The sequence below is a fragment of the Anoplopoma fimbria genome, chromosome 9 (assembly GCF_027596085.1).
Source record: "Anoplopoma fimbria isolate UVic2021 breed Golden Eagle Sablefish chromosome 9, Afim_UVic_2022, whole genome shotgun sequence".
NCBI lineage: Eukaryota > Metazoa > Chordata > Actinopteri > Perciformes > Anoplopomatidae > Anoplopoma > Anoplopoma fimbria.
Genome location: NC_072457.1, coordinates 14,336,036 through 14,624,393, shown reverse-complemented (window position 1 = coordinate 14,624,393; position 288,358 = coordinate 14,336,036). Strand labels below are relative to the sequence as shown.

At 39.1% G+C, this 288,358-nt stretch overlaps 17 protein-coding genes across 25 annotated transcripts; 9 read left to right on the top strand and 8 right to left on the bottom strand.

The window, feature by feature from the left end:
- Positions 1–8,108: 8,108 nt before the first annotated feature.
- Positions 8,109–8,677, top strand: LOC129095401 (N-acetylaspartate synthetase-like). The gene is given in 2 exon segments (XM_054603823.1): positions 8,109–8,334; positions 8,337–8,677. Coding segments are annotated over 2 exon segments (567 nt in total).
- Positions 8,678–13,688: 5,011 nt separating this feature from the next.
- On the top strand, positions 13,689–18,047 carry LOC129095645 (CD209 antigen-like). Its single transcript, XM_054604170.1, has 7 exons — positions 13,689–13,953; positions 14,228–14,362; positions 15,077–15,175; positions 15,271–16,065; positions 16,267–16,409; positions 17,183–17,292; positions 17,384–18,047. The coding sequence occupies exons 2-7, from the start codon at positions 14,257–14,259 to the stop codon at positions 17,520–17,522; spliced, it is 1,392 nt and encodes a 463-aa protein (XP_054460145.1). The 5' UTR covers positions 13,689–13,953; positions 14,228–14,256; the 3' UTR covers positions 17,523–18,047.
- A 34,157-nt stretch (positions 18,048–52,204) lies between these two features.
- On the bottom strand, positions 52,205–74,095 carry LOC129095277 (pericentriolar material 1 protein-like). Of its 7 annotated transcripts, none has more exons than XM_054603659.1 (40): positions 74,047–74,095; positions 72,634–72,748; positions 72,097–72,345; positions 70,790–71,116; positions 69,542–69,712; positions 68,777–68,896; positions 68,446–68,632; positions 68,018–68,127; positions 67,402–67,675; positions 67,161–67,311; positions 66,606–66,821; positions 65,554–65,720; positions 64,705–64,934; positions 63,665–63,792; positions 63,391–63,520; positions 62,749–62,919; positions 62,471–62,652; positions 61,687–61,905; positions 61,315–61,588; positions 60,987–61,132; positions 60,677–60,891; positions 60,024–60,213; positions 59,622–59,932; positions 59,344–59,505; positions 59,050–59,106; positions 58,690–58,862; positions 57,423–57,554; positions 56,560–56,689; positions 56,030–56,197; positions 55,811–55,908; positions 55,474–55,608; positions 55,164–55,367; positions 54,989–55,048; positions 54,754–54,898; positions 54,097–54,245; positions 53,942–54,008; positions 53,560–53,768; positions 53,297–53,389; positions 53,066–53,189; positions 52,205–52,888 (listed from the first exon to the last, which is right to left on the bottom strand). In XM_054603659.1, the coding sequence occupies exons 2-40, from the start codon at positions 72,727–72,729 to the stop codon at positions 52,863–52,865; spliced, it is 6,396 nt and encodes a 2,131-aa protein (XP_054459634.1). In that variant the 5' UTR covers positions 72,730–72,748; positions 74,047–74,095; the 3' UTR covers positions 52,205–52,862. The 7 variants fall into 7 exon arrangements, with proteins under 7 accessions (XP_054459634.1, XP_054459633.1, XP_054459637.1 ...); XM_054603658.1 differs by lacking the exon at positions 74,047–74,095 and adding an exon at positions 73,608–73,928; XM_054603662.1 differs by lacking the exon at positions 74,047–74,095 and adding an exon at positions 73,608–73,928 and having other exon boundaries at positions 62,471–62,649.
- A 1,349-nt stretch (positions 74,096–75,444) lies between these two features.
- On the top strand, positions 75,445–78,180 carry sart1 (spliceosome associated factor 1, recruiter of U4/U6.U5 tri-snRNP). Its single transcript, XM_054604580.1, is given in 2 exon segments — positions 75,445–76,758; positions 76,761–78,180. Coding segments are annotated over 2 exon segments (2,319 nt in total). The 5' UTR covers positions 75,445–75,707; the 3' UTR covers positions 78,029–78,180.
- A 1,120-nt stretch (positions 78,181–79,300) lies between these two features.
- LOC129095844 (oxysterol-binding protein 1-like) lies at positions 79,301–88,967 on the top strand. Of its 2 annotated transcripts, none has more exons than XM_054604427.1 (16): positions 79,301–79,542; positions 80,702–80,872; positions 81,164–81,372; positions 81,550–81,712; positions 81,829–81,940; positions 82,032–82,230; positions 82,400–82,514; positions 82,651–82,714; positions 82,832–82,999; positions 83,100–83,345; positions 83,469–83,589; positions 83,687–83,790; positions 83,912–84,007; positions 84,912–85,096; positions 85,195–85,424; positions 85,568–87,730. In XM_054604427.1, exons 2-16 carry the CDS (start codon positions 80,739–80,741, stop codon positions 85,642–85,644), a joined length of 2,223 nt encoding a protein of 740 aa, XP_054460402.1. In that variant the 5' UTR covers positions 79,301–79,542; positions 80,702–80,738; the 3' UTR covers positions 85,645–87,730. The 2 variants fall into 2 exon arrangements, with proteins under 2 accessions (XP_054460402.1, XP_054460400.1); XM_054604425.1 differs by lacking the exon at positions 85,568–87,730 and adding an exon at positions 87,740–88,967 and having other exon boundaries at positions 79,302–79,542.
- A 2,936-nt stretch (positions 88,968–91,903) lies between these two features.
- Positions 91,904–97,612, top strand: LOC129095256 (caspase-3-like). The gene is made up of 6 exons (XM_054603629.1): positions 91,904–92,083; positions 92,402–92,541; positions 95,319–95,447; positions 95,565–95,740; positions 95,862–95,973; positions 96,074–97,612. Exons 1-6 carry the CDS (start codon positions 92,025–92,027, stop codon positions 96,301–96,303), a joined length of 846 nt encoding a protein of 281 aa, XP_054459604.1. The 5' UTR covers positions 91,904–92,024; the 3' UTR covers positions 96,304–97,612.
- Positions 97,613–99,865: 2,253 nt separating this feature from the next.
- stox2a (storkhead box 2a) lies at positions 99,866–118,737 on the top strand. 2 transcript variants are annotated; one of them, XM_054604252.1, is made up of 4 exons: positions 99,866–100,502; positions 109,553–109,705; positions 112,838–115,412; positions 117,602–118,737. In XM_054604252.1, exons 1-4 carry the CDS (start codon positions 100,130–100,132, stop codon positions 117,801–117,803), a joined length of 3,303 nt encoding a protein of 1,100 aa, XP_054460227.1. In that variant the 5' UTR covers positions 99,866–100,129; the 3' UTR covers positions 117,804–118,737. The 2 variants fall into 2 exon arrangements, with proteins under 2 accessions (XP_054460227.1, XP_054460228.1); XM_054604253.1 differs by lacking the exon at positions 99,866–100,502 and adding an exon at positions 107,923–107,960.
- Positions 118,738–123,845: 5,108 nt separating this feature from the next.
- Positions 123,846–167,756, bottom strand: tll1 (tolloid-like 1). Its single transcript, XM_054604132.1, has 22 exons — positions 167,550–167,756; positions 150,171–150,293; positions 149,886–149,966; positions 148,564–148,737; positions 148,346–148,463; positions 146,330–146,508; positions 145,705–145,810; positions 144,444–144,568; positions 143,647–143,651; positions 142,748–142,858; positions 142,332–142,434; positions 141,216–141,332; positions 140,878–141,023; positions 140,091–140,286; positions 139,852–139,977; positions 138,475–138,635; positions 138,192–138,372; positions 133,335–133,460; positions 129,546–129,673; positions 125,728–125,941; positions 125,215–125,465; positions 123,846–124,018 (listed from the first exon to the last, which is right to left on the bottom strand). The coding sequence occupies exons 1-22, from the start codon at positions 167,728–167,730 to the stop codon at positions 123,884–123,886; spliced, it is 3,087 nt and encodes a 1,028-aa protein (XP_054460107.1). The 5' UTR covers positions 167,731–167,756; the 3' UTR covers positions 123,846–123,883.
- A 13,670-nt stretch (positions 167,757–181,426) lies between these two features.
- Positions 181,427–199,619, bottom strand: cpe (carboxypeptidase E). Its single transcript, XM_054604590.1, is given in 10 exon segments — positions 181,427–182,570; positions 183,381–183,499; positions 183,679–183,778; positions 185,964–186,103; positions 186,447–186,527; positions 186,530–186,628; positions 187,014–187,131; positions 188,225–188,392; positions 188,625–188,821; positions 199,288–199,619. Coding segments are annotated over 10 exon segments (1,365 nt in total). The 5' UTR covers positions 199,532–199,619; the 3' UTR covers positions 181,427–182,471.
- Positions 199,620–202,390: 2,771 nt separating this feature from the next.
- Positions 202,391–207,399, bottom strand: msmo1 (methylsterol monooxygenase 1). Its single transcript, XM_054604840.1, has 6 exons — positions 207,324–207,399; positions 205,377–205,671; positions 205,056–205,204; positions 203,906–204,032; positions 203,597–203,751; positions 202,391–202,812 (listed from the first exon to the last, which is right to left on the bottom strand). The coding sequence occupies exons 2-6, from the start codon at positions 205,629–205,631 to the stop codon at positions 202,623–202,625; spliced, it is 876 nt and encodes a 291-aa protein (XP_054460815.1). The 5' UTR covers positions 205,632–205,671; positions 207,324–207,399; the 3' UTR covers positions 202,391–202,622.
- A 1,251-nt stretch (positions 207,400–208,650) lies between these two features.
- On the bottom strand, positions 208,651–221,849 carry klhl2 (kelch-like family member 2). The gene is made up of 15 exons (XM_054604040.1): positions 221,402–221,849; positions 218,233–218,352; positions 218,014–218,120; positions 217,780–217,901; positions 216,646–216,808; positions 216,231–216,340; positions 216,008–216,124; positions 213,831–213,980; positions 213,614–213,731; positions 212,040–212,237; positions 211,759–211,860; positions 211,087–211,215; positions 210,765–210,905; positions 210,528–210,671; positions 208,651–210,201 (listed from the first exon to the last, which is right to left on the bottom strand). Exons 1-15 carry the CDS (start codon positions 221,467–221,469, stop codon positions 210,173–210,175), a joined length of 1,818 nt encoding a protein of 605 aa, XP_054460015.1. The 5' UTR covers positions 221,470–221,849; the 3' UTR covers positions 208,651–210,172.
- A 2,016-nt stretch (positions 221,850–223,865) lies between these two features.
- Positions 223,866–225,665, bottom strand: med28 (mediator complex subunit 28). Its single transcript, XM_054605077.1, has 4 exons — positions 225,496–225,665; positions 224,844–224,910; positions 224,635–224,747; positions 223,866–224,314 (listed from the first exon to the last, which is right to left on the bottom strand). Exons 1-4 carry the CDS (start codon positions 225,652–225,654, stop codon positions 224,111–224,113), a joined length of 543 nt encoding a protein of 180 aa, XP_054461052.1. The 5' UTR covers positions 225,655–225,665; the 3' UTR covers positions 223,866–224,110.
- Positions 225,666–226,333: 668 nt separating this feature from the next.
- lap3 (leucine aminopeptidase 3) lies at positions 226,334–232,141 on the bottom strand. The gene is made up of 13 exons (XM_054604684.1): positions 231,954–232,141; positions 230,791–230,906; positions 230,160–230,214; positions 229,971–230,076; positions 229,698–229,857; positions 229,408–229,572; positions 228,851–229,009; positions 228,633–228,757; positions 228,342–228,430; positions 228,147–228,249; positions 227,478–227,557; positions 227,255–227,364; positions 226,334–226,891 (listed from the first exon to the last, which is right to left on the bottom strand). Exons 1-13 carry the CDS (start codon positions 232,041–232,043, stop codon positions 226,705–226,707), a joined length of 1,545 nt encoding a protein of 514 aa, XP_054460659.1. The 5' UTR covers positions 232,044–232,141; the 3' UTR covers positions 226,334–226,704.
- Positions 232,142–233,792: 1,651 nt separating this feature from the next.
- Positions 233,793–235,506, bottom strand: clrn2 (clarin 2). The gene is made up of 3 exons (XM_054605310.1): positions 235,254–235,506; positions 234,167–234,346; positions 233,793–234,061 (listed from the first exon to the last, which is right to left on the bottom strand). Exons 1-3 carry the CDS (start codon positions 235,504–235,506, stop codon positions 233,793–233,795), a joined length of 702 nt encoding a protein of 233 aa, XP_054461285.1.
- Positions 235,507–237,723: 2,217 nt separating this feature from the next.
- tapt1b (transmembrane anterior posterior transformation 1b) lies at positions 237,724–249,166 on the top strand. The gene is made up of 14 exons (XM_054604613.1): positions 237,724–237,925; positions 239,421–239,551; positions 239,655–239,773; positions 240,787–240,949; positions 241,071–241,206; positions 241,709–241,806; positions 241,899–241,968; positions 242,149–242,229; positions 242,404–242,513; positions 243,903–243,962; positions 246,490–246,558; positions 246,656–246,732; positions 246,854–247,026; positions 248,247–249,166. Exons 1-14 carry the CDS (start codon positions 237,748–237,750, stop codon positions 248,498–248,500), a joined length of 1,719 nt encoding a protein of 572 aa, XP_054460588.1. The 5' UTR covers positions 237,724–237,747; the 3' UTR covers positions 248,501–249,166.
- Positions 249,167–252,852: 3,686 nt separating this feature from the next.
- prom1b (prominin 1 b) lies at positions 252,853–276,115 on the top strand. Its single transcript, XM_054604463.1, has 23 exons — positions 252,853–253,186; positions 262,641–262,702; positions 263,268–263,294; positions 263,389–263,594; positions 265,572–265,692; positions 265,801–265,864; positions 266,001–266,090; positions 266,873–267,090; positions 267,217–267,291; positions 267,428–267,491; positions 267,841–268,000; positions 268,278–268,430; positions 268,979–269,102; positions 269,274–269,377; positions 269,719–269,803; positions 269,896–270,042; positions 270,429–270,500; positions 271,206–271,298; positions 271,965–272,018; positions 272,348–272,428; positions 272,704–272,772; positions 274,176–274,265; positions 275,996–276,115. The coding sequence occupies exons 1-23, from the start codon at positions 252,913–252,915 to the stop codon at positions 276,113–276,115; spliced, it is 2,553 nt and encodes an 850-aa protein (XP_054460438.1). The 5' UTR covers positions 252,853–252,912.
- A 6,699-nt stretch (positions 276,116–282,814) lies between these two features.
- fgfbp2b (fibroblast growth factor binding protein 2b) lies at positions 282,815–283,566 on the top strand. The gene is given in 2 exon segments (XM_054605304.1): positions 282,815–283,118; positions 283,121–283,566. Coding segments are annotated over 2 exon segments (750 nt in total).
- The last annotated feature ends 4,792 nt before the right edge of the window (positions 283,567–288,358 follow it).

Here is a 288,358-nt window from a genome sequence, read left to right as displayed (position 1 = left end):
TTAAAAGGAGAGAAAATAAACAGAGGAGAGGGCAGAAAGGGGAACAGAGACAAACTGAAGGGCAGCGAGGAGAGTGAAAAACGGGCAGTTAAAAATAAAAGGGAGAACTGAGAGAAACACTCTGCTGCAACGGTCAAGACCGCAGGGACCATAAGTGACACTTTGCACATTTTACTGTCGAGGCAATACACAGTTATTTGGAAGTGAACTCTTGTGAAACATATTTTCTGAGGAAGTGATGGTTTTTCTCAGATTAAATTCTTTTTGGCTAATTTTGATAACTGCCAGAGGCTGAAAAGCTCACAGAAAATATTTCTGGAAACTAAGGGGGTGAGCATGTCTGATCTCTCTCAGTCCCCACTCCTCTGTGTCCTATTTACCATCTGGGTCTTACTGATTAAACTGTCGCAGACCAACTACATCACAAGCCTCAACCAACAACTCCAAGAAAATCACTGCCTCCTTCTTTCTCTTTATATTCAATCCACATTTTTGGACTCACATGGAGCCTCTCCACCTGTTTTCTCCTAATCACCCCTCTTTCTTGTATCCTGCAGCACAGAATGAAACGGAGTACATCTTCCCACCTCTTTCTCTCTCCCTCTCCAACTCCCTCCTTTCACACCCTGTTCTTCCTCCTCTTTTCTTCTTTCTCCTTCTCAGCCTCCTCTGTCATCATCGGGTACGTTCTGATCTGTTCTCTTCGACCAGTGATGACTGGCCGTGTCACAGAGACGCCACCTCAGTCAGCAGTCATTTCTACTCATCTTTCTACTACCCCGTTGTTTCATCATTTTTCTCTCTTCATTAAACAAACGGCTGAAGGTGTTTACCAAACTTTTTAGATCCATCAAATGATCAAACCGTTCTTGATCACCAACAATTTGTGGTGTTCATCAATCATTTGTAAACCATTTGTCCTCAAATAACCACATTATTATATAGTTTTCTTAAATACCAGAAGACAGAGGTAGGACTAAGTCCGTGTTTAAAATCGTCACAAGTCATTTCTAAGTCTTTGCACTGAAGTCCCAACAGAGTTTTGAATCCTTAACATGTCATAATGCCTTGGATCTGCCATTTCAAAAACAGTGTAACAATTGGTGCTCAGCAACGTAACTTTAGTTCTTCATGGTTTTCTCCTGCAACTTGATTGGATGCTGTCATATAGGTTCAAACAAAGTGGATCTGGGGAATTCAATGTCAACATGCTGGGAATGAATAGCGTTAGTTGATGCAGTATATGAAAGGGAAATTAATTGATTCGTGGTGTGGCAGCTGGAGTTTCTTCCGACAATTTAATTTAGATTTTTTTATGGTCAATCCCCCACATGAATACACAAATCATTGGTCCATACAGTCTGTCATGAACCCACATCTCTTAGATCAGTAACACCAGACAAAATGCATGCAAATGATCAAGCAATAATCAGAGAAACAATGAAACAATGCAAACTAACACTCAACAAAAGAAAAATCTTGATAATCAAATGAAAATCCCAATACTATTCTTCTCTGCATGGCTTGTTAGGTTTCTGGGTTCAGGCTGAGAATCATGGAAAAGTGTCTGCAAAAAGCTAATGTTATTTTATTGTATAATTTACTTATTTTATTGATTGCAATTGGTGCTTATTATATCTGAGCTCCTGGTTGTAAAATAGCAAACTGATGTTGGTTTAAAAATTGGCCTATAGCCAATCTTTTCTCTCTCTCTTTTCAGGAGAAGCGTCCATGGATTGTGATTGTCAAGATTTTGTACCAACCTTTTTTTCACATAACCCTCGAGACACCAGAGGAAAGGTGTCAATGCCTGGCCATAGGCTATGTTTTACAGAAATTGCGTTACCAAAAGGTATCAATATATCTCTCACATTATTACTAAATTGTACTTAACTTTGCTATGATTGCCTAATGGGAAATGAAGACAAAATAAGACTTCAAGGATATTCCTTTTAATTGAGTCAAAAAACAGCTTCAAAAAAATTACAGCGATAGCTCTTACAAATATATTTGATCATATGTAAGCTTATTTACAAATTAATAAATAATTAGACAGTAGCCTATGCAAACATATAAAATAAAATTCCTGGTTTTGTTGGGACTGGCTGTCTATTGATCATCTCTGCATTTCAGCTCCTGAGAAAGCGCCCACACACACCTACACACACACACACACACACACACACACACACACACACACACACACACACACACACACACACACACACACACACACACACACACACACACCTTTACACACAACAAACAGAGCTGTCTGTCTGAGAATAACTTATAATAATTGGTAATTATATATATATATATAGATAGATAGATATATGGATGTTTCGAGCAGGTGACCTAATGGTTGTATCTACTGGTTGTTCTATATGCACGAACCGACAACATGTTTTAAGTACATCTTAAATGCAATCTAACGAAGGCAAGATAATGTATCAAAATGCAATGTACATTTGTGAAAAGTGTTTTGTACTTCCCTTTAAGGTCGACAGGTCTCTAACAGATCATCCATTGCTTTCAGGGGCTCAGGGAGTTCATATCCTGTTATATCTGTGGTTGCAGTTGTCTAAATGGATGCAGAGCAGTGTTTGGAAAAATATTTTTGAAAGCCTGGGGATGTCATTGCTGTGTGTAGGAGGAGAGAAAAATGTGTGAAATTATTACAGGTTGCAACGATGTATAAAACACAATGTAGACAAAAGCACGATGAATCATTTACAGACTTCTACTGAATGTCAACTTCCATGGAATGTTTCTCCGACAAATAATTGCTTGGTTGGAAGAAGGAGTTGCCGGGACACTGATAAATTCGGACTAGATAACAACTTTAAAGTAAGGATGTGACTGGTTCACAATATTATCATCAATATTGTCGCTTTGTGCTCAGAGTTTTCTTTCTGTCAATGCATCACTGTGTGCTCATAACTGTAGCCTACTTCAGAGCGCCTCATGATTATGAGGTGTCTGTACAGAAACACATTAAGGGCACAATTAGGCCCTTGTGTTATAATGCTTTTATTTTAATATTATGTCTTCAGCAGCTTCGGGGCACTGCCGAAAGGTGTTGGTAAAAGTTCACCAAGTATCAGTGCATTGGTGTTGGGTGTTCGAATCATGGCCCTGTGTTCGGCAGAATTTAGTCTTCTTCAGTTTTTGTGGCTCAACATTTATTCCTGACATTTCCTCCCACTGATTTGGTTTCAACTTGCAGGCAGCTTCCTCCTTGGTGTGTCTCCGTACTGATTGCTCAACCTGGCAGATACTGGCTTCAGCATGACTGCCACAAGAAGGGACGCTGGAGCGATGGATAGGTTATACGCAAAAGTGGGTTACCCTGCAGATAGCTATTATGATGTACCCAAGGTCACTATGCAGGTAAACCCAGGCATCATGAGGTTTAGTCTTTATGACATGTCTTTGGCTAAGTAGGACATCTGCCCTAAAAATGCAAATCTCTGATTCTGTGTCAACATATCTCTTGCATATGACCACAAAGTACCTAATAGATTACATATAATAGATAACATATAAACACTGAAATATGAGATAGGCGTATATGTCAAGATTGCAAGCCACATATGTGAAATCCATTCGTGGTTTAGAATAGCGTAGGGATGTGGTAATTTCTCACCATTATGGAAACTACTTTATTAATCAGAAAAGTCCTAGCAAGCTGTCATGCTCATGTCTTATACAGTATTTTTACAGTAGCTGTCACATTTCTTTCAAATGTGGCAGGTAGTAAAGTAGCTTTGTAATAAACATTTTTACTGTGACTTGGTTAGCTGAGGGACACTAACATTACCACCACGCTCTTTTTATTGTCAAATAATAAGAAAATAGACTCAACAAGTAACAAAACAAGTAAGTTGAGTGAAATTCATAGGACATGTAAGCAAGCCATGAAGATTTTCGCTCTTTTTAGCTATTTTATTTGAATAGACCTGATGACTATACTGATATTTTACACAATGCTATATTATTTTTGCAAATGAAATACAAACAGATCCAACTTTGACTCTATATTATTGAGTCAACAAGAATTTACAAGCAATCCGTAACCTATGTTAATTTAAAACAGCTGACTACAATGTCACAATGTCTACAATTAGCGGTTACCAGGTGTGAACCCCTTAGAACATCATTGATATAGTTTGCCTTCTAATCCAATGCACTGGGGTCGAAACTATAAAAAAATATATATCACTGTGTATTAGTTTGAGGGTGACTAATGCTCAGCAGGAATCAGGAGATGCAGCAGCAAACACAACTTTACCAGAGGCATGGCGGGGGAACAGGGAACTGACAGACCAGGACAGAGCCCCCCACACTGTGTAGCCCACTCAGCACAAATCTGAACAGCCTTGGCCACCCTGGGATTTGACTCAGGGCAGCACTCGCTAACAAACATAACAATGACAGTTGTTTTCCTGCAGTGTAAGTGAGAAAAATGCCTCTACTCTGAAGAGGCTATGATCCTGGCTCTTGTCCAGTTCTCTCTTCCTTTCGTGGCAGAGCAGAGAAATGAACATAAATGACTGAAGTCTTAAACAGTTTCAATGAGTTCACTACCTCCCGATCGCCTGGGGATACGGCTTTGTTTTGGAGTTTTATTGAACAGGCAATTGACCAATAGCTTTGTTCTGCATTTCTGTATTGCTTCAGCAGTATGGTCCCTACTTAAAAAAATGGTCAAACACAGGCCCTGTGAATAGTCTGTACCAGCAGGACACTTTTTAGTTTTGACATAGTATTCTAAAACCGTTTAATGTTCTCATTCAAAGGTTGTGTAGTGAGATTTTGTCCATATAAATTAAAGTTTTTTAACATGCTCTGTGGGAAGTTTTTATGGATGGCAGTGCCCAGTTCACATTTTAATGTATAAAGAAAATGTTTTCTCGTATAATGTCTTTAGCTGTGGGTAACTTTTGATTTTACTAAGTCACCAGCTAAATAAGGTTTAAAACAGCTATCATTGATGCCGCTGCAACACTAAGATAAATAAATAAGAAACAAACTTAATGTATGAAGTGCAAGCATCCATCCAAGAATCAGTCAGATGCTTAAAGGGATAGTTTTTTTTATAGATTTGATAGACTTTTTGAAGTGGGGTGTTGAGAGAAGCAGGCAGGAGTACCAACACGTCAAAGGCAGTATTTTGCTTTTCTTCCATGGTGGGGGCATGCAGACTGCCATATACTGTAGTAAATATACTGACTATGGATAAGTACCTCATATAAATCTGAACTATCCTTTAAAATGACATCAGGGACTGACCTTCATTTTAATGCCAGATTGATACCACTTTCATATCTGTAAATTAAACATGCAGCTAGAGCCAGCAGCCTGTTAGCTTAGCTTAGCACAGAGACTCGGAATTGAGGGCAGCTAGTCTTTCTTTGTCTGAAGGAAACAAAACCATGCCTTCTAGCACCTCTAAAGTAGGTTATATCTTGTTTGTTTAATCCCATTAAAAATGTGTTGTTTATTACTTCACAATAGAGAAATTCTACACCATATAAATACATTTTACAATTGTTGATTTTGTATTTGGATAAATGCTAAGGAGAGTACCATATCGAATAATATGGTTAAATAAATTTGAATAACTGTGATAGTGGGAATAGGTATCATAGGAAAAGTGAGTGTTGAAAAAACTGAGTGGAAGGCAGCATGTTCTCATAGTATGTATATTGCAAAAGGAATGAGAGATGAAGGCGAAGAGAATATGTGTGGGTGTATTTGTGTTTGTGGTTTTGTATTTTTAAGGGAACATTTTAACAGCTATATACAGTTCATTAGTGATTTTAGTTTTACATGCTAAACATTTTTGCTTTTATTATTATACAATGTTTGGTTTTTACCTAAGGTTTTTCTTAAGATTTAAGATACTGATAAAGTATGTCTATGCAGACAGTGCTGTTACACAATTGCATGTAAAGGAGCCAGTCAAGTTTTTTTCCGTGAAGTGCCTTTCAGAGCTCTGTCAGTCAGATCACACTGAAAGTGTTACAGATAATGATCCTTGAATCGTCTTCCTGTTATCAAATGTTCGATGGTCCATCCAGTTTTTTATCTCCATCTCTGGTTTAAGCCCTTCATTCATGCTTTCCTCCACTCCAACATTTGTGTCAGTATCATATCCCAAGTATCACAACCAAAAGGTGTCATCGCATATTAAATATAGAAACCAACTGATCCCACCCTCATGTCACATTTGGCATGCTTGGCCTTGTCTGATGTACACTGATTCTTTTTCATCTCATCAGACCTTTTCAGAGTTCTCAAATCAGAAGTGAGTCACTCCCCGCTAGTTTTCCCATCTCCACCCAGCCCGTCGCCTTCTGCCGTCACTGCCACGGCCTATTTTTATACTGCAGAAATTGTAATAAAATGACTGCATTCAATTAGCTACATCCCTTTGTGGTGCTCATGGATAAACCTTTGTGGCTTAGTCTTAAACCTCGAGCCAACATAGAAACAGTTGGTGTTGGGTATTTTCTTTGTTAGACTGATTCAAAGCCTGGTTGTATTATTTGCCATTATAATTCTTTAAGAATATGAAGTTTAGTGTTGGATTAAGAGTTTCTCTGAATCATTTGTTGAGGTTCTTATCAAATATGATGTGCGGCCAGATTCAGTCTGTCTGTTATTGTTCGGCTATTATTGTTGCTACTACTGCTATAATTACTCTCATATGTATTATTTATGTCATATGGATTGACTATGTTGTTCTTCTATTATGTTATTTGTTCTGTACACATTACATTTATTGCACTTCCAGCCATGAGAGGGATCATTTGACAAATTGATTATTTATCAGCAGCCAGGAAAAAATATTTTTAGGTCCCAGTTTTGTAAGCTTATCCTAACAATGACGTGAAACTATCCAATGTGAGCCGTCGAGATCGCACATCAGGCATACAACACTCTGCTAACAGTGCTTATAAAGCAGATGCTTAGCACTGAAGGGTGTTGCCACCATTTTATTTCAAAAGAAAAGAGCTTGAAAAAAACTCTCAAGATTGAACAACAAATGAACTGCAATAGAAACACTGAGACTAAGGCAGGCTAACGCAACTCAGTTCCAGTGATGTCTTGTTGCATCAAGCATTTTTCCCGTCTTTTTTCTATCACACCTGTATTTCTTTAGTTGATTAGCCTAATTTGTATTTAGTCTGTGTGTTTCTCTGTTCCTGTGTCAGGTCATCTGTATAAGATGCTGGTGTCTACTTTCTAGCCTTGCTCCTTGTGTTTAGTTTTCCTCAGTGTTTTGCATTCTAAGTTTTTTTGCATTATCTCCTGTTGCATGTCTGTTTTTGGATTACTTTCTTTATTAAATCATTGTACTGTACCTGCTGCCTTCTCAACATCGTTGACCTCCGGGACGTTCCCCAGAGGTGCTCTGCCCTTCTGGTCATCCTTCTGCCAATTTTTCAGAGGGCTTTTGGCATACTTCAGTTATGTAATCTTATAGTGTTGTAAATTTTAAGAGACAGATGTTGTAAACTTTAAGATTAAATGCATTTCTAAATGTCTGTGTGATGGTCCTCTTTAAAAAAGAAGAACATGGTAAAAACAGGATTTGACCCAAAGCCATCGGTCATTAATTCATAAGATCACCTGCACTTTAGATGTTTCAGATATCCTACTTATATTGAAGTCACCTGGCATGGGATGGTGTTTATAGCATAGATCTTTTTATGGTTTGTTGGTAATGCTTTATGTAGTTCATTGTAGGGTGCTCTTTTACTATGAGAGACACCATGCATGCATTTTCAGCTACTGGAACTCAGCCACTAGTAAATGCAACCTCTGCATCGGAATCGCATATTTTTAAAGACGTGGTGGGTCGTGCCTTCTGCCATGGCCCGGCTGACACCCAATGCTAATACAATTATTATTATTAGTCAGATTACTATTACTATTCCCTATACCATTATCCTCTCAGCATTATAATAATTCTACTATATCCATATTTATGTCATATGCATTGCATATTTTGTAACTCTATTATGTTGTTCATTCTGTACACATGACATCTATTGCTCTCCCATACATTTCTTCAATTTCTTTCTCCTGTTAAAGTTATGGAGGAAACAACACAGCGAAAGAATGTCCAAAAATATTTCAAAAAAATAAAAGGCCATAATGGACTTCAAACTATAGTTGTGCGTGAGTTTGAGCTGGCAGACAAACTGGAAGTGCAGCAGATCTTTTATGAAGGGCTGATGGAGATGGTAGCAGACACTGCCTTCAGAGGCTTGAGACATCACCCTGAGAGCCTCCTGCTCTATACAGCTATGACAAGTAAGATTCATTTATGAAGCAGAAGCCAGGAGGTGCAGTCGAGCTGCAGCGGATGTCTGTTGACCGGAGCTGTCGGCGGTGTGGAGTTGGCGTGGCGCTGGGACAAAAGGTGGTTGAGTTTGCTGTCACTCACAGATATTCCTCTGTTGTCCTGGGAACCACAGCGTACACGGCCGCGGCCCACCAGCTCTACCGGCGTCTGGGCTTCCACTGTGTGGGGTTCACTAACGGGTACGTCACACCCGGTGCGAGATGTAGCTTACTGGAACGAATTTTCTACAGGGTCCGTCATCATCATTACAAACTCAATGTGCAAAATAGCAAGATCACTGTAAATGGACAGCACTGACTTAGTGGGAGTGCAGACGACTTAACTGAATTAACTATTTTAGACAAATCTTCTTTTAACCATGGCTACAATCTTTCTTACCCTTAAACGGACAGTTTGTAGGATTTTGGCATCTAGCAGTGTTATTGCAGATTGCAGCCATCTGAATACCCTTCCATTAACTTTACCTTTCCAAGATGGCAGTAACGCAAGCTTCCAAGTGCAAAACCATTGTAACACCGTTTGCCTCACTCAGTGGCCATCCTTAGCATCATTACACTACTTTAGGAGCAACGGAAGAACGGCTGGCGGTATCATGGTTTTGCACTCTGTGGCTGTGTCCCAATCCAGCGGATGCAGCCTTCGGAGGACCCAGCCTTCGCGGTCTATGTCGGCCGGGTCCTTTGAATACCGTGAAGGCTGGTCCGAGCGGTCCCCGGAATGACGGTCTGGTCCACAAATGATTTCTTGTTCGCGTCACCAGCTTTTAGCACCCTCACCCTTTTGCCGCTCCCGTCTCCTAGCAACCAGCTGCGGTCGTCATAAAAGAGTATAAAAAAGTTCAAATATTAAAATGGACGAGCTGCTGTAAATAGCGCAGCGGCTCTCGGTAGGGTCAGCTGGTTAATTAATAGCGTCACGTAAATTAACCGATAATTTTAACATAAGTGTGATCTGATCAGGTCCCTTGTTTTTAGTTTTAACACTTGTATCTGTAAATATTAACATGAGTTAAACCCCAATAATTATATTTAAATGTGAATTCTCCCATTGCTGGTCCACTAGTCGCCATGTCAAAAAAAAAAAAAAAAATCAACTTCACTGGCACGCAATGAATCTTGGGATATGTTGGGCCGTGAAGGATCCATCAGTTGTATCCGAATCTGGAAAACTAGGCTGCATTTGTCGGCCGCATTAGAAGGAGTCGACGAAATGGGACAGCCTCATCGCAGCCGCTGTGACGTAATCGGTCTACAGATGCACCCTCCGAAGGATGCAGCCGCTGGATTGGGACACAGCTTGTGGCTCACGTTACTGCAGTTTCAAAAGTGTTTTGAAGAACTACGGGGGCCTTCAAGTAATGTTAAAACAGGTGTACTGCTAAAGTATTTGCTCTTATTGCACTTACAGTAACAGGCATAGTCGTCGTCAACTCGTGTAATCTTCACTTCACCTGGTTCACTTCACAGTCACCACCGCTTTGTGTGTGTGCGCTTGTGTCTGTGTGTAGTTGGAGGAGCTCAGCCCGGCAGAGAAAGCTGATAATAAATGACACACAACATTAAAAAATACTTATAAAATGCGCCAGTAACGGCAGCGGTTATAAATAGTCCATACTTCCATAATTTTGCACCAGTTCTCGTTTTATACCGAGTTTAGGTACCCAACCCTACCTTAAGGTAATGTCAAAAAAGCAAAAGGCTCCAGTGTTAAGTTTGTCCGCTTTGGGCTGCTGTTGAAACATGGAGGTTCAAGAGGACCCGCTACCTATGTAGATATAAATGGCTTTTTCTAAGCTAATGAAAACAACAATTCTTAGTTTCAAGTCATTATAAATTATACACTAATGAAAACAAAGTTCTGAATATTATATTCCATTTCTGCCAATAAATCCTTTAAAATGTTAAACAGTGTTCTTTTAACTATCCTTACTGGTAGAGGTGGCAGGCCAGACAAAGCTCATTTAGATTGTTTTTCTGTGGGTTTTGGAGGGCGCTCTCAAAGGATGGCACCTTGCTGGTGCTACGTAAGAGAACAATAATTTGAGTCAGGTGAGGAAGCAAACCTATATGAGTTGTTTGACTTTTCATTTTAGATGTTATGTGATAACAGTCCAAATTTTGTGTAAGAAGCAAAACATTTTATTTCAGTACCTTTTAAATTCTAATTAAGTTTTGATTCCATTTGAAATGCCTTACTGTTACCCTCTGTTTTGGGCTGGGTTGTTGGTGGGGAGGTTTGTTAGTAACCGGTCTGGGTAATTTTGGGGAAGCTGTGTAGGGGTTCTCTGTCATTTAAGTTGTTATTTCTGTTGTCTTCTGTTTTTTAGTCAGCTAGGGAGCTCAGTAATGTGTTTCATTTTCTTTCTGTAGGAAAGTGTGGGGGTTTTGTTTATTATTTTGGCCTTAGAGACCCTGACGTCCATGCTTCCATTTAAGTTGGGTTTATTTCTGTTAATCAGTGTGTCATCAATAAATGTTACTTATTGTGCTCAAGTGTTCCAGCTGCCTTTCATTTAGTTTCAACTTTTGTCAAGGGTTTTTCTCAAATAGTTGTGTTACTGCCTGTGTACCCCTAAGCACATTAAGTAGGCCATAACATGCTATGAACCGTCCAATTTGTGTCTAAGTAGCAATACATTTTATTTCAGTACCTTTTAAATTCTAATTAAGTTTTGATTCCATTTGAAATGCCTTAATATGTATATATTTTCATAACATATTAAGTATATAACATATATTTATATAGCATGTCTATGACCGCAGTGGCTGGTATTAAACGGGGTAGTTCAGCAATTAATTTATTGATATCTGTAATTGTCTCTGATGCTATTAATGCCTTACATAACAAAACAAACTTGCAAAATCAAAGAGGGAGTTGCCAAGATATTTTGACTCAAAAAATAATTGTTTTCCTGTAAGGCAACTCAATAGCGTCTTTCAATAGACCCCTTTGCCACCACTTCCTTCATACCCTGCACCGCATGTTTCGGGGGGCCGTGAATCACTCATTTGCACGGCTTTGCTAATATTCATAAAGCCCTGCAGGCTTTTCTATTTTAAGCCTTTACTCTGTTATCGATCAGTGTAACATTCAAATGAACCACAAAACTTTCATCCCTTGATGATCAATGCCTTCTCTATATTCCATTGTGAGTTCATCTCTGTGTATTCATTGTTCTTTGTCTGAGGCTATTTCTTAGATATCAACCGATCTTGAAAACACAAGTGGTTGCATGAGATAATAGAAGGGTGTAGCAGTTGATCCCAGCTCTGTCAACTGCTCACTTCCTCTTAGTTGCTCTTCAGTTGACTTACTCACCACCAAGATCCTCAGCAGCTGGGGGAAGATTTCTGTCTTTTATGGTACCGTAGCTTGTATTTTATCCTCCCAAGTCCTTCAAAAGATACACAAATGACCACACTATAGAATGAAACATTTCTACAGCTATCTATTTGCATCCTAACATTTACTTTACCTAGCATTTAACCTTTTTGTGCAGCTGAATTTAATTTAAATGTTTTGTCCCGTGGGAGAGCCTTTGCCTGCAGCTAGGTACAGAAACACATGAATATGCAAATGAGCACACTGTGAGACAGACTGACTATGGATCACTACAACATCACTGACCTAACATCACGAAAGAGATAGACTAAATACACAGAACACAGGGTAACTCTTTAGATTATGATTAGCAATGTACAGTGTGATTCTTCACATTTTACATTTTTGTGTACTGGTACAGTACTTACAGATACATACATGTAGGTAAGAGGGACTGTCTCACACAGGTCATAAACAAGCATCGACCATCAATGTATGCTGGTGAAGTGAGTGGTAGCTAAGACTTTTTTCCATGGAGCTGTTGAGGGACGCTATGTTTTGTATCGGAAGATGTTGCCTGTGGCTTTTGCATTAGGTCTGCTGAGATGCAAGTTTAAATAGTTTGAAGTTGGTTGCTGATAGAATTTTTATTTTGATATTGTGCAAAACATAAAGAGTTAAAAAATGTATTGTTTTTCAATGCTTGCAGTGTTGGAGTCCTTTGTTCCAAAGTAAACACAAAAATGTACCTCAAAGTTGTTTATGAACTGTAACTTGCCTTTTGAAAGTGCCTGGAACACTTCAGTGATTTCCTAATATGTCCATTTGGGTGCTTAAAAGTCCATGGTCTTGCAGAATGTTTGAATTTGATTAAGACATTGCTTATTTTTCTTTGATGAAACATAAAGCAGAAATGTAATAAAAAATGAATATGAATGGGGGTCACATCCTGCCACTGTGGTCCAGGGTGTGCTGTGGGGTTGAGTTTGGGACGGATGGGAGAACAAGGCAGCAGTCGCACACTCACGTTCCTTAGGGCAGCTGTGAATTTACTAGCAGTGTCTCTAAATGCGTTCAGTATGGTAAGCGTCCTATAGAGACTTCTGTTTTGCTGTATCGTCTACATAGCATGTGATATTTACACAGGAACCTGACTAAGCAGAGTTGTTGAAAGCCTGACAAATGGACACATTGGGGCTTTTGAAATGTTAGCTCCTGCTTGCATCGTTCTAAAGCCAACTGTTAATATTGTGTTGTTTTTGTGATACACAGAAATTAGCTTAGTGAGGCTTTTTCAAATATAGAGGCCTCTGAGGGTGTATGCAGTGTTTTTTTTGCAAGGATCATAGTGTATTATAATTCCCATAGTTGTTATACATTGTAACCTTTCTAATGCATAATGATAACTGAAATAATGCATTGTGATGTGATAATAAGTTACTTTAGGCGATCATTGTTTGCTTTGAATGAAGTAAAAAAATATTTTGACAATGTTTTGTGTGTTTTTCTTGCATTGTTTTAATGATTTGATTCAGCACATTTTAAGAGTATGTATATAATGCATCATAGGCATGGGCAAGTGTTACCAAAAATACGCATGCTGTTTTCATTATGATAACAAGACGGTTGAATAAAGTATACATAACATGGATTTACCAGCCCGGTGCACAATATTTTGATGAAAATGGCATGCTGGAACTAAACTTGAGTAATCAAACTGACTCAGACTGTTCCACAGTATGATGATATGAAAACTGCATGTTCAGCATCTTTGTGTTTTGTGAAATCTGTTGTTCCTCATATATGTTCATGTCAAGATGTGTTTCATGTTGGGAAATTGGCAAATAATTGCTTTTGCTCTATGTAGATCAAGGGTTGATTCCAACCAAACACAAACTAATTTTACTTATGAGTTCCTTATGTCTGGTTCAAAATGTGTTTATGATGCACCGGTGTTGAGTTTAATCTTGGAGGGACAAAAGTTTCATTTCAACCTACCCCGTCAGATTGAACCTTCATCTGATTTTTTTGGCCACCTCACCAGCAATTAGGAAGGTGGGAGGCTCACCCTCAGCCTACTGACAAACCCTCAACTTCTTCCCTACTTGCAAGTCAGTGTGGCACTTATTGAATCACAAGTGTGATGTGTTTGCAGGGTGAAGTTGCAGAAAGTCAGTAGGTTAGGTTTTACTCGCCAAGATTTACTTCATATTTCAAATTCTTTCACTGTGTCATCATATTTACAAGCTCAGGTAAGGTTTACTTTGTTTATATCTTACATTCATAGTATTTAAGGTCTAAATTTGTTTTTTTTTAGTGTTGCACTACAAAAACACTATAAAACACTTGCAGATGTTTCAATCCTGGTAAAGGTAATGCAAAGTCTGAAGTATCCTCTTTATGTCAAGATAGTAACATACTGATTGAAATAATTGATAGGGAACAGATCTTTTGTAACATTATCGGAAAAACTCAGTTATTTCAGAAGCTAATACTACTGTTTTTTTATTTAATTTTTTGTAATAGTAAGACGAGCTCATGAATCAAATGCAAAGATGGCTGTCGAGTACCACTCCTCTACAGTGACAAACATGGATTTCGAAAACAGTAAAGTTGGATATAGCCAACTTTTTGGAGATGGCAGCAAGCTCCGGTATTCAGGTAATAAGATGAGAACTTCATTCCAAATGATGTGCCAATATAAATAATTTAAAGCATTAGATAATAAGCTGAAATAAGACATTATAGTAACCTTATATTTGGAAAGGCACAAGAATGAGCATTAATTACAACTTTTAAACGCTTAACAGTTCAAACTTTAACCATGTTTTTGGCAACAGCTAGCAGGGGCAGCAGACATTTCGGCAGGTTATTATAAAAATTGTTAAAAATCACTGAGACAAAAGAAGCTAACCGAGCTACGTCTACATGACAATAGGACTATCATGAGACAATACAGAAAACTGTCATCCATCAGTAATTTTGCCATGGTGTTTTTTATTGAGATATACATCAGGTCTATGAGGGCAAAGTTGCAAATCACTCAGCAGGATTTACTAATATAGGATTTATAGAATGCATTATGATTTTTCAATTATTTGACTCTCAATATAAATTTTTCATAACCAATTTGTAATTGCTTTGGATTGAAATTAATGTTTTGTATAGTATTTTGCAACACCACTCAATACTGTATTACAAATGAAACCAATGAGGGTTCCGGGACAGAGGATGTCGCATGTACAGATTGTAAAGCCCTCTGAGGCAAATTTGTGATTTTGGGCTATACAAAATAAATTGAATTGAATTGAATTGAATTGAACCACAAGTTCCACAAAACACTTCAGCGATTTTAATATTCTGTTTGTTTTTCAGTTTATGCATTGAGAAACAGCCCTTTCAGGGCTGCAACAGTTGTTCTTGGACTGCTGTGTGCTCTCCTGTTGGCTGGGGTCATAGGTCAGAGTGTCCACTGTGAGCCTACCTCTTTTCTTTTCACTGTCAAATAACCACATTTTCTGGTGTCATGGTAAAATCAATGATTTACCGATATCTCTCATCTTCCGCAGACCAAAAAGTAGAGCAAGACCATCAGAACAACCTAAAAGCTGCGAGTAACGAGAGAGAGAAACTACGGGAGAACCTGAAGACCGTGCAAAATGATAAAAACGTGCTTGTGACCAGCCGTAAACAGTTAGAGCAAAATAATGATTACTTATCTAGAAGGAGAGACCAAATACAGACCAATAACAATTTACTGATGGAAGAAAAAAACAAACTTCAACTTAGCCAAAGCCAGTTACAGGCCAGTAACGCTGCTTTCAGCAAAGAAATAGAACAGCTAAAAGCCAGTAAAGCCCAGTTACAGACAAATAATAATGCTTTGTCTACAACCAAAGACTTGTTGCAAAAAGAATATGATTCAGTGTTCAAACGCAGAAATGAGGTACAGGCCAGTTATGACTCAATCACCAAAGACAGGGACAATTTACAGAACAAATTCAATAATTTAACCAGATCAAAAGAGCATCTGCAGTTGAGTTACAATGAATTGATTAAGAAGGTAGAGCATTTGCAGGACAAATACAACTTCTCTAGCAGTCAGAAAGAGAAGGTAGAAAGCAGTCACCACAACCTGACAATATCAAAAGAGACTCTACAGGCAACTTACAACCTACTGGTAAAAGCGACAGATGAGCTGCGGGATTCTTACACGTCCTTGGTTCAGGAAAAAGAAGAGCTTGAAAGCAGTTGCAAAATTGCAACTGTGGAGAGAGACCAGTTGAAGATGAAAAATGACAACCTGACAACTGAGCGGGACACGCTACAGGTGGAGGTGGAGAAACTGAAGAAAATAGCCCCAGGTAAGCGGCAAGAATTAAGACAAAAGATACCTATTTAGCGTGCTTCATATTGCAAAATTTTTCTCATCTGTCAAAATGCATGTCGCCTTCTTGTTAAAATCATGCTGGAAAAAGCTGGAATGTTCAGTGCCATTTAATCAAAAACAAATCAAAACTCACTTTTAGACACTACTTGATCAATAAAAATGTTTGCATTTTCAGCTAGGAAGTGCCCCACTGGATGGACAAAGTTTCAGCACAGCTGCTACTTCACCTCTGCTGGCAACCAAACCTGGAGTGGGGGCAGAGTCTACTGTCAAAGCAAAGGCGCAGACCTAGCAATCATAAAAAGTCAAGAGGAAATGGTTTGTTTAGTTATTTGCATTGGTCTGTATCTGCATGACTGTGAGTGAGAAACGGGAGGAAGTGTATTGCAATCTGCAACCCTACCACTAGACGCCAGTAAAGCCTGCACACTGGACCTTTACCAATGGATCAATTTACCATGTGTAATGTAAAAGGTGTCACTCATACTGATTAACCCACAAAAAGTGATCACCATTCTCATTCTACAGCTCACCTCCACAAAGATTTTAAGCATCTTTCTGATCATTATTTTGATTGTACTACCTGCAACTTTACTGTTTTGGTTTAGTTCTCCTTAAACAAAAATAAGTTTTGGCAGGACATCTACATTTAAAAAAAAAATTACAGATTACAGTCTCACTTCAATTTCATACAGAGAAACACTACTGGAACTTGTAGTAAAAGCCGCATTGAGTGTTTTTTTGGCCTATCTGGGCCAGTGGAATAATTTGTAAACTCAGCATTGACATAACCTTACCAAGTTTATATGGCAAAAGTGTTTAAAAACAATTAATACCCAGCAAACTCAGATTCTTTGTCTACCCCACAATGTCTAATATTTCCTCTCTTTTATCTCTGTTTTTGGTCTTCACCAACTGCTTCATTCATAACATAATTTCATCCACTGTTAATATAAAAATATTTATTATTGCAACTTTAATACATTTATTCTGCTTAACCCAAACAGTAAATGTACACGGCATGACTTGATGTTACTTTATTTGTGGGAAACTCCTGCAATAACTTTATTTTTATGTCTCTTCCTTCAAAGCTCTTCATCAATGGCTTGTATTCACATGAAAAAGAAGTCTGGATTGGGTTGACGGATGAAGGAATAGAAGGGCAGTGGAAATGGGTAGATGGGACACCACTGACCACAACGTAAGAAACTACGCTCATATATCTTGAAACCTGTGAGGGCAGGATAGAGTAGTATTTATTCTTATTAGGGATATCTCTCTGTGTCCTGCAGGTTCTGGGGTAAAGACCAGCCCAACAGCTTTAACGGGAGGAACCAGGACTGTGTGGAGTTCTGGCACCGTAAGACAGGAAAGGGCGACTGGAATGATGAGAACTGTAACCTAGAACAACAGTTCATCTGTGAGATGTAGTTAACATGTACAGAGAGGTATCAAGGTCTGGCTAGCCATGCCGGCGACTGTCTGATGATCATTATAAAGTTAAATTTAGCAGATGGCCTATTTTGTGCTGGTGCAAACTGTCTTTTTAATGAGGAACCGGCTTGGTTCAAAGGGGGATGAGATTTTCATAGATATATTTACTTGCTATAGAAACAATAATGGGGGACAACTCATTTATGGAGTTTGAGCTTGCTTTAAAATGCTAAAAGACAACAGCTAAAAGAGAGGCAAACATGGTACGTGTGAGATATTCCTTAATTTACTAATTTTGGCTTTTTTTGCATTCAGTTGTGACTTCTTGTGTGACCAGTCTAGGGAGTATGAAGTTCACACATTATCCACGACCATTCAATCTGTATTTTCTGTAAATTGTGACATGAAAAAAAGCTGCTTGCATTGCAATTAAAATGCTTTTTGCTTATTATATATTCTTATAAACGCATTTCAATTAATAACACAAATTTTTTATGATTTTTGAATAAATATTTCACCTTGTGCCACTCGTGTAATGAATTTCACTCAGAGGTGGTATACGCTCCAGTAATTTGCACACCTAAAGCTAGAGTTATTAGACTGATTATTGCCCTTTTTAAGGCCCTCTAGCACCATCCTTTGAAAAGGTGATATTGTGAAACAAATGCCAGACATTAATCAGTAGTGACTCATGTGATCCAGGTTATTGATTAGGTAAGTGAATGTCAAGTATTTGTGTGTATTGCCTTGTTAGTTAAGGGAATACTTCACCCTCAAAAATTCCATGATCATTTATCAATTTCCTTACCCGTGTTTTCTTGAATTCGTGAAAAAAACAGTTTTTCTTGCATGCCTCTAATGGGAACGAAGAACACAAAAACTGAGAAAAGTCTTGAAGAATAGAAGTAAATGGGGGCCACTTTTAACACCTGCAAAACTATATCAAAGCATTGGTTCACAAATTCTCAAACAACTCCTGCAGTGTAATACTGTCTAATGTATCCAGTTGTATGCGTACTTCATCCCAAATGTTTGCTAACACCTTACTATTGAAAAACACTACAGCATAAACAGTGTCCTCCGTCTATCTTTGTTCAATGTGGAGGCATGCAAGAGAAACACAGTTTTCTTAAAGAAATCAAGGTAACACACGGTAAGTAATTGATATACAAATGACCAGTTTGAGGAAGTGACTTCATTCTCTGCTCAGAGAGACATTAATCCACTAGACAATAGTTGTGTGCTGCTATATCAGTGCTCAGAATGTCAAATTCAACGCCTTTAAACCCAAGTATGTTCTTTTAAATAAACATGAGAATCACCATCTACAGCAATGTAAAATAAAACAGTATAACATTACAAAGAGGTTGAGTCTGTCATATTGTTGCCTGTATGTCTTCAAGCATTTGGTCTGGCAGTCCATAGCGAGAAGTCCCACTCATTCCTCTTCAGACCGCCTTCACATTAGCAGAAGTATGTGTCCTCACTTCTCCCTCAGTGCTGTAGGTGTTCCCTCCATTATCTTCCTCCTTAGATCCTTTTAGGAAAACAAACAAGCTTTGATTGATATTCACAGCAAAGGCACCATGCCATTTAAAAAAGCAACAGCAGCAACAACATTGCTAATCACTATAATTCACTCAACCATACTTTGAAAAAACAATGATGTCATCAGGGTAATTTTGCCATGTGACAAAAAGCCAAAGTTGTGACTCTGTTTGGCAGAAGTGAGTAATTTGGAGGCTCGAAAGATCTAATGTAAGGCAGTATTGTGTTGCATTATGTAAAAGTAGGATCTAGTTTTTTGGCACTTGAAGACTAGACTAGAGTGACTCGAAACAAATGATATTGGCCTCCAATTTTGACTGTCTGTTCTTCTCTGAAAACAATGTTAACCTGGTTGGTATGTGTCCATATTTGCATTCGTTTTATAAAACAACAACAACAACTACAACAGAGTTAATTCTTATGCCCGACATGAACATAGTTAATTATATTAGTTATAAAGTCAATTTTAATTTGGACTTTTTCAGTTTCAAGGTCTGTGTACAAAATCATTCAAACTAAGGTAGAGTACAACTATGTTTTAGTAAATAAATGTTTGCCTTAGGTTAATTCACAGCAGGAAAATGTGTTTATAAGTAAATTAAATTAGGTACCTAAGCTCATATTCTTCAATTGATCTGTTTTTTCAGTCTAATTCCATTTTAGCTATCATTCCTTTTCTCTTTCTTACATCCTACACTTTTCTTTTGCTCATTAATGCTTGAGCCCTCTGTTCTGTGACTTTTACTTTGGCAATGGCTCTGCCCATTGCAACCAATGCAATGGTAGCATGGCTATGTCAATTTAATAACAAAAACTTTAGGAAGTAAGGTAATGAAATTTGAAAATCTAGAAAAAGCAATACTTTTTTTTTTCTTCTTTTTACAAGTTCCACAATACTTGACAATCAGAACAAGGTTTGACCATCTAGAATATTTACTCCCCCACCCACTCAAGCAAGTAGGTGGTAAGTTCTCAGTTTGGCCAAACTGCTGAGTGGGAGCAGTTCCATGTACACTGACACCAAAAGGTAAAGTCTCTTCCTTTTAGAGATGTATCAAAAATAAAATGTTAACTCCATTAAACCCTTTGGATTTCAAGATCATAAAAATGCATCTCCTTTTACAATGTTTAAAATAGACACTACAAGCTTCACTATTAAAGTAACTGCTACCCATATGAAAAAGGTCCTAGTATAGTATGTCGAAAATTATTATTAAACCTAACCCACACAAATTCATGAAAAATTTCAAAGTATACCAAGTTGAAAATTTCATTAAAAAAGAAACGAGGCTTAAAAGGGTTTACGTGTATAAAAATCATAGTATACAATGTGGCAAACTTTTCAAAATCGTAATTAATGGGGAACATTTTCGTGAAAAAAAAAACATGGTATCGTATTGCAAAAACTTTGAATAAAAGTCATAGTATAGTATGTCGAAAATTCAATGAATAAAGGCATAATATCGTACGTCCAAAAATATCACAGATTTTTTGTTGAAAAATGTGATTGAACAGTCATAGTAAAGTGTGTCAAAAAATGTAATGAAAAAAGTAACAATATAGTATTTCAAAACATTTTATGTCAAAGTCAAAGTATAGTATATCAAAGAAGGGTTAGGTTTTAGCATGTCAAAAGTTATGTTTTAGCATGTCAAAAAAAGTCATAAAAAAGTCGTAGTGTAGCATGTTGAAAAAAGTCATACAATAGCATTTCGAAAGAAGTAAAAAAAATAAAAAGCCATTATAGAATGTCGAAAAAAGTCATACTATATAGCCTTCCTTAAAAAGTCATAGTATAGCGTGCCGAAAAAAGTAATTGTATAGCATGTTGGGAAAAAAAATGTCATGAAAAAAAATTGCTTATATTTCAAATTTCATAGTCATAGTGTCATAGTCATAGTTCATTGTCATAGTTTAGCATGTATGTTGAATATTTCATGAAAACAAGTCATTGAAGCTGTGTAGAACAGCTATGTGCCTTTTGGAGCTGTTCCTCAACTTCATGATCGTCTTAATCACTGTGCTGCTGATGTGGCTGCTGGTGCAAACTTACCAGGACTAAACCATGGACAACAACAAGAGACGAGATGAACGAGAGGCAGAGGAGACGAAGAGATGTGTGTGGAAGGAAGTCAGCATAATTAGGACTTCGGTGCTGATTTATTATTCTTCAGACAGTGTTTACATCTTTTCATTCTTTTTCTTTGGTCTGGTCCAGAGCTTTAGTAGGTTATCAGGTCTAAAATCATGTGATTGCTACAGACAGGGCAGATTGTGTGAATTACAAACTAGTTCTGGATCAGAATTTGTATTGAGATGTTTTTTGAAAGTGGTCTGAATCTTTGGCAAGAGCCAAACAGGAAGTCACAGTAGAGATGGGAGGGTGAATAAAAATAAATACACAACGGTTTTAAAGCGACAGCTATTAGACCCAGTAATGTCACATAAAAAGTAATGCATGTGACATTGATACAATGAACCATGCTTTTGAGTCTATTGTTCTGTTTTTACTTGTGATTAAATATATACGTACTATAACTTTTTTCAGACATGTTTTGACCTAATATACTATGACTTTTTTTGACATACTTCTTTTTATGGCGTACTACATTATGACTTTGTGACATGGTTAAGACTTTACTTTGACATTTCATCTACATCTTTTTTTTTTCAACATACTATACATGATTTTTCTTAATGTCCTTTTTGAAGAGAATATTCCATGATTTTTTATGACATACAATACTTTGAGATTTTCTTTGTCATCCTTTATGATGTGTTATGCTAGGATTTTTTTTGACATATCCCATTATGATTTTTTCATATTTTTCAACATACTGCACTATGATTTTTCAATGACATTATTTCGATGTACTATTTTATGACCTTTTAAGACATTTTCTGACTATCTATATAATGACTTTTAATGAAATACAATAATTAAACAAAGCATTTTTTTCTGTCACACTATACTATGTTAAATAAATAAGTCTTTTATGAAATACTATTCTGTTTTTTTCACCATGCAGTACAATGGCTTTTTTAACATTTTCTATGAAAAACTGTAGTTTTTTTTTGACATACTATTTTGTCTTTTTTTGTGACATTTTTCAACATACTATGAGACTTTTACATGAAATATTTCAATAAACTATACCATTAGATTTTATTTACATAATCTATGACATCCTATTTTCACATCTCAAGACATGTTTCGACACACTATACTCTGACATTTATTACATACTATAATATGACTGAGCGACATCTGTTATGAGATATGTTCATGACATTTTCTTCATACTTTTCTATACAGATGTTTTCCACATCTTTTATGACAATTTATGTAATAATTTTACTTAATAATTATACTATTAACTTTTTTCATGACATTTCACAACACTATACTATGATTTTTTAATGACATTTTCCGACATAATATGCTATGAAGTTTTGCATGACAGTTTTTTGACATACTAAACTATGAGATTTTAGTCACATTTTTTTAATTGTATGCTATGATTATTTGAAATACAATTCTATGATTTTTTTCATCTTTTTTACAAGACATTTGTTGACATACTATACTTAGACTTTTAATGACAGATTAAACTATTATGAAGTGACATTTTTGTTTGTTTTTCCACATAATTTTATTCTGTGTGACATTCTATGTTATGATTTTTTTACAATAACATACTACTTTTTTTTTTTAAATGTTATACTATGAATCTTTAGACATTTTCAATGACATACTATAATTTATACAAATTATACTATGACTTTTTCATGACTTCTTGCGAAATCTTAAACTATGACAATATAAATTTGTTCGCATTGTAAGAAAAAAAATTGTGTAAGAAAATATTGATGGATCTGCTATTTGTGCATACATTTTTTTAACGCATGTTTTATCCACGGATTTGTGCCTACTCACTGTCCCGTACAGAGGCACAATGAGCCTTGGGTTATGATGACATTTTCCTTACATTTAATTACATTTAAGGCCCTTTAAGTGACAACATTTGTCAGAATTATCAAATTGAGACCTTCACTGTCTGTCAGTCCATTAATTTGGTAGCAAAGATAACAAATAATAAAATACAAATCACCAATAAATAAATTATGCATGTCTAGTTATTCCACTTAATTTGCTAGTGGAAAGGGGTCCAGTTGTGTAAAAGTTGAAATTGACCAAATATGCATCTTAAATAGAAGGCAACGTGTTATTAATAGGAATAAGTATATCTCCCAATATGTCAACAATTCCTTAAATTGGCAATAAAGTTTAATACTAAGGGTCTCAATAATCTTTATTGAGACCCATAGTCTTGTTTGTGCTACAGATAGGCCATCAAAGCATATTCCTTTGATTTCAGAAGAGAAGAGTAAAATATAATATATGCCTCATTCATTTACATTCTGATGTAAAGCTTATATTGTAAAATTTGAAAAAAACAAAGATTGTCTGTGATTTGGTGTTTTGTAAACACATTTCCCTTAAATTATATGTGAAATAAATGTATGCCAGTTTAGTTTCACTTAAATATGTGTTTCTCCCTTCACATTTTTTTCTCAAAGTACTAAACGGAGCCACAAACCACCAAGAAACAAGGTTGCAATCACTTATGCCGTTTATTTAGCCAGGAAGTTATTTGTTGATCAGGGAATACAGGGAACTGAACCAGGACTTTATAAGATGGTGCAAGCGGAACCGCCTCCAGATCAACTCTGGTAAAACCAAAGAGCTGGTGGTGGACTTCCGCTGGGGTAAACACTGTCCTCCAGTAGCGGTGAACTTCCAGGGAATGGACCTTGAGATTGTGAGATCTTATAAGTACCTGGGTGTTCACTTGAACATTAAACTGGACTGGACTGATCACACATATGTACTTTACAAAAAGGGTCAGAGCAGACTCTATCTGCTGAGGAGACTGAGGTCTTTTGGAGTGCAGGGAGCACTTCATGGGACCTTCTTCGACTCTGTGGTGGGATCAGTCATCTTTTATGGAGTGGTCTGCTGGGGCAGCAGCATCTTGACAGCCGACAAGAAGAGACTCAACAAACTTGTCAGGAAGGTCAGTTGTGTCCTGGGGTGTCCACTAGATACAGTGGAAGTGGTGGGAGACAGGAGGATGATGGCCAAGCTGTCATTCCTGATGGACAACACCTCCCACCCCATGCGGGACACCCTGGCAGCTCTGTGCAGCTCTGTGCTACCATCCCAGTAGAACACACAACACTAAAAATCTGTGCAATATAAATACACTGTGCAATATTATAATTATTCTGTCTGTATATATAATATTTTAGTTATTGTGGATTTTTTTAAATTATTTATAATACTTGTTTTGATCTTGTTTTTTTACTATGTCTCTTGTTTGCACTATACTCTATGCTGCTGTAATCCTGTAAATTGTGTGACAAAAAAGTGACATGCTGTATTTTACTTATTAATACTATTTTATTACAGATTTCTGGTGGTAAATAAAGGGAAGACCCTGAGACAGGTGTGTAAATACTTTAGAGGTACAGACAAGTGGTCCCTAATTAAAGGCACTCTGATACATTTAAAATGTAGTTTATTTCGCACTTCAGTAATCTGGACGTAAAAATAAGCAATATATTTGTGTCACAGCAAATGCAATACAAACATTTTTCACTTGATAAAGCCTATACTGCGCCTGAAAAAAATATTTTAAAATAAATTGCCAAGACAGTTCAGCGGTTAATGATTCAGTTTGAATGAAAATGGATGTTAAAAAAATTGATTTCCAAATTTGCTTTCAGAGTGAATTATTCATATGTCACAACATGTTCATGTTTGCATAACAGATCAAATGACTGTAAAAAAGGCACAAGTGGTGAGTTCTTGTGCTCTCATATGTTTGCCAGTGGTGCCCCCTCCTGGTAAGATACAATTCATGTCAGAGAAAAACTCAGGTCCTGGGCTTTTGATGCCCTTACGGACTGGAGGGGCCCAATAGCTTCAGAGAGATGTGGTGCTCCTTTATAAATGTTGAAGGTTTCTTTTTTTATATTTCAAATTCCTGTGTTCATAGGGCAGTGATGAGATTTCCAGCCCAAGGCCTTTTTTATGAAACTTATGATGTTGAATGCAAATGCTAGAAGTTTCAAAATGTCCAGCGAGACAGACAGAAGCAACACCATCAATCCGCTGGACCTGATAACTGCGTTGTCCCTCTGCTCCGGCGGCTTTTTCCAAAGGACATACTTGTGAAAATGGCACTCACCAGTTTGCTGTCCCACACCTGCTGCGCAACCATGAAACGAGAAATCACGATGATGCTGTGGTCCATGCGCAAAATAGTTTGAACCTCCAGACCATCCAACCACCTTTTCAGAAAGCCGACATGCAAAAATTAATTTTAACATACTATACTATTCTATGACATTTTCTAGTTTTTTCGACATACTATACTCTGACTTTTTTCGACGTACTATACTATGACTATTTTTCAACATACTATACGATTACTTTTTTCTTCTTTTTCAACATACTATACTATGATTTTATTTTCTTTCATACTATACCATGACTTTTTTTTCGACATACTATACTATGACTTTTATTTGACATACTGTACTATTACTTATTACTTTTTTCAACCTGTCTTAGATAAAGATATAGCTCAACGAGTAGTGAGCAGGTCTCCTGAACTAAAATCAATTTGATCCCAATTCAAATCCCACATGCATCAAAAATGTTTGGAAAAACTTTCCTGTTTAATTCAAAATCTCAGAAAAAAGTCAATGCATAGGATTTCAACATACTATACTATGACTTTTTTCTAGTTTTTTTGACATACTATGCTATAACTTTTTTTTCGACATACTATACCATGACTTTTTTTTCGACATACTATACTATGACTTTTTCTACTTTTTTTGACGTACTATACTATCACTTTTTTTCGACGTACTATACTATGACTTTTTTTCGACATACTATACGATTACATTTTTCTTCTTTTTCAACATACTATACAATGATTTTATTTTCAACATACTATACCATGACTTTTTTTTCGACATACGATACTATTACTTTTATTTGACATACTGTACTATTACTTATTACTTTTTTCAACCTGTCTTAGATAAAGATATAGCTGAACGAGTAGTGAGCAGGTCTCCTGAACTAAAATCAATTTGATCCCAATTCAAATCCCACATGCATCAAAAATGTTTGGAAAAACTTTCCCGTTTCAACATACTATACTATGACCTTTTCTAGTTTTTTTGACATAACATATACTGTGCCTTTTTTTTCGACATACTATACTATGACTTTTTCTACTTTTCTTGAAGTACTATACTATGACTTTTTTTCAACATACTATACTATGACTTTTTTTTCGACATACTATACTATGACTGTTTTCTACTTTTTTTGACAGACATACTATACTTTTGACTTTTTTTCAACATACTATACAATGCCTTTTTTTGACATACTATACTATGACTTATTACTTTTTTAAACCTGTCTTAGATAAAGATATAGCTCAACTAGTGAACAGGTCTTCTGAACTGAAATTGGATTGATCCCAGTTCAAATCCCACATGCATCAAAAATGTTTGGAAAAACTTTCCCGTTTCAACATACTATACTATGACTGTTTTCTACTTTTTTTGACACACTATAACATGACTTTTTTTTTCAATATACTATACTATGACTTTTTTTCGACATACTATACTATGACTTTTTTCTACTTTTTTTGACATACTATACTATGACTTTTTTTTGACATACTATACTATGACTTTTTTTTCGACATACTATACTATGACTTTTTTTTTCAACATACTATACTATGACTTTTTTCTACTTTTTTTGACATAACATATACTGTGACTTTTTTTCGACATACTATACTATGACTTTTTCTAATTTTCTTGAAGTACTATATTCTGACTTATTTTTCGACTTACTATACTATGACTTTTTTCTCCTTTTTTTGACATACTATACTATGACTTTTTTTTCGACATACTATACTATGACATTTTTACTTTTCTTGACATACTATACTATGACTTTTTCTACTTTTTTTCACATACTATAGTATGACTTTTTTTCGACATACTATACTATGACTTTTTTCTACTTTTTTTGACATACTATACTATGACTTTTTTTCAACATACTATACTATGACTTTTTCTACTTTTTTTCACATACTATACTATGACTTTTTTTGACTTTTTCAACATACTATACCATGACTTTTTTATTTTTTTTATACTATACTATGACTTTTTTCTACTTTTTTTGACATACTATACTGTGACTTTTTTTTTTTCGACATACTATACTATGACATTTTCTACTTTTTTGACATACTATACTATGACTTTTTTTTGACATACTATACTATGACTTTTTTTTTTTTTCAACATACTATACTATGACTTTTTTAACAGACTATACTATGACTTTTTTCAACACAATATACATGACTTATTTTTCGACATACTATACTATGACTTTTTTTTTCTTTTTTTTTTTCACATACTATACTATGACTTTTTTCGACATACTATACTATGACTTTTTTTCGACATACTATACTATGACTTTTCTACTTTTTTTGACATTATACTATGACTATTTTTGACTTACTATACTGTGCCTTTTTTTCGACATACTATACTATGACATTTTCTACTTTTGTTGAAGTACTATACTATGACTTATTTTTCGACATACTATACTATGACTTTTTCTACTTTTTTTCACATACTATACTATGACTTTTTTTCAACATACTATACTATGACTTTTTTTCGACATACTATACTATGACTTTTTTTTACTTTTTTCGACATATTATCCTATGACTTTTTTCTACTTTTTTGGACATACTATACTATGACTTTTTTCTACTTTTTTTGACATAACATATACTGTGCCTTTTTTTTCGACATACTATACTATGACTTTTTCTACTTTTTTTTTTCAATACTATACTATGACTTTTTTTTGACATACTATACTATGACTTTTTCTACTTTTTTTGACATACTATACTATGACTTATTACTTTTTTAAACCTTTCTTAGATAAAGATATAGCTCATACTAGTGAACAGGTCTTCTGAACTTTGGTTTGATCCAAGTTCAAATCCCACATGCATCAAAAATGTTTGGAAAAACTTTCCCCGTTTCAACATACTATACTATGACTTTTTCTACTTTTTTTCACATACTATACTATGACTTTTTTTTCGACATACTATACTATGACTTTTTCTACTTTTTTTCACATACTATAGTATGACTTTTTTTCGACATACTATACTATGACTTTTTTTTCGACATACTATACTATGACTTTTTTCTACTTTTTTCGACATACTATACTATGACTTATTTTTCGACATACTATTATGACTTTTTTCTACTTTTTTTTTACATACTATACTATGACTTTTTTTCGACATACTATACTATGACTTTTTTTTCGACATACTATACTATGACTTTTTCTACTTTTTTTCACATACTATAGTATGACTTTTTTTCAACATACTATACTATGACTTTTATTCGACATACTATACTATGACTTTTTTCTACTTTTTTCGACATACTATACGATGACTTTTTTTTCGACATACTATACTATGACTTTTTTCTACTTTTTTTGAGATCACATATATTGTGCCTTTTTCTTCGACATACTATACTATGACTTTTTCTACTTTTCTTGAAGTACTATACTATGACTTTTTTTCGACATACTATACGATGACTTTTTCTACTTTTTTTGACATACTATACTATGACTTATTACTTTTTTAAACATTTCTTAGATAAAGATATAGCTCAATGGGTAGTGAACAGGTCTTCTGAACTGAAATTGGTTTGATCCAAGTTCAAATCCCACATGCATCAAAAATGTTTGGAAAAACTTTCCCTGTTTCAACATACTATACTATGACTTTTTCTACTTTTTTTCACATACTATAGTATGACTTTTTCTACTTTTCTTGAAGTACTATACTATGACGTATTTTTTGACATACTATACTATGACTTTTTTTGACTTTTTTCGACATCCTATACTATGACCTTTTTTTCATACTTTTTTCGACATACTATACTATGACCTTTTTTTCAACATACTACACTTAGGCTTTATTCGACATACTATACTATGACTTTTTTTATGACTTTTTTCGACATACTATACTATGACTTTTTTTTTGACTTTTTTCGACAAACTATACTATGACCTATTTATGACTTTTCTTCAACATACTATACTCTGACTTTTTTCAACATACTATACTATGACTTTTTTCTGACTTTTTTCGACATACTATACTATGACCTTTTTATGACTTTTTCGACATACTATACTATGACCTTTTTATGACTTTTTTTCAACATACTATACTTAGGCTTTCTTCAACAGACTATACTATGACTTTTTTCAACATACTATACTATGACTTTTTTTGACTTTTTTCGACATACTATACTATGACCTTTTTTTCAACATACTACACTTAGGCTTTATTCGACATACTATACTATGACTTTTTTTTGACTTTTTTCGACATACTATACTATGACCTTTTTTACTATGACTTTTTTCAACATACTATACTTAGGCTTTCTTCAACATACTATACTATGACACATACTATACTCTGACCTTTTTTACTTTTTTTCGATACTATACTCAGACTTTATTCAACATACTATACTATGAACTTTTTATGACTTTTTTTCAACATACTATACTTTTTCTTCAACAGACTATACTATGACTTTTTTCAACATAATATACTATGACTTTTTTCGACATACTATACTATGACCTTTTTTTTTACTTTTTTCGACTTACTATACTATGACCTTTTTATGACTTTTTCGACATACTATACTATGACCTTTTTATGACTTTTTTTCAACATACTATACTTAGGCTTTCTTCAACAGACTATACTATGACTTTTTTCAACATAATATACTATGACTTTTTTTGACTTTTTTCGATATACTATACTATGACCTTTTTTCATACTTTTTTCGACATACTATACAATGACCTTATTTCAACATACTACACTTAGGCTTTATTCGACATACTATACTATGACTTTTTTATGACTTTTTTCGACATACTATACTATGACCTTTTTTTTTAACTTTTTTTGACATACTATACTATGACCTTTTTATGACTTTTCTTCAACATACTATCCCCTGACTTTTTTCAACATACTATACTATGACCTTTTTATGACTTTTCTTCAACATACTATACCCTGACTTTTTTCAACATACTATACTATGACCTTTTTATGACTTTTTTTCAACATACTATACTTAGGCTTTCTTCAACAGACTATACTATGACTTTTTTCAACATAATATACTATGACTTTTTTTGACTTTTTTCGACATCCTATACTATGACCTTTTTTTCATACTTTTTTCGACATACTATACTATGACCTTTTTTTCAACATGACTATTCTTAGGCTTTATTCGACATACTATACTATGACTTTTTTTATGACTTTTTTCGACATACCATACTATGACCTTTTTTTGACTTTTTTTGACTTTTTTCGACATACTATACTATGACCTTTTTTTTACTTTTTTCAACATACTATACTAGGACTTTCTTCAACATACTATACTTTTTTTTTTTTTCGACATACTATACTATGACCTTTTTTCATACTTTTTTTTCGACATACTATACTATGACCTTTTTTTCAACATACTATACTTAGACTTTTTTTTCAACATACTATACTATGACCTTTTTTTTAACTTTTTTCAACATACCATACTTAGGCTTTCTTCAACATACTATACTATGACTTTTTCAACATACTATACTGTGAACTTTTTATGATTTTTTTTCAACATACTATACTTAGGCTTTCTTCAACAGACTATACTATGACTTTTTTCAACATAATATACTATGACTTTTTTCGACATACTATACTATGACCTTTTTTTTTTACTTTTTTCGACTTACTATACTATGACCTTTTTATGACTTTTTTTTTTACTATACTATGACCTTTTTCATGACTTTTTTCAACATACTATACTTATTTCTTCAACAGACTATACTTGACTTTTTTCAACATAATATACTATGACTTTTTTTGACTTTTTTCGATATACTATACTATGACCTTTTTTCATACTTTTTTCGACATACTATACAATGACCTTATTTCAACATACTACACTTAGGCTTTATTCGACATACTATACTATGACTTTTTTATGACTTTTTTCGACATACTATACTATGACCTTTTTTTTAACTTTTTTTGACATACTATACTATGACCTTTTTATGACTTTTCTTCAACATACTATCCCCTGACTTTTTTCAACATACTATACTATGACCTTTTTATGACTTTTCTTCAACATACTATACCCTGACTTTTTTCAACATACTATACTATGACCTTTTTATGACTTTTTTTCAACATACTATACTTAGGCTTTCTTCAACAGACTATACTATGACTTTTTTCAACATAATATACTATGACTTTTTTTGACTTTTTTCGACATCCTATACTATGACCTTTTTTTCATACTTTTTTCGACATACTATACTATGACCTTTTTTTCAACATACTACACTTAGGCTTTATTCGACATACTATACTATGACTTTTTTTTGACTTTTTTCGACATACTATACTATGACCTTTTTTTGACTTTTTTCGACATACTATACTATGACCTTTTTATGACTTTTCTTCAACATACTATACTCTGACTTTTTTCAACATACTATACTATGACCTTTTTATGACTTTTTCGACATACTATACTATGACCTTTTTATGACTTTTTTCAACATACTATACTCTGACTTTTTTCAACATACTATACTATGACCTTTTTTTATACTTTTTTCGACATACCATACTTAGGCTTTCTTCAACATACTATACTATGACTTTTTTCGACATACTATACTATGACCTTTTTTTATGACTTTTTTCGACATACTATACTATGACTTTTTTATACTTTTTATTTCAACATACTATACTTAGGCTTTCTTCAACAGACTATACTATGACTTTTTTCAACATAATATACTATTTCTTTTTTCGACATACTATACTATGACCTTTTTTTTGACTTTTTTCCACATACTATACTATGACCTTTTTATGACTTTTTCGACATACTATACTATGACCTTTTTATGACTTTTTTCAACATACTATACTTAGGCTTTCTTCAACAGACTATACTATGACTTTTTTCAACACAATATACTATGACTTTTTTCGACATACTATACTATGACCTTTTTTTTTACTTTTTTCGACATACTATACTATGACCTTTTTTTCAACATACTACACTTAGGCTTTATTCGACATACTATACTATGACTTTTTTATGAATTTATTCAAAAGGGTGGCTGTGGCACGCCAGGTAGAGCGCTCATCCCATAACCACGAGGTTGGTGGTTCGAACCCCTCTTCAATCAACATGCAGAGGTGTCCTTCAGCGAGACACCTAACCCCCAGGCATCCAACTGCTCCTCTGTGATGGGTTAAATGCAGATAATTTTAATTTGTCATTGTTGGACTAATGAAGGCTTTATTAACATACTATACTATGACCTTTTTTTCAACAGACTATACTATGACTTTTTTCAACATAATATACTATGACTTTTTTCGACATACTATACTATGACCTTTTTTTTACTATGACTTTTTTTTTTCGACATAATATACTATGACCTTTTTATGACTTTTTCGACATACTATACTATGACCTTTTTATGACTTTTTTTCAACATACTATACTTAGGCTTTCTTCAACAGACTATACTATGACTTTTTTCAACACAATATACTATGACTTTTTTCGACATACTATACTATGACCTTTTTTTTTACTTTTTTCGACATACTATACTATGACCTTTTTTTCAACATACTACACTTAGGCTTTATTCGACATACTATACTATGACTTTTTTATGAATTTATTCAAAAGGGTGGCTGTGGCACGCCAGGTAGAGCGCTCATCCCATAACCACGAGGTTGGTGGTTCGAACCCCTCTTCAGTCAACATGCAGAGGTGTCCTTCAGCGAGACACCTAACCCCCAGGCATCCAACTGCTCCTCTGTGATGGGTTAAATGCAGATAATTTTAATTTGTCATTGTTGGACTAATGAAGGCTTTATTAACATACTATACTATGACCTTTTTTTCAACAGACTATACTATGACTTTTTTCAACATAATATACTATGACTTTTTTCGACATACTATACTATGACCTTTTTTTTGACTTTTTTCGACATAATATACTATGACCTTTTTATGACTTTTTCGACATACTATACTATGACCTTTTTATGACTTTTTTTCAACATACTATACTTAGGCTTTCTTCAACAGACTATACTATGACTTTTTTCAACATAATATACTATGGCTTTTTTTGACTTTTTTCGACATCCTATACTATGACCTTTTTTTCATACTTTTTTCGACATACTATACTATGACCTTTTTTTCAACATACTACACTTAGGCTTTATTCGACATACTATACTATGACTTTTTTTATGACTTTTTTCGACATACTATACTATGACCTTTTTTTGACTTTTTTCGACATACTATACTATGACCTTTTTATGACTTTTTCTTCAACATACTATACTCTGACTTTTTTCAACAGACTATACTATGACCTTTTTTTCAACATACTACTTTTTTTCAACATACTATACTATGACCTTTTTATGACTTTTTTTCATACTATACTATGACCTTTTTTGACTTTTTTCGACATACTATACTATGACTTTTTTTTTCAACATACTATACTATGACTTTTTTCAACATAATATACTATGACTTTTTTTGACTTTTTTCGACATACTATACTATGACCTTTTTTCATACTTTTTTTTCAACATACTATACTTGACCTTTTTCAACATACTACACTTAGGCTTTATTCGACATACTATACTATGACTTTTTTATGACTTTTTTTTTTTATGACTTTTTTCGACATACTATACTAACCTTTTTTTTTAACTTTTTTTGACATACTATACTATGACCTTTTTATGACTTTTCTTCAACATACTATCCCCTGACTTTTTTCAACATACTATACTATGACCTTTTTATGACTTTTCTTCAACATACTATACCCTGACTTTTTTCAACATACTATACTATGACCTTTTTATGACTTTTTTTCAACATACTATACTTAGGCTTTCTTCAACAGACTATACTATGACTTTTTTCAACATAATATACTATGACTTTTTTTGACTTTTTTCGACATACTATACTATGACCTTTTTTTGACTTTTTTCGACATACTATACTATGACCTTTTTTTCAACATACTACACTTAGGCTTTATTCAACATACTATACTATGACATTTTTTTGACTTTTTTCGACATACTATATTATGACCTTTTTTATGACTTTTCTTCAACATACTATACTATGACTTTTTTCAACATACTATACTATGACCTTTTTATGACTTTTTTCAACATACTATACTTAGGCTTTCTTCAACATACTATACTATGACTTTTTTCAACATAATATACTATGACTTTTTTTGACTTTTTTCGACATACTATACTATGACCTTTTTTTCATACTTTTTTCGACATACTATACTATGACCTTTTTTTCAACATACTATACTTAGGACTTTTTTCAACATACTATACTATGACTTTTTTTGACTTTTTTCGACATACTATAATCTGACTTTTTTATGACTTTTTTCGACATACCATACTATGACCTTTTTATGATTTTTTTCGACATACTATACTTAGGCTTTCTTCAACATACTATACTATGACTTTTTTCAACATACTATACTATGACTTTTTTTGACTTTTTTCGACATACTATACTATGACCTTTTTTTTCATACTTTTTTCACATACTATACTATGACCTTTTTTCAACATACTACACTTAGGCTTTTTCGACATACTATACTATGACTTTTTTGACTTTTTTCGACATACCATACTATGACCTTTTTTTTCATGACTTTTTTGACTTTTTTTTCAACATACTATACTATGACCTTTTTATGACTTTTCTTCAACATACTATACTCTGACTATACTTTTTTTTTTCAACATACTATACTATGACTTTTTTTTATGACTTTTTTCGACATACTATACTCTGACCTTTTTTCATACTTTTTTCGACATACTATACTATGACCTTTTTTTTACTACTTTTTTCACATACTATACTATGACCTTTTTATGACTTTTTTCAACATACTATACTATGACCTTTTTATGACTTTTTTCAACATACTATACTTAGGCTTTTTTCAACAGACTATACTATGACTTTTTTCAACATAATATACTATGACTTTTTTTGACTTTTTTCGACATACTATACTATGACCTTTTTTTCATACTTTTTTCGACATACTATACTATGACCTTTTTTTCAACATACTACACTTAGGCTTTATTCGACATACTATACTATGACTTTTTTTTATGACTTTTTTCGACATACTATACTATGACCTTTTTTTGACTTTTTTCGACATACTATACTATGACCTTTTTATGACTTTTCTTCAACATACTATACTCTGACTTTTTTCAACATACTATACTATGACCTTTTTTTCAACATACTATACTTAGACTTTTTTCAACATACTATACTATGACCTTTTTTTATGACTTTTTTCGACATACTATACTATGACCTTTTTATGACTTTTTTCAACATACTATACTTAGGCTTTCTTCAACATACTATACTATGACTTTTTTCAACATACTATACTATGACCTTTTTTTGACTTTTTTCGACATACTATACTATGACCTTTTTTTCAACATGACTTTTTTTTATACTATACTATGACTTTTTTAACTTTTTTCACATACTATACTATGACCTTTTTTTCTGTGATGACATACTATACTATGACCTTTTTTTGATTTTCAACATACTATACTATGACTTTTTTTTTTCGACATACTATACAATGACCTTTTTTTCAACATACTATACTATGACTTTTTTCAACATACTATACTATGACTTTTTTCAACATACTATGACCTTTTTATGACTTTTTTCGACATACTATACTATGACCTTTTTTTTGACTTTTTTCGACATAATATACTATGACCTTTTTATGACTTTTTCGACATACTATACTATGACCTTTTTATGACTTTTTTTCAACATACTATACTTAGGCTTTCTTCAACATACTATACTATGACTTTTTTCAACATAATATACTATGACTTTTTTTGACTTTTTTCGACATCCTATACTATGACCTTTTTTTCATACTTTTTTCGACATACTATACTATGACCTTTTTTTCAACATACTACACTTAGGCTTTATTCGACATACTATACTATGACTTTTTTAACATACTATACTTTTTTTCGACATACTATACTATGACCTTTTTTTTTATGACTTTTTTCGACATACTATACTATGACCTTTTTATGACTTTTCTTCAACATACTATACTACTGACTTTTTTTCAACAGACTATACTATGACCTTTTTTTTTTTCAACATACTATGACTTAGGCTTTTTCGACATACTATACTATGACCTTTTTTTTATGACTTTTTTCGACATACTATACTATACTATGACCTTTTTATGACTTTTTTTCAACATACTATACTTAGGCTTTCTTCAACAGACTATACTATGACTTTTTTCAACATAATATACTATGACTTTTTTTGACTTTTTTCGACATACTATACTATGACCTTTTTTCATACTTTTTTCGACATACTATACAATGACCTTATTTCAACATACTACACTTAGGCTTTATTCGACATACTATACTATGACTTTTTTATGACTTTTTTTCGACATACTATACTATGACCTTTTTTTTAACTTTTTTGACATACTATACTATGACCTTTTTATGACTTTTCTTCAACATACTATCCCCTGACTTTTTTCAACATACTATACTATGACCTTTTTATGACTTTTCTTCAACATACTATACCCTGACTTTTTTCAACATACTATACTATGACCTTTTTATGACTTTTTTTCAACATACTATACTTAGGCTTTCTTCAACAGACTATACTATGACTTTTTTCAACATAATATACTATGACTTTTTTTGACTTTTTTCGACATCCTATACTATGACCTTTTTTTCATACTTTTTTCGACATACTATACTATGACCTTTTTTTCAACATACTACACTTAGGCTTTATTCGACATACTATACTATGACTTTTTTTTATGACTTTTTTATACTATGACATACATACATACTATGACCTTTTTTTGACTTTTTTCGACATACTATACTATGACCTTTTTATGACTTTTCTTCAACATACTATACTCTGACTTTTTTCAACATACTATACTATGACCTTTTTATGACTTTTTTTCAACATACTATACTTAGGCTTTCTTCAACAGACTATACTATGACTTTTTTCAACATAATATACTATGACTTTTTTTGACTTTTTTCGACATCCTATACTATGACCTTTTTTTCATACTTTTTTCGACATACTATACTATGACCTTTTTTTCAACATACTACACTTAGGCTTTATTCGACATACTATACTATGACTTTTTTTTATGACTTTTTTCGACATACTATACTATGACCTTTTTTTGACTTTTTTCGACATACTATACTATGACCTTTTTATGACTTTTCTTCAACATACTATACTCTGACTTTTTTCAACATACTATACTATGACCTTTTTATGACTTTTTCAACATACTATACTATGACCTTTTTATGACTTTTCTTCAACATACTATACTCTGACTTTTTTCAACATACTATACTATGACCTTTTTTTTATACTTTTTTTCGACATACCATACTTATGACTTTCTTCAACATACTATACTATGACTTTTTTTTTTCGACATACTATACTATGACCTTTTTATGACTTTTTTTCAACATACTATACTTATGACTTTTTTTGACTTTTTTTCAACATACTATACTATGACTTTTTTCAACATAATATACTATGACTTTTTTCCACATACTATACTATGACCTTTTTTTATACTATGACTTTTTTCGACATACTATACTATGACCTTTTTTTTGACTTTTTTCGACATACTATACTATGACCTTTTTTTCAACATACTACACTTAGGCTTTATTCGACATACTATACTATGACTTTTTTATGAATTTATTCAAAAGGGTGGCTGTGGCACGCCAGGTAGAGCGCTCATCCCATAACCACGAGGTTGGTGGTTCGAACCCCTCTTCAGTCAACATGCAGAGGTGTCCTTCAGCGAGACACCTAACCCCCAGGCATCCAACTGCTCCTCTGTGATGGGTTAAATGCAGATAATTTTAATTTGTCATTGTTGGACTAATGAAGGCTTTATTAACATACTATACTATGACCTTTTTTTCAACAGACTATACTATGACAACATAATATACTATGACTTTTTTCGACATACTATACTATGACCTTTTTTTGACTTTTTCGACATAATATACTATGACCTTTTTATGACTTTTTCGACATACTATACTATGACCTTTTTATGACTTTTTTCAACATACTATACTTAGGACTTTTTCAACATACTATACTATGACCTTTTTCTGACTTTTTTTTCGACATACTATACTATGACCTTTTTATGACTTTTTCGACATACTATACTATGACTTTTTTATGACTTTTCTTCAACATACTATACTCTGACTTTTTTTCAACATACTATACTATGACTTTTTTCTGACTTTTTCATCATCTCATCTCATTTTTATGACTTTCCGGGGTCGGGTCAAGCAGCTATGACCCCAGACTTTTTTCCCGGGCCACATACCATACTCTGACGGGGGATTTATGACTTTTTTCCCAGGCCAGTGTTGAGATATAATCTCTCCACCTAGTCCTGGGTCTTCCCCGAGGTCTTTCCCCACTGGACGTGCTATGACCTCCCAAGGAAGGCGCCCAGTGGGCATACTATACCAGATGCCCGAACCACCTCAGCTGACTTTTTCTAATAAATACAGCGGCTTTTTTGACTTTTCAATCCGACTATCACGGATGGCTTTTTTCAACTTCTCACCCTATCCCTAAGGGAGACGCCAGCCACCCTTCTGAGAAAACTATCTCGGACGCTTGTACATTTTGCGATCTCGTCCTTTCGGTCATCACTAGCCCTCATGACCATAGGTGAGGATAGGAACATACTATACTATACTCGATGACTTTTTTGCAACTCAGCTCTCTTTTTTTACAACGGTGCGGTAAATGACTTTTTTCAACATACCGCCCCCGCTATGGTGGTTCTCCGGCCAATCTCATACTATAGTATGACCTTTTTACTTTTTTCAACAAGACCCCGAGGTACTTGAACTTTTTCACTTGGGCTAAGGACTTTTTTCCTACCCGGAGTAAGCAATCCATCGGTTTCCTGCTAAGAGTCATGGCTAGATTTAGCGGTGCTTTATCCTCATCCCACCGCTATACTATGACCCGATTAGTGAGTGCTTTTTTCACAGGCCGATATCTATGAGGACCACATCATCTGCAAAATACAGTGACTAGATCCTTTTCAGACATAACTATGACCTGCATGACTTTTCCCCCACATACTATACTATGACCTCGATATCCTGTCCATTTATATCAAACAGGATTGGTGACAAGGCGCAGCCCTTTTCGGAGACCAGCACCCACTGAGAACGAAACTGACTGGCTGCCGAGGACGCGAACATACTATGACTTTTTACAGACTTTTTTCCTATGAGGATATACTATACTCCCGCAGCACCTCCCACAGTTTCTCCCGGGGACATACATACGCCTTCTCCAGATCCACAAAACACATACCGGATGGGCATACTCCCAGGACCCCTCCAGGATCCTTGACCTTTTTTGAAGAGCTTTTCCGTTTCCACGTACGGGGGCGATACCGACATTTTTTTCAACATACTATACTTCCTTTCTTCAATCTGAGGTATACTATGACCCTTTTCCAGCACCTATACTATGACTTTTTTCAGGGATACTATACTATGACCACACTTTTTTTTTTCGACATACTATACTATGACCTTTTTATGACTTTTTCGACATACTATACTATGACCTTTTTGATGACTTTTTTTCAACATACTATACTTAGGCTTTCTTCAACAGACTATACTATGACTTTTTTCAACATAATATACTATGACTTTTTTCGACATACTATACTATGACCTTTTTTTTTTTCAACATACTATACTATGACCTTTTTTTCAACATACTATACTATGACTTTTTTATGACTTTTTTCGACATACTATACTATGACTTTTTTATGAATTTATTCAAAAGGGTGGCTGTGGCACGCCAGGTAGAGCGCTCATCCCGTAACCACAAGGTTGGTGGTTCGAACCCCTCTTCAGTCAACATGCAGAGGTGTCCTTGAGCGAGACACCTAACCCCCAGGCATCCAACTGCTCCTCTGTGATGGTTTAAATGCAGATAATTGTAATTTGTCATTGTTGGACTAATGAAGGCTTCATTAACATACTATACTATGACTTTTTTAAGACTTTTTTCAACATACTATACAATGACTTTTTTGACTTTTTTCATACATACTATACTATGACCTTTTCATACTACTTTTTTTTCAACATAATATACTAACATACTATACTATGACCTTTTTTTTGACTTTTTTCGACATACTATACTATGACCTTTTTATGACTTTTTCGACATACTATACTATGACCTTTTTATGACTTTTTTTCAACATACTATACTTAGGCTTTCTTCAACAGACTATACTATGACTTTTTTCAACACAATATACTATGACTTTTTTCGACATACTATACTATGACCTTTTTTTTGACTTTTTTCGACATACTATACTATGACCTTTTTTTCAACATACTACACTTAGGCTTTATTCGACATACTATACTATGACTTTTTTATGAATTTATTCAAAAGGCTGTGGCACGCCAGGTAGAGCGCTCATCCCATAACCACGAGGTTGGTGGTTCGAACCCCTCTTCAGTCAACATGCAGAGGTGTCCTTGAGCGAGACACCTAACCCCCAGGCATCCAACTGCTCCTCTGTGATGGTTTAAATGCAGATAATTGTAATTTGTCATTGTTGGACTAATGAAGGCTTTATTAACATACTATACTATGACTTTTTTAAGGCTTTTTTCGACATACTATACTATGACCTTTTTATGACTTTTTCAACATACTATACTATGACCTTTTTATGACTTTTTTTCAACATACTATACTTAGGCTTTCTTCAACAGACTATACTATGACTTTTTTCAACATTTTTTCAATATACTATGAGGCTTTTTTCAACATACTATACTATGACCTTTTTTTTTTTTTTCACATAATATACTATGACCTTTTTTGACTTTTTCGACATACTATACTATGACCTTTTTATGACTTTTTTCAACATACTATGACTTAGGCTTTCTTCAACATACTATACTATGACTTTTTTATGACTTTTTTCGACATACTATACTATGACCTTTTTATGACTTTTTCAACATACTATACTATGACCTTTTTATGACTTTTTTTCAACATACTATACTTAGACCTTTCTTCAACAGACTATACTATGACTTTTTTATACTATGAACATAATATACTATGACTTTTTTCGACATACTATACTATGACCTTTTATTTTGACTTTTTTCGACATAATATACTATGACCTTTTTATGACTTTTTCGACATACTATACTATGACCTTTTTATGACTTTTTTTCAACATACTATACTTAGGCTTTCTTCAACAGACTATACTATGACTTTTTTCAACATAATATACTATGACTTTTTTTGACTTTTTTCGACATACTATACTATGACCTTTTTTTGACTTTTTTCGACATACTATACTATGACCTTTTTATGACTTTTTTCAACATACTATACTATGACCTTTTTATGACTTTTTTCACATACTATACTATGACTTTTTTATGACTTTTTTCAACATACTATACTATGACCTTTTTCAACATAATATACTATGACTTTTTTTGACTTTTTTCGACATCCTATACTATGACCTTTTTTTCATACTTTTTTCGACATACTATACTATGACCTTTTTTTCAACATACTACACTTAGGCTTTATTCGACATACTATACTATGACCTTTTTTTGACTTTTTCGACATACCATACTATGACCTTTTTTTGACTTTTTTTGACATACTATACTATGACCTTTTTATGACTTTTCTTCAACATACTATACTATGACTTTTTTCAACATACTATACTATGACCTTTTTATGACTTTTTTCACATACTATACTATGACCTTTTTATGACTTTTTTCAACATACTATACTCTTTTATGACTTTTTTCAACATACTATACTATGACCTTTTTTTATACTTTTTTTTCGACATACCATACTTATGACTTTTTTCGACATACTATACTATGACTTTTTTCCACATACTATACTATGACCTTTTTATGACTTTTTCGACATACTATACTATGACTTTCTTTTTAGACTATTTTTCAACATACTATACTTAGACTTTTTTCAACATAATATACTATGACTTTTTTCGACATACTATACTATGACCTTTTTTTTGACTTTTTTCCACATACTATACTATGACCTTTTTTTTTTTTCAACATACTACACTTAGGCTTTATTTCGACATACTATACTATGACTTTTTTATGAATTTATTCAAAAGGCTTGGCACGCAGGTAGAGCGCTATCCCATAACCACGAGGTTGGTGGTTCAACCCCTCTTCAGTCAACATGCAGAGGTGTCCTTGAGCGAGACACCTAACCCCCAGGCATCCAACTGCTCCTCTGTGATGGTTTAAATGCAGATAATTGTAATTTGTCATTGTTTTATTAACACTACTATGAAGGCTTTATTAACATACTATACTATGACCTTTTTTGACTTTTTTCAACATACTATACTATGACTTTTTATGACTTTTTCAACATACTATACTATGACCTTTTTATGACTTTTTTTTCAACATACTATACTTAGGCTTTTTCAACATACTATACTATGACTTTTTTCAACATAATATACTATGACTTTTTTCGACATACTATACTATGACCTTTTTTTTTTGACTTTTTTTTTCGACATAATATACTATGACCTTTTTATGACTTTTTCGACATACTATACTATGACCTTTTTATGACTTTTTTCAACATACTATACTTAGGCTTTTTCAACAGACTATACTATGACTTTTTTCAACTTTTTTCGACATACTATACTATGACCTTTTTATGACTTTTTTCAACATACTATACTATGACCTTTTTTGACTTTTTTTCAACATACTATACTTATGACTTTCTTCAACAGACTATACTATGACTTTTTTCAACATAATATACTATGACTTTTTTTTATGACTTTTTTCGACATACTATACTATGACCTTTTTTTTGACTTTTTTCGACATACTATACTATGACCTTTTTATGACTTTTTCTTCAACATACTATACTATGACCTTTTTATGACTTTTTTTAACATACTATACTTAGGCTTTCTTCAACAGACTATACTATGACTTTTTTCAACATAATATACTATGACTTTTTTTGACATACTATACTATGACCTTTTTATGACTTTTTTCAACATACTATACTATGACCTTTTTTCAACATACTATACTATGACTTTTTTCAACATACTATACTATGACTTTTTTTGACTTTTTTCGACATCCTATACTATGACCTTTTCTTCATACTTTTTTCGACATACTATACTATGACCTTTTTCAACATAATATACTATGACTTTTTTTGACTTTTTTCGACATCCTATACTATGACCTTTTTTTCATACTTTTTTCAACATACTATACTATGACCTTTTTTCAACATACTACACTTATGACTTTTTCGACATACTATACTATGACTTTTTTTTATGACTTTTTTCGACATACCATACTATGACCTTTTTTTGACTTTTTTTGACATACTATACTATGACCTTTTTTATGACTTTTTTCAACATACTATACTCTGACTTTTTTCAACATACTATACTATGACCTTTTTATGACAACATACTATACTATGACCTTTTTATGACTTTTCTTCAACATACTATACTCTGACTTTTTTCAACATACTATACTATGACCTTTTTTTATACTTTTTTCGACATACCATACTTAGGCTTTCTTCAACATACTATACTATGACTTTTTTCGACATACTATACTATGACCTTTTTATGACTTTTTTTCAACATACTATACTTAGGCTTTCTTCAACAGACTATACTATGACTTTTTTCAACATAATATACTATTTCTTTTTTCGACATACTATACTATGACCTTTTTCCACATACTATACTATGACCTTTTTATGACTTTTTCGACATACTATACTATGACCTTTTTATGACTTATTTTCAACATACTATACTTAGGCTTTCTTCAACAGACTATACTATGACTTTTTTCAACACAATATACTATGACTTTTTTCGACATACTATACTATGACCTTTTTTTGACTTTTTTCGACATACTATACTATGACCTTTTTTTCAACATACTACACTTAGGCTTTATTCGACATACTATACTATGACTTTTTTATGAATTTATTCAAAAGGGTGGCTGTGGCACGCCAGGTAGAGCGCTCATCCCGTAACCACAAGGTTGGTGGTTCGAACCCCTCTTCAGTCAACATGCAGAGGTGTCCTTGAGCGAGACACCTAACCCCCAGGCATCCAACTGCTCCTCTGTGATGGTTTAAATGCAGATAATTGTAATTTGTCATTGTTGGACTAATGAAGGCTTTATTAACATACTATACGATGACTTTTTTCGACATACTATACTATGACCTTTTTATGACTTTTTCAACATACTATACTATGACCTTTTTATGACTTTTTTATGACTTTTTTTCAACATACTATACTTAGGCTTTCTTCAACATACTATACTATGACTTTTTTCAACATACTATACTATGACTTTTTTTATGACATATTTTAACATACTATACTATGACTTTTTTATGACTTTTTTCGACAACTATACGATGACTTTTTTGACTTTTTTCGACATACTATACTATGACCTTTTTATGACTTTTTCAACATACTATACTATGACCTTTTTATGACTTTTTTTCAACATACTATACTTAGGCTTTCTTCAACAGACTATACTATGACTTTTTTCAACATAATATACTATGACTTTTTTAAGGCTTTTTTCGACATACTATACGATGACTTTTTTGACTTTTTTCGACATAATATACTATGACCTTTTTATGACTTTTTCAACATACTATACTATGACCTTTTTATGACTTTTTTTCAACATACTATACTTAGGCTTTCTTCAACAGACTATACTATGACTTTTTTCAACATAATATACTATGACTTTTTTTGACATATTATTAACATACTATACTATGACTTTTTTAAGGCTTTTTTCGACATACTATACGATGACTTTTTTGACTTTTTTCGACATACTATACTATGACCTTTTTATGACTTTTTCAACATACTATACTATGACCTTTTTATGACTTTTTTTCAACATACTATACTTAGGCTTTCTTCAACAGACTATACTATGACTTTTTTCAACATAATATACTATGACTTTTTTCGACATACTATACTATGACCTTTTATTTTGACTTTTTTCGACATAATATACTATGACCTTTTTATGACTTTTTCGACATACTATACTATGACCTTTTTATGACTTTTTTTCAACATACTATACTTAGGACTTTTTTCAACATACTATACTATGACTTTTTTCAACATAATATACTATGACTTTTTTCGACATCCTATACTATGACCTTTTTTTCATACTTTTTTCGACATACTATACTATGACCTTTTTTTTATACTTTTTTCGACATACTATACTTAGGCTTTCTTCAACAGACTATACTATGACTTTTTTCAACATACTATACTATGACTTTTTTTGACTTTTTTCGACATACTATACTATGACCTTTTTATGACTTTTTTCTTCAACATACTATACTCTTTTTCACTTTTTTTTTTCAACATACTATACTATGACCTTTTTTATGACTTTTTTCACATACTATACTATGACCTTTTTTTGAATTTAATCATGGGTTTTTTCGACATACTATACTATGACCTTTTTTTCAACATACTACACTGGAGGTTCTTCAACAGACTATACTATGACTTCAACCCCTTTCAGTGATTTTTCAACATACTATACTATGACTTTTTTTTATGACTTTTTACGACATACTATACTATGACCTTTTTATGACTTTTCTTCAACATACTATACTCTGACTTTTTTCAACATACTATACTATGACCTTTTTATGACTTTTCTTCAACATACTATACTATGACCTTTTTATGACTTTTTTTCAACATACTATACTTAGGCTTTCTTCAACAGACTATACTATGACTTTTTTCAACATAATATACTATGACTTTTTTCGACATACTATACTATGACCCACCCTGTGGGCCCACCACCCGCAGGGATAGGCATTGGGGTCGGGTGCAATGTGAGCTGGGCGGCAGGCTGGGGCGGAAACCTGGGCGTGCTGACCCCCGGCATCACAGACTAGCTCTAGGGACGTGGAATGTCACCTCTCTGGCGGGGAAGGAACCGGAGCTGGTGCGGGAGGTGGAACGCTACCAGCTAGATATAGTTGGGCTCACCTCCACGCATAGCACCGGTTCTGGAACCAAACTCCTGGAGAGGGGCTGGACTTTTTCCTTTTCCGGAGTTGCCCAGGGTGAGAGGCGCCGGGCGGGTGTGGGGATACTCACAAGCCCCCGGCTGAGCGCCGCTGTTCTGGAGTTCTCCCCGGAGAACGAGAGGGTCGCCTCTCTGCGACTGGGAATCGCAGGAGGAAAGTCTCTGACTGTTGTTTGTGCCTATGCACCAAACGGCAGTTCGGAGTACGCGGCCTTCTTGGAGTCCTTGGGTGGTGTTCTGGAAAGGGCGCAGACTGGGGACTCCATAGTTCTTCTGGGAGACTTCAACGCTCACGTGGGTAATGATGGAGAAACCTGGAGGGGTGTGATTGGGAGGAACGGCCTGCCCGATCTGAACCCGAGTGGTGCTTTGTTGTTGGACTTCTGTGCTAGTCATGGACTGTCCATAACAAACACCATGTTTGAGCATAGGGAGGTTCATAAGTGTACTTGGTACCAGAACACCCTAGGCCAAAGGTCTATGATCGACTTTGTAGTTGTGTCATCAGACCTGCGGCCGTATGTCTTGGACACTCGGGTGAAGAGAGGAGCAGAGCTGTCAACTGATCACCACCTGGTGGTGAGTTGGATCAGGTGGCGGGGAGGCTGCCGGACAGACCCGGTAAACCCAAACGTGTAGTGAGGGTGAACTGGGAACGTCTGGCTGAGGATCCTGTCCGCAAGGTCTTCAACTCCCACCTCCGGAACAATTTCTCGTGCATCCCGGGGAGGCTGGGGACATGGAATCCGAGTGGGCCATGTTCAAATCCTCCATTGTGGAAGCTGCTGCTAGGAGTTGTGGTCGGAAGGCGATCGGTGCCTGTCGTGGCGGCAATCCAAGAACCCGCTGGTGGACACCAGCGGTGAAGGAGGCCGTCAAGCTGAAGAAGGAGGCCTTTCGGGCTTGGTTGGCCGAGGGTCTCCTGAATCAGCAGGCAGGTACCGGTTGGCCAGAAGGGCTGCAGCTGCGGCGGTTGCTGAGGCAAAACCCGGGTGTGGGAGGAGTTCGGCGAGGCCATGGAGAAGGACTTTCGAATGGCCTCAAGGAAGTTCTGGCAAACCGTGAGACGACTCAGAAAGGGGAAACAGGGCTTTTCTCAGGCTGTTCTCAGCAGGGGGAGAACTGCAGACCCGGACTGGGGATATTGTCGAGCGGTGGAAAGAACACTTTGAGGAACTCCTGAACCCGACCAACACGTCCTCTGTGGAAGAGGCAGAGTCTGAAGACTCAGGGAAGTCTCGTCCATATGCCTGGCGGAGGTCGTTGAGGTAGTTAAAAAGCTCTTCAGCGGCAAAGCGCCAGGAGTGGATGAGATTCGACCGGAGATGCTAAAGGCTCTGGACATTGTTGGGCTGTCTTGGTTGACACGTCTCTTCACTGTCGCGTGGAAGTCGGGTACAGTGCCTGTGGAGTGGCAGACCGGGGTGGTGGTTCCCATTTTCAAAAGGGGGACCGGAGAGTGTGCTCCAATTATAGGGGTATCACACTGCTCAGCCTCCCCGGGAAAGTTTACTCCAGGGTGCTGGAAAGGAGGCTCCGTCCGATTGTCGAACCTCAGATCCAGGAGGAGCAATGCGGATTCCGTCCTGGACGTGGAACAGCGGACCAACTCTTTACCCTTGCAGGTCTGTTGGAGGGTGCATGGGAGTTTGCTCATCCAGTCTACATGTGTTTTGTGGACTTGGAGAAGGCCTTCGACCGTGTCCCTCGGGGAGTCCTGTGGGGGTACTGCGGGAATATGGGGTACCTGGTTCGTTACTACGAGCCATTCGGTCCTTGTATGACCAAAGTGAGAGCTGTGTCCGGATACTCGGCACAAAGTCGAGCTTGTTCCCAGTGCGTGTTGGCCTCCGCCAGGGCTGCCCATTGTCACCAATCCTGTTTGTGATTTTCATGGACAGGATTTCAAGGCGCAGCCGGGGAGAGGAGAGTTTCCGGTTTGGGGACCTCAGAATCGCATCCCTGCTTTTTGCAGATGATGTGGTTCTGTTGGCTTCTTCAGAACGTGACCTTCAGCACGCACTGGGGCGGTTCACAGCCGAGTGTGAAGCGGTCGGGATGAGAGTCAGTACCTCCAAGTCTGAGGCCATGGTTCTCTTCTGGAAAACGGTGGATTGCACCCTCTGGGTTGGGAGTGAGTCACTGCCCCAAGCGAGGGAGTTCAAGTATCTCGGGATCTTATTCACGAGTGAGGGTAAAATGGAGCGGGAGATGGACAGGCGGTTCGGTGCAGCGTCAGCAGTGATGCGGGCGTTGTACCGGACCGTTTTGGTGAAGAAGGAGCTGAGCCGAAAGGCAAAGCTCTCGATTTACCAGTCCATCTACGTTCCAACCCTCACCTATGGTCATGAGCTTTGGGTAGTGACCGAAAGAATGAGATCGCGAATACAAGCGGCCGAAATGAGCTTCCTTCGTAGGGTGGCTGGGCTCAGCCTTAGAGATAGGGTGAGGAGCTCAGACATCCGGAGGGAGATCGGAGTAGAGCCGCTGCTCCTTCGCGTCGAAAGGGGCCAGCTGAGGTGGCTCGGGCATCTGATCAGGATGCCTCCTGGACGCCTCCCTTTAGAGGTTTTCCAGGCACGTCCAACTGGTAAGAGGCCCCGGGGTAGACCCAGAACACGCTGGAGAGATTATATATCTCGTCTGGCCTGGGAACGCCTCGGGGTTCCCCAGGAGGAGCTGGAAAGTGTTGCTGGGGAGAAGGACGTCTGGAGGACCCTCCTTAGCTTGCTGCCCCCGCGACCCGGCCCCGGATAAGCGGAAGGAAATGGATGGATGGATGGATATACTGTGCCTTTTTTTTCGACATACTATACTATGACTTTTTCTACTTTTCTTGAAGTACTATACTATGACTTATTTGTCGACATACTATACTATGACTTTTTCTACTTTTTTTCACATACTATACTATGACTTTTTTTCGACGTACTATACTATGACTTATTTGTCGACATACTATACTATGACTTTTTCTACTTTTTTGACATACTATACCATGACTTATTTTTCGACATACAATACTATGACTTTTTTCTACTTTTTTTGACATCACATATATTGTGCCTTTTTCTTCGGCATACTATACTATGACTTTTTCTACTTTTCTTGAAGTACTATACTATGACTTTTTTTTCAACATACTATATTATGACTTTTTTTCGACATACTATACTATGACTGTTTTCTACTTTTTTTGACATACTATACTATACCCTTTTTTCAACATACTAAAATGATTTATTTTTTTACTTTTTTCAACATACAAAAGTATGACTTTTCACGGCATACTATACTATGACTTTTTTTCCGACATTTTTCGACATACTATACTATGACTTTTTTCAACATACTATACTATGACTTTTTTCGAAAACGTTATACTTTGACTTTTTTTTAATCACATACTATACTAAGACTATGTTAATTTTTTTCGACATACTATACTATGACTTTTTTCGACATACTATACTATGACTTTTTAATGATTTTTTTCAACATACTATACTATGACTTTTTTCAACATACTATACAATGACTTTTTAATGATTTTTTTCGACATCCTATACTATGACTTTTTTCGACATCCTATACTATGACTTTTTTTTCGACATCCTATACTATGACTCTTTTCTTGACATACTATATCATGATTTTTTGGACTTTTTTTGGACATACTATATTATGACTTTTAATATTAGTACAGTGATCATGTGAACAGAGGCCGCCGTCATCAGAAACAGACGTCGCTTCACGTGACGCTTCAGAGGAAAGGACGTCTCATGTCTCTTAAAACACATTTCCTCGTTTCCTCTCTCCTCGCCTGGTTTCCTTGCGTTCCTTTTTTCGACATACTGTATTTTGACATACTTTCTTTTTTTTTTTAACATACTATGCCATGACTTTTTTTTCGACATCCTATACTATGACTCTCTTTTTGAAATACTATACTATGAATTTTTTTTAACATTCTGTACTGTGACTTTTTTCAACATATTATACTGACTTTTTTTTCGACATGTTATACTGACATTTTTAACATACTATACCATGACTTTTTTTTCGACGTACTATACCATGACTTTTTTTCAAGATACTATACTGTGACTTTTTTGACTTTACTTTTTTTTCGACATACTATACTATGACTTTTTTTAACATACCATATCATGACTTTTTTTTCGTCATAAATAAGACAAACGCATTTCGCCGGTAGAAATCGGTCCTGCGCTTATTAATATTAGTACAGTGATGATTACTGTTTCATTATTAATATTAGTACAGTGATCATGTGAACAGAGGCCGCCGTCATCAGAAACAGACGTCGCTTCACGTGACGCTTCAGAGGAAAGGACGTCTCATGTCTCTTAAAACACATTTCCTCGTTTCCTCTCTCCTCGCCTGGTTTCCTTGCGTTCCTTTTTTCGACACACTGTATTTTGACATACTTTCTTTTTTTTTTTAACATACTATACTATGACCATGACTTTTTTTTCGACATCCTATACTATGACTCTCTTTTTGAAATACTATACTATGAATTTTTTTTAACATTCTGTACTGTGACTTTTTTATGACTTTTTTCAACATATTATACTGACTTTTTTTTCGACATGTTATACTGACATTTTTAACATACTATACCATGACTTTTTTATCGACGTACTATACCATGACTTTTTTCAAGATACTATACTGTGACTTTTTTGACTTTACTTTTTTTTCTCGACATACTATACCATGACTTTTTTTAACATACTATACTATGACTTTTTTTTCGACATACTATACAATTACTTTTTTTAACATACTATACAATGATTTTTTAGGACTATTTTTTCGACATACCATACTATGACTTTTTTGAACATACTATACCATGACTTTTTTTTCGACATACTACACTATGACTTTTTTATGACTTTTTTAACATGCTATATTATGACTTTTTTTAACATGCTATATCATGACTTTTTTTTTTACACACTACACTATGACTTTTTTAAACATACTATACCATGACTTTTTTCTCGACATACTATAATACTATGACTTTTTTTAAAATGCCATATCATGACTTTTTTATCGACATACTATACTATGACTTTTTTTTAACATACTATATTATGACTTTTTTGACATAATATTCAGTCACTTTTGATGTACAAAACGTGTCAACACACAAACATTTTTTTTTAAAGTTCAGGCATTTTATTATTTAAAACTTATTACTGTAGTCAATATTTTAATCACATGGAAAATCAATGGAGACAAATCATTAACAGAACAGTATATAAAGATGTGTCTGAAGGGATAAAAGTTAAATCTGAGCTTTTAGCTCTGATATAATGGAAAAAAAGTGTTCAAGCTCGAGAAACAATTAGCTAAAGTCAGTCAGGCTACACTGAACTTCCAACCTACTGGAATCTCCTTATAATTAGGAATCGAGTGCAGAATAGACGAGCTGTGTAACAATAAGGCCAAGACAAAAAAACAATAATAATAAAATCACAACTCATGTTAAACTGATCCCAGAACCAAGAAGGAGACTAAGGCAAATCTGACCAGGATTTCAGGACTATAAAGACTCAGACAGGCTTAACTGTCGTTAATCAGCAGCATAAAGACCTCCCCAGATTACCCAATCACATTAAACATTCAGGAATAGAAATGAATGTCGATTATGTGTCAATGTTTAGTTGTATCTGTGTTTCAAGTCACAGCTAAATGTGACCAATAATATGAGCCTTTGCTCCTTTAAACTAGCATATAAAGAATCAACAATCATACATCCAGAGCAGATTGAGGGTGCAAGCATAGCGTTGCTAATAAACAGTAGATTTTGAGACATTGGTATAAATCTTTACACACTCTGGGCACCGACAGTGTCTGAAAAAGAAACAAAGGGGAAAAACACGAATTACTCCAAAAGAGATGGACTATAAGTTAATGTTCAGACAAAAATAGCGAATCATTCCTGTATAGATGTACACATGATAACAAGAAAGAGTTTCTTAGCTTTTGTAGAATATTTGACAACTACACAAACAAAACTGGAATCCATACCTGGTTCTTTCAGTGCTTGTGCATTTCCCACCAGCCCAGTCAGCGATTCAGCGTTTCCATTGAGGATCTCTACAGACAGGTTGTTATTCTGCTGCTCCTCCACTATTCTCATCTGTAGTTCCTCCTAATGTTACAGCACAGAAGATGTCATTAGATACAAATGTTTTTACACCTTGACTTCTGATGAACAGTTTTTATAATAAAATGTTTCATTTGTTAGCTGTTACAAACCTCACACATGACTGTAAGCTGCAACGGCAAATCTTCCACCTTAACAAAGTCTTCCTCATCAGATTTCTGACTGGTGTTACCTGAGCCCATCTCCTGCATCAATGATATGATATAATCAGTACACAACAGCCACAATAAAGGGCAACGTATCTAGTGTCATACTATTGAGTAATGGTGCTTTCATTCCAGTGACCATATGTACACCATGAATTTCCTGAGCACATTTTTTAAATAAAACTAAGCATCTTCAGCCTTGAACTTACATCTACGTTGATCATGACTGGAGAGTCTGTGTCAGGGCTGCTAGTGGTGTTTGACTCTTTGAGGACATCCTGATCATGAGAGACTTCATGGGAGTTTCCTTCTGATGCAGCAGCTGCCCCAACGTTACTCTCCTCTTCAGGACTCTGGCACTCCGCCATGTCAGGGTGTTCTACTGGGGAGTCCATTGTCCCAACTGACTTGTTGATTTCTAAAGAAAAATAGATGTTAATATATATCTATATATATATATATATATATATATATATATATATACACACACACATATATATCTTTTTTTTATAGATTTCTATCAGACAAAAGCCAGTTTAACATTATTTAGCTTGAAGGAAATCCCACTGAACATATCAAGGAGGGCCTTACCAACATCATCAAAATCTGAACTCCTCTGTTCAGCTTTGGTTGCCCAGGTTTCGCTGTGTGTCGTCCCCTGAAGCACCAAACAATTCCACAGGTTAGACTAAGAACAGTTATGATTATTTATAAAATAATATCTCTGCGACACAAGTAACACTGACCTCCTGCTCCACTTGTCCATCGGCAGAAGCCTGCAAGGATGTTTGGACATCAACAGGTCCAGCTTCAAACTCCTCCATTTCCTCCTCATCATTCTCATCCTCTCCACTGCCGTAGTTTGTCAATGCCTGAGTCTCTGCTTTAGACAGACCTGAAAGAAAGACAACACACAAGAATGATGTGTACAGGAACATGTGTTACAAATCATGCATGCATGTGTATGTGTGTATATACATGAAATTGCATTTAAGCAGAAAAACATTAAAGCTTTTAGCATTCATTTTTAGCAATTTTCTGCAGAACTGTTTTACTACACTACTAATATTACATCCTGATGTATCTTTGGAAAAACTTTTTTATCAACTTTTCATTGACAGTGATGGATGACCACATAAAAAAATGTCTTGAGTTGATGTTGTTATAGAATTCAGTAGGAGAAAATCAGCCCACAGTAATTTTTGGGGCGAGTTCTCGCTAAACTAATGTGCCAATGATGTCAAGGCATAAACACAATACAAATGTCAGATACAATTAGAAAGATAGGGGGATAAAATAAATAAATAAATAATCTCAGATTATATTGCATGTTGGATTTATTTTGGGGGGGTTGTTGCTACACTAAATGATACCAAGGGGCCTTTTTAAATATTTTCACTTACTGATTGACAGAGGGATTCCCTGTCCATTCTCTTCATCCTCCTCTTCCTCTTCCACCTCTGAAGCTTCACTGCTCCTGTTGTTCTTCATCTCTGTGTGCATGTAGAGCTCCTGGAGGTTACCTTCCTGCTCAGCCTCATCTTGGTCCTGGAAGAAACAAGAGGGTCATTATTGTAACAGATTACTGGAGATCTAAGTGGTATTGACAATTTCATTATCAGTGTTAAAACAACTGACCTTGTCTTCATCCGTGTAGGCTGGAGAAGTTGATTTAACGCCACCAGCTACTGTGTTTTCCTAATAGGGGGAATTAATGAACATAAAGGGTTGAATTAGTCGCAATCAAACAAACTTCTGTTCTAAAGTGAGCAGTGATTCATATTAACAAAAATGGGAGAGAATGTTTTTTTACCTTGAGACCTGGCTTTGCTCTACTGGGTTGCTGCGTCTTCTTCTTATTTTTGTTTTTGGCTGCCAAGGCAATGCTGCTGCTGTTGTCCAAATCCTGCATGAGCCTAAAGAAGGCGAGTTCGTTGAAGAGGATCTCTGAGATCTCCACCAGAAGATCCTCCCCGCAGTCCTTCAGAGTACGGCCCACAAATTTACTAAGAGAGTCCTGGAGCAAGAAAAGAGTGAAAATATCAAAAAAGGCTGTTCTCTATTTCATATGCTTAAACCTGTGTCACCTGCAGCTGAATAAACTGGTGTTGTTTCTGTCATACCTGCAGTATGCCTCCCAGCTGTCTGTGGAAAAAGCGGACAAACTCCTTGCTTTCATCATTCTGTTGGGTGAGAGTGAGGACCATGCGCCGCACAGATGTCAACAGCTGGAGGGAGCACACTTCATCCATGTTCTCCTAATAATAAAAGAAAAACATGAACATCACAGGGTGATTTAACTCTGAAACAACTGTTCATATTCATGACATTCAATTTGAGCCTTAAAACCTTTAGATGAATAACAAGCACCCTTTTACATTTAATAGTTCAGTTCAAGTATAAGAAATTAATATTTGATAATTTCCAATACATCCTCTGCAGCTCCCTGTGTTGTCCTACCTTCAGGAAAGGAATGACTTCTGTCATGATGGCTTTGATCTGACGGTCCAACTGCTGGGTGTCAATCTGAGGACAGTGCACATCACCAGCTGCTCCTCCTGCACACAGACAGACACAAATAATGTATTCAAAAATCAAACAGCAACAAGAAAGACAATGATTGTGTTGCTACAGGTCTTAGCACGTGGTGTACTCAGGCAGGCTTATATGATTGGGTACCTTCCACTGGGTGAGCAGGGTTAGCAGAAGGATGTTCAGCAAAAGAAACTTCAGAGTCACCTGCAGCTGCAGAGCTGGCGTTGCAGGGGTTAAACTCAGCTTTAAGCTTCATGCGCTCATACTCCCTAATCCTGGCCAGAGCTTTGTCTAAATGAATCACTGTGTTGCCTATCAGAGCGTCAAAGAAAGGAGAGTGAAAAAGAGACAAGGGGATACAAAAAGTTCAAAATCAATGAAGAGAGAGGAGTGTAATGGATATTAATGCATCTATAACCAATTTCAGACTACAGGATCACACAAAGTATGCCAGCTCCTAATTACTGTCACTCCTAATCTATGTCACTGAAGTTCCCAAAATCTGAGAGTCCCTTTTTTTCCAACTGCCATATAGTCCTCTTCTGCTCGATTTGATTTAAATAAAAGCAAAAAGCAAAGCACCTCAGCTGAATCCCAGGATGTGAAAACGGGTTCAGATATACAGTTTTACAAGCTTCAGTCCCAAATTTTTTCTACATGCACAGCAACTATACCCAGGTCATCGTTAGCAAACGGTTCCAGGTTGGAGGAGGTCGACATGGTGCTGTCATTGCCAACAGATTCGGCATCATCCCTCCTCTTCATTGTGTCCTGTGAGAGCCTCAAGTTTTTCTCCACCACTTCCTGAAAAAGGTAAAGATCCTGTTATAAGGCACCCTCGTTGAATATCTGATTTTCCAAAACCAAAACTGTTTTTACCACAGATTTTTTTGATTATAGAAGATCGATGATTCCTCACAGATCCACTTTAGAATTCTCCTAACATCCCTCTAAAATTTCCAGCATGCAGTATTAACAGGAATGGTGGCTTCTCTTGCCATTCTCCTAGCTTGGAGAATTACAAATTTCATCCATCATTCTTGAACAAAGGCATTATTTAGACAGAAAAAAGGCCTGGCACCCAATTAGTGTAACACTGGGGACCTTGGCCCAGAACAAAGAACACATGTCTGATCTGGCAAAAGAGACGTGGAGAGATGATGGTCATTTCTTTTACACACTGGTTTCTGAAGTCTTGCTGTCAAGTTAAATTCAAAGACAATGACGATGGTGGGAGGGGAAATTAAAATCAGAGAATAAAGAGAGACATGGAAGGATGAAAAGAGAACAGGCGGGGGAAGGATGAAAGGAGACAAGGCTGAAATAGAAACTAATGAAAGATGTATTGAAATGTAGAAGAGGAAGCAAGTAAAAGTGATTTAAAAAGGGGTAGGAGGAGGTTTGACAATTTAGGATTTAGAGGAATACTTCAGTACTGGTAGATACCTCACTATGGAGTGACACCCAAATTAAAATGAAAGAGAACAATAGAAAAGTGTGAGAATGCCACACTGGGAAGCCATAATGTGTCTCTTACTGCATCACTGGTTGCCAAACTCTCACTGGGTGTGAGCTCAGACTGAGAGCCTGCAGCCCACACCACCGGACCAAGACGGGGCAACTGGTCCTCAGCTGCACTCTTCTCTGCCAGGTGTCTGGTCACTATATCCTGGAAGAAACACAGGGAGATACCATTGTAAATTCTCAGGGAGACAGTGTGTGTGTGTGTGTGTGTGTGTGTGTGTGTGTGTGTGTGTAGATATGTATGTATATATGTATGTATATATGTATATATGTATGTATGTATGTATGTATATATATATATATATATATATATATATATATATATATATATATAGGCCAGGCTCAGATTATAGGAGATTTGGAATTCTGGCTGATTTAAAAATCTCATTAAATTACACAAATAAGACATACTCATAAACACACTCAATATACACAAAATGACTAGTAGAATGAAAGAGGAAACTTATTTATCTCTCTCTCTCTCATCTTCATGATTTCTCCAACTCTTCTGATGTCTTCTTTATTTGTACGGTCTAAGACATGTTTCCCTCAGACATTCAAGGCAGCATTGAGAGTCCACTTGGCCGTCTGACCCTCTGCCTCCGCCGTACCCCTATTCTCTGTCCCCTTGACTGCATACGAGAAAATGCAATGATAATCTATTAAACCTGTGCCGGAGACATTGGGGGGCAATGCTTGACCAAAGGAGCATTAAGTAGAAGGAAAATACTGCACCATTGTTCTTTCCGTTGGTCAATGGCTCAATCGCTTTCTGCTGCCTCAAGTTAGCGATGCACTAACAATGCACCGGACTACACCTCATCTTAAGACCAACACGCCCATGGGTGCACATATGCTACTAACACAATGGGGGCATTAACTGTGAAAATAACGGAGTTTAAGATTGGGCCCATAGTCTCCACCAGCCTCACGACTGAAATGTCAAAAGTTCTCTTTTTCCTCCTCCTAATTGTCTCTCATTGTCTCCTGCAGGTCTGGTCTGCCCAGAAAGGAGAAGCATTTGGTCCAAACTTTCTCAAATATAACATCTCAAAAGGTTTAAAGTGGTCAAGACAGCGCTAATTATGTCTGAAAATAGTTAAGAGATAAATCTTATCAATAACCAGTCACATGATCAGATAATCTGCCAAACAACTATTCTGATCCTAGACAAGAACTCATCCCATAGTCTGTCAGCCTGAATATCATGTAATCTGAGCCCGGAATAGAAGATATATCTATACATGCTACAAACAGCAGTTATATGTGTCTCTACGTACCTGGAGGGAATACAGGGCCCTTTGCCGTAAGTAGTCTGTGTTGAGCAATTGCAGCTCATGGAAGAGCTCAATGAGAAAGTGGGGGCGGGACTCATTCTGGGATATCAAAGTAGCCACCTCAGAGTAGATGGTCTCCCTTAGTGCCTCGAACAGTGAGAACTCGCTGCTTGCATCTACAGGTTCAAGATAGGCCGTGATGAGATTTGAGCGGATACTTGCATAACCTCATCAATGAGTAAAAAACAAAAAGTCTGTCCTCAAACTTTGCTTTGGTTTAGGTTTAGCCACAAATAGAGCATGCATGGAATGTTGAGGTGATACAATAAGCACATGATGCTTTGCGTTGCTTTGTCAGTTTACCTGGTGCTTCTGTGCATGCAATTCTGTTAGAGAGGAAGGGTGTTCTCCAAGCATAGGCTGTGAGTAAGATAAATTAAAGTGACACAAAGTAAATTAACCCAAAATTAAACATGAAACACAAGGTCATGAAAAATGTGCAAAAAAAATACCAAAGGACAAGATGTACAGAAATAAAGAAAACACTGACGTAAATTAAGTGATATAACTGATGTAGATAATAAATGTAAACAAGACACAGACAAAAGAGGGGTGAAGTGGGTGGATAACTTTCACAACAAGCAGCTTGACCCCCACCAGAAGAGATGTCATTGCGTTTGTTTCCAAGCTTAGTTTTGCTGTCAAGTTTCTCTTGGGTCAGCTTGTCCAACAGACTCTTATTCTGATCCTTCTGGTGGGACAGGGCTGCCCTCTTCTGGACAAAGTCTGCAGTGCTGCTAACGCTGTCACTCTCATGGCCTGAAATAAATACATGAAATTCTTTTAAGAAAAACTCTGATGAAATTTTCATCATTAAGTCTTTGCTAATTTGGTTACAGCAAATATTTACAGATGATTTATCTTCATTTTTCTACCTTCACTGTTCTTGTTGTGCCCTTTGCTCCTCCTCCTCCGACTCTTAGAATTGGGCGTCTTGCTTCGTGAGGCCAGGTTGGCTTGTGCAGAGGCCTTGCGCCCGGCCTTAAAAGTCTTGGTGATGGTGGTGGGATCAACAGGATCCGGCATGCTGCTGAAGCTTTCCTGTGATGCCCTGTCAAATTCTTGTGGTCTGGGGTGGCGGCTGGCAAAAGTGGGGGAGGAGGAGGGAGACTCTTTGGGCTCCGTTTGGGATCGGTGATGCTGGACGGTGTTGTTCGCATAGGAGGTTTTGAGCCAGCCAGAAGGTCTAAAGGGGTCACATGGGAAATAAATATATGAACAGTAATGTCTACATGAATATATATAAATCTCCTCTCAGGCAAAAATGATGGATGTACCCTCTATCTGTGGTGGTGGTGGTGGTGGTGAGAGGAGAGCGTTGCAGTGGAGGAGGGAAACTCATGTACTCTGTTTTAATTGATGTGTTGGGGTCTAACTGCTGCTTCGGGTGGTCAGCGGTTGCCTGACCTGCTGCACCCTGGGGGAACTCGCCCATGGTAGAAGGGAAGAGTGGAAATAAATTAAAGCCTGCAGAGTAAAAAGAAAGAAAAATTACTTAATTTGCTCATGTTTAATGGTAATGGTCCAAAAAAAATCAATTAAATCATTGTTGGCCGAGTGAGTCACTTTGAAAAATATCACTAACTTCAAATTCAAATGTACTAATTGAAAATGATTACTCCTACCAGTAACCAGAACATTCAAACAGTGTTCAATAACTACATGAAGATAAAACCTTTTTATTGCAAATAGGCATTGCTAAAATTTTCATAAATGCCATGACCTATTGAAGGTCAAACTTTCATTGATTTTAAAACAGTGAAGAGGCTTTTTAGCACATTAACACAAACAAATCTTTAGTTGCTGTAAAATAATCACTGTGAACCTCATCTTTTGAGCCTCATGTAGATGATTTAGCTTTCTGTTGCTTCTGATGCATACCATTCAAGACATGCTTTGTGTGAGAATTAAATAAATATCCATGTCATACCAGGAGGGAATGGGGATAAGGCAGCAGTTGACATGTTGTTTGTTGAAGGATGCAGGGTAGAGGAGAAGGGGCAGAAGACTCCAGGGGAGGCCGAGGTGCCAGAGCTGGATTCCTGGGATGAGCCAGGCTTCTGTGTCGACCAACCTGCTGCTGAAGAGGAAGCCTGCTGATTCTGCTGTTGCTGGCGAAGGAGGTCATTAAGGACCTGCTTTAGCCTGAAGGAAAAGTATGACAGAATATAAAAACGATTTAATAAATGAACCTTTTGATAGAAATCAAGACGTGTACTGTTGTATACTACTGTTTTCACCTTTGTACATTGTTTTGCTGCCAAGCCAGCTGGGTGTAACACTGGTTGAGCTGGTGCATGACCAGGTGGACCTGTGGTGATGACAAGTTGTTGGGTAACGCACTGTACTGACCCGTCAGCAGGGTTTGCAACATATAAGAGAGTGTCTGTGGAAGGAGGAGAGAGAATATTTTTGTAACTGTTAACACCTAAACAATGACTTGATAGAAAGCTGAGTCTTTGTTAAGATTCTCTAAGAGAACAGTGACTTCATTGATGTAGTGCGAGCTTGTGTCTGTTACTACGGCCAATGCCCGTGTATGTGCATGTATTTGTCCTGTCCACCAACCTGCTGGTCCTGCATGAGTGTGTGACACATGCTGGTGCTGAAGTCCAGCTGCCTCTGCAGCTGGCCGATCTGTTCCTGCCACTGACCCGAGCCCTCGGCGAAGGAGAGCTCGGAGGCCCAGCGCAGGTTCTCTTGTCGCCGTGTAGCTCCATGCTGGCTCGTCGCAGACTGGTTCATACTTCTGGACTGCTGTTGCTCCTTGGCCTTAGTCTTGTTATGAAGATTTGGATTCCCACTAGTTTCACATGAGAAGGCTGGGGGAGGCTTCAGGTTGCTAAAAAAAACACAAAAATGAAGTGTGAGCATCATTTTAAAAAGACAGATTATAGATATCAGCGCAATAGAATTCCTTCCGCCTCCACTTCGTCTGACCTTCCTTGGTTCTTCCTGTTGCTGTTGGAGCACTGGTTCCTGCTGGAGGAGTAGATGTGGATGCCGTCATCAGAGCTGCTTTCTACACATTCATCATGCTCCTCTTCCTCCTCTGCACCCATCTCGGATTGATATTCATCATCATCATCATCATCTCCATCATCATCTTCATCATCATCATCAAGGTGGCAGGGAGTGGAACCCCAGGTAGCCATTGTCCTAAAGACACATTGGAAAAATGGTACAAATTATGTTTTCTATGAAATAAGCATCAGTTTTAATCCCTACCCAGCTAAAAAAAAAAAAGAACACAAAGAATGATCTCAACAGCTATTACAATATGTTTGAGCAAAGCATAAGAGGTCATGTTGTGCAATGTGGCTGCTGTGGGGTACTGCTGTTCATTCTCAAGAATCTCCCATTTCCCTGAATATGTTTATAACTAGGGCTGCACAATTTCCGTTCTAAATTGAAAAATATATCAAAATAATCTTTCCATTTTCAACCTCGTATTTTGTTCTCCTTCCCTGCCTACTTAATTGCGTCTGAAGAAAAAGTAGTAAAACACTTAAAAGACAACATAGTGTAGTTTGCGGTAGCCTGCCAGCAGCTGCACTTTTCGAGACACAATAGCACAGTTGTGAGTGCTGACAATCAAATCAAATCTTGACCTTACAATCAAAACTCATTAAATTGCGGATTTGGATAACTAAAGATAACTCAATTAACTGACTTCTATCTTGGTCTTGTTGAAACAGGCCCCATAGAGCAGCATCTCTCTTACCTTTCATCCCTACTGACAGTCTGTGAAGGTGTAGCAAGGCCTTCTGAGTCTACCATCCGCCTAGGAGAGTCACTGAGACCACTACGCCTCTGATGTTCGGCCATCAGGGACTCCAAGTGCTTTCTGCGCTGTCGCAGTTCTTCCCGCAAGATCTGGTGGCGACGCATCTCAGACCATAGCTGCTGACAACACAAGAACAGAAGGGAACAGTTAACTGTAATCTGTACTGTTGTAGTGGTAGCCATGGGTCTTTGTGTGTGCAAGGTGGAGTCTGTTACCTCATTGTCAGTGACTGAAGAAGAAGCTGCTTCCGGAGCAGTGGGTTTTAACGCTGCTGAGTTAGTTTGGGGTCCAGAGGAGGAGGAAGCCAGGACAGTGGCCGGAGTTGAAACTGCAACTGGAACCTTCCTCAGCAAGCCCTGCTGACTCACTGTGCTGGACACAGATGACTAGAAAGGAGACCACAAAAAGTAAAAATGGTATATCTTCTAAATAAAATCTGCAGCTCTTTAAAAAGTGCCAGATAATTAGGTACACATAGCTAAATGTAATCCAGTCTAATACAATAGCTGTATAATAAACCCTATATTCATGGAAGGTTTTAGTTTTTGTTGAAACTGTTCTATAGAAATTGAGTTGAATTATTATTCAACTTTAAGGTAATTTTGGAGGATGTATTTTGTGGTGTTCTTTACTGAGAGAGAGGTTCCTATGTTTTAGTACACCCCTTATTTGATCTAAAGAGGGTGGACAAAATATTGAACAATTTTTCAAATCAGATTTCAAGTCTACCTACTGATTCCTCTTCTTAGCAAAACTTTGTGTGTGTGTGTGTGTGTGTGTGTGTGTGTGTGTGTGTGTGTGTGTGTGTGTGTGTGTGTGTGTGTGTGTGTGTGTGTGTGTGTGTGTGAGAGAAATACCTGGAGGTCGGGGCAGGCCCACTGCAGGTCCTGGATCTTGCCTTGGATTTCAATGAGCCTCTGGCGCTCTTCATGGAGCTGCTTAAGCTCCTGCTTCTGCTGACGGAGCTTCTCCTCATACAGCTTCTCCCTGTGTCAACAACAGTTTAGATGCAATTCAAATTAATATAATTATTAAATCAATGATTAAGTCAACATTCAGAATACAGTCAAAATAATGTTTTGGGAGAACTGTACAGACCATCAGACATTCTTTTCAGACATTGTACTGTACCTGGCCTTGCTGGAGAGTGTGAGTTTAGATCGGGCCCCAGACGCCCCAGCCACCGTAGCTCTGGTATTATTTGGCTGTTGGTGTAAAGCTTCATCATCATTAGCTGTTGTTCCATCAGTGTCATCACTCTGGATACAGACAGAAACACACAACTTACACAGTGTTCAGCTTTGTATTACAAAACAAAGTGATAGAAACTGCATCAGCATAATTGTTTTTTTAAAAAGACTTGAGTGCTGTTTAAGAACAACGGTTGTATATTTTCCTTGTAGTCAAAGGCTCATTATTTGTTTTAAGGGTTTTCATATTCCCATAGAAAATATAAAAAAACAAGATCCAACATGTCAGGTTTAATGAAAAGAAATGTAAGCATATGTTACTACCAAAGTAACAGTTACTGACAAAGTCAGACATTTCCTCAAATCCTTTGCCTGATGTCAGACAGAATTGTCAACTTGTTACACTCTGTTTCCATATTAAGTCTGACATTTCCTCCACTGTAATTGATTACCATGGGGGTTAAGGGATTTGTTTTTTCGCTAACCAATTACTAGAGACCAATATGTCCGCATGGATCTAATGTCATTTTAAGTCAACAGGTGATGTGTTGCCACGACAACATACTTTGTAGCTTTGGAGCAGAGAGATTTAAAAGAGAAAAGTTAGATGAACAGAATTAGACTACGATTTGATAATGCACGTTTTTCAATTTGTTAATCAAGGGTGTCATATCAAATGCAAAAGTATTATTTGCAGCCCAAATTAAAAAGTGAGGCCATTGGATGAACGATTCAGAGATGTCGAGGTAATTCTCCCATATTGACCCGGCGTCTATTCCAGGAGGATTTGTGTAAATGGTTTAGATTGCTTTAAATAATTGGCAGTTAGAGCTTAACGCTACGGTTATGGACACAAATGGACGAAGGTTTGAGAAAAGTAGAAAAGAGAAACCTTGATATGCCAACAAAGTGGACACAGAAAAAAGTAATACCTACATTCTTGCTATGGAATCGTTCATATTGTCCTGTCGTCTGCCTCACCTGAACCATGGCCACCAGCTCCTGAAGCTGCCGGAGTTTCTGCTTCGCTGTGTGCCGATGAACCTTCTGTGTAAAATCGCCATTGTTTCCCAGACTGCTTCTTCGACTGGATCCCGATGCCTCACTGTCTGCAGCCACAGCCTGTGGCCCTTCATCATTATCGAGGCCATCGCCATCCTCATCATCATCCTTCACCCGATTATAAGGGGTGTCCCTATTGTACTGGCATTCTAAATGAGAGCAAAGATTAAATCAAACAGATTTAGTTTGTTAAATTATGTCATTTTAAAGTGGGTGTCTTTCTTTAACTTTTTAATTAATACAGAACTTCAATAACAAGCTCATTAAACCAAAGCTCTCTTACATTAAAGCCACATTACAAATGTATGTGAATGTCTTGTATTATCATTGTTATTGATAAACATGCTTTTCAAACATGAATATATCTCCTGTTTATTAAAAACACTTCATCGGAATTAACTGCATGCATTTTGGACACCTGATATAAAATTAAAAACAAGACATTCACATACATTTGTAATGTGGCTTTAATGTAAGAGAGCACAAACAGTGCAGAGATATGATACAACATATCTCTGCACTGTTTGTTCTTCTGTCAATACAGGCATGAAAGAAGGGAAAGTTTAAAATACAGTGTTAATGATCAAATGGAGTAATAACTGCAAGCTCCAGGAAAATGCAAAGCAGTTATTTTCAGTTATATTCATGCCATCAAATCTTTATGCTACCCATTTCAGTAAAAAGTGTGTTAATAATCCAATGAATACCAAAGAGAAGGATTACCATGAGCTGTAACATGGATCTGTGTAAGCATGTGCATGAGTGTACCTATGGCTGAGGGGATGTTGAGGCTGCGGAGGTTGGCTGCTGACCGGTTGTTGATCTCACACTCAGTGTTGAGTCTTCCATCACGGTTGTTAGTGGCACTGCTCCGGACACTGCGCCTGTTGGTCAGGCTGTTCAGGTCGGTCCAGTTCCCAATGCGCTGTGGGTTTCTAAAGGCATAAAGTACAGGGATTGTTAGAGATACATCAAAATGCCAGTAGCAGAATTGCACATACTGACCTAATGCTAAACGCCATCTTACTTTAACTTGAGCCCAACAACCTCCAAACCTCCCATTGGAGGTGTTTAAGTAAAATGTAACGATTTCAAAACAGGTGAACCTGTGAATAAGGTAGGGCTACAACTGACAATTATTTTCATTATCAATTAATCTGGCAATTAATTTATCTATTAATCATTTAGTTTGAAAACAGCAGAAAAATGTAAAGACTTCCCCATCACAATGTCCTAGAGCCCAAGGTGACGATATAAAAAGTCTAGTTTTCTCTAACCAATGGTCTAAAACCCTCAAATAGTACATTTAAAATAAAGTTAAAAAAGAAACGCGGCAAATTCTAACATTCCGTGTTTGACATTTTAGCTTTAAAACTAACTTTAACAATTAATTGATTATCAAAATGGATGCTGATCATTTATTTTCTTTTTTCCAAAATTGTTAAATTGACTTTTCGTTGGAGCTTTAGTATAATGATTAATCCCTTGATGATCTGTTTATCTTAAGACTCGGTGAAAGAGAAGTTGGAGTCGCTTTAGCTTCTGTACTGTCATACATTTCACAGTGAAATTTTATATTTTAGCGGTGTACAGTTTAAATGAAATCCTTTGCATTTGATTGGACTGTTAAAAAAGTGGACATGATTAGAGTTTCCAGCAATACATTACAATAACATTTGAACCCGTTTTACATAAAGATAATAAGACAATATATTTAAATCAAAATCACATCAAATCCCTGATAGAATTTTTGGCATATAACAAGGGATACATTAACAAATAACAGAGACACAGGACGGTTGGTCTTCAAACAAACACACCTGATGTTAGTAACAGGCTGTCGGTTCTCCTGCTCAGAGTCAAACATGGCCTCAAACATTGAACCGTCCTCTGTCTCATCTTCCTCCTCCTCTTCCTCGTCATCCTCCTCTTTCACATTCTCATTGACCGCATCCACCATCATGTCAGAGGTCTGCTCGTAGTACTGAACCAACTCCCGCAGCTCATTCAAACGCTTGTGGACCTCCTTTAGCTTCCTGTAGGGAGTAGAAAAGAACAACCAATGTGTGAATTAAATGTAAAGGTATACTAAGCTAAATAATTAAAACAGTTATGTGACACGCCAGAACAATGTCTTCCCAATTCCTCCCTCCACTCAATTTCCCAGTACAGAGACAACTACAGAAAAGCACCCCTATAAAAAGGGTGGGGGCTGAGCGTCTTGTTCAAGATAACTTTATCAAAAGGCTGAAACTTGTGATAACAGGCAGCAGGTTTTGTGGCTGCTAGGTTTCACTATTCCATCCCCACTCTATAGAAAACACTGGTGTTGATATCTGACCTGCCTATTAAGCAGCTTGTGTTTTTGTGCGTACCTGAGCTTGTCTGTGGAATTGGAGCTGTTCTGGTGTTGTGTGCGTGAAGGATGAAAGGGAGTGGAAGCTGAGGCCCCGTTAGAGCAGAGAGCAGATGGACATTCTGAAGAACCTCCCATACTCCGACTTAACTGTGTTGACAAGCCTCGACCTGAGGGGAAACACAGACAGTCCATCTACACGTTACAGTGGGAAAAAAGCCACAGAATTACTGCAAAAGAGGCTTCAGAAATACTCTTACATGAGTTGTTGTTAAGTGTCTGGTCTCTGAGTGAATGCAGCTCCTGCAGGATCTTGTCCATGGTTTGCTTCTTGTCTTGGAGCTCTTGGAGCTTAGTGAGTTTGGCACTGGCAGCTGTTGCCCCCGTGTCTAGACCAGTGTGGGGACCAGATGCAGAGTGGAGGAGAGGCCTGTGTTGAGGTGGACCAACAGCATGGGGAGCCCTAGACCAGCACACTTCTCTAGAGAGGGAAAGGCTCTCTGCCTGGCGACGGTTGTCTGGCACTGCTTTAGTCTACAGGGCAAAAATAACAGAACATTTAAACAATTAATGTGTTATTGAACAGTTAAAAACACATTTCTTGATGAAATAACGATTTTCCAGTTGACATGGCTTGTCAAATGAGAAGTAGACTAGGGGTGGACATGCCAACATTACAGATCATGTCTAACCAATTTTATAAAATAATGATCTCTACAAAATAATATTAATAGAATGTTGTAATCATTAGTATAAATACTTATTTAAAAATGCAGTAAATTAGTCAAAAGAGAATTCAATATAGGAAGCATTACTAGATGACATAATGCTTTATTTAAATAGGCGATAGCAACCCAGATGCTTAGTCTACTGTACCTGAGAATCGTGTAGCTGGTTGTGGAACCGCTGGATCAAATCGTTCAACTCATCATTCAGTTCTGATGTGATGCTCAGGCCTGAAACACTGCCGGTGGTTTCTGTGACAACTAATGTAAAACAAAATGTCAAATTAATTCAACATAGGAAAATATTTGTTTGTGTTGATGGTTTATTATGTTTAATCATTAAATGGGACTTCAAGTTATAGAAACTGTTAACATATTTTATTTTTATAAAATGATGTATAAATATGCCTTCCAAAATATAATTAGTTCTCACAAAGTATATTTTGATTAAAAGGTTTCCAACTAAGTTGCCTTTGAAAAGTTATATATACACACTACTTTTTCTTCTGAAAACACAAAAAACTATTGGTCTGCACTTGAATGTGAATGGGCCTGTGACTGTGTTAGTGCGTATCTAACCAGTGTCTTCAATCACAGCAAGTGCATGCTCGGCACTGTCCTGCATGGCCATTAGTGCTTCCTGTCTGCCCTGCAGGGCTCGGAGCTGCTCCTGCTGCTCCAGCATCTTCTTCAGCAGTTCGTGCTGCTTACGCAGATTCTCCAGCTCTTCCTTCTGGTCAGCTCGTACCGTTTCTGGCCTATCGCCCTACAAAATTCACATCCACAAAAGCATTACAAACACTGAATCCACCAAGACAAGATACAATTACATCACATTAGTTATAATGGCTACGTGTAATGCAACAGAGACCTGCTTCCATTTTGGAAAACAGTCCACAAATGTACACACCGTTGCATTTGAGGCATCTGAGGAACGGACCTCAATGTTAAGAGAAGTGCTCTCAGCCAGGGAACCTGAGCCCACTGCAGAGTCTAGGGTCCCCACATCATCATCGTCATCCTCCCGCGTCTATAGAGATAGTGAAAGGAACAGCAAGAGACTGTTACTTTTCAATTCATGAAAAGTAAACAAAAGGCCAGTACAATCTTTAGTCCAATAATTGTTTGGCATTGTTAAAGTAAGCAGCTTAGTAATTGATAATAATTCAACATTCCATATGTTTCCCAAAAGTCTCCATAGATGAGAATGCCTTCATGTTCAAGCTGATTAAATTTGTGTGAATATGGGTCATAAAAAACCTGCACTGAATTTAACTGTCCCCATAACAAAATATGAAATATATTGTTTCTGGCAAATACTGCTATATAGTTCACAGAAATTCTCCACTCATTTCAAAGTGATATCAAGCACAAAACAAAGCCATCCTTAAATACAAAAGTATCATGCTACTGGATGTTCTAATTTTAGCATCACATGAGACATGACTTGATGGTTGGCCACTGAGAGACAGCCATTAAAAATACATGAGTGACATGCTGCCAAGACAACAACACAAACAGGTTCCATTTCAACTGCATATTAACTAACAAACAAGCTTTACAACAAAAGACAACTATTTTACTGAAAATGTATACCTTTTTTTGACAGCATGACAAAAGCAAAAATCAAGATTCATTTTGAAAAAGATAAAGAGGAAACAAATGACAAACTAACCAGCATTTTCTGCAGGAACCGTAAATAGGACCTCTCTTGCTCCTTGAGGTGGTCAATGAGATGGGAGAGACGCTCCACATTGGCCGGCACGTCATTCTTCTCCACCAGGTCGTCGCGCATGGAGCTGGCCTTACTGATGTACTCCCGGATCTGGACCAGCTTGCTCACCACCTGACACCGTGCAGGGAGAGCAATGAGTAAATGAAAAGAAGAAAGAAAGAAGTAAAGAAAGGTGAGCAAGCATCTGCAGCGAAGCCTCAGCTTTGGCTAAATAAGGGCAGAAGGGGGTTGGGCACAAAACTCACTGGGCACCAGTGGTGGCTTATTTATAAATTGCCCTAAATACAGCCTAGTTTCAGCTGCACTAGCTCTCCCTCATTTTCATTCTAGTTCTGGTTCTACATTGAAGCCTGAAGTGCAGTGATACAAAGACACTGCCGGGTGCACATCTGAAAAGGTAATCATTTAAATTAAATGTGAAATAATGTCTTTCTAACCAGGATTAGTACACTTAAACCTTCAATACCTGATTTTTCTGGCCGTTCTGGGGGCAGAGGAAGTTGTCGACATAACACTGACATGTCATCACCTATCAATTTAATATAGCAGGCTTGTTAACAAATAGCTGCTTTTTCACAAAACCAATAGTTACGCAGCAACATTATCATTCATTAAGAGTTGTGTTTCTTGCCACCTGGTGAATGTAACTCTAATACTCACTCCCTTTTTTAGCACCGGTTTTGGTCTCTTTAACTGTTAAAACCACTTTGTTTACCAGCTAGTCACTAACTAACTTTTTGAGTTTTTTGACTGAAAACAGTTGTGAACAGTGAAAACAGTTGTTTGAGATTGAACGAAAAGTTATGGACTAGACAACAAAACAATGAGCTGAAACTCACTATAGAGCTCCATTTAGCCAAGGGGAACTGCAGAATCAGGTGATAATTCTTTGTAGGGTCATCACCACTAGCAACCCCTCTCCCATTGTCACAGTGTTTTTAAAGTGTCATTTGATACGCTGTAGCAAAAACATAAATTACAGCTTCTTTAACTAAAATACTACACATCTCCAGACATCTCCTCAGCATCTACTTGATGGATTTGGCACCAAATTGTAAATATAAGTGTGTGTTTATGAGACCAATGCTTAATTAGTCCACTCACTCCTCAGACTTCAAGGTATCAAATGGCAGTTGGACGAGTTTAAGAGCCGTCCAAAACCATGGCAACAACAAAACAAAACGTTACCTGGCTGCTGTCTATTCTTGGTTGTCCTCCGCCATATTCTCTGTGCGCTAAGGGTCCTCTCTCAGTGCCACCACGGCTTGGCCTCGGAGTGTCCTTGGTAGGAACCACAGGGGTTAACATATCCCTGAGTCCTGGGCTCTGCTTCTTAGTTTCCTTGGTGATAGCTGGGGTGGCCGGGGCAGAGGAGGACGGAGGGAGCAGCTCCTTGCTTTTGTTAGTGTTTACATGCAGAGGTAGGAAGTTGTAGGGCTTCTTGTTCTCTCCAGCTAACTGCCGCTGGTTGTTGGCAGCTGTGGCACGCCCCTGGGAGTCACTGCCAATGCTCCTCTGTGTAAGAAAAGAAGATATAAGTCAGGAAAATTTGCCACTCAAACCTCCTGGAATCGTCATTTAAAATCTCATGTACTGTAGGTATTCCATTTGTTTATATCTCTCGGACTTCAACTTTGTCCACCTTGGATGAGCTTTACAAAGATGTACATGTTTGTACTGCTCTGCCATTCTGCCACCCTCAACTCCACGGTAGAACAAGGTCAACCAGTCAACCTAATACCAAAGTATGAAAAATATTTTGCGATCACTTCCCCTGCTGCCTGCCAATGCATCACGGTCTTGCATTGGCATTTTATCACTGAACAAGTGATGCAACTTTTTTTATTTTGTGTGACAGTGTGATAACCGGTAAGAACTCTATTCCATGTCCTTGAGATTCCACAAAAGGCACGAGTCAAAAGTGAGACCTGACACGATAAGCAATCTACAATCAGCAGAAATGAGCATTAAAACAACTGTGTGCTTGTGCCATGCATGCTCATTAATGTCCAAGACATACAATCAGTGCAGTGACCTGTTCATAAAGATCAACAGCACAAGAAGTGGTCCAAAAATATGCATTGTACCTTTAAAGTCAAATATTGCATCGTAAGTGATCCCACTATTCTCATACTTGCAGTATTACTGATTACCACCCACACAAAGCTTAAAGACATTTTAAAAAATGTGTGTCGTTTTACTCCCCATCTTACCAACAGCTTTACAGTCATATAAAAATGGCAGCAAATGGGGCCGGTTAACAAAACCACCTAAACCACAACATTTGCAACTTGACAGGTAGAACCAACTGTTCATCAGTTAAACCATCCGCTCATTGTGATATAAGCTACTGCCCACACATTTATATATCTACCATAATGTCACACATGCCACCTTATGTCAAAAATTCTACTCTTGTATGGCAGGGATGTAAATTAACGACATATTGACCCCCCTGAACATAAACAATTCATGATGGTGCAGCAACTTCTCACCTCATCCAAGTCTGTGAAATTTATTCTCTGACGCAGCTTGTCCAGCTCGGTCTGGTCTGGGACAGACATCTGGGTGGTGTATTTTATGTGGGGAAAAGAATGAGGAGTGCGTGCTCTCCTACGACCGGCCCCAGGGGTGGACTCTGGCGAAATATCATTAGTCAGCCGGCTCTCCACCACTGTAGCTGACAGCTTCTTCTTGTTCTTTTCTGATGATCGGTTGGCTTTCTTCTGCTGAACACCCCAGTCCTGATTAACAGCAAATACATTTGAATTAATTATTACACACGTTTACTTTAATAGGGACTGATGTAAATTGTCTATAAGATACGTATCAGACACATCATGTCATCAAAAAGCCATGACAAGACAGTAAGATAAATATAAGTTTTGTAAATTGTATCTTTGAGTTTGATTTAGAAAATTCCAGTTGGTAATTGGCTGGATTACAAAAACAGAAAGTGTTGAGAAACCACTACAATGTAACAATGAAACCACCAGTCAATTGTCTTCTATACGGTTCTGATGAGCCCTTACCAGGTTGTTGAGTCTATCCTCAAGACTACCATTGGTTACAGTCCAGTTGTGCAGCTCCTCTGCACTGTCATCAAAAGGAGTGCCTCCGGTTGCCATGTCACCCACTTACAGTTTGCTGGAATTCACAAAAAAATGTACACTGGTCACAATACAGAACAAAGAGCAAGTTATACAAGCCTACATTAAAAACATAATACGAAAAGGACAAATCACAGTCAAGGAAAACAGCTTGGAGGAATTCACAACAAACAACTGATCCCTGAACATCACCACAGAACAACAAGCACGTTACACACAAGAAAGGTCATCTCAGGAAAAATATGAAAAAAATATACCGGTAGTAACATTAATATTAGCGTCAGGTTGACCTTAACTTAAAAGGTAGTGCCTCAAAACGACTAAAAACGTGACATTTAACACAATTAACCGTATGAAATTGGTAACTTAGCAACAGCAGTTAACTAGCTAACGTAAACTAGTTAGCAGTTACGACGCATTTCTCACTTTACGTTCCATATTGATAGGACTGTTAAAATTAACATTGGTAACTTAGCAACAGCAGTTAACTAGCTAACGTAAACTAGTTAGCAGTTACGACGCATTTCTCACTTTACGTTCCATATTGATCGCTCTGTTAATGCTAATGTTAAGAACGTAGACAGGTTTTATGAACTGTTACATTAAAGCATCTAATGCGTCACGTCTTACCAACAGCCGTTACGTTTAACCACCGTCACCTCTCCGGTCACAACCAGCCTGTAAACATCGGCATGTTGTCGGTAGAGCTACTGGCTACTGTGTGACCTGTCCGTTACCGTTAGCGGCCGTTGGTGGTGTGTGTGTGTGTGTGTGTGTGTGTGTGTGTGTGTGTGTGTGTGTGTGTGTGGCCCGCTCGGATTCCCGGGAAAAAAACAAACAATGAGCGAGTTACCGCGAGCTTTCTGTCACTGCTGCACGAGCTAACGTTAGCTTACCGTCAGATCACCAACGTAGCCTAAACGAACGTTACAAACAGCTCGCTACCGTTAACGTGTTTCCATGGAGAAACTTTACTAGCTTAACACCCGTGACGTAGTGCTCTCCTACAATCGCCATGGCAACACCTCCCCCCCTCCCCCGGTCAGAACCAGCTAACCCGCTGGTTGACATCGTTCGACTCTCTCTCTCTCTCTCTCTCTCTCGATCGATCGCCACGACCCGTGACGTCACCGACGTCGATCAACACAACGGTGCGAAAGTTGCATTTGGCTAATGCTAACAACACGCTAGCTCCAGAGCAGACGCGACCACGGGGCGATAACAGTGAACTTCATCACGTCCACAAGCACGCCACGCTTAAGGTTTAGAGGCCGACATGCTCACACACTGGTGTCCGTGATGTTGTATAAACTGCGCGGTGCTACGGTAGCTTACACGTTGAGACGCTGGTGTCGCCCTGCAGAGAGGGGGGGGAGGAGTCGTCCCCTAGCGGAAGCACTTCATACAGGGAGGCTCAGTCTGCTGTCCAGAGCCATTTGATCAATAATAACCTATGAAGTTAACACAATTAGATAAATGCTTTATTGTTGTATGTGCTGCTCAGGTACAAGGTGAAGATGAACTCAACATATATTCAGGATGACTATTCTTAGAATGAGTTACTAATGGTGGTTATGTAACACTTTTAAAGGTCTTAGGTTAGTTTCATGGCAGCTATTGCACATGTTGTGTCATGAGGTTATTAATAGGTCCAGTACTGATGAACAAGGGGAAGAAGTTCTTATCAAAAAGGTTTAAAATGCATTTGGATTCTGATTTTAAATACTAAAAGTATAGCATATTTAATTCAGTTTTTTTAAATCAAAGTTAAAGTAAATAAAGAGTACAAAAAATGAATACACTGATAATGCTTTGTGGAATTGCACATTGTGCAATAATCATTTTAAAACCCAGAAGATTAATATTTCCACTGCTATGGTCTCATCCTAAGAGTTAAGATATACATTTATTCATAATATGTAGGATTATTTTTCACAGGAACTGGGCTGATAGCATGTTTTAGGATATTCAATTCAATAATGTAATTAGTGGCCTTTGAATTTACTTCACCTTACAGCAAATTAGAGAGCATATACCTAGATTATTAATATGCATTCCACAAAATTAGACAATGTTAAAAAATAGGGTTGATTTTTTTTTTCACTTTTACTGTTGGGTCATATCTTACAGGGTGTATGTATCTTTCAGTTTTATCAAAATCCTTCAACTGTGTTATGGCCGATCAGACCTGTCTGGGTATTTAAACATTAATGTGTAGATCTGGACCTGCTGAAGATGAAGCATAGCAACAAAACCACAGATTTAATTTGTGAATATTACAGATGGGGCTGCAAGTACATGGACTCTTAACAGATTTTTACTTGTGGATCAAAGGATCCTCAAATGTATGTGACAGGGTCTATGTTTGTGACCAGTATAACGTGATATACCTACATTATACTGGTCCAGTAGTAATGAACAAGGGAAATAAGTTCTTATCAAAAAGGTTTAAAATGCATTTGGGTTCTGATTTTAAATACTGAAATTATAGCTAATTTCCGGGTTTTTTAAACCAAAGTTAAAGCAAATAAATAGTGCAAAAATGAATACACTGATAATGCAATAAATTCAATACTGTATTTAGTGGCCCATTTGATAAAGAATAACCTCCTATAGGTCGCGGACGTGGTCGTGGCTGCAGTACCCCTCCCGTGCAGCAGGTGGCGCTGCAGGTGGCGCTGTGCTTTAGCTCCGACCAGAGGAAGCGGCTCTGCAGGAAACTGTAACACTGTAGTTCAGTGTTCGTCCAACGACGGTGGAAGTTGAACCCTGAACGTGGAGCTAGGTGGTTAACCTGTTGTGGAGGAAACAAATAACGACAGATAAGTGTTTCTTTGTTGCACATCCTGTCGTCGTCGACTTGTATCGGGCTGTGAACTCGAGGCAACATTTCGCCTTCGAGCTGCGTGAGGCGTGTCGTCGTTTAGCCACTTAGCATTCAAAGCTAACGTGAGCTAATCAGGGAAGGAAAAACAAAAAAACAGCAGACTATAACAATGGGGTCGTCAAAGAAACACAAGGAGAAGAGCCGAGACAAGGACGCAGAGGATCGCCGTCGTGAGCACAAGAAGCATCGCCACAAGGAGAGAGAGAGAGACGCCTCGGACCGGGACGGGACCCGGGACAAGGATAAGGACAAACGGAAACGCTCCAGGTCCCGTGAAAGAAGCGGACGGGACCGCAGCAAAGGGGAAAGGAGCGCCGGGGAGCCACGAGTGAAGAAGGAGAAGGTCGATCTGGGATATGAAGAAGGCAACACAGAAGTGCAGCCTCAGTCTGCGAGCGGAGACGCGTCTCTCAGCATCGAGGAGACCAACAAACTCAGAGCCAAGCTGGGGCTGAAGCCTCTGGAGCTAAATGAGAACAAGAAGGAGCTCGGCACCAAGGAGGAGCCGCTGGTGGCGGAGACCATCAACCCTGTTCTCATCAAAAAGCAGAAAGATATGAGAGAGAAGCTCGCAGCTATGAAAGAAAAACGCATCCAGAACCAGAAACTGGGAAAAGTCAAGACCATAGCAGAGGAAGACTGGCTGGACGATACAGCCGCTTGGGTGGAGAAAAGCAGAAACATGGCAAAAGAAAAGGAACTGGCAGAGAAGAGAGCCAAACTCCTGGAAGAGATGGATCAGGAATTTGGCGTCAGCAGTCTGGTAGAGGAGGAGTTCGCACAGAAAAAGAAGGATGCGTACACAGCCCAAGATCTAAAGGGACTCAAAGTGCAGCACAAGGTGGATTCCTTCAATGAGGGCCAGACTATCATCCTGACCCTAGAAGACAAAGGTGTGCTTGAGGAGGAGGAGGATGTGCTTGTGAACGTGGGACTGGTGGACAAGGAAAGGGCAGAAAAGAATGTGGAGTTAAAAAAGAAGAAGCCTGATTACAAGCCCTATGAAGAAGAGGAGAGTGTGGATGACATGGTCACGGTAAAGCCCAAAACTGTACTGTCAAAGTACGACGAGGAAATCGAGGGTGAAAAGAAAAAGAGTTTCCGGTTGAATACAGGGGGCTTTGCTGACGGGGAGCGAGAGCGGGAGATTCAAGCCATGAGGAGGCTCTACGAAATCAGGCCCAGACCTTGGAGATGCCTGCTCTCGCCATCGCCTCGGAGTATTACACACCTCACGAGATGGTGGGCTTTAAAAAGACCAAACACCGTGTGAGGAAAATCAGGAAGAAGGAGAAGCAGACGGCTGCAGATGAGCTTCGCATTGACGACACTCGCAGCACTGATTTTGGCTCCAGGACACGCGGTCGAGGCCGCAAACAGTTGGAAGAAGAAGCCGAGAAAGTTGAGGAGGAGATCGTAACGCCCTGCGAGATCCCCCGACTGTCTGATGATGTTAGGATGGCAGAAATGGAGATAAGCGATGAGGAAGACTTTACTCCTCCTGAGCCAACTGTATTCGAGGAGGATGAGGCGGAGCAGGAACTGCAGAAACAGCTGGAGAAGCAGAGGAAGCTGAAGCAAAAGCAGCAGCTCAAAGACTCTGGGGAGAAGGTGGCCGAGAAGATTAAAGAGCTCAATGAAGCCGTCAATGAAAATGATCCTGAGCGGAAGAACAACATCGTTTTCAACGCCACCTCAGAGTTTTGCAGAACCCTGGGTGATATCCCAACTTATGGGCTGTCAGGCAACAGAGAGGACCAAGAAGACATCATGGACTTTGAGGAGAAAGAAGAGAAAGATGATGCTGGAGATTCAGAATCAGAAATGGATGATAATGTCGGCTGGAGCACAGTTAACCTGGACGAAGAGCAGAAACAGCCAGATTTTTCTACAGCCTCTGCCACCATTTTGGACGAGGAGCCCATTGTCAGCTCCGGTCTTGCTGCCGCCTTGCTGTTGTGCAAAAACAAAGGTCTGTTGGACACTTCAATGCAAAAGATAGCCCGTGTCAGAGCAACAAAGGGCGCCTTGCCCAATGACAACTACTGCATTGAGGACAAGATGGGCTTCGACGACAAGTACAGTCGCAGAGAAGAATACAGGGGCTTCACTCAAGACTTCAAGGACAAGGAGAGCTACAAGCCCGAGGTCAAGATCGAGTATGTGGATGAATCTGGACGAAGGCTCACTCCTAAAGAAGCTTTCCGTCAGCTGTCACATCGATTCCATGGGAAAGGGTCTGGAAAGATGAAGACAGAGAGGAGGATGAAGAAGCTGGAGGAAGAGGCGCTGCTGAAGAAGATGAGCAGCAGTGACACTCCTCTGGGGACGGTGGCGTTGCTTCAAGAGAAGCAGAAATCTCAGAAAACCCCATATATTGTGCTTAGTGGGAGTGGGAAAAGTATGAACGCAAATACTATCACCAAATAGGTCTGGGGGAAGAGTGAATTATCTTTAACACAATCATACATTGACACATTCATTGATTTTACACACACACACACACACGATGTTTTAAGTAAATGCCTACTTCATACAAGCTTTGTTGTTGTAGTAAAGAATTGTCCAATAAAGTTAACGCAATTAGATAAATGCTTTATTGTTTTATGTGCTGCTCAGGTACAAGGTGAAGATGAACTCGGAACAATTTTTTATGCCTTACATTAGTTTCATGACAGCTATTGCACATTTTGTGTCATGAGGTTATTAACAGGTCCAGTACTAATGAACAAGGGGAAGAAGTTATTTTCAAAAAGGTTCAAAATGCATTTGGGTTCTGATTTTAAATACTAAAAGTATAGCTAATTTAATTTTTTTAAACCAAAGTTAAAGTAAATAAATAGTGCAAAAATGAATACACTGATAATGCAATACATTCAATAATGTATTTAGTGGCCTTTGAATTTATTTTACCGTACAGCAAATTAGAGAGAATATACCTACATTATTAATATGTTTTCCACAAATATATAATTAGACACTGTTAAAAAAGACACTGTTAAATTATTTTTTTTACACTTTTACTGTTGGGTGATATCTTACAGGGTGTCTCTTTCAGTTTTATCAAAATTCTTCAACTGTGTTATGGCCAATCAGACCTGTCTGGGTATTTAAACATTAATGTGTAGATTTGGACCTGCTGAAGATGAAGCATAGCAACAAAACCACAGATTTAATTTGTGAATATTACAGATGGGGCTGCAAGTACATGGACGCTTAACAGATTTTTACGTGTGGATCAAAGGATCCTCAAATGTATGTGACAGGGTCTACATTTGTGATTCCCAGTTACCAGGTGGAAAACATGAAGACAGGTGCAGCCAGGGAAAAAAAGAATTTAAGATTAATTCGTCACGAGAGAAATATATTCATGAGGTTCCAACATATTTAGGAGACGTAAAAGGAGACAAATTGTGTTTCAAGACTTTGGAATTGAGTGTGGGAAAATAAATTATTATTATTATATTCCTTTAATGAAAGTTCGGGTGTTGCAGCAGCTCAACTACAGAAACAGATAATAAATACAACATATTATACAATAAAAAAAAAAAATGTACAGTATATCCACATGGGGTGGGCTGGTCACCATGGCAACAGTACTACAGGATATCACAACAAAGTAAAGTAGGTATGGTAAGAAACAGTCATTCATAGAGCAACATGCATACATATTAAGTATATTGCATAGTGGAGGGCAGAAAATGTCTATTTGGTTTTATGAGTCAGTAACTGGGCTGTGGACAGCGATGCAGACAGAGGGGGCAGTAAAGCGACGTCATGTCTGCCAGCTGCCGTAAATAGAAGAAGAAGAAGAACCTGTCGCAAAAGTAGCCGTTCTCCTCTGTCCTCAACACATCCATGGAAGTAGCAAAGCTAACGCTGGCGAGCTAACGTGGCTTCACCCGACACGACATGCACAACGTCAACAGCGGGAGTCTCTCACGGTAAGGGCCACGGTGACAGTGTGACCACGTCTCTCTAACGGCACAGACACAGTAACACCGGGACAGTCGGACATGGTCGTTGGCCTCGGTGGAGGGGACGTGTCGGCTGGTTGACAGCTTCCTGTTGTGCAGCTAGCAGCGAGCTTAGTGACGGACACTGTGTTAAGTAGCTTTGGTGTCTGGAAGTGGCTTCTGGTTCGTCGAAGTATCTCTAAGTGTGTTTACGTGACTCCTGGGCGTCATTCTGGCAGGGCACCGATGTGTTTTTATATGACTGTTAATCGGTTTTAAGCAGTTTTTTCCCCCTTCCACAGTCTTAACGATGGAGTGACGTCAAACGTGAGCTGGACACATGATCACAAGTCATGTCAGCAAACGTTGTTATTCAGTGATGTTAAGACAGCATCCATTCCTATTTACATATCCTATATATACTATAAACAATGTGACGTACACTGAACCAGTTTACAGACAACATTTCATGTTTTCACTGTAAATTGAATATTCAGGAAACTTCAGCAGCAGGCTGGCTTGTTCTCAATAGTTAAGTAGAGACACCTGGCCTATTTGTTAATTATTAACAAGTTAAATCAACACACCCTTATTCCTCATTTGGCTAAAGATATTTCATGTAGCTTATGTCACAATAGGATGACACAATGAACTAATGAATCTGAGGGTGTTGACATTAACAAGTCAATTTACACTGTGATGATAGTGTCTTTAGCACCTGCAAGACCAGTTTGTGCAGCTGGGCAATGTATTGATGTTATTGTGATATGAGACTATATATTGTCTTACATTTTGGCTGTTGTAATAATACAATATGGCAGTTTCTAAGTCTGCTTACGGTAAAGTGATGTGGTTTTCTGAATTTATTATTATTATTTTCCTTTACCCAGTAAGTAATTATATACACATTACTTGGTGTGATTATTTATAAAAAATATCATTGTGTAAATATTTTGTGAAAGCATCGATAGTCAACCATACAGTATCATTGCAATGTTGATATTGAAGTATTTGGTTAAAAATATTGTGATAGTAGATTTTCTCCATATAGCCCAGCCCTAATTTCATGTTTCAAGTGTGCATTAAGCAGGCTGAATAGTAGCAATGTCCGACAGTTACTAGCAATGATTTATTGTTTCCTCAACAGGCCATAACTTTATCCAGTGAAACTTCAATCTGTTGTGATGTCAGAGCCTAAATCCCCCACTCCGACCCCTGGAGACACCTACAAGGGTTGGCTCTTCAAATGGACTAACTACATTAAAGGTTACCAGAGACGCTGGTTTGTTCTGAGCAATGGACTTTTGTCTTACTACAGGTAAGTTACATGTACATTAATGAATGAATGATGTCAAGGGTCTTCCCTGGCTGGGTTTTCCCTGGTTCAACAGGAAACTATATATACATTTTCTAAGGCAGTAACCCAATGTCTGTTAATTTAGCTTTTAAATTAAATAAAAATGAGAAGTGCATTCAAAGTAGTACTTGTATTGCATTATGTATGCACAATTTAAAACACATGTGCAATTGTTTTACAAGAAATAAAAAAAAAAAATACTTAACAGAACAGGGATCTGTATTTCACCGTCCTTCATTCTGTTGTCTGCAGGACTCAGGCAGAGATGGGTCACACATGCCGAGGAACCATCAACTTGGCCACAGCCAATATTGCTGTGGAGGACTCGTGCAATTTTGTCATTTCCAATGGAGGTGCGCAGACCTACCACTTGAAGGCCAGCTCAGAAGTAGAGCGGCAGCGATGGATCACTGCTCTGGAGCTCGCCAAGGCAAAGGCAGTCCACATGCAGGCTGAATCTGGTGAGAGGGAAAACAAATGTGTTGGAGAATGCTGGAGCCAGAATAAAAAAAAAAGTCTGATCAGCTTATACAACAGCACCTATGTCTAGAAATATGTGTTTTAATCTGTGTGAAAAGCATTTTCTCCTTTTGTTTGTTTGGTTTTGGTCATAGTCTCTTACCCATTCTCTCCCTCAGATGACTCGGGTGACGACTGTCCTGCAGCGCCCCCCACCTCAGGACAGAGTGGAGGCTGCCGTAACTTAGAAATCCAGTCCACACTTCGCACACTCGGCAGCAAAGTGGAGGACCTCAACACCTGCAATGATCTCATTGTCAAGCATGGGTCTGCCCTCCAAAGGTATCAGACTTAGCAGTTTGATTACTATAGAAAAAAAACGGTATTATCCTGAATTATTTTGTTTTCCTATTTATTTTTCTCCTTCATTCATACACTCCTTGATTCTACACACACAGGTCTTTGTCTGAACTGGAGGGGATTCGTGTCGGAGCAGAAATGGGGGAAAAGATGAAACAAGTTACAGAGAGATCCACACTGTTCAGGATCACCTCTAATGCCATGATTAATGTAAGTCAACCAAGTGCTAATTTGCTGATAAACCTGCTTGTTGACTCCTTTTGTTGAAACGTTGTTCTTGTTTTTTGCATGTTCCCCCAAGGCATGTAGAGACTTCCTCTCTCTGGCCCAGAGCCACAGTAAGCGCTGGCAGAAGGCCTTACAGGTTGAAAGAGACCAAAGGATACGGCTGGAGGAGACTCTGGAGCAGCTGGCCAAACAGCACAATCACCTGGAAAGAGCTTTCAGAGGCGCTACGGTTCTCCCCGCTTCATTCAGCAATCCCGCCTTAGCTAACAAAGGTAAGGTTCTCATCCTAAACTGCCCTTCTGTCTGTGGACCCTTAATATGGCTTATGGTATTATCTCTTTGCTGTGTACCTACGCCAACCATGTGAGACCAGTTGAGCTATTTAGTTATTTATTCTTCCACTGTCTGTCTATTTATTCTTCCACTGTCTGTCTACTTTAGGTAGTGCTTCAGTGAAAGGTGATGCCAGTGACGAGGATGATGACAATGAGTTCTTCGATGCCATGGAAGACCCAGCAGCGTTTATCACTGTCCCTGCTGACCCCAAGTATCACAGGTTATTAGCCGTCTGTCTTTTTCAAATGTCACTGATTTTATCTTGTTCTTGTATCAACCTTGTTTTAGTTGTTGTTAATATTATTTTGCCTACTTGTGTACTGCTTTGTTTTAAATGTTGCTTCTCTTTCCACCAGGAGATCTGGCAGCAACGTCAGCGGGCTCAGCAATGAGACTGGAATGGACGATCAGTCAGTTAATGTGTGTTAAGTTCGTTTTTTGCCAGCATGTTCTGATTTGTATTGACTTTACTTCGCTGCTTGTCCACACGCTGCAGCCAATTTGACCCTGAAAGCTATTTTCCTTCTCTCCTTCCAGTTTGATGAACTGTCTTTGGCATCCAACCCAGAGTCGCCACAGTCCCTTGAGCTAGAGCCTGTTAGACAAAGACGGACTCGTATTCCCGACAAGCCCAACTATTATCTCAATCTGTGGAGCATCATGAAGAATTGTATTGGAAAGGAGCTTTCAAAGATACCAATGCCTGTAAGAAACATGTACTGATGTTGGTATCAAAGTGGCCTTTGCTTGTGAGAGTACTCAGAAGTAATCAGACTTCTTCTCTCTGTGACTATCTACCTACTAGGTGAATTTCAACGAGCCCCTCTCGATGCTGCAACGTCTATCTGAAGACCTGGAGTACTACGAGCTGCTGGATAAGGCTGCTAAATGTCAGAGCTCTCTAGAGCAGATGTGTTATGTGGCCGCGTTCACAGTCTCCTCCTACTCCACCACTGTCCACCGCACAGGGAAACCCTTCAATCCTCTGCTGGGAGAAACATTTGAGCTTGATCGGCTAAAAGACTGTGGCTACCGCTCCCTCTGTGAACAGGTATGTCCAAGGATGTTTTATGCAAGCATGTTTAATCTCTCAAGTAGAATTAAACCATCACATAATTATCATGGTCAAAACATGACTTTGCGATCCCTCTTCTTATCACTCCCCTCTTATCAGGTGAGTCACCACCCGCCTGCTGCAGCTCACCATGCCAACTCTGAAAAGGGCTGGACCCTCAGACAAGAAATTACCCTGGCCAGCAAGTTTAGAGGAAAATATCTCTCTATCATGCCTTTGGGTGAGTGTGTAAAGACCAAATATGGCATTTCTATTTTGGGGGAGCCGAGTAAAAACAACCACTGGCAGGTCTAAGATTATTCCCTCTCTGTCCTCAGGTTCCATCCAGTGTTTGTTTGAAAAGAGCAACAATCACTACTCTTGGAAGAAAGTGACTACAACTGTACACAACATCATTGTTGGAAAGTTATGGATTGACCAGGTACATTTAAACCTCAATACAACTAGTAACTACATTATGTTGTTATTGAATGTTTCTCTTACAATTCAACTGGGTGTATCATTTGTGAAAACATATGTCTCTTTCCTTTGTCCCCTTCTAGTCAGGGGAGATAGATGTGGTGAACCACATGACAGGAGATCGCTGCCACCTCAAGTTTGCTCCCTACAGTTACTTCTCGAGAGATGTAGCAAGAAAGGTGGGTTTTCTTTAAGCTGTTGTTTTAATGCTCCTTCACAGGAAGATGTATAATACAAAGTCAAACAATACTGTATGTAAAAAAAAAAAAGAGAATAATCAAAGTTTAAGAAGAAAAGTTGTAATTAAATTGAGCTGTATAATTGTTGCTGTATCTCTGTGAAATTAAATGATAGATAGGCTTGGGGCTAAAAAACTGTTGCTTCAATTTTAGTAGGGATCTTGGATTTCCCCCATTATCAAATATTTTACAAAAGTAATATGGATATCAGAATCAGCGTATGCATACATGGAATTTGACTCTGGTTTCACACGCTCACTGGTACACAGAAACAGACAAATAAACAAAGAATAAAAAAGGATAAACGTTAACTATTTTTTACACAGATATATATATTATAGCATATATATATATATATATATATATATATATGAACATAAACACAAAAAATGACAACGAAGTGTAGATAAAAGATAAAGATTTGTTTGTTTTAGTAAATAAACTCATTGTTCAGGTCTTATGCGACCAAATATGTATGTTCTGAACTTTTATTGTTTAGTATATTGACACTGTCATAGGTGTTAATTAAATAGTATTTTAGCATTGAAATCATAGTAAGTGATGGTGTTCGACATTATATTGAAAGGTGTTTCTAATATCCTGCCCCATAATGAATGTAAATGGGAAGGACAAAACATTTGTAAGGCCTCTAAATATAATGTAGTCTAGCACACAGATTAATGCATTTCCAACTATTTCAACTAAACCCGAACAATATAAACTTTGTTAAAATAGAACTAATGGCAGAGCTGTAGTATTTAATTGCATTGAATATGAATCCCTGTACTGCCCACTACTGGCTGTGTAATGACATTCTTAAATGTAATCTGTGTTTGTGTCTCAGGTAACAGGAGTAGTAACAGATAAGGATGGGAAGGCCCATTACGTGCTGTCGGGAACCTGGGATGAGAAGATGGAGTTTTCCAGGATAATGCAGAGCAGTAAAGGAGAGAACGGCACCGAAGGCAAACAGAGGACTGTCTATCAGACCCTCAAAGCCAAAGAAATCTGGAAGAAGAACCCCTTACCGTGAGTTTGAGTGGTATTGACAAAGTTGAAAGTGTTTGTAAACTAATGGAGCTTCTAAATTGTTTTGCCTCTCACCTTTTATGTTGATGACTCTACAGAGAGGGAGCCGAGAACATGTACTTCTTCTCCTCGCTGGCCTTGACGCTCAACGAGCCTGAAGAGGGAGTGGCGCCAACCGACAGTCGACGACGCCCGGACCAGAAGTTAATGGAGGACGGCCGTTGGGATGAGGCAAACGCCGAGAAACAGAGGCTGGAAGAGAAACAGCGCATCGTCCGCCGAGAAAGAGAGAGGGAGGCTGTTAAAGCAGCCACCTCACCGGAGGAAGGTAAAAAAAGAAATGATAGAAAAAAAGCTCAGTTTTGGAGTTTATCTATTTGTCTGGTGTTTCTTTCCAGTGTTTTTTCTGTCCATTCATCTTTTGTCCACTTTGTCTGTCTTGGAATACCTTGTCTTTGTCTCAACCCTAAGCTGTCACTGAGGATTCAATCAATGATTCACCCTCGAAAAGCAAGTATTCTTATCTTAGTCTCTTTTCCCACCCTTGATTAACGATGTATGTTAGTTTTCGATGCAAAGCAACACGGGTACAAAATGTTTGTGTATGTAACGGGAAGGCGCTTTATTTCTTCTACATCATCTTTCAAATACTTGTACCATCCCTTCATCCATTTCTGTTCCATTTAGCTGATGCAGTGGAGACTGGCACAGAAGCAAATGAGGTTTCTGATGAAAGCAAGTATCACTTCGTAGCTCAACATAATATATACTTTTAAGGTGCTTTGTGTAGCATCTTAAGGGGGAAATGTAGGTGTTTTTAAGTGGGGTTGCATGAGGTACTCAGTCGAGGCAGACAGGAGTACCAGCACGGGAACAAACAATGTACTGCTGAGGACGGTGGCAGCAGCAAAACGTATATAAGCCACCTAAAAGAAAGGTCCAACAAAATAAAAATAAAACATCAGTGTAAATGTACACTATATTTGGTGTATTTTTACTGCTTTATCTTGACAGTCCTTTCGGACAGGAAACTGAACTGAGTTTTACTTTGACTTCAGTTCCCCTTTTGAAAAAATATTCTAGATAAAGCGTACACTTAAATTTTTTTTAGGTGGGCCTTTCTTTTAGTTGGCTAGAACACCTTTTGCTGCTGCCCCTATCTAAAGCAGTACATTACTTTGCTCCCGTGCTGGTACTCCTGTCTGTTTCTCCAATCTGGGAGCGTGTTGACCGCCATCTACTGCAGCTAATCCACTGACTACTGATAACCTCATTCAACCCCACTTCAGAAAGACCAAGCTATCCCTTTAAGAGAGCAGTGAGTAGGACATGACCACGTATAACCGTTGGTGGTTGAAAGGCTTGTTTCTCAATAATAGTGACTTGACAGTTACTCAAACCACTGCTGATGTTTCTGGAGAAATAACTTTTTATCACATGCTGTTCGGGAAAAGGACGCTCATGATTCCCTCATTAGTTATTTTTAACTTGTTCATGGTGGACAGAGCAACAAGTGAGAGGTTAACAGAGACTCGATACCACTTTGACCTCACTACATTATTTACCATTCATCGTTATATATATATATATAATTTATTTAAACAACTGAGATCAGCACTGCAGAATATTAGTAGCTTATATCAGCCTATACACTCCCACCAAGTCAAATTAAATTAGAAATCACCTGTAATATTGTCAAAAAAAATTACATTTCTTTGTAACAGAAAGTTAGTTATTAGTTGCGTTTTTGACAATAAGTATATTTAGCTGTCATGGTATTTTGCTTAAAAATGCTACACACAGCACTTCTAAAATAAATTCAGTATTTGTGTGGCTTTTGGATACTGATTGAGTTGTAGATTCACATCTTTTTTTTTGGCTGATGTTAAGCTGACACAGAGGACTCTCCACCCCATACACCTGTTGCATGCAAGTAGCTTCTTTCATTTAATTTGCTGTGTCTCGTTGTATCATTCATCTTCTGATCATACCTAACCTTTTATGTCTGAACTCTCAAAGATTCATCCTTAATTCTTCTATTTTCAGCCCCTTATGGACCATCACTCTCCCCATATCTAAGCAAGTATTGTGATGATGACATAACACATACTCTGCAATTACCTATTTAGTATGATCTCGATTAAGAAGCCTTCTGTTAACAATGTCCCCTTTACATCCAACTTGGTCTCTCTTAGTGGAAGGCAATGAAGGTCCTTATGGAGCTCAAATCAAAAGCAAGTAACATCAGTGTTGCTCCCCGTTATCCCCTGTTTTATTTTATTTAGACTTGTGTTGGTAGTCTTTAGGGAACCTTGTAGAAAACTGTAGAATTGGCCCAAACCTAGTACTTGAATATTTTAGAGTAGCATTTTGTCTGTCATTGCTCCGTTTACTGTGGTCCTGGGCATTAGTTGTGAGTCTGATTCTCCCCATATGTAGCAGAGGAGCAAATTAGTGATTTAATGGAGTTCTCATCTATAATTTGCCATCTTTTGTTTGCGGTTTCGGTCCACCCATCTGAGGGCATATCGGCTTGATTTAAGCATGGTGTGTCGTCTTGGCTCCGTGGCTTCTTCAACCCTCACCGCTGGTCCAGCTAAAGCTTCTTCTTTGTTAAAGATGTTTCTCTCCTTTTCTTTTTAGGCACCCATCCAGACAACTACCAAGCCATGTGGTTTGATAAGTTGGATGACCCCGTATCCGGAGAGACGTTGCATGTCTACAAGGGCGGTTACTGGGAGGCAAAGGAGGAAGGCAGCTGGGACGTGTGCCCCGACATCTTCTGATCGCAGCCGAGTCGGCCTCTCTTCCTCTGTGGTGTGCAAACCTCACATCAGCCAAAACGGGGATTCAAGCCTGACGTCAGCCTGTCTTCAATGTCTGTAGCTTCAACTGACCCCCACCCCCACTCGGTTCCCCCCTCGCCCAGCAGTGATTTGCTCAGGGTAAAGGGCATCTGGACTTCCCCCCCTCAACGCAGAAACGATGCACTTAGTAGCATTGTTGTAACATCGCAGCTGATTAGCGTTCAGAATTCCCTCTCACTGCCTCTCAAACACTGATGTTTATCTTGGTCCACTGCTTGTTCTCAGTCCAGGCCAGTTCTTTGGTACAGCCTTTGAGTTGCAGTTGGCAGCAAGTTATTCTGATAATGTCGTTATACATTTTCTTTAAAAGCACTATTATTAAAGGCGTAATTCATCCAGATGACGTCTTACAATATACAAGGTTTGCTTGGAGAGAGTGAGCGACTACAGAACGTGTCATTTATGTGTTTGTTTTTGTTGAACACCCCTGATTATGACTACTTTTGCAATGAATTTATTGAAGCTTCCCCAGCACTGCACCGCAATGCTACTTAATTCCCTGAGGTGAAACAACTCCGGAGGTATACTATATCTACACATTAGCCTTTTTTTCAATTTTAACAATTAATTAGTCCATTCCATAATCATTTTTTTATGATTTCTTTTCTGGAATACCTCCCAATTCCCCAGTAAAATACCTAGTAGCTGTGAAGAGATGTGAAAGTAGTTCATCCTGATTATACCACTCCTTATATTTTGGCCCAGTTAAGTCTGGTTTGGTCATTTCAAAAATATTTGTGGTTCTACATACGTCATTACATAAATTTACAGTTCTCTTTTACCTTTCTTTTCACTATATAAGGATAAATAGTTTTTGTTTTTTTAATTGAAGAATAATTACATTTTCTATGTAGCACATTAAGTTTAATACAATATATGTTTATTATTTTATATAATACCATTTTGAATACTATAAATTAAAATAGTGGTAGAAATGTATAAGCACCATTGAAAATATGAAGGAAGAAAAAAAATTACCAATGGCACTATTGCCAGCCGTAGGGGGGCGGACCTGAAACCTGTTTGTTTTTCTTGTATTTTGTTCTTCAAAGATTCATTTAAAAGAGTTACTTAAGACTAAATCCACTTTTTGAGTTTGTAGACGACATGTACAGTCACTACATTACACTATAAATGTATTTTCTTCCCATTCTAAGTCTTCATACCAACAGAAGTCATGTTTCATTTTTTACAGAGACATATCCCATAATCCTGTCCTGTAGAACAGTGCTAGAATGGGTTTGCTCAAACTAAAATGGGATGTTCAGTCACTGTTGACTCATATTGTTTGTGACATTGACTCTAATCATTATGTATAAGATAAAGGTCTATCTTGATTCTCCACCCAAGTACACTATTTTCAGACCAATATTTTCATACCTAAAGTTTGTGCTGTCACTAATACCTAATTTAAATTCTGCTTTCAAAGCAAATGTTGAGGCTCACAAGCTGAGCTGTGTGCCGATTTCTTCTGGCTTGATGCTTCGTGAAATTAAGGGAAAAGTGAGGCAAGTTCTTTTGTCTTTCTGGTTTCCCTCAAACGTATCGATCATAGCTTTAATCTTGATGTAGGTTATTTGTAGTCGTCGTGTGTTGCGAGTGTAGTTTTTTTAACAGACAGCAATAAGAGTGCCTCAGTGCGTATACATGTGGCCCAAAATGAAATGTGTGAAGCGTGATCTCTAAAACTGTATAAAAAAAAAAGAAAACTAAAATCTGTCGTATTTTTCTGTGCTGTTGTTTGTCATATGAATGAAAGGGCTGTGTGGTTGATAAGTCTAAATTTCATTTTACATTCAAGTGTACTTAAAACACTGAAAATGAAGATCACCAAACATTATGTTGCTAATATTTCTGTATAAATATATTAAATATTAAAGTAATTGTGATATTAACTGGTTATATTGATAGAGAATCTAATGGCGGTGATGCACTTTTGCTTTATTTTTTGGATGCATTTTCATTGTCTGAGTGGAGTTTACTGTATTACATGAGTCACACTCTACCGGCTAGGATAGCTTTATTTTAAATGATATACATTTGTTTGGGTCTGAACCATCCCTTCGTTTGATTTACTGTTTCTTCATACAACATTTAAATAAAGGATGAAGCGTGTGTGTGTGTGTGTGTGTGTGTGGAATGTACAGCTTGATGCTACTCGGTCTCTCAAATTTCAGATCTTACAGGTTTCCGTCTGTTCTGTCTCGTTCAACATTTGTATAATCCTGATTTTTAGCCATGGCTCATGATTTCTGAGGTTTCTACCCTCTTCATCCCTTTAAGTGTTTGTTTTTGCTCTGAAAGGTGGAGATGGTCACAATGCCATAACTTCCCACAATTATCCTAAAATTGACTCAAGGTGTTCTTCATTATTTATCTTCCCCTTGTCAACTTTTGATGTTGGCTCCTGAAGAGTTGAGTTGTTCTGAAAACTTTTCCTGAGCCATGTTAAGTAATTACAAACATGTACATTGTTTAAAATATACATATGTATTGACTCACTGTTCTGCTGAGAGTACTTTTAACCTTTTCTGTCCTTCAATGCAGTTTTTTTTTTTTTTAGCAGGATTGTGTTAGGGGTTGGCAATATTAAAGTCTGAATGGAAATGAAGTGCATGTTGGTGTTTTTGATTTTCTAAAAAAAAAAATGCATTACAAAATGCCTTAAACTAGTTGGGAAGTGTTTTGAAAAGATTTTGTGAACTTAAGTATCAATGTAAAATGGCCACTTTATGAGTATTATTAATGAATAGGTCGTCACCCATACTTTAGCTTGCTGACATAGTTTTGAACATTTTATCCTCTTGAATCGTTTAGTCAGTAACAATGTATTATATTTTACAAACAGATCATAAATTATAATAAATTGGAGAAACTTAAAAGGTCCCATATTGTAAAATGTCCGATTTTTATTTTATTTTAAAACAGTTCTAATTGCTTTATTATTACTGTGAAAGTATCAAAATATTCTGAGAGCCAAACTATGAAATTCAGCAAAAAATCTTAATAATAAAATAGCATAAAACAACATATTTTTTTGAGACAGCATCTGATTGCTGCATTTGCAATATATGTGTGACTGTCAGCTAGAGGCTTGTGCCAACATTATTTGAATGTGGAATTTACTTGTTTTTATTGGGAATTTAGGGGGATTTACAGCCTGATATTGAAACTTTGCCACAGTGTCTGATATGGTCACAATAGTTGTGCCCTCCTAACCGAGTTAAAAATAGAGATGTTAGGGCGTAAGGAAAAAGTTAGATGTAAATATATATATAATACTCAGTTTAACAAGATACACTAAATATTGTAGGAAAGCACAAACTAAACTTTGTAAAGGTTTGAGTTGAGAGGTTTGGACGATGTACTTATACCATCCATAAGAGTAGTAAAAAAAATCCAATAAAATTCCTTTGAATATTTAATTAATGTTTAATGCAACAATTTATACAAAATTAAGATTTTAAAGGTATCTTTTGTATTAAACTGCCTTTTTCACAACAGACATTTTGACTTGTCATAGTAGGAAAACACAGGTGATACTAATGACTAACAATGGCTCTGTTTTTATTCAAATGTCCCAGTCAGCCATCCATAAGAGTAGTAAAACTGACTCATGGATGGAATAAAGTGGAATTGACTTGTTTTTATTGGGAATTTAGGGGGATTTACAGCCTGATATTGAAACTTTGCCACAGTGGGTATTTTACAGGCTAATTCCAGTATTGTCAGATATATTACATTTTAACATTTTTAGACCAACACAATAATATGTCAGCATCGGAACTGTATTCACAAATACAAATTAAAAATCAATAAAATCACAAAGGGTTCAGTTTCCTTTCACCGTTTACTTCCAAAGAACCAGGCCCCGCCCCCATCACGTGGAGGCCCCGCCCCCTCACGAGGCAGGCGGTGCTGTTTAAAATGCGCGTCTCCGCTGATGCGCGTCACACGTCATCTCTGACCAGCAGCCAGTCTGCACAGCGAGCTAGCCTCTTGCGTTAGCAGCTAGCATTTAGCTACTCTTCACACTAACAGGGTGTGTCTGCATCAGAAACATGTCGCTTAACGGACCCGGAGAAGACGCCACGGACGCGAAGCGAGGCGATGGACAACAGTGAGTCACGTTTATTTATTTATTTATTTGTGTATCTAGTTAGAGACCTGCATCAGCTGCTCATTGTTGTCCTCTCCGAGACACTATTGTCTCCAATGCATGTTCATACACGCCCTTATTGTTACGTAGCAGCTGTTTGTACGTCTGTAACAGTGCTGTTGCAGACTAAAGCAGGCCTGTGACCTTTAAATGCCTCCTCAGGCATTTAAATAAATATATATATATATATATATATATACACACACACACACACACACACACACACACACACACACACACACACATATATACTAGTGTTGTGGTTTTGTGTTTCCTCAGGTCAGAGTTGTCTTTGTCTCCTTCTGCCTCCGTGGAGGTGGATGCTAAACCCACCGCCCACAGCTTCAGATACAGTCTGGATTTCCCCAGCATGGGCCAGTGCATCATCATCAACAACAAGAACTTTGACAAAAGAACAGGTATTTATAAGTTTCATTTGTTCTTGGTTCAGGGCAGATGACACTTATGGTAAATTAAACTGCTGCGAATACATATTTACTGCCAGAAAAAGATTATATTTGATGCAGAACCAGGTTTAAATGTAATCTCTTGTTTTGCACTTATTGTATTAGTTTGTTTCTGCACTGTACTTTTGCTCTGGTTTATGACTTCTGGTGACTAGTAGTTCTCTTGAATACCTATGTTGAATACACTTATTGTAAGTCGCTTTGGATGAAAGCGTCTGCTAAATGACTGTAATGTTTGACTTGGTGCTGGAGTTTCTTGAACAAAAACAAAAAATAGTTAATAATTAAAAGAAGCATCTGATGGTAACATCTTCTCAAAGTGGAATATTTACCTGCTTCTTTGTGCATGTTAATTTAAATAGTAAATACGGTAAACATTTGGTAAAAATAGGGTTTTTACCAGATGCAGACAAAATTACACTTATGATATATTTTAAACAACCAAAACATTTAATTATAGTAATAGTTCCAAGGTAATGAAAATAATTACTTAGTTCTTCCCTCTGTGATATTACAGTCTTCCTTGTTGGGTTCAGGGTTATTTTCAAGCAATTCAGAAAAAAGGCCCACTTGGATTAAGGATTTGCTGTTTTGAAATGCTCAGTTAATCCAGACTAAAGCAGCAGAGGAGTCCAAGGTTAATGTGTCAGATGCCTCAAATGTTCACTGTTAAATATTTTATTAGCGTAGCTGGCTGTAGAGGTGTCTGTGGTGTCCAGTTGAGAGGGGAGGGGAGGGATGACTGACTAGTGTGCTCGGGGACCTAATTTACTCTCGTTGCTGTGGATCCCATTTAACTGCATCCCATGCCAGTTAATTAGATAAAGAAAGCTCTGTGTTAATATGTTGGTTTTAGAGAAAATGAGAACTAGCAGGCAGCTGTACTATTCCTTGTGTGTGCATCATTGCGTTTGATTAGACAATTCAGTATCTCAGTGGAGTGAACTGTCAGTGGCTCTATAGGAAGTTCAGGTATCCACATGATTTGCAGTAGTTTGGATCACATGGGAACACATGGTTTGATTAGTTCCTCTCTTAAATTTTGATGGACATGGTCACTTGAGTATTGTGGTAGTCTTGTGTGGCGGGATGCAATAAGACAGCCATTGCAGAATTGTCATGTGTCCTTTGGGTGGTCAGAATGTGAAGCATGACCACGTCTGCCCTTTACGGCCCTATAAGGGAGTGTTACTTCTTATTGGATATAAAGGTGTGGGAGATTATGTATGACGACTTGAGTTGACCTTAGTTCTTGCATTCCCCTTATTGTGAAATTTAAGCATGAAAAGCTGAAGACCAGTATATGCCATTATCTGTCTGAGAAGACCTTGGATATCAGTGAATACAGCTTCATTCTGCTGTGCCTCAGAGTTGCTGTATGATGGTCTTATTTTGCTGTTTGTGTTTGACAAACCTGTCTAGCAGGACTAACTAAGTACACACGACTGCTTGGTCAACAATGTTCCAAGAACAAGAACATCATATGAGGGGGGTGAAAAGTCAGCCTGCTCAACCATGAAAAGATTATGTTACGTTAAATATGTGCTTTCTGTAATTCCCCACGCACGTTTCCAAGACTATTGCAGCTCATTGTGCAACAGCCAATAGGATTTAAAGTTAAAGGCTAGCAGGCTAGGCATGGTCCACAGCCCCACTCTAAGAAACACAAAGCAGGGTACCACAGTTACTGTAGCTAACAAACTAAACAAGTCCTTCAGGGCTTCAGACTGGTTGCTAGACAATGTAGTCTGATATGGTCACAATGGTTGTGCCCTCCTAACCGAGTTAAAAATAGAGATGTTAGGCCGTAAGGAAAAAGTTAGATGTAAATATATATATATATATACTCAGTTTAACAAGATACACTAAATATTGTAGGAAAGCACAAACTAAACTTTGTAAAGGTTTGAGTTGAGAGGTTTGGACGATGTACTTATACCATCCATAAGAGTAGTAAAAAAATCCAATAAAATTCCTTTGAATATTTAATTAATGTTTAATGCAACAATTTATACAAAATTAAGATTTTAAAGGTATCTTTTGTATTAAACTGCCTTTTTCACAACAGACATTTTGACTTGTCATAGTAGGAAAACACAGGTGATACTAATGACTAACAATGGCTCTGTTTTTATTCAAATGTCCCAGTCAGCCATGAATGACAGTGTGACAGTGAATGCTATTCAGCCAGCAATCATTTTATTATTAACACCTCTGCAGGTGTTCTCACATTTTCTGGCTGCTTAGGTTGAAGATATTCAGAGTTTATGTGAGGTAACATGTCAATACTAATAAGAACGGGTACTCTCCAAAATCTCCCCGACACCGTACAGGTTTGTGCAGGTTGAGCGTGAACAAAAAAAAGTCTGTCCACAAAATAGCCTGAATCCCTGGCTCTGTGCCGTACATGAACAAAATACCAGTACCAACAGAATTGTAAAAAATAATACTGACTAATGAACACAATTTTCGAATGGCATGTCCTGACTGAATCTAAACACGTCCTATGAGAAGAGGTCTAATTGGCCAAAGTAATCACCTGTGTGGCAGGGCCTTTTTAAAATTATAGGAAACAAATCAAACATGTGTTTTGCATCAAACTGCCTCCATTCTGTCCTAATGGTCAAATCCACTTAAGAGGAAGGTTGGTTGGTTCCTAAAAATAAAAAATGAAGTTGTGTTTTCATTGTGTTCAAGTCACCAGATTCTCTTTGCTTTTGTTTTTAAAGGCATGAATCAACGAAACGGCACCGATGTAGACGCAGGCAACGCGATGAAAGTGTTTGGGAAGTTGGGTTATAAAGTGAAGGTTTACAACGACCAGTCAGTCGAGCAGATGAAACAGGTTTTACTTTCTGGTAAGTTTGTTGCAAAACAACAAAATGTGTACACAAACATACACAAATGAATACTAGCTGCTGTCTTTCATATCATCATGTTTTCAAGATATATTAAATCCTATTTTTTTTATTTAGTGTCAAAGGAAGATCACAGCTCCTACGCCTCATTCGTCTGTGTTCTGTTGAGTCACGGAGATGAGGGCGTGTTCTTTGGTACGGACGGCTCTGTGGAGCTCAAGTATCTGACGTCACTTTTTCGAGGCAATCGGTGCAAATCGCTGGTGGGAAAGCCCAAACTCTTCTTCATCCAGGTATTGTAATAGTTTGTCTTGTGTTTTTTTGGGGTTTTTTCCTCCTCATGCACTTGCTTATCTTTGGCTTTGCTAAAAACATCTAACCTGGTCTTGTTTTGTTTGTGTGCACATCGAGCAGGCTTGCAGAGGCACCGATCTGGACGCAGGCATTGAAGCCGACAGTCCAGACGATGATACTACCAGGATCCCCGTGGAAGCAGACTTCCTCTATGCCTTCTCCACAGCCCCAGGTTAATACACAAACACAGGCCTTTTTGTAGACTAATTGTACCCCTTTTTTACTTGTTATATTGACGGAGCCTTTATTTCTATCACTCGTCTGCCCTACAGGCTACTACTCATGGAGGAACACCATGACTGGGTCCTGGTTCATGCAGTCGCTGTGTGACATGATCAACAGATATGGAACGGAATTGGAGCTGCAGCACATCATGATTCGAGTGAACCACAAGGTGGCAGTAGAGTTTGAGTCTGTCTCCAATTCACCAGGCTTTAATAAGAAGAAACAAATCCCATGCATTGTGTCAATGCTGACCAAAGAGATGTATTTCTCTCCTTGATGTTGTCTTTCCATCAGAAGACTCCAGCCTTTTCATCTGCAGAAGAAAGGCTGGAGTCTGTGTATGAGGTGGTGCCTGTGAATTATTTTAGTTTACACTGTCTGACTGAGTAGCTCTTGGTTCAGCTCACATACTTCTGGGAGAGAAGATGTGGTGCAAAGTTGCATTTCACAAGCGAAGCATTACAAGGTTCTTTCTATGGAGTACAGTTCTGTGATGGGAGGCATTGAGTGGATTTTTATCCTTGCAGGATAACAATTTTGAATTCTCTTTTAAGCATTAAATCTAAAATGATAGTTTACAACAATGTATTTTAAAAAAAAAAAAAAAGCCTTAAATAATTTAACAAAATTCATGGATCCAAAAGATTAAATGTAATTAACCTCATAACTCCAAGTTCACAGTTTTCTACCAGTGAATGCCTCTCTTCTGTTTATACTAAATGCATTTCAGGGAAATATTTTGGGAGCCAGTTTGATAGGACTTTTTTTTATATTTGTTTGATCATGAAAACAAAGATGGGCTTCATGCCCTCCAGTATCAGCGTTTCTAAACAAGACTATAGTCTGTTGTGAAGGGATCATGTTTCATTTCTTTTTTCTTTTTTTCTTATCTTTGTACACCATGGAGTCAGTGTAGGGACATCTGACATAAAGGTTCACAAACAAAAATAATCAATCATTCAATTAAATATTAGAGGAGTTGTGAAGCCTACATTAATAATGCACTCTGTAGGTAAATTAAAGGATAATGTTGTGTAGCAAATTCAGGAACAACCGCTAAGCTATCTTGTGTCCTGTTGGTTTTAAAACTTAGGATTCAATTGTTTTACATTTTCTAAATGTCAGGCTTCATAGCATGCATGAAAAAAGCCAGTCCACTTGCACATTGCTTTTATTTGACGTTATTTCCATACTTGAACACGTGTTTACATTTCACCTAACTCAGTCGCTCATGTATTGCTGGTGGTTTCTAAAGATGAAACAACAAACAGGATGCTTTTTTTCACTTTGCTATAATAATAATAATAATAAAAAAAAGCACAATTTGATTGTGTTCTGATCCTGGTGCTGGTCATTTGTTTGAGTAAATGTTTCAATATTTACAGGAAACTAGCTGAAATCTATTCTGTTAAAATATTTCACTGTGACAATCCAGTTTTAATGTCATTTCAATAAAGTCAACTTTGCTATGAGCATCACTTTGGGCTTTTTTTTATTTTTTATGATATTGCTATTTTGTAAGCAGTGATTATTGAGCATTTGGTGAAATGTTTATTTCTGAAAAATAAAAACCTTTTTTCATGGTTCTCTATTGTACAGCAGTGTCACAGATTTTGTTTTTGGCTCTTAAATGTAACAATAGTGACTATCATTAACATCCCGATTTATTACTGAAGTTAAAGTGCTCAATTTCCCATCAAGTGAAATTGAGCAGATAACCTCTACAAACACAGTAAAGGGCCTACTTGTGCACACTGTTGACTGTAAACAACCAGGATTACACCAGATTTGGCGTGCTGCGAGGTGAGAAGAACTGGGCCACCAGAACCCGAGGCCCTTGGCCAAATAAAACTGGGCCTCAGATTCCTTCACTGCCAGCACAGATGCACTTCACCTAAACGAGCTCTCACAGGACAGGACACTTAGTACCTGTTGGATGTACTGAATGCAGAGGATTACAGCTGACACTTAAACAACGCCTACACACACACACACACACAATATTTACCTCTAATCTCATAAATTGATTTAACAAATTGCAATTTGTTCACCTTTGTTAATGTTAAGAATATAATTTTGGGATAACGTGCAGGATACACATTAAATAGTAAATCATTCCTAGCTCGTGTGATTGTATTAACTCTATTGTATCTCTATTTTTTGCTTGCATTAAGCCACACATTCTCAGATATAAAGAGTAACTGCCCACTTAAACATGTTCTTTAAACTGTAAACTGAAATATGACACTTATGCGATGAAACATTACAATGCTGGTGTTAATATTGATATTTCTTATCCACATTTATAAAAAAAATAGGCATTCAATGGTTGTATATGGCTCAAAACGCCTAGTACTGCTTGAAATCAGTCCCAATCGTAGACTGAATATCAGAAGTGGATGTAACCATTGTGACGTCACTCATTGTTTGTGGACTACTGTTTTGAAGCCTTGAGTTCGGTGCTTTGGCCCTCACCATCTTGGATTAAAGCTGTCACCGTCTTGGCTTATTTGCAACTAATGAACGGATGTGACCTTATTTGAACTGTGGAGAAGGGACATAGAGACGCCGTATACGGCTCTAGTAGGGTAGCAACCTGTCAATCACAGTAAGCCCGCCCTAAAGCATACTCTATTTAATTCTAAATGGAATCATAATTAACTAAATGAACATCATGCTGTGTTGAAGAAGGACTTGTTACTAGCGATTTAGACCATAAACTCATGTTTACAATGTTTACTGAGGTAATAAATCAAGTGAGAAGTAGGGTCATTTTCTCATACACTTACATACAATCTGACTTTATTTTGCAACCAGAGCAGTCGCCCCCTGATGGCCATTAGAAGGAATGCAAGTTTAAGACACTTTGCATTGGCTTTACTTTTCAAAACTGGAGGTTGCCGTCTCGTCCTAATTTTACAAGGACAATTCTGAATTCAATTTGACAGTTTGGGACTACTTTTTCAAAATGATGCAGTGGGTGGACTAATGCTGTGTTCACACTTCAAGCGAACCACCAACAGGCTTCAAGTCATTTTAAAAAGGGAGCCAGTCAATGAGGCAACAAAATGACACCCCTACGCAAGCCTCTGTCCAAAGAAGAGGTGAAGCGTCAACCAATCGTAGTTATTTTTCACCATGTTACATTTTATCTAAAAAATCTTTTGCAAAAAGTTCAACATTTACTTTTATTAATTAATTAACGATTAATTGATTATCAAAACAGTTTTCTGTTGATTGACAACTTAATCCAGCTCTACAATCAAGCGTCCATTGATATGTGGTGGATTTAATGTTATTAACATATACTAGTATTTCAAGGGAGATACATTTGAAAACCTTATTTGATGGTGTTGATTCAAGTGTGTTTTACATATTTATTATTATAATTATTATTTAGAATAATAATATCAATATTAATGTTAATTGTATTATATGTGTTATTATTATTATTATTATTATTATTATTATTATTATTATTAGGATGCTTTATATGTAAATCTATGTCTGTTCTTACTTAGTTTGCAGTAGAATAAATGTCCCTGTGAAAATAAAGTTGAAAATAAAGTCATTATGTCATTTTAGTGCGTTGTTTAGCCAAATCTTCTTTGGTGTTTGAAGTCATACATCAAATTGAATGTTATTTTTTGATAACAATTACATCAGCATGAAATTGGTAAACATTTTCTAACAAAAAAAACCACACACATTGATGGTCTTCCAAAGTGTGAAATAGGAGTTTACGTGTGGCTCTTGAACGCAGCACAAGTCCTCGCCTCTTTTGTCGCTGAAAATAGGCCCTAATACTCTCTGACAGTCGGGTTTAGTTGGCTGCTGCGGACGGCGCGTCATGTTGTTTATTCCCCTGGTTTTAGATGGAGCACCTGTGTTTAACTTTTATAACTTCGTGCTGCAACAGAAAACTCTGGATCGTGTTTCTGTTTCACTCTGTAGTGTAGTTCATGTCTTTACTATGTCTGAACCAGTTGAGATGATCAGCCAGCTTTGTGGATAGAAACCTAAATCATGCGTGGTTTCCTACAGTCAAGGTGTAGTCTCCTATTGGTTTCCATGCGGGACTCTTAACTTTGACTGAAGCGGGAATGGAGAAGTCCCTTCCCGTGGCTCCGCACTCCCTGGCTCTGGTGCTGTCGAAGGCTTGCGGGGAAGATGAAGGAGACCCCCCATCATCATCATCATCATCATCACCATCACCACCATCACCACCGGCCGGGCTCTCACTGAAGTTACAGCATCAAACCGGCTACGAGGTATTCGCCAGCTTCAAATCCGTAAACATGCAGCACTTTTGGAACAAGGCGCTGACACACGCGCTCTCTCAGATCTTCTTTCTGGGATGGATTGATGAGCACGTGCTGCTGATTCAGGGCAAAGAAGTTCATCTTCAGGTCCTCAGGAACGGATGGACCAGACGGACCCTCAAACCCCCACAGGGCTTTGACATCCAGTGCATAGGTGAGTGTGTGAGGAGACATGCTGCTGCTGCTGCTGCTGCTGCACAGGGAGTCCTTCACATCAGAGATGTTGTTTTCAGTCTACATGGATGTGTTTTGGTGTAATGGAGACACGCTGAAGTTCCTGTTATTGATGTGTGATTTGGAAACAAGGTGGTCTCCTCCTCTTTGCATGGAAAATGTGGCCTGCAGCAGGGCCACAAAACCATGCCTACCAAAGCAGACTCATCCACCAGTAAAAAGAGGAATGTAGAACATAAGATGCGCAAATTAACAGGAAAGGAGTGTTTAATAACACGTTATTAAATCTGACTAATCTTGACTGCAGAGTTTGTACGGAGATGACTAGAAGACACAAATAAAGGGATTAAGACTTTATTTTAACTCTGGTTGGCCATAATAACTTGCATACCATTTAGCAGTATTTCCATTTACGCTGTAGACGTCAGTCGAGAACTGTAGAAGTGAGACTTAAGTCAGATTTAGTCACAAAAATGAGGACATGAACTGCTCTCCGACTTCACTCACTTGAGACAACGTCTTAAATTGGAGACACTAACCTTCTTTGAGAGACTGTAAAGTTCTACTTTACTTAATAAGTATTAATGTTATAGTTAACATGACTGCGGTTGTGATGGTTGTTACTTTTGTTATTGGGTCTTTCTCATAAGAGACATCTCTAACCTCCAGAATAAAAAAAAATAACATTCAACCTTTCATTTTAATTGTCAGCACTCGGAGACTTTAATGACTTGAAGAGTCTCTCAGCTTACTTATGAAGACCTGAGACTTGGTTTGTAGGATGAGTGCACTGTTGTTACTTCAAATGCAAACTAGGTGCTCAAGTTAACAAGGAATCAAACGTGAAAAAAACAACTCTGTAACGCTAACTGTCTTATTGGAAGATTCTTTAGTTTACCAAAGTGTCCGAATGTTTAAAGACACTTCCTGTTTATAGTCCTCAAGAAAACCTGAATCTTTATCAGAGATTGAGATTTGGTCTGGGAAGTGGATTTTTCTGAATTGACTTGATTCACTCGAGACTTTGGATTTGCCACAACAGAGCTAAAAACATCTTTGTGTCTTGTCAGTTTATATTTGTGATTTCCGTTTCTCTTTGTCCATGCAGTTACCTTTGATAATCTTAATATCTTTCTGATGGATTTACCTGCAGTCGTTGGCTCCTCAGAGCTCTGCTGGTTGTTTAATGCTGATTGGTATTAAACCTAATATGACTTTCCATTATTTATGATTATGAGTGAAAATACTTCCCCCTGAGGTTTTTATATGATACTATTTATTCCCTCTGTGAGTCAAAACAAGTTGTATGAAACCAGTCGTAGCTAGTCCGATGCATTTAGGCAGCATCTCACCTTATAACCTCAGCTGCTTCATATCAGGTAGTTTACTCATTCAGACAGAGGAGACAGGACTCAGTTCTACTCCAGTCAAACATTCCCACACTCATACTCATCTTCTCCTGACAAGGCTATAACTCATGTATGTGCTGGGACAGGTTTGGCTGACTTTACTGTCAGCAAGTCAAACCACTGCTCCCATCATACTGCCCTCGCAAGCTTTTTTTATCCGAGTGTGTGTGCAAATGAGAGCTTAAATGGCGTACAGCGTGTCATTGATTACCTTATTTATGTCAGTTTCACAATAGAGCCTCAGTTTAGATCGTCAGTGCCATCAGGGAGCAGCATCAACCTGTAGCAGAGATAACGGAAAAGGTTAGAAAATACTCGTTTGTTTGGTAAAATGATCACTGTGGTGATATTTTACACCGCTAATCCGGCATATTCAAAACTGCACACATCAAAGATTTGTTTTAACAATGGGTCAAATGAGTTTGTGTTATGCAAAAGGTGTTTAGTTCCCTTTAGCTCTAGAGAGCGTTTAAGCATCTTTCAGCTTATTGTTTTTCGCAGCATGCAACCATCATTACAAATTGATCAACTTTTATGAAATAAAGCAGGAACCTTCTGATAAAATGAGCAGAGGTGTTATATTAAACATCAAATTCCTTATATTGAACAATTAAAGCCATTGTTAAGCTCTTAATCTGATGACTAAATTGCTTATTCAAACTTGATCAGAAGAAACATCTGGATCTTGGCAGCTTATCATCTCTGCTAAACAAACCCTGTACCCGGTAAAGAAGTTAAAGCTGCTGTGATCATTATTTGTATAAAAACAATGGATTTAATTAGTATGTTTAATGTGAAAGGTAGTCACTCATTGCCAACAGTTCCACTCAGCTGTATCTTAGCTCACTGTTTTGGTTTAACGGCCTGCGACTTTGCTGATCTTTTTCACACCGACTGCTCTCATTTGCATCATTTCCAGCAGCTCTGTGTAAATAGGGAGCTGTTTGGTTCTTTTCCCGGGGAAAACCTTGTATAACAGTATCTGCCTGTAGTTTTCCAGATATTTGAACTCAAAGTTTGGGATTAAACAGTTTGTATAAAGTCAGCTCTGTGGCACCTGCTGCTATGGCTCAACTCTGACCAGACTCTACAGCTCCTTTCATGTTATCAGATTTCTACATTTAGCTGCTGGACATTGATTGTATTGACTGAATAAGATATGTTATAGTCCAAAGGTAAATCTTAAAATGATTGCGATTTTGTGCTTTTTTTCTGAGTCTTTCTGTCTGTCTGTCGGTAGAAGTGACGTGGTTTCACTGACACTACTGGAGCAAACACAGATAAGCTGTGGAATGTTTGTCTTATAGCTAATAAATCACCAGACTCTATAATGCCAAAACCAACAGAGTTTATATGCTGTTGGTCCACATGCAGATATATATATATATATATTTCACCCCTAAACTAATAATAATCTACGGTTAAAAATAATTTAGTTGTGTCGTTACAGTGTATTCAGTGGGAAAGTGGCCCCCACATTACTGGGCAGCATAATCAATCTTTAGCTTAATAGTAAGCTCATTTGAATTCAATCAGGAGTTACTTTTTAACCATTTGGCCTTCTTGAGATCACCTGAAACAGATCTAGCTTGCAAAAGGTTTTTTGGGGTGTTGATTTTCTAGTATGGGCTGCAAGGTGCTGTGTGACTCATTTACTCAGATGTAGTGACAAGTTCAAACAAAGTTTAGACAAATTATGCTGTTAGTTAACTGTGAGCATTTGGAATGATGAACACTTGTAAAGTCATGCAACAGTGTTTTCTTTTATTAATGAGAGATTTTGGACAATTAAATGCATCTGAAATGGGTTTTTTTTTTGTTTTTATGAAGATGTATTAAACAAAAGACTAGAATACATAAATATAAAACAACAAAAACAAACAGGCTAGAGGGAAACAGGAATGGATTAAAGAAATAAAAATAATATATAGATTATTTAAATGATCAAGTATTAAATGGCTGAAGTCATACAGCTTTTGTCAAATGAATTTGATGTGATATATTTAAAACATAAAGGGGTGCACATTTCTCACATATGAGTGCTACATGTTTATATAATGCAGATTATCCACCAAACTGCCTGGGAGGGTTTGATTAGGGCTGAGAGGCAAAAAAATAGCTGGATTGCAACATTTAGACAAAAGTTGTGATTAACCGAGGGACTTTGTATCCGTTAACAGGATATAAACAATGGACTGGGAGGAGTGAGTGCTCGTAAGGAAGGAAAAGTGGAGCATTTGTTCAGGAAAACACTATGGCACTGCATTCCCTGCTACAGCAGAGGTCTCCAGTGGAAGGAAAGGGAGGGTCCCACTGGAGAATTGGGGGAAATGTTTAACGCAGCAGAGGGATTTGTTGCCGTATATCTTAATGTCAGATGTGTTATGTAGGCTGTGGGTTGTGGTTAGACTTATTTTGTCTCTTTACTCATTGTCTGGCCTTAAGAGTTTACTGTGAAAAAGACATGTGTTGTCCTAAATGTTCCACTGGAGGGCAGACCACCGGCAAAAATGGTCATTTGCAAGGAAGTTGGATGAATTTGTAGCAGGCCACAAATCCTTTAAAGCTCAGAACTAGTGTCTTCTACATCAGGATAGTTCTATCCCACTACTGATAAGTTAATATGAATGCAATGCAACATCTGTGAAGGATTTATCCCGCATGCTGAGTTCATTTAATTACAATTTAATTGGTCATTTTTTGGTGCTTTTAGACAAATCCAGTCTTGATATGAGTTGATGTTCTCCACCTTAAAGACAGTTGATACACAACTATAACAAAATATAACGAGATTCCAACATTTTTAGTGACGGCTTTATAGATGTTGGTCGGTGTGACTGGTAATCCACCGACTTTTCATTTAACACCATCATCAGGTCAGAATTTAAATTTGTCTAACACCTTCTAAACCAACCATAATTAAGTACTTATTGGCGAATGTTAACATGCGAAGGCGTTCCACATGGCAAATATTATACCTGTTAAACATCAAAATGCTAGCATGTCATTGTGAGCATGTTAACGTGATTACAATAATGCTACACATTAATGACGTTCATTAGCTAAATGCCAATTTAGCCGCATTCAGTCCATTATTTATACATTTCCTTGATATTTCCTCAGTTACATCGTTTGTTCTTTTTGTCTGCAAGATGTAAGAAAACAGTGAAAAATGCTCATTAGTTTACCGTATCGCTCAAATTGATCTCTTTAAATGTTTTGTCTGACCAATAGTCCAAATCCAAAAGATATTCAGTTTACTGTCATGTATGCACTCCCGAAAAAGTATTAGATTATCCCATATGACCAGTGGATGTTAAGCATATTTGCTTAAATATTGACACAATTAAACCGCTTATCAAATTTGTTTCCAAATTATTTTTCGTTGACCGACTAATAAATGAATCGACTAATGTTCCAGACTCTAACTGCCTCACATTTGAAATGAGAAGGATTTTCCATAACATATCTTGCAAATCATTGTTGTCACTGTGGATACATGTATTTTTTAAGAAGATGTCTTTCCAATATTAGGACATCTTGCTCTTCATTTTCTCCCAGTAAGTGTAATTGTTGTCGTAACACAAGTGTTGAAGGATCTCCATGTTTCAGCAGCGATGCAGGACTATTTTCTGTCCCTCTAACAGGCGTCTCCGTCCCCGTCTATGTGGCGTCTGTCTGCTGCTATCTTGAGTAACTGGCTCTTTAAGGGAACGGCACTCAAAAGGTAACAGCTATGAGATCATCGGCTTGCGTCGTCATGGCAACAAAGGCTGTTGCAGCACTACTGAGAAATAAAATGGCTGGCGTGGTGTCGCTCTCCCTCTCCCTCCTCCTCCTCCTCCTCCTCCTCCTCCTCCTCCTCCTCACCCCTCCTTCCCTTCCTCTCCTCTTTCTCTTTGGTATCAGTGAACTGGAGCAGATTGGTTGTGACACCGCCTCCCCCTCCCCCCTCCTCCTCCACCCGTGGCCCGTCCTGCCCTCTCACTTTGCTCCTTATTCTGTCCCTCCAACCGTCCATTCACACTCCACACATGTGAGTCAGCAGCTAGCAGGAGCTGCCACTCTGGACGTGATGAAGGTGATGCTTTGGGGTTCTTACTTTTTCCCACACAGTATTAGTTACTGAATCAACCGGTGGAAAAGCACCGATGAGACACAAACCAGGACGTGGTAGAATGAGTCCCCTTTAGTTGTGGCCCTGTCAAGTCTTTAGCTTCAGGTGGGACACCAAAAAGAGGACGGATGGTGGTTTAAGGGGGCCCCTCGTCCTCCAAGAGCAGAGGGTGAGGGAACACGAGAGGAAGGAGGGTGAGGATGGAAATTCATCCAGAGATTCAGAAGCCTGAGCTATTCCCCGGACATCATCTGAGGGCAGAATATATATATATTTATTTATTTCCTTGTGTGTGTTTCGAGCTGTTGATATTTGCTCTCCTCTCTGCCTTATGCATGTCCTCGATCTCTCTCTCTCTCCCTCTCCCTCTCTCTCTTGCATCCTCTCCTCCCCTCCCCTCAGCCTCAATCACCCAGACACAGACGCATGCATGCTCACGCAGAATCGCGCGCAGCAGGCGGATGCGCGCATACACACTTTCTCTCACACACACACACACACACACACACACACACACTCACACTCACACACACACACACACACACACACACACACACACACACACACACACACACACACACACACACACACACACACACACACACACACACATACTCACACACCCTTCCTGGAGGTGCTGGGAGCAGCTGCAGCATTAGCGTTGAAAGAGATTTGCCGTTGACTGGAGTTTGCATCCCCCCCTGTTAATGAATGGATGCCACGGCGATAGAATCGGGAGCTTCTTCCGTTGGATTGCGGGAAACGGTGGATTTCTATTCTTGAAATTTATTTATTTATTTCTATGCTCTCCATTTTTTTCTCCCCACCCTCTCCTGGTGTGCTGTTGTCGAAAGGACGATGGGGTCTTGTGCTTGATCGGCTAAAGATGGAGGTGAACGTGGCGTCTCCGGTGCTTTGCATACTACTGAGGTTTCACTGCCTGTTGGGGTGAATGGAGCTTTTATTTTTATTTTTTTAAGTGGGCTCTTTTGTTTTCCGGGGATCGGCCGAGCACTCCTGTGGTGAATTGAGCTATTGTCGAAGACTGGGCCTCTTAAGCTTTGAATATTTGACCGTCCATCTATCCCCTCCTTTTCTCCCCCCCAGTTACCTTCTACTCAAAGAAAAGGAACAAGCGGATCCTAAAAAAAACCTCCACAGAAATCTCTCCTCACCGTCCTCCTTGCTTCCAATGCCCCATTTCCCTCATCTCTACCCCTGCCCCCCCACCTCTCTCCTGCTCCCTCCTCCCACATCAGAGCGGCTACGTAATGTGCCTCCCTACGCATGCAAATGGGGATGCTACAAATGGTGGCTGGGACTGATGCCGATGAAAGGGTGATGCCTCGCGCAATCACCTGCACCTCCGCCGCCGCCGCTGCTGCTGCCGTCGCTCCAGATCAGCCTGGGAGAGCCCAGCAGCCCATGACAACCACCCACAGTGCGAACTCGGTCGTTTGTAGCTTGCTCGTGGATGTAAATGAGACGTGTGTATGTGTGTGAAGGCGCACACTGGTTCCTGCCATGTCTGGTGTGTGATCGCTCTAGCGGGACGTTCTTACTGATGCGGGGGAGGCACTGAGCCTGAGGTTGGTCGACCTCCCCCTGCACACACCCCCCTTTCCCCACCTCCCTCCTTCCTCCCCCTTCTCCCCCATTCCACCAGCCTCCCCTCCCCTCCCTCCACTTTATCCCAGCCCCCGGGGGTGAAGGCCACCTGGTAAAGGGGTCACGATGAAGAAGAACCGCAGCAGCAATCTGCGGCGGGCCTGGCCCAGCCCGGAGCTCGCCGAGCGCCCGCTGGAGCACAATCTCTCCCGTAGTGAGAAAGACATCCGTGTGCAGAAGCAGCATCTCCCTCCCCCTCCCGCTCCTCATTTCTCTCCGTCCCCGCCAAGTTATCGTGCACCAGGTGAGTCTTTGACAACTCCCACCGACAGAGGCTCCACCCACTCTCTACGCAGAGAAGACACAGTTTGATTTGGGGGCAAAGGGCAGAGTTCAAAATGGACAGAAATGATTTCCTACTTCCTCTTTTCATAACTTGTATTGTTGAATGTATCAAGTGAGGTGAAATAGAAATAGAGGAGATATTTTGAATTATTACATCTAATTATACATCTTATTAAAAGCGCTATTGGACACTCATTTGGCTCACTTTAAAATTCTAAATTCTATTTCTGTGGGTCCTAATCCCCATTTTACTTCCTGACATTATTCCCATCCCCTGCATATTTACTAACCTATTTTTAAAAATGTTTTGTGTCATTATCTATATATTTTATACACCTTCAAAAAAGTTAAGTCATTGTACAATACATCAGTGGCATCACCCCTGTGCGAAATTTTGTGTCAGGTTCATATTTTGTGTTTGTTGATATTACAAAAGGGCTTCTGGGCGATCTTTCATCATGAACTAATGTCTTTACCAAGAAAATCTCATCTGTTATGTCCCTTTTATGATAGATTTAGCACATATCTCTATGCTGTCTTTCTTGCTTCATTACGAAAACATAAATACGACAAATCATTCCGATACTACACTATACGATACTAAACAAGCACAGGATGGGGATCCAGCTTTTCTCATGTTTACTAAAAAAACAACAGAGAGTAAATCCTGGTAAAGCCACATACAGCTTAAGGGGCTGTGATACTAAGCAGAGATAACGTCATCGTGCTGCTTCACTGACCGTTCAGCTGAGTGTGGTGAGGAGACAGGGCCCTGCACATATATCAGCTCAGGTAGAAGAAGTGTCGACAGTAAAATGATCACAAAACATAAAACAGCGATCGATGAGGCAACGTTAACGCATCTGTTTATCCGTCCACATATCAGAAGGCATAATGTAAGGTTAAAAATCAAAGATGGAGGCTTTCGATGGTATATTTGGTCATCGTATCGCATGACTCTCTCTATCGATCACCAGATTTAGGTCAGAGGACAGGGTCAGCTACAGCAAAGATGCTGCAGCGATGGCTTCAGTGTGCTGCGTTACAACCTTTGAGCAGGGCAGATGTTTGCTCTCAGAGGGGCTTGAAGCCGTGCCGTCTGGTTGTAGGATGATCTCACTACTCACTACTGCCGACAGCAAAGCCAGCTTAATTCGACAAAGGCTACAGAGGATGTCTGTGTGTGAGCTGTCAATGTGGCGCTAACGTCAGTTTATATTTTGTTAAATTAAAAAAGATTGTGTAAGGTTTCATTTCTGTTTGTGCGATCATGTGACCTGAATAACGACGTTCGTCAGGACTCAGGTGATCTCACACTATGGCAGCAGCTGCCTCGTTATGCTAAGCTACGACGAACAGGAGGAACGAGAGGCTAACGGAAGCACAGAGAGGAGGGGTGGAGCTGTTGGAGGCAGCGTGCAAGCTGCTGCTGTTTGACCATTACATCATAGCTTCACACGCTGCGCCTGCTGTTCATTCATGATCTAACAGTTGTGCCTCCTCCTCCTCCTCTTTCTCCTCCTCCTCCTCCTCCTCCTCCTCCTCCTGCAGGTGACGTGTCTCCGATCAGCATGTCACCTATCAGCCAGTCACAGTTCATCCCGCTGGGGGAGATCTTGTGCCTGGCCATCTCTGCTATGAACTCTGCCCACAAGCCTGTCAACCAGGAGGCTCTGGTGGAGCACCTCACTGCCAGCTTCCCAGGTACGCTGCTCTGACCTCCTTCTTACAAAATGGGACTGCACAAAGCATGCAGAAACTGATTTTTGAATACATTGTGTGGCATGTGTTAGAAAATTAGCAGTTACTGTAAATACTAAGGTAAAAAATGCTGATTATATACATCTGCGCATGTTTCATACCTGGTTTATTATCTCCTGATCTGTTATTTGTTACTATCTACATGTAGACAAGCCTGGTTCAAAGAGCAAAGTAATGATATATGTAGGCTTTAAACATCTATTGATCTCACATTTCACTGATTGATTGAGTATTGAGATATTTCATCATGTACAATCTTGCTAAAAAGATAATGTTTCAACGGGGATAGATCTGAAACATTAGGCAAATAAGCGATCAGTAAATGGGCTCACATTTTGATAATCGATTATTCCTTTTATATATCATATATGACAGTAAACAGAATATCTTTGGATTTTGGACTGCTGTGTTTGCAAAATGACATTTTGAAGATATCGCGTTGAGAAATAATAGTTGACATTTTTCACAATATTCTTACATTTTATAGAAAAAATGTCATGCAGCCCTAAACTTGAATAAAAAATACAGGCCTAAAAATGAAGAAAAACACTTCAGTTTCCCATTCTTCTCTCCTTTTTCTCTACTCATACTGTGTTCGGTTTTCTTTACAAGTGATACATACACATTGATTTATGGGATATTTTCTATGAATACATTGTGTTGTTAAAGTGATTTGAAGACCCTAAACCAGTTTATCTACTTTTAAAAACAACCAGACCCGTATTCATTGTTAAACTTCAATTCAGTGACATCATGGACGTAGCACATTTCCTGTTATTACAAAATGATTATCTAATCACATTATTATTATTATCTCTCCTTAAAAGGCATGTTTATTTGAAGTGGGGTTGTATGAGGTACTTCTCCATTGTCAGTGCGTTATCTACAGTAGATGGCGGTCGGCACGTCCCTACTTTGGCGAAACAGCCTTGAGTACAGTTGCAGGAGCAAACCAATGTACTGTTGTAGGCAGGGGCAGCAGCAAAACAGATGTAACAACCTAAAAGGAAGGTCCACTTACATTTTTTTTAAATAATCAATATCCGTTTAAGCATATGCTATATTTAGAATATCTCAGCTTTATCTTGCTGACAGACAGCCCTTTATGACGGGGAACTGAACTTCAAAGCCACGAGACTCTGTTGACAAAAACAGTATAGATAAATTTCACTTTCAGTTCAATTCCCTGTGTGAAAATATTCTAACTATAGCATACACTTAAACTGATATTGTTTTTTATAGGTGGCCATTTCTTTTAAGATGCCAAAATATGTTTTAGCAGTACTTTGCTCTGCTACAGTGCTGGTACTCTTGTCTGCTTCTACAAACTTTAGCCGTCCTGACCACCATCTACTGTAGGTAATAGAATGACTATGGATGAGTACCACATACAACCCCAATACAAACAATCCGAACTATCTTTTAGCCAATTCTTAGAGCAGTTTTAACATAAAGTAAAACAAAGATTTCCCAGGTTCAAAAAAATACTATGATCCGTTATTTCATGACTCTAAATTATTGCCTTGTTCCAAAAAAAGGTTCACAATTGTTTATTTTAATGGTTGAATATACGTAATGTTTTAACATTATAGTTTTTTTGCTCTTTACTAAAATGCATAAAACAATTAAATCCTAAAATGAATCCAAACACTATGTTTAAAAGCACAGGTTGTATCACTGTGTTACCGAGTTGTCAGTCAAATTTGGGAATGGGAAGCATGTCCCTCAAATTTATCTTTATTTCGATTTATGACGCCTCAGTGAAAAGGCGTTGAACTTATAGGTTGCACCATTGCTGTGTAAAAACACACAGGGGCTGATGTAATGTCAGGCAACACAAGATCATGCTAGACAAAGGTTATGAATGATGTTTATTTAAAAAATTGAATTATTTTGTAAGGTTGATTTTAGTAATTTATACAAGCTAAGCTCTTGAGGGGACTGATTAAATATCCTCAGGACTCATCTGGGAGTGTTTAGTTTATTAAGTAACATTTGTTAAACACATTAAATCTGAGATCATGGTATCAGTTTTATAGAATTATACAAGTCATGGACACTACTAAAAATGCCTGAGGATTTGTGTGAGATGTGGTAATTGTCAATTTAGGAAAACTCAGGTTAGTCAACAAAAAATAAAAATGCTTGTCTAATATGAAAAACTCACCTACATGATTTTAATGCAGAAAATACCTGCAATGATTTTTTTTATAATTTTCAAGAGAATAAAATAATATATTTTACTTTTTTTATTAATCATTATTCATCAAAAAAATATAAAGAAACATTCAATGTTCAAAACATTCAAACAATGAATAGCTGTTAAAACTCTGATGTACGCACCAGTACGTCCGTCTTTACAAATGTTATTTTAATTTATTTATTTATGTGCTGTGAAGAAAAATTCAAACCAATGCTAGTTAAACTTAATTTATAGTGAGATAATAATGTTTTCAAACATACTGTCAAGCCTCGTTTTAGAGAAATGCGAATAAAAGGTTGTACAATACATCAACAATATCTCTGATGAAATGGTGCAAACATGAAAAACGTGCCAACTTTGTTTTGAACATTTCAATCTTCATAAAAATTATATAAAGCATGAAAGAAATTTTTCGAATAGAAATATGCGGAATATGCTTTTTTAATAAGATGGGGAATTTAAGGGGAACAGTTCAGTGTAGTTTGAGCTTCAAAACATTTTTCTAAATTCTGGAAAAAATTAAGAAATATCTCACATCATCCTCACCCACTCCTATCTTTCACTCCTCATTTTTCTTATATTTAAAATGCCTTTGGTGAGATTATATATGTTTCATTTATATTTTAACTGATCTTAACTCATGCATTGGGTGACTGAAACATCATGGAAGTTCAACATTATATTTTTACTAAAAAACTATTTTTTTCTTCAGCTTTAATCTGTTAATTTGGATTATTTAACGGTCTCCAAATTGTCTCCATGCTCCAACAAAATATTCAAAATGTCCTGTGTTTGAATTTCTTTATGCAAATACAAAATGTAATCTGAAATTTATTTATGCTTCAACTCTGTCTGATCTGTGTTTCCTTCAGGCGTGCCTACACCCAGCTCAGAGGTTCTGCGACATACCCTGAACATGCTGGTGCGAGAGAGGAAGATCTACCCAACTCCAGAGGGCTACTTCATCGTCACCCCCCAGACCTACTTTATCACTCCTTCCCTCATCAGAACCAACAACAAGTGGTATCACCTGGATGATCGGCTGCAAGAGCGCCAAACGCAACAGTCACAGCAACAACAACAACAACAACAACAACAACAAACACAACAACAACAGCAGCAGCAACCGCAACAGCAAACTCAGCAATGCACTTCGCCGCCTCAGTCTGGCAACGTTACACCATCTACACCTGGCTGCCTGAGAGAGAGGCCTCCACGCAAGAATCACAATGACTCATACAACTCCTATCGCGAAGACTCGTCCAGACTTCACAGTAGTAAGTCACCAAAGGAGCACAGGGGAGATTCTTATCAAAGTAAGCCCCCCAAGGATCACAATGGCGGGGAACCTCCACCAAGCACGTCAGCCAAGGAGCACCGAGGAGAACCTCCGTCATACCCTCATCCCCCTCTTCCCACGTCCCCTCCTGCCAAGCAACCGCCGCCTCAAGAGCCCGCTGAGAAGAGCAAAGGCATCACTTCTTTCCCTTATAAAAGTGACACTCTGACCAAAAAGAAAGAAGGAAGTGGTGGCGGCGGCGGCGGAAGCGGCGAGAAGCAATCCAAAAGGTTCGGCCTCAGGCTCTTCAGGCTGAGTTTTAAGAAGGACAAAATGCGGCAGCTGGCCACCTTCTCGGCCCAGTTCCCGCCAGAGGAGTGGCCTCTTCGTGACGAGGAGGTGCCGACCACGCCCATTCCCCGCGAGGTGGAGATGGAGATTATCCGCCGAATCAACCCTGACCTAACAGTGGAGAATGTGGCAAGGCACACGGCGGTGATGAAGAGGCTGGAGGAGGAGCGGACGCAGAAGAACAAGGCGGGGTCCTCCGCCCAGCACAGTGCGCGGAGCAGGAGGGGGCGGGGCCACAGGAGGGCCCTACACGGGAAGTCCCGCTCACACAGCAAGCCCCGAACCTCCAGGGGAGACCCGTCCGAGGGCTCAAACTGGGACCTTTTGTTCATGGAAAGGGATTACCGCTTCTTTAGCCACTCGTTAGTTCGCTCGCCTCGGGAGGCCATGTACACCTTGGAGCGCAGACGAAGTGGAGGCGCCACATACCTGGTCCATAGCAACCCCAACATCACTGAATCGTACTGCCCTGTCACTCCCGAGTGGGACGTGTCCGGGGAGCTGGCCAAGAGACGGACGGAGATGCCCTTCCCTGAGCCGTCGCGCGGGACGTGCCAGTCCAGAGTGCAAAGAAGTCACAGTCACAATCAGGACAGGAAGTCACGTCACGACAGGTCGGATCAAGCGAAGGAACGCTCCCGGTCCATGGACAACTCCCTCAAGGGCCCGTCACTGGGGGTGCAAGAAGACTTTGAACCCACTCTGGAGGAGCGTAGTCATTACTACACTGACGACGGCACCCTGCGCGCCACGCAGAAGTCCTCCCACTACTCAAGGATCATGTTCTCTGCTGCTAAGTTCCACTCTGATTTTAATGTGCCTGATTTGGGGAAAGGGAGTTTGGACGACTCGAGGATTCGGAGTACGATGGAGAGGAACAAAAGCAGAGACAGCTTGCCATCGTACAATGAGCTAATGGGACTTTCTCCTAAGCCCTCAACAGATGAGTACTTCCAGTGCAATACGTCAAATGAAACAATCCTAACTGCCCCTTCGCCTCAGGCAAAATCAGAATATGACACATTAACCTCATCAGGGGGACTCCGAAAGGGCTCTCCGGCTGACCGCCAAACGCCTCACCTCACCTCTCCGCACACGATGGAGTACAAAGAGGACTTGTCGTCGGCAAAGGGACAGAACGGCTCGGTGCGACTGACGCCAAGCCAGACGCCGGAGCCGGCGCAAAATGCCCGTTTGACGCCACACCAACACAATGTAGATCCGGGAGGGGGAGGAGGCAGTATGGTGATCAAGAGGAAAGAGATCTTCAGCAAGGACACTTTGTTCAAACCTCCACACAATGCCTTGTCCACAGGCTACGTGGACAGCAGCTACACCAAGTCCGGCACATTGCGGAAAGCCTCACATGCCAAATCAACAGAGGCCCTAGACAATCCTGAGCCCCAGCAGCCTTCCAATTCAGCCACTTCCTCAGCGTCACCGGCAGTTTTACAGGGCTGCTTAGAGCCAACAGTCCCCTCCGCCTCCTTTGACTATTATAATGTATCAGACGACGAGGAAGAGGAAGAGGCAGAGGAGGACTCGCACAAAGAGTTGGCCACAGCAGAGGACAGCAAGGACCATGGGGAAGTGGGTGGTAATGGTGGAGGCGGTGGCGGTGGTGGGGAGGGAACCATGCAGTGGTTACTGGAGCGGGAGAAGGACCACGATCTGCAGCGGAAACTGGAGACCAATCTGACCTTACTCAGCCCCAAGGAGACGGAGAACAGCAGCAGCCAGAAGTCAGCCCACTCTGCCCGTTTGGACAGCATGGACAGCAGCAGTGTCACGGTGGACAGTGGATTCAACTCCCCCAGGTATGTGGCCAGATTAACTTGGATGAATGTATCATCTTTTGAAAGTTTGCTCTTTAAAAGTCTTAAACCATATTATATTATTGGTTTAGTGTGGAAGGTAAACTCAAGTAGAACACAATGGGGCCTAAAATATCCCCCAAACATCTGGATCGCTGTCAAAAGGGATGTTGATATCTCGAGGTAAAACAAAAACAAAAAATGTTTTTATGAAAGCTTAACCAAGGTGATAGTAACTCTGATAGCTCTTAGGGAAGATAAAATGTGCTTACTTGTCACATCTACATTGAACTATAGAGGTCGATGCATTAACAAACAAAAAAACGGTCTTGACTTTATATCTAAACTCAGTTGTCACTTTATTAGGTACATCTGTTGAATATACTTTAATCCAATATAATATTTAAGAAGTTCATATTGATTAGAATGTTTTTGGTGAAAGAATCAAATCAATATATGTATTATTGAGGTTGGATTACATTAGAATGTAAAGGTGTAACAAAATAAAGTGCTCAATGAGTGTATATCTGCATTCTATATTTATATTAAATATATCATTTGGCTAGTTTAAGAGCAGCTCTTAGTGATGTGTCCCAATGCTGCTATTTAAATCAGATACAATGTTAAACAGTGAGAAGGACCAGTTTCCTGCTTTAACAACAGTCTAGTAACTTTTTTTGAGTGAAATCCAGCTGAAACAGAACAAACATTGGTTTCTATAAGAAGTGTTCAGTTTCATGCTCACACGGTCATAAATTTGGACCCTTAACTCGGCTGTGGGGTTTGCTAATTTTGTGTAAAGAAGGTTCTGACAGATTATTTCATTACAAACATCAAAGTCTTCAAAATAATGAGCATAACCACAAGTTTCATGCTAAACATTAAATACCTCTATGTTATTCCAATAATTTATTAATATATTAATTCTGTTGGTTGTTGTATGGATAACTGGAAGCGTATTTAAAGCAACCTCGATCACTCAGCTGTGACACTGCAGTGTCTTTGTTTTATTTCCTTCATCTTGATGGCATCAAATGGTTTACCAACCTTTGTTTCAACTTTAGATGAAACAGACAGTTATCATAGTGACACGCAACTCATTTGTAAATGCATGTTGTGTACAGAAAAAAACAGCTGAAGCAAATGATGGATAAAATGCATCAACATGAAATGAATCGTTTAAACTTTATATAACCAACTGCAAACATCTGTTTATCAGACAAACAAACGTTCTAGCTAGCTGCTCCTTGAGTAAAACATGAACACACTGCTGCCATTTAATATCGGTGAATCACTTGTAAACCATTTAAGCACGATTACCCAGACAGTTGTCAGAGAGATAACTCCACCAATTGAATACTGCACTTTCAGAAAGTTGTTGGACCGAATAAATAAAAATAAAAGTCAAATCAGAGCAGCAGAGGCAGAGATATCTTAACTATTTTCTGCCTAGTGTAGGTTAAGCTCCAAATACGCTGAATGCTACACTTCCCATAATGCAACTAAATAGCATCGGTCCTTAGACCCTCCTTCCTGTAACACATGCTGTCCGTCAAGAAATTCTCAGTCAGAGATTAGAAAAAAAATAACCCTGATGACATCATCTGGGTTTTAGAAAGTCTCCATCCGAGGCACAGAAGACATTATACGGCTCTTTTCAAGGGCTTATATTCGTGGAAAATAAATAGAATGAATTATTAAAAATGCTATATAAGCTCCTGAAGAAAATTACTCTTTGAACATAAATATTGGGCTAAAATATATTAAATATATTGTAAATAATGTAAAAGGTGCAATTACATAACATGAAGCATGTGCTATATGTAAAATGTATTATATTAATATGATTTAATGAATTATCAACTTCATATATAGTTATGGCTCCCACTCAGACTCAAAGTTAGATAATTTTTTTTTTTTAATGTATTTTCCTGAATGAATGACGAAAAAACATTTGTGATTATTTGTCTTTTTTAATGTAAGAAACATGGAAGGAATTTGCATTTTTTTTTTCTCAGTAACTTCAATTTATCTGTGTTTTTTTTCAGTCTGCAAAATATTCTGCAAATTCCTTCCATTTATTGTGGTGGTATTCTTATTTCTAGCCAAGCAAACCTTATGAGAAACGCAAACTGAGATTTTTCAGTGCAATTTCAAAGCAAATGCCTGACTTTCTGTTGTCTCTTGTGCAGAACACGTGAAAGCCTTGCATCCAACACATCCAGCATAGTGGAAAGCAATAGACGGCAGAATCCGGCGCTGAGCCCCGGCCACATCGGCACGAGTAGTATCGGACTGCCGTTCAGCTTTCGCGCCATCCCAGAACCCCCCACCACACAGCCTGAGAAACTCCAGAAGTCATCGAACTGCCTGGCCTCCATCACCAGCGTCTGACAGGCAGCACAGACTGAGACCATGAACGGTGGTGGAGGAGGAGGAGGAAGTGAGGGGGTTTCACCATTTTGACCCTCACTTTCCTCAACCAATACACACAAACACACACACGCACACTCACATCTTCAGACTCCTGAGAATCCATTTACTGGGACTGTTACATAAACAGGCATGGCTTCAAGAGACTGTTCCCACAGCTTCAAGAACTTTACTGCAAAAAAGAGAAGAAAAACTACAGAATATCAAGACCAATGTAGGGGAAGAAACCTACCTGAAGTACTTTGATTTTTGGTGACATGGACTCTAGTTTGGCTTATATCAAGATTATTGACTATTGGTATTGGAAAGTAGTAGACTATAGGATTCAAGTTACATTTGGAAATATCAAAAAAACTTTTTATATTACTTAACAATACATGTCCAATTAAATGTTCTCCTTCCTGAAATAGCGTCAAGTTCTTCAGGACAATTCAATGTCAGCACAATGTCGAGACAATAAAAGTTGATCCTGAGAACAACGAATGAAAGATATAAAAACATAAATCAGCTCAGATTTGTGTACCGCAATGCAAATGATGTATGTATACTCGATACTTTTGATATCCTAATTATTATAATGGTGGTATTAAAGATGCTATGTGACCAAAAGTGATGTGTGGACAAAATGAGCTGCACCCCAACACTCGCATGTACATCCCAGATACCTCACAAAACAATCTCACCACGAGGTTCATTTAGTGTCTGATCTGCAGCTTTTGATCGTATCACATGATCTTCCTCGGCAGATAGTTTGCCAAGTTGACAGAAAAATGGAATAATTAACATCTACTATTTCCTGAGCACTTTAAGGACTTTTGTAGTCCATATTTAAGCTTATAGATTGAAAACAGCAGTTGACAAAACAATCTTACCATGCGGCCCATTAGTAGCTGTTCTGGAGCTTTAAGTCATATCACATGATCAGTTAAAATTGCTCAGTATGCTCAGTTAAAATTAAACTGTATATTTTCGAGTGATTGTTTTGTCCACTATGTTTGTAAACCGTTTAATATGAGGAATTTATTTTTAAATTTATTTTTATGTTGGTAATTCTGAGCTGTTTGCTTCGCTTTTATTTCTGGTTTTCACTTCTCTACTCCTCAAAACAGCATTGACATGGTGCATTCTGGTAAATGTAGGCAGAATGATTAGACCATGTAACCACAAGTGCTACAACTTGCAAACTTCAAATGATCATATCTCCCAGATTTAATTTTTCTATATTCAGTACATAATAGTTTGAACACCGCAATTTGTCCAGAGTTGATGGATTGCTGAGTCAAAAACAATTTATGAGCAACTATTTTATAATTATTAATCTTTTAAGTAATTTCCAACCCAAAATGGCAAAAACTGACTTGTGTCAGCTTCTCAAATGTGAATATTTTGATTATATAGGCAATATGATTAATGGAGAAAATATTCAGTAGATTAATTAAGAATTGTAGGCATAATGAGTACAATTTGTGACTACAGTTCCTAAAACTGCCGTAGACTCAGCAGCTGTGGTTGTGAGATAAAAATAAGTTTATATTGTCAATTAAACCTGATTTAATTTTTTATTTTCTTTCGAGAAAAAAAGTTCCGAATAAACTGACACCGGTTCTATCTGTGCATTATCTAGAATAAGCAGACTACTGCTTCTAGCAGGTAATCATTTTAGAGCTAAATGATTAGCAAATATTTTGATAATCAAGGAATTGTTTAAGTAATTTTTCAACTAAAAGTGACACAAATGTTATAGTTCCAGCTTCTGAAATATGCTGCTTTTGTGTGTTATATGTAAATAATATGAGTATCTTTGCTATTTTAACTGACAAAAAAAGATTTCTGAATATGTAACCTTGGGCTAAGGGGAATTGTGATTGGTATTTTCATTATTCTCCAATAGCTTGTGGACAAAAATATGATTCGGATTTTCAAAAAATAAGAAGCAGATTACTGACAGTAATTGTTAGCTGCAACGCTAAATAATTTTGCTATTTTTCAGTTAAAATCTAGAAAGTCTTATGATGCACCCAAATCATTTTATATGGTTCTATGGTTTCTTTAGACGAAGAACTTTAGACACTCACTTTTACAGAAGCAGAAACAACCAATGTGGAATTTATAATGAAACACCTTTCATGAGGAACAAATTAAAGATAAGATTATTTTAAATTCCACATCCTGCTCCTATATGCATTAGTAACTTAAGTTTGCATTCTGTTAATGTTTCAATGCTTTGAGCAGCACAATCAAAACTCTTTTCAACTTAATAGTATTTGGATGGTAGAAGTCACAGTAGTGTTGATCCCTTAGCAAACACAACCAACACTATATAGAAAAAGGGAGATACCAATAAGGGCAAGAAAAGAAGGGGTTTCTTCTCATTTAGGTGAACTTTTCCTGAAACTTGCAGTTGATCAACTTTGGATCACAGACCTTTGGAAAGCTCAAGCTGGGCGCCCACTAGTGGTTGACAGGCTGTATAACAGTGGCACCAAACACCTGTGTGTGTGTGTGTGTGTGTGTGTGTGTGTGTGTGTGTGTGTGTGTGTGTGTGTGTGTGTGTGTGTGTGTGTGTGTGTGTGTGTGTGTGTGTGTGTGTGCACCAACTGTGACACCTGAAGCTCATCAAACTGATCCTATAAAAGGTAAGTGGCTTATCCTCGAGACACCACCAAGCTGTTGTGTTTAAAATGGGTCAAACGTTAATCTGTTGTAGAGCAACATTCATATTAATGTAACATGATTGAAGCCTTGATGCATTTTAATATTTTTTATGTCTCTATTTATAACACATAATTATACATATTAACTCCATGTAGTACTGCAGTGGGTGTACCTTATCATGGCAGTACCTGCACAGTAGGTAGTGGTGCTTTTGAGTAGAATAAATGGCTGGGTAATATCTTTTGCAGGAATGCAAAATCATAAAATTACACATACATGTTACGTTTTCCACACAGTTAAACAAAGGTGATAATCAGAGAGCACATACCTGTTATCATCAGTTTTCTGTTATTCAGTCAGTTTGTGTAACTTCATCATATTTGCTCAACTCCTGTCTCTAATTCACTTTAAGGGACGCACTTTAAAATCTTTTGTGTAGAAGATAATCCACGTTCCTAATGGTGACGTCAGTAACTATATTCGAGAAATACAAGCGTCAGAACGCGATTTAAACGTGACTTGGCAAACAGCCAATCAAAACCGCTGCAGGGGTAAAATCTCGCGAGAGTTTCACAAGTTGTCCGTTTCCATCGGAACATGCGCACTGTTGATTTCCCACACTCGACACACTTGACGTTTGTGCGTGCGGCTATTAAACCATAGCAGCCGATCACATTTAAAACAATGTTGTGCTTTCCATCAACTTCGGGCCTTAAATTGTAGAACAATGATAAATAATAATAAAATAATAAAAAATATATATATATATTACTCAGTAGCCTTCCAATAAAATCACACTTCCTTCTGCTGCCAGCAGGTGGGGCTTTAACTCAAACACTATATAATTTTATATGGAGTCTGATTGTGCCCCCACAGTGATTATACATTTTTTCAGTGTTTAATTTTACTCAGTTTATAAATTGATGTACACTATAGAACTTCTCCATATTGTTTGTGAGATGGAACATATGATAGGAAGTTACATGAATAAATATAACAACACACACTAAGTCACAAAATATTCTAATAGCACCTCTTGTTTGTTTAATTTGTACAAAAACCATAATGTAAAAGCTTTATAGATTCTGGTTGGCAGGCTGGCTGTTTTAACCAGTCTATATGCTAAGCTAAGCTAACCAGCTGCGATTTGTAGCTTCATGTTTAGCATACAGACAGAATAATGGTATTAATCTTTTCATCTAACTCTTGGGAAGAAAGCAAATAAGCATTTTTCCCAAAATGTTTTAAATTATAAATTGATTATAGTTTAACACTGTAAAATACTTTATATACTCTAGTTGTGCACGCCAGACATAGGAAACGGGTAACATGGCTGTTGAGGTAGAATAAGAGAGCTTTAAAGTGACAAAAACAACTGTAGACGGGAAATAAAGCTAACAAAAACACTCAAACTTGGCTTACAGATTCCTTTAAGGGTGACTTATGTTACCACACCTTAGCCATGGACTAATAGTGGGAAACAGAGTAATAGATTACAGCAGAACTAATCCATTAAACACCATCAAATGTGTTTTATAACACATATAATATAATCATCAGCTGAAAAGAACATAAATAATTTCACGAAACAAAGCAATAATCCACCAGCTGCTTGTAGTTTTTTACCTGTGTGTATTTTAATGACTGATGCAGAGGACGTCATGTCAGTGTCCCTGAACTACAGACACAGAGGTGGAATGATAAAACAAAAACTACAGTGGATCAGGGTCACCTGGAGCTTGGCACGTACAGCGATGAATGATTCAACTTAAAAACATACAGTTTACAGACATACACACACATTGTTTCTCTATAGTCACCGATAACACACACTTACACGTCGTCATTTAACAAAACAGATGATGCATCCTGTGTGCACCTTAATATTCCTTCATTTTTACATCACTTTGCTCTCCACGCTCCAAATATACAGAAGGGGGGAGTGTGTGTTGAGATGAATGCACACAAAGAAATTATTTTTTTGTGGATGTGTTAGTATGTGTGTATGTATCTCTGAGAGCAGCTACAAAAATGACACACAAACACACATGCACCATTGACACGCTATCTCGCACACAGACTACATTTCCCATGTTTTTTGTTGTTGTTTTTTACAATAAAACCATTCAAGATCTCCAAACAAATTAAATCCACTGCCAAAAAAACCTCATAAACACTTTGCTGACTCAAGAGAATAGGAGCGACCTTCGACAGCATTACATTTTGGTTCTAAGGCAATGTTGTAGTTCCACAGGACTAGTGCTGTTGATGCAGTGTGCTGTTTGCACGCTGACTGTGTCTTCAAAAACCAGAACTTCATCTGTCATTCAGTGTATTTTGTATTTTTAGCACCACGGGAATCTCTCCTTCAATCTGAATCGTGTCACTCTGAGAGACAGCTACGAAAATATTCCCTTCCGATATCCATTTTTTTTATTTTGGGGTGAGGTGGAAACTGGAAACGTCCATGAAAGTTTGTTACAAGACGGTGCAAACTCAAAAAACAGCATGGACACACACGCACACATGTACTCATACACACACACAACACAATGCAAGGCTTAACATTAACATCACAGATCATTTGTAAAATTCTCCATTTGCATTTTTTCTTTTTTTTTTTTCCCATTCCACGATGGTCGTCTACATAAGCTTTAAGCAAAAAGGGCAAATGACGGTCTTCAGCCTTTTGTTTGTTCTTTTTCTCTGTACACACACATACAGTAAACACAATGGGTTTTACAATAAGACATGAAATAAAATCATCTGCAGCCGTTCTGAGCTGGGCTGAAGAGACCAGTTCCCAGGCATCAAAGGCAATAAAAACGTCTATTCAGAGTTTCCTCTCAGTGACCGTGGGCTTCAGAAGCCGTCTGATCACAGTAAGTCGCAGTTCAAGGAGTCTGAAAAGTCTCTAAACTCCCCGGTTGGATGCATTTCGTTTTAGGTAGAAGCTCTTTAGTTCCTAACGCATCCGTAGTTTATAATTCTGAATATGAATCTCGTGTGTTTATGTGTTTGTTTATACTCTTTTGTTCTGAGACTATGAGTATCCATAGTGAGTGTAGCATGAAAACCATCTCCTCCACAGAAATGGCTCACCTAATCGTCACATTTGTTGAAGTTTGTGTTGATGTCTCGTTTTTTGTTTTTCCGGTCTCATATCAGAGTGCAATGACCCGAGTGAAGCCACACAGGGAGACCAATGTTTCACGCTGGCGAGCGTCCACAAACGTCCACGTCTATCTGTTGGTTCCGAGAAGGGAGGACGGGCTGTGCTTTTCTCATTGCCATGGTGAAGGTCAGGGTGACAGTGGAGGAGGGGTGGGGGGAGGGAGGGGGGGGGGCTGCTCAAAGGTCGGAGGTCACGCGGGCTGCGTGTGAGGTCATTTCCTGGTGTGAAGGCTCTCCTGGAACTTGGTGCTCGTGTAGCGGATGTGGAAGCCCTTCTTGCTGATTGTGTCGTCACTATGGAAACGAATCAGCATAGCACCTCCGGGCGAGTAGATCCCCTCCCTCGGCTGAATGGGGGAAGATGGACAGCAACATGAGGCATATGATATCATTGTTGGACGTTTAGAGGTTCATAACTCTTGTTTTATTATAATAACAATAATAATAATATGAATGATAATAATAATATTAATAATAATAATGATAATATACTTTACATTACATCTTAAGTGTGTTTTTTTCCACTTTCAAGGCAAAGTTTACATTAATTCTGTATGAACATCAATTAGAAAACTTTTGAAACTTGTTTGAGCTGTTTCCTCCTCATTGGTGGAATGTAATAGGGTATAATTACAATTAATGTACCTACAATAAGTACAAGTTTGAGGTACTTATTTAAGGTACTTACTTGTAAGTACATCAACATTTTTCCACAATGACTACTTTTATTTTTAAAACTTTAAGCATGTTTTGCTGTTAACGCTTATCTATTTTTACTTAAGTTACAATTTCGGTGTAGAACCTTTACTTTCACGGTGCCAACACAATACCTGAATTCAGTACCAATACCCCAAAAATATATTTTTAATACCACACAATGAACTGTACAAAAATTAAATATCACAGTATACAATAATATATATATATATATATATATTATTGTATACTGTGATGGGTTACACAACTCAAGCAAAACAAGGGGAATGAAACTAATGGCTGCCTGTAATGATAGGAAATATATAAAAGTGTGCAGCATGCTTTCAAAAATGGACAAATTATAAATAATTTCAAGTGAAAGATAAGGCTGTTATATATTTATCTGATTATGTATGAAAATACCTAAACCAACAATGTGTTAATCTCTCAATACATTCTGACTTCCAAAACCTGTCTTTGGCCCTCAGCCACAAGCTCATTGGTTCGTAAGCGGCACATTTGTTGGGGTATAAATTCACATGCAGGTGCTTTGAGTATTTACAGCAGCAAGATGGTGTATGTGTGATCAACATAAAATAAAGTACAATGCCCCTGATCATTGTAATAAAGGAACATGTCACCCAGTGCAAACGTGTGGCTGGTGTGTTTTTTATAAAGTTTTTAGGACAACAATGGAAAAAGGAATAAGATATTTTAGGCTTTGGTCATACGAGCTATACTTCTTAGTAAAATCAATTTAATTGTTGGTCTAACAAACCCCTCAACCTGGCTGAGGTTTCACATCAAAGATGAAAAATGAGCCTTTAATAAGAACATAAAATCTTACCCCTGAACCGCAGAAGCGGCCGAGTCGATGTGAGTTGGCGTCGTACCCGTTGTACAGCTCGATGTAGTCATAGCCACAGTCCGCTTCCTCCTCCACCTCAAAGGTAATGAAGCTCAGCTCGATGCCGTAGCCCTGCTCGGCCGTCAGCAGCCACTCGCAGTCAGTGTGACCCGGATAATTGTTGTCTCCAAACTGGGAGTGAGAGTAAAGGTTCTTCTGACGAACCTCTGCTTTTAGACGACCTCCACACTCTGCAGAGACACAGGATCAGGAAAGAGTGACATAAATTAGGCATTTGTTGGATTTTGTTTTGACTAATATAGTCAATAAACTCTTGTCAGATTTCATGAATGATTTTCATCATGCATATGCTGTTGTAAACCACTAGAGGGAAGTATTGCTCTTAAAAATCTATTCAAACTTGAGAAATCAATGCTGGTGACTGAGAGTGATGCAGATAAGGTGAGACATTATCACAGACACACATTAACACTTAAATATGCTTCTACACACCTGTGGAGTGTGTAGCTTGGAAGCCCTTTCTTTGCACTGAGGCGTCAGAAATGAAGCGAAGGTACATCTTGTTGCCGGTGGAGACCAGCTGCTCCGGGATTTTACTGCCACACAATCGACCCAAGATGGTTGCCGTGTCACTGTCCCCGTCAAAGGCCTCCAGATGGTCGTACGCACATTCCTGATGCTGCTCGATCTCAAACTCATTGAAGGCCTGGAAAGGTAGAGGCAGAGAGGATGAGAGATTGCTGGGTGGGATGTGATATGTTGGCCTACCTGTTCACAGTTTGTATAGGGACTATTTCTTTGTTAGAAAGTAGTACCAGTGAAAGGGGTTCAAGCTAAATCCCTAGATTGTCCAAACATCAACAGGACACTGTTTCTGGAAAGGCATTTTAGAATTCTTGGACTCCTCAGATTAAAAAAATCTACATTTTTGTTTGTTCGTAAAATGTGGGTGAACAGAGTCTTTGAAGTTTCAAGTACAAACATATAGCATTCACACATCCTTTTTAAACAGTGAGAAGAAAGGAGACCAATAGTTAACAGACTTAGTAATTTTTTCATATAGATAATCTTGCACTTGATGGCCACTACAGAAGTATTCTTTGTGATGTTCTTATTTGTTAACAGGAATTATAACAAAACCACAAATGTAGGTCCTACAGTATAAACACGTATGTATAACATCAGAACAGTGAATAATGTCAGACAGCAACAACAACTGTTGTTCAGAAGGAAATTAGAGAATCAGACAGAGACTAATGACAAGAGTGTATACTTTGTTAGAGCCTTCACTAAACTGTGTGAGTCAGTTTCTGAATTTGAATCCGATCATCTCATTAAAAAAAGGCACAACTGAGTTCATGTATAAACTCTGGGGCGGTGGAAACAAACTGAACAAAACGCTGACATATTAGCGCCTTTTAAATTGATATGTTAGGGAACTTGTCAGTAAACAGTTGCATAATTACACATCCAGCAGACATGGAGCAACATTATAATTGATTTAGAGTTGTGTGTCTGTCCGTCTAATGAATGAAAGTCCAATATTATAGCTCTTATTTTAGCTCCCTTTTGGTCTCCTTCAACTCCTCTGAAATATCTGTCTTTTTTATGCTCCACTTTAGTTCCCACTTAGTAGCTTGGTGCTATGAAGGTAGCGTACAGTGATTTTCTTTGAGAACGTTTCATCCGGAAACATTGGCCTGTTTTGGCAATAAACAAACAAACTTCAACAGTGACAGTGAACTAGAACATTAGAGTTAGAACCAGAAACCAAAACAAGGAGCTGAAAGGTGCTATAAAGGAACACACAGTCATGTGATCCATTGTTATAAAATATTGAAGCTACTTTAAACAAAATAACCCAAATTTCTGTCACCAATAACGTAGTGGTTTGCTAAAATGTCAGACACGTTTGGTCGAGATGATGAGAATGCTATAATTATTTCTAAGGCTCTTCCGTAAGTGTTACACCCCTTTAAAACTCTCTCAAGCCAATATGAATATATTTGCATTTCATATTCTTTAACATATCTTCAGAACAGACTGCCTGCCTCTTTGCCTACACATTGCTTACACCCCGACATGCATGTACACAGTGTCACGATTCCTAATCTAATGAAGTCACCGTGAGCTGAGTCATAACACCTTGCAGGCCTCTCTCCCACACAGACACACACACTTCTGTGATTGTCTCTTGAGCCATGCTCCATCACGCCACCACAAGCACCACAACGCATTGATGTTTAACCAGCCAGGAGAGAGAGAGAGAGAGAGAGAGAGAGAGAGAGGGCGAAGGTGGGCTGATGAGAGGATTACTGAGAGGGGAAGTGTTTGATTCTGGGGTCGTGATGGCTTCCAGATGTTTCTCACTGTAACTCGGTTGAGACACTGGTTTGTGGATCTGTTCACTACTCCCAAGAGGACTTTGTGTGTGTGTGTGTGTGTGTGTGTGTGTGTGTGTGTGTGTGTGTGTGTGTGTGTGTGTGTGTGTGTGTGTGTGTGTGTGTGTGTGTGTGTGTGTGTGTGTGTGTTGTGACCGACAGAGACTGAAGAGGCAATAACAGAATGACCTTCACGTCTATGCTCATATTTCTGGCGTTAAATATATCTCACTGAGATGTCATTACGATGGAAACAGAGAGAACCCCTGCTGATCTCAACACACACACAAACAAATGTTCCTATTTGTGTATATTTGTGTATAAATCCCTTGTATTAGCACATTAAAAATAGATGCAAAAACTTCTACGGTAAATGTGTTATCATAGCAGATGATGTCATGTGTTTTCAGTTACGCAAGTGGCGAAAGGAGATTATCAAAACTAAATGACAGTTGATGACAATTTTGATAACATGCAGCGAGCTCAGCATGCGGCTGCAGGGAGGAAGTGAGGTGAGGAGCGTGTGTCTAGATCAGGAATGTGCGTGCATATTGTAAAGACTGCACTGTTTGTGTGTGACACTATTGGCATGAGGAAGACGAGTGGATTTTAGGAGGATTATCTGTGTGGGTGTGGGCATGTGTGCTCCTGTATTTGTATCTTTATGAGGACCAATTTGCGTTTCAGGATCAAGATATACATTCAGTTTAGATTAGCGGATTAATTGATTAGTTGACTGAAAATGAATAGATAAAATATTAAAGAATCAAATGATTTTCAAGCGTATAAAATGTGGGGATTTGCTCATTTCTTTGATTTATGTGATGATAAACTGAATAACTTTAGATTTTGGACTGTTGATCGGACGAAACGTGCAGTTTGAAGATGTCGCCTCTGGCTTTTAGGAGTTGTGAGTTTGATTCTTCCCTACTTTCTTATGTTTTATGGAATAAACGGTAAATCAATAATTAGTTAATACTCTTAAATACACATATATTGTGTTGCTGTGGAGCACTGCTTGTGTGCAAGAAGCAATTAAGCCCATTAGCATTGGCAGCGATATATCAGGTTGTGAAGTAAGGTTAGCATGTTGCTAATGATGCACTTTCTTTCCTGATCTAAACGCTAACAATGTAACCACCTCAAGAGTCACAATATTTAGATACAATTACGTCAGTGCTAGTCTATAATGTGTGTGTCTAGACCACTCAATCACCTATAGCAAACAGTGTTAAGCATCTTCTGTGAATCCACCGGAGTCAGATGAAACTCCCTTTGCATCAAAGCTAACACTGTTAGCCGAACGCCATTGGTCTCCTGTCCTTTCTCTCTCTCTCTTTGTGTCTCTTACTGGATAAATAATCACACACATCATCTTTGAACTTTCAGCCTCGACTATCTTTCAAACCAAGAAGCACACGGCATAGCATACTAACAATGTTGGTCTGTTCCTAAATATGTAGCTGCAGTAACTCGAAAAACGTGAAGATGACTATTTGTGGTGACACATCAAGGCTTACATGCACAAATGCATGCAAATGTGTGTGTACGTGCAGGCATGCATACACACACACACACACACACACACACACACACACACACACACACACACACACACGCAAAAAGCCACAAGGACACAGATGGCCACTGCCCAAGGCCTCTTTCTAACGCATGAGCACACGCTTGCAGTTAGCCCGAATATACAAACGTGCACTCCTTCTCCACCGTTCACATTTGGGTTTCATAAGTGGAACATGGGAAAGAGAGATCACAGAGAAAGACAGCGAGGGGGAGGGGGGGCTGCCTGAGGGTTTAACATAAGATATGACCCCACATACAGAATAATGCATTGTTTTGAGGGAGGGAAGAAGGCCAATAATGCTAAAGTAAAGGGTTTTAAAGAAGTATTCTCGGTTTCAACACACTTACTATCTTGACCCGGTGTCCCGGCGTGGCTGTGATGTCCCAGGTGCACTCCTTACGGCTGGGATACTTGTCTGGCCAGTTAGGGCTGCTCAGGGTCCCACTGGGGCTGTGGATCTTATGCTCACACTCAGCTGAACACATATATCCACACACACACACACACACACACACACACACACACACACACACACACACACACACACACACACACACACACACACACACACACACACACACACACACACAGAAACACACACACACACACACACAGAGAGGAAGTTAAAATCATAGCTGCACAGGAAAAGGTCAGAGGAAATGGAAAGGGAACAGGAAGGAGAGAAACAAGAGAACCAAAAGAGAGGGAAAGGATTTCAAAGGAACACATCCTGATGACAAGTTCAGTGTGAATTTCACATGGACGCATGCACGCATGCTTTAAACAAACACACTGCTACAGTAAGACTTCTGCAATCTGTCTGGATGGAGTATCTCTGTTAGTAGTAGGACAAGTCCCAAATTACATACAATATTTACATGGGAAATTAAGGTTAATATTCTGGATGTCATTTGAACCTCAAATTTGAATTTATAGAAGCAGAAGCTCATAGTATGGATCCAATGCTGAGAATATTTTTTTTGTTTTTTGCTTATGGTTACACTGTTATAACGTTGCTGTCTAAAATTGAAGCCCCTGTTCATTGGATGTTTAGGAAATGTATCTTAAAAACACAGGATATGAAGGATTGGATCCTAAACATCTGATTACTGAGCTATACATTTTGTTTCTCAAACATACAAACATTTTATGAGATTGTTAATGCATCCAGCAGTTTCAATCAAATTATTTTTAAGATTTTAAGAGTTCAGAAATAAGGCTCAAAAAAAGGAAGAGATGCAAAGATGGAGACACGTAATGAATCAAGATGCTTCAATACATAATACTAGGGATCGCTGAATGATTTGATGAGTATGAAAATGATGTGAGTCACACAATTTGGCCTTCACAATCAACAGATCACAACCCGATTGAACTCTACATCTCTGGCTGGGGTTTTCTCCAAAGCAACACAACTAAAATAAAGACAAAAACTCTGTGATGTGTCTGTTTGTGCTGCATCTTTCGGAAAAGTCCAAGTCAAGTCTCCAGTCTTTCCGAGTGAGTTTCAAGTCTTTAAAAGACTCAGTGAACAGATCTACAGCGACCAGCGCTGTTTCTAAGCAATTTAATTTGCGTCCTAAGTTATTTGACACAAGTCCAAGTAAAGGAAGAAAACATATCTGGGATCTGCAGCTTTGCCTACACTGCCTCTCTCTAATGTTACAGTCCATTTAATTTAATTGTTTATTAGTCTATTCAAAAGGGACAGTGCACATTAATAAATATTGCTGTAAATTTGCCAGAGTTAGCCCAAAGTCTATTTTTCATCTGTATTCAACTGCTCTGTTATTACTTTGTTACTCTCACTGCCAAAAAATAATAGCATAATATGCTGACAAATCATAACTCTTAACATTTTACATGACAACACGTCGGCTGCAGTTAATATTGTAGCACGCTAACAACTGGGATTGCTTTCCTCCGGGAACAAAACCAAAACCGCACACAATTGCACTAAAAGCTATGAAGGCTGACCTCACCCACATGTACTTCTGTGTGTTCATGTGTGTGTGTAGTGTGAGTTAAATGAACGGCTTTAATGAAGGTGATGGGAGGCAGGAGGCATGCACAAGACAACAGGAAGTGTTCCAGAGTGACAGCTTTTATTTAGTCAGAGAAACTGAACCCAGGTACAGAGTGAGATGGATGATTCACAGGAACAATGTATAAATGTAAAGGAGAGTTTTAAATGCAGACGACATCCTACACACACACTATTGTTGCAGAAGACCTTCACACCTTTAAACAATTTAGCTACTTACAATATACAGATTTAAGCCCTGACAATAATAACTGTGTTGTCTGACATAGTAAACTATTTTTACATTATCATAACAGGAATAGTTTATAATGCCACAGCATCATTATATTACCAGTATTCAAGTAAATAACCCAACAGCTTATCAGTTTAACAGTTGTCGTCCTTTCATGAAAAACATGATTTCAAGTTTTTGGTCTTTTCTTTTTACTTTCTTTTCCTTTGCATAGTTTCACTAACTTCTGTCAGGGGACTACTATCCCTAAAAGCTGATGTGCATGTCACGCTATCCAAATGTCCCCCTCCAGCTGTGTGATGGGAATATGGATTTACATGACTCTGCAAGGTTACTGGGTCAAGCTGGTCTAACGCACACCTGAACACACACACATATACGAACAGGAAGACAGCGCTACATACGACGCTTTCAAGCTCCCAGATGTTTGAAACATGAGTGTTTTTATGAGCAGCACAGGGAGCCTTTAGTGAGGGTAGTATGTGTGTGTGTTGATGTGGTGTGTGTGCACATGTTCAAAAGTTCAACTTCAAAGAGTCGAGTATAATATGTCAATTCAACAGTAGGGTGTGTGCGTGTTTGTGTGTGTGTATAGAAGGGAATTTGCTAATAGCTTCTAATAAATAAAGTTTCCTGTCAAAGTGAAACCTTATTCCCTCTCTGTGAGTCTGTTTCTCACACACAAACAGCTTTAGTGACTCGCAAGCAGAGCTGTTATTAAGTCTTCTGAGACAAATTCATGTCCATTCTCAAGTCAATTGAGACAAGTCAAAACAACTCTATAAGTCACAAGTCCTTGAGGACTAGTCCAAGTCAAGCAAGTCACCTGAGACAAGTGCAAGTCCAATCTCAAGTCTTTTGAGACAAGTCCAGTCTTGAGTCTGTAAGAGTGAGTCTTGAGTCCTTTAGTCCAAGTCCAAGTCAAGTCTTAGTGGGCAGAGCTGTATCAACTAGCAACCAGCGCTGTTTTTAAACATTTTCAGGCCAAAGTCCAAGTCAAGTCTCAAGTCTTTCAAAGTAAATCTCATTTCTTTTAGGTCAAAGTCAACTCTCAAGTTCAATAAAGTATGTTTCACGTTGTTTAGAACAATTTCAAGTCAAGACTCAAGTCTTTTAGAGCAAGTCACAAGTCATCATAAACAAATTTATTAACCAATAAAATATTTTAGCTATCCCAATGCTGAGCATGAAAATGTCACAGCATTTGAACATTTTAACTTAAAACCTAGAAATAGCAGACAGCATGTCATTGTAATGGTTTATTAGGTTTGGGTTTATTTTATTTGAACTGAAAAATATAAAAAACATAACATAGATAAATAATATTACAGTGCAGGAAGAGGCAGAAAGCCCACTGGGCTTATTTTAAGCCTCCACCTATATAATATACAAATTTCACAATACTATAACGAATACAAAAAGATGCACACAACTAAACATGTATAGACTTCTTACACAGTCATTTCTTTATATTATGCATGATGCTAAGTCTGACCAGGTCAAAGCTTCAAACTTCACTGTTTTCAAGTTTCAAGTCAGTCAAGTCTCAAAAGCTTCAAGTCAAAGTCCTGTCTCTAGTCTTCTCCTTTGTAACCTAATGTGACTCATGCCCACGTCTACAGCTCTGCTTGCAGGCACCAACTGTGGAAACGTATGTAAAGAAAACACCACCTCAAATAGGAAGGACCAGTCTGTTGTCATGTGGACCCTGGTGAGGGTGAACAAAGTACGAGCTGTATGATGGTCGATGACTGCTCTTGTGAACGAGCACATGCTTGTGTGAATGTGGCAGCACGTGCATGTGCACTCCGATGCTTTTGTGCCAGTGTGTGCGCTGATGTGAATGAACGTGGAACCCACCTTCCTTACAGTCATGTTTGTTCTCATGCAGCACAAAGCCATGGCGGCACTGACAAACGTAAGAGCCCACTGTGTTGATGCACTCGTGCTGGCAGCCGCCGTTGTCCTTGCTGCACTCATCTTTGTCTGTGAGAGATACACATGCAACACATCATTCATGTGGGAACAGCAACAACAACAAAAAGACGGGGTGGAGGGAAGCAGGAGGTCAAGCAGGGGAGAGGAGTGGAATGATGAGAGCTTAAGGAAGGGGAGGAGGGTTTTTTGGAAGAGAGAAAGGAGTTCAGGAGGACAGCGGAGAAACAAACGGAATAGAACTCAAACAAGAGTTTAAAAAGGAACAGTACTTAAAAGAGAAAGTGACAAATAAAGAGAAGCGTGAACATTAATATCCAGGCAATCATGGTAGGAAAACATGATCGCCCAAATTATCTGCAAGACTGCGAGATCCTGTTCATAATTCACCTGTGAAGATTTAGAGCCAAGAGAAATGGTCAATGGACAATTCGTCCCTTAAAACAGCTTTATACTGTCAAGCTTTGGATTTCCTCACTTGAACCAAAAGCATGAGAGCAAAAGGGTTATAAATGAGAAAAAACTTTGTGTTTATCTGCTCTAAAATAAGCTGCAAACAGTAGCATGCCCGCTTGACTAGCTTACTACATACAGCAGTAACAGAGCATTGTTTCCATTTCATTAGCCATCTACATCATTTTGTGGGGTGGTGTTAAAGAAAGTGCTGTTCAGGGCCGACACAACCACCGTTTACTATAACCCATTGTGTGAAAGCTGCTCCTGGATACTACGACTGTAATATCAGAGTGTTAGCGGCTCTGTCCTCCACATTATTGGATTTGGGAAGTTTACGCTCACATTACATAACACAGCGTTACTTTTGCCAAACTCATTGGTTAATCCAAATCCCTAAAGCCTTTTCTCTTGTAAACGTGAACTTTACGTCTGAAAAACAATAAAGCATAGTAAATCTCAATGATGTTTGCGACATAAGAACAATGCTGCACCTCTATATTCTACAGTCTGTGAGGATGCTGACTCTTTGTACTGGTACATCATGCATGTAGTCATCAAAAACTTTTTTTAAGATCCTTTATAGGATTCTTGTTTTAAAGCGAGTCAGCCAGCATTTTAGTTAAATTCATGCTGAAGTTGATAAACTAACAATTAAACTGTGAATGTTGTGTGTTAAGGTGCTACTGGTATCATTTTTCAAATGTGTAAGTGCTACGCTAGAATGGAAGCTTGACGGGTGTAGCAACAGAAACTAAAGGGGACAGGAGCTGAGCAATGTGTGAATTAAGTAATGTGGAGACATGACAGCTATAAATATTGTCTGGGGAACTATTATTTTGAAATAATTACTAAATCTAAATATTTTCTAAAAAAAGGAAGGAGAAATGATGGTGTAGTAGAAGAAAGCATTAACAGACGTTAAAGTTAAAGCAAAAGCAAAAGCAGACGACGAAATGGTTAAGTTGGTTAGTGTATGTGTGGTTTTGTTGGCCAGTAAAGCTGTCTTTGTGCTTCATGGTTACGATTGCTTTGTGGTCAGGCCTCAACTCTGAAACGCCTCTGACCTTAACAGCTGTTTTCAGATCAGCTGTGCTCACTTCGGGCCAGACAGCCGCTGTTAATCAGTCTGATGTGTTCACTCAGCCAACTGAGGAGGAACTGTAAAAATGTGACAAGAGCTTCGGTCATCACGTTTGGGTGTTGTGAGCCTTGTGTCATTCATTTGGAAAGATACTGGAGACCTACATGTCTGTGATTATTACGTTCATCACTGCAGTACATGGTAGGGTGAGACTTTAAATTGTTATGTCTCTTCTAATTCTTGGCAAGAAAGTGAATATGCGTATTTCCCAAAATGTCAAACTATTCCTTTAACAAACTGTTTGACCCCTTTGTTTCACCTTAAGTAGCTTTAAGCTTGGTAAAATAATATTCAACACTGTCTGACAGTTTCATACAGATTCTGGATCAGCTTGTCATTCCTATTCACTGAAGCTGTATGCTTTACAGTGAATAAAATAGAAATTCCTAAAGACTTTGCTGCATCTCTTCACCAAAATTCATATTTGGCATCTTTGGAGATTCAGTTCTTGGCAAGAACTTGGAGTAAAGTTGTGTGTAAACGTGAACAATGTTTGGCTGTGCGGCATGAGTTTACTGACTTTAGAGGTTAGAGCAGAAACAAAGCACACAACAGAAGTGTTTTCTCTCCCTCATCCTCCTGATTTCTAGCTTCTTTAACCACACGGCTTCTCCTCAGTGTGACTGGGTGATGACAAAGCCCCCTTTAATGTAGCAGAACACTGGAGGATAACAGAGCGGAGGTGGATGGAGCAGGGAAGACTCGCTCTGTGTGTGGCTGCCACATTGACAACAGTGATGGTGTCAGAGACAGAGACGGAGAGGTTGGGGATCTACAGATGACCGCGCAGGAAGACAGAGCATGTGAGTGTGGGAGACAGATTCTCAACTCAAGACCTTGTGAATCAAACTAGATCTGCTTTTAATGAAACCACTAAATCCTCCCAGTGTGTGTGTGTGTGTGTGTGTGTGTGTGTGTGTGTGTTGTGTGTGTGTGTGTGTGTGTGTGTGTGTGTGTGTGTGTGTGTGTGTGTGTTTGTCTGTGTCTGATGTGGTATTACGGTGCTATTGTGGGCTCAGTCTCACCCTAACGCAGGCTAAGGAGCTTTGCGGTTGATGTTACACAGTGTGCATTCTAGCTTTCTTCAAGTTAAGCACACAATGTCCACATGCACACACACACACACGCACACACACGTGCACACTCACATGGATTAGTAGTGTGTGGGAGGCCGGAGGGACCTCCCCAAAGCTACTGGATCTTTGCCAACCAAAAGCTTCTGACAATAGCAAAGACACTCACACAGCAACATTTAACACACACACGCGCGCACACACACACACACACACACACACACACACACACACACACACACACACACACACACACACACACACACCATCTATATTTGAGTAAGTAATTTCTCTATGAAACAACTCTCCACTGAGCGCTTTGACTACCAGGTGTTCTGGAGGTGGTTTCATTTTGATGAGTGCATCCAGCTGACAGCTTTAGGTCCTCTGACGGAGGAGGAGGCGGCGGCTAAAATGTTACACTGAAGTTGCCTTTTGGATCAGTGTTGACATTTTCCTTTTAAGTTGAGTAAGAAAAGAGACTGTTCTTCAGGAGAACTTCCTGAAATTGTTATTTAGTATTAAAATTCAACAAATTCATCCCAGCAACAGCGAGTAGGGGATATTTGTTGTGTTTTCACTGGGGAATCATAGCTGTGTCCCAATTCAATACTTCAATACTCTTTCCAGTATGAAGTGTGTTCATGCTTGGAAAGCAACTAAATTTAGAATTGCATACTTGTTATGTTCACAATATGTTTTTTGTGTGATACTGATGATGATGATGTTTTCTGATGCAATGGCCAACAGAAAAGAAGGACCTTCTCAAAGCTCCAACAAATTAAAACTAAATTGAATTTGAGATATAAATAAGTACTGGGTAGTTATCTCTGGAACACATCAGATAATAAAAATGTAGAAATTTGAGACTGACAATGGCTGCTGTAGTTTGACAAAGATACAATATATATGTATATGTATATATATATATATATATATGTCTAACCAGTAGAAATATATATACGCAGCTATATATCTTACACTTGCAAAGTCAAATGAAATAGGAGAGCTCCAATAACAATTTTTGTTAATAACAGCTTGCATGGAACCCTTAATTTAATTTAACGAAAGCTTAAGTGGCTAACTGTTAATATTGTATTGTTTTGTACTAATATTAAATTGGGACAAAGCACATGTTTCCCTGTGGAGGAGAATGGATTGAACGGTGATCCCTGCCATTAAGACGGGATCCATCCATTCCCTCGTCACACGATGGAGACCAGAGCCAATCAGAGATTTCCGATTGTGAGGTCATGTTACCTCTGACCTTTGGTGAGGTTGCCAGCTTGTTGATGAAATGGCCACGGGTGGGAGAGCGGCCGCGCCTAATGTCCTGGCATGACTCAAACAAAATCATACGGTCCTGACACAGAGCCAGCCTGTCTGAGGGAGAGAGGGCAGAGCGCAGGGTGACGTGTGCAGGAGGCCTGGGAGCCGGGGGAGACTCGGGAGACACGGCATGACAGACGGACACGTGTGGACAGGCAGAGGAACCGAGAGGGGTTCACAAATGACATACGGATAATACCACACGTACTTAAACCATGAAAGCAGACATACACACAAATGAACACGCAATGGAGGTGGGCAGATCAGAAGTCAGAAATGGAATAAAATACACCCAATGCAGTGTGGTGTTCATGCAGCACAGTGGAAAGTAAAGCTTTGGAGGTACCATTACAACAATCTTTCTGTAATCTTAACTTCATTTTAACTCGTCTTTTCTATCCTTAGTTTTGGAGCGCCCTTGACTGAGGAGTGGTCCTTCAAAACAGAGCCCCAAGAGGTAGAACTTGAAGTCTTTACCTCGGAAATAAAGCACCACTTGATGTGTAATCAGTAGCTGTTAGAATTATAAATGAATATCAGCTAATAGAAATTTCTGCCCTTAACTGGTATCAGATGAGGTGGAAAATGCAGGCAAATGTGCAGGTGGATTTTTTTCCAAGCTTCATAAAAGCTTCTCAACCTGCTCCGACAACATCAATTACTTCTTCATCTGTATGTTCCGAACTAAATACACTGCTCTGCCCACCCCTGACAAACACACACACTTATATATACGAACACACACACAGACACACGCATTTAGGTGTAACACATGTGTCTTACCTGAGAAGAAGTGAGCCTTGAAGCCTTTCTTGGAGACGGTGTTGTCGGACTTAAACTCAATCCTCATGTTGTTATACTGAGAGGTGATGACCTCGGGGACCTCGGTGCCGCAGTATTTACCGTGAAGCTTAGAGTCGGATGAAAGGCCGCTGCGTACCTCCACAAAGTCGTATTTACATACCTAAACACACAAATAAGGCTCCTGTAACACGCAATCGACAAGTTCGCCACAAGGCTTAGCATCTCCCTATTATTAACAGACAACAAACAAACACAAGCTCACCTCATTTCCTTCCAGCTCGAAGGCCTCAAACTGCATGGAGATGCGGTACTGAGTGGGAGCGACCACCTGCCACACACAGTTCTTGTTGGGCGGATACTCCTTCGGCCAACCTGGAGTGCTGATGGTCCCATTCAACTTAGAGAGGAGGCCGCCGCATGCCGCTGGGGATGCACAAAAACAGTAATTTAGACACCAAACACACCCGCCTAGGAAATGATATATGTGTTTACAGGTTTCACAAGCACATAAATGCATTGAAAAGGGAGGAGTTTTGAGCTGTTTTATTTTACATAGTGGTGACAGTGGGATTCCTCTGACCATGGAAAACATCACACACTAGCAAGCTGTTGTGATTCAATGCTAAGTAAGTTGACAGTTGACAATTTAGATTTAAAATGCACTGCTTTTTAAAGTTATCATTTTGAGTTTGAGTGGTTGGTTTTGTGCAATGACGAGACTTGCAGACTTGTATTTGTGCATTTATTTTAGTCACAGAAGGGTTTTACTTATGATATGATGCAGTTATAGATGCAGACTCTACTTCAACGGATGATGCCAACAGATTCAGCAAAAAGGAAAAGTGAAATGTGTACGGAAAGTCCTAACAACTGATGTGTGCTCATTTTAATTAGGTCTTGTGACTAATGCAAGTCCCTCACCAGACACTATCATACTTGTACAGTTCAAAACATCATTTTCCTCACTCCACAGCCCAAGTCTTGCTTCGCCCGTAATTTCTCCTGACTATATTTATTGCTGTTGGTATTTAATTTTCGAAGCAGACATGGTGAAATGAGCCTTAACATCACTGTAGTTGTAAATACAGACTACAGATGTTTTATATATATTATTATTTTTTAAGTCCACTTTCTACATGATTTTCCCACACATGAATTCACTGCAAAAATAACTACTGCTCTCCAAAGAAATACCACAATTTTGATATTTCACCAGCATAGCCCTTTCTCTCTGCCTCAGAAGTGGTTTGTTCAGCTGTTACAGTATGTGGGTCATTATGAGTAGGTAATGTATTTTGTGGGATTAAAGGACCTTCAAAGCATTTGTGGCATTTGAGAAGCGAGGAATGTGGCTTTGTGTTAGGAAGATGTTTTTTCCTGTTGATGGAGGTTCTTCCGATGTTTTTTTCTGTGACGAGTAAGACTCATATCCTACAGAAACACACAGCGTCATACAAAGGAATGCACATACAAACATGAATTTAGCATCACACACAAACACATGCACACACACACACACACACACACACACACACACACACACACACACACACACACACACACACACACACACACACACACACACACACACACACACACACACACACACACACACACACACACACACACACGTAGTTACCTTCACAGCTCTTCTTGTCAGGAGCTAGTTCGTAGCCCGGGTCACAGGCACACTTGAAACTTCCGAGAGTGTTTACACACCTCTGTTCACATCCTCCATTGTCTGGCTTGGCACACTCATCCTCCTCTGAAAAACACACAAACACACGTCAATGCACATTTATTTTTTTCACGCGTATAAGGAATGCTGTGGCTGAAACTCCATGTGAGAAAACACAATCAACCTTCGCACACACACACCTTTGAAGAAGTTGGCAGCAAAGCCAGCCTTGTTGACTGTCCCGTCCGAGACGAACTTCATCCACAGTGTGTGTGAGGTGGAACGCACATCCTCGGGTTTGTCGTAGCCGCAAAATCGACCAATCAGAGGGCTCGTCTCCAGGGGGCCGTCTCGAACCTCCAGGTAGTCGTAAGCACAGCTGTCATGCCTCTCAATCTGCAAAAACATCCATGCAGGTTTACAGACACAAAGTGAGATACACGAATATCAACATCCATCCTGTCAACATCAAATACCTCAAAAAACCTATTAAGGAAAATGTCATCTTGTTAAAAGCTCGGTTTTATGTTTGTAGTTTCATTCAAAGAGAAATGTCTGGATCGCTTTTAGATGAAGTTGATCTTTGCTCCTGTGTAGCGCTGAACTTTGACCTTACAACACTGAAGTAAGATTGGGGACAGATTGAGTCCTTTAGCACACTGACATTTTTACAGCACTTGACTAAACCTCAACTGCTCTGTGGCTCTGTACACTCACACACACACACACACACACACACACACACACACACACACACACACACACACACACACACACACACACACACACACACACACACACACACACACACACACACACACACATGCACCACTAACATTATTAACTTCCTAGCAGCTATACGAGCGTGAAATCTGACCCAGACATTCCTGAACACACACACACACATACACACACAGAGGGGCAGGAAGAGAGAGAGAGAAACACACACACAAACATGAGCACACACACATGCACGGAGTGACTCACCTCAAAGGCCTGGAAGCTGAGCCCGACGTTGTATCCCTCTGACACAGTGATCCTCCACACACACTCTTTGGACGGTCTGTAGTCATCCGGGTAGTTCGGGGACTGAATCTGTCCTGAGTCCTTGGTGATTTCCCCTCCACAGATCGCTGCACAGGAGAGACAGACGGACAGATTAGCATTAAGTGCACTGATCAACAACACCTGAACACGTGTAAGTATGAATATTGCAAAAAAGACAAAAAAAAATTGAAACCTCTTCATGTACAGTGGGTTTTACAATCTGTGTATTTATACCTATTTATTTATGTGAACACATGTTTCTAAGGTAGAAGAGTTACCTTCATAAATGGCAGCAAAGCCTTTTCCCACCCAGTTGCTGCTGCTGCGAAACTCAATCCACATCCTGCTGTCAGTGGAGATCAAGACTTCAGGAACTTTATCTCCACAAAACCTGCCTGTTAAAAAACACACACACACACATAAAAACAAACTATGTAAGAATCATAACTTGTGCTGTCCAATGATCGTTGATGAAATATAGCAATGTGATGCGAAGCTCCGTGAACTGGAGAGAAGGCTGCTGGAAAAATATTATAAGATATTTTAAAACCCCACACCAGGAAAAACACAAGAATATGAATTTGATGTGCTGGAGACAGTGTGGCTCAATGGAGGCAAATCATTCTCATATATTTTGGGAGACTCAGACTGAGTTTATATTGGAATGCCATTCACAAAACATTAAGCACAGTATTCAAGACTTGAATACCCCTAAACTCAGAGACTCTTTATCTGGGCCATGTTTTGTTTTTGAAACAGAGGAGGGATTCAAAGTGGCTGCAGGCCCTTTTGGCGTCAAGTAAATCATAAATCACTAGAAAGTGGCTAAATCCAGAAACGCCTACAATGGAGGACTGGTATGGAATAATCCGGGAATTATTTATCATTGAAAAGTTGACTTATTCTGTGAGGATCCAGAAAGACAAATTCATTACAATTTGGAATAAATCTATTTATAATCCCAATGCAAGCAGACTTTGTTTGAATCTGCTAATGTTTGCTGTTACTTTCCTCTACTCGATGGGAATACTAGACTGTTAGATTGGCAAACGTCTGAAAGCAAACCACAAAAAAATGCTGACAGATTGAAGTAGAAGTGCACATAGGTGTAGACTGTATACATGTGGAGAGGCGGGTGAATATAGATGTGTAAATGTGTGTAGATGTGTATATTCTCCTGGAAGAGAAGATTGAGGGCTTTAAAATACCTCTTTCTGTGTATGTGCATACATAAAGGTATACAAAAAACTTGAAAAGGGGGTTTATGCCAAAATATTGAAAAACTTTTGTACAATGCAATATATATTCTACAATGAAAGATCAAGTGAATAAGAAAAGCCAGTTTATTAAAAGGTAACCAGTGCTCCTACTGGCTGACTGTCCCTGGATCTTACCGAGCAGTGGAGCTTTCCTCCAGTATCCATCCCGAACCTCGATGTAGTCGTACCAACACAGGCTGCTTTTATACAGATCCATGGTGGTGAAGTTGAGAACAATCTGAAGGAACAAAAGTAAATATTTACAACATATTTGGTACAGACGAGGAGACGAGGAGAGGCAGAAGACAGGAAGAGTGGTCCTTTATTGTGAGGATATCATCAATATAGAGTCATTCTGTCAGCCGTCTCTTTTTGTTAGTGCATGCAGATTCCCTGCTACTGTGTATGTGTGTGTGTGTGTGTGTGTGTGTGTGTGTGTGTGTGTGTGTGTGTGTGTGTGTGTGTGTGTGTGTGTGTGTGTGTGTGTGTGTGTGTGTGTGTGTGTGTGTGTGTGTGTGTGTGTGTGTGTGTGTGTGTGTGTGTGTGTGCACCTTTTCTCCGGGTGTAACTGATATTCTCCAGACACAGTGTGTGTACGAAGGGTATCCGTTGGGGTAACCAGGAGACGAGAAGTTGCCCGTTGACTCTTGGAGCGTCTCTCGCTGCAAAACACACACAAAACACACACACACACACACACACACACACACACACACACACACACACACACACACACACACACACACACACACACACACACACACACAGATGGAGTTACATTTTAGTGTTGAGTCCTGCTGTTGTGCGTAATCCTTTCAGCTGTGTACCAATACTTATGGTTGGTACATTACTAAAGAACACATGGCTCACATATCTATTATTATTCTCAATCTTTTACTGCCAATTAACAAAATAAACATACTGGAGAATTGTTTTGACAAAACAACAGCCTTATTCTATAAGATCTGATCTCTCCATATGGAAACAGTTAGATGTGTTGTTCTGATTGGGAAAACAGTAAAGGACATAAAATTACCCTCCTGCAGTATGTCTGCAGTATGTTTGTATTCGTATACATGTGTGGTCGAACCACAGTCATTAAGCCTCGTCACCATTGAGCAGAATTAAACAGAGTCATTTACTGTAAGGGAACAAGACTGACCGACTTTAAATTTATCACAATGACGACAGCAAAAGAGAACTATTACAGCTGGATGTGAATTCAGGGAAAATTATCCAGATAATATTGCTCTCTTTATCCTTCAGTCTGAGTGTAATGCCGTCGCTCCCTCTCAAAAGGAGGTTAGCCAAATGTGCCCCTCCTATCCCATCATGCATGCTGTTTTCCCCCACAATGCCCTGGGGCTCTGTTCATCTGTCAGTGAATATGGTATCACTTATGACCTTATAAGGTTGAAGTTGTGTATATTTCCAGATGGGAAATGCAAACACAGTCTTGTTCTCGCCCCAGTATCAAAATGAATTTAGTAGAACGACATATATCCTGTAATATTTATGGAGTTAATAACATTAACAAATGAAATAAATTCCATAATTGCATGTTGTAAGATTAATTGGATTTTGACAGAAAAAAATCCTAAAAAAAAAAAAGACCTAAAGAGTGAACCTGTCCTGGGGATGTGTGTGTGTGTGTGTGTGTGTGTGTGTGTGTGTGTGTGTGTGTGTGTGTGTGTGTGTGTGTGTGTGTGTGTGTGTGTGTGTGTGTGTGTGTGTGTGTGTGTGTGTGTGTGGGCCAAAAATCATGGTGGCATTTGTGATCATTAACCGTTGCGACATTACTGCACAGCTCGTATGCAGTAATGCAACAGGGACCAGAGGGACGTCCAAAACGGCACAGTTGTGCGCAACAACTGATGGGATAAGTGTGTATGATGTGTGTGAGACCCAAAAAACAGAGAGGGAAGCGTCACATGGAAAAACAAATTACTCAACTTCACCTCTGTGCCTTGGAGAACGGAGGGGCGAGCACATTTTAACACCAAAGATGAGAGCAGATAAACAGAGTTCATGTTTTGTTCCATAACCATTCTGGCTAGAATGACACACACACACACATACATACACACAGACACAGACACACACACACACACACACACACACACACACACACACACACACACACACACACACACACACACACACACACACACACACACACACACACACACACATACACACACACACACACACACACACACTGTGGTGTTATAGTAAATATGTCAGTACCTGGACATCTATACAGCTTCCTTGCCTGTGCAATGTCTCCTTTACTGAGCCTGGTTCGCTGGCCAATAGCTGGCCGGACCCCGTTTTCATCTCTGGATGGAAGGATGGTGTCGAGGAACATCCCTCTTCAGGAAGGAAAAGAGAGAATCAGCACTCATCATGCTCTGATTTCAAGGAAATCAAAGAAAATATATAAACACGCTGTCATGTATCCTCAAAACTATATAACATATGTCCAATGCTGTGTTTTATTGTTACATCTGATGTGTGATTTGGGGCTGAGTTGGGAATAGGTGGGGTTATGAGAGAAGGTATTGCAGAAATTGAAAAGCATCTTCAGATGGAAAGTGAACCCATGACTGCTCTCACTGCCAAATAGCTGGCTGATTTCAGAAGGTGGAGAAAACATAGGAAGGGATTTTATGATACTGAAAAGTTTCCGTTAGTTTTTCTGTGCTGGTAAGTGATTATTTCTAGTTTCTCCGAAAGTGCGCTACAGCTGCTCAGAGCTCAGATACACTTAATCAGTGGCTTTTTTTGGGGCATAAACAGTAAAGTTGTGGGCAAGAAAGCTAAACATTGAGCTGAAACTTGCTATAAAGCCCTGTGAAGCTGATAGGAGCTACAGATTAAGGTGCTAATTCTCTGTAGGTTCATCACTACCAGCGACCCCGTTCACATTGAGATAATAAGAATATTGGTTATTGCTGCTTTGTATTTGAACTTGTCAGTGTTGGAGGACATGAACAACTCATTCAATGTGGTCACAATAAGATATTGATTTGTTTTAAGTCAAAAGATTGGGAAAAGCTGCTACAAATTAGTAACACTTGCTTGACTCTGAAATAAGTTTTATTCCAGCTACAGTACAAATACAAATATGTTATGTGGTTCATATTTAATAACATATTCTGTTTGGTTAGTATTCTGTCAATCCCCAAGACTTATCAAGGCACTCTGACATGTGGGCTGGAGTCAACAAACGAAACCAAACTACATCCCCTTCACTATGATCTCACGTTGTATATGTTGAACAATAAGTAATTCACTTTGTTCCCAGGAAAAGGAAGATGGCAGTCTTTCTATATTCATTTTTCACATGTTGCACTGAGCCATCACTTGTACTACACAACACTAAACAACATCAACATAGAGAAACATTTAAAAACTTCACTGTTCCAACGAAATTACTTTAAACTTGAGAAAAAACTCTTTGGCACATTGTACACGACTCAAGAGATGAGATTGTGCTGCTGGTTACCGTGAGAAGGTGTTCCTGGCGTAGTGCATGATGCTATCAAAATCATATGGTTCCCCGAGAGAGTTGACCTCCCCTGGCTCCATCTTGAGAAAGTTATACTCCTGGCCTGGGAACAGCACATACAAACACACACACATTTGCACACATTCAAGGACAGCAACAGTAGAGGGTTTTAGTTTGATAAACGAAATAGAGTGCAACAACAAAAGCACACACAAATATTTAATTTAAATGATAAAGTCTGCATAGATAACAGCATTTATGAAAATACGTGTAGTTTGATAAAGCAGCGTAGTGCAGAGCTCTGGTATGTTAAACAAAACCTTGTGTCAGGTCTGATTCACTGCTGCATCATTTGATTTAACACCTGTCAGACTGTGTTGGGGTGCAGAGGAGTGTGTGGGAGGAAAAGAGACAGTCTGGGGGTCGAGGTGACTTCACAGTCATTAAAAGCCTCATTCACACTCACACAGGGTCAGACACTAGTGTGAATTTAAAAACGCACACACCCACACACACACACAAACACACGTTGTCCCTAAATGTCCTCACTAGTCTCCAGCTAGAAACAACCCTGGATGACTCCAACTAGAGACCCAGGTGCATCGTGGGCATTTAGTCTCACCTGGTTGGATGTTGTCGCGAATGATGGTCACATGATCGTCGCGGTCAGGCCGTGTGTGCTCGTGCCAGAAGCCGATGACGTGGCCCAGTTCGTGCACCACGATGCCAAACTTGTCACAGTTCTTGCCTATGGAGATAGCCTGGGGCCCGTTGCCACGACGACCCACATAGGAACAACACCTAGTAAGGAGCAGTAAGAAGTTGATAGCAGGAATATAGGCAGATGATATCTACTACACATTGGGCAGTGGAAGTGCTGTATGAACACACACACACACACACACACACACACACACACACACACACACACACACACACACACACACACACACACACACACACACACACACACACAGTCTTTTCATGATTTCATGCCCCATACTATGTCCAATAGAGGGAAAGCAATTTATTTACATACAGTGCTGAGATAATGCTGCACTTTCATAACCAAATGTGAATAAGCTGAACACACACACACACACACACACACACACACACACACACACACACACACACACACACACACACACACACACACACACACACACACACAAAAGCATACACACGTCCTTTTTTCTGGTTAGCCGAGACATCCGTGCCAGGCTAACAAATCTGATTAAAGTTATCCAAAGAGTTGATTGCAGGGTAAGGATCAGGAGTCACTGGAGTAGATATAGAGTATTTTCTTCCAGCATTTACAGCTCTAGTATCAGCACTTCACCCACAACGGCGTCACTACATTTACTGTGGCTCTGTTGTAAAAAAATATATTTTTATGCATTACTCTCTGTCGCTGTCTGTTTCTGTCACACATCCAAGCGGCAGGGTATTTATACATCAGATTAAAGTGTCTAATCTCCAATGCAGCCAGCCAATCAAAGAGCCCGAGACAACTGGCATCATCTGTTGACATGCAGATCCTTTACTCATCTAAATGGCATTCAAAACGAACTTCATTAGAATTTGTGTCATGTGTAACTGTGCAGGACCAAACAAGAAAAATTAAGATAAACGCAGTAGAATCTACACTGTTTCTTTTTTTCAGACAAAACATTCACTGTTACAGTGCAACACTTTAATTGTTCAAGATCCTCAGCGGGCATTAAATAGTATTTTGAGAGTAAAGAAACGGCATGCAGATTACTGCAGACTCTCCTTTGCCTTAGAATAATTGTTCAGTCCACAGAAGTCCGAAAGAAAATGTGGCTCTGGGTATTATACTAGAGGCAATACAATACAATAACTGAGTTTCCATATCGTGACCAAAATACCAAAACATACCAGCCTTGTTAACTTATAGTCAAGATATCAAGGTTTCCAAAGATATCCAATATGTCTGAAAGCTGCTCAATGCAAAAAGCTATTGATAAAAAATTATGCAACCATGACACAACATGACACGCTTTTAAATGTATTCTTTTGTACAGCCAAATGTCAAAAACAACATTTTTATTCACAATAACATGAAATTAAAAAAAGCATTAAAATCCCCATATTTAATATCCTTGAACCTTTTACTTGATACATTACTCCAATTAAGCAATTATTCCAGTTGCTGTTGGTTCATTCACTTTTTTGTCAACTAATCACTTTCTGAATGTTTCATATCAATATCCGACATGTCATACTCTTTCAACCATCTGCCCAACAAAAGCTTGGAGAGACAAACCAAAGCGTCCTAATTTCAGGCGTTCTAAAAACCTTACAACTTACAAGACACTCTGTCCAAACACACTATGACCCCACCGGGCTGCCACTCCACAGAACAATGCACTTCTGCAGCATATGAACAAAATAAAAAAAACTGCACAAAGATACAATAATGTAGAGTGAGCGGCGTGATTGGTGGGACGGGGAAACAGCGGCAGGACAGGAAGGAAAGTGGAGCCATTGTTGAGTGACTGTATCGTCTCACGCTGTGACAAGGTCACTACTGAACTCTAGTTACACACTCAAACACAACCACACACACACACACACACACACACACACACACACAGAGGGTCACCCTACTCACCCGCAGGGTCTGTAGGTGAACACGATGTAGCTTTCCTCATCTGTCTTCTCAATGAAAGTTACGCACGTCTGTTTCTCCCAGTGACGCATGGCCTGCTTGAACATGGCCCTCTGGCTGCCTGAAACACACAAATTTTACATCCTACTTTTACACAATCGCACGTCGGTGTTTAATTTACTGTTGAATCATACGGGCAACGGTCCAGAAGAGCTGCTTACCAGTAAAGTTTCCTCCTATGACGTAGGGAATGACTCCTCCAGGCCATATCCTCTCAGCTCGGGATGTGGCCGCTCGACGAATACGGCTTTTCACAACGTTCCCAGACTTCCCACCTTTCCCAGTTTGGCTCTTGGGACTGGCAGCTCCCTTGCTGGAATTCTTGGGGAGATAGTCTAACCGAGCAAGAAACAACAGTTAAATCAACCTTTGTGTGTTCAGACTGAATACATTACTGGTCTATTATTATGTATATCAGTTCATAAATGTGCTGTGAGATTATTGGATCACGCTATTTATTTTTATATGTGACCTTTCAGAGTTTGTTCTCCAATCAGAAGGTAATAAAAGTCAAACAGATATAGCTCTGGCTGTGCAATATACTGTTTTAATTTGAAGAACTTTGTGATGTTTGATGACTGAGTTGAGTTGTGCTAAAAAAAGTTAACTCAAACATTCTGTAGTTCTGGATCTGATTTTGCATTAACAGTTTTGGAACAAGACTTTGAGTAATGAAAACAGCTACATTATGAAACTGCATTTTGGCCTGTAGGCTTCATCTTAGAGTGATTGTCATTTAGAGGTGCCCACCCACCTCATCACATAAAAAAGGGCACTTTGCTTTGCGCAGGATTCTTGAGGGGAAAAGTTGAGGCTGATATTTTTTTGGTGTTCCTCGTTTGAAATATTGAGCCAAGATTACTTCTTGCAATGACCTACTGGCTACAATGTGAAAACTGTTAAAATAACTCAGATCAATCAAACTTTGCAAAGAACCTGGTAGCTAAATTAGAAGGCTGATATTTTGTCCAGCAAATGTGTTTTTTAACATGGTCTCCCAATATTATTTTTTATTGTATTGACATATTCCAAAATATGAATCTCTCCTCTATTTTTAAATGCAGCTGAAGGCTGAGGAAACCACTTTCTGTGCAGTACTGATCCAAGCAAGGACCTTCATATAGTTCCATTCATTTCACTTTGACATTAAAAAATGAACTTGCAGATATTTTTAACTTGCTTGACATGGTCGTATATCACAATGAACACTTCATCAACTTGCATGCAGAAATCTTATTCATAGTGTATTCAAAGTGTCTCAGACAGCTGGGTTATAGAAGTCTAATAAAAGCTCCATGACTTTGCAGGAAAGTTGATTTTCATACTGTATGGAAATATATGTAAACCAGTGGCCTCCCAGAAGATTTAGGATGTCATTATGGTATGTCTGCAGTAAGGTAAAGGATATAGGATTTGTATTTTCTTGGCTAAAAAATGAAGAACATCCATTATTAGAGTGACAAGTAAAGTTTAGATTCCTTACCGAAGCCGAACCTGCGTATTCTATCGAGCAGTAGATATAAAGATCCTTTCTTCTTAGAAACTGCATGTTCCTCCAGGCCACCTGACACACACAAGAGCCAAGAATCGAAACACGGACAATGCACAATAAATGCTGATATCAGGTGGCCCCTGTCTACTTCCTTCCTATAGTCGCTGCTTTACTCTGCAGCAGATGGGTAATGAGAGAGAGAATTTCAGGGGAAACATGAGAGAGATCATTTAAATGATGATTACTGAGTGAGAGTGACACGTTGAGTCCACTTACCAGACGTGTGGCCCTGCCGGGAGTGTGTGTGCATGTGTGTGTGCTGCGTGAGGTCTATTGTCCGGTCAATCTGGAACATGCGCAGGTCCTCTTCGTCTAAAGCGATGTCGCCCCAGAATGCAGCTGGAAGTTAAGAGAAATACATCTGTAATAATCACACTTGACAGCAGAATCACAGATATATTATCAATAATCCCTGGAAATTATTAATATTAAAGCAAAAATGTAATATTAGTCTTTATGATAAGTGTCACTGAAACAAGGTTAGTGCTCCTCTACCTTTTTCTCAAATTAATGTTGAACAGATCCCACAGGAACCAAGAAAAGTCTCATATGGTTAATTCAAGAGCGCTGCTCTCTGGGTGGGAGGCAGCCATGTTGGTTTGTTTGCTCTGGTTAATGAGTTAGATGCCCATACGGATGTGGGGCATTTATCCAGAGTGAAAGAGAATAATTATACACACATCATGTGGGTTAAAAGCTATCAGAAAACAGCGTCAATGAAGTAAAAGCCTCTACTTTCGATGGCTGTTGTGCTGCAACATAAGAGTAAATTGCCGCTGACAACGTGTCTGGTTTGTTTTGTTTTGTGTTTGTGGTTTGGTAACTATAAATAAAATCCTTAGAAAAAGTAGTAAACCGGGAATTGGAGCTTGACAAGGAGGAAGTGACTCAAGATGAGTGTGTGAAGTGAAATAGCAGCACCTGCTCCTCCTTTATTACCATGGCTTAGTTGTGCTCGAGCACGGCCTTTAAGCCCCAAACACTCCCAACGGTAGAGCTACTCGGTGGCCAACAAATCACACTGTGGTCGTATTATCGCAGCTCCCAGATATGTGAGTTTTACTGTGCGATCGTGGACAGGGCGATCTTGAAAAAGACAGAAGAGGTCATTCCTTCTACCCTGGTTTGAGTCAGAAATGGAAGCAATAACAAAAAAATCTACAAGGGCTTCAAATAATTTAAAGTCTTGGCAAATACCTAGTGCACATTGAGCACTTTTTTTCAGCATGTGGGTATTAAAATCACTGGACCCAAACAAAATCGGAATCATTTAACAAGGGTCTTTCTCAGAATGATGCCCTGTTTGTTTTTTTGTGTTTTGTGTAAGGCAAAGTGTTTCACCCGCTCAGAGCAGCAGTGCTCCACTAGCCTTTGATTGGGAAAATGCAATCTGCACTTCTACACCGGGCAGTTTGTTACAGTAGCTGACACACCAACACACACCAGGAAGTAGCTCGGGTGTTTTTTCTTTATCTGAAGAGGGGAAGTCATCACATAAATTGAATCCTCTGGTTATTGATTCTCTGAGTTGCAGCAACACTGTCATACCACAGTACAGAGTCATCGTAGTTTCACTCACTACAATTACACACCCGATACTACAATCAAATACCTATAAAGCAATGTTTAAATTTGTATTTACTAAATGATGAGCGCTTGTTTTATTTCAGCGGAATGTGAAAGTTTTTTATGCATTGTGCTGTCATTTACTGTCACACTGGTTTCTCTACTGCTTTGTAAACTGTCCAAAAGCAGAGAGACAGCATTCAAACGCTCTGTAGTCCTTTTATTTGTTTGTTTTTCTACCAGTATTAGCTGCTCTGTTTCAACAATGTTAGGCTGGAATAAAACGTGGGAAATGAAGTGATTTAAAACAAGTGAGAGTAGAAGAGCTCTAAGTAAGGATAAGCCGGCTAGCCGCAAGGCTAATTTATTCAGACGGTGATATTTTTCTTTCCTACTATGGCTAAGTCATGACCTGCCCTAATCTGCCTCTGACTGGCTTAGCCTTGGGAAACACTTAGAGATATTCCCTCGTTTTGCTACCAACCCTCCACTGCAGCTCAGCAAGGCAATGCTGTCTCTGGAAAAACTGAGAGATTTCTTTTGCTAGAAACATTTGTAACTTTGAAAGATATCCTGGAAAACAATATTGAATGGATGGATGGATGGATGGATGGATTGGATAGATAGATAGATAGATAGATAGATAGATAGATAGATAGATAGATAGATAGATAGATAGATAGATAGATAGATAGATAGATAGATAGATAGATAGATAGATAGATAGATAGATAGATAGATAGATTCAGTGTTTGTAGTGTGGAGGAATGTTGTTTCATATAGAGGAAAAAAGCCCCCCCATTAATAAAAGTAAGATGTTTGTAAAGCAATGTTTAAAAATTCAAGCGTTAAATTACACATTTTCTCAATCTTAAAATCACAATAACCTTCCCCATTGCTCCGGCTTCAATCCACATCCGCCCTCATCCTTTTTGTGACTCCTTACAACCAGTGTCTTTCTTTCTTCTCTTTCCATATCTACAGTACATCTCTCAGCCCTTCAACAATGAACAACTGAATGATAATCATCGCCAAATGATTAGCTGAGCGGAGTTACTGCCCTCCACAGGGACTCAAGACACTAATACATTAACAATGGCATGGGAGAAGCTTGTCACTTAGCTAATCAGGATTGCCACTAAAGGAAACGGGGGGTCAGGGTGCCATTGTGCTCGACTCCGAGCTATTGTTGAAGTGAGGAGCAAACCACAATGACCACAGATGGTTTACAAATCATGATATCAGATACAGACTGGGAGTATGTGCTGTTGAACGCTGGTATATGATATGTTGGTTAGCTGAACATGAGGATAACGTCTGATCTACAGGATAGAGCTGCTGTAAAGTATCTCCTGTATTATATGTATTTATTATTATATATCATGTATCTATCATGGGGATAATACCAAGTATAACTGACTCTGACTCTTACTCTTATCCATCCATATATTTAGTTTACTAAATTAAAGAGTATTAAAAGCATCAAATCCTCATAACTGAGAAGCTTGAACCTTGAAATGTTTGGAATTTTGTTTGAAAAATGACTTAAATATAAATGAATTATTCAATAGTTGCTGATTCATTTTCTGTCACTCTATAATTCAGCTGATTTAAAAAAAGTGTTCTGTTATTACAAATTAATTATACTGTATCAATAGTGCTGTGTGATGTGGCTACAGCTGGAAAACCTGTATTTATTCCACAGTGAAATGTGCAGATGTAACAAACTTTGTAGTACAATAAAATGTCTTTCCTTTGTGCACTTATTTTTTTACAACAGAGGCTGCATATAGTGAGACACTGATTGAAAAGTAAAGCAGTCAAACTCAACATCTATAAAAGAGGTTTATTAAATTCTGTGGAGCTTGATGTTTTTGTGACTTTGCCATATAAAGCCACAAAAAAACACAATTACACCATTCCTGGTTCTAAGATGTGGTCTGAACAGGTGCAAATTGCACTGTGGGCTTCTACCGACACTCCCGTCTACTGCAAACTCTGCTAAAGTGATGTCATAGCGAGCCACAAAAACTACCAAATGGGTGCAAAAGAATCCACTCAACACCTAAATAAACTTGCACTTTACTAGCAAAAGACCATCTTCTGTGTGAATTCTCATTTAAGATAGTAGCTTGTGGCACTTGCATTTGAAACGATATTCCCCTGGCCTTTTGTTTTCTATTTGTGGGACAGTGTGTTTGTGACACTACACACCTAATGGTTTCGGATATTTCTGGACAACAAGAGAAACTACAAGGACTAAAAGTTTTCCGGAGAAAAGGAGCTGACACAAGCAGAGATACAAAGCGAGAATAGGAGGGAGAGAACAGCCATAGTAAGTGTGGCCCATTGATTGTTGGGGTCTTGTTAATCCATAGAGATACCATAAATAGCCCAAAGTCAAGCCAGTGGGTGAGGAAGGGTGGACGGTGAGGAAGGGAGATGCAGGAGAAAAAGTATTGATCCAAAAACCCCAGGACTTCCCAGGAGACCTTCATCATGCTGACCAGGGCCTTACTGTTCGCCCTTCAGCAGGGGCACTGCAGCAAACACACACAGACACACGCGCACACACACACACACACACACACACACACACACACACACACACACACACACACACACACACACACACACACACACACACACACACACACACACACACACAGAAATAATGCACCAAACACAAACTGAGAGGCAGACTTCCCTCACACGCATTTAGCAGCTCACACCATGGTGGCTGCTTGGAGAGCGAGCAGATCGGTTTGTGTTGTATTGATCAACTTCTCAGGCTCACAGGACTGATGTCGGCTTTCTGCAAGTTTGGAATGTTTCCATTTTGAAATGCATATATTTTTGCTATGTTTAAACTGAGTGTCGGCGCTAGGCCAGAGTTTTAGAGCACTGAAAACATGTTTAAAAACGCTCCCAAGGACGCATAAGTTTGAAAAGTCTGGGGTTACATCCTACTGTAGACAGTTGTAACCGCAGAAGATTTAAAACGTAGACACCCGCGTTTGCTACTTGATTGGGACTCGTGAACCTTTTCCGAAAGAAAACAAACCGACTAGCAGCTGTTGCGCAGTTAAATTCAGGACTTTATAATTCTAATACTGCTGACATGCAGGGTAAGCAAGCTGTTATTGGAGCAACTGACGAGCCGCGTGTCCAGTGGCGTTATCAGCCGACATTTGAAGTCACGTTTTTTCGGCTCTGAGGAGGACCATGGACACAAAACATAGGACTTTCCTGTTTTTATCAATCCCTTTTTGGTTCTGCAGAACTATTGTGAAGTTCACAAATAAACTGTTAACAAACAAAAGCATAAATGCTCTCCAGTACGACAGGGACATCCACCACCTGCAGAGCTACGAGTGTAAAAACAGACGACAACTTTGAACTTTGTGTTCATTTGAAGTAACCTTGATGATAATTTGATGTGTGTGTGACAGAGAGATAGGGCAAGACCTGCAGCGTTGTAACTTAGTCTTCTAAAACCTTCCACGAAATTGTCTGTTTGAGTTTATAGAGGAAGATTTTAGAGGAAGATCTTAAGTATCAAGCACAACCTTTTATAATGAAAGAGTACTATACTACTCTGTCCTATTTTCTGTAACTCAGCAACCAATCTACTTCCCTTTTACACCGACTCCTGCATGCCCAGTGTATGTGAATAGTCATGTGATATTCAAAGACGATGCTGAATCCCCGTGTGGACGGAGATCGTTTTAGTTTTAAAACCCCGGTTTTAAACGAAAACACATTAGTGTGGATGTAGCCTTACTCTGTAGCCTGCTTTAAATGTCAAACGCACAATAGAGGCTCTGTTGGAAGGTGTCACAGTACATGCTTAGTCAAATACTTGTCTTGGTGACAGTTTCAGCTCGTACAAAATACAGCAGCTATGATCTTAACTAGGACTGGCCATAGATCTCACGTCATTCCTATTTCTGCCTCGCTGCATCGGCTGCCAGTGAAGTTCAGATTGATTTTAGGATTTTACTTATAAAGACACTACATGGCTTTTCTCCTGCCAACATTTACAAGCTACTAAACCCTTACACCACTGTGCAGTCACTTAGGTCATCCAACCAAAACCTGTTGGCTATGTGAGCTAAACCTGAAACCAAAGGCGGCTGCTCTTTTGCTGCTCTAGCCAAAGACTTTGGAACAATCTCCCCCCTCCAATTAGATCATCTGAGTCTGTTGGCTGTTTCCAAAACACCTAAAACCCACTTATTTAAGTTGGCTTTTCTATAATAATGATTGATCTGGGCGGTGACTGGTTGCCGTATTCTTTTTATGTTTGCAAGTGAGTTGTGTTAGTATTTTTTTATTGTTTTTTCTTTTGTATGTGCTTTGCTTTACTTGGTGTTCTTTTCTGCACTGATGTTGATGTAAAGCATTTTGTGACCTGTGTTAAAATAGATGTTGTTAAATCAAATTGACTTACTTAGTTACATATAGAGTTTACACTTATCTGATACTTGTTAGGGCTCATGAAGAAAATATCAGTACAGTCATACATTTTTTTCAAAGTGTAATCTTCTGTTATTACGTTAATGGGATACAGAAACAGTTTATAAATCCAACTGTCAATTAAATAAATAAAAGAATGAATGAAATGGATAAATCCCTCAAATTTTGAGTAAAATGGCATAAAGTTATAAAGTTATTTACTTTTCATCTTCATTTTTTTATTTTATTTAAGGAGACATTTCTACAGCATTTTATTTGTCTTCTGCTTAAATATTAGTTCATATTCTGTGATTACTTCAAAGCCAATATGTGTTTCAACTTTATGTTATTATAGCACTTTCTCAATACTTTCTCTCAAACTATCCTCATAAGTATGACACCAGAGTCCACTGCTGAATAATATATTGTTTCCCTTCAGATATTGCCGATTTAATGAGTATTGTTTAGAGATGTATCTCTAACTTTGACATTCTACAGACACAACAGTACAATACACTAGAGAATTATGCACTGCTGAGTTATGCTCTCATGCTGTATTTACTGCTGTGTATCTAACATAAGCAAACACACACACACACACACACACACACACACACACACACACACACACACACACACACACACACACACACACACATTTCAATAAGCTCCTCATTAAGCAAATATAAGGTCACACTGTAGGGGGCCTAAAATGTGTGCATGTGTGTGAACATGTGCATGTGTGTTATTATTATTATACTGTACAAAACTGACTGTGAACTTACTGTGATATTAAAAACAGATTATCTCTGCCCTGTTTGAGGATTTTCACCAAAAGTAATTGTTGTGCAAGCCGCTTGATCCACGTTAACCCTTTGTCAGCCACAGTTCAAGTTCACTGTGCACGGACAGCATTGAAAGTGCTGCAAGGTTACAGAAGTGACTAAAAACTGTACAGCACAACAAAAAGTACAACAGACTACCCAGCTGTGTCGGCCATTAAAAATGTACTCTCCTAAAACTTCACAACCCTGTCCTGTAGCACGTATGGGCATTTTTTTGGTCAAAATAGGTCCAAATCCAGCACAATGCTAATGACTCAATCCTTACACTTGCCGAACAATCCATCCATCGATCTGCAATCAACAGAAAAAAAATTGCCAACTAATCTGACAACCGATTAATCATTAAAGTCGTTTTGGACCGTTTGGTTGGACAAAACAAGACATTTAAAAACTGACATTTGACAATTTTTTGAGCATTTCCCAGATAAGTGAGAAAATAATTGACCGCCTGTCCAAGCTCACGCATTGGCTAGTCTGACTCCTGCTTAAACTCATTTATTGACCTGACTGACTACTGAGCATGTCACTTAAACATTTACTTCCTCTGTAAACATAATATCAGACTCTACCTTCATTAACATATGTTTATCTTCACTACGTACATGACACTACATTTGTCTTACACTTCTAAACATACTTTGTTTTGATTAGGCTAAAGAGCAAATGATTGCAGGGTTGTCATGCTTTGGCAAAATACTAACTGTTTTAAATTTATTGAAAATACAAATAGACAGAAGAGGGAAATGGATAACACAACCTTTACATCGGACAGAAACGTCACTATACAATACTGCAAAACTATCAAGTTTTTCAAGTTCTCGCTTTCTACAAAACCTATGCATGTAAACTACTAAACATTGTTTAGGACATGGTTAGTGTTAGGTAGAGACTCCGGTGTATTGCATGAAAGTCAGATCCACTACCCAAACCTTAAACACTTTTACTTTCCGCCCCGCTAAAAATCAGACAAACTACTTCCTGCATCTGCATTGATTGTTGGCATTGGACGTAAATCCTGCGGTGTGATCATATTACTGCGCCTACCGAGCTGGATTATGCTAGATTATAAATTATAGTTCTTTGTGAGTATTTAAAATGGAATAACAATGTGCCACTTGTATCGCCACACGTGTACGGTGTTGCAATGTGATGCCTGAGTCTATAATGTCATCGGTCAGAAATGTGCTTTTTAGTAAAAAAAATTAAAAAAGTAGAAGCTCAGGCCAAGTATAAAAAGTTCACACCCCCAGCCTCCTGCAAGTATTTCTGTTTTGAGAGAGAGAAGCAGAAAGAAAGATACGAACAGATAATATTGACCTCCATAAAATTAAGTTATCATGAAGAAAACAGCTTAGTGTTTATGTGTGTCTCTGTGTGTGTGATCATGTACGACTGAAGGAGAAAATTGAGTTATTTCTTGACAAATGTTTTGATTTGCCAGAAACGTAATTTTTGCCAGAAACTTAATTTTTCTTTAACGTGTGTCTAATGTGCATCTGCAGAGTTAAGGCTATTAAATATGTAATATCATTGTTCAACACTGAAAAAAACACTGACACACACTCACACACACACACACACACACACACACACACACACACACACACACACACACACACACACACACACACACACACACACACACACACACACACTAATCATATATTTCTGCTGACTTAAACACCCAGGTGCTGACAAAGAGCCAATCATATACCTCTACACTGACACATCACTGTTTTTACCTTCAGTGTGTGTGTGTGTGTGTGTGTGTGTGTGTGTGTGTGTGTGTGTGTGTGTGTGTGTGTGTGTGTGTTTATTGGTGATGGATATTTCAAGCAAAAATACTATGCGAAAAACACTTGTTACTGTTTTATCATTGTTCAAACCCTACCCTTTTATTATTTAGAAAATTTGGAAATCATAATCCACTCCTTGTGTGTCTGCCTGCCTACAGATCAGGATAGGCAAAGTTCATTCAAGCATGAACACAGTTTAAAAAAGATGGAAGGGCAGTGAAGCGAACCACTGAACATATGAAACGACCCATAAATAAAGCCCAGACTGATCATAAACAAATCCAATTAAAAAGGGAGACACTGTCAGGCTGCCTTAAGTTGCTGTGGAGAACTCTTTTTAAATAACTTGCCATGAATGCAACTGTGTGCTGTTGTACAAAAGTACACAAGATTAAAAACATTGCGGTGGAGAGAGCACCTAATTATAATTCTGAAGTCACAGTATAATTAAAATAATTTGAGAAAAAAATCTAAATAAAAGGTAGAAAATGATTATTAAATTAATATTTAAAAAAAGTTTGTTTAAATGTACTGTAACTGAATTTAAAACGTAGAAAATATTCAGTAATAAGAACATCTGCCACTTCAAAAGAGCCCACACTCAAAGAAGACTCCACATAAACTGAAGGTGAAAACAGACAAAGAAATGTTCAGTATGAGACAAAATAACATAATATCATATGACACACACACACACAGAGAGCATGGTGTAACCTCATAATCACATTACTGTGACACTGAGATTCCTCTCCAGCAGGTCATGGGTTTGGCCAGACATTGTGACGGGACACGATCATGGCTCGGTTAAACCGTCAGGGTGTCCTGGGTCTGCAACCAGGGGAGTCGGCAGACAACAGGTTCTCACATGAACGAAGATCAAATGAAAGATATAGAACAGAGAGCAATGTTGTTTTTCCTGAGGATGGTGGATAATCCTGCTCTGTATGTCTTCCAGTCTGTACATTAAGTGCGAATGCATAGATTCACTCATTGGAGAACTAATTTGATTGAGGTTTGATAGAACATTGATATCAGTTTAATTGCTAAGTAATGAGTTTTGTAAACAGATTACATTGAATAAATTAGGTTAAGGCATGCAATCAGATATAGCTGGCTAACATTCAAGAAGTGTTGGAAAGTTTGTTAATAAAGGCAATTTGGAGAGGGTCCATCGTCGGGATGAACCTTCAGAGCGTTATCACCCAAATCTGTATATTGGTCAGCTTTACTGAACTTTTTAGTGAATTTCAGCTCATTGTTTATTGGTAAGGCATACAACTTCACTGTTAAAAAACTGTTAAATGAGAGTGAATATTGGCCCCAATAAAGCAGAGAAACATCAAAAAGGATGAAGAAATACTGAAACTTAAGTAACTGGGTTATCAAAAATCATTGATTCCCCCAGACCGTCCACACCACTGCCAGTTTGCAGTGTCATTAATCAACTGTGCGCTGATGATTTGAACAAAAAATACTTGTTTAAAAGGTCAGCTAGTTAACGTTAGCTGTTAGCAACCGATGGGAAATACAGCCTTGCTTGGCTAAATAACGGACCGAACAACTAACGTAAATGGAGGTTGCATTGATTTACATTATGATGCGTTCAAGCTCTATTCAGAAAATGATTACTTTATGGGGAAGTGAAATTATATCGTTATCATCACTGTGTTCAAAAGGTGACTCAGAAAATTTTTGATTGTTTGAAGGGGATGTTTTCACAGCAATAAAATGATATGAGAGAGAGAATTAGTCGTTTTATTCAAAGCAAATTTTGAATTTTAATTTTGTGCTTTTATGCAAATATCCACTAAACCATAATATTGAGCTTGTAATAATGTTAACATTATGTGTCTACCATTGCTCCTAGCTAAGGAGTAGAAATAATATCAGGATGTTGGTTTAAAATTTGTTGTGGCATAAAACTAGCCATTGTTTAGATGTTGTGCATCAAGTGTACATGTATTTGGGAAGACTCATGGTAGCTTATATCTCGCAGTGCTAGGTCAAGGGCAAATGGACTTGCTTTAGGTTTTTGAAGATGTTTTGCCTTTGATCATGTGACTCCAAAGACTCTCACATGACAGCCAGGTGGACAAACGACCCAATTTTGACCTCGATGACTCACAGTCAGCACGAACTGAAGAAGCCTTTTGGATGAGAGGTAAAACATCTTGAAGAACCCAAAGTCCAGTTGACCTGGACTTAGAACTTCTAGATCACTGTACGTGCAGTATTGTCTTTGCATATTTGTACAGTAGACACAGTAAGTCTTGTTTCTAGCTAAAATATCCAGCTAGCGGACCTAGCTAAGAGTGTGTAGCCATGCATCATGTGGTGAGGGGGGACTTCATCCATGACTGCCGTAGGGTTCCTACAGTAATAGGGACATCTGAAAGAAATAAAGAGTTTGACTGTAAGGGCAAGCTGGCTTTTCCTCAACCAATAACGGGTGTATGCGAATGATTTTGCTGCTATAAATATCATCAGGAAAAGCTAGGTGACATAAAAGCATTTAATAATTGAGCAATGTGTGGCAGGTGGGCGGCGTGATGGCAGTGCTGACTCATGGCTTCTGCGGCTCAAGAACAATGACGCTCCAAAACAAACAGTCGGCTCTCAGCGCCGACCGCAGAGTTTATGCTGAGCTGGGGATCCTGAAGAAGACTTCGGAAGCTCAGTGGCATGAGCACTCTGCTCGGGAAAATCCTGTTTAATATAATATGAGTGAGACCGCGCGTCCTCTTGCTCACACACACACACACACACACACACAACGCAGCCTCAGTGTCAAACACACACATACACACATTGCTCTAGCTTCCTTCCTACTGAGAAATGGGGGAAGGGGTGAACGGTAGCTGCAGCTCACTGTCACGACATGGTGGGCTTCAGTCTCTGACTGAAACACTCAAAAGCACACATACAGTACACATCGGCATGGGCACACACACACATTAAGCTGTTTAAGATACACCTGATGCACTGATAGAGTACAAGAGCAGGGTCCAAAATTTTACTTTTTGGCTTACTGGCCAAAGTGATAATAGTAGTAAAATAATAGTTTATTTGGCTATTTCTACCTTTTTAGCACATAATCTTTGACTCATATGCAATTTTCAATAAATATAATGGTCGTGTTCAGTAATAACAGTAGTAACACTAACTGTATGCACAAATATTAATTAAACTTTCAACACTGAGGTGTAAAACATTTGAATTGATTCGCCTCAAAGTGCAATAAGTATCATTTATTTAAATAAATATAACAGCTAAAGAGGAATTAAGAATAACAAGTAACACTAAGTAACAGTAATAAGTTCAGACTCATAATAGTAGGCTATTATGTTTTTTGTTCTGTAGCATCACATTCAGTCCTTGCTCCTTCTCGTCTCCCACTATAAAGTCTTCTCAGGTGGTCTAGGGGTGATTACAAAAGTAGCCTTAAGAAAGCTTTGTACGTCAGTTACAGTTGGAGTGGGGGGTTTAATGTACTTACGTGGATGTATAGGAACCCTAACAAATTCTTATAATGAAAAGAGTCCTTTAGCGGGGGTTGTGACACTCAAGTCCATTTATACATTGTTTTACAGCCACAACAGTAGCAACAGAGTAGACTATGGTGGAGCCTATGATGTAAGCGCAAGTCACAATGACAGACGGGGCTGGAGGGCTGCTAAAAACTTAATGGACCAGTATGACCGATGGCCAGTGCACCGCTGGATTGAAATGACAGCAAACAAGCAGCTTTCAGCCGGGTGTGTGAACAGAAAAACATTTTTGTTTTCTACAGGCCAAAGAAGCATCTGGTCTTCATAATTTACTCGCCAGATACTTAATTTAACTGCATTTGGCAACTGGAGAGAGTTAATTTTGGGCCCAAATGGTATGACTTATCTCAAAACAGCTGTGTAAATCGAGTCAATAAATGTCACTTGAATCCAGAAAAGACCAAAAAGCAGATGTTGCTGGTTTCATTTGATGGAATTGCCACTGCGTGATTCAGTGATTTAAGTGACGTGCTTACACGTCACTTAAATCACCCTTTGAACACTATGTGGATTACATGGCGGAGTGGTGTGTCAGTATTTTTACTTGTTGACTCCTATCAGCACTGGTAGCTTCGCATGGGCTATGCGGCTGATAAACGACTGTATATAACTGAAAAAAAGAAATCCAATACTTGTGTTAAGGGGAATTCCCAAGTGACATCATGCATAATATTAAAGTAGGGATTCCCCCGTGTTATGCAGCGTGTTTTTATATTTGTAGGACCCAATTATAGCTTGTGGTCACTGTTACTGGCAGTGAGAGCTTTAAAAGCACTTGAAGAAAAAATTTTAACAAAAACGGACACAGATCCACTCTTGGTCGCTTGAACAAACAGCAAAGATGTGTTCATGGGAGTTGAAAATGATTTACAATTTACAAGTAACCTGAGGATGAAAGACTTGACTCTATTATTGTACAAAGACAAGAGAAAAAAGCAGAAGGTCTGAAGAAGAATCACAGAAAAACCTGGATTTCCTGGTAAGTTTTGAGATTAGTGAGAGTTGGCGCTGTCACAGACGAGAGGTTTTTATGGGTCTGCTTAGTTGCTAGTAGCAAAGATCAGATCCAGACCTACAAAAGGTTGGAGCAACTTAACTTTAAAGCTTAGACTCAGCAGCCCGTCTCAGGATCTTCCCTCAAGTGGAAGATCCTGCTTCAGGCTCCATATGGAAACTGCGATGAAACTGTTCATGTTATTTAAGTGCTCATAAACTCGACTTTAAATCACCGTCAACTCTTTGAACTGACACTGCCCTCCACTCCCTGGGTGGAGACAAGAAAAGAAGGAATCCTCATTCCAGGATTTGGGGAAATTTAGTTTTAGTCAAGCGGCATCATTGATGTCTCTTCTGTACAGATTGGCTCAGATTGTGCACAATAAAGAGAACAAAACCACTTTTCTCCATTTTTATATTTTCTTTGAAATCATAATGGTATTTTTGGGGGTTTGTTTTGGGTTTTTTCCACCCTCGCTGCAGAGTGAACTCTAATTGTAATTCCTGTTCTGTAACATCTGAGTGCAGAGATGTACGCCCATGACAAAATGTACATAATGTATTGTACTATACTGTTGCACACTACTGTGATACACCACTATTGTATTTGAAGAACAGGCAGTTGGGCTCTCGGGTCACTCCTGAAGGAATGACCCCCAGCTTCACTCCGACATCGTGGTTTGTTTTGTTTTCACTCCATTTGTGTGAGCATTTTATGAGAACAGTGATTTGGAAGGAAGCATGAATGACTCTTGAGTGAGCGTAGGAGCTCGTGCACGTGCGTACAAGTGTGTGTGTGCGTGCTCGCGTGTGTGTCATCTCCAGCTGAGTAGCAGGATGCAGACAACCAGGAAGAGATAAGCGCGGGTGAATGGAGGGAGCCCTGCGTGTGTGTGTGTCGAGTGTGTGCGTCCGTGTGCATGTGTGTTTCACGTAGGGAAATCACTTCACAAAGGCCTGGAAGTGTATGTTCTCCTGTCTACCAGCGCGGGACTCGGAGGAGATAAGCAGACAGCCAAATATTCCCCCTTGTGTTTTCCCAGCAAAAACAGGAGGCGGAATACTAACCACTCAGACCGATGCCACAGGGTCAGAACTGGAATGAGCCACGCTTCCACTTCTTACAAGCTGCACACACACAGAAACACACAGCCACCGAGTCTTCACACACTGACAACAACATGGGTCCACTCTGGGTATGCAACCAACAACTGTCTTCAGTATCGATTAATCTGTTGATTATTTTTCGATGAAGGTGCAGGTGCAAAAAAGAGACTTAAATGTATGTGCATGCATGGGCATGTGTAGACTCCGACTGGTGCTCACATTGTGTGCGCATATCTGTGATTTAGGGATGTTCTGAACGACTTGTTTGAACCAAGACCAGTTGACTAGTTTAAAAGTAAGAAAACACTCAGAAAACAGTAAAACATTGACCACATAAGGTTCTATAAGGTTAAAGATTGTCCCAAAAAAAAGAAATTTGTTATCACGTTTTTCAATAACCAAAATGAATTTCAAATGCTGCTTAAAATCAATATCTCCGCTCCAGTCGCCTGGTTAGGAAAGAGCCTGATGAACCCGGTGTGTGGTGTAAGATTTGATGAAACGCCAGTGGGGGCTGTGGTCTAAAAAGGGTCAGGGTTTGGCATCGCTGACACTATCAGTATCTTAGCGTGCAAGTTTGATTCATTGAGCTAGCTGGAGTTAGCCAGCTTCGTTGATTCATGGCGCAGTAGGTTGCTGGCTTTACTTAAATTTGAAGCTTGTCATGACATAAAAGTATGTATGAGGAGGATGAAGGTGAATGAAGATGAAGTGAATGTTATGTAAATCCTAAAAGCCCACTGAACTCAACACAAAACGAAAATTAGAGACGTCACAAATGCATAAAATGTTTATGTAAGGAAATAGATAAAGATTTGATGTAGTTGGTGTTCATTTTCATTAAGACATAACCGCTTGATTTGAAAATGTTACAACTTAAACATTTAAAGCTATCCTGAGGTGTATAACTGCTGGTTAATGTCCATACTGTCCCTTGGTTGTTAGAAAAACAAGGACTTCACTCCAGCAGAATAAAGGCAGACGATTGTAAATGTTTCACAGACAAGGACCTTTTCCGCATGTTCGTCCTCTAATCTCTCTTTCCCCACAATATTGGTTGCTCTCTACCATCATATATCTAATGAAGGCAAAAAAATGGGCTTAAAATGAAATTTAAAAAAATCTGTAAAACATGCACACATGATTACAAAGGAAGAAACAGGTATCAGCTGAGGGTTATGGGGGAAACGGGACACTCGTGTGTGCGATTGCTGCAAGACATTTTAAGCGCATAGGTATGAATACATTCTTTATATAACCTACAAGAGTCGCTCAGTTACTCAAACATATGTAGACTGACTGTCTGCCTGTAACCTGCCGGGCTTCAATCCAAACACAAACACACACACACACACACACACACACACACACACACACACACACACACACACACACACACACACACACACAAACACTCACACACACTCACTCACATACACGGCCAGGTCTCAGCATAAGTAAAAACCACAAAATCATGGGATTGCAGTATCAACATAAAATCACCCACACAGAGAACAGTGTAACATGCACATGAAAAAGCACACACACACACACACACACACACACACACACACACACACACACACACTGGCCAGTGTCCAGGGTTGTCAGGTTTGTGTATTTGGTATGTGAGGAATGTGTGTGGGACGCTCGGTGTTCTGGGTGGAGTCCTTATCGGTCCAACGTGTCATCACGGACACCATTAAAGCCTAAAAGGTGCCATTTGAACATATTTGTATTCACAAACACTTCTGCACATACACACACAGGCAGACAGGTGTAACCAAAGCAAAAATCTAGAATAAGATGATACAACACAGCAACCCCTCTCAGGTAACTTCTGGTTCCTCCACCTGCTCCGTACGAATGATGTGTGTACTGTAGGAGGGTTAACACTCAACAATCCTCTTACTTTTCATTGAGCTTTGCTAAATGATCGGGACAAAGAGCGGTGATCGTAAACAGTGTTCCTTATGTTAAACGAAGATTAAAACGTGTCTCTGCACCTAAACACACAAGAACATAAATGCAAGATTAAGGCAGATTTAGGACTGGAAATTGAGCCTTGATACTTGCTTGTTGCGGTTCTTAGTCCTGTTTACTTATTTGTTGATAATACATTTGGAAAGTTCTATGACTGCTTACGTTTATTGTAGCATATCTTGTTAAATGGGGGAAAAAATGCAAATATAAATGCAAAGATGTAAATATAAATGCAAGGAACTTATCTACCATTCCTGAAACTCAGGTATAATATTTAATACACGTTTTCCAATCATACAGACCACAATGGGTAGATATGCTAGAACCCAACAAACACTGCACATCCAATATGTTGTAAAAGATATAAGGAAAGAGGGAGATCTTAGTTTAAAACTGGGACTGCATGAAAGCTTAAGTGAAACTCCAGCTTGAGATCACTTGGGTGGAGCTCGCAAAGATACCAGACATGACACACACCTAAAATAAACTTATTAGTTAAAGTTATTGACACAATTTAAAAATGAATTTATCTTCAATTTGTATAAATGATCTACCTTTTATAATATACACACATCTACTGCCTATCTTATGACACCAAACATGGTTTCACTGTTGTTCCACAGCAGCTCAAAGACTCTCATTAAAGGTCCAACAAAAATTTGGTTTGTGTGTGTGTGTGCGTGCGTGCGTGCGTGCGTGCGTGTGTGTGTGTGTGTGTGTGTGTGTGTGTGTGTGTGTGTGTGTGTGTGCGGTTGAGTAAAAAAGAGAGAGAGCGTGCATCAGCGGTGTGTTGGTACAGTTGAGTCCAGCTGTTTCTCATCTTCCTTGATGGTTGATTTAACATCTGGATGCACGCGCAAACACACATACAGGGGTGTACTTGGTGCATATGCACAGAATGCAGCACCAATACTTCGGCTACTACAAGAAACTAAACTCTGCCTACAGGTACGGCACTCACTGAATGAGTGCGCGTGCATCTCAGGAGGACACCGGCTTAACACCGGGCGGCACGTGGCACCACCGAGAGATCATTACGATGAATCGTGGGTATAAAAAGGGGCATCTGGACCAGTGGGCACGCACACACACACACACACACACACACACACACACACACACACACACACACACACACACACACACACACACACACACACACACACACACACACACACACGTGCCACCTCAGAGCCAGCGGCGCTCCAGCAGCTGGATCAAAGCAACCAGACGCGTAAAATCCTTCATTTTCAACGTTATGATTACAAACTAAAAATGAGTAAATACAGGACTCACCAGCTTTGCAGGGGTCTTTGTAGTCAATGGTCTCCGCTCGCTCCTCCTCATAATAATCATAGTCTGGCTCCTCGTAGTCGAAACAGTTAGAAATAGTCACTTTGCCCCAGAAAGTCAAGCCGGCAAGCACCAGCGTGATCCAGCGCATCTTAGCGGCCAGTGCCGAGGGCACTCGGTCCATCTGAGGACTGAAACAAAACGAACAAAAAAGGGGCCTCTCTCTCTCTCTCTCTCTCTCTCTCTCTCTCTCTCTCTCTCTCTCTCTCTCCTCTCCTCTGCTGTTAGGAGACGGTCAATCCACTCTCCAGAGAAAGCATCGGCGGCAGGAATTTAACGGATCATTGTGAGGACCGCTCTTCCTCTCTGACAGTCCGGTTGCGGATACTATAGATCTGCCGCAAGTTAATCTTCCCGGCTCTCCTCCATGGTAAAAGTACACTGAGTTGTCTGTGCGTCCGTCCGTCCCGGTGTCTGTCAGTCAGCAAAGTGTCCGCTGAGGAGCTCCGCTGTCCTCCGCTGTAGCTTCGCAGGTGAGGCTGCTGCTGCTGCTGCTGCTGTGTGTGTGTGTGTGTGTGTGTGTGTGTGTGTGTGTGTGTGTGTGTGTGTGTGTGTGTGTGTGTGTGTGGTGTGGGCGGGGGGGGGGGGGGGGAAAGAAAAGAAAGACGCGGTGAGTGGATCTGGACTGAATGATCTCTGAGCGCAAAAGACGCACGGCGGTGTGTCTGCTGCTCACGAGAAACATCCGCCTCCCATGTTTCCAACCAGCACTGACTGTCTCACACTCTCTCGCGTAGTACAATCTCCCCCTCTCTCTCCTCACTCTCTCTCTCTCTCTCTCTCTCTCTCCCGAGTCAGCGCACCGCCTACACACAAAACACAAACACACACACACACACACACACACACACACACACACACCGCCAAAATACCTGCACTGTTCCACCCAAGTGGTGCAGAACCAAAACTTTCTTTGTATCTTTTGTCTCTATCCACAGAGCATTTGCTGCCGGTTTTCATGTGCAAAGACTCTCTCTCTCTCTCTCTCTCTCTCTCTCTCTCTCTCTCTTCCTCTCACTGTTACATTTGGAGAACCCGCTGTAACAAACGAGCTCCAGGAGCTGCATCCTCATCACGGCGGGGTGACGGCGGATGAAACGCGCGCTGAAAATGGTCAGGTTATTGGACCTCCACTCACACCGATCTGTAAAATAGGCTGCAGAGAACTTACAGTACAAACCGGTAGCGGTAAAAGGTTTTAGTATCCATCAGCCCTTAGACCCTGTTCATGATGGGTGCTATCTGGTTATTTAGAGACAGGTGCTAAGTAGGTGACCATAAATGCCCAGAGGTTGTAGGTCGCTTTTATGACTTTCATTATACTTCCTCTTGCATCCTACTTTTCTATCCTCGAAAGAGAGAGAGAGATGGAGAAAAAAATATATCAAAGTTGATATTAATTGCAATTATTGCAATAATTAGGTCTTGTGCGTAAAAGGACTCGGCACCCTTGAACGCTGGCGGTATAGAGACTGGCTTTTATTGTCCAGTAGCATGACATAAACAGAGCAAGTTAGTCAAGAAATAGAGCCAAACATCCGCTTCGACATTCAGAGGGTGATCATTATGAGGCAAAACACACATTACTTTATTGTTTTGTTTCATAATGTGTCCCACTAACTTGGGTTACAATTACAAAATATGAAAAAATACAGTACCAGTCAAAAGTTTGGACACACCATCTCATTCAATGGTTTTCCTTTATTTTTTATTTTTTAATACATTGTAGATGAATATTGAAGACATCCAAACTATGAAGGAACACATATGGGATTATGTGGTAAACAAACAAATGCTCAACAAACCAGAATATGTTTTCTATTTTAGATTCTTCAAAGTAGTTGAATGAGAAGGTGTGTCCAGACTTTTGACTGCTACTGTATGAACTTGAAATAAACACTTTGTAAACGTTTTTGAGTTTTATTTCGAACTATTGGTTTTGTAAATATTTGGTTTAGTCTGTAAATTTGGCAACGTGTATTAATACATCTAACCAGGCTCCATCAGTCTGTAGGTCGGTCAACAACAGAAGAACCGAGTTCACGTAGGTTCACGATCCTCCACTGCATCCCTGGTACCTACAAGTATCCCACCACTTACACTTTTCGCGTCTTTTTCCACAAAAATCTCGCATGGATTGTGAAATTGTCAACAAATAACCTCCATAATCTCCCAAATGCAACCTACTGCCGACACGAGCAGTACAAATAAAACAGCAGAAGTTGTTGACAACCACCGTGCCGAGGTAAATCCTCCTGAGACGAGTTCACCCCGAGTCTCCACAGCTTACCTGCTGCGTTTACCTGCCCGGGCCGCGTCGGTTTGCTGCGGCGTCACGAAGCCGCCCATCACGCCTCAAACGCAGTGGGGGGGCCTGATCTCGGGAGTCTCAGGGGGCCCGCGGTATCACTTGGTACCGGCAGTTGCGAACGTGCCCGTCTCCCCCCATTTATTACCGGGAGATAACCGGAGCGCTGTCTCTGCTGCTCCCGACTAATCCTGCCCTCGGGGAGAGGTAGCGGCGCGCTGACGTCACTCTATCAATCCAGCCCCGCAAGCTGTCCACGACACACGCCCCGAGGCATGGACACAAATCCCCTGGAAGGCTGCGCGCGCACAGACACGCGCGGAGTTTAGTTAGTGTGTAGGTCAACACACGCCTGGTTTTTGTCCCAAAGGCAGGTGACAACCTGAACCATCAGGTTATAAGAGGAGAGAGATGATGGTCGACCTTTAAAACAGTAGGAAGCATCATCAATTAAAACTGTTTCATCATCATATCTGGGAGTTTATGTTCATGTGAAATTGACTATGTTCCAATACCCATTCTAACATACTATTTAGTGTGCGAGAAAAAGATTTAGTTGGTCTGTCAATTGCAGTATGCCAAGCATACCAGGATGTACTACATCAGGTCACATTATGCAGTAAGCATGCTTTTCTGGCTGACATTCCTTCATGAAGCACAAATACAGCAAGGGCGCCAGAGTTTAAGGTGCTATGTTATGAGAAAGTAGAATGTCCAAATCAAATGAATACTGCATGCAACAGTACGTCCTTTCTATGGGCAGCTGCGGTGCGTACTAAAAGTAAAAAGAAAAAGTAGACGATTTGGAACGCAGTTTAAGAGTCGACAACCATGCCAGCGACTTTGTAAATCTGTGCTTTGAACTAAATGCTTACATCAACGCGCTCACATGCAATCATTGTTATTGTACTATGTTTACAATCTTTATTTAACAGGTTGCTTGCTAAGTTTTGCAGGTATTTGGTTATTAAATAAAGTCTTGGACAAAGTAGTGCAACCTTAGCTCACAGAAATACGTGAAATGACCACAAGCTCCTAACAGAACTAAAAATTGTGGCAGCATGGAAACAATATCCATAGAGAGAGATCAGGGTCCTTTGTCTTGGTCAACACACAAATTAAGCATATCCACTTGAATGGGCAACGCTCAGAGCTAGTGATGTAGAATAAACAGTGAGAAAGACTAGTTATGGTAATGGAGAGAGAGAGAGGGGAGGTGGACGGATCAAACACAGGACTTAAATAACAGGACAGCAGTGGTGACCTACAAAAGTTATTGTGAAGATAAGTTTAAGGCGTCGTTACTTAGTTTACTACTACTCATTTTAAACCCAACTTTATGTTTTTCCTAAACCTAACTTATTGCCGAAACCTTAACGTTAGTTTTGTTGCCTAAACCTAAGTTTACGTAATTGATTTAAGCAAAACCATGATGTTTTCCTGAAACTAACTAAGTGGTTTTGTTGGCTAAACCTTAACGTTAAATTGCTTGTGTTGTTGTCACATACAGTACTTTTAGACGACCCTAATCTACTTCCCATTGGCATTGTTTCCATTCCACCAACACTTAATGCCCTTAAGAAGTTGTGGTCTGTGACATCACGGTGAAACATTTGACCTGAAAATGGGTCAACCCTTCAAATCAGACTGTATAACAACAGCAGAGACCACAGTCTGTCAACATGCTGACCAGCAGTTTTTTGTTTCTGTGTTAGTATTTCTACTGTGGTGGCTTCATGGGCAACCAAACTAGTTTTCCTTCTGGAGATTAATAAAGTGATCTAAAACTGGGCCATTGTGTGGAGAAACCTCAATAAAACTTTCTGTGTGTGTGTTTCTGTGTGTTTGTGTTCTGCATGGATTTCCCTCCTGAGCTATTGCTAATTAACGCTGGAAAAGGCATCGAGTGGCGTTTGGGCCTCTAACCACTTACTGTACCTCTGTGTGTGGTGGCCATCCAGCCAATCTATATTCAGCAAAATGCCTCCTTCTTAAATAGGATCCAGCTATTGAGATTAATGCTGTGTGCAGGTATTTGTGTCCCTATTTAAAGCATTTATCGATCAGTGCGTCTCTGAAACTCTGTGAAAGTACCTCGCCAGCATTCTGACCCAGCACACCGACCACCAGCACCTCTCCCTGACACACACACACACACACACACACACACACACACACACACACACACACACACACACACACACACACACACACACACACACAACACACACACACATCAGAAGGAACCCTCAATCTGAGCAGCAGCCCCTCGAGACCGCCCCATGTGCTGCGGTCTGCAGGTATCGGAGCACTATTATTAGCATTACTTCCTCAAACAAACTCTCCAATCAATTCTATGTGCAGTGGCTCAACTCCGCAAGGACTGCGCTATTCTTGTTTAACTTTAAAAGGTTTATACTCTGCCTTAAAACTTTTGATTATCGAACATTGTAAACAAAATCAATTGTAAAGTGTTTTTTTAGTTTCTATAGCTTTTATAGAAACATTTAATAGCTGTGGCTATCTTAAGTTCAGTCAGTTGGACTCGAAAGGTGACCAATTTTCACTGCAGAGAAACAGTAAAAGATCTATAGAAACTTCTCGAGCCCCATCCGCAGCATTACTCTTCTCTGCTGTTTAAGCTGCAGTAATCAATGTTTTTTATTAACAATGGATCAAATTACCATCTGTTATGTGAAGGGGCATCCGTCATGGACTAACTCATACAAATTGTCACCCAACGCTGCAGTTCCCCTCAGCTCAACCAAATCTTTCGTATGAGGTAATTGAGGTGTTTCCGACAGCTATTATCAGTCAAAAAGCTAAGAAATGTACCCAGCACCACGCGGCAAAGTTAGCAGCTACAGAGCCAGATATGTCTCAGGAGTTGATGGAGATCAAAAACAGAGCCAGAAGGAGGGTGAATATTGGACTTAACATTTGTCAGGTGGCCAGAAGCACAAATCTGCTTTGTTATGTTCTTGATGTTTGTCTTAATCACCACACTTTGCCAACAGTAAAATAACCAAACCAGCAACTTTTTTCTACAAGGTGTGCTTTCTAAAACATCAGACTGCTGATAAAAGATAGAGACAGGAGAGGTAAGACAAAATAACTAAATATTATCTTTTCCCTCAGGCCTGCTGACTCTGATAGTGTCAAGTGTTCTATGAAATTCCGCCGAGGGAGCGAAGAGGTGGCCAGAGACATCCATCACCTTTTGGCTAAAACACCAGAGGAAGACAGTCTGCTGACACCACAGCAGAGTGCAAGACAAGAAAATGCTTAGATACTGTTTAGCAGCTCCAAAAGTGTCTTAACAGTTTACTTTCTCTATCACTTTATTTATTCAATTTGATTGGTGCCAAATAGAGGGAAAAAAATAAGAAGGTATTCACTTTGAAGCGACTTAAGGGAAAGTTTAATGGGAATATCTTAAGAGTTTATGATTCTCACCTCCACTAAACACGTTAAGATATGGAATGAATAGTAGTTTCATAGTAAATGATGGCTGTTACTGTCCTGTGTTTGGTGAGAGATCACACATACATGCACAAACACACTCGCAGACTCTCATACGAGCTATGTGAAGTAGTCAGTCCTTATGTAAACAGAGAGAGCGGATGGGAAGACGAGGTACAGAGGAAATCCTCTGTTTAAATGCCAAGATGTTCATGGCATTCTCTCTCTCCTGATCTTATTTCCTCTTTTGTTGCACCACTCGGGGGCTCAGATTCTCCACCTTCGCCTCTGCTCCGCTGTCTCTTGTGTGTGTTTTTCGTGCACGTGGGCGTGACTGCGTGGGTGTGCACGTGCCAGCTTGTGGCTCACATTCATGATCCCGGTCGTGTGTTCGGAGAGATGAGACGGACCGCTTTTGTCTTTGTGCCACCAGCATTAACCAACAGGGAGAAGAAGAATGAATGCAGGATGCATGTTGGAGTAAAAAAAAAAAAATACAAAAAATATATCAGCATGAAAAGATGGAAAACAGAGAAATTAATACTGGTAAAGGACACAGATGTGATGGAATGAACATTTTCAAAGCCCCAGTTATAAAGCAGAATGTCCTCTAGATAAACGCCTGATTATAAAATAATGTAGGGCAGACTTTTTATTTTTTACACCCTTATGTTCCTCATATTCCAAGTCAAAGTTAGATAAAGCGTATGTTTAACACTGTTTCAAAAAAGTGTTCAACATTTTAGGAAATATGCTATATGAAGTCTTTCCAAGAGATAGAGAAGATCGATACCGCTCTCGTGTTTGTGTGTTGAGTATTTAGCTAGTCTTAGGGGGTGCTTAGCCTAGCTTAGCATTAAGACAACAGGAAACGGCTAGCCTGCCTCTGTCCAAAGCTCAAAAATAGCCTTAGCAATAACTCTAAAGCTTACTAATTAACATGATTTATCTTGTTTGTTAAATCTGTACACAAACAGAACATAAGATCTTAAATATTTCAATTGAATTCAATTGTTTATACATCGTCAAATCATAACAGAAGTTATCGCCAAACACTTTTTATACAGAGAAATAGAAAATGTCTAGTCTATTTCTTGGCGTTTATCAGCTCACCCATCACATTCGTGCAGCATTGACGTCTATAACGCAGGTTGCTAGATACGTTCAATGAGCACAGGTTTAGGTCCAGGATTAGGTTTCTGTACATGACAACTTAACTGTGACAACAAAACACCAGGAGTCACTGTGTCCAGCTGTTATAAGCCAAGAAAGACGCCAAATAACTTCCACAAGAACTGCAACTTGTTGTCTTAATGATTTTGTTAATTAATGAGCCGTGTTAGTGTTTTTTCACTCAGGACTGAGCCAGTCTAGCGGTGTCCCTGTGCTTTTTGTTTTTATGCTAAGCAAGTTTTAGTATATCACATGTACACTGTGTGAAATACTCAAATCCAAGACATCTTCTTTGTCTGCAGCATTACAAAAAAGAAATAATCCTAGATTAATTTAAAAAAGATTTCACTTAGAATCAGGTGAATTAATCTCATTCTATAGGTGCAGATCTTCTAGTTTGAACAACATTTGTAGTTGAAATAATAATACAATTTACAATTTGTTGATTTGGCATTTTTTTGTGTTAGATTTTGGTGAATTGAACAGTTACAGAAAGAAAGAAGTCTACTGAGCGTGCAATGACACAATAAATCTTCCACTCCACATCATCTCGCTGTTCTGAAAGCCCAAGACGCTGAATGTGTGTGTGTGTGTGTGTGTGTGTGTGTGTTGCTGTGTGTGTAAATGTAAACAGAAGTCCTTTGCTGACATAGCACTTCTTCAGGAACTTGGGATTGTGTGTGTGTGTGATTGTGTGCCTTGGCCTCTGCTCCTAGCAGATATGCTTCCTTTCAGAGAGACTGAAGAAATAAGCAGCAAAGACCTTAGACTCTGTGTGTGTGTGTGTGTGTGTGTGTGTGTGTGTGTGTGTGTGTGTGTGTGTGTGTGTGTGTGTGTGTGTGTGTGTGTGTGTGTGTGTGTGTGTGTGTGTGTGTGTGTGTGTGTGTGTGTGTGTGTGTGTGGAAAGAAACTTTGGTACAGTGTAAAAATTGATGTTTTCTTTAGCTAGTTCAACATTTTAGTACAACTGAATCCACCTCAAAGCTTTTTTTTTAATTATTCAAATATGAAGCAGCTCTTTTAAAGTACTGACAAACTCACTCAGTCACGTTTAGCAGACTCTTCATGGTGGAGGACGGGCGTTCCCCACCCGTCAGCCTGCACCACCTATAGGAAAAGAAGGTGTCATTAGCAACAGTGTAGACCCGTACAGTGTGTTCACAGATAGAAAGATTTACAAGCTGTCAATTTGACTTTTGATCTTTAGGTAACAATTAAACATTTTGTTTTCAGCAATGACAGCTATGCCTATGATAGATTATTGAGTCTTGATTGGTAGAGTTCAACAGATTGTTGGTTTGATGACAACTGGTTTAATGCCCTTCAACAACTGTCATCACATCTTTAAAAATATGGTTTCAAGTGTAATATAGCTGACAAACTATTTAGGAATTTACCACACTAGCGCCATAATGTGAATTTTAAAGAATTTACTGAAATGTATGTCACCACCAAAAGAAGAGCCACTTAAAGGCAGACGGGTACTTTACAACAACAGCTTGAGTTTCCTCACCTTTGATTGAAAAGGTTGAAGGTTGAAATCAGAGGCTCAATACAATCGATTTTTGATTTAGAATTAAACTTGTGACACTCTTAATAACAAAATGGCTCATTTGCTTAGTGACGTGTTTCCATGCATTGCTTTCCTCTTCAAGCCCTCTTACCTATAAGTTAAAGTATATCATAGGGCTGGCCAATATCAACTTAACTCAGTATCATGATTAATTAATAATGAATTATCCTAGGTCCTCACAGTTGAGCTCTTATTAATTATTTGTACTGAAAATAAACAGAAGATCAAAGATTATAACTGAGTAATATTTATTTAACATATTGAGCATCCTGCCATGTCAACAAAGCAAGGAAAAGCCTGGATAGCAACACACACAGGTAGACATTACCCCTTTATATTTGTATATAGCAAATATTTTTTTGCAGTTATATAAATGCTCTAAATCCTATATATTTCACCTTTAAAAGCAAAAGATAACAGATAAAACAGATATAAACTCTATACTCACATCATCACCTACAGAAAATGCATCTTTTTTATTAAATCAAGTATAAAACATCAACATTGACACTATTTGAGTGTTGGGAATAAATTACAATATTTATTGTTTCACAAATGAGCATAAATAGATCACAGCTATCCAAAATGTTTAGTTTTTTTGTTTGTTTTGTTTATTTACTCTTCACTTTGATGATGCAGTATTTTACACTGACATTTTCTGAATTGTTTGCTGGCTGTTTGCTTTACTGATCCTCTACTGGGTCTTACTAAACTCTTAACTGAAAGTAAAAGTAACCAAACACACGCAGCACAGATGACGATGACGATGTTCTGTGTTCTCAAAGGTTCTTGACGCTCTCATGACCAGTGTACACTTTTTCCTAGATACCAGATGAAAAAGATTATATGTGCTATTTTCCAGTTAGATGATTTTGTGGACAAATGGGCCAGCAGCCACTTTTTTCTGCGAGTAGAGGGAAACCACTCTACAATGAAGAACAGTCACAGAGTTCACAAATACCACAACAAATAACAGCCAAATCCTATGATGCATGAGCTCAAATCCACACACAAATAATCATCCGTGACGATCCGGGGAATCACTGATTTCGCTCTTTGAGCAGACTTAACCTCTCTCAAAGACTGTCAGGTCATCAGCATACTACTGTCATCTACAGGATTAAAGGAGTAATGACAAATGAAGATGGACTGCTGTCAGACCGGACGGCTGTGACACCAGGCAAAAAAAATGACAAATTATAGCTTATGATGCAAAAACATTTCTTTGATTTATCCAAACCCAAGTTGTCTAATATCATCTGTGTTTCCTGCAATTACGCTGAGCAATTTTGGAAATGAATACCTCACTGAAATATCATTGTAATAAAATTACAATGATATTGAATTTGTATATTTTAAAAAGAGTAAACTGCAAAGTAAACAACAACGTTAAAAAAGGTCTGAAGACAATGTAAGTAATGTCAATACTAGACAACTAAAAAAGAATCTGAAGATTTTCTCAATTATTCAATAATCACTTTGTTTATGAAATGTCAGTTCCTGAAACTGAATTGTCTTGTTTTGTCTGCTCAAAAGTCCAAAAACCCAAAAGGTATTCAGTTTATAGTGATATAAAAAGAGAAAAGAAACAAATCATACCATCAGAGAAGCTGGAACCAGAGAGTGTTTCAACATGTTCAATGTAATTTAACTAGTGTAAATTGATTTACTCCACAAACTCAATAAACTTCCTTCTTGTAAGATTAAGTTAGATGATATGGTCTTGTTATATATGACTGTAAAACATCACCTATTGTTGTTGGACATCACACTGGACGGTTAACTGTCTGATTAGATTAATATCTCTCTCTCTCTCTCTCTCTCTCTCTCTCTCTCTCTCACCAGGTCTCCTCTGTGTCCCGCTGTGCCCTGAAGCCAGAGAAGCTTGATCAATGGTATTGATGAGGAGATGCTAATAGCTGATGCTAATAGGGCCGGTATGACTAATAGACCGAGGGGGCCATTGATCTGCAGAGTTAGCATCTCATGCTAAAACAGCTGATTCAACTACATAGTTGGACTAAAAGTGCCACCCTTGCTCTGTGTGTGTATGTGTGTGAGTGTGTGTGTGTGTGTGTGTGTGTGTGTGTGTGTGTGTGTGTGTGTGTGTGTGTGTGTGTGTGTGTGTGTGTGTGTGTGTGTGTGTGTGTGTGTGTGTGTGTGTGTGTGTGTGTGTGTACTTTGGTAACAATGCATTCCTGCTTTAGGCTGAAGGATACAAATATATGCAAAGATGCAGGAGTACACAATAATACATTCAGTATACCTGTACAACACAGCCAAAGTCAAGCTTGCATTCACTTGTAAACTTAGTCACTCTGATTTGACTGTTGTCCAACAACAGGCCAAATATTAACACTCAACCAAACCTAAACTAGTTTTATTCAGACCTTTTATAGTCTGTAAGTAATAATGATGTACGTAAGTGTGCGCACGCAGTTTGGCAACGAAAGAACAAAAGCTTGTCAAGTTATGCAAGGACATTAACCACCAAAGATCATGAATGCGACTTAAACAAATTGATTTTCCAGATCTGTGTGCTGTTAGTGAATGGCAAGATTACATTGGCAAGTGGCCCAATATTTAAAGGCCAGCTTTATAAACATGTATTTGGTGGAGAAACCTGCTACGGAACATTAAACCAGCGAGAAATTACGAGAATAGAAGTCATAAGAAGTTATTTGTGGTCATGTACAGAACGTCAAATATTAAGACATAGACTCAGAGATGCGTGTAGTATCGGGACATTTTGTCCTCAAACTACAAAATGTCCACAATGCATCATTTAACTTCATTTTTACTGTACTTGAACCTTTATTCAACATTAACATATTACATTGTTTATTGTTGTAGTACTTAAACTGTTTTAAAAGTACTTAAAAGAGTTTCTCTTTTTGTTTTTTATCCGATAATTTGTTAATGCACTGTGTATTTTCTGTGTCTGTGAAGCACTTTGTAAACTTTTTTTGAAAAAGGGCAATAAATAATAACAATTATTATTACTAGAGACATCTTGTACTGTAAAAGCAACTGTAGATAATCCACCACTGTAAAAGAAGACTAGAGAGAGTCTCTCTGACAGTGTATCAATGTTGTATAATGAAGACTGTGTCTCTCATCATGGCATAATGGAGACACCTACTGTAGCTGGAACTGCCACAAAAGTTTAAGTATTTTGCCAGGTGTTTTAGTCAGTCTATCTGTCTGTGGATGGATTTGTCACCGGGATTTTGTCTTAACCGTGCAACATGCAGTCACAAAACTCTACAGATGTGCAGCAGAGATCAAAACACACACACACACACACACACACACACACACACACACACACACACACACACACACACACACACACACACTCACACACACACACACACACACACACACACACACACACACACACACACACACACACACACTTTACGCCCCTGGCCCAATGTGATGTCTGGTGGGGTCCCATATCAAGATGGTCTCTAGTTTACATTTACTTTTTGTTTGACTCTTGAATAACTTGTCCAGACCCTCATTCATAAGTTAACATTTAACCCCTACATAGTCTCTATGTTCCAACACAATGCTTGCTCATGTATTCTGATATTGCAACTTGAATTACAAAAAAAATCCTGCAGCTAGTCAAGTCAAATTAATAAAGTTTATATATATATATAGCCCAGCTACACAATTCACATATTTGTGCCTAAAGGCGCTATAAAGGAATAATGTCAATTTTGGACAGTAGCCTTTACAAAACAATATTTCAGCACTTTAATTATATAATATTATTTTGCTGAAATATTTATAATTGACAAAGTGACACAGGAGGTGTTCATTTGCAAACTTCATAAAATACAAAAACTGTTAAAGTGTTATTATATACTGTTACTTACACCATTTGAATGCCATAAGCACATTACCTTATTACAGGCACAAGGTTACAGGAGGCTGAGCTTCAACTCAAATACAGACTTGACTCACACAACTCTTGAATATGGGGTTTAAATGTATATAAAATGACCAGTTAACACAATTAACATGAATGAACGAATGAATGAATGAATGAATGAATGAATGAATGAATGAATATTGAATAATATGAATAATATTGGACTTGCATTTATCAGGTGGCCCAAACATGACTTCAGGTGGGAGATCATGTTGTTCATCTGTTGGGTGTCTAAGTAGGCGACTGTTTGCAGACGCGGTAGCCATAATAACAACTGTGTCAACCCGGTGTTTTGGTGTCGGCCGTGTACCTGTCAGCTTGTTTAGAAGTTTTCTAGCCTCCTAGTGTCCAGAAATGGAACACCCTCGCATTAAAGATCCTAGCAGCCAGGCTCCTTGCAACCGTGACCCACCTCTCTTCAACAAAAGGGGGTTTTCTAGTTTAGTAATTCAAAATAACCACAAAAAAAATAAAATAAAAGGGGGTTCTACTTTAGTAATTCAAAATAACTCTTTACCCCAGATAGATAAACAAACAGTACAATAAATGCCAAGCAATAATAACAAAGCGGAAGTGATATAAAACCTGCATAATTCACATTTAAAACATATTTCTGAGAGACTTTTCATATTAATGTACTGTTATTAAATTCTATAGTATATCCTATTTCTATATGAATACAGACAAACAGTGGGGTGTGATTACTAAATTATATATATATAAATCATATAGCATTCTGGTGTATGTTGTCATAGTATATGGTATTATATTACTCCTATAGGGCTTGTACGTTTTTCTGGCTTTGCAGTGACTAATCACACCACTATATTACTTCATTTCATGATAGTATTGCACTATTAGTTGAAGTACCATGCAGTTGTTGGGTACATGTGTACTGTTTGCCTGTACATTTGAGTTTAATTATACTCTTGGACTATATTGTTTTTTATTTGTATTTATATTCAAATTTTATTCTATATACTTTTAATTGTTATTATTTTTTTATTTTCTCTTTCTGCCTTTGGCACTTTGAATCCCTTGTGGTACAACATTTACAAAGTGTGAGAAACTTCATTTCACTCCCATCCATCTAAAGAAAAGATCCTGAATATTTCATTGTACAACTTAAGTATTGGCGGTTGGCCGCCAACCGGGGCCGCCAACTATATACATTTCTTTGCAAGCAACACATTGATTTTCAAATTCAGATTTATTTATGTCAAATACAAAGTCCCTTTACAAATACTAAAGAGAAAAAAGAAGTGTATACTGAGTTCTGAGGGACTAACGTGTCTAACCAAAACTTGATTCTATGTTCATCTGAAGGAGCTAAAACAAAGACAAGACTGCAGTTTGACAACATAAAGAGGGTTTATTGATCAGTTCGTTCTTTACATCTGTAACTGTTTCTATAGATATACATTCAATATTCTTTCTGTGGTGTCAAACCAGTTGAACTGCATGATTAGTGTTAATTTATCCTTGAAAAAAACAAACTTGTACATGTACAACAGTTCCTTATGAAGCCTACCACAGTATTTCCTGTGTAGTGCACATACTGTACTAGGGAAGGGCTTTGGGTAGACAGAGGTGGACAGATTTATAGGTGTAATGGCCTTGTTTTCTTTGATTTTTTTTCGTTACAAAAACCACGTGTTTCTTGCTATACCTATAGTTCATAAATACAGTATATATTATAACCATTCATCTTGTGCTAAAATCAAAGCTGTGCTGCAGTCAGTTAAAAAAAAACTGGACATCAATAACATACGGTGAAATGGGCTTGCCTGTATAAATTGTTTACAACTTAATGTAAACAGTGATTTTACAGTGTTTTTAATGTCTAATATGCTCAAATCTAAAGCGTTGTATTTATTATTTTACAGAGACATAAAACAGAGTAAATGTGTGCAAGTTTACAGTTGTCCAAAGTGTTTGTGTTTTGGTGTTGTACTTTTATATTTGCACTAAAGCCTGGAGAAACAGAGACATTTAAAACAGGAAAAAATTATGATTTTTTTTGGACAGAGCCATGTTGTAATGATGTAAACAGCTCTTTTACATACATATTTACTCAGTCACTCATTGGTTATATAGATGGGTGCCATGGTTACCAAATCACGTGTACGATAAAGAACACAATACCACAGAAATCAACACCGATCTCGCTGCCGCCAAACTACCTGCAAATTCCTTCTCTGTCCGTGTGTCTGCAGGATATTTAAACAATCTACAGGAGCATGAGGCAAACCATTACATTTATAAACAGTAATGATCAATTAAAATAATGGTCGAAAACAGAACAGAACAAATAAAAGAGACAAAATATTCTGTGGACGGTCACACAGAATGTTGAATATATTACATCGATGTGCGGACGGTCTGATCATCAGCCGGACAAACGCTCTAGAAGTTCAGTGTCTCTGACATCATCTTCCACCAGTCCATCAGCTCCTCCCGCTCCTCCTCCTTCCTCTCTATCAGAGACTCCAGCTCAAAGTCCACCTGAGATGGAGAGACAGCGACATGGAGACAGATGTTGAGTTAACGGGTTTTTTCTTATTCTACAGTTTAAGATTTTTTTATTTATTCAGACTTAAACTCTTTCCCAAGGGCTTTAAAGAATAAGGCTGTTCTTATTCTATATATTTGTATGATGGCCAAACCCCCAGATGTATTAGTCCGTCTCTCTCAATACTTTCCATCTTCCATACCCTATATGTGGCTCTAAGCCCCAAACCATTTCATTCATAAGTCATAAATCTTTAAAATACAGGTCACACATACATTGTTTATCGAGTTTCATTTTACTAAAAGCACTGTAGTCGCATAAAAGAAGGTAACAGAGGTAAACTAAAGGTTTTAAAATAAAGCTTTGTTTCAAACAGTCACAAGCCAAAAACTTTAAGCACCTTTAATTTAAGTCATCAAATTCTACTTGATATCGAATCCAAACTGACACTTGTATGTATCAAATATACAGTATCTTCTCTGCTAGAGCTGCCTGATTAGAGTGATCAAGTTACAGTTTTTACATCAAAATATTTTACCAAATAATTCCCTAATGTGTTGTACTTAATTCTAATTTACATGCCCTAATATTAGAATATTTATACTAAATTTGCCAGAGTGAACCAAGCTGCTTTTTGTACACAGACTTTTCATTGGCAGCGCAAACATATTGGATGATTTTTATTTAAGGATAGTGCTAAAACTGTCAGGTCCTCTGCCACCTTCCCTTTTGTAAATATGAAGTGAGCACACGGTGAATGAGAGGCAGATTTTAGATTTGGTTGATTTGTCTGTGAGTCTTACTCTGGTTGCAGGGCTGAATGGAACAGCCACCTTCTTGATGACAGTCAGGTATCCTGGGGCAGAGGCTCCCACTTTGTAGTTTCCTGGAGCCAGGAGGCGCCAGTAGTCTCCATCTTTGGCTACAAAACACAGATTTTCCCATTAATGCATGTATGTAAACAACAAACACAACACAACGGATCCTCTTAACACAGAGCGTTTTGAGCGCCTCTTACTATCTGTGATGCAGTACTAGCTATCTCCACCAGACAGCATCACAACACCAACAATTGTGTGAATTTGCATCAGATGCTCATACCTGTGGTGATGTCATGGGCAATGCCCTCCACAGAGATGGTGGCATTGGAAATGGGGTTTCCCTGGAGGTCACGCACGTAGCCCTTTACACCACGGTGAACCTACGGACACAAACAACGAGGCACACTGAAGGATTGGTTCAAGGAGAGAGGGAAAGGTGCTTTTTTGGAAAATACACAAAGACATATGGGATGCTTTACTTGACTGTAAGAATTCATGGACCCTGGGAATAAAATGCATAAGCTTTCTTCTACAGAAAAACAACAACAAAAAACAATGTTGTGTTTGCAAAGGTGGAAGTAGTGATGTGTTGTCAAACCACAACAAATCATCTGGTCTGACTTTGAGAGACAACGGTTTATGTCCTATCGCCATCTAAAGGTCAATATTTGTCTCGTTTTACTACGAAGACTTCTTGGCCATAGCTCATCATACACATTTTAATTTACCCCATGTATTAAAACCATTAAGATTTTATTCACCTGAGATAGAACATCATCATTTTATTTATTTCGAGTCTTCGCTTTTTCGAATAGTAATTTAGACCTTATAGAGATTCATTAACAAAAGAGTTCAACTTATGCAATTCATCAGTCAAACCAGACATATTTAGGACATACACACGTGGACAAAATTGTTGGAACCCTTCCGTTAAAGAAAGAAAAACCCACAATGGTCACTGAAATAACTTGAAACTGACAAAAGTAATAATAAATAAAATTTACCGAAAATTAACTAATGAAAATCAGACATTGCTTTTGAATTGTGGTTCAACAGAATCATTTTAAAAAACAAACTAATGAAAATGGCCTGGACAAAAATGATGGTACCCTTAACTTAATATTTTGTTGCACAACCTTTTGAGGCAATCACTGCAATCAAGCGATTTCTGTAACTCTCAATGAGACTTCTGCACCTGTCAACAGGTATTTTGGCCCACTCCTCGTGAGCAAACTGCTCCAGCTGTCTCAGGTTTGAAGGGTGCCTTCTCCAGAATGCATGTTTCAGCTCCTTCCACAGATGTTCAATAGGATTTAGATCAGGGCTCATAGAAGGCCACTTCAGAATAGTCCAATGATTTACTCTTAGCCATTCTTGGGTGTTTTTAGCTGTGTGTTTTGGGTCATTATCCTGTTGGAGGACCCATGACCTGCGACTGAGACCAAGCTTTCTGACACTGGGCAGCACATTTCGCTCCAGAATGCCTTGATAGTCTTGAGATTTCATTGTACCCTGCACAGATTCAAGACACCCTGTGCCAGATGTAGCAAAGCAGCCCCAGAACATAACCGAGCCTCCTCCATGTTTCACAGTAGGTACAGTGTTCTTTTCTTTGTATGCTTCATTTTTGCGTCTGTGAACATAGAGCTGATGTGACCTGCCAAAAAGCTCCAGTTTTGTCTCATCTGTCCAAAGGACATTCTCCCAGAAGCTTTGTGGCTTGTCAATATGCATTTTGGCAAATTCCAGTCTCGCTTTTTTATGATTTGCTTTCAACAGTGGTGTCCTCCTCGGTCGTCTTCCATGAAGTCCACTTTGGCTCAAACAGCGACGGATGGTGCGATCTGACACTGATGGACCTTGACCTTGGAGTTCACCTCTAATCTCTTTGGAAGTTGTTCTGGGCTCTTTGGTTACCATTCGTATTATCCGTCTCTTCATTTTGTCATCAATTTTCCTCTTGCGGCCACGTCCAGGGAGGTTGGCTACAGTCCCGTGGACCTTAAACTTCTGAATAATATGTGAAACTGTAGTCACAGGAACATCAAGCTGCTTGGAGATGGTCTTATAGCCTTTACCTTTAACATGCTTGTCTATAATTTTCTTTCTAATCTCCTGAGACAACTCTCTCCTTAGCTTTCTGTGGTCCATGTTCTGTGTGGTACAAACCATGATACCAAACAGCACAGTGACTACTTTTCACCCTTTAAACAGGCAGACTGACTGATTACAAGTTTGAAGACACCTGTGATGCTAATTAGAGGACACACCTTAGTTTAACATGTCCTTATGGTCTAATTATTTTCAATCTTTTCTAGGGGTACCATCATTTTTGTCCAGGCCATTTTCATTAGTTTGTTTTTTAAAATGATTCTGTTGAACCACAATTCAAAAGCAATGTCTGATTTGTATTAGTTAATTTTCAGTATTCTTTTTATTTATTATTACTTTAGTCAGTTTCAAGTTATTTCAGTGACCATTGTGGGTTTTTCTTTCTTTAACGGAAGGGTACCAACAATTTTGTCCACGTGTGTATATTCCTTTAGTCCTGTCGGTGCTGCGTACCTGCTCGATGTAGTTGACCAGTGAGTTGCGGTTCTGCTCCCAGTAGGTCTTGAGTTTGTCCTCACTGGGGAACTTGTCACAACTGAGCTCCAGAGTGATCTCAAAACAGTTGCTGCTGAGGTAGTTGAAATCCTGCATTCCTGTAACAGGTCGGGAAAATCAAAAAACAGGGAAAAGGAGAGCAATACTTATTATAATGAAATAAAGTGGCAGGAAGTAGAGAAGGAGAATATGAAAAATAAAACGTACAGATTTAGACATTTATGATGAAAATCAAAACCTAGTAAGTCATGTTTTGCTGATTTTCAGAAGACAGATATATTTTATTAAAAGTCTTTAAAAAGACATGTTAGTTTCTTAAGACTGTTGCTTCAATAACATTTTAAAAAGATCAGTCCATTGCCCTAGTTATCAGGGGTTTCCTAGATAGATTAAAACAGTGGGGGTTGTGATTGCACACATCAGGGGCTTTCTGGATCTTACCTCCTGGCACGCTGTACCAGGCCCCTCCGTTGGTGATGCCATCTTTGAAGCTGGAGTCATCATCGTTCTTACGGCAGGGGGTCGGTTGGGGTCGGACATGACTGGGTTGTACATGGAGTAGGCCTTCGCCAGAGACTTGAACGTCACATCATCAGGACTGGAGCTGTACTCATGGGTAGAGCCTTTGAGGAGGAACAAGAGGGAACAAACAAGCGCACAATGTTTAGACAGCAGCTGTGACAAAGTATTAATGAACCAAACACCCGCATCTGCAACACATTAAACGTGTGCCTGCGAAAACTAATTTTGTTTACTCTGAGTAATAACGCACAGGAAGTCGTAGATGGAAACATTTCCCATCTGATTTAAATTAACGTTACGACATTCTGAAGAAAAACTAATTAAAATGTTGTTGTTTAATTTATGGGTTAAATATTTGTCTCATTAAATGAGTGGAAACATTCTCATATAGAGCAAAGGAACATTTTATACACAGTTTAACAACCCAAAAACAGAAAAACAAGGGTGTGTTTGGGATTGTGTGTCTAAAAACGTGTGTTCACATACCGGTGCGGGTCTCATCATACGGGTAGTTGGCCACCACGTCTCCTCCATGAAGGTTAGCTGAGAGGACGAAGGGGATGTCCATGACCCAGTGGATCACTGCCTTGGTCTCTGGAGCCAGCTGCAAATGCAAAAACACATAAATGACTTACACTTAAAAATACATACTGCACCTTCAAGCAAGTCAAAGAAGCCATTCTGTACCTAAAAAAATACTACATCCAACCTTCACACACCAGGTTTCCTATAAAGCATTAAAGGAGAAGTCTGGTGATATTCTATATTTTTCTTATTTATTCTACTGATGAGTGAAGCCTGTTTTATTTCACTGTGCCACAGAGCTCCATCACTGCAGATCACACTGTTGCATTGGGGGACATGTTTCTTCATGTTGATGAACATGGACTTTGTAGTTTATTTTAAACCTGCAATAAGGCTGCAATGATTCTATTTGGCCACTTGGGGGCAGCAGAAACATGCCATTTCATCAGAGATAGTGACAGAGAACCAATACTGTGAATTGACCAGACAGCGAAACAATGAGTTATAAAAACACATCAAAGCCTATAGCAAGCTTTAGATTTTGGTGATTATTCTCTATGTTCAACACTACCAGACACCCATTTACACTGTCAGTTGTTTCACATTGTCATTTGTTATAGTTACTGTAAAAAATTTGATTATATCTGCTCTATAATCTCACATATACCATCCTGCTGACTCACTATTCAATTCAATTCAATTCAGTTTATTTTGTATAGCCCAGAATCACAAATTACAAATTTGCCTCAGAGGGCTTTACAATCTGTACACATGCGACATCCTCTGTCCTAGAGAAGCAAATGTTTTTTATCCGCACTTAAAAATAGCCCCAAAGGAAATGCACAACTTAATCCTGTTTGAGAAGAGTTAGCTGAAAACTACAGTGGTCAGATGTATAGTTATTGGTTTGTTTGTTTTTAAAAAGAAGGAAATATTTTAATTACACTTCATACTATGTATTTTTATGTTATATATATATATATTTGTGGCCCATTTATAAAGATTTACATGATCAGTAGGTACTAATCGGTTTAGGGCTGAATGCCACAGACGGGTTAGATAAGTTGTTACTGAGTGACGTGTTGTTGTTTTGGTCTTTCCGTGGGATTTGTTGACAATAAGAAACACCACCAGTCTTGTCCTTTAATCCTTTACATTGTCTGTTTCAATACCTTGGTGTTTTCATCCACTGCCTTCTTCATATTTTGCAGCAGGTGGTTGTTGGCTCCGCCCTCCCGCTCATTGATGTAGATGATGCGGTCCAGATCGGGGAAGTTGCGGTTCAGATCCACCCCCTGTGCGTTACTGCGGCCGACGAACCAGTCCTTGATCTCTCCCGGCTGAGCAGGAAACAGGAGATAATGTTCAGACATAAACAAGAGTGAAGGGAAGCCGAGACTGTGTCTGGAGATTTTAATAACTACTATCCATGCTGTGTATGTGTGATTAAAGCCAAGAGTTGCTGTTGCTAAATCCATGTTTCTTGTTTTGTAATCTTAATCTGTCTGGTGGTTAATCCTCGGATCGGGTTGGTGTGAGCACACCGTGTCTCTGTCGTGCTTTGTCATTAACCTGTGAAGCGGCCTTCTCGAAGCCGTCTGGGTTCATGGAGGGCATGAAGTGGATGCGTGTCTTGTGGACGAGGTCAATGATGGTCTCGTTGCCCTGCTGGTACTGGTTGCACAGGTACTGGGCCAGGTAGATGAGCAGCTCTCGGCCCACGGCCTCGTTGCCGTGCATATTGGCGATGTATTTAAACTCAGGCTCTCCTGCAGGAAAGAGACACAGACGGAGCTTTAATTCTACATGCTGTACTCCACCTTTATCTCCATCATTACAGCAGCAACATTTTACAAAGGAGGAGGATTTTCACAAGGTTGACAAAGAACGCACCTTTCACCAGCTGAAACTAATCACATTTCACACAACTGGGTCACTTGATCACAAAGAGAAATGTCACAATGACGTCACCACCTTTGTGAGAAGAAGCCATTTTAGTCGGTAATCATGGAAACAAACGCGTACCTCTTATCAACCAAGAGAAGGCCACTGATAAAGCATTATCATATCACCATGGACACACACACACACACCATTAGACTAAAGCACTGGATCCTCACTCTCCGGCAGTGACCAACACACTGACTCATCAGCTAAAAGGTTAAACGCAATTGAACTTTGCAGTCCAGAACTCCATTTGTCCAATAATGACTGAGAGACGGTGGCTTATTGAGTCACGCTGCCAGGTTTGTTCTGCCTGAATAGCTGGAGTGACAGGTCTGGGGTCAGGTTCTACAACATAACAGAGAGTTTGACTTCAGGACATGTGTGTTACAAAATCAGGGGTTTCTGCAACATGTAAACTTCCTGCTGTTTGTAGCTTAACAATCCCTGAGTCACCATTCATGCTGACAATACAAAAAAAAGCACAAATGAGTAATTTTTCACATGTGAAATATAATATTTCAGCACTGAAATATTTGCAGTAATTCAGCAGCAAAACAGCATTTTAAATTATTATACAAGCACAGTTTTTTAAGCCATTTTACATATAAAAATGTGGGTTTTATCTTCAAGTAAAAGGGTAGACAAGATAAAAAACAGAGAAAAAACAGCAAATATTCACATTTAAAAAGAAGGAACCAGAAACTATTTGACATATCAGAATTATTTGACATAACAGAATGTTAATTAATCAATTTATCATCTTTTCTGAATGTTCCTTGTTTAACTTAAGTTTGCCATGTCCGCGTACAGGCATAAAAACATGACGAGACTGCTTTCTCTTTGCTTGCTCTGCTTCCCTTCATCATAGGAGCTATTGGTTTTATAATTAATAGATATTCATATCACCATCCTCAGTAAAGCTGTGTTTTAATGACCGTCTGTTTAATATACTAATTAGCTGATCCTACTCTACTGTGCGTCTCCTCATGCATGCAAATACAAACACATGCACAAGAGAGAATGCTACTAAGGAGTTATATAAAGCCCTTTAACAAAATGACAAAGAGCGTGACAAAGTATGAGCTACGGTGTACATTACATTACATTACATTACAGTCATTTAGCAGACTGTGCGCACTGTTTTGATCTATTGATTTATCTACAAACCAGACATTAGTGGCTTTCTGTGGCTGTATGAGAATAAAGAGCTCTGAGGAATAAAATAAAAGTATTTTGTTCAGATCAGTTACGAGTTATGAAATGGAGCCCAAGAGTGGCAGATGGTGAAGGTTGTGTGTGTGTGTGTGTGTGTGTGTGTGTGTGTGTGTGTGTGTGTGTGTGTGTGTGTGTGTGTGTGTGTGTGTGTGTGTGTGTGTGTGTGTGTGTGTGTGTGTGTGTGTTGTTTGAAGCCAAATTGCAGCAGGGCTCCATTTTTTATTGGGGGCCTTTTGTGTGTGTGTTTTTTCTTTTTTCTTGTTTTTACCTCTACTCTGATTTGGCCAATTATTAGGGATTATTTTTCACTTTTCACTTAATTTAATTTTTTTGCCTGAATAAAAATAATGCTTTCAAGATGCAAGTGTACATGTGTGTCAATATTTCAACATTTGCATTTTTTCTGATCCACTTCAGCGTATTTCTCTGAGTGTTTGATGTGTCCCAGTGGCTACACACACCGCCCAGCACACATCTGGTAGTCAGGTTATTTTTAAACGCTCGAATCTGGTTCCTACTAATGATTTCAAGACTACAATTAACTCTTTCTGTTCTGACGTTGGTGGATGGTTTTTACAGGCTTCAGAGGCCTGACAGAGCTGTCAAATACATGCACTCACACGTTCATACACCCGCACGCACACTTTGAAGTCGGACTCTGTCGAAATGAGTTACTTTGATTCAAGCGATTACACAGATGTTCAGTATCTGGAGACCTTTCCTTTCTTCAACACATGTAGGAATTGATGAGTTTAGGTTGCAAGGCAGGTGGGAGGGGGGTTAATTCAGTACATGCATTGTTTTGTATTAATATCAGATAACAGATCTACAATTTTTGACCACCAAGCATGATGCAACACTGCGTAGGTGGAACAAATCCAAATGTTGTTGATCCTCTGGGGCCAAATGTGTCTTCTCCCTTTTTTTCCCTAAATGTATTCTTCTGTCTGTACCGCGCTGAGCTTTTATTCTCTTGTGCAAACACATAAAGTAAAAAAAAAAGTGCACATGTAAATTTCACATGCAAAAACTTCACGTATGGGCACATATTGTTTTTACGACATGTGATAAGAATTTCCCGTTTGTAAGTGTTTGTACATGTAAAGCAAAGAGGGTGTACAGTGTGCACACCCAACACAACCTGGGTTCAGGTACAGGACAACAGCAGTGTACGAAGGAGAAAGAGGGGCAGTTTGCACATTAAATATTGAAAACTTCCCAAATAATTTATGATGCAGCATTCAGACCTTCAAGGATCTTCTTAAGGAAAATACAGGGATATAAGCAAATGTCTTGGGTGTTAATTTATGTCATGAGTTTCCAGATCATAGCTAAAGCTGTCATTTTAATTGCAACTGCAATTAATTGCCTCATTGTTAAGTCTATAAAATATTGTGTAAAATATGATGTCTTGTTTTGTCAAAATAAAGCAGTAGCTAATTAATATTTTGTCACTCTACTAATGAGCTGCTTAATTGTTTCCATTCTAGAAGCTAATAGACGGCTAATTGAAGAAGAACTTGAAGAACTTGGATAGTGGTATTTAAAAATTTTGTGAGCTTGCAATATCATTAATATAATGTGGAAAAACCTCTCCTCTACCTTGGTTTTCACACATTTCACATGTATAAACACATGAAAGAGATTATTTTAAATATCCCCTAACACTAAATATCTTTAAAATGTGTGTTAAAGTCTGACGTTGCACATCTCTTCACCTAAACTGCAGGGTATTTGGTCTCTCCGCAGGTCGATATAACACATCTGAGGCTGACGAAACCCACTGCATCATATAACGCTTAGTCAGGATTTGTCATAAGTGTCTGGAAGGTGATCAATACTGTCTCCTAGGTGACCACGTAATAATGACTGCTGCTGCAACGACATTAGGGAAGCACCACATTAGAGTGCTCTCAGTCGTCGTGGCAACCCTGACACAGGCAGGTGCTTAGGGAGACAAATCAACCGGGAGATTGAGTAAACACACTCTTACTCGTGTACACACACACACACACACACACACACACACACACACACATGCGCGCGCGCGAGCACACAGTCATATATATATATACAAGCAGTTTGTTAGCAACTGACTGACTTCCAGCTCTGACATCTGATATTACACAGACATATAAAGAGGAGGGAGAGCGCCACACATGTAAAATAAAAAAATAGAAAATGCTTTATGGTATAATAAATGATACATGTACGGAAAGCCAAAGTCCCTAAACTTCTCCTAGCTAGCGTCTGCGGTAACTCAACCAGATTCCTCTCTGTATTATATTTTATTTTCACGACAAAATACAACAAACATCGGCGAGTTGTCCACTCCAAATGTAGTGTTTTATATGTACTAAGGCTCCAACTATAATTATATTTTATATCAATTAATCTGCAGATTATTTTCTCAATTCATTTATTAACTGTTTGGTGTAGATCCCATTGTGATGCCAAATATATTCTGTTGACAGAATTGATAAATTTTGTAAATAGTTGTTCATGTATTAATACTTTAATTGTCGTATATGCTGAGTCTCAGCCACTGGCACATTGTCAAAGCGTTGTGGGGGCTGTAGTCTAACTAACAATAGAGCTGCTGTTCTTTGAGTGGAAAAATGAAAAATGTTAGAAAAAGCTTATAAAGCGGAAAACCAAATCGACATGTTTCAGCTTTCTGAGAAAGAATAATATAAGAAACCTTGAACATGAGACTAACAGAGGACTGTCTACTGCTTGTATGGCAAATACACGGCATTACATCAAGTAACGACACGTAGTATGTTTGGATTTAGCATATGAAGCACGACAAAATCAATTGCAAGACAGCAAATAGTGATGAAAATCAAGAGAATAAAAGGAATGGTGGAAAGAGACAGAACATGAAAATATGCGCAGGAAAAAGCCAGAAGCAGAAAAGAGGCTTTGGCAGCAGAAGAAGCAAAGCGACTTGAAAAAGAAGAAGAAGAAGAAGAAGAAGAAGAAGAAGAAGAAGAAGAAGAAGAAGAAGAAGAAGAAGAAGAAGAAGAAGAAGAAGAAGAAGTTGGAGCAGAGTGAAGGCAGAGAGGCGGGGATGCATGTCGGTGTCTGATGTATAATAAATGACCTCTGGCTGGTGCATTGGCCTTTCTCTCATCTTCTTTCCGTTTCTGTCTCTCCCTTATTCCCTCTACATCCCTCTTCTTCTCCCTTGTCATCCCAACGTTCCCGTTTTCTCAATCATCATTCCTTTCCTTTCTTTTTTTTTTTAATCTCTGTTTTTCATCAGCTCGTCAATCTTTTCAGCTGTTTTTGTTATCTTTGCTCGAGGAGTTTCCTCACAGCTAAAAATGTCCAAACAATGTACTGGGTTTACATTCTATATTCTCCTCCATTTAAATGTGCACTAAAAAAATCCATGTCTGCCTGTGTTTCACTTCATAGTCAATACGTTCATTCTTGATGTGACCATGACAATATCTTGCAGTGTCACACTTTGACAGAGCATCTGTGTGCGTGGCCTCTTATGATTACACACTTCCACTGTCGTCTGATTAAACAGTCCACAGGAGATGGTCTGCAGCATATTGGATGAAGCAGTAACTCTCCTCATACTGACATGTTTTTTTTCACCTTCAGACAAAGCCAAACCCATTACAAGATAGGGTTTCTCCTCATACTATAAGCCTTCTAAATAGTTCCAGACACGAGAATCAAAAGAGTTTAGCCAGAGCCCCTTTCACTGGAGAGAAAAACCTCTCTTTTCAGCTCTTGTTCAGTCAAATATGACCCAGCTGCAACAAGTAAACACCTCCTTCTAATGAGAAAACATGTGGCCCATGTTCAGTGGTGGAGGAGGTGTTCAGATCCTTTACTTTACTACTAAAGTAGCGATATCACAATATAAAACTAGTCCATCAAACAGAGATGTCCTGCATTCAAAATCTGACTTAAGACAATGTACATTAATACTGTAATATATTTATTGTTCATATTTGTTGTATATGTGTTAACGTGTACTTTTAATAACTATGAATACTGTTGGGTAGTTCAATCAGCAGAAATTACATTTTATATATAATTTGTAAAGTCAGTAGTAGGTGTAATGGTATCTGATGGATGTAATTGAATCAACACCACCAAATAAGATTATCAAAGGTAGCTACCGTCAAACACTAGTAAATGGTAATTAAATTAAATCAACCCCATATTAATGGACGCTTGATTGTAGAGCTGCAATGATTCGTTGATTAAGTCGTCAAGCAACTGTTTTGATCATCAATCAATCGTTTATCTTATCATTAATGAAAGTACATTTTCAACAATTATATTCGGGGGGCCCTCCGCCTCACAACCCCCCGCTGGGAGACTCCACCAGGAGGATCGAAGGCGCTCTGGAGAGAAACCGTCGCTACTGAAGCAACTCAAGCAGCCTTCTGCTTTCCTCCCGGCAGTAGTCTCCTAGCAGCGTGGAGCAGAGACCCACTGTTTCAATTATTTTCTTTAACCAGTATAACGTTAGCATGATAATATGGGCATGATTAAAGGGCGTTAACATTATTTTATTTATTCAGAATTGGACCACGCGTCAACCTCCGGTTCTGAAGAGTAAAGCCAATGCGAAAGTGTCTGAAACTTGCATTCTTTGTACTGACCAGCAGGTGGCGACCCCTCTGGTTGCAAAAAGAAGCCCGATTGTTGGTAAGTCTACGAGAAATAGACCCTACTTTGCGCTTGATTTATAGTAAACATAGTAAACATGATTTTATGGTCACAATAACTAGTTTTAAGTCTTCTTCAATACAGCATGATGTTCATTTAGTACACTACTGTCTCATTTAGAGTAAAATAGACCATAAAGGTGAGTATGCTTTAGGGCAGGCTTACTGTGATTGACAGGTTGCTTCCATTAGCAGAGACGCATACGACATCTCTATGTCACTCCTCAGCATTCCGAATAAAGTCTGCTTATCGGTGAAAAAAAACAACAACATGGCGACGGCAGTAATTCAATATGGCGACGGCAAAATCGCCAAACTCGAGGCTTGTAAGCGGCATTCTACAAACCAATGGGTGACGTCACCATGACTACGTACACTCCTCATGTACATTATATGGTCTGATCACCTACACCTCCCCAGTGTATTTAAACCCTGTGTTACTCTGTCTCAGTGCCAGTTCGTCTTTCTTCTTTGTGTCAAGCGTTCCAGCAGTTTCCTAGAGTACAAGTTCCTGTTTTTTGTTCATCTGCCTGTTTTTTCTCCGACCCTAACCCTGACTGAATTGTTTGCCTGTTCTGACTGCCTTTCCCTGTACCGAACTTCATCTGATAAGTAAATACTTGTAAAATGTAAAAGTGTATGTAAAACATGTTTATTTCTGTGAGGAATCTGGGTGTGACCCTGGATGACCAACTGCATCGGTTACACGCTCCTGCAGATTCCTCCTCTACAACATCAGGAGGATTCGCCCCTTCCTCACTGAGGAGACGGCGCAGGTGCTCATCCAGGCTCTGGTCATCTCCCGCCTGGACTACTGCAACTCACTACTTGCCGGAGCCCCGGCGTCGGCCATCAGACCCCTGGAGCTTGTCCAGAAAGCTGCAGCTCGTCTGGTGTTCAAGAGCCCCAGGTTCTCCCACATAACTTCCCTTCTCCGTTCTCTACACTGGCTCCCTGTAAGAGCTCGCATCCAGTTTAAGACTCTGGTGCTAGCCTACAGGGCAGTGAAAGGAACAGCTCCTTCCTATCTCCAGGCCATGTCAAGCCCTACACCCCCGCCCGACCACTTCGCTCTGCTGCCTCGGGGCGATTGGTTGTCCCGTCGCTCAGAGGTCCCTGCGGCCGATCCACCCGGACACAGCTTTTTTCTGTCCTGGCCCCTCAGTGGTGGAATGAACTCCCCACTGACGTCAGGACAGCAGAGTCACTGCCCATCTTTCGGCGCAGGCTGAAAACTCACCTCTTCAAGAAGTACTACCCAGAGCCTTCCTCGTAGCACTTATTGCATTCGTATTAGTTTGTTTCACTTATTGTATTTGTATCAGTGCGTTGCACTTATTGTATTCATATTAGTTTGTTGCACCTATTGTATTCGTATTAGTTTGTTTCTGTACTTTTGCTCTGGTTTATGCTCTTAGATGCTTGTTTAAGAAAGGAGATGCACTTATGACTTCTGGTGACTAGTTCTCTTGAATACCTATGTTGAATACACTTCTTGTAAGTCGATTTGGATAAAAGCGTCTGCTAAATGACCGTAATGTAATGTAATTTCTACTGTAAAGTTGGGCACTTTAACATGGAAGTCTGTGCAGATTGATTTGTTTTTGGAGCCAGCTTCAAATGGTCATTCGAACAACCGCACTTTCTGGCACTTTGGTTTAAGTGTGCATTACCATCCCTCCATTACCCATGTTCCTACACTGCATGCACAGCAAATGAATATGTAACCAGTGTATCTACACACTCTTTCAGCTATAGATACTTCCTGTGCCGCAGTGTGTGACAGATGGCTGCTCGCTGACAGATGCGTGAGCTCAGGACCGTCGTCCTCCGGAGCCGGCCGGCAAGCCAGCCAACCACGAGCTGCCAGTCAGCTCAGTGCACTAAGCCGATCTGTTGCCCCGGCAACTGCCATTTCCGCTCCACCTTACACACTGCGGGGTCAGATAAAATATTGGTAGGGAACCTTTAAAGGGGAAGCTTTGAAGTGTTTCCGGTCTTTTGCAGATTGCACACACACAAACACACATGTTTATCTTTTCTACCGCTGACTCTGAAACATGTTTTTCTTCCTCCACTCTCCTCTGGCCCGGCGGTCTCTGGAGCTCCTCTCCGTTTCATCCCCCTCCTTTTTGCCCTGGATGTTTTGCTCAGCAGAGGCGGAAGGAGAGGAGAGGAGAGGAGAGGAGAGGAGAGGAGAGGAGAGGAGAGGAGGGGAGAGGAGGGGAGAGGAGAGGAGGGGGAGCTGCCTCTGTTGGTGAAGCAGCAGCTTGGAAACTCATCTGGTAGTAATAAGGTCTCCGCAACGCTACTGTGACTCATGCCTGCACACACCCACCAGACTATTACGGGATTATTTAGTACGCACGTACGGCCATTAGACTCTGTGACCATGCAAGCAGCTAAACACACACAATCCATGGTGCTCCGACCACACAATTAAAGCCAGAGAAGAAAATACACCTTTACACAAACACGCTATATCAGACGTATAGTTAAAATGAACTAAAACTGTAAACCATATGTACTATAATTACATGCAATGTTGTTGTTTTTTATCTTTTGAGGGGCTCTGATTCAGCATAACTAAATGAATCACTTCCTGTTGTATGTAACAGTTAAATCTCCTTAAGGTTCAATGTATTACAGGATTATCTATTCATGTTGCAATATTGATCTAGGTGCCAACACATCCTCCTCTAACTATCAGGAGTACAAAATGTACCTTTTGGAAAACAATTACGGTACACAATTTTCTGAATGCACTGAAGTTTACTTTGTTTTGGATTTAGGGGTTGAAGGGTTCAATTTTGTTTGGTTTATTAGCAACATTGGAATATGTTTATAAAATGCAATATGTCAGGGATTGAAGTCCTGGACTTATTTCCATCATTGACCCTGGTGTTTTCACGGTCTAATAACCTTTAACAGGATCGGTCTCCAGCCAATATCAGCTTCTTTCATTAGAAAATTATAATCTTAAAAACTAGAATATAATGTGTGGTTTAATTCCAGCCTGACATAAAACACACATAAAGTAAAGGAACATCCAGGTAATTTGGCTCTCAGTGTTTGTCTCCATTACACAAACAGCTTGAGATAACTCAGGCCCGTCCACTTCGTTTCCAGACAGCTTTTGAAACACAGGTACAACCAGATTCCTTTTAACAGAGAAACCAGTCTTACATATTGTCTGGAGATTGTATCATATATTTTTCCTACTCCTGCCGTAACCATTGAATGACTTCAGGAAATTGACCTTTAAGTGATGCATGGAAATACACATACATGTCGATTTTTCCTCTATTCAGGCGTGACCGTAGAAAAGGTGCATTGCATCTAAAAACAGCCTGTGGAGGTTTGCAGTTCCTGTGGCTGCTCTGTAAACTGCCCTTCAAACCAATAAGTCTCACATTTGCCTTCTGCTTCTACTCTATGGTTCCATCCAGCCTGCAGTCCTGACAGTCCTGACAGCATGAAGGAGTGTGATGGAGATGATGTAAAGTCATGACACCACCCAGGTCTACTGAGGAACATAATGTCTGTTCTAAACCCATCAAGACTTCATTTAATATTCAGTCAAACGCTTCCTCCTTTGGATGCTGTGCGTGAACTCTTTTCTCTCATATGTTGCAGACAACACTGCTGATACATCCGCTATTGATTGGAAGGGATGTTCATTGAAAACGCATCCCAATGAGCAGCGGCATCATCCCCCTGAATTAGGATGGAGTTTTTTTTGGTTTTTTTCCTCAGCATCACGACTCTAGATAAGCCCGAACAGATCTTTATCAACCAGCAAAATGGCGGCTTTGCCTGGCTGATCCCACAATCTATCATCTAGATTCCTCCAAAGTGATGCAGCAGCCCCCCCCCCCCCCCCACCCACCCCGTGCGCGCACCATGTCACGCACGCGACACACCTGCGCTCCTCCTCTACTGTCTGTCCCCATTTAAACCACACGTCAACCACAACGGGTCGTTTCTGAACAGACCCGTTACATTAAAAACAAGAGCTTCACAGCAGGCGGCTATGCGCAATAGCGCGTGAGGTGTGTGTGTGTGTGTGTGTGTGTGTGTGTGTGTGTGTGTGTGTGTGTGTGTGTGTGTGTGTGTGTGTGTGTGATATCAGCAGCGTGAGGTGATGGGTGCCTACAGTGAAGGAAAAAAGGGAGCGGGGATGGGGATGGGGATGGGGATGGGGATGGGGATGGGATGGGGATGGGGATGGGGATGGGGATGGGGATGGGATTGGGGATGGAGGGATGGGGATGGAGATGATGGGGATTGGGATGGGGGGGATTGGGGATGGGGATTGGGGATGGGGATGGGGGTGCACATCCACTGCGTTTTGTGTATGCGTAAAAACTGACCTGGCTCGTGCGTCCCCGGGTTGTCGGACATCTCCAGCACCAGCAGCTCGCGGCCCTCGAAGCTCTCCCCGATGGTGTAGATGCGGCTGATGGTCGGACACTGCAGCCACACCGACACCAGCGCCTTCCGCAGCTCCTCGTAGCGGTGGTACTCGAAGGAGATCTCCCCCTCGGTACCGGCGGCGCGCACCAGTGCGACCAGTGCGGCCCCGAATAAAAGCACCATGGACGTGGACTGTTTCATTTCGTCGTGTCCTCTTTTCCCCCTCTAAGCCCTTGTCTGTCTTCCTGCCTGCGGCTCGGTCCCAAGCCTTATCTGTCTGTGTGCTGCAGCCTCGCTGTAGGGCTATAAATATCTCTCTCTCTCTCTCTCTGCTGCTGCCTCTCTCTCTCTCCCTCTCTCCGTCTGTGATGCACTGCTCCACCTGAGCGCAGACTCCCTCCAGAGGCAAGGACCACAGAAAGACTGACACATCCGGTCACACTTTTCAAAATAATGACATGTTCTGTCTCCAAGAGATTAAAAACAGAAGGGTTCTATTTTTTTTTTTGTTCTGAGATCAAATGCGACGAATTGAAGATAAGATGAAGTTGAACTTTATCTAGCCCGAGAGAAATTGTTGAAAAGTAGGAAAGAGGGTAAATGTGAAATATAACATCTTTAGACAAAGAACAGTCTAAACCCTAAGTGTTCATTATCAATAAATAAATAAGCATTACCAAATATTTAGACAAGATATATGACCCTTCAATGTGAAATTAAATTGCTAACAATAATCATATTATTATGTAATATTATCTCTTCCTGCTTCTGGCACAATAACATTTTATTCCATCAGCAGTGAAACACACGATCTGCTCTGTTCATCTAGAAGGACTGACAAAGACAGAAAATGAGCATCATAAAAAAAAAAATTGCTCATTTGGGATAATATGCAGCAAACTTTTTAGAAATGCATGTTAAAATAAAAATTGTTGGAATGAAATAAAACTGACATGCATTAGTTCTGTTATTGTGAAAAGAAGCTGGAAGAAAAAACCCTTTATAACATTGACGTTAAAAAACAATAGTCTTATTCACCATTCCATGGTCACAATGCACACTTTTCTATTTATTTTATTAGAATTTTTAGTTACTGAATTAATATTAAACCCTTTCGGTTTGAAGCTATTGCTTATTTATCTATAGCTTGTATAAGGATCACTTTTTAATTTGTTATCACAGCTCTATATCATATAAAGGTTTTCTACGAAAACACAAGAAAGCCTCAAAAGCTAAAAAGGAGATGCTTTTAAAATCAAATCAGCATGTTCAGCCTGTGTGTCATGACTCCATTGTGTAGTTTGAAAACACTTTATTGTTCTGTAAATTTAGCATCAACAATCAATTAATGAGTTCATCATCCGGAAATGAGTGATCAAGATTTTCAATCATCAATCAATCAGGTATTTATGAAGTCAAAAATGCTGATTCCAACTTGGCAAATTAGAAGGTTTATTGCAAATTTTTGTTTTGTATCATTGATATCTGTTTTTTATGAATATGATATAAAATACCTTTAATTTTGGACTGTTGGTCCGACAAAGCACGCAATGTGAAGATTTAAACATGGTAATTACAACTAAATCAAATCTGCTGGTGGAAAAAAACCCATAAAACATTGTGACTTATTTATAACAAAGTCATTAATTTGACTGATTTATTTAATAATGTGTTTCAGAGTGTGTGGGACAATGTTGTCCATTAATTTACTCACTGTAACTAACATTTGGTCCTCGGTGTATAAAACTCACTTCCTGTTTGGTGGCTGCTGCTGCTGGCTGACTTGACGCAGCAGTAGGGGTGTGTCCACAGTGCAGCAGAGAGGAGATGAAGGGAACCTTCAGTATCAGCCACCTCCTCCATCAGCCCACACTTGTCTACAACAGAGTCTGCAGAGAACATGCAGATCTGTGATGTTCATCTCAGAAATGTCTGAGCCTAAACAGTCACTCAGTCCTGTGTAGAAATGTGACAATTATTACCAATATCTTCTTAAGGGGAGACACTACAGGTGATTATGATTTATCATCATGAAACTCCCCCAGTTCATTACTTACATTAAGGCAATATCTTTGGAATTAGAGTTTTTTGAACATGTGTGTTTGAATACTCAATTGAGTCATATTAAAGACAAAGGTTTAAACAGAGATAATTTGGGATATCTCTTTGAACCACACCAGGTTTTCAGGAACACAATGTTCTATTAATCAGGCTATGAATGATTTATAGAACAAACCCCTCTGTAAAAACCTTGTGCATATAAACGTTTTGTGTGTGAAAGTGTTACTGAAGTGGAGATTTCTGGCTTAAAAAAAAAATACTAATATATATCAGTATAAAACTAACCCAGTAGATTACTTACTTTAAGACTTTTTTTTTTCTTGCACTACAAGTTTTATGAAATGTAATGTTTAAATATGCAAATGAGGCATGACCTAATACCAACATTAGGTGAATTTAGAGGAAATCTACGGATACGTAGTAAAAAAACAGCCAAATATGCATTTGGGATGTTTCTTTCCACTTGTATGAAAGAAAACATGTTATGGAAGCAAAATAGCCCAAAATCTCAAAATTGACCAGTGCATGAAAAACTGTGTTTTTGTGGTGTTTCCACCTAAAACCTTGACACGTTTATTGTGAACTGAAAAGCTCAGTGTCTTTCTGGATCAAATTCAGACACAACCAAACTCTTTTTCAAATTGGCTTATATATTTATGATAAAAACAGAAAACCCAAACATTTTGTTTGTTTTTGTAAAATCAAGACAGAATTTATTTATTTATTTGTACAGATTTAAACAAAACAGGCTTGAACAACCTGGAAGTGCCCTATGAGTCGATCCCTCTTCATCAAAATGTTCACATGGATTCGCATCAAACATGTCGACTTGAGTGGTAACACGACGTTACTCTCTGACTCAGCTTAACTCAAGAGGAAGCGCTAAAGTGCTCAGACATTCAGAGGTATACAGAAAGAATTTCACAAGAAAGTCATGTGGTACCAACTTTTTCATTTTTTTTTCATCATCCAATGACCAAGCAAAGCGACAAATCAAAATGAGGATGTTGTTGTTTTTTATTCAGCTTGACAGAAGCAGACAAAAAAATACTTCTGTTTTTAAAAAGGCACAGAAGACAAACTGAAGTCAACATGAAGTCCGATTCAGAATCAGAACAGTTTTAGAGTGTATGTGTGTGTGTGTGTGTGTGTGTGTGTGTGTGTGTGTGTGTGTGTGTGAGGAGAAGCAGCTTTGTTTGTGTGAGTCTGTCCAACAGAGACACAGAGGGGTTTACTGCTCCTTCTTGTCTCCCACTTTCTGCATGAACTTGTTGTACTGGTTGTCTGTCTTCAGCAGCCTGTCCCACCAGGTGAAGGTGGAGGAGTAGTTTCCGACGAAGTTCATGTGGTGGAAGTCGTGGAAACGTGTGCCGGCGTAGAACGGGATGAGGTGGAGCGGGTTCATAGGGATGTCGTAACCACTGAGAGGGAAAATAAAAAAGTCTGTCATTCAAAGAAACCGCCCGAGTTTGTTCTGTCTAGGATATTAAGAGACAAATGCTTTTCAGATGAGACACTCAAAATGATCAAAAAATATGTTTTTCTAATGGTGGTACTGAAGATATGATGCATTTATTTTGGTTCGGTCCTTGTGTTGCTGCCTTGTAGTTAGATATCAAGAGATGGCTAATTTGATCATGTTTTTATTGCACTGTATATGTTCCCACAAACAATAATAATTTGTGACTTAGTCCTCTTTTATGTAATACTGCCGCAATGTGTGAAGTCTGACTTTTGTCAGAATCCTTGTTTTATTTCTAGTGCCTAAAAAGAAATTAAGAAAAACACAGAGAGATATGACACATAAAACAATTTGGGAAAAAGGCTAAAGTATAAAACAGTGAGTTTTAAAAGACATTGTGAATTTGTGTTGTTGTTTATGCCAACACAGTTTGTGAACCTTGTGCTCTCTGTTATGCACGGGCATATAAGTCTTCAGTAGAAATGTATGTATAGCATAAAGCTCTAGAATAATAGCAACATATAAATGGTATTTAGTTCTATGTGACCTGATTGTATGATAGTAACATCTGGTGTCTTATGTGGCCCTCTAGTGGTCGACCTCATTACTACTGACAGAGTCAACGACGATAATCAGTGATGTAACTGCTGCTGTTTCTCCAAAACACTCCAATAAATATCCCTTGCAATTCATAATAATAAACATTCTAACCAAAAATGTGTCATGCAGAAAATTTGTCCTACCTGTGGACATCGATGGTCTCCAGCAGGCGGAAGGACACCCAGGCCCACAGGAAGAACACGTGGTTACAGAAGAGCATGATGCCGATGAAGAAACCAGCTCCCAGGATGAGAGTCTCAGCAGGATGAGCGTATTCTGCCTGCATGCCGAACGGAGCCTGAAGGACAGCGGAGACGATGTGATGAAGACGTCTGTGTGTGTGTGTGTGTGTGTGTGTGTCACAGCTACAGCATCATTAATAAGTAACTCCTCAGTAAAGAGATTTGTGTTTGCGTTTATTTATCTTATCACTTGTGTGTGTTTTTACTCACGGTGAACTCATGGTGGACTTTGTGGATGTATTTGTAGATCCTGCGGTGATGCAGCAGGCGATGGAGGAAGTAGTGCCAGGTGTCTTCAACGACAGCACAGCCGAAGCACTGAATGAGGACGTACGGCCTGAAGGAGGAGATGAGAAGAGACGAGATAAGCTCACTGAGTTAGCTCTACTAACAGATTTGACTGAAGGTCCTCAGACGAATGGCAGCATATGTAACAAAAAAAAAAGCTTATATTTCCATCCAGTTGAAAATATATTTTTCATCCCACAACGTATCCCGTATGGACAAAAATATAAAAAGAATGTCAAAGTTAAATTGTCTACTTTTTTGGGTGATAAAGATTGTTCCAAAATTGATTGCTTCAAACCTCCATTTATGCATTTTAATGTGATTTCATCTCCATTTCCCATTATTCAATACATATTGATATTGCAATTATATTCTTAATATCACAATATTAACTGTTTGCACTATCCACTATGCTGCTGTAATCCTGCAAATTTCCCTGCTGTGGGACTAAAAAAAGGATTCTTTTATTTTGCAAAACTAAAATGCATTTATTCTACATGGCAAAATGTATTCAAAATGCCCAACACAGGTCTTTATCAGCATCATAGTCAGCCGAAGCTTGCACACCTTTATTGTGTAACACTAATCAGTAGAGTGGGAGGGTTGATCTTAATCAATGTGCAAGCCTGTTGGTCAAAAGCTAAGAAGTGATGCATCATCAAATAGAAAGAAGATAAGTAAAATAATAACAAATATATACTTAAAAATTCAATTATAAATATAAAATAATAAAGAAAAATAAAATAATAAAGAAAAATAAAATAAGAATAAGAAAAAATAATAATTGGACATTTTAATACATTTTGCAATGAAGAATAAAGGCATTTTAATTTGCACAAACCCTACAGTGTTACTTAAAATTTTATTTTTAAAGAGACTTACAATGTATACCTTTTTGAAACAAAGAAATGTCAGCCATGCAATAAGCCACGAGATTAATTATTGCTGAGTCTACGAAGCATCCACACCCTGCTGTTGACTTTTGTAAATGGGCTTTTGGAGCAGTTGTACAAGTATCTAGGGCGGTTTGAATATGACGCATTCAGGTGTAAATAATTGTACTTCAACTGACCAGCGTGGCATCGAGTCCCAGTCATAAGGGATGTTGAAGAATTCAGTGAAGTAGTAAGTGCCACAGATCAACGGCAGCTGGATGCAGAAATGGTTGAACAGCAGCATCTTGAAACATCTCCACTGTTTCTCCCAGGTCTCTGGCTTGTCCTGCACACACACACACACACACACACACACACACACACACACACACACACACACACACACACACACACACACACACACACACACACACACACACACACACACAAACAGAAGGTCTGTTAACAGGAATGTCATCTTAAGATTCTGGAAATAAAATCTTAACAACCTAACAAACCTGTTGGATCTTGTATTTCTGCATGAAGGGCATGAACTGGAAGAGGAAACCAGGCAGGCAGAACAGGAAGTAGATGAACTCGTGGACGAAGAGCGACCCCCATGTGGCGATCTGGAACTTGGTGTAGTTGTCCAGCATGTAGTCCCAGGCGTGTTTCAGGGAGGGCTGGAGGGGGTTCTCTGGCAAAACTGCATCCACGTACTCCGCCGCCAGGTAGGCGGAGCTCAAGATGTCTACCGTGCCGTTCACCTCCATGATGGACAACGCAAAGGTGAGTGCAGGTGTGGAGAGAAGACTGAAAAAAACAGGAACACCATGTTACACATACAACTCTCAGACGGGACGTAAATCAGCTGGACAAATAAGATTCTCAGTCATGTTAGTCTGCTGTAGGTTTGTCTTTTCAATATAAACAATTGTAGTACAACCTAGTAGACCATTATAAAAAATTTGCAGAGGAACCATAAAAAGAACAAGAAATAATGAACGATTTCTAAGGAACATAACTGCCATAATATCACTGAATTTAAAAGTATTATTACAACACAATTAACACTTACACTCCAATCCAACTCCCTTTATGCACAATATACAATGTGTGCTTATAATTAATGCAGCAAAAGATCAGAAGCTTCATTTTGTTGCACATGTTCAGTTTTGAACTGAGTTATTTTAGTTTTTAAGACATTTAAACATCATTTGTATTCATTATATAGATAATAATACTTCTAAAACACATACTATGAATATACATATAGAGTGAAAATATAACCAAACACTACCTATCTTACAGGCATCCATCAATACAGTTTATTTTAATATAATTTAAAATGTGCACTAATCAGAACTACACAATAAATTCAGATGTTTTGGTATGCTGTACATAAGTGGGCCATGTATTAATTTCTTCCACATCTCAACTCCTCTGGTCCTTATAGTTGTCAAAAAGTACCATAATTATCAGCAAACTGCATTTAGTTTACTTAATACTATTTTAAACAATACATGCTATTAACAACCAAGCAAAGACACATAACAATAGACTGTTATGTAAGAAATACTCAGATTCTTTATTTAAGTAAAAGTAGTTATAACACCACTCTTCAACTCTTTTCTCATTAAAAATGAACTTAATTGAACCAAAATATACATAACTACCAAAATAAAAGTACTTATAATGCATTCTCTTTGACAGTGTTATAGTATACATGATTAGATTATCATCCCTGCCTTGACATATTTCATGCATTTTAAAGCCGCAGCTATTTGGATAGTTTAATCTATAATTATGCATCACATTTTGTAAAAAGACAAAAGGTTCTGTGCGTACAATCTGAATGCAAATTAACTAGGACCTATAGTTGTGTAAATTTATAAATGTTGTGCAGTAAAAAGTACAACAGAAATGTAGAAGTAAAAGTGATAAAACCTGTAAATACTCCAGGAAGAAGTACAAGAACCATACAATTACATAAGTAAATATGATACCTCACCACTGCAGAACTTCAAGATATTACACTATTTTATTTCAATGTTTTAAAGCAAAATTATGGTGATACACTACACCACAACAATGTTGCCTAATATCCAGTGCATAAGGAAACAATAAACACTATATGAATCAATAAATTATGCACAGAAGCTTTCAGTCTCACTGCTTACACACGCTGTTGGTGCAACAATTGAAACATTCACAGCTATCAAACATATCGTTATATCTCTCCAGTAACATTATATCACTAAAACACTGACACTAATTCATGATTATTATTGAACAACCGGTGTGGTTCAGGTTACAAAACAGGCGGACATGTTGTTCTTTAGATGTGACAATATCTGCATCTATTCTTCACCCAAATACATAAACAACAGATGCACTTTACGAATCGCTTCTAATAAAACATGTAAAAATATATAATTTGCAGCAAACAGCGACGGTTCACTCACCTTACGGCCAAACGTCCCGTCTACCTGAGCAGAGGCGGCCGGCCGGGTGAAGTACAGTCATAACGAACGATCTGATTGGCCGAGAGGAGAGGAGGCTGACGTCGAGGGGACGAGCGGCTGCGCTGATTGGTCCGCGGGATGGAGCGATGATAGTGAGACTGAATGTTTCTACAGCAACAGCCAATCAGAGGCGAGCAGGTCTTTTCATAACATCTGCCGTGCTGAACAAAGTGTACGAGGGAAGGGATGGGGTGGTGCGGAGAACTTTGAGTCATACATGAATGTCTTCCGTCTCAAATTTACATTAATAGAGTTTGTGACTCTAATGTGAACGTTGGTAATGTTATTAAGGCTTTGAGAAAAAAATACACTGTGGTATAAAGTTTAAAAAGTATTGTTACATTCAATCAAAGCACCGCTGAAGTATTTTTTATGAAAATAAAATTATATTTCCTGGTCATACTGTTTTTTCCTGAAGTATATCCTTTGTTGTTTTTCAGTTATTTTCATATTCAACATTTAATTGTGACGGGTAAGTATCAATTTAATTTTTTCAGCACTAATATACCTGAATACTTTTTCACTCTACAAAACCCCAGTCGTTGAACAAGTCCTTAATTAAAAGTTCAGTACAGTACTTTAGCAGTACCAACTTGAAGAACTGCATTACTAGTAAAAATCCTTCATTTAAAAATCTTGCTTATGTAAAAGTATGGAAGTATTATCTACACAATGCACTTTAAGATTCAAAAGTATAGATACTTTGTATGCAGTAGATCAGTCTATCAATAATGTGCCACTACATATTATATTATCAATACTGATGCATTAGCATGTGAGCAGCATTTTAATAAGAGTTCATTTTAACTACTTTATATGATGTAGGTTAATTATTCTATAAAATGATCATACAGTGAGTGTAGGTATGTAAAATCTTAATCTGCTAAGTATTAGGTGTCAAATAAATGTAGTGATGTAGAAATATAAAGTAAAGCTCAAGTAAAGTACAAGTACATCAAAAATGGTACTTATATACAGTACTTGAGTAAATGTGCATGGTTATTCTCCACCAACGCAAAACATTTAGTTTTTTTCATTTAGCAAAAGAAGCCAAGGTATTGAATACCGGCACAATAATTAGAACATTAACTGATTAAATACAAAATGGCAGAAAAGTTAAGAAGAGCGTGAAACTGAGCAGGAAAATGACGGCAGCTTCACACGACACAAATGTTGACATGTGAAATTGTAACGACTGCATCGCCGTATCGTTATCAAAACATCACACACAGCGTATTTCATTTCAACGTTTTACTGATTTGGCAAAGTTTTAAAAACAGATTATGTCATTTCACAGCTTTAAATACAAGAAGCATATTTATTAATGATAATATAAAACAAGTAATGAAACATTTTCAAAGTCATTAGCCTACGGGACATTCCTCAATACACTGACAAGAAAACAGCGATACCAGTTACTTTTAGAGCATTATTTTTTTTCAATATAGGAGGAGTAGGGAAGAGAAAGAGGAACAGAAAATCAAGAGTAGGTTTGGTCACTTTCCAGAAAGAGAGAACAGATTAGTAAAGTAGTAAAGAGAGACAGAAATGAAGAGACATATTAAAATTGGCACATTCATAGTACGTCAGGGTGTGCAGTAGTTAATAGGGTTGCTACACCGAAGGAGGAGGAAGAGGGAACTGTTGAAGGATAGGAGGTTTGAAGTTTAGGGACCATGCAGGGACTTCAGGCTGTTGTTGTCATTAGTGGTTACAACCACAACAAAGATGGCTGCCGGGGTGACAGTAAAGCACTGATACATCCAGCTGTTTTTCACCTCCAACAGCTTCCCCCTCTGTCTATCACTGTTTTTGGCAACATGAATGACTCCTCTCCTTCACCAGAAGCTTAGTGTTCGAGTTAAAGTCTGCTTTTTTTTAAATTTATTTTTTAAAGGAAATGTACATTTTCTGCAAATGCTTCTCACGTCGCTTCTCTGAATTCATGCGGGCCGACGCAACTGACACATCATCACAGATTTGGAGTCAGTTCTCAAACGTGTCCCGGAGCAGCTGCGCTCTGTCCAGTAACAGTACTCAAGGCATAACAGAGGGGGAAGAAGAAGAGGAGGGGCGTAACTTGACATTCAGGCACTCTTGAACAGCCACACTGCAACACTGTAAAAGGTCAGAGGTCAGACAGAGTGCGTTCATGCGGCGTCGGACCGGGCGTCACCACACAAGAGACCCAGATGCACACAAACACTCATGCTCACATGTGCAAGCAAAGGAGCACCTTTAAATGCAAGCGCTCACACACACACACACACACACACACACACACACACACTGACTCACACACGCACTCACACACACATCACGATAAAAACAAAGGAGAAACAAAGATTTCAGTCCCAAATGGTCCTTCTCTGTCTCCCTCTCCCATAGATTGGATCAGTGGTCTCTCTCAGAGCCGGTTCATGTTAACATTACTAATGTTAAAGTAGCTTTGCGATTAAAGTAGCTTCATATCAGCAGCGTTTCAATGACACTGCAGCGGCGCTTCAAACTGCTTTGTCCAGTCGCCAGCGGCAGTCCTGCCAGGAGGGGATTAAAACACGGGTTCGATTCCCCCCCGTTTGTTACAGCTCCCCCTTTCAGGTAAGTGCAAAAAAATCTTCAGCGTCGTCATCATCCTCAACAACATTCTCGTCATTTTTCTTCATCTTCGTCAGTGCCCGTGCCAATGCTGACCAACATCCAAGCATCGGCGTCATAGACAGATCCAAGATCAGTATTCAGCAGGGGAATACGTTCTGCTTCAAATCAGTGGCGAGTGTCAAGAGCAGTCATAACGGCTTGTCAATCACAGTCACACCTGTGGTCAAAAACAACAACAAAAAGAGTGAGATGTGGGCATTGCTGTCGCCACGTTATATAATATTCATACAAAGCAAATGTTGTGAATGTTAAGTATAAATGTAAAACAATGAAAGGAAATGAAAGCAAAGGGCCTTTATGTCCACTAAAGGGAATGTTGCTAGTACTCTGAAAAGTAGGAAAAGTTTTTTAAGCAATATGTAGTGTTGTAATTGATGTGAAAGATAGGAGTAGGTGTAAAAAATGGAGTACAGGTATCTATATATAATAACATATACACATATATATATATATATATATATATATATATGTTTCTCTACACACCTGCATAACTGCGTCCTGTGCTCATGCAGGTCGGCAGTAGTGTCCACTTGTCTGAGTTTGGATTGTAGAACTCAACAGAAGCCAGATTGCAGCTGCCGTCGTCTCCTCCCACCACATACAGTATGTTGTTTACAGCACACACACCTGAAAACACACACACATAAACAGAATGAAGATTAATGGACGTCTAACATCTCACGTCTGAGGATCTCTGCTGGACTAGACTGTCTGAGTTACCTGCGTTGCGTCGACACATGTTCATGTCTGCTACCTGCCGCCAGCTGTTAGAGGCCGGGTCATAAACTTCACAGCTCTTCCTCACCAGAGGACCATCATGACCCCCGACAGCGTACAGTAAACCTTTCAACACACCTACACCTGAGGGAAGACACCGGGCACAATATTTGGTCACCAATTCTGTCTTATCATGGATTTCCATCACTGAGTGTAGCACAACAATGATCTTGTCTGTTTGTCTTGATGGATAAATCTGTGAGACACGCTTGCACGCACGCACGCACGCACGCACGCACGCACGCACGCACGCACGCACACACACCTGCTCCACTGCGTCTCGTGCCCATCTCTGCGATGTAGCTCCACGCGTTGCTTTTAGGGTTGTAAGCTTCTACTGTACTAAGACATTGTCTGGTTGCACCATCATAGCCACCGACTGCATACAGGATCCCTGAAAAAAACATAGGAAACACACAACATTCATAACTTAGAATAATAAAAACACAGTAAAATACATTATTTCAGCCTTGCAGGAAATAAAAGCTTGTAAAGCTCAAAATGTTGAAAAGTTTTGAGGCAAATTAACACAATTTTTTTTTAGTATTTACTATTTAACTATTAACTTTTACTTTATGGGTTATAGACTTATTCATCTATGTCTCTTCTATCTCTCTTTCCCATTACCTTCTTCTTGTGAAGCACCTCTGTAAACTTTACTTTTTCTGCTTGCTAGATTAAGAATCCTTCACTGTTTGTTTATTCTTAGTTGATGAGGGTCAACTTGTGCCATTTTTCAAGTTTCATGGACTAAAAATATGAGCTTCAAGCCAGTTCCAATGTATTCAAATTATGGCTTCAACACCTCGGGGGTTCAAAATAAAAACGTTTTGAAAGTGAAGTGTTCAGAAGTGTTCAAAAATGCTATTGCATGGTTTAAAAAGTGTTTCTATTATGTTGATCTATTCCTAAATACTGAACTAGGAGTTGTATTCACCATTGACAACACCGACTCCTACACTGCTTCGTCGGGTACTCATGGGTAACACATGGAACCACTCGTCTGTCTTCGCGTTGTACGCCTCGATTGTCGACAGACCTGCAAACACACACACACAAACACGTATCAAAAACACCATGCACAATCACACATATTATACAACTTCCTGTTGTTACACAAAGCAAAAGCTTGTAGGGATTTAATGTCTTGAACTCAAACTCTCTCACTGCTCACTGTAATCATAAAAACATTTTAATGTCACAGTCACACATCTGTACCTGTGCTGCCGTCGAACCCCCCCACAGCGTACAGGAGTCCGTTGAGCACAGCAGCCCCGAGCGTTGAGCGACGGTCCTGCATGCTGCTCACGCTCGTCCAGCGGTCCATCATGGGGTCGTAACAGTCGACCGTCCGGACACGTAGAGAACCGTTGAAACCACCAACTGCATAAACACACCCACCCACGTACACCACACCTGAAAGGCAATAACACAGGAAATACTCAGGTTAAAAAAAACACAAATATATAGAAAAAAACACACTCACACACACAAACAGCCTGGTGCAGTGAGGCTGAAGGTTGAAGCAACCTCAAGGGTGGGAATGTCATGAAGTGCAGTCTGGCTGCACAATTAATCAGAGTCAAAAATTGTTAAATATTGTTATATTGTGCTGCAGAGATGTCCTGACCTCCACATTATAATCTAGATACTTTAGAAATCATTTTGTTTGGTAAACCTCCTTGAAAAAAAACACAGCAGAATCATTCTAATAGGTTTTTCATGAAAATTAGAATAAAGATCATTTCCACTAATATGCCAAATCCTATTGCAATTGCAAAATCAGGCAATCACAATAATCATAATTAGATTAACTGGGGTCGAGTTCCCAATTTCTTTTGTAAATTTCCCCTTGAGGTTAAATTAAGTCTTAACTTTTGCAAATGGCACTAACAACACAAGTCCATCCAAACTGGATACAAACAACAAACTTGTTTCCCTCCGTGTGTCGTCACAGTGAGCCCCACCTTTGGGCGTAGTTGGTGGAAGACAGAAACATTCCACCAGGGGGCATGATGAACAAGTGATGCTGTTTGCCCAGATCATTTTTTAAATTACACAATACCGAAACCTAACAAGAATGCCTGAGAATATTTATTTTGATCACAAATGGATTGAATCTCAGTGCCAATATGCCAAGATCTGACCTGAGTGACCATCGTCTGTAGCTGCGTCTGTACTTCTAAACTGAATACATCATAATGGGTCGACAAGGCCTCCATCTTTTTCATACAATGCAGAGAAATACAGCCTTTCTTTTACCTGAATTTGGAGGACTATATATGTAACCCTCAGTGTCCTCCATTTTACTGTGTGGTGCTGAATTTTGTAAAAATGTGTTCATGTGAACCTTTTCTCCTCATAAAATCTGGAGGTATTACTACAGAGTACAAGGTATTTGTGTTCATGTCTTCAGTAGCAGCTGGAAAATATATTGCTTTAACTAGTCTGATGGAAAACCCACCTGAAGGACTCAACACTGCAGTTCTCACAAGAAAACTAGGTATGTTATTAATCACAGATTTATTTAAGTTATACAGTGTATTAAATATTAATCTTGTAGACTATTTTCTAATAACACTGTTAATGTATTGTGTAACCCGTCCGGTTAACCAGCAGTGTTTACAATTTTTAGGCAGTTTGAGGGCAAGGTCCTGCTGATTTTATTAATTTAATATTTACAAGATGATGAGGACCACCTGAATGCAACGTTAGTTTGGTGACTTGGGGAGTAAGTGACGGTTTGGTGTAGCGTTCAGGTGCTGTTGTTGTTGTTATTGAAGCTCTCCTACCTGCTCTGCACCTCCTGGTCGGGAGTTCGGCCACCTGGTACCACCGCTGCTCCTCAAAGTCATAACATTCAACACTGCGGATGGCTTTGGGAGCCTGGCCTCCAACCACAACCATCACCTGCACAGAACAGGAACAGCAGAGCCATTTCGTGACTAACTATGAATCAACTGTTGTTGTTTTCTTATTAGCTAAGAGAAGCAGAGGGTGTGTGACTACCTTTGGACAGCAGGCTGGAGTCCTCATGCGTGTGCGTGCAGTTTTCATCAGAGCTCTCTGGTCAGCGGGCAGCAGGTGGTACTTCATGGCCTCGATGAGGTAGTCTTTACACGCACTGCTGTTCTTGATCAGAGACTCCTCCTCCACCCGCTAACACAACCAAAACAGTGAGAGAGGAGTCAGTCATCCAACTGGATTAACAAAATACTGCAGCATGTTGAGACACAGCAGCTGAGACAGAGAAGTAACTGTATAACTATGATTATATAAACTACAATCAAAGCAAAAATACATGATATAAATCCAAAATCAAGACTAGTTCTGATTCTACTAACAAATCTAATGTTTATTACGATTTAACTTATATTTATCTTGAGATTTTACCTGAACAACGTTAATAGTACAAAGAGATTAATTGTTCTTTCTCTAAGTTAGATAACATTCAGTGATTCATTGGGTGGAGTGCATTGGGTTTTTTTCCTTGATAGGATGTAGACTGCCTGACTTTCCCCATCATAAAGGTTAATGTAAAATGATCAAACATCAGTGTGGTTAGCTGCTAATCAAAGATAAACTCACTAAAAACAGAGCCAAAAACACATAAGAATTAAAGCATGCATACTCGTCCAAAATGAGGCAATGTCTACACTACACAACATGAAGAATGCTGAGCATTTAAAGTAGAATTAAATAAGTAGCCGTATGGGATTCATTTTTTTCCTTACGTTATTTTGCCACCTCAACCCTGTTTCAAAAGCAGCAGAAAAAAAAAATAGTTGGACAACTGGATAGGCAGCAACATGTTGCCCGGCTGTATGTTACTGCCTACACTCTGTTGCTCTGTCATTAGCTTAGCTGTGGTCTTATTTTCAAGCTGAAACCTGTGTTGTCTGTGTCACAAGTCACATGATCCTTTAAACCACATTTGCTTTGTCCTCAGACACTGTGGTTAAAAACTGCACCTGTAGTTTAGTCTGAACCTGGTAACCTACTGTAGAGACCACAGTATCTGAAGCTTCACTTGAAACTGCTGCAGAACTGGTCAAAGGTCATAAAGTTCATTAAAAAGACAGATTCAAACAACTACGATCATTTGATTAGCGGAAGAGAGTCACTCTCTTTACACTCACTCATTCATTCATTCACACATCTCTCCTTCCCTTTGTCTCTGCGGCTTCTACTCTATCAGCTGATTGTGGGCTGATTCTGCCACGGTTGCCCCAAAACCAAACAACATTTTAAAACTGCTCTGATCTGTTTTGCTGCCAGTTGTCATTGTAGTTTGAACCAATGCAACCATCCTCCACCCCGATTCACCTTTGGACTTCATCATTTCAACTGCCAAGTACTACTACTCAGCCCATCATTGGATCTAAAGCAACTCCCTCCAGGGGGAATGTTCTTGATCTAATCACAGCATCACTACCCTGCTTTTAATATATCATGTCCTAATGGAGTCCAATGGCCAAACACTCTTCAATATTAATTTCATCATGCATGTGTAATTAATTATAGCTTCACTCTAATGAAGTCTCACCTGATTGAAACTCTTTTACCACTTTTTTAAACTTCAACAGTCCAGTTTTTACAATTAAAGGTGAAACTTTCTCCTAAAGACTTTTTTTTATGACAGAAACTGATTATCTGATCAACAAAAAAAACTGTTGTTAATTAATCCACTGCCATAAAGTAGGACGTTTGGTCAGTTTGCCAGTATTGTAAGAAAAAAACTAAAATGAAGGACGTATTGTCAGAACCCCTATTTTTTTTCTATATATATTTGATGGATTATTGATACTGCAGTAGATTAAAAAGAAAACCAAGGGGCAAATGTGCTAAAATAAGATGTACATTTGACATGAATATTTAGATCAATGGTACTTAATGGTAGTGACAATCAACAGTCATATATGTTTTAATAAATTCATTATCAGTGTTGTAAGTCATCAGGCCACTGACATGGGTGAGAATTTCAATAATGATAACATTTAATCATAATGATTAACTGTACAAAAGTTTGGAAATGTGAACCACTGTAAAAAAATAAATTAAAAAAAATCCAGTTCAGCTGATCTTGAACTAAATCACAGCTCAACTAGTCAGATGCAAAGTGACAGAGCAGCAGTCTGCGTGAGCGCGAGCATAAACAAAAAACACACACATGCGGTTCCTCATACCTGCACCAGGTATTCTCTGGAGAGAAGCGGCAGGCGAACGTGTTCCATCAGGTGAGCCAAGTGTTCCTGCCGGACGTCTTTATCGTGGTTGACCCAAGCGATCACCGCCTCAAACACCTGCACAGTGAAGAACACAGAGACACTTGAAGCTCATCAGGTACAACCATTTTGGTCTGTGCTGTCCTACCTGCGTATACTGAGCAGAGTGAATGTGTGTGTGTACCTTCTCCTCTGTGGGGATGGTGAGCTTGTCGCTGGCGATCAGGCTGGACACCTGCTCCATGCCCAAATTGAGGAACTCTTCACTCCCAACCACCTCCGTGAAATGTTGCTCTGTCAGCAAAAGCATGGAATGAAAATAACTACCCTGCAAATGAACACATCTTTTTTTTTTTGTCTTCTCTTAACATGGTCATTAATTAAACCTGTTCTCATTCCGTCTCATCCACCGTCCCACATCCTCCAGGATACACGCTAACCCATTTTAGTGGAGCAATAAGAGCTGTTCAAACACACACACACACACACACACACACACACACACACACACACACACACACACACACACACACACACACACACACACACACACAACACACATACACACATAAAACAGGTAGAGATTTGCCCACACAGACCTGCGTAGCTGTTGGCCTGTGTGAGGAGCTGAGAGCAGGCGTGTAGGTCAGCGAAAGCTCGTATCCCCAGACAGTTGGATGGATGAAGCTGAGAGCTCAGGAACTCACAACAAGCTTTTTTCACCTCGTTCAGCTGGAGCAGGCCGGCTGCAGGCAGCAATGCCTGTCAAACACACACACACACACACACACACACACACACACACACACACACACACACACACACACACACACACACACACACACACACACACACACACACACACACACACACACACACACACACACACACACACAGAATATCCTGCATAAAGTATAATATACTACAATGCAGATTAATTAAGTTAAAGGGGTGACATGCTGGCCTGCTCTGTAGAGACACAACCTTTACATAAGATTAGGTTCAGTCACTCAAAATGACCAGCTTGTTGAGACTTTTCTAATAAAATGTATATGTGTAGGTTTAAGTAGAAGGTCTGGGTTTCCAAACACAGCAGCAAGAACGCCTGAGCTCCTCTAAGTTTAGTTTTAATATTTTACACTTTCAAAAAGAGTGAATTTTCCCCAAAGGCAAGGCAGAAGTTTAAAGATTAGCTAAAGTGCTCAGCATATGATCAAGTAAAACAAAAAGATGCTTGTAATCTACAGTTCTTAAATCTCAGCAGCAGCAGCATCATGAGAACCAATTTCCATTTTGGTACCATTATTTCATTAATTTCTGTTAAAAACAAGTTGTTAGGACAGGACATTAACAGTTAAGGATCAATCAGAAAGTGCAAACCACTGGGTTTGGTTATTAGTTTTAGAAAAAAGGGCAATTTCATTTGATAAGGCGATCAGAAAGGTGGGTCAGTTCAAAAGTTTGCGATAGCTTCACAAGATGGGTATTTTATTTACTTTTGCTTGTGCAAGTCACTATTTTCTAGGGATGTCTTTGACCAAATAAATTCTTAGTAGCCAGCACTGATAGGATTTGACGACTCACCGACAAATCGAAAGAGTCGTAGATCACAACAAGTGAAATCAATCAACTGACAAACAAACTATGTCATACAACAGCCAAAAGAACCAGTGTTAAAGTCAAAATGTCCCCAGTGTTTATGTGAGCATAAATGTGTGTGTGTGTGTGTTTACCTGGACGTTATCCTCTGTGACTTGTATCTCTGCTGTGTAGATGTAGTCGACCAGCAGGCCCAGAGTCCAACCATCCATCTCTTTTATCCTCACTCGCTTCGCCCGGCTCTCTGCCATCTCACCTGTTGGTAGACATGCGTTATAGTAGAGGACATAGCCAAAACAAACATGAAACACAGGGTGAAACAAGATCCAGCCAGATGTCCAGCAGCATGAATATCAGCCAGTCCTCACCTGTGAACATGGCGTGGAAGTAGGGACTCCCAGCAGCCAGAACCACCCTGTGAGCGGCGATCTCTACGTCCTCCGCCACTATGGTCACATCGCACAACAAGCTCTGGCTGTGGGGGCATTAAAGAGACGGGGAGGTGAGAGATTTTTACTATTTTAAAATATAAAAGGTCGGCACCCAGAGGACAACAGAGAACTGAGAAAGAGAAGAGCGTGCATCACCTGCGCAGCTCGTTCATGACTTTGAACGCCTTCCTCATGTGCCGAGGGTTGAGCGTGACCGGACCTTGTCTCTCGACGCCATCTTCTTTGTCCAGAGCGTGTGGACAAAGTCTGGTGCACCTGAGAGGGACAGCAGAGACGCTCAACGTTACTGAGAGCGGACATCAGACGGTAGCATGCTTTTACATACAGGAAGTATAGAGAGTGATAATACACAACGAGCAGTCCTGGTATATGAATATAGCTGTTATTTTCTATAGCAGGACATTTTAGAGTGCATTACCTTTAATATACAATATCCACTTTAAACAAGTAAAATTAGACGCTGTGTTTAGATTGTCTGGCTCTGAAGTTTTGTTTGTCTGTTTTACCAACTAAGTTTTTTTAACTATTAGCAATTAACACATACTGTTGCTATTGGTGCCCTCATTTTAAAATGCCTTAAATAACCATGAAAACTTATTTTGAAGTGTTTTTTTCCCCAAATTATAAAAATAGCAAGCCATGTAGTGAGTTTTGGTTTTATTTTTTTAAAGGTTTGAAGAGATTTCTGAATTGTATTACAAACAGGGCTTCAACTAGGTTGCATCTCAACAGGTTGAATGTCACTTAGCAGCATTAGCGACTATAAAGAGCTCAATCTGCAGGTGCACGAGTAAAATAAAGCTTTGGATTGTATTCAGTTTACTTCAATTCTTTAAGGGAAGAATGCATAATAACCATTACAATAATATCAAACAGGAACACACCACATGAAGAAAAAGAAACAGAGGTCAAGAGGGATTTGATTGATCATTATGTGACAAAATGTTGCTCTGGCATTAAAACCTACAATGAGTCAGCACTATAGGACGCTCTGCAACTGTGATCTGGTTACTTCACAGTTAAAGTGTTGTTTCACCTGAATTACATTTACCTCTAGAAGTTTGTTAACCATGTGGTTTTGTTTCCTGAGGGTTTTTATATTTTGCTCTGCTTCCACAGGATGCAATACTTTCTACAACAGACACATGAAAACTGTTATACATGTTATTTCAGCCCGTTCTCATTCCCAGGGCATCGAATATCGATGCTCTGTCATGTTCAACGGCGTCTGATACCTACGCAAAAGGTTTACGTACTTATTTTTAAGCAGGACAGTGATGTTTTCCTAAACCTTATTGTTTTTGTTTGATTTCACAGCATAAACCACATGTTCACTGCGGCCGTGCGCTGGTCGCAGTGCGTTATAAAGTGGCGCCAAGGGGACAAATCGTCAGTATGTGACGAGTTGGAATGGGAACGTGTTGGTTATGCATCAGAGAAGTTAAACCATAGATTGTTGAGAGAGATGGTGTTGCTGTATTTCATTTTTTAAATCCTGTGAGTACCACTAATGAAATTCCATTTACCTCCTATTGAGGTGTAAACAAAACTGCATTCCCCAAAAACACCATCAACACCTCAGTAAAACAGTTTTAACTAAAACAAAACAGTATTATGGCAGAACTGTTGTATTAAACTGCATTAGTTTGGGCCAAGGCTACCTAATAAACTGGCGCTACCTACCACCCCCCCACCCTCTGAGCAGTGTTTATGTACACTTTTGCTTCCAAGTTAGCATTAAGTAAAGACCCAACCCAACAAGTACTCCTCTGCTGTATTAATACTAGCTGGCCCCGGCTTTTATGTGAGTCATTTGGTTTGAGGTTATTTGATCAAAACCATCACCTTATTTAGCAATATGATCCATGTGAGCTCAATGTTAACTAAGAAATAAGGTATTCTGATGAGGTTTAGACTTTTAGCAAGACAGGGCCACAACAATAGCTGACAATACCGGCTGGTCATCTTTTATCTTTTACCTTAGCTCCCATATCAAATCAGCAATTAATCAAATCAGCTGGCTCCTCGGGTTCCGGATGATAAACCAGCCTCAACCTAATAAAGTGGCCCGTGAGTGTAAATGTATAGATGCTTCCCATCTTAACCACATTAAACTACAAATACACAAACATCTAATATTCAGCTCTACTGAATGGAAGGAGTATTCAGATCCTTCACTTAAATAAAAGTACCACTACATTTATGTAAAACACTCCATTACAAGTAAAAGTCCTTCTTTCAAAATCATACTTGAGTAGAAGTATTATCAGTCAAATGTTTTCTATTAAAGTAACAAAGTACTCGTTCTGCAGAAAAACTACCTTCATGAATGATTTATTAGTGTGTGATACATTATTAAATTGTTCATACTGATGCATCAAGTTGCATATACTGTTGTAGCTCTTCAAGCTGGATTTAAACTACTTTAAATAAAGTTAACTAGCGGTTCTGAGGGGTCGGGCGCCTCTAAAGGGTCACATGATAAATCTGAGGGGTCATGAGATGATTAATGGGAGAAGAAATAAAAATACAGTGATGTGTATACAGTAGTTTGGACTTCCTCTTAATCTTAGCTGTATTTTGAGAAGCCCAAAAGATTGGAAACTACTGATGTTATTGTATTTTCTATAAACTCATAACACAATTTCTGTTTAAATTATAAAACTGAAACTTGAAACTATAACTGTCATATAAATGCAAAGGAGAGAAAAAATAAAAGCTTTATGAAATGTAGTGGAGTAGAAGTATAAAAGAGCAGAAAAATATATTACAAAAGTAAAGTACAAGGCTACTTTCCACCACTGCTCAGCACACACCGGTTGCCTCTCCCTTTCATAATAAAACATCCAACACACATATGGCCTTCACATATAATCCTGCTGCTCAAGGCAAAAATCACGTGTCCCTTGTTTTCTGTCACAAACACACCCACACACACATGGCTACATAGCAGCAGTTAACACACACATACCACCCCCACCCCCCTTCTGCCATAAACAAAAACACCTCCGGCATCCCAAACATATCATCAGATTATAACCCACAACCACAGACCCACAGACCCCCCCCCCCCTCCGGCTCGGTGTCGGTCCCCGGCTCTCACTGACCGGTCCTCCCCGGTCAGTGAGCGGCCACGCCGGCTGGTTCTCGCTGTCAATGCGGCACCATCAGTCAAGCAGCCACAGGGAGACGTCAGCACACACACACACACACACACACACACACACACACACACACACACACACACACACACACACACACACACACACACACACACACACATAATGATTATTGTTGCACTCACAGCGGATGACTGTCCATGATTCCGGTGTTTTTCAGAGGCTGAAAACTTGGCCCAGCGGCATGCACCATTCCATATCCACGGTGTCGTCTCCGGATGGGTCTAAATTCTCAGGCGGCGATCAGCTGTCCAGAGGCGGGGAGACGGGCTGACTGCAGCCCCGTTAAAGCAGCCCGGTTCATGGAGACACACACAGCCCGACTGCGGTGACACTCAGTAACAAAAACACGTTGCGTTTCAACCCCGGCTGTTTTGGAGCCCGAGGACTGTCTGTCTAGTCGGCCGCAACAAGAAAAAAAAAAAACACGCCAACCAGCAGCGTCAATAAAGGGTTTATTGTGTTTTTTCTTTATTTATTTGTTTTCCTCTCTCTCTCTTCTCTCCTGGGTGTCTATGGGTGCGAGAGGCGGACAGACAAGGCTACCTGTTATTTTTCCAATCGCTGATTAAAACGCACAAACAAGGACATGTCGGCAAAGACGGTCCTCCGAGCGGCCAAGGCGGCCCGCAAGAAAGCACTGTCTCCCTCTAGCTGCGGGAGACCGAGCGGGGAGGAGGCTCATGAGGAATGTTTAACACTCACTGTGAATAAACAAAAGGAAAACATTAATGCAAAAATGATGGTCGACTCCTTATCTGATTTTTTTTGACTTAGATAGACACATTTGCATAGTTACAGCAGCCAATTCACAAAACAAAGGAAAGAACAAATCCTGAAAGACTATAATCTAAAATATATTAAATATGTATTAAATACTCAATGTACAATGATAGTGCCTAATAATAAACTGTACATAAATAGTGCTGGTCAGTAGAGGATGTTACATGCTGTACAATGAGGTGCAAGACAGCCCTTGTACAGTATATATAAATGTACACAGGAAGCTTTAAAATTAGGAATCTAATTATCTAGAATTAAAATAGCAGAATATTTAATAATAACTTTCTATCCCTATTTGAATTTAATTTACTATCTCTCAATTTTGACTTTGTTCCTTGTGGTTAAGATGTATCTCATAATCTTGATTTATTTAATCTCATACATTTAAGTAAGTATAATTTATTTGACTTGTTCAGTCAATTTTGACTTTCAATCTCACAATGTGGACTAATTACCTTCATATTTCATAATGTTGTCCTAAAATATAAGATTTTTGCATTTGGCAATTAAACACTTGACACCTTGACTAACAATCTCATAATTTGTCTTCAGTATGTCATGAATCTGTCTTTATATTTCCTAGTTATAAATTATTGTCTATTAAGTTTGACTCTAACTGGAAATATTTATATGTTGTGATTTTGTTATAGGACATCATTTTGACTAACTCAACATTTTGAGGAACTATGTCTTAATTAAGACTTTGTAAATAGAAATTTTGACTTGGTGTCTCATAAATTTGAGGTATTATGAGTATTAATATTTTATATAAAGATTCAACTAGAGAATGCAAAACAAGATTCTTCATAAATACAACAGATTCCGTTTTTCAGATGCAACTTAATTAGAAAATGTATAAAAAGGTGTTCTGCAAATGTAATAATAAATCCCCTGTTCCATCATGTCAAGGCCACAGACCCCTGTTCTGTAAGAAGTTTTTTGTCTTTGGAGTCCATCTGTGTCTGGCTGTACTGTCCGTGGACGGGCGATAGCTGTGAAGCCGCGGAGAACAAGTCTGTTGTGGTGTGAAGACGCTGAATGCATTAGAGACGGCAGGCTGTCAGGGGGCTCAGTCATGGCTTATCTCAAGTCTTTTCTCTGTCATGATTTCATCCAGAAGTCACATGGAATATTACAGCTGTCAGCATGTTTCTGTTTTTTACCCATGATAAGACTCCACTTTTATATAAGTATATTTCAACTTATAGGACAATGACGGTAATTAAATTAGTAATCCACTGGTTTAGCATTTCCATTACATTTGGTAACTTGTGAGAGATTAAAACACAGAATGGTCAAAATTGAAGCAGCAGAAGGCGGGATCTTGACTTTTAGTCCTGAGTTATGCTCCAAGAAAGCTGGATCTCACAATTCCCATAACACCCAAAACACCTTGGCATCTCTTTGTCAAATCCTTTGTCATCTGTTTGTAACACAGTTTGTAACACCAACAGGGTTTATTTTTTCAGATTTAACAAATATCTCTTCCAGAGCCACAAAATACATTAAACAACTGTTTGTGCAGAGAACAACTCTCCATGAATACTAAACTCATCTTCATGTGTAAAAATGGTGGAATGCCCCTTTAAATATTGTTTTCAAACACAAAAATGATGCACTGTACAAATAGAAAAACATAATAAAGACTTAAGTCCAAAGTCAAAATACAAAGTAAGTTTATTTTACAGTAAAAAAAAGTCAGCAATAGAAATATTTACATAAAACAAAATACGGAAATAAAATGATCTATGTCCTGATGTTCCAACAGTTGGACATTGACAACATACTGTTCTTCAGTTTCTCATAGGTTGACACATGATAGTGGGCATCACACAATGTACATAGTGTGTTGAGTGACAGCTACACTTAAGTCCTGCAAATATTTGCTCCATCTTGCTTCAAGTCGAGCCTTTATGATTGATGAATGCAAACAAATCTGTTTCCCATTTGGGTGTGATCACCAGCTGCTTGCAGGTCAGAGTTCAACATCCCATTCTGTGTGTAAACAATTTCGTACAACAGAAGACTAATGTGACTGTAACTTTGGTGTGTTAATTTGGTTTTAAAGGGGCAGGGGGCAGACTGGCAGAGGCCTGCTCTAGAAAGGCCAGCGGTCCGGGAGGAGGAAGGTCAGAGGGTTTACGGTGTTGAACGCTCACGTCCTCCAGCACTTGTTGCCAGTGGTGCAGTTTGGACAAGTGTTTCTGAACCAGCAATTCTTTCCTCTGTAGCTCATTACGTAACTCTGACACATCCTGAAGTGAGAAAAAACAAATGTATGTGAGAAGAGAGACAGCACATTAACAAATGGAGAGAAATTCATAATACGTAAATGCCGACAGCATGTCACAGATACAGGGTGTAAGAAATAGATGCGATGCTGTTGAAGGTTGGATATAGCACAGCTAGCTAGTCATTCTCAACAACGAGTTTATTTTGTTTGGACAGAAAATTTGGGTAACAAAACCTACAAATACACAAATTATAGAAAAATGGAGTGGTAATTAAGTCGACGGGAGGAGTTGGAGACAACCACTTCAAAACTGTCAAGATATAGTACAGTATATTAATTTACCTCTTTCACCACCTGTTCTGGTTTCTGCACAGATAACTGAAGCCTTTTCTGTAAGAAGAAGCACTCTGTCTGTCGAGCCACGTCCAGAAACTTCTGTATGCACTGGTCAACACCTGCAATCAACAGACAAACAGATTGACATCAATATACAGATTGCAACATGCAATAAACTAAACAACAAAAAGTAATGAATTAGAGGTTTCACTGACCAGTTCGAATCTCCTCCTGATCAGTTCCGTTAACGTAGTCCTGACTTACCAGGGAGGCAAAACATGCCTAAAGAAAAGTGCACAGCTTTAGTGAATTTGCCCTTTTTTCTAAATGCTCAAAAAGTTGTCCTGCAAAGACAATCTGTTGACTAAAACCAGCTTTCTAGTTTAACACATTAGGCCGAGAAACATCCTGTCCTGTAGAGTTGACCAAATATGCCACACAGTCTGATCATGGGACAGTGTAGATGTAAATATATTCTAGTATACAAACTTTGAATGAATACAAGGTGTCTTTTTCAGTATTCTTGGATCTGAAGACTGTGAGTGTGTTAAGGGTTTGAAAAAGAGAGTGAAGTGACATTAGACCTGCAGAGCTATTGGGTTAACTACATGTTAAGATGCTTGGGACGTGAAGCTCACTTAGATCATTAGCATATTTAGCCTAGTGTCATCTATTGTAGTATTTTAGAGTTATCTAAGCATGATTCACCCAATAAAGACATTTTTTAACAGCCCTGCCATGTGAGACTGCAGTATCTTATCAACACCAGCCAATGCTAAACATTAAACGTCCCCTCGCTAGCTTAATAAGCTAACAACAGTTAGCACTCCCAGCTAACGGGTGCTAGCCTCTCAACGTTAGCTCTACCTCGAAGGACGCCTCCAGTTCATCCACCAGCGTGATGTTTCCCGGAGGTCTGGTAGCTGCACCGGGGAAGCCCGGCTGGCCCGGTGCACCGGGACCCCCGACGGGATGCGCGCCGGGCGGCGGCTGACTGGAGAACATCCCACTCAAGGAGGACGCCATCTTGATCTGGCTACCCGGTACGCGCATGCGCACACGGAGAGTGACGTAGCTCTCAGGACAACCGAGGGGGGGCAACCCTGTTCTGGTTTTTCATGGTCTGGCTGGTGTCAGTTAAAAGTCACACAATAAAAACACACAATATTTAAGAGCAGTGGTTCCCAACCAAAAGGTCACGACCCCTTAGGAAGCATATTACAAAAGTAGGGTTCTTTTTGTTTTCTCGTTTCCATTTCTTTTTATTTTCAGCTCTTTGGGCTTCTACAAACTACAAATCTGAGGCAATTGAAGAAGCAAAGCGTTATTTGGTTTAATGGACTCCTAACAACTCATGAGGTGACACAAGCAGCTTTTGTTCAAACGAGTCCCAAGCCAATGCATGCTTCCAACAGTTTGGGGAGGGCACTGACTCGCCCCCGTGCACAATGAAAGGTCCGTAAAGAAGTCTGATAGAGAGAAACTTGACTGGCCTTTGGGATGAATGCCATCATGGATGAACTTCCATTTTCAGGCATTCTGCCTCACTAATGTTCTTTTGGCTTAAATCGGGGCAAATCACAGCAGCGAGTTGCCAAATTCTGTTGCTAATCCTTCTCAGAAGAGTGGATGCTGTTACAGCAGAACATTAATGACCATGATTTTGGAAAGAAGTATTCAAAAACACAAGGGTTTAATGTTTGGGTGGGAAGCCGATGTCGACCAAAAAGCTATAGAGATTACACATTTGTTATTAATAATAGAGTTTATTTTATACAACATATAAATTATGTGAACTATGAAGTTCGATGGAGCTTCAGTTGTTTTTAGCTGAAATCACAACAGTGTGGGGATCCGCTGAACCTGTATTACATTGTGGCCTCTTACATTGACGCATTAGCTGTAACCATCAAAGACATCATGTTGGAAAAAATACAGCAATGAATCCCTGCCATCATTTTCTGAGCTCTTCAATGTATATGATATTGTCCATTTTTGACTTCTAAACCTGGCCACTGCTGAGAGATCGAGGTTGAATCTTGCAGTCTTCTGTCCGATCTGCTATTTGTGTCTCTCTCAGTCACTGTGGGCCAATCCAGCAGCAAACTCCACCAGCGTACGTGTCGGCCTTCCAGACATGCCTTTTCTCAGGTAGGGAACTTCATCTTTGTTGCTCATCACACCTGCGATGTCCAGATGGGCCCAATGAGGAGCCGTGACGAACTCTTTCAGGAATGCAGCTGCTGTGCACGCACCGCCGGAACTAGAAAGATGACCGAGACACACAGTCAGATTCAGGTAAATAAAGCCATGGGAATTCTCCTGGGTCCTGTTATGAACTAATGCAGGTTAACTTGCTGTTATCAGGTTAAAAATAATCCTGTTTGTTCTCATCATTTATCCTGGATTAAGTTATCTTGGGTAATATTGTGCCCTTAGTTTGAAATAAAGGCAAAGAAGAGTTGAAACCATCATAAAATGAATTTGAAGAACCAAATCATCCCGACTCATGTCAAAGCCTTCAACCCTCTAATATGGTTATATAATATTTGGTTTGGTTATACATGACTGAATAATCTGTACTCTGATGTCTGCAGTCACTCAGTTAGCGTAGCGAGATACGTACCGGCTGTTGCCGACGTTGTTGAGGTCGGCCAGCTGGCAGTCAGTCACCTGTCTGGTGTAGTGCTGGAACAGAGGCATCCGCCACACTCTGTCACCTGTCACAACACTAGCCTGCAAACGCACGCACACAACACACAAACACACACACACACACACACCATTAGTCAACACAGGAGCTGATGGACTGAGATGTTGGGAGTGAGTTCATTGCGCACACACAGTACCTTTTGCAGCTGCTGCCAGAGCCAGTCAGAGTTTGTAAATACTCCAGTTGCTGCTGAGCCGAGAGCTACATCCATCGCACCTTGAGAGACAAAACAAGCCACATTTGAAAACTTACAAATTATATTATCAACGAGTATCTCTCATTGGAAAGTTTTGAGTACTGTCAGCCTGCATCATTAGCGCTACATGGGCACCACGTGGTGAAATCAAATTCCAGTGAGTGACACCAAGTCATGCAGCATTTTCCTGCACCTCTTGTGTTAATTTATCTTCTCTGGTGTCACAAAGAAAGAGCTGATTATGAGCACTAATGCTTAAGACTCCAACTGGACCTCATGAATAGGAACACGGTGACAGGTTGAAACAGGATGAAAAAGAGGCATCCCGTACCATATTTACAGGGGTTATAGATACTTTTTGGATTGATGCATTCACTTCCTCCCATGTATACGTTTATCCTTGGTAAGATAATGATGTGTATATACAGATTCCTTGACAGTTTCTTCCCTGAGAATCAGCTTTTCAGGGGGTCTCAGTCCAATTGTTTGGTCCGCAACAAAAGATCAATTGACAGCACTGATTGTTTTACATAACTTTAGCATCATAACATGATGTAAACATAAAAAAAAAACCATGTCTATGTCAATAAATCTATTGAAAAATCCCACCTGTTAGCGTAGCAACATTTACGATGGCTCTGGGGTTGAAAGTGTGTCCGTAACAGAGTGCGTCGGCGAGAACCAGTCGGCCCTCTGCATCCGTATTATCAACCTGTAAAAAGCAACAATAAAACCTGTTTATCTGTATGCACACATATAAGAGCACAAACGTATCACACTCACGTAACGGTTTGTTCCACCCACCTGGATTGTTTTTCCATTTTTGGCCATGACAACATCACCTGGTTTAGTAGCTTTTCCACTGGGCATGTTCTCACACAGGGGAGCCAGACCTGATTTATGTTAACCAATGGAAACAGACAAGAGAGATTTGTTTTCAATGAAGTACAAGAGCGGTGATTCAAAGTTATAAAAACATGTTTTAAAAGTCCATGTTGGGCTTTTATGGTCTCTGGATATTCTTAGTTTCTGTAATTAACAAACTATGGTAGAAAAAAACTGATTTTGGAGGATCCATATTGCCAAAACATTTACCAATAATGTTGACTGGTAGCTTCAGAGCTGCTGCTGTGACGATAGCAGCACACACGGTGGCAGCTCCCCCCATATCTGCTCTCATTGCGTCCATAGAAGGAGACGGCTTCAGAGAAATGCCACCGCTGCCAAGGAGGAGTCACAACAGCATTAATGTTAGCTTTGAAACGATTTTCTTTTGTGAGTATTTGGCTTGAGTGTGTATTATTACGGTTTACCTGTCGAAGGTGATGCCCTTGCCCACTAGGAGCAGCGGGGCCTGCTTGCTGTCAGGAGAGCCGTTGTAATGTAGCTCCAGGAAGACAGGGGGCTCCTCTGAGCCTTTAGACACGCTGAGGAACGCTCCCATCTGTTGCTGCTCTATCCAGGCCTGAGATCTACAGGCACACATCAACTATTAGGTAAAAACTCTCCTCCTTTATCTGATCTTCAGGGTGCAAAAAAGGATCCATATTCAGACAAGACCTTATTTTAGGTGATAGAATATTTTGATTGAACTTTTATCAAGAATTGTCATATATTTGTTACATTTTTTTTTGGTTTACAATCACTTGGTCTAAAGAGTAATCACAGTCTCCTGCGTTCTGCAGTCAAACATTGTTCCACATCTGGCAACTCTATAAGAAGCCGTTCATTTACGTGTCCCGAAATGCCCTTCAACAATGCACCAAATCAAAATAATGTACTGTATTTCACATGTTTGCATGCTTTGCTGTTGTTTTCTGAGTTCTGACATAATTGGTTCATGACGGTAATGATGAATTAATTCACAGACCTCTTATTTACTGTGACTCGTTCAGCATGCAGCGCTAATTTCTCTTCGATGGTGTCGGCAAAAGCAGTAGGAGTGATGTGATTGGCGGGAGCTTCCATGAGTAGCCGAGCCAGGTTTTGGCCATCTGCATACATGACTCCTTTCTGCCAACCGGCCGAGTCGGCACTAAGAACAAACACACACACAGACAGACAGACACATATACATTAGCATGATGCTGCATTACATCTGTAATAACCCAGTAGTGTGAAACGCCTCAGATTTATGCTGAAGCTTATTTGTTAGTCTACCTTCCATGAAGCTGTGTGGTTACTTTGGTCTTTTTCTTGGTTTTGAGTTGGTCGTATTGGAACAAACCCAGAGCGGCGCCTTCTGCCGCTGATTGGGCATCACCGCAGCCGTCCACCTCCACATGGTTCACCTCCAGGTCCTGAAGCAGCCGGCAGCCAGCTGAACACACACAGACAGACACACAGATATCAGCCAGGTAGTAACTCTGGTAAGATAAGATAAGACAACTTTCAAAGTACATAACATTACATGAAATGGAAATAATGTCTTACCTGACACTGCCTGTCTGACGTTCTCTTTGCCGGTGTCCCAGTTTTCTGAGCCACACACACCTGCACTGGACTTACCCAGCCCGACCACTGCGACACATGGGAAGTCCTGGAGAAGACACAGGGAAGATTTAATAACTCTGACGTTGTTAAGAGATCGGGTTAGTCTTTTTCTAATGTCCCTTTTCTTACCTTGTGGATTCCATAAAATATTCTACTTTTGCCTTTCTTGAGAGCCGGTCCAGAGCTGGAGAGAGCAAAACAAGACAAGTTTATTAACCAACTATGCAACAGAATAGACAGGAACACAGCGTTAACGTGGTATCCAGGGATTCATCAGGATGTTTTTTGTCTGTCTTGTTTACACTACTTATATTCATATATTTCTACCATTTGCACTGCATGTTGTGTGTTTACTTGTAACTGGTTTTCTAGCTTGTTTTCTCAAGGTTGCAAGGTTTCACTAACAGAGTTGCAAAACAGTTTGTATTCCCATTTTGCTGTTTTCACCTTGTGTTTAGTCTGAATGTTGCATCATTTGTTTTTCTGTTCTGACCAGGGAAACTCAATATTGTTCCTCTGTGCACTCTACTGCACTGTATTGCACATCCAATTTCTAATAAAAGGGTAAACTAAATTTGTTATACAAAAATAAGTTAGCCCCAAGAATTATCCTTAAGTTGACCCAACAACTCCCTAAAACAGTTTCATCAAAAACTGATCATAACTTTATTGAAGGGAGGATTCATTGCAGGACCGTTGCACTAAACTGTTATTGTTATCATCACATAACAAGACGTACTGACAAACATCAGAGACTCACATTTTCAGCAGTTCAGAGAGTTTCCCAGAAATATTTTGGTCAAAACCCGCAGCTGCTTCGGTAAGATGAAGGCCTCCCTCCTCTCCCTCCTTCTCAAACACTCCCAGCACCAGACCCTGCAGACACACACGGTGAAGGAAAAGGAACCCACAAACTGATCAATCTAGAATTATCTCAATTAACATATCAATAGCTCTAGTTCTATTAAGAACAATAAACTACTGTGCTTGCTTGCAACCCCTCCGTTTGGATTAAAATGGAGAACCAATCGGCGTGACCACTGCGCCTATTTTATTTATTGGTTATGAGGCTGTTAGCTCATAGTTCTTGTCAGTTTAACCACAAACCTCACAAATCACACTGACTAGTTGTGTTACTGTTATGCAATGAGCTATGATATTTGACACCTTAACAGTTCTGATTAAATGCATATTTTTTTACATGTATCCCATGTAAATCTTGGATGCAACTCTTCACATCAAACACATTTACAGATCTTAAGGAAGCAGTCATCTGCTAGTGCCTTGAGTCAGTTGTTCTCATGCGCCTTTGATTGATTGGTTTCTCTACTGAATTTCATTCTCTTTGCTGCATTAGGGGAAACTTAATACTAATTGCTGCACTGTAATTGTGTTTCTGGTCTAGCCAATTGTTTTTATTTTGTTTACCTTGTTTAATTTTATCTAATATGTAAAATCTCATTGCTCTTTCCATTTTTAACCTAAATGATTCGTCTCTGGTTTTAATAATTACTGTTTTCAAACATTATTATAATGCTTTTCTGTGTGGCTGATGACTGGAAGTAACTTGTACATAAACACACACTGATGCTCTTATAAATAAATACACTATCTAAACACACACACACACACACACACTGATGCATTCATAAATAAATACACTATCTAAACACACACACACACTGATGCATTTATAAATAAATACACTATCTAAACACACACACACACTGATGCATTTATAAATAAATACACTATCTAACACACACACACACACACACACACACACACAAATACTCCTAATGTGTTAAAACCTTTAGTGTGAAGTGTTGATGAATCCTGTGAGAGTCACTGATGTAACAAACTACCTGTCAGCTAATGTTTGACAGGCTAAAGGCTAACAGCTAACAGCTAACAGTTACTTACTTTCCTCTCGTTCAGGTGAGTCTGTGACGTAGTAAATGACCTGCAGTGTTTTGCCGTCTGCACGGTTCTCCTCAGAAGAAGCATTGTCATCTGCTGTGCATATATAAAAACCCCGAAACAAACTATTATCTCAGAGATGTAGAGGTCGCATACATGTGCAAACAGCCGATCGACCTGACACCGTCGCGTTTCTCTTACGTCACAAAAAAGCGACCAAGGTGGTCATTTGTCGCCACATGGCGGCAGCAGCGAGAAACTGCAGGAGGCTTTGAATCAGCTGCATTTACTAAAGTACTTTACATAATTGCAATTTTGAGGTACTTATATTTCCCTGCTACTTTATACTTCTGCTCCACTACATAATAAAGGGAAATATTGTTGTATTCTTGTCTGACATCTTCAGAATCAGATTAATAAAACAAAATAGAATCAACAAGTAAATTATGATTTCTTATTATAGATTTATATAAAATGTATTGATCCTCTGGAGTAAATTAACTTCCCTGCAGTATATACATAAGGTAATTAAAAATAAAACAGTACCTACTTTTACAAGCTGCAACATTAAAGTGATGCAAAAATGAATGCATCAATAACAATAATAGCCTTCAATAATATGATATGCAATATTCTGGGCCATTCTGCATTATGATTTATTAAAACGCTGGTATTATAAATATAGTTTGATGTTAATACCTATGAATTTAAGTACATTTTCGAACGCCAAACTTTTCCTTGGAGACTAATGGAATATTTCTACACTGTGTTATTGCTAATTTTACTTCAGTAAAAGGTCTGAGTAGTTTTTCCACAACGGCATTTAACAATATCAGTGCGTGTGCATTCCCAAAATAACAATTGATATTCTATACTCTCTAAGAGCTAATTCAATACATGTGTTGTTCTTTAACAAGTTAGAGCCCACAGAAAGTCTGAAAAAGGGAAATTAGTGTACGCATGTATTCTGCCCAATTTAGATTCAAAAGTTCACATCATTTAAATCATATAATTGATTTGCACATTGTTTAGCAAGACAATTGTTCCTTCCATGAGACATGGTGTCACTTGATGTCTCTTTTTCACTGATCTCATATAGTAGATTCACTCACATCATAAATTCTATTTATAGTATTAGAAAATCCTCACTGAGATCTGATATTTGCAGGTTCAGAGATTATAATATTACTGTCAAGAGCAAATAACAGGTCATTAGGAGATAACAACAATAAAACACAAACACGTACTTCAAATAACTATTTAATAATGTTTTGTCAAAATTGTCAAGTGTAAATGTCCAGGACATTGTTACCAATCTATTTAATGTAATAAAAGTTATTTAATGATGACTAGAGTGACTTTATTCAGTTCCTTATTTTCCCTTTTATAACAGCTGACTTCTCCAGATGTGAAGAACATTTTATGACAAAGAAAAGGGGAATAAAAGTGAATAAAACCAATTGATAATTAGAAATATCTTTCTGTTTATGGAAGATTGTTTAATTAACATACCTAACCCCACAACTCCCTGTGAAATAAATCATTATTCATGCATAGCTGTATACTTTCTATCAAGCATTAAGAATTATTACTGTAAATAAACATTACATCCTTTGTTCTCAAACAAAGACTGGAGACTTTACTTTGCAAAACATAAAGTCACTTAAAAACAGATCAGTAAATTACATTCTATACAGATAATGAAAACAATAATGCTGTATTTACATTTTGCAGCTATGGACAGAATATATCCAGCACAGGATTTACTCTGCTGTCAGTCATTGTGGTTTCCTCCAGTCAACCACCAGTGATAAATAAATAAAATGCTCCTTGGTTGGTCCTTCAGTAAAGCAGGTCCAAAGCAGCGATAGTCGGTTCTTCAGGTTTCTTGATCTCCGGTTTGGGTAGTTTGATCCGGCTCATGGCAACCACTCCACAGACGGCAAAGTGAGTCCCAATGCTGCCCACACCCAGCCAGAAAGACCAGTCCAGGCTGTCGTCCAGGACAACCAGCACAAAGAGGTTCTCCCGATGGTTGGCTAACCGCTCGGTCAGACTGTGGTGCCTCATGGCTGCCAGGAAACACAGCATGCCCAGGGCACCGAAAAGAGCTGGAAGAAAAATAGAGAGGTGAAGTTCAGAAGCACCAGGAAGTGAAGCCAGCAATAATTATTTTTTTGAGGGAAAGAGTAAATATGAAAAGTTGCCTCACACACCAGCAATGAAGTTCCACAGGTAGAGTCCTTTGTGCCCTTTGATGCTCTGGTAGGGAACTTTGCGTGCGTTGTATATGCAGAAAGACAGACTGACCAGCGCGAAACCCACAGCCACCAGCAGGAACAGGATCACCATCATGTGAAGGCCGCCATTCAACGTCTGCACAAGGTTTGGGAAAACTGGACAGAGAAGAAACACAGATAAAAAAACACAGCAGAACACAGCATAATGTGTGGATGCAGCGCTGAGCTTATGTCTTAATGTGAAGATGTTATATTATTTTATATGTTTTATATGTATTATGATATTTAAGTCATAAACTAACTCACTAGCAAAAGTATCGCTGGATGTTTGCAGTACATGTGTAGTAATGTGCCTTGTGATGTTTGTTTCTTATTCTTTTAATATAAAAAAGAATGCATGTGGCATGTTTTTATTGCCATATCTTTATTGTTAACATGGAGTTTGTTTCAAGCAAAAATTCCCAAAACGTATTAAAGACATATACTTTAAAATAAATGTTTTAATGATTATTATATTAAAAGATGTAATGAGCTAATGTAAACTCAATTCTAATTTAGGAAACTGTGTGTATTTGTGAAATAAGCCCTAAACATATTTTTTCCCTCAAGTAGCTTTAAACCTTGAGTTGTTCAGCCTCATATATTTGGAGTGTTTGAAAGCGTTGTGATCTCCAGGACTTGTTTTCTTTTAAAAGGGGATGTAAGTTTGCTTTGTTGGTTATTTAATGTGATAATATCATGATGAACTATCTGCATATGGATATTAAATGTTATATGTGCCATTTCCACTGTTAAATACACTCGTGGAACTCAGGAAGAGTAGTCTGTCTGGTAGGTAAAGAGGATGTAAAGAAACAATCTACTTTGAATAATACATTTACATTTGTACTGCATTATTTTTCAGTTTTATGGTAATATTACATATTTGATCTGTATTTTTTTGTATTTCAAGGAATAAATGTATTTATTCAATAATGTTTTTTTATTTATTAAATAATGAACACCTTGTGTGTAGTCTATCTAGTCTTAGGATGAATGATCAGAGAGCAGTGTTTGATCTTACTGTATATTTTGGATCGCCTGTTGCCGAGCCCACACTTCTTGGTCTTTCCTCCCTGGAACAAGCCGTAGTAAATGTCCCCGATGAACTGCTCCAGCTCCGGGTGCGACGCGTTCACTATCTCCGCCCCGGTTTTGCACAGGATCCGTCCGGTGACCCACCGCTCCGTGGACAGGGCCACGACCAGCAGCGCCACCGAGCCGACACAGAGCACCGAGGCCACCGAGAAGGTTATCCGTTTCCACAGCGAAGGCATCTCACGAGCCCATGGTGACCCGAGGAAGGTAACCCGACGCCGGGCAGAGACCGCGGAGCGCACCAAGAGATCACCATGAGTTTATTCTAGAGTTTGAATAAAAAAAAAAGAAAGGGAAATAAATCATGATCTGGTAAATAGTTATTTCTCTCGGTTTAGTGTTGTTTTTAGTGAGTCACAGAGGAGGAGAAACCGAATCTATGGTGGTCAAAGAGATCCGTTACCGGGAGAAACTCTATCCCTGGTTCCTCCCTCTGCACTCTCCTCTTTATTCAGAGGAAGAATTAACCTTTACAGGCTGGGAAATGTATCACGATTGGTGCTAATAAGACCATGCATGCGTGGTTGATGGTATCAGGATGAGTGATGTGGTGCTCTGTAACACCCTAAAGGTCGGGTCATGGTATTAAACACAGAGGGATTAATGAGTTTAGACTCGGATTTACAGTCCAACATGAATCTCTCATCTTGTTTCTTATTCATTAAGGTTTATCTGCAATTTGTGGTTTAAAAATAATTAAGTAGGCTTCATTTACTCAAGCATTATATTGAGCAGTGGTGCACTCTGGCTGTCTGGGGGGGCAGGAGAGAAAAAAATTAAAAGGGACCCAGTTTTTTTTTTTTAACTATAGGGCAGTTTATATGGCACTGCATCACATTTTCTTTCTTGAAAGGGCATTCAGACTGGACAGCACTTCATCATAAATTATTCACGTAGGATATTTTGTACTTTTATCTTGTTATTTTGTGTTATCGTTTATAATGGAGCCCTTTTGTATCGATATTGTTATATCCTATATTTCACTTTATCATGTAAATGTTCTGGCATATTATATATTTTGGTACTTTATCTTGTTATTGTAATGTTATCATTAATAATAAAGTCCTTTTAAATTTATATTGTTATGTTGTATTGTATATTTTACTTTATCATGGTAGCATTAGGTTATATTGTTTAACCACCTATCCCATATATGTTTACACAAGCACAGCACGAAAGCTCGGCCATAAGAATTTTTTTAACAAACAAGCTAAAACACAAGTTGTCAGTCTATAGTCTGTTTATCTTAGTTTGTTCTTATAAATTATCTGATGGCGGAGACAAAGCAATCAGGAGGACAGAGGAATTCAACTATCTGATATCTTTGTTCTTAATTTTTGATTGTTATCATTCACAAACTTCACCAAGAATGGTTTTATTTTATTGACACTTTAAGTTTCGTTTCCAGAATGAAGAAAATGACCTGTGAATTTGCTGTTGCATACATTGCTGTTGATACTCTAGAAACAATACTTAGTTATATCTAAGGTATAAATAACAATTTCTTATGCTGTTCTGAATTTATTTGTTTTTAAAAGCAACTATCTTTAAAAAACAACCGAGTATTGATAAGAGTAGCTCCTTGTAGCACTCAGATGCCACTAAATCTCACACACTTTTTCTTTAAACAAGTGAACTTTAGCCTTTAAATATGCCAACAGGGCAGGTCACTCTAGCTGTAACACTTATTTATCCCCAAATAAGTCATCATGCTGACCAGCCCCCCCCCATGTGGATATACTGTACATTTTTATTTTTATTTATTTTTATTGTATAATATGTTTTATTTTATTCATTATATGTTTCTCTGTAGTTGAGCTGCTGCAACACCCGAATTTCCCCCCATGGGGATCAAAAAAAGGAATATATATTCGTATTAGTTTGTTTCTGTACTTTTGCTCTGGTTTCTGCTCTTAGATGCTTGTTTAAGAAAGGAGATGCACTTATGACTTCTGGTGACTAGTAGTTCTCTTGAATACCTATGTTGAATACACTTATTGTAAGTCGCTTTGGATAAAAGCGTCTGCTAAATGACTGTAATGTAATGTAATGTAATGTAATATCTATCTAAAAATATTAGCCGATTTATTGGTTTAAAATACAAACTTGATCTCAATACATACAGATGTCGTTGCTTTATATGAATATCATAAATCAATTAATTTATTGACTACTATTTAGCAAAAAATCCCAATTCTGTCTCTCTGTCTGTCTAATTTCTCTGAATATCTAAGCATTCAATGACCTCCAAGTCCTTTCAGGAACCAACTCGACCTGAATCAAGCCTTTTTTAGACCTTCCCTCGACGCGACTTTTTATATACGGCTCTGGTTGCGAGACACGAGATCGACGTAATGACGTCAGAGCGTGTGACGCAGATGTCAGTCTCCCAGGCACCAGATGAGACCGTTTGGGCGAAGATGGCGGACTCGCAGTCGTCAGGTCTGGGAGAGGAGCAGGAGAAGGAGAAGGAGGACAGGGAGCGAGCCGGGAAGACTGCCACGAGAGAGGAGCACGAGGAGAAAGACGGAGGCACGGAGACGTCGGGACTTAACGACAAAACCGGAGGCAGTAAGGGCAAGAAACGCAACCTGTCAGGTGAGAGCGAGCCTCGTTGTTATGGCTCTAAGGTGGACAGCGCGTGAGTGGGTTTACGTCACGTGGTGTGGCTCATGCATGTTGTACGTGTGCACGTTATTACCCTGCAGCACTGATGCATGCAACATACAGGAGTCAAATAGGCCAGTTTGCTTCTCTGTCAAAGTAAGACCTGCTGTGGCTTTGCACATGCGCAGTAAGAAGTGCTGCTGGGTTAGATACTGGTGGCCAAATGTATGTGGACATCTATCTTCACATTGTGTACTTTCGGTCTGGAGCTGTTGGTCATGGTTGACTAGGCTTCTTGGTTCAATGATTCAGTCCTGCACTTCCATAACGTTTTGAGGGACTGATTTAAAGACTATGGTCACAATAGTGCATTTCACACCAAACAAGAAGATCTACTTAACATTAATCATCATTCATTACATTACATTACAGTCATTTAGCAGACGCTTTTATCCAAAGCGACTTACAATAAGTGTATTCAACATAGGTACTCAAGAGAACTAGTCACCAGAAGTCATAAGTGCATCTCCTTTCTTAAACAAGCATCTAAGAGCATAAACCAGAGCAAAAGTACAGAAACAAACTAATACGAATACAATAAGTGCTAAGTGGAAGGCTCATCATCATTCAAGCTGTGCTTATTTATGCCTTTCTTGCCTGGTAAACACCCACATATTTCAAACTCCTCATTTCATAATAACAGGCTCACAAGTTTTGACTTGAGATTTAACCAGAGGGGGAAAAAGCTCCTTCAGTGTCACAAACATGTTATACAACTGTTTTCACAGGCTGAGTAGTGCTCCCAGACTAATACATTTTAACTTTGTTATATAAGATTGATGCTGTGCCCCTAAATGGGAAATCTCAATGCTGCAGGATACAATCATATTTTAAACAATAGTGTTCTTGCAGCTTTTTTTTAATTTGCTGTATCAACCAAACAATGCACAAAGTGAATCACATGACAAAATGTTTGGTGTAGATAACTTGAGCCTCATTCAACAATTTCAGGATTTATTTCAACTATGAGCCGGTACTTATCACCCAACATTAGTCCTCAGCCTGACAAATGCAGTTGGGTGACTGAATAGAATAAAATCCCTGCAGCCTGGATCCAAAACTTTAAAAAAAAAACTTGTACAAAACAGTGAAGGCTGTTATAGCAGCAGGTTTATGGATTTTAATGAGATGTTCAGCAATGACATATGGGTGTAATGTTTGCTTGTCCACATATTTCTGCTCATTTATTGAAGATATCCATGCAAATTTTTATGGTTCATTATTAGCAAAGGACTCACCTTTGTTTGCAGTGACAATATAGACACCTGTTGTTAACCTGTGAAGGACGTCATCAAAGCTTCCTGGTATTTCAGTGATTTATCACGAAGGTGTGAGACTTCATTGGCAGGGGAATTTCCCTTAGAAGGCTGCAAATGTCTATGTGTGTGTGTCTAATGCTTTGCCTTTTGTCCAATTCTGGCTCTAGACTTGTCTCTGGTCAGATTTATAACCACCGAGCTGACCAGAGGATACTTCCTGGAACACAATGAGGCCAAATACACAGAGCGCAGAGAGAGGGTCTACACCTGCCTCCGCATCCCCAAGGAGCTGGAGAAGGTAAACACACAGACAATTTACTGGAAGACTTCTTCGTACAAGTAACACATAAATGAATGTTCTCCTTCTATGTGTCTGACTCTCATTCTCTCTCTCTCTTTAGTTGATGACATTCGGCTTCTTCCTGTGTCTGGACGCCTTTCTCTATGTGTTCACCCTGCTGCCCCTCAGGGTGATTCTGGCCCTTTTACGGCTCCTCACGTTGCCTTGCTGTGGCCTCAGGTGAAGTATACTTTAGGTATTAGGGAGGCAAATTAAAATATATTTCCTGAATGGATCATTGGCCACATTAAACTTCTCATAGAGTTAACAGTAAACACCACTCTGAGATAGTTTTAAGAAAGGCCTCATTTTGTTAGATTCATTACAGGCATTAGAGCTGCTGTATTAAGTTGCATTATTGGATGTTGTATGATGTACAGATGTTGCTATTATACAACTAAAGATTAATTCTGCCTAATTTCTCTGAACTGTTTAGTTTATAAAACATTCGAAAATCGTAAAGAAAATGTCATCACAGCATAACTAGCATAAAGATATTTAGTTTATTAAATATGCTACAAGATAAAGCGACAAATCCTCACATGGAACCATCAAATATTTGGCATTTTTGCTTGAAGAACTACTTAAACTATTAAGCTCATCAAAAAATTGCATATTAATCTTCAGTTGATCAACATAATATTTTAGATCTTAAGGGAAAGTTTACCCTTTGTCCGAATGTGTCTGTGCATCTGTACAAAACAGATCTCGTCAATCAAAATTATTAGTCATATCATTTTTTGTTGATCAACAGTAAATTAACCAACGATATTGATAATCAATTTAGTCATGTCGAAATTGTTCAAGTAATTTATCAAGCAAAAGGTCTGTTTTTTACTTTCTCAAATGTGAGGATTTGCTCTTTTTTCTCTATTTATATAACAGTTTAAGTTGAAGTTCTTTGAATTATGGACTGTTAATAATATTGACCAAATATTTATTGGTATTTTATTTAAGTTATTTAAGAAAATATTGGTTGGTTGCAGTCCTGTATTAATACATACAGAATTGGTAAAATCCTTCTTGTGGTAATGTCAACATTTGTAAACGGAAGCAATCAGTGCAGCATTTTTCTTAACCACTTTGGGGCAGTAGAGCTCTTTCTGATTTTGTTCAAACGGATGATAACCTGTTCTTCTTTTTCCACTCTAGTCTTCTTCCATGTGTAATATATTTTTTGTGTGTGTTTTTAGTGGCTCCCGCCTGCTCCAGCCCGCTCAGGTGTGTGATGTGCTGAAAGGCTTCATCATGGTGTTGTGTTACTCCATGATGAGCTACGTGGATTACTCCATGATGTACCACCTTATCAGGGGACAGTCTGTCATCAAACTGTACATCATATACAACATGTTAGAGGTACACACAGAAAATACTGCAATAATAAAGTGTATAGCTCTTGATTGTGCTGTGCAGTGAGCCAACAACTCATTCTCTCTCTCTCTTGCCTCCTCTCCACCTTCTCCTGTTGTGTTGTCAGGTGGCAGACCGTCTGTTCTCATCGTTTGGTCAGGACATCCTGGACGCTCTGTACTGGACAGCCACTGAACCCAAGGAGAAGAAGAGAGCGCACATAGGCGTGATTCCTCACTTCCTCATGGCTGTGCTCTACGTCTGTATCCTCACTGAGAGAGACCTATCTACATATGTATTTCCCTACATGCATTTATATTTGTATAAATACATGCATGAGAATGTGTCAGTCTGGGATGACAGGAAATATAATTTTCTCAGTGTATGTTGCTGTTAACTGGCAGATGATCTTCTTAGTTTAGATGAAAAGAATTATGGGTTAATTCAGTTTTTTTTATAAGCAAAATGCCAGATGTTTGCAGAGTTTTTACTGTTGTCTCTTTAGGTGTCAGACTATTGGTCGGAACAAAGAAGCAATTTAAAGATGTCAACTTGAGCTTTTAGAGGCATTTTTCACTTGTGTTTGGCATTTTATTGAAGAAACAATGAGTCAATTTATTCTGTAATTAATCTGCAAATTACTTAGTAATGTAATCATATGTTGCAATAACACAGCTTTACTTCAGACAATTAGAAGGTGCATTATAGTGGACCCACATCAGAATGAACACACAGCATCATTTTCCTCAGCATGTTTGCGTCTAGTTCTCCATGCCATCCTCATCATGGTTCAGGCCACCACTCTAAACGTAGCCTTCAACTCCCACAACAAGTCCCTGCTCACCATCATGATGTCAAACAACGTGAGTATAAAGCACAAAAATAACATTTAACTCCATTTAAAGAACAAGCTGCATGAGCTCAGCCGTAATATTTTGTTTTTTTACTGTTGCAGTTTGTGGAGATCAAAGGAAGCGTGTTCAAGAAGTTTGAAAAGAACAACCTTTTCCAGATGTCCAACAGTGGTAAGTGTTGAATGACACCTAAAAAAAAAATATGTGCCGCAAAATCAGCGGTCTGTGGATATTTCGTAACACATCCTTTGAACTTGGTGGTTTGGTACAAGGTAAATTTATGGAACCGAGCTCAGCCGCAGTGAGTTCGAAGTAGGTTAATCCGGGATTGATTTGTTTTTTTCCCCACAGACATAAAAGAGAGGTTCACCAACTACATCCTCCTGCTCATCGTCTGTCTGAGAAACATGGAGCAGTTCTCATGGAACCCTGGTAACTAACGCTGCGCTGCACAGATATAATGAAACATTACTGAAATCTGCACAGCTGGTTCATCCATATGACAGACGTTACATCACACTTCTTAGTGTGGCTCAGCTGTGAACTGTCACTGTCGTTTATAACTGATGTTATATGGACACTAATGAGTTTTATGGTTGTTTTTAGACCACTTGTGGGTGCTGTTTCCTGACGTTATCATGGTGATAGCCTCAGAGGTTGCCGTGGACGTTGTGAAGCACGCCTTCATCACCAAATTCAATGACATCAGTGCTGATGTGAGTCCCTCTTTGAATTAATACTTTCACAGTTTATCTTTCAGGTTGTGGTTACGTGTACGTGTTACAGCTAAGGGAGCAATGCTGTTTTCTTTTAAATTACAGTCTAAAACAAAGACCAAACTTAAATGAATCTTATTCTAGATCCGTTTTACAGTCCTCATGGGTGGATGGAGGATGCTCAGTTAATGGGGTTTTTCCATTTTGTAGGAACTGGCTTTTAGCTGAGTCAATACATGTGTTAGCCAGGCATGCCATATATTGTATCAGTACCATGTTACAAATCAGGTGTGTGATGTGCTGAATGTTATATATCGATATTGCAACACAAAAAAGTTAATATGGCAAGTTGGCACCATTAAGACTATGCAGAATTAGTCATTAGTAGTTCCTCTTTCCACTATACTCATGGATGAACAAACAAAAGTTTGACTGGATCCCTTTTATACGGAAGAAAACTTAAAAAACATGATGATTCTTTTGGCATGTTCTTGATTTATTATGAGCTTATTTTTATTATTTGAGCCTAATCATGGTCATTGGAAAGTAAAAGTCACACTAGATCTCTGTATGACTATGAAAAAGTGGGATTTTTGACACAAACTGCGGCATTCTATATAGTAAGGGTTTAACAGCTTGTAGTGAAATCTAACAATGACACAGATCAGTTTTGGATGCGGTTGTTTGACACAGCAAAAATCCATCCACTCAAGAAGACAGGGAGATGTAGTCAAAAGCTCAGGAAAAAGCTAGTAAGTGGACCTTAAATTAAGATTATCTTGTTCATCTACTTGTCAAAGATGAATGAATATTTAATCTATTCTGTTCGACAACACTGACTTACACCAGGGTTTTCATGTGTTTTACAAACTGGTGGTTTGTTCTCTCTTGTTCTCCCCTTTCTCACCCACCAGATACTCTGTAGTATCAGAAAGACATTTATTCTTGTTTCATCATGACTTTTTCATCCCACCTCCTTCCACCTTGTGTTCTCTTCCTATTTGATTTCCTTCAAGGAGTTGTAACGGTGGTTATGTAACGGAAACCAACTCTACAGGAAGGGATTAACCCCTTTATCTCTAAAGTGTCAAACCCAATCACACAAACCTCACTCACAGGCAGCAGGCGTTCCAGCACTTGTGTATCCGTGCTCGTCCACTTTAATCATTCTATGAACATTTTTGCTTTTGTCTTTTTACCCTGGCTTTATCAAAATATAATTTGGCTCATTTCCTGCCACTGCCCATACTACACCTTACCTATATATTAACACATATGTGATAAACTTAAATCAGATACCCCTGTCATTTCAACAACGTCAGTTACTGTGTATTTGTTTGATATTTTCATGTTTATACATTGGCTGACAAGTGATTTGTCTTTTTCCAGGTATACGGAGAATACAGAGCCAGCCTTGCCTTTGACCTCGTCAGCAGTCGGCAGAAAAACGTGAGTAAAATGAGTTCAAAAATCAGATTTGTCTCCAAACTAAAATCAGTTTCTCAAATTTGGTGGTCAGGATCCAATGTGGGGTTGCATGTTGGTGACACAGGAAAGGGATTCTTACTTGTATTATACACTGTACTTAGTTAAAATAATGTTTTTTTAATACCGTTTATTCCCCGTCTTACATAACCCCATTCTGGTGGGGCATTCTCCTGAAAGAGAATGTGAAACAACTTAACATATGTTACATAACATAAGATGTCATATTTGAAAAAAAAAAAATCCACCTTCTCTAATTGCACGGATCAAATTAAGTCACAGATCATATAAGAAACTTAACTACAGGTGAGCATTATGGATCAAGTCTTCTATCACTGTTTATATTGTAACATCAGTACGTATCTTGACTTTGTAATCTTCTAGAAATTAAATTGTTTGGCAGGGTGTTCAAAGAGCTTCATTGAAAAAAAAAACAACTGTCCTTCTGTTTATTCTCTATTTTCTTTTGATTTCTTAAGTTGCAGTGCATTGAGCTCTCACAGACAACATAGTTTATAGATACAGTGGGGGAAATAATTATTTGATCCCTTGCCGATTTTGTAAGTTTGCCCACTGACAATGAAATGAACGATCTATAATTGTTATGGTAGGTTTATTTTAACATTGAGAGACAGAATATCAAAAAAAAAATCCAGAAAATCACATTATATAAAAGTTATAAATTGATTTGCATTTGATCGAGTGAAATAAGTATTTGATCCCCTAACAAAACATGACTCAGTACTTGGTGGAGAACCGTTGTTGGCAAGCACAGAGGTCAGACGCTTCTTGTAGTTGGTCACCAGGTTTGCGCACATCTCAGGAGGGATTTTGGTCCACTCCTCTCTGCAGATCTTCTCCAAATCCTGAAGGTTTCGAGGCTGTCGCTTGGCAACTCTAAGCTTCAGCTCCCTCCACAGATTTTCTATGGGATTAAGGTCCGGAGACTGGCTAGACCACTCCATGACCTTAATGTGCTTCTTCTTGAGCCACTCCTTTGTTGCCTTGGCCGTATGTTTTGGGTCATTGTCGTGCTGGAAGACCCAACCACGACCCATGTTCAGTGTCCTGGCTGAGGTAAGGAGGTTGTCGCCCAAGATTTCACGGTACATGGCCCCGTCCATCCTTCCCTGGATGCGGTGAAGTCGTCCTGTCCCCTTAGCAGAGAAACACCCCCAAAGCATAATGTTTCCACCTCCATGCTTGACGGTGGGGATGGTGTTCTTGGGGTTATAATCAGCATTTCTCTTCCTCCAAACACAGCGAGTTGAGTTGATGCCAAATACCTCGATTTTGGTCTCATCTGACCACATTACCTTCTCCCAAGCCTTCTCTGAATCATTCAGGTGTTCATTGGCAAACTTCAGACGGGCCTGTACATCTGCCTTCTTCAGCAGGGGGACCTTGCGGGCGCTGCAGGATTTTAATCCATTACGGCGTAGTGTGTTACCAATGGTTTTCTTGGTGACTGTGGTCCCAGCTGTCTTGAGATCATTAACAAGTTCCTCCCGTGTAGTTCTGGGCTGATCCCTAACCTTTCTCATGATCATCGATACCCCACGAGGCCAGATCTTGCGTGGAGCCCCAGACCGAGGGCGATTGATGGTCATTTTGTGTTTCTTCCATTTCCGAATAATCGCACCAACAGTTGTCTCCTTCTCACCAAGCTGCTTTCCGATGGTCTTGTAGCCCATTCCAGCCTTGTGCAGGTCTACAATCTTTGCCCCGATGTCCTTAGACAGCTCTTTGGTCTTGCCCATGGTGGAGAAGTTGGAATCTGATTGATTGATTCTGTGGACAGGTGTCTTTTATACAGGTAATGAATTGAGACAGATGTCTTTCATACAGGTAACGAGTTGAGATTCAGAGTACTTTCTTAAAGTGAAAGGACTAATCTAACCGGTCTGTGGGAGCCAGAATTCTTGCTGGTTGGTAGGGGCTCAAATACTTATTTCACTCAATCAAATGCAAATCAATTTATAACTTTTATATAATGTGATTTTCTGGATTATTTTTTTTATATTTTGTCTCTCACTGTTAAAATAAACCTACCATAACAATTATAGATCGTTCATTTCTTTGTCAGTGGGCAAACTTACAAAATCGGCAAGGGATCAAATAATTATTTCCCCCACTGTACATTATAGGGACGGGAATGTCTGTTTTCTCGTGTTGCAGGTTATCCCAATATCTGAAAATTAAAGTACTTCTTCACATTATGGCAAAATTACCCACAATGTCCAAATACAAGCAGAGATACTAAGGGTATAATTACCGTAGGATAGTAGGATATAAGTAACATTTTGTTAGAGACTGAATGCCAAACAGACACTGATATTTGCAATATTGAGGAAATGTCATCTAGTCTTTATTAATTTGTTATAATTTGATAAAGTATTGTTATGTTATGACTAATGCATTGGTTGCGGAAGAAGAAACATGTTGACTCTTGTTGGTTTATTGTGAGAAAATGTTTTAAATGTGTCTGCAGGCTTACACAGACTACAGTGACTCAGTATCCAGAAGAATGGGCTTCATCCCCCTTCCTCTCGCTCTGCTGGTCAGTCACTGCTTAAGAAGATATCCATTTCTAATGATATTGTGTGTGTTCTAATGTTCATTGTTGATATACAATATGTTTGTGTTTCTTTTTCCAGTTGATCAGAGTCGTAACCAGCTCAGTGAAGATCCAGGGTTCGCTCTCCTTTATGTGTGTGCTGCTGTTTTACCTGGGGTAAATGTCAATGTGTTTTTTTTCCAAATTTTGTGCACAATTGCATTGTTATGGGTGTTTCTTATGCAGTTTGTTCACATATGCATCTTTTGTGTGTGTGTGTGTGTGTGTTTGTGAGCAGGATGATCACTCTGAAGGTGCTCAACAGTATCGTTCTGCTGGGGACATCCTGTGTGTTTGTCAAAGAGGCCAACATGGAAGAAAAGCTCTCCGATCCTCCACCCTCAGTTGTCTCCAGCCGTGCAAACTCCAGAGCTCACCGCACCAAACACGTTCACACGTCACCACAGCAAGGTAGAAGTTTGTCTATCTCTATGCAGCATTTAGTAAATCTGAAATCCCACCCTTGTAGTTAAGATAATAGAATAAATAATTTCCTGTCTTGCTTGGGCAATAGTTCTACACACAGCTGCAATCAACTTAAAACACTACGTAGCCAACAAGACAGTACAGTGCTACACCAGAGACACAGTAGAAAAAGATATGAAGAATATTGCACAGGCCCTGTTCAATAAAATATTTACATACATAGGCATTATGAAAATCAGGAGAATAACTGGTGCTTTGCCTGTCAAACTCTGTATTCTGGCAGTTTACGACAGCAGCAGATGTAGTTGAAATTATTATTATTTAAACAATAGATCCTTGATTTCAGACGGAAGTAGACAAAAGCAGACTTTTCATATTCTGTCGGTAACCGTCAATTTGGTCAAAATGTCAGCTATAAGTCGCAGATTCTATCGGTGATGGTCGTTCGCTAATTGAGCTAACTTTAGCTCCATGAGTTGATTGAAAACGCTGTCTCTAAATGACTGTTTTTATTGTTTCCAGCTGACCTGTTAGGTTGATTCTTAAGCATGCATTGATGACTACATTCATGATATTGCGCTAAAAGTCTGAAGCAAAAACTACTTATCCCTGCAAAAGCCATCATCTTTAACAGCATTGTTCTTTTACAGTGTTTCAGTGTCAAGCTAGTTAGTCCTATTGTTGTAAAAGTTCAGACTGTTATTTTCCAAAGCTGCTTAGCTTGTTTGTGTTTCAAACAGTGTGCTTTAGATTTTAACGTTACAAGAAAGGAAAGCTTTTACGTTAAGGACTAAGCAATGTGTTTGTCAAAATGACTTTATCTCAGGTAGCATTGGCTGATGCTGCTGGAGTGTAAACCAACCCAAATGTAACAGGACGGAGCTGCTAACGTAACCTACTCTGGTATATTAACATCCAGGACCAACTTTTATACAGTGGATGTGCTAGTAGTAGTTTTTTTGGTAACCTGTAACCCCACAAAATAATTTAGTTAGTCATAAGTAAGGCTCTGTTATTACCCTTAAAAACTATTTAAGGCTTAGTACCACTCTTTGTTAACTGCTTCAGCATGCAGAGAAAATCAAAGCAAATCCATGTCCAGCTACAGTTGTTAAGCTGTACTATGGTTGTACTATGGTTGTACTATGTATGTTTATATGTTCCTCTCCTTCCTGTAATAATATCCACCTCTTTCTCTCCATTAGAACCCACAGTCGACAAAGGAGGAATACCACAGGCAGCAGACATCTCTCTGCCCGTCAACATGGCAGAGAGCTCGGCCCCAACACTCCCCAAGAGCGACTCTGACACATTCCTGACCACGCCAGACGAGGACGACGAGGACAAAATCATCAACGCTGACACGGGACTGGAAGGGGACAGACTTGAACCCAGAACGCCCAAGAAAGATTTGCTGGAAATAGACCGCTTCACCATCTGTGGCAATCGAATAGACTGAATGCCACAACAACAAAAAAAAAAACAGTCAGCGTGTCGTTGGCTTAACAGCGAGGTTCAGGGATCAGACATGGGTCTGGGAACAGGATCAGACCTGACATGGTTTTGTGCACCTGACCTCTGGAGTATTTATTTATTTATTGCTGACAAAACCAGCCAAGGCATAAAGCTGTTACTACAAGCGTCAGAGGTCCCTTCAGATGTTTCCATCTGGTCCAGTCGGTGCCTCGTGAACCATGTTGGCTCCGAGGATGGGTCCTGGTTGTCTTGGCAACCCGAAGACACGCTTGCTGATGACGAGACAATTTGGAGAAAACTGGCACGAGGAGCGAAGAATAGAGAAACAAAAACTGCACATGTGAAATAGTACAACATGGGGTCGCTGTGTGATTTTAGGAACACGACAGCTGGGCCGTGTGCGAGTACGTGTTCAAAAGCACAAGCTTATATATGTTCAGTGCAGAGTTGTTTTTAAAAAAAGAACAAAACTTGTGAAGTTTTTTTACATTTTTTAATTTCAAAATTCTTATATTTGAAATTAAGTTTTTATGAAGAATCTCTGCAGGTAATGGATGAAATACACGGAGCACAGACGTGGCGCCCCACTGCCCCAGCAGAGCTCATCCATTAGAATCAACTGAAGCTGCTTCACCGACCACAGAAGCTGCAGGCATCACACTACTCGTCTCTTTTTTTTTTTTTTTTTTTTTTTTTTTTACAGAGCTGGCCCATTTTTTTATGTACCACAACCCAAAAATTACTTAGAACTACGTAAAAAAAACCAAGTACATCGGTTTGATTTTTTTTAAAATAAATACAGCATTGTACTAGAGGCACTGTTACGCAGCAAAGCAACCTTGCTGGTGTTTATACATTTCACAAAACAATACATTTGTCAAATCGATGTGTTTTTTCTTAAACCTGTTGTTAAAACAATCCAGTTAATTAATTCAGCACCACTTAATATAGCCTACGCTTCCAAAACCTGCATAATCACCTGCATATTATAATTAGCAAAACTCAAATTGCACACAGTAAAGCTGTAACGCAACCAAAAAGTATTCGCCCCCGGCCTAAGTGACGCGTCGCGTCTGTGCCCCGTGTATTTCAGCCGACTCATAATCACATTAACACATTGTTGAAATCTCAAAACTGCTCTGCAGACACACACATTGAAAAAGGATTCCGTTTAAAGTGAGTTACTAGCTGTCATCCATGGCTGTAGTGACTCAGAGTACAGTGTGGTCACAGAGGTGACTTCACCTTTTAGACACAGGTAAAAGAGTTTGGAAGTTTTAGTATCAAGCTATTTGTGTTGATATCGTTGCTTTAAAGCACTGAGATAAGATTGGTGCCTGTTTGTAAAGACACAAGTATTTATTTTGAAGTGGACTCCAAGCTAAGAAAGTTTGGATGATGTTTCTTTTTTTATGTGTACACTCACCATTCAAGCATGTCGCCTCCAGATAACCACGTCTTGGTGTAACACTACTGTGTTCTTGATCATTTCAAATTCATAGTGCGATGCACTGGCATACCAGCATCAATTTTACATGTTTAACAATACTTTATCTTGACAGTGAAGTGAAAAAGTAATTCAGATTACATGGAAGAAGGTGTCATGTCCAAGGGTACCTGAAGGCCAGGACGCAGTGATGAGGGTGAATGACCTCTAAATAACAGGAAACATAAAGTAGGATCATATCGCACTGTGTGAACTCAGCAGTTGTTGTTTTGTTTTTTTTATTTGCCAGTGAGCTGCACAAAAGGAAAAGTCAGGCTTGAACCCTAAAGGTTTCTGCCGTTGTTCATTGTGGTCATCAGCTGCTGGCTTTGGTTCTGGAAAGAAGCGCTTTCCAAATCCTTGTGTACCCAATAGTCCTTAGATGCTTGAGGCAGATTGAGTGCATCATATAACTCTGGTTTGAAGTGCCAGGAGTTTAATGTCCTGGCAAAAAGCCCAACTGATCCAAGTCCAACCTAGCCTCGAGTTCTCTCATGCCATTTGACCATTTATTTCAATTTGAGCCACAGAGCTCACAAACATATTCTGTTTTGTGAAAAAGAAAAACCCTGTGGTCTTTGAAAAGACCCAGAAGATCTTTTAATAACACTTCTGAAGATCAGGAGTTAGAGTTGACACTTAGACAATATATCAAATAGGCATTGCACAACATAAATAGTTTATAACAGGTGTGAAGGACAGTCAATACAGTAAAAAAATAAAATAACTGCAGTCATGTGAACACAGGAGTAGAAGTGTGGATTCATCATGACAGAGCTGTGTGCGTGTGTGTGTGAGATCATTTGCAGTGCATGAATGGATCTCACTACCTAAAGACATACTATATGTCTTTTCATTGTTTTTTTTATTTTTAATGTACATCCCATTTATGTAACATGTTTCCTACATGGTAGAAGGAGAATAAAACAAGATTTTGTTTTGTAACCCTTTTTTGTGTGATGTGACTCTTTAACACAGCGTGTGTGTGTGTGTGTGCGTGTGTGTGTGTGTGTGTGTGTGTGTGTGTGTGTGTGTGTGTGGGAACAGTGGCGGGTGTTTCACTGAAAGGAGTCATTGCCGGCTCTGTTCACGGGACAAACACTGTGCTCCACTGTTCCCCCCTGAATGGACATTTGGGGGGATTTCTGTCATCACAGTCATTCACACACATGGACTTTTTTTTTTTTTTTTCAGGGTCAACAATATTAAATTATCCACTTCTGGATACATGACTTGTGTTTTCCTGATTACGTCAATATACAAGTTTACATTAAACTAATATCGTGTATCGTGTTAAGTGACTTTGAGCACGCGAGGAGGTGAGAGGATGAAAGAGAGCGCTGACATATCAAAGACTTAAACCGGGGCTATGATGTTGCTTTTTAAACTGAACTTTGGGTTTTTCCCCTTTTTTTGAACTAGAACCGTGTGTGCTTGCTAAAATTTCACTGGCCTTGACCGTCTTATCTGATGAACTTCAGAGCTGAAGGTCAGCTGCTAAGTGGAGAGTCAATGACCTGCCTCACATTCATAGATACACCATGACATTATGTTGTCGGACTCTCTCCTATACAAACACCGTAACGCTACCTGACCTCTAATGCTCAGATGAGTCAATGTAAAAATACAGATAAACATCAACTCTAAGCTGTTTCAACGTTACAGAAAGGCCCGTTTCACATAGATAGTGGGTCATGATTGGAGTCGATTGTTGTCTCAGAATACCTGACAGTGAGGGTATGAAAAAAGAATGTATGTGATTAAATATATGATGTAGAAATCATATATTTAAATGAAAAGGTCAGTTGAGGACATACAGTACCAGTCAAAAGTTTGGACACACCTTCTCATTCAACTACTTTGAAGAATCTAAAATATAAAACATATTCTGGTTTGTTGAGCATTTGTTTGTTTACCACATAATTCCATATGTGTTCCTTCATAGTTTGGATGTCTTCAATATTCATCTACAATGTAAAAAATAAAGAAAAATAAAGAAAAACCATTGAATGAGAAGGTGTGTCCAAACTTTTGACTGGTACTGTATAAATACACGATTAACAATGATCCAATGGTATAACACTGACAATAGCCACTCTGCATTATAATTATGTATTACTTTTGATAGGCTACTTTTACTAAGATTTGTAGCAAATACTTCTAAAAATTAATAAAAACCATTGAATGAGAAGGTGTGTCCAAACTTTTGACTGGTACTGTATTTGTATGTACTGTGACTTAATCTAGTGACGAAAGTTGACTGTTTACAACCTCTACATTCATGTACAAATACAGAGAGAGGGAGAAAGAGAAATATTTAAGAAGTACTCAAGTACTTTGAAGTTGTATTTAAGTGCAGTACTCGGATACATGTACTTGGTTACTTTCCATCGGCTGCGAGTCGCTAACATGGAACGGTGTCGCGCGCGCCACAGACGCACCCGGCCAGCTTTCAGCGAGCACGAGCGTCCTTTGGGTTGTGACGTGCACGCGGGATTAGGCTACTCACAGTCCGAGCCGGTGAGAGCGAGGACAGGACGCCGAGCTGACGAGTCGACCGTTGGTCCGCTTCAACTGACGGAGAGAAAAAAAAAAAAAAAAAAAAAAAAAAAGAATGTCTGCGACGAGCGCGTTCCGAGAACCCCGGAGCTAACGGCCGCTCGAACCTCGACCGTTGGATGTTGAGTTCAAAAGTTTTCCTCTCGGGACGGTTGACTGTGAGCTGCGGGGATCAACCGCACACAGCGTGACAGGTGTCTCACGTCGAGAGCCCGCACCCCTCTCCTCCCCTCCTCTCTCCTCTCCACCCCCTCCCCCCCTCTCCAACCCTCCTCCCCCCCCACCCCGCACCTCGGGAGTTTTAATAATTGTATTATTTTGGGTACAAAGCTGGTACTTCTTCTTGAGCCATGTTGTGGACAAGGTGGCTCGTGCTGCTGCTCTGCTGGGGGTCCACGAGCGGCGAGCGGCAGGCGCGTGAGAGGAGGGACGCGAGCCCGGCTGAGGCCCGCGTGGACTCCCGCAGACAGCGGTCCCCTCCGCCGGTGGAGCCGTTGGATTTTGGGTTCGTTCCGGCGGCGGTTTATGACACCCACGCTTACTACGAGCCCGGGGCCGTGGGGGTCCTGTTCCACGTGGTGCACGCGTTCCTCTACGTCATTCAACCCAACTCGTTTCCTAAAGGTGAGAGTACCCATCACCCCCCCCCCCACCCCCTCCATCACCCCCCATCACCCCCATCACCCCCTCCATCACCCCCTCCATCACCCCTTCATCCCCCATCCCCCTCCATCACCCCCTCCATCACCCCTCCATCACCCCTCCGTCCCCCATCACCCCTCCATCACCCCTCCGACCCTCCATCACCCCCTCCATCACCCCTCCGACCCTCTGTCCCTCCATCACCCCTCCATCACCCCTCCACCCTCCGTCCCCCATCATCCATCACCCCCTCCGTCCCCTCCATCACCCCCTCCATCACCCCTCCATCACCCCTCATCACCCTCCGTCCCTCCATCACCCCCTCCATCACCCCTCTGACCCTCCGTCCCTCCATCACCCCCTCCATCACCCTCCATCACCCCTCCGACCCTCCATCCCTCCATCACCCCCTCCGTCCCTCCATCACCCCCTCTGACCCCCCCACCATGCCCTCCTCACATTCCCATAAAATAACCAAATATGAATTATGATCCTGTGGCAGTAACAGGTGCTTCATTCAATTATGTGACTAAGAATTGTATCTTTATTGTCACTGCAAGTGTTTCCTTATGGGCCACATGCCATTCATAAAAATGTGTGACCCCCCCCAAAAAATATTTTAGATAGTATCATATTGTGTAGCTTTTAAATGCTGTTTTTAAATGTCTGTAAAGCGTCTTTGAGTACTCTGAAAAGCGCTCTATAAATAAAATGTATTATTATTATTATTATTATTATTATTATTATTATTATAATTAGGAGAGTGATAAACTAAGACAGAACTTTTTTTGTGTGCCACAGATGCTCAGTAGAAAAAGAATGAAATACACAGCATATAGTATGATATATTAGAGTAGTATATAAGAGTGTAGGGGAGGGCCAAAAAGTACACATGATGGTTCAAAGCATGAATGGAAAAAAATTAATGAATTGGAAAATACTTGTGTCAGGTGCTAATGTCATTACGTGTTTTAGATGGTGTGATAGCAGAAACTGTGTCCAGTATTGTATAATAATAATCAATCCTTTATTAGTCCCACAGTGGGGAAATTTACAATATAGTAGTAATAGTAGTATACTATTCAAAATAGTATAAGTCTGTCTGTTGACACTCTCCACCTCCCAGTGCTCCATCAGTCCTTTACCTAAAGCTACAGCCGACTGGTTCCCAACATGGAGGTTGAGACCCACCCAAGGGGTCCCAAGATAAAAGTGGGTGTTGTGTTGGATTTTTACACATCTAGTCTCAGAAATGATACAAGAGACCCCATCACAACAGCCTTTTTGACATGTCATTGCAGGGTTAACACAGGTGTGATTGATAACATTAATTAAGGCCCCGTTCCATTTAGGTTGGCCAGGATCCTGGTGTTGTGCATGCTGGCTCCCTGGAATGGCTGTGACACACTAAATAGAATGGGATCATAATAAGTTTTTATAATTTACACCTGTGATTACACTGATATGATGTTGCCTAACTGTGTGCTGTGAAATTGGCCTTTAACTGAGAGGGAAAACTTAACTCTTTGTACATAAACCTGCCAAAACATAACATGTGTTGAGGGGTCATAAGTCATAAAAGGTTGGAAACCACCTGCCTGTTTATGAAGCATCACAGACTTTCTCACTGACCCATTTTACGTCATAAACTAAGCAGCAAAGTCCAAAAAACACGGAAAACCTCAAAGAGACGGCTGTTGGAGGATTTATTTGCACACTGCTGCAGTATCTGTATTCTCTCTCCGAGAATCAACGCATGACTTCCCAAAAACTCTTCTTATTAAGATGATCAAAAAGCATGTGCACAGAGGGACAGTGTGGTGATAGATGCTTGTTGAGCTCATAAAAGAGCAGATTAATAGGATCAATAGCTATCATAGCTCATGATTGATCCTCTCCGGGGCCCTTGCTTTAACAGTGTTGTGGTGTTTAAAAGGTGATATCAGGTCTAGCACATCGATACATACATCCAGAATGAACTTAAAGCAGTTTGTTTGTGTTCTGTATGTGCATCTATGAGTGGTCACGTTGGAGGATGACATAGTGAAATAGGATTGAAGGTTTTAAGTTGCTGCCATTTTGGTGTCCAGGGTTAGTGCTGCTGGCTGGGTAATCAATTAGCAGATCAGCGATTAGAGGAGGCTTTCTCAGTCACCTGCATCACCGAGTAATACCTTAATCCACTGGACCATATGCTGCTACCGCCACAGGGACTTTCCACTATGAACTACTGTCAAACACACGCACAGGTAGAGACCACCTGGATGTCAGGTCACACACACTCCCACAGCACAGCACATATCATATTTACGCAAAATCATGCATGTTGGTCACACACATTAAAACATAACACACACACCTCTGGAGTTTCATTATTACACTGTTTACACCTGCTTTACTTAAGACATGAGGGTTTGGCAGGTTCAGATGACCGTATATTCGTATATTAACTCGGCAACAACGGAGCGAAGCAAAGCCATCGGTTTAGTTTGATAAACTAAAATAATTGGGAAAATGCAGCACAAGCACATTATTTAGAAAAACTTTTGTTTGTGAATCCAATAACTTAAAAATGATTGTTATGAATATTATTTGTGCAGGTTACTAGAACTGCCTGAACATGTTTGCTAAGAAAGATAAAACAGTTTTAAACAAAGCCTGATTTAGTTTGTCATCATACAGTGTACAACCTTAATAAAGTATAAGCTTGAATTTTACCTCTAAATTTGAAATTTATCACTATGCTAATCGTAATATTATTTTACAACTTTTATACAGAGCACACTTTATGAGAATGAGTAGACAAATGTTTAACTCTATATATATATAGCATGTTTTCTTTTAATTCAATAAAAAAATAGTCTGTATGAAATAACCACATGGTAAGGCCTATAACTGAATACTCTTTGTGAAATAAATACTTGACAAAATTACGGAGCATTTTCTCATTAAATTAAGACCTTTAGTGCAAAATGAACATGACAGTTATTATAAAGGAAAAAGAATAAATATTCCCAGCTACACACTGGACTATTTTTAAATGCATGCACACAAATACAGAGTAATCATATTAGCAAAATATTTTGATTTAACTACAAGCAGAATTCTTATCAATCCAGATTTTCTGAGAATCTTTTGTTAGAAAGTGCTTTTAACGATCAATTTAATTACTCATTTATGATCAAACTGCTTACACTAAGTTGTCTAAAGAACAGGACCGGTTCTATTAGCTAACTCTCTGGTGTGACTTGGTGTAGTGTTGTCTTTTAGTAACATTTTCAAGATTTATACTAGTCTTATTAGCATCTGTTAACATTTTACATTTCTGTATGTGAGTTATTTACAATAGTACGGAACAAAGAAATATTACTTTTTACTTTTACTTTTACTGAAAGGGGTTGTTTTCCTGCAAATTGTATTTGTCCACTGAACTCTGAAAAAAAATCTGATCAAAATAGATTTTTGGCAAATAGAGGCTTGTGTGCGATACATCTCAGTATAAATTATACTTTTTAGAAAATGCGGCGATCTTGGTGGTACAGTATCTCCCCGTCCATGGTCGAGGTTAGGGGTTGAGTTTATGTGTAGCAGAGGTGACGGGTCGGGGTCAGGACTGAGGTTGAGCTGAGGTTAAGATGGAGAAACGCAAATCAATGTCAGGTAGACTGAAGAAATATAGTTGATTGATTGGTCCTTTCAGATCATTTGGATTGTCCATGGTTGACCAATTTCCCAATGTTTCTTTAGCGAAATCTCCACAAATCCCTGTTTTATTATAAGTTTAATAATGTTTCAGGTTTCCAGCAGAACTGCTTATATCTGAGTTTGAGTTATTGCTAAAGGGTTCATCGTTGGTTCTTGACTGACTCTGTTTTTTCCCTCCCCTGACTCGCTCATCGCTCTTTATAAATCTGTGTGACGGTTGTTTTTATGATGAAAAAGCAGTTTGGACTCTTCCACTGTGCGAGGAGACCGTGTCTTATCCCTCTGATACACACAGGGTAGATTAGAGGATTAGCATCCACAGGGCTAATGCTAACACTGCACAGCCAACACTGCTACAGATGGCATTGTCACACACGCACACACACACACACACACACACTCACACACACGTACACAAATGTGGAAATACGTACGGGCATGCGCACATACACGCACACATACTGAAAGTGGGTCATAGTCCTGGTATTTGTCTGTTTGCTTTAATTACTGGGACTGATCAGGAAGCAAATGTCTTAAATCAGATTGCAAACCCAAATTAGTTGCCTTATAAGGATGTGTGCAAGAAAAACGGAGGAATTACCTACTCCGAAAAGTCAATTTTATCATTTATTGATGCTTTTAGATGTGAATACCGTTCATCTTTTATGCATCTATATATAGCTATTTCAAGCACAGAGCTTCAACATGTTGTTCTCGATGGTAGACTGGACAGCATGTACTTAAGGTGTCTCTTGTAGACCTGAAACAAGAGACACACATCCATTAATTGATAAGTCATACACAAAAAATTTGCAGCAACAATAATATAATTGTAATGTTTAAGCAATTTATTTTCGAAAAGAAAATAAATTGCCTCTGAAATATTTGCGGGCTGCACGGTGGTGTAGTGGGTAGCACTGTCGCCTCACAGCAAGAGGGGCCCGGGTTCAATTCCCGGGCCAGACAACCTTCTGTGTGGAGTTTGCATGTTCTCCCTGTGTCAGCGTGGGTTCTCTCCGGGTTCTCCGGCTTCCTCCCACAGTCCAAAGACATGCAGGTTAGGTTAATTGATGACTCTAAATTGCCCGTAGGTATGAATGTGAGCGTGAATGGTTGTCTGTCTCTATATGTCAGCCCTGTGATAGGCTGGCGACCTGTCCAGGGTGTACCCTGCCTTCGCCCATTGACAGCTGGGATCGGCTCCAGCACCCCCGCGACCCTTAACTGGATAAGCGGTTACGGAAGATGGATGGATGGATGGATGGATGAAATATTTGCAGATATTGTTAGACTTAATAGTAAACTCATATCTTTGGTTTTCCAGTATTTAATTAATAATGGAAATGATGGGCAGATTGGTTGATAATGAAAATACTTGTTTCAGTCTCTCGTCTTTCTTTATCTTAACTTGAAAAACGATTTCTCGTAGGAAGCCCCTAATGAAGTGTTTAGCTCAAACAGAGAAAAAGATCCCATAATCCTCTTAGTTGTTTTTCTCCAGCTCACAGTAGACAGTTTAACTTTCTATAGCTCCTGGTGCCATGAACATACACACTGTACCTATAGCCTTCTGTAACACTGAGGAAAACATGCTGTACAGTCCTATTTAAAGTAACTAACTGTACTACATAACTGTGCTTTGGCAAACCTGACATGACTTACGTCATCACAACATTTGAAATGCAGCCAAAGACATCACTTCCTCTTTACATTGTAGTATAAAAAACAGTAGGAAAGCCGTTATCGTGGCTCTTATACATTTAAGAGCTACAATCTCAGTTTGACACCCAAATGCTAAACCATTTCATAACCGACCAATACAACGTCTGTCCATATGCCATAAGCAGTGGTATGATAAATAAAAAAAGGAAGAAAGAAGCACATGTTTCTTGGACATATATTCATGTTTTTTTATACTTTTGGATACTTCTACCTCTTTCGGATCCCATACATTCCTCAAATAAAGCAGTTTGAACCAATTGTATGAGTTGCAGCAGACATTTGTAATTCCTTTTTGAAACAATCTCAGATGTGAAAATAGATCTCTGGTTAAACTGCTCACAGCTCATAAACATGCGCAACCTGGTAAGAGTGGATGCAAGTAGACAAAGCTAGTTAATGCTGGAGTTTGCAGGCGTAATATCAAAATAATGTATTTTTAATTTAATGTACTCTGGAACTTACATTTCTCCAGTAGGGTAACTGCTATCTAACTCTAACATGTCAAAGGTCAGTCCGTGTCCAGAAATCTTTAGAGACTCCTTATCACATTGGCAGAGACTGACCAATGTGTATGTGAACCATCGTCATCACTCCCACTGAATACTTGATTTCTCTTTTGTTTGGATAAAATGTAAAACCTTCAAGAATCTCAAGTGTGTGACATTATGGCTATACAAATAAATCCATCTCATCAAAAGTAAGCAGTTTGTATGTGTTTCAAGAGCGAACAAGTTGATTTATACACTTCTATAATCCACAATTAATTGGATTAATGGGATTGGACATGCGGACATGTGAATGTCCTCACTGTTTTGTGTGTGTGGACCTGAGAGTGTTTATACTAAATGAGGCCTTTAATGGAAATAGTATAGATTGTTGTCAGGTTGCATAAGGCTCCGTTCACAACTTCCACTAATCTCTCAGAGCAGGTCAGGGTTGGGGATTGTGGGAACCTATATTTACCCATTGCAGTAAGAAGGTAACTAACTAGCGGCGGTGTTTGGTGTATCTCTGTTGACATATTTAGCCTAACGGTGTCCTGTATGAACCTGTGTGTGTTCTGTTGTGGATCCGATGTTTGTTTCACCTTGTTTAACTCAGGTTGAACGACAATAGATCTTTAAAATAGGTTTCTTTAAAGGCTTTTTATTATGAAAAAGCGAAGAGACACACGCACAATCTTAAAGAACAACAATGATACTAAAAAGTTGGTTTATCAAAGATATAGCTTTACAACGGATGCCGAAAACATACGTATGCATATGTTGGTACGAAATCAGTTCCTCGTCACTAGACATATGGTAGGCCGCGGTGTCTTCATTCTTTCAGGTTGTTCACCCCCCCCTCTTCCTTTCATTTGCAGTAGCTTCTTCTTATATTGGGTCACTGAACTAAGCTGTCTAAGCTTAGATGCCCCCAGTGGCTAATGCTAACTAAGTACCTGAGCAAGAACAGGTGGTATCTCCATGACTCAGATGTGCTCATATGCTGCATCTGCAGAGTTGGAAGACAGAGAGGTGTCTTCACCCCGACACGACGGTCTGAGGTTTACAGGTGAACCAGTTTTTTATAAACTGTTCTGAGAAATGTAAGACAGCCACGTCCCAGCAGGAGAGGAGGATGGTGTTGAGAGGATTATCCATATGGTTACAAAAGATATCCCAAATCTCAGCTCCTTTTAGTCACCAGAAAGGCTTATAAGACAATTTTACTTTTAAAGCACAGACTTAAAACCTCACATGATTTAGAGGCTGTTGCTTTGCAGCCAATCGTTCAACAAAAACACATAAAATCTCATTAAACATTAAACATACCAAACAAATATTTAGTTCAGTATACACAGTATACTAAACTAAATATTTAAGTAGTCTTGTGGCCATTTTTTTGATAGTGGTCAGTATGTAGAGAGAGCTGATAGAATCAGTAAATTAATTGATTAGTTGAAAAGCAAGGTTTTTGATCTTCGGTTTGTTCTAATATTTGTTTTTAAATGCAGAACTGTCTCTTATTTTATTTACATTTTTTTGTAATTCTTTTTTTTATTGACTGCCCAATTTAAATACATCACCATGGACTCTGATAAATTATAATGTAAATGTTTCACTTTCACTATTCACTATTTTCTGACATTTTAATGACAAAAATAATCAAATCAATCGGCAGATTAATCTGTGATGAAAATAATCAATAGTTGCAGCTCCTATGTGAAATGTGGGGAGAGAGAGGATGACATGAGTAAGAGGATAAAAAAACACAGTGACAGTAATAGTACTTTAATTCACTTAGTTTACTGGAACATTTTAAAAGTGAGAAAAACAAATCTAGTCACACATTTCAGTAACGTGTGCTTTCTCACCTCACCTGAGGGTCAGCAGGTGAGCGAGCAGAAGGCAGAACAGACACAATGGTTTCAGTGTGTGTGTGTGTGTGTGTGTGTGTGGTTTGTGTTTGTGTGTGTGTGTGTGACAGCTGTGTCAGCATTTACATGCTTAACTGGCCTCCATCTGCTTGTTGTTATTTGCAGTGGCACATACTGTACCAACCTCAGAGGACCTGCTATAGGACAATATTACATTCTTAATTCTGATACCAAACACTGGAAAATATTGCCTTTACTTTCTACGCAGCTTCAAGAAGGGAGTGTTCATTGTTCATATATTGTACTGTGTATGTCCACATAAATAAGGTGAAAGAAGTATTCAGATCTTCTCTTCTGGCCCATTTCAGAATAATATATATTTTTTTAAATTGGATTATAGTTATCATTGCATTGATATGTTAGCATCACTAACTAATAGGCCCTTTCCACAGCCTCCATTTTAAATGTAATTGCAGGGTAAACACAAGTGAAATTGATAAAACTGATAAAGGTCCCATTTTATTTAGTGTCACAGGCATTACAATGAGCCAACATACACAATACCAGGGCCCCAGCCCACAGCCCACCTAAATGGAATGGGTCCATACTTCTTTTTCAATCGCACCTGTGTTTACCCAGCAATTACATGTCAATGTGGCTGCTCTGAAAATTGCCTATTTTAAGTACTTTACATACTGCGGGTAGTTTACGTAATCTGTAATAGTACATCATTATCTCTTAGTTGATTTGCAGTAAAAAAAAATGTAGTGGAGTAGAAAGTGCAATATTTCCCTCGGAAATGTAGTGAAGCAGAAGTTTAAAGTAGAATTAAATGGAAAGTACAAGAATCTCGAAATTTTACAGAACTTGAGTAGATTTTATTCAACAGTGGTTTGTGTACGCATTTGTTGTTTCTTTGAGCTGAAGATTTACACACATAGATATATATATATTTTGTTTTACCGCGCAAGTTGTCCAACATACATGTGCATACAGGTGTTCTTGTTAGTGTGTGTTAGAGATGCATTGACGCACCCAGTCTCTTCCACACAGTGAGGAATTCTGCTTATTAATTAAACACTAATATTGGACTGGTACTCTGTATTGGCCGATACACAAAGCCAAGGTATCGTATCGGGACTTAAAACGTTCGATCGTTGCATCCCTAGTGCGTGTGTGCGTGCGTGTGTGTGTGTGTGTGTGTGTGTGTGTGTGTGTTTTGTGTGGAAAGGAATCAGTGTTCCCCTGCTGGATGAGTCACTCCCCATCCAGGTAGGCTTAGTGTTGCCTGACCCATATAACCACACAGACAGCTGGACCGAACTGCAGCCCTCATTGGCGAACTACACAGTTCAAACAGGTTCTCCAAAAACACACAGCTGTTAGATTTATGAGGAAATACAGACGCAATACTGTCCTCGGAAATGAAAATATGAATCCTCATAATCTGTGTTGTCTGCTCATGAACGGATAAATGGATTTTTCTCTCCATGTAGCTCCTCAAATGTTACACTGGAAGTGTTTTTGATTGTGTGTGATATTGGCAGATGAGTCATATTCTGCTCGATAAACACTGTTGTGTAATTTTAATCACATTTCTACAGATTGAAAGACTTAAGTTTCTACCTATCTGTTCTATTTGTTTTTCAGATCTGATTGTTAAAGTCATTCAACAAAACATGGGAGGAATCAAAATAGATGAATGGAGAAAGGTACGTTTGATTTAAGTGATAATTAAGATGAACTTAATCATGTTATTAAGCAGTGTTTGGATATTTAATTGATTAATTGTTATTAATGATTTAATAATTGTGAAAGATTTTGTACTAGCAAATTAAAATAAAAAATTCACCTTGCAAGTGAATACAATGTATTATGATGACATGTTAAAGAAAAGGAAATAATATATTAAGTCTCTTACAGTAAGAATCACAATTAGATTATATCGTGGCCTATAGTAGGTACTGGGATGTTAACAATCCTTTTGGGATTAATTTGATTCTTTTTTACTCTTTTTTTTCTACCTTGACTCATGATGTTGCCTTCACTTCCCTCTTTAGAAATTGGAATTTTGCTGCCTCTTAATCTCTGACCTCACACTGACCTTGTTTTGTTTGTCTTTCTTTCCCTCTTGCTACGGCTTTGTGTGTCAATTTGTGTTTGTGTGTGTGTGTTTGTGTGTGTGTTTGTGTGTGTGTGTGTGTGTGTGTGTGTGTGTGTGTGTGTGTGTGTGCGTGTGGGCTTGTTTGTCTGCATGCTCGTGCTATGCGGTGACAGCCAGAAAACGTGGTCCTGTTACTACAGGTAAACTCCTCATAACATTGCGTTCCTATATTACACTCTACAATACCGTAAAAAATATGAAGTGAGTGTTTGTATAAATCCTCTCCTCCTGCAGTGGATCCACTACGAGGCCGGATTCCTCATATGTGCGACCATCGGCATCACCTTCTTGGTCCTCACCCCCATCATAGGCATGTGCTTCTGTGTGTGTCGGTGCTGTGAGAACTGTGGAGGGGAGATGCACCAGAGACAGAGGAAGAACGTGGACTGTCAGAGAGGTTTCTTCACCGCCTCGCTCATCGCCACCTCCATCTTCATTGTGTGAGTCGTTCTTTTCAGCCTTCATCATATCATCTTGCTCATTAACGCTACGAGGATTTTATTTATTATTACAGTGATTCTGTTCTCACAGTTTGCATTCTGGATTTCTAGATTCTCATGAGTTGTTGCAAAGTGGATTTTGGATATACTGAGCTAGGTAGTGGTAAAAGTATTTAAATTAAGACTTCACCTTGCATTTATTTAAACAAATAGGGAAGCATGTCTTGCTAAACTTTAAGTCGTAGATCTCGAAGCAACCAGTACACAAATGTTTTTATGAATTTGACAACTATGAACCACAATGTCCCGGGTTCAAGTCTGGCCAAAGACCTGTGTTGCATCTTTTTCTCCCTTATTTCCTGCCATATCAGTACAATTTGTAGTAAAGGCCTAGAATTTACACTACAATGTTTTATAAAAATGAACAGACATTTCTCAATTTAAGTAATAATAAGTTCATTGTGAAATAATTTTGTAGCGCAACAAGTTATGCAAAAACTGAAGGGGGATACACACCTTTTGGTTGCACAGATTCTGCATGCTTATGTGTATTTATATGTGGGTTCTATAAAGAGTGCTCTACAGATTAAGCATTGATCTCCTGTAATGAAGCTTCGAGAAGTGATGATAAGCGTTCTAACAACCCCAGACCAAGTGACATCACTCGAGGCAGTTAATCAAAATTTGTTCAGCTCCCTTTGAGACCACAAAAGGCTTTTTTGGTCTTTTCACATAAGCAGTAGTGCTCCATAAGACCTGCAAACAGACTTTGATGTGTAAAATCTGTGAAGTTTCCCTTTAACGAAACTGCTCACATTCACACTGGGAAACAGGTGCAGGGTCGGAGAAATACAATCCAAACTGAGCAGGACAGTTAAGTGTCACTGATATCACTTGGCTGACTGTGAGAGGCCTCTCTGTCTGAACGAGTGCTCACACACACAAAACACGCATGCTCACGCACACACAAACATAAGCATGCATATATGAGTACATGAAGCAGTCTGTGGCCATTTGGAGATATTATCTGGTCAGGGTTTGTTATCATGATTCGTCTATAATCTCAGTCACAGAAGATTATTTCTGTTTCTCCTTCTGTTGACATTGACTCAAATCTTTGCTCAAGGCTCAGCAGATTAAAATAGATCAGTTAATTGGCAGGTAAATTAAATACCTTCAAAAGGAAAATAATCATTTCCGAGTTCAGGAATAACATCACAGCAATAATTCCCAAATACTCAACACCTTGGCAGATTTCATCACTCTTTGTTGTTTGCAAAACAGCAGTGAAAGCAGCATTATCCATCCTGCTCTCTTAATTTATTTTAGTAAGTTTGCTCCAGTATATTACAACACATGTACAGAATTTTGTTAATAAACTTGACATAAGTCAATATCCATTTTAATTAATCTGCCTTGTTAAATCTTAACTAATAATGAAGGAGATGGATTGTAGAGAAACAGTGGAAGATGCATCAGAAAATCATTTTAAGCATGCAGGAAAATGAGATGTGGATTTTCCAAAATTGGCTCAAATATTATGTAGATTCATAGCATAACATATGTAGATCTTTCCCAAATATTTTTTATCTTACTCAATTGCCAAAGTCAGGACAAAGAAAGTCTTAAAGACAGGTGTGTCTTATCTGAATAAACGTGTGAGCTGTTTGTAATGACCCCTCTACCTGAATACACTTCATTCATGTGATAAACAGTCCGTTCTAAAAGGATAAGCAGAGAGAGGGACAGGGAGAAAAAGACAGACGTGCTTCTTTTGAAATCCACATTTCAGATTGAGACAAAATGAAAAGAGAGAAATGTGTCTTTGCAGGCCGGTCACATCTCTGTGAATTCTCCAACAGTGACTTTTGAAGCCCATGCAGCAGAAACACACCTTAATGAATCCATGCTGCCCTCTGCTGGTCGATGCTGCTCACTGTCTTCACTTTACGGATCCTTCATGTGTTTGTGTTTCAGTCTGGGAGTTCTCATCGCCTACGCTGCGAACCATAATGTCAGCACACAGATCAAGAGCACTCGTCGGCTCATCAACACCAACATGAGAGACCTGAGGACGTTTGCCAACAACACACCTGTGGTATACCCTCTCACATACACACAAACACACACACACGTATTCCCATGTAAAAGACACAGAAACATAATAATTCATGTTTGAATGTTTGATATGTGTCTTCTTTTGCAGCAAATTGATTACCTGACAGCCCAGTACACCACAGCAAAGAACAAAGTCCTGTCAGACCTCGACAGTAAGTTGAATACATACTTTATTTGTTTAATGTCCATCGCGTTGTTTGCCTGTATCTCCCCGTGTTTACCTACAGCTGCAATGTATAACTGCAGTGTTGTCATAAAACCGTCTGATCTTCCTCTGTTTCCTGACAGACATCGGACCTCTGCTGGGTGGGAGGATCCACAGTCAGCTGGAGAAAGAGGTTGTTCCCTCACTGGACACGGCGCTGCGTATGGCAGGAGGTAACACACACACACACTCTGTTTTAGCTTTTTATACGACCTCCTGTTCATCTAATTTACAATATTGATTTCTTAATTCAAGTATGAATCTCTTCAGCCAAGAACTATTTTTGTTAGAATGTAAAAGTCTGTTCAGGTTTTGTTTTATATACAGTAAAATGTTCAGAATCCTGCATGTTTGATTAAAAATACAAAATGATTCCCTTTTATCATGTTGAATGCTAATATAAGCTGAAATTGTAAAGCATTTCTTATTTTGCTGAACTGAAAATCAAATTACGACACCATTGCAACATATATCTATGTATAGATATATTATTTTTGTAAATTGTCGCCACATGACTTCTTTTTATGTGCAGTTTCCTCTCATGTGTTTTCATTAATACAGAATCGCATTGTGTCTTTTAAAGGAACATCCCCACAATGTTTTTTACTTCTCATTTTTCCTCTTTGATTTCCTCACATTTCTTTTTATCTAAAGCAAAAGTTGAGAATGCCATCAAAGGTAACCAGAGCTGATCTGCTGATCATAACCAATGTTGTGCCGTGTTAAACGACTCCTATTGTGTTTTTTGTGGTGTTGTGGTATTTTGGTTATTGTTATAATTTGGGTAGTTCAGTGGTGGTTGTGTGGATTGTGAATGTTTATTAAAATAAATCGTATGAGTCTCATCAGTTTGACAACACAAAACAACACACCGTTGTGGATTAATTCAGTAAAAGTGTAGTTTTTGTCAGTACCTACTTTTGATTAAAATGCACTCTTCCTTTCTCTCCTGTAGCCATGCGGGAGACCAAAGAGGCCCTAGAGAACGTCAGCTCCTCCTTGGAGGTTCTCCAGGAGGGGTCGGGGAGACTTCAGGCTAGTCTGTCAGGGGAGCGTTCCTCTCTGTCCAACACCTTATCAGACCCAGCCTGCACTAATGGAGCTGTGTCTCACACCTGTAACACCATCCGCGCCACGCTGTCGCAGCTGGGAATCAACGCTGACTTCTCCACGGTACTGTGGAGCTGAGAATCATCTGACACTTGAGATTAGAATCAAAACCCGGAAATAAATTGAAAAAAAAGCATTTTAGTTGCCATATTGGCTAATCTTCACTCTTTTTCTCTTTGTGTCTGTCAGCTGCCAGAAGTCACTCGTGCCTTGGAAAATATCAACACCGTCCTGAAAACAGACCTCAGCAACATTGTTCAAAAGGTTAGCCTTTGTCTCCAGCTGATCATCATCCTCCTGTTCATTGTTGTCACTTTCTTTTTCACCAATAATATTCTTACAAAATACAAATGGATATATTTTTCTTAATCATTCTTTCTCTCCTCCTTTCCACCTCCAGGGTTACTCATCCTTTAATGATACACCAACTCTGGTTAAAGAACAAACGAAAAACATTGTCGCAGGTACACAAGTGTGTGTGTGTGTGTGTGTGTGTGTGTGTGTGTGTGTGTGTGTGTGTGTGTGTGTGTGTGTTTATGTTATGCATGTTTATTTAGTTTGCCTAACAAATATAATGTTTTCCCTTCTATACAAATCAAAAGAGACTAAGTCTGACTTTAGTATTTCACACTGTTGTATTTTCTTCTCTCACCTTCACCTGCAAACTTGTAAATGATGAAACCACAGCTCTTCCTCGTAAGTTCTTTGTCCCTTTTCACTTTCTATGAGACCCCCTTTCTCAATTTTTTCACCTCTGAGCAGACAGGCCTTCTAATTGACATTGTTTGTCTTCTTGTTTGTATGTGTGCATAGGAGTAAAAGTCATGCTGGATAAGATTGGCATAGAGATCAACAGCTTCTCAAAGATGTTTCCTGTGGAAGCTTCTCTGACCAATTTCACCATTTTCCTCACCCAAGGACAGAAGAACATCGAGTCCTATTACCCACAGATTGACCAAATGGATTTCTACAGGTTTGTGCACATGTGTTTGTCTGTGTTCACGTATTAATCAGGATGTGGAAACAGTCACATTATGGGGACAAATTTCCCATCGGTGAAGAGTCTGGCCTCCATCAATTTGACGGTTGGTCTTTGTGGTATTCGCCCCACCTCCTCCATTGTAATTTGACTGCTGGGTACGATGACAATGTGACGAGCGCAGTGTTTTAAAAGTTGAACATTTTTCAATTCTCACCGACCAGATATAAATAAACATTGTAAAGAATGTCTGTATGTGTCCGTGCCGCAGGTGGATTGGCTGTGTGGCAGTGCTCTGCATGGTCGTCCTGGTCCTGGCCTTCAACTTCCTGGGACTGTTGTGTGGCACCTGTGGCTACGACAAGCAAGCTACACCAACAACAAGAGGCTGCCTGTCAAACACTGGTGGCAACCTGCTAATGGCGTATGTTACTAAGACAACTGACTATCAAACAAACTGACACACAGTTTTCTAGTACACCAAATACAAGAGCTTTCATCAGTGGGCCACAGGCCTAATCACCATTCTGTTACCTCATTTGGTGTTTGATGGTGACATCTGTGACATTTATTTAAATGTAAATGTTCAAGATTATTACTTTAATGCTCAGCTAATTTGAAGTCACAAAAAGTAGATGTTTGCCCTGTAGAACATTAGTTTGGTCTCTACAAACATTTACTGGACTATTATCTTTAGATTTTTCTTCAGAAATTAATGAATATCCCCTGAGCTGCAGTAGAGACTTGTTACTGATACTTTATTGTCTGTTGTTAGAAAGGTCTGCATAGATCAAATGTGACAAAAGTTTAGTTTTGTACACCCTTTTGTCCCATCATTTCCCAGTTTTGCATCTTTCCACCTGATGAATGATGCATTTTAAAAAGTTAAAAAGTGCAAAGTTATTCTTAGCAGATGCCTACTGGTGTTTCTGTGTGATTATGTTTCACATGCTCTGTCTCTGTCTCTTTCAGTGGGGTGGGCTTCTCTTTCATCTTCGTCTGGGTGCTGATGGGCATCGTGACCACCCTGTTTGTTGTTGGTGGCAACGTGGAGAAGATGATGTGCGAACCGCTCGCTAACCGACAGCTATTCAAGGTGTTCAAAACAAACTCTCTTCTTTTCCTGAATCGTCCTTATTTTTACCTTCCCCTTTGCCTTTTTTCTGTGTTATCTTGGAGAGAATTTAATCAGAGCAAGATTGTGTTTAGTAACCAACATCCCGGTGGCTCTCTGCTGATAAATATGCATGTCTGTTTGTGTGTGTAGATCATAGACACACCATTCCTGGTTCATCCCTCCAAGAAGAACTTCCTTCCAGGGATGCTGTTTCAGAATCCGAACATTGACTTGACTTTGGGAAGCATGTACAGGTAACATGCCAACAGCTAATACTGTACATAATGTAGATAAAGCTCATTATTTACTACAGTTTACAGTGTCTTGTAATTGAAAGTAAGAAGAAAAAAAGAAAATAATGGTAATGAGATACATATTATGCCTCAACGTAAAAGATGAATAATAATGTTTTTGCTGCAAATTACATTTTCCATTTTTTTCTAAATTTGACTTTTTTATTTTATAATTTTTTCTGTACAAATTTATCACCAACAAAATTCCCATAATAAATATAAAAAAAAATGAGCTGTATAAATACACATAAAGGAGGAGTTTCAGAGTGTGACCAAACTCTCTTTGTCTTTTGTCTTTGTAGGGACTGCTATGAGAACAACGGTCTCTACCATTCTCTACAACTGGAGACCATGTTCAACATAAACTCATTCCTCAACAGAACTGTTGTAAGTGTCAGTTTACTGTTTAAGTAAATGCTGATAAATGTCTGAGTGAATTGTAACTTATCAGCATATATATATGTGTGTGGTTTAAACAGTACAACAGGGATCTGGCCAAAGTGTTGGAGAGTGTGCAGGTCGACCTGCAGGACATCACGCTGCTTGAGCAGGCCGGCAGAGACAACCTCATCAACTTCGCCAACTCTGGAATTGGACATATCGACTACGAAGCCTACCTGGCTGAGGTAATCTGTGTGTCTGTGTGTCTACAGTTACTTTTCTACCATATGGGGACAAACCTGGTTTAAGTTCAGGTCAGGCTAGGCCTCCAAGATTTAATGTAGGTTAATGCAAAGTCCACCCCGTTAACAAAAAGCCAGTGTTTCATCTGATTAATGCTTTTTTGTGTCAAGGTTATTTTAATAAACTAAACATAACTATAGCTGTCGTAATATGAAATAATATTTAATCAACTAACCACTTTTTACCTACTACCAAAAGTTTTCAGCTCAAATGTAAACATGAGTTGAAATAAATTATAATTTTGGACAAAGAATTCTTATTCAGATTGTGCATTTCCAGACTGAAGGAGGGAATTAAAAAATATATGACCCTTTGTTTTTTGTTTAAGGTCACTAAAGGAGTCACTCTCGTGGATCTCCTCTCCTTCTCTACCGACCTGGAGGCTCAGGCCGACCAAATGGTAAGTCACATTATGTTCTTACCAACAAATTACAGCAACAACAGGATGCTGCTTTTATCATTCTAATGCCAAAATGATGAAGAAGTGAGACACACATAATGCACATTGCTTTGGATTATTATCCAAGTAACACCTACAGTACTGCTGTTAAAAAAGTAACAGTATAGAGTGACTAAGATGAGGTTTAATCAGTTTTTATATTTGTCGGCTGCAGTGATCTGTCACACATAGTTTCTATTCAAGTTCAACTTATGATGCTAAAGTGTTTGTGAAAGAATTTGGACCCAAGGAGTCGATTTTAGAGATTTTTTATGCATTTTTCATTCGTTTTTTTAATCTTGATTAATATTGACAGGTTGAAGACAAATTCTTAAACCCACAAACCCAAACATACAGTTGGACAGCCTCTCTGGAAAAATAAATTCTCTTCATGCTCAGTTGGTCTGAACAAGCTGCCCATTCACCCTGAACACACACATTTATGACACATGCATCGTACATAGTACAGGAACTGTGCCATTTAAAGGCACATGGGACATACCACAGAAGGATTAGTGTGTGCACGTATTTCTAAAGAAGGAAGGAATTATGCATGATTGCAATGATAGTCATCACCTAATTATCCTAAAGATTTAATTGCAACAAACTGCTGCATCCTCTGCTCTTTGTGTGTATGTGTGTGTGTGTGTGTGTTTTTGTTTACAGCCACGTGGTGCTCTGGAGAACGCAATGAAAGGACACGCCAGCAGTATCAGACAGATTCACAGAGATCAGGTGGTTCCGATGGAGCAAGCAATGGTAATCAACTCTCACATCAAACACATTAAACACCAACACTTCATACATATGCACAAGAAAATACACAGAGATCCATTCCTATGTCCAAAAAACCCTCCTTTCTCCTGACAGAGTAAATGAACATACAGTGTACTACTTCATGAGATTTTATAATAGCAGGAACAATCTTGTGCAGACAACATTTGTCATTTTCTCAGGTTTATTTTAAGGCTTATTGTAACATCTGATATAGAAAATTGCAGATTATATGCACCAACAGCAATGTAGCTTTTTTTTTTATTTCTGGCTAACTGTTACAAAAAATATTAAGATAGATAATATAAAAATCTGATTTAAAGAAAGCAAATAATCAGATTACAAGTTTAAGAACAAACAAAATGGAAGTATATTTTTTAATTTGTTAGCCGCTCCCTTATACTTTACTTACTTTCTCTCTTCTTCCTTTCTGTTCTGTAAACGGTAACAGAAATATGTCAGAGCTCGGGTAAGCCACCGTTAATGTATCGCCACATGACCGTGTTCTCGTTGCGTGTTTGTCATAGGAGTGTTGTTTATGTTGTGACAGCGGTGACGTGACGTGATGCTAATGATTTTTGTTTATGGGTCATACAGAGACGCAGTTATAGTTTGTTTGGTAACAGTTTGTGTTCTTGTCTCCTCACACAGAGTACACTGAGTCAGAGTATCAAACAGCTGCAGAGGATGTCCAGCGACCTGCCGGTGAGGAAAACACAACACGCTAGATTTACCTATAATACAGATAGTTTATTTGACTTGTGTGGTCTAATGCAGCCTTCTTATTTGTCAAAATCAACATCACTTCACTTGACAAATCAACAAGACATGATACATTTAAGGATTTATTTGATATTCAATTGTATTGCTGTTGTGTATTAGCACACAGACAATGACGTCTACTTATCAAACCATGCAGAAAACGTCTTATTAACTTCTGTATTGTCAACTGAACATAAACAAACTATTTACACTTACTTACTTAATTGTCTCATAAGAGCAAATTAATCTCTTTCTCTGTCTGTTTCTTTTAGGTCAAGGTCACGAATATCCTGAGTGCCATCGATGCAGCAGAGTACCTCATCACTCATAACGCCTCCCATGTGGTGAAACAGGTATTAAAAAAAGAATTATAACAAACAGTATTATATGAGTGGTATGCAACTTGTTGCTTCAGATCGGTCAATCAGATATTAGACGACGAACTTCATCTAAAAACGTTTTCATAAATTCCTCAGCTCCATTTTCTCTGATTTAAACCAGATATTTTTTTTACTTTAAGTTACTCTTTTCTTGACTTTACTTTATGTTACCTCAGGAATCAACAGTAACCCTCGACACACTGCAGTCACACATTTGCTGACATGTTTTCCTCTCTGTTGGTTTCTAGGAAACAAAAGGTTACACACAGAGCTTGGTGGGATACTTCAAACAGTATACAGCGTGGGTCAAGAACTCGGTGAGTATACCAACAGTTTAGTACAATGTATATCATCGATTTCACCTTTTAAAGTTTACAGGTTGATAAATCACAGTAGAGACTTTGTCAGCAGAAGGGAAGAGTGTAATTGTACGGTGCAAATTAAAAACCAAAGTAAAAGTGTTCCTTTAGTGTTGGATTTATACTTGATTATAGTGAGTGAACAGTTAAACTGTCAACAGTTGAGCTGCACTCTCAAGAGTCAACAGGGACCCTGTTAACACTTTCTTTCTAAATGTGTTTTGGTGCTATCGGATCACAAGTGGACAGCGCTAAATACAAGTGTAGGTGGATCTGACAGAGTTCCCACAGTTCCTTTAAAAGTCGTAAAGGCTTTAATTGGTATAAAAATAATTTAAATCAATCTTTCAGAAGTCTTAGAAATAAGATAGATGAAGTAGGATTTTATTTTTTAAAAATTCTGACATTGCCATTTAAAATCTGACACAGTGACAAAAAAACAATCATACAAGTCAAATAAGGGAAAAGTCCGACACTCGTTGATGGGGTCAGGATCCATTTGACCACATCTTATTCGTATGCTGCGTTCCAAATCCCATACTTTTTTCTTTTTACTTCAATTACGTATTGCAGCTGACCTTACAAAGGACGTTCTGTTTCATGCAGTATGCATTCAGTGGTTTGACCTTCATGCTAATATATCCCCGGTGCAAAGGATTGTGGGTCAGAATAACCAGAAAAGCATGCTGGCTTGCAAACTGCAAAATGCGACGGGATGTAGTAGAACATCCTGGTAGTTTAGACACAGTTCTTCCCTTTTCTCATCTCATGGTAGTTCTCAAATCACGTACGCCGGCTTTGTCCACGAAAAGCTAATATACTTACATGACAAGTGCTTCAAAACATCTTGGACAATTTGTTTTGCCTGGAAACCAAAATAAATAGATCCAGTCTGTATTGTTTTGATTTCTTCTTCTTCTTCTTCTTTAAATGTCCAGTAGACTAGCCAGTGAACTGGATTGCTGCCTCGTTTAAAAACAACAATGCATTTAGTCTTTGCAAACACGTGTTTATTTGCATATAGCGATCCCAAGTGTTCATTTGAGACGTATTCAAATGTCAGGTGTGAACTGACGTATTTAGAGCTGACAACTTGTGACCGGATCACCCAAGATGCATGTTAATGCCGAGTGTAAACATGGCCAGGAAGTTCAGGTTTCAGTTAATCAGGGACGCTCTGAATGTAACCAGATTATTTAAACAATTGATTTAAATTAAACGTCTAAAATAACAAGGTTCAGCAGACGTCATCTTCCACTTCTACACCATACTCATCAGGTTATGCTTTTACGTTTGACGTCATTTCATACACACACTGTAATCTATACTTTTGGTTTTCTGCTGTGTTTTTCACCTTACAGTTGACTACAGAGGTGGCCCAGTGTAAACCCATCAGTAACGTTGTGGACAGCATGGAGATAGTAGCGTGCAGCTTCATAATCGATTCAGTGGTAAGGCACTAGAACACTGTGTGTGTGTGTGTGTGTGTGTGTGTGTGTGTGTGTGTGTGTGTGTGTGTGCGTGTGCGTGTGACTGGCCAGGCTGCTGAGCTGCCCTGATTCATTTCACATCTGTATGTATAGTACATGTTCCCCCACATGTATCTGGTTTTCAACTAGAAACATAAACGGCCCTTTGACGGTTTGAGGCGGCCCTGGGTTTTTTTGAAGAGATGAAGACTGTGGAGCCATTCGGGCCACATGTACGGGAACAGTATGTTCTCAAGTCTCCGACACACTCGCTCACACACACACACACACACACACACACACACACACACACACACACACACACACACACACACACACACACACACACACAGATGAGATAGGGTCTGTTTTGAGGCAGGACAGGAGAGTTATATACACATAGATTCCTCACTGTTTTCACTCCTGCCCCGAGGAGTTGTAAAGTTTTATATTTACATATCAGCTATATATCGTGTGTGTTTGTGAGAGTTTAAATGAGCGCTCAAACAAGCCACAGGCTGTGGTCAATATAAATATATACCGTATTTTCCGCACTATAGGGCGCACTGGATTATAAGGTGCACTGTCAATGAATGGTCTATTTTCGATCTTTTTTCATATATAAGGCGCACCGGACTATAAGGCGCATTAAGCGAAACAAAACAGTCAGTCAGTCAAACTTCGATCACCGCGCATTGCATGCCGGGTAGATTTTTTTTTTTTGGTTTAAATTCAATAACTTTATTGAGACATTTGTTCATACATATAAAACACAATATATTTATATATATAAATGTATATATTAAAATTTTCAAGTTCTTATTTTTAAAGATCTTAAGTTCCGGATTATAAGGCGCACTGTCGTTTTTTTATTTAAAGGCTTTTAAGTTTCTTTATAGTGCGGAAAATACGGTATACGTTCTTTTTATACATCAGCGCTCCAGCAGTGCCTGCAGCCTCGGTACCGTATGTGCTGCATGTGTGTACGTGTTTATATTTATATGTTCTGTCCTATTTGTGCCGGGTGATGTGTACATTTCTTGTGCATCCATGTGCATGTGCTTTTATGTGAAATCTGGAGGGCTGCAACTCACGTTTATCAATTAATCTATGCATTATTTTAGTCTATGAAATATGGAAAACCAACAGTAAACCAGAAAAAAAAAATGAACAATGGTGGAAAGTAACAACACTTACATTTGAATACTGTACAATTGCCAATTTATGCCACTTTATACTTATATCTCACTACAATTCAGGGGAAAATATAGTACTTTCTTACTGCACTACTATTTTCTGAGTATTGTAGGCACGGTACTAGTTACTTTACTGATTTAGCATTAAATAAAACGTGATTGATATAAAGAATTATGATGCAGTGAGTAAGTAAAACTACTCAACTACTATATTAACTTTATATGTCGTAGCTAAAAGATGGTGGTTAAAATGCATCAATATGAATATAATATGCAATAAAAGATATTACTCTACTGCATGCGTTATTGCTATTATTGCTTTTACTTTCTAATTACTACTTTGAAGGTTCAGAAAACATCTTCTTCCACTTAAATGATGAATTCATTCATGAACTAATCTTTTAAATTTATTTTAGCAATAAAAGTCAATTTTGGAGCGATTATAGTTTTATTGAGAGCCACAGGAATGAATCAAAGTTTAACTGGAGAAAAATAACTTGCATATGTGTTTTTCAGAACACATTCTGGTTTGGACTGGGAGGCTGCTGTATCCTCCTGATTCCCAGTATCATCTTCTCCACCAAACTGGCCAAGTATTACAGAAGGATGGACACAGAGGACGTCTTTGAAGAGTGAGTCCAAACACACCTTTTCTACATCAAACAGACATGATGTTAGCTTTGCTCGTAGTTTTTTTTCTGAATCATCTCCGTAGATTGAAACTAAATTAATTGATCTTCTTCTTTTCTTTCTCTCTGTCATTATTCCTTTTCATGGCCTTTGATTCTCCTCGTGTTATTTCCGCTCTCTCTCCAGAACCACTTACCCGTGGCTTGTTGCCCTTTGATGTTTGTCTGATATTCACACGTCTTTTCGCCCTCTTCCACGAGCCCATTGCCTGTTTGGTACGGGACACTTCAACTTTAGATCTCTTCACATCTTTCTTGCACCTTTTTTCATCAGAAATCCAAAATTACAATCATGGTCTTCCTCTCTTTGCATGGATCTTCATTACATCAACTTCTCCTGCGTCTTCCTCCTCTTTTTTGACTTTTAATACCGAGGATCACTGCATCCTTGTTGCTCCTTTGCATCCTTTCAGCGGAGTCTTCCCATTCTCTTTCTTACCTCTCCAGCCTCGCTCTTGTGTTGCAGTATGGGTAATTCAGGTAATCATGGTGAACAAGTGTTCGATATCCACGGAGAGCTCGCTGTGGTCAGGTACGAGCAGTGACTCTGCTTGCATGCATGCCGCGCAGTTAATTGGCGGGGGGATATTTTGGAGAGTCTGCAGACATTTGTGACATTTCTCAACAGATTTTGATTTTGTATAGAATCCCCCATTTGTGTGTATATATATATATGTGTGTGTGTGTGTGTGTGTGTGCGTGTAGTTCTCCCTATTGTGACACTCTGACCCGGTTCCCTCGGGCCTCTGCTCCCCCGAGCTACTCCGACTGGTGACCCAAAGGAACTCGTCGACGAGGTACTGACAGACTGTCAGGTATTATTGCACTAACCGTCATCTAACAACGTTAACAAACAACTAAAACCATCTGAGAATCACCAGCCATTTTATCATCATCAGTCTGATTCCATCCAGGAGATTCTTTCTATTTCTTCTTGTTTTCTTCATCCTTCATCCATCACCGTTGTTTCTTTTAAGCGAAGATGTACATTCAAACACCGGGACTCAAAAAGAAAAAGTTACTCATGATGGAGTTAAGATGAAGACGCCCTTATACACCAGACACTACCTCCAAATTGTGTAAAGTTGCGACCGACTGATTTCTGTGTTTGTCCTTGGACGTCCTGCAGGAAGAAGAAGCATTTTGTGGTTACTTAACGTTCATTTGTGTGTTTGACATGCTGTTGTGTGTGCTATAAAAAACTAATCTGAAGTTGTGCAGGAAATTAAGCTTATGCATAAACAGAAAACAAGTATACAATATAGTTCTATATGATATAATGTTTTTTTTATGATGAGGAGTCAAAGATGGCGTTAAGTAATGGCTGATACATTTCTTCATGGTGGCCTATCCGATTATCATGATATTTTTTTGCAAGATCTTGATTAAATATTTTGCAAAGAAAATAATTGTATAGATGATAACATCTTGTGCCGTTGATGTAGAAAATTGAAGCCCTGAAATTAATATTTACAATTGAACACTATGGGAACTTCAATGGTATGTTATGGAGGGGTTTGACACAGTTTATTATTGCATGATATGGTGTTTCTCCTATGACCTAAATGCATCATCCACTTGACCAATAAGTAAGGAATATAAATAAGAAATATTGCAGTTGTGACATATATTTATTTACACCTGCAATTTGTATTCATCATATCACAGAAAAAGCAATGACAGTTTTTAAGTCAGGCTTAAAGAAACAATCTCCTTCTTATGTGGTCTTATTTGGACTTTTCTGAAACTAAGATGGTTTCCATTTTCTCTTTTTCCACAGCGGACAAGAGAGCTGGAACTGATATTTCCCTCGGGGTAAGTACTCATCTGTCTACTCCTCACTTCAGAAATAATAAAAAGGAAACACACTGTTTGACAACTAACATGGCTTCTTTCTTTTAGGACCACTGGGCGCTCCAGCTTTCCCATTCAGATCTTGAAACACTTTGAAGGACCAAAGGGAAGAACAACAACAATCAGGAACTGTGTGGTGAGGGAGTCGTACCCATCATTACCCCTTCAAGCCATTCGGCAAGGACCTCAAATGCCAGCCAACTATAATTTATCAAGTATTGTCTCATACATGTCACAAGCATCATCAGTCCTAGTGTGTCATACTGTACATCATCAACTATCAGAGCAATAATCCTGAATAGCTAGTTTTACCTGTAGAGAATACATTTGTTTGTACTTAAGTTATCAGTTTTAACATGGTGACACAAGTGTACATTTTTTACGCTTTCAAAACTTTTGAAAGTTTTATATATTTTTGTTAATGTTTGTTTTATAACAGATAAGTAGGTTTTTTTGTAGAAATAGCTCTTTTCTTTCTTTTCTTGTCTTTGTTAATATTTGTAATGTAGCTTGCATCATTTTGGCTCAACAGGTTTGATTGACCAGAAAATTAGGGAATAGTCCGACATTTTGGGAATAACTTATTTGCTGATGATACAACTCTTTTGTCTTTTTGTTGAATACCAGCGTGTTATCTTAGTTTAGCATGAAAACAAAGTGTAGCAAATCTAAAGTCATGATAGCAGTCGTGCTTCAAGCTAAATGCTAACGTCAGCATGCTAACAAGCCCACAATGACAATGCTAACATGCTGATGTTTGGAGGGTATAATGACAATGTTCACCATATTAGTTTAGCGTGTTAGCATGCTAACATTCTCTAATTTGCTCTAAACAAATTAAATGTATTGTACCAAAATTAAATTATTTTATTTTGACCTGATGATGTCACTAGATTAAAAGTCAGGTGATCACAAAAGTTAGTACAATTTATCCCCTGGACACTGTAAATCCATCATAAATCCTTCCAATAGTAGTCTTGACTGTTCACAAAAAAGCCAAAAAAGTCATTAAGATTCATGCTCTGGGGACCATAAATGTCTTTAGAAAAAGTCAAAGCAATAATAATTGCCATCCATTGAGCCACTAGCATGGCTGAAATGACAATTTACTGGGGGTTATGCACCAGACTATTTCTTAACTGGACTTCTTACAGTTGTTTTTATACTTTTGTCCTTTTTTTTTACAGGTTAAACAAACAAGATAAATGCTTTTTTATAAGTGAGCATTAGAGGGGGTGGTTTGTGTTTTTGTTCCCTTTGGTCAGAGCCAGTCTAACTCTTTTCCTGTTTCCAGGCTTTGTGCTAAGCTAACTGTCGCTATGCTGTAGTTTCATTGTTAGCATACAGACATGAGAGTGCTATCGATCTTTTTCGCTAACTTTCAACAAGAAAATTAATAGAAATATTTCCAAAAATGTCAAACTATTCTTTTAATTCAGTTTTTTTCAATTCAGTTTATTTTGTATAGCCCAGAATCACAAATTACAAATTTGCCTCAGAGGGCTTTACAATCTGTGCACATTTAAACACTGAAGGAGGAAACTGACAAAGTTGAAGAGGCAAAGTGTTACTAGCTATTCAACACACACTTAAGCTACATACACATACACATACAAATACCCTTACAAGGTTTTAAGACAGCTAACAAGATATTGTGTCTTAGGCATTTCTCGCCAGACCATTAGAGACCACTAGTTGCTTGTGTTGTCAGAGGGTTTGTTTTTTTCTTCACCATCCTTTGATTTGAAAAACAAAACTTCCGGAGGCCTCTGTGGTGGCAGAGGAACGTACACACACACAACAATTATAATACAGCTGGAGTTTGTGGTGAGGGCGCAAAACTGTGAATAAAAACTTCAGTCTAATAAGTGTCTGCTGTGTTTTTCTTCCATAAACACATAAAACATGAAGAGGATGGATGTACCGCTGTTATAGCACCCGATGAGGAAACTCAAAGCATCTGTGTGCTTTTATTGTAATAAATCATCCAAAGTATCTTTTTAAGTCAGCTTTTATGCTACACATAAACTCCGAGCCACAGCTAGGAATGAAAAACAACACTTGATGATATAAGTAAAGCAAATGTACAGATGGGTTTGACATCCACGCCCTAAAAAAAAAATCAACCTAGCCCATCTGCCAAAACACACAGAGCGCCGGGGAACTCAGAGAACATTCATGTAACATATGCAGAGTCGAACACATGCACACACACAGTCTGTTTTTTGGGAACGTTGACAGGTTTGCAGGGAACAGGTTTGGCGGTGGTTGGGGTGGCGTGACGCTTCTGCATCCTATCAGAAGACGAATACACTAATTTAATTTAGGGAAATATCTGGTTCAGACAACACACACACACATACACTTCACATGTTTACTTCACATTCCCGGTGTATCTTACAGGGGGACTTTTTTTCTCTTTCCCACCAGATTGATGGCTATTAAAACAAAACTTCCTGAATGTACTGAGGGCATTTGTGTATATTTGTACACACGTGTTACTTTGTATGCAGCAGCAGGCTATAGGCTACACTCTCTTCTTCCAAACCAGCTGGTACATATGGGCCATGTCTCCTTAAAGGCAGCGTCTGTTCCTCGGTTTGGTTTCATAAGTTGAAACTCAAGACCTTGGTCAATGGTGATACTGATCTCAGTACAGTATTTAATCAGTATGTAAATAATATGCTCTAGAGTTAAAGGGACTTTCTTTATGTCAGTCACCACTCTGAGATTTCAGGATATAATTGTGTTTCTTATTTACCAGCTGGACCGTATTTTTTGTGGGTTTTTTTTTTGTGATCTGGCCACTGTAACCATATGATTTCCCACTAAAATAAAAGCTTTTGCTTGTTTGTTTCCTTTTGTGAAATAGGCTACTTAGTTTAGATTTATTGCCCAGATGAGAAGATCAATATGGGTGAATATAACGCTACAGCTTAGCATAAAGACTGGATGTAGGAGGAAACAGCTAGCCACCATAAGCGACACGTCATAACCACGTCAGGCAGAGGAAGCTAAAGTGTAATGAGTTGAGAAATTCATAATAATTTATAATTGACCATTGGCTAAGTCCCGCCTTTCAAACGTAGTGTGGCATCAGCCAGCTCTGACCGGGGTCCGACAACTATCCAGCACTTCTGTGCTACGTAAGCTAAGATAAGATAAAATAAGATAATCCTTTATTAGTCCCGCAGCGGGGAAATTTACAGGATTACAGCAGCATAGAGGATAGTGCAGAGACATAGTAAAAAAAACAAGATCAAAAATAAGTATTATAAATGAGCAATAAAAAAACAGTAAAAAACAGTAAAGAATCCACAGTAACTGAAATATTATATATATAGACAGAAACTACTATAACTATATTAACTATATATTAACTATATAACATTTTGCTTTTTAATAATTGTAACAAGGAATAAAGACCGACCCGGCTTAACGGGAACAGTGTTGTTCCTTAATTTCATGGTCTTCTTGCTCAATCACCAGTTTTTGTGGTGGTTCACTATTACGCTTTGATTTGTCGGCTTTAGCTTTGATTTTTATCTTTATTACCTGTTTTGCTGCTGTTTATAAAAAAAATTATGCATATTCTAATATTGTGACCATTCTGTCTGCTTCTCTCTGAAACTGCCTCCTCTTTTTTTCCAAAAAGTAGATAATATTAATGCAGGTTGTGCAGTTAGTGACAGTTTGGGCTCCATGGCAAAGTAGCTCTGACAGTTTGATGGAAAAGCAGCCTGACGGCGAAGGGTCAGTTTCAACTATTGATTTGTAAGAGGAGATTTCTTATTTTAACAGTTATAGTCTCACTTTAAAGTTCTAAGTCTTATGTAAGAATCATCTTATTCGAGGACCTTCTCGGTCAGTATATCCTTTTGCCCCAACGCTCCAGCTGTCCAAAATCAGTTTATGCTATGTCCTCCACATGCAGCGGGACATAATTTGTCACCTTTGGAGCTTTGCGATCTCCACCAGAATAAAACACCGTGCGTTTGAACAAAGTTTGTCTGCACAGCCTGAGTTAAAAACAGATCTTTGTGTTTGTGTTGCTCGGCTGACCTTGCAGCAACAGAGTCTAAACAAAAAGTGGTGATTTGCCTCTTAAGATGAACATGATAAGGTTTTTTACTATAACAGTGTCACAGGTCACCTATAAGCTCTCAGCAAATAACTACAGGCTGCACTTTTTTACGGGACTTCCTCTGTCCTCTCCTCCCCCCTCCCCCTCTCCCCCTCATCAATAGTCAAAGAAACTCTTATGTGCGATTATATAATGTCTCGCAACTCTTTTTCACAGCATTTGGCTTCATGTGTGTGCCCTCGTTCAGACCCCCCCCCCCCCCCCCCTCGGCTCCCGCAAACCTGTTGACCGCTTCCCCTCACCCCTCTCTTAGTTAATTTTTCTTCCCCGCCTCCTTCCTTCCATCTCATCCATCACTTTTAGTTTTGAACATGCCACACAGGCTTCATGTGGTCGCTGTGTGTGAGTGTGTGTGTGTGTGTGTGTGTGTGTGTGTGTGTGTGTGTGTGTGTGTGTGTGTGTGTGTGTGTGTGTGTGTGTGTGTGTGTGTGTGTGTGTGTGTGTGTGGTGTGAGGGTGGTGGTTTTCGTGCTGGAGGAGGGGTTTGAGGCCTTCAGCTCACCTGAATAATACCTTCTTTGTGAGCTTCAGCCTTATAAAGCCTCGCTCAAATGCCTTCAACCGCTGCACACTTCAACCTTCTCTGCGGACACATACGCTTCATCCCGTACCTTCATTCATCCGTCACCGACACACACCTAACGCCGCCATGAGATCCAGGATGAGATTGGCACTGCTGTTTCTGGCAGCGGCTGTTTGTGTGGCCAGCGCTCAGACCAACAACAGCAGCAACGACAACAGGCAGCAGCAGCAACAGCGCAGCTTCTGGGATGAGCCCATCAGGTTCAGCACCAAGACCAAGGACTCCTGCACCATGGTGGTGTCCGGAGCCGGGGACTATACTCGCCTGCGTGTCTCCTGCAAAGGTCCGAGCCAGGGCCAGACCCCCGGACGCTCCTACTACTGCGACTTCCAGGGCAAACCCAACTTGTGCCGTGCCTACAACCTGAACCCCGCCACTACTTCACCCAGGTGATGTGGGACATGAGGAAGCTGAGCCACGCCTGCCAGGGACCCAAAGTCTACCGCCCAGCCATGTGCAAGAAGTACCCAGAGGAGGCCCAGATTACCTTCCTGGCCTCCTGGCCCAAGACCACCGTCACAAAGCCCTCCAAGCCTGTTCAGGAGCCACGTAAACCAGCGGTGCCAGCCCAGAACAAGCCCGTCGCTACGCCCAAACCTGTCAAGCCCCAGCAGCAGCCTGTCAAGCCCCAGCAGCAGCCTGCCAAGCCCCAGCCAGGCAAGGGCCCCCAGACCAAGAAAACCACCCCCAAGCCTGGGAAGACCACTACTCGTCCCACAGAGCAGCCCGACTCCAAATCCTCCCGCATCGCCAACGAGTACTGCTGGAAGAGCTTCCACGGCGTCTGCAGCTACTTCATCAGCTGGTTCCAAAACTGAGGTGATGCAGCGGAAACAGGTGGGTGCAAAATGAAAATTAAGAACAGCAAAGTCGAGAGAGAAAGTTTAGTAAAAGGTTAGCTGGAAATGTTAGAATAAAAAGAGAGAGAAAGATGTTTTGGTTTGGATTGATTAAACTGGAAACCATTAAAATCCCCAAATTTGTGGTAGAAAAATGTAAATTCTACAATCAGTTTATGGAGCATTTTATCTCTGTGCAGCCTCCACATTCACAAATGAAACTAACTTTATCTCAAATGAATCACAATAAAACACCAATCTTTCCTCGTTTCAGGCTGGAAACACCAGCGTCAGAACTCTTCTCGAGCATTTTTCGACCTCGGGGATCCGTGTGGGAGCCTCTGAAGTGATTTTGACGCCTCGTGAGGTCCGACTCCCCCCCCACACTGCAGTATCTTATACGGGCTGAGCCAAAAAAACACTCAACCTACACTTGTGTACGGTTAGTGGATGACTGCTTGTGATGTCATGTCATGTACATGTCTTTTTTTTGTTTTTAAATCTGTAAAACACACAGCAAGGCAAAAGGGAAATTATGGCAGGCATGTGATTTTGTTTGTATATGATGTAAAATTTCCTCCTCGTTTCACATAAATGTTCCAACAACATGTGATGGAAAAGAGAATAAAGTCAGAGTGGAGACCTCTCGAATTCTTCTTCTTCTTCTTCTTCTTTGTTGCTCCGTTTCTCCTGCTGCACGTTTTCACACTCATTCATTCAAAGGAAGTCCTTGTTTCTCTTCATCGCCGGCTGTAACAACATGTCTGCAGCCTGGCATCGGGAAGTTGTTAACGGACAGACACAGACTGCAGTAAAGATAATATGCAGGCTGGCTGAGCAGAGCTAAACACTTTTCTTTGTATGAGCTGATGAATTGGGTCTTAAGAGCTGCCGTGTGCAGGAACAGAGGAGGTCTGTGTGAGAGGAAACCAGTGCGGCTGCAGCGTCGGTGTTGTTAAACACACAAACATTCATTTCACTCATCACAGGGAGTGGAGCTACTTTTTTTGAATACCACTTACCTCCATAACAGTGCGTCAGTCACAACAAATTAAAACTGCAAACTTTAATTCTAGAAGGAAACCAGAGGTGGAAGATGCACCCAGATCCTTTACTTAAGTAAAAAATATCATGTAAAAATACTCACAATTCAATGTCCAGCATCCAACCTCATATAAAGTTAAAGCACAGAAGTATGAGCAGTAAATTGTACCTAAGTATTAAAAGTAAAAGTACTTGGACATTATTTATAATCCTGATGCATCAATTACATTACATTACATTACAGTCATTTAGCAGACGCTTTTATCAATGCGTAAGCAGCATTTGACTGTTGTAGCTGATTGAGGTTCAGCTAGTTTTAGGGGTCAAGTCTCCTCCAAAGGGTCACAAGATAAACTCTGAAGGGTCATGAGATGATAAATGGAGTAGAGAAGACACTATTGTTTTTCATTGTTTAGACTTTTCTCCAATCTTTACTTTTTTTTGGTGAAATATTAGATCATTTTACCATTTAAGTCCTTGAACAGTTATTTAAATAAAACCTTTTGAGAAGTTTAAAGGGCAAATGCTTAAAACTCTTTGACATCTGAAATAACCAGAATACTTTAAAAGGTCTGAAAGCCAAATATTGGGAATCACTGCAATCTTTAGCATGATGAAAGTATTGAGTAAAAAGTATAAAGTGGTGTGAAAGGGAAAAATTCAAGTACAGTACAAGTACCTCAGAATTGCAGTGTAGTACTTAACTAAATGTAGTTACTTTCTACCCCTTATCAAATGTATTAACTATTATTCAGTCGTTGTGAGGTTACTCAACTTCTAATGACCACAAGATGGTGCAGCTGAGTGCAGAGAGGACACACACACACTAACACACACACACACACACACACACACACACACACACACACACACACACACACACACACACACACACACACACACACACACACACACACACACACACACACACACACACACACCTTCCCTGCTACTGTTCACTTACACTAAACCTCCACTACTATTGACACAGTGACTCAGTGAGAAACTACGGTAACTTGTGAGGTGATTGGACTCGTGCCCATATGAGCCTTAATAAGGCTCCTTCCTTGAGACCATGATGTCTTTGTTCCTTGTGAACCTGCAGCAGCTGCGTCACTACAGGAATGAAACAAGATGACAGGGTGGAGTGGATTTATAAACCTCCTCCTAGGATCAGTGGTGTGCTGTAATCTGATATGTAGTTCAACTTCACAGTATCAAAAACACTACATTTATAATACAAAATACAAACTCATGAATATATAATTTAGCGTGCAGTTCCTTCTATTCAATGTTGAGAAACTAAGAATGAACTTAAGAGTTTTATCTACATATTGTGGCTTTTTTGTTGAACCTCATTTTCTTGCAACAACAACTGTGCTATTTGCATCATCCTACATTTGAGTAGCTTTATTTTTTGTCCTCACAAACTACAATAACATGCTTTTCAATCTAAATTCTTGCCTCTTGCCAGGAAAAAATCCAAATATATTGTTCTTCAACAGAGAAAGTTACAGTTTCTTAGAATGTGTTTTAATAATTTAACATTCGTATAATTGGAGAGAATCAAACACTGGAATCAAAGGTGTTTGTACAGATCCTGACAGAGCCTTAAAATAACAATACTATGGTTAGATACAGCATTCAGACAGAAAACACATCATTGATGATTGATTGAACTGGAACACCTGATTGGACTGGAGTCGTCGTTAATGACATTGGTCACACCTGTGATCGAGTTAAGGTAAGGTCTCTTAAACCGCGGCTGGATGCTGCTGCTCTCTATATATGACATGAGATGTTTGGCTGAGAGCCTCTGTGGGCTTTATTTGTAGTAACATAACTTCATTAATATGTATATGTCATAAAGAGACAAGCTGAGAAACCAGCTGAAAGTTCACACAGTAATTCAGTCTGTAGACCATAAAACGTTTCTTTATACTTCACTTTACATGCAAAGAGACTGTTTTAACATTTAATTTCTAACATTTTCTTCTGTTTGTTGGTATTAAAAGTGAAAAAATATATTTTTTAGAACATTTAACACTTTTTTGTTTTATCTTGAATGTTTATCTTAAAATATCTGTATATTTTTAAAGGTGTGTCATTTTTCTTCTATTTTGGCATCCTGGCATTAATATACTTTGTTGAATTGACAAAATGATGCGTCAGGATTAATGCTCATTTTGTGCTGTAAAAAGAAAAGTGATACAGTGCTTGTGAAGTAAGGACAGGTTAAAATATGTTAGACAGAGACAGAAATGATGGAAAGTCTGCAAGACATCAGCAGTGATCGTTGTAATGGACGAGAGGCTGCCGACAGATGAAGGCGGCTGTGGCATAGTGGAGAGCAAGGTAGTTCTCCAATCAGAGGGTCGGTGGTTCGATACCCGGCTTCGGCAGTCGATGTGTCCTTGGGCAAGACACTTAACCCCAAGTTGCTCCCGAAGGCTTGCCATCGGTGTGGACTGGATGTAAATGAATGTTAGTTATCTGATGGTGGCACCTTGCATGGTAGCCTGTCATCAGTGTGTGAATGGGTGAATGATATGTAATATATACTACTGATTGTAAGTCGCTTTGGATAAAAGCGTCTGCTAAATGACTGTAATGTAATGTAATGTAATGAAGACTTCCTCTTCTCCTCTGACTTCTGATTGAGTCCATGAAGGAGCTCAGTGAGTTAATGTCAGGAGATCAAAGGAGGAACAGACTGAACGTTTATGGGGAGAGGGGGAGCTCACATCTGGTGAATGCGTTACTGTTTGATAGATAAACAGTCAGACAGAACAAAGGAAGGTAAAATTAACGATGTGGTCAATGTCCGCATCAAAATGTACCTTAAACAGAGTATTTAACTGCATTTAATACTGTGTGAGGCCTTGAATCTAACCATTTCAGTTACGTTAAAGGGACATTTTGCCAGCTTCTATGTGAATGTCCAATCAGTGATGTCACTTTTGCTGTTGGAAACGTAGCTAGTTTGCAATACAAGCAGACGGAACAAAGAAGTTCTGTTTTGTTTTGCTTTTTAATTTAATTTCAGTGTTGTCCAGTCCAGGAGTTGTCTGTGTTTTTGTCTTACAAATTTTACTTCATGAAAGTTAATTGTTACTATTTTGGTTGCCTTAAAATGTCTTATTCAGCGTTTTGGTTGTACCGGTACTTAGCTGGGGCAGCCGTGGCGCAGTGGAGAGCTGTGTCCTTGGGCAGGACACTTAACCACAAGTTGCTCCCAAAGGCTTTGCCATCGGTGTGGACTGGATGTTGTATGAATGTTAGTTAGAGTCTGATGGTGGCACCTTGCATGGTAGCCCTGTCATCAGTGTGTGAATGGGTGAATGATATGTAATTATATGTAATATAAGCTTTGAGCTACTGATTGTAAGTCGCTTTGGATAAAAGCATCTGCTAAATGACTGTAATGTAATGTAATGTAGCTCCACCCTCTCCTGCCACTTCTGGTTGCAAAAAGCCAAGATGGTGACGGCTAAAAACCAAGATGTCAAACCTGAGGCTTTATGTTATGGTGACTACAGCCACTTCTTATAAACAGTCTGTGGAGGATGCTGGAAGATGCAGGATGCATGCAGGAAGAACAGCAGTTTTGGACGTAAATGACAGTAAATGGCTTAAAGGGAAACAATGTGTATCTTATTTGTTTGGTTTGTTTTTGTTTAGGCATTTTTCCTCTTCCATAAGAAAGATATTCTTCAGCCATTTGCCT

What these genes read in the sequence shown, in the direction of transcription:
- med28 (XM_054605077.1), bottom strand. Translation starts at nt 225,654, where the DNA reads ATGGCGTCCTCCTTGAGTGGGATGTTCTCCAGTCAGCCGCCGCCCGGC. An exon ending in AACTGGAGGCGTCCTTCGAG is followed by an intron (nt 224,911 to 225,495) that starts GTAGAGCTAACG and finishes ACTTTTCTTTAG; the next exon opens with GCATGTTTTGCCTCCCTGGT. An exon ending in CAGAACAGGTGGTGAAAGAG is followed by an intron (nt 224,315 to 224,634) that starts GTAAATTAATAT and finishes TTCTCACTTCAG; the next exon opens with GATGTGTCAGAGTTACGTAA.
- LOC129095256 (XM_054603629.1), top strand. Translation starts at nt 92,025, where the DNA reads ATGTCGCTTAACGGACCCGGAGAAGACGCCACGGACGCGAAGCGAGGC. An exon ending in AAGCGAGGCGATGGACAACA is followed by an intron (nt 92,084 to 92,401) that starts GTGAGTCACGTT and finishes GTGTTTCCTCAG; the next exon opens with GTCAGAGTTGTCTTTGTCTC. An exon ending in CCAAACTCTTCTTCATCCAG is followed by an intron (nt 95,741 to 95,861) that starts GTATTGTAATAG and finishes CACATCGAGCAG; the next exon opens with GCTTGCAGAGGCACCGATCT.
- klhl2 (XM_054604040.1), bottom strand. Translation starts at nt 221,469, where the DNA reads ATGGTGCATGCCGCTGGGCCAAGTTTTCAGCCTCTGAAAAACACCGGA. An exon ending in CTCCAGCCTGCTGTCCAAAG is followed by an intron (nt 213,732 to 213,830) that starts GTAGTCACACAC and finishes TGTTCTGTGCAG; the next exon opens with GTGATGGTTGTGGTTGGAGG. An exon ending in CACAGGACGCAGTTATGCAG is followed by an intron (nt 210,202 to 210,527) that starts GTGTGTAGAGAA and finishes TTTTGACCACAG; the next exon opens with GTGTGACTGTGATTGACAAG.
- tll1 (XM_054604132.1), bottom strand. Translation starts at nt 167,730, where the DNA reads ATGGACCGAGTGCCCTCGGCACTGGCCGCTAAGATGCGCTGGATCACG. An exon ending in TCGAGCTGGAAGGAAATGAG is followed by an intron (nt 138,373 to 138,474) that starts GTGAGCTTGTGT and finishes TTGTGTGTTTAG; the next exon opens with GTATGTAAATACGACTTTGT. An exon ending in CGGGACACCGGGTCAAGATA is followed by an intron (nt 125,942 to 129,545) that starts GTAAGTGTGTTG and finishes CTACCTTTCCAG; the next exon opens with GCCTTCAATGAGTTTGAGAT.
- LOC129095277 (XM_054603659.1), bottom strand. Translation starts at nt 72,729, where the DNA reads ATGGCAACCGGAGGCACTCCTTTTGATGACAGTGCAGAGGAGCTGCAC. An exon ending in GTTTGGCAACCAGTGATGCA is followed by an intron (nt 56,690 to 57,422) that starts GTAAGAGACACA and finishes TACCTTTTTCAG; the next exon opens with GAAGTGGTGGAGAAAAACTT. An exon ending in GAGCAAAGCCAGGTCTCAAG is followed by an intron (nt 55,049 to 55,163) that starts GTAAAAAAACAT and finishes TCCCCCTATTAG; the next exon opens with GAAAACACAGTAGCTGGTGG.
- prom1b (XM_054604463.1), top strand. Translation starts at nt 252,913, where the DNA reads ATGTTGTGGACAAGGTGGCTCGTGCTGCTGCTCTGCTGGGGGTCCACG. An exon ending in ACGTGGTCCTGTTACTACAG is followed by an intron (nt 263,295 to 263,388) that starts GTAAACTCCTCA and finishes CTCCTCCTGCAG; the next exon opens with TGGATCCACTACGAGGCCGG. An exon ending in ACTTTGGGAAGCATGTACAG is followed by an intron (nt 269,378 to 269,718) that starts GTAACATGCCAA and finishes TTGTCTTTGTAG; the next exon opens with GGACTGCTATGAGAACAACG.
- stox2a (XM_054604252.1), top strand. Translation starts at nt 100,130, where the DNA reads ATGGAGAAGTCCCTTCCCGTGGCTCCGCACTCCCTGGCTCTGGTGCTG. An exon ending in CTTTGACATCCAGTGCATAG is followed by an intron (nt 100,503 to 109,552) that starts GTGAGTGTGTGA and finishes CTCCTCCTGCAG; the next exon opens with GTGACGTGTCTCCGATCAGC. An exon ending in AGTGGATTCAACTCCCCCAG is followed by an intron (nt 115,413 to 117,601) that starts GTATGTGGCCAG and finishes TCTCTTGTGCAG; the next exon opens with AACACGTGAAAGCCTTGCAT.
- LOC129095645 (XM_054604170.1), top strand. Translation starts at nt 14,257, where the DNA reads ATGGCTGTCGAGTACCACTCCTCTACAGTGACAAACATGGATTTCGAA. An exon ending in CAGCAAGCTCCGGTATTCAG is followed by an intron (nt 14,363 to 15,076) that starts GTAATAAGATGA and finishes TTTGTTTTTCAG; the next exon opens with TTTATGCATTGAGAAACAGC. An exon ending in TAAAAAGTCAAGAGGAAATG is followed by an intron (nt 16,410 to 17,182) that starts GTTTGTTTAGTT and finishes CTTCCTTCAAAG; the next exon opens with CTCTTCATCAATGGCTTGTA.
- clrn2 (XM_054605310.1), bottom strand. Translation starts at nt 235,506, where the DNA reads ATGCCTTCGCTGTGGAAACGGATAACCTTCTCGGTGGCCTCGGTGCTC. An exon ending in CAGGCGATCCAAAATATACA is followed by an intron (nt 234,347 to 235,253) that starts GTAAGATCAAAC and finishes TTCTCTGTCCAG; the next exon opens with TTTTCCCAAACCTTGTGCAG. An exon ending in CCTGTGGAACTTCATTGCTG is followed by an intron (nt 234,062 to 234,166) that starts GTGTGTGAGGCA and finishes TTTTTCTTCCAG; the next exon opens with CTCTTTTCGGTGCCCTGGGC.
- lap3 (XM_054604684.1), bottom strand. Translation starts at nt 232,043, where the DNA reads ATGACAATGCTTCTTCTGAGGAGAACCGTGCAGACGGCAAAACACTGC. An exon ending in TATTTTATGGAATCCACAAG is followed by an intron (nt 230,077 to 230,159) that starts GTAAGAAAAGGG and finishes TGTCTTCTCCAG; the next exon opens with GACTTCCCATGTGTCGCAGT. An exon ending in GCTACCAGTCAACATTATTG is followed by an intron (nt 228,431 to 228,632) that starts GTAAATGTTTTG and finishes AACATAAATCAG; the next exon opens with GTCTGGCTCCCCTGTGTGAG.
- LOC129095844 (XM_054604425.1), top strand. Translation starts at nt 80,739, where the DNA reads ATGTCAGAGCCTAAATCCCCCACTCCGACCCCTGGAGACACCTACAAG. An exon ending in TGGACGATCAGTCAGTTAAT is followed by an intron (nt 82,715 to 82,831) that starts GTGTGTTAAGTT and finishes CTCTCCTTCCAG; the next exon opens with TTTGATGAACTGTCTTTGGC. An exon ending in TGGAAGAAGAACCCCTTACC is followed by an intron (nt 85,097 to 85,194) that starts GTGAGTTTGAGT and finishes ATGACTCTACAG; the next exon opens with AGAGGGAGCCGAGAACATGT.
- tapt1b (XM_054604613.1), top strand. Translation starts at nt 237,748, where the DNA reads ATGGCGGACTCGCAGTCGTCAGGTCTGGGAGAGGAGCAGGAGAAGGAG. An exon ending in TCCCCAAGGAGCTGGAGAAG is followed by an intron (nt 239,552 to 239,654) that starts GTAAACACACAG and finishes CTCTCTCTTTAG; the next exon opens with TTGATGACATTCGGCTTCTT. An exon ending in CCCTTCCTCTCGCTCTGCTG is followed by an intron (nt 246,559 to 246,655) that starts GTCAGTCACTGC and finishes TTCTTTTTCCAG; the next exon opens with TTGATCAGAGTCGTAACCAG.
- msmo1 (XM_054604840.1), bottom strand. Translation starts at nt 205,631, where the DNA reads ATGGAGGTGAACGGCACGGTAGACATCTTGAGCTCCGCCTACCTGGCG. An exon ending in TGGGACTCGATGCCACGCTG is followed by an intron (nt 204,033 to 205,055) that starts GTCAGTTGAAGT and finishes CTCCTCCTTCAG; the next exon opens with GCCGTACGTCCTCATTCAGT. An exon ending in GAGACCATCGATGTCCACAG is followed by an intron (nt 202,813 to 203,596) that starts GTAGGACAAATT and finishes TTTCCCTCTCAG; the next exon opens with TGGTTACGACATCCCTATGA.